This window comes from Ursus americanus, chromosome 11 (genome assembly GCF_024610735.1).
Source record: "Ursus americanus isolate L20-20 chromosome 11, mUrsAme1.1.p, whole genome shotgun sequence".
Taxonomy (NCBI): Eukaryota; Metazoa; Chordata; class Mammalia; order Carnivora; family Ursidae; genus Ursus; species Ursus americanus.
The window spans coordinates 44,006,815-44,295,172 of NC_142137.1; the positions used below are offsets into that span (position 1 = coordinate 44,006,815).

General features: G+C 41.0%; 1 protein-coding gene and 1 long non-coding RNA gene across 9 annotated transcripts; both read left to right on the top strand.

The window, feature by feature from the left end:
• The first annotated feature begins 17,142 nt into the window (after positions 1–17,142).
• LOC123797594 (uncharacterized) lies at positions 17,143–53,622 on the top strand. 4 transcript variants are annotated; one of them, XR_015726110.1, is made up of 5 exons: positions 17,143–17,565; positions 23,407–23,770; positions 45,798–45,920; positions 47,294–47,351; positions 48,422–53,622. It is a non-coding gene; the product is annotated as an uncharacterized LOC123797594 (long non-coding RNA). The 4 variants fall into 4 exon arrangements; XR_015726111.1 differs by having other exon boundaries at positions 51,432–53,622; XR_006780986.2 differs by having other exon boundaries at positions 47,294–53,622.
• Positions 53,623–57,137: 3,515 nt separating this feature from the next.
• TMEM200A (transmembrane protein 200A) lies at positions 57,138–126,344 on the top strand. 5 transcript variants are annotated; one of them, XM_087865482.1, is made up of 3 exons: positions 57,138–58,282; positions 60,314–60,459; positions 123,311–126,344. In XM_087865482.1, exon 3 carries the CDS (start codon positions 123,327–123,329, stop codon positions 124,800–124,802), a length of 1,476 nt encoding a protein of 491 aa, XP_087721608.1. In that variant the 5' UTR covers positions 57,138–58,282; positions 60,314–60,459; positions 123,311–123,326; the 3' UTR covers positions 124,803–126,344. The 5 variants fall into 5 exon arrangements, with proteins under 5 accessions (XP_087721608.1, XP_045661521.1, XP_045661520.1 ...); XM_045805565.2 differs by lacking the exon at positions 60,314–60,459 and adding an exon at positions 83,879–83,987; XM_045805564.2 differs by lacking the exon at positions 60,314–60,459 and having other exon boundaries at positions 57,139–58,282.
• The last annotated feature ends 162,014 nt before the right edge of the window (positions 126,345–288,358 follow it).

Genomic DNA, 288,358 nt, shown 5'->3' on the forward strand with positions numbered 1-288,358 from the left:
TCCGAATTTCCATTGTGATTGCTTCTTTCACTAATGGGCTGTTTACTACTGTGTTGCTTAATTATCAAGATTTGGACACTTTCTAGTTATCTTTCTGTCCTCAAGTTTCATTTTAATTTCATCATCGTCCAGAAATATACTCTGCATGATTCCAACCTATTGAAATCATAATTGTAGAATTTTTAAGGTTGTGAAAAATACTTTAAAATAATTTTGTGCAACCCGTCATCTTAAAATTGAGGGACCCCACTTTTGTAATTAAAACAACAGAGATAATAACATAGAGGCTAGAATAGAGGTTAAGTCAGTTTTTGAAAGGCTCACTGAATGGATCAAGTTGGAATCAGATCCAGAAAGCAAATTTCCTGAATCTTTGGCTAAAACACTTTCCATAACCCCATGCTTCATCTTCTCACTGGTTGAGCTCACTCATTGGCTCCTTTGCTAATTCTAGTCTCTTGACCAAGCTGTATGTGATTAATTCAGCCTTTCCTACCATACCTTTTCTTTCATATCCTATTGTAGATTTTGTAATTACCATGCAGGTTAACTCTTAGTTATTATTATTTTTTTTATTTTTAAACTTAATCATATGTATCCTGTGTTTTTTTTGAGAAGGACTGGCCTCAGGTGTTTTAAGTCTTTTGTTTCTCCTTTAGTATTGAGTTTAGTGCTGGGCAGATAGCACTCCATATGTATGTATGTATTAATTAAATCCTCATGCTATTTTTTTCATTTTTCAAATCAAACAACTTTTAAGTTTAATTCACAGCTAAGAATTTACAGGTAAGATTTTTGTTAAAATTTTGGATCAGAAGTAACTCTTAAAAGTTCTTAAGTTGAGGGGCACCTGGGTGGCTCAGTCGGTTAAGCATCTGACTCTTGATTTTGGCTCAGGTCATGATCTCAGGGTCACGAGACTGAGCATCCCCATGGGGCTCTGTGCTCAGTGGGGAATCTGCTTGAGATTCTCTCCCTCTCTCTCTCTCCCTGCTCCTTCCCCACCCTACCCACACATGCTCCCTCTAACAACAACAACAAAAATTTCTTAACTTGAATGTAGATGAACATAATTTGCTTATTTTCCCAGTTATTCTGTAAGTTATCAGTAGGAAGGGATGCAGTAAAAGAAAGTAAATATAGTAATATAAATACTAATGTATCAAAAGAAATTTATTCTGAACATAAGACACTAAGTAACATCTTAAATTGATCATACAAATATAATAAAAAGTATTATATACTACTACTATTAGTACTACTAGCTAACATTTATTGACTGTTTTCAATGTGTCAGTAATTATTTTAAAATTCGAACAACCCTAGTAAGAATATCATAAGATATTACAACAGTTTTATAATTTGGGTATCGCTATATGTATTCTGTGTTTAATGAGGATTTCACTTTGAGCACAGGCTGTCTATAATCCTATCTGGAATATACGACAAACTGGTTATATGGGCCAACACAATTCTATTTTAACAGAGGTTGAAATGTATTCTGAGAGAAAGAATTTTCTTTTTTTTTTTTTTGTCAGAGAGAGAGAGAGAGCACAAGCAGGGGGAGCAGCAGGCAGAGGGAGAAGCAGGCTCCCCGCTGAGCAAAGATACCTATGCTATGCGGGACTCAATCCCAGGACCCTGGGATCATGACCTGAGCTGAAGGCTGACGCTTAACCAACTGAGACACCCCCGCGTCCCTGAGAAGAATTGTCTAAGGGAAGGAGAAGCCAGGCATACAGAGATGAACCTGTAGTAGATACAGTTGACCTTTAAACAACATAGGTTTGAACCGAGCAGGTTCACTTATAACAGATTTTTTTTTTAGTAAAAATAGGTACAGTCCTACAAATGTATTTCCTCTTCCTTATGATTTCCTAATGATATTTTCTTTTCTGTAGCCTACTTTATTATAAGAACACAGTATATACTACATAAAATATACAAAATATGTATTAATTGAAGCTTCTGGTCAACAGTAGGCTATTAGTAGTTAAGTTTTTAGGGAGTCAAAAATTATATGTGGATTTTTTGACCACACGGGGTTAGCACCATAACTCTATCCTCCGTATTCTTCAAGGGTCAACTATAGTTAGTTAGAAGAGGAAAAGGAATTCTGAATATAATATGAGATTCATCACTTAACACTAACTTCTAATACAGCCTCTGTTGAAGCCTTAGTCTTACAGAGAGCAGGGGTCTGTAAATTAGAAAGAGAACGGGGGGAGAGGGGAACAAGGAAGGAAAAGGGAGAAAGGAAAGAAAGAGAGAAAGAAAGAGCTCTGTTACTGGCACACAAAAGCACCATGTTTGGAGGAACTCTCAGAGTACTGCCCCAGAGGATACATCACCACAGATCACCAAGCAACTTTGAGCCCCTGAGTACGGTTGTCTGGGATGGCACCTTGGGGGAGCAGCGGAGGTATCTGCTGGGACCAGAGATTGAGTGGTAGCAGGGACAGTAAGCACGAGGGACTTACTAACCCGGGTAGGTTCACAATGTGGCTGAGGTGCCCAGTGTAGACAGAAGCAAGACTGGCACCCAGAGGAGCAGTAGGGCACCTTGGAGAGCCTCAGTGTCCATGGAGCAAGGCAGTATCCAGAAGGAGCAACTTGGTATGTGAATCCCTTAAGGATTTCTGGAAACACTTAGAGAGAGGTGTATAGGATACTGAGGTTATAAAATTTGCAGGTAGGGAAAAAGCCAGTGAAATTTGAGTGATTCTTAATGAAATTTCATTTGTGCCCAAAATGGCATAGAAAAAAAAGTTGGTGAAGCCAACTTCTATCCATAGAAGAGAAAACTGACTTGCTCTAAATCATCACAGTCAGTGAGTAGAAGAGCCAGAATTGGGATCCAGTCTGTCTCACTCTGAAGACCAGGCTCCTTCCACTTGGTCCAGTCTCCTCAAACAATTAATTCCAGTGTTTATTGAGCACCTGTTAAGAGCAGAATAACATATTAAACTCTGTAAGAAAAGTCCTAGTCTTTGAGAAATGAATGATCTGCCCTGTGGTTTTGAAGATTTGTTTGTGGTCCTAAATGGGAACACATGGACAGAGTAGAATGGGTTACTTCTAATAGTGCCTTCAAAGCATAGGTTTCTATATTTACAGATATCTTGGTGATCCAGAGATTCAACTTTATCACTGCGATTCATAGAAAAAAAATTTTTTAACAGCCATAGCAATCTGGACAGTATGCAAAAAACAGTTGTTATTTTATTCAGAATAACCTGTAATTGTGATCAACAAGTCTCTGATTATTAAAACAACTCTTCTTCAAAACGTTAATATCATTTCATAGCAAAATGCAAATCATTCCATGACTTATAAATGTGGTACTGCCTTTAAAGTTAAATTAAAACTAAAGTTTAAATTTAACTAAAGTTAAATTAAATATATAGCCTTTAAGATATGTTAACTCTCTATTTAATATGCAAATGAGCACCAAATATTACTGATTCCATAAATTTTTCTTGGACCTCCAATTCTACATCTGTAAAGCCTGGATGTGGAGTTGGATATTTTAATGGTTCCCATGAAACTATGAGTCAAACATACAGATTAGTTCCAGATTTCATGATGTTTTTTGGGACTTTTTCTGGCCTGAAGCAATCTCCTCTTTCTGTTTCAACCTCAGCATTTCTTCCAAGGATTTTAAGTAAGAGGCTTAAATAAGCAAGAATTTGCCTATGTAGTTACACCTAAACCAAGATGTGATCACTTGCAAAATGTAAACCATGGATAGTCTAAAAATCATTTTTTTTCAGAAAGTCCCTCCCCCAGATATTTTCCTGTGGCCCTCATTTGATCTTGTAAATACATTAATATGCAGACTTATCTTATTCACTTTAATAGCTACATATCATTCCATTGTATGAATAAATAATAGTTTATTTAACTAGCCTTTTACTAATGGATTTTAAGACATTCTCAGTGTTGTTGGTGTTTTTTAATAAATAATACTGCAAGAAATATGCATGTACATATTTCTTAAAACATCTGTATGAATATATCTGTTGAAAATTCCTAGAAGTGGATTTGCTGGGTCAATGATCATGAGCATGTTAAGTATGGCTAGATACTACCAAATTTTGTTCCTGTCAGTAGTAGACAAGAATTCCTGTTCCCGGGGCACCTGGGTGGCACAGTGGTTAAGCGTCTGCCTTTGGCTTAGGGCGTGATCCCGGCGTTGTGGGATCGAGCCCCACGTCAGACTCCTCCGCTGTGAGCCTGCTTCTTCCTCTCCCACTCCCCCTGCTTGTGTTCCCTCTCTCGCTGGCTGTCTCTAACTCTGTCAAATAAATAAATAAATAAAATCTTAAAAAAAAAAAAAAAAAGAATTCCTGTTCCCCCTCAACCTCACTAATGCTGTAAACTATCTATTTGATGCTTACAAATTTGATTGGGTTAAAATGGTTTCTCATTTTAATGACCATTTTTAAGATTATGAATGAGCATCTTTTCTTATGTTTTAAGACTTTTTTTTATGTTCTTTCTTCCAGTTTGTATTGAATTCTTTTATGACTTGGTTTGTTAAAGATTTTCATATATTTAGAAAATAAACTTTAGTCTGTCATATATTGCAAATGTTCTTTCAGTTTCTGTCATTTGTGTTTGATTTTGTTTATGTTTTTTTTCCCCCTGAGCAGAATTTAAAAATTTTACATGGACACACTCATCTATCCTTTTCTTCATGGTTTATTGAGTTTTGTATTTGTCCTTTAAAAGTCCTATTTTTTCCCAAAATTATAAATAATTCTCTTGTTATGCTTAAAGCTTTGATCCCCCTGTAATTTATTTTTGTGAAAAGAGTGAGGGAAAGGCACAGTTATATTTATTTTCCAGATGGCTGACCATTATCCCATTTTTGTTCATTAAATCATCTATCTTTTCTCTATTTTGAAATGCCATTTTTATCATATACTCAGGTCTATTTATCAGTATTTTATTTAATGGATTAAATTTGGGGGTATCTAAAATCAACTACTTTTCTGAGATTCTCTTCGAATCAGGGATCAGAGTGAAATAGCCACTCCCTAAAATGATATACTTATTTATCCACTTATTATTTTAAATTATTTCACATCTAAGTCGTAATTTTACAGTGTCCCGGAGCAGCCGAAAGAAAAAGAAAGAAAGAAAAAAGAAAAGAAACTCTAATACTTCTGATTTTTATAAATAATAAGGAAGAACTAGAGAGCCAGGAATATGTTCCCTTAAACTACCAGGATGATTAACTGGCTGGCCAGTGAAGAGATAGTAAATCTTCAGCTGATAATTAAATATTGTGCTTTGTGAAGAAGTAAACTAATTCATCCAAGGGGGCTTTAGTTTTTATTGTTTTTGTTGGTAGTACAGCATTGGATCTCAACTTTTAACTATGGCTCGTTCATTTATAGTAGATTTAGAGCACCAGGTAGAATTCGTAGGAAAAATGTAATAGACTGGTAGCATATTAGCATCCTCGTGCTCAGCTACCGTACCTACTTGGAATTTTTTTTCTTAAAATAATTTCAATTCTTTCTACATACAGGTAGAAAGAAAAACAGAGTAAGCCCCCATTCACCCATCACCCAAATTTAACAATTATCAATTTTCTTTACGTTTTTTTCTTTTTACTGAAGTATTTTAGAGCATTTGACTCCTACATACTTCAACATGCATTTCTAAAATAATGGGTATTAGCTAGCATAACCAGTAAGCCATTATCCCACCTAACGAAATGAATGAGAATTCTCAAACCCATTTCAGAATCAAAGAATCCAATTGTCTCAGAAAAGTTTTGTGCTTTTTTTTTTACAATTCATTTGTTCTAATCAGGAGCCACACAAGTACCACTCATTGCATTTGATTGCAGGGTCTCTTGAGATTCTCAAGTTCAGTTTCTCACCGCTCCCACCCTGTTTTGGTTTTTTTTTTTCCTTCATACCATTAACTTGTTGGATAAATCAAGTTAGTGTCTGTTTGGACTCTTGCTTCTCAAAATATAGTCTACTGATCAGTATCCTGGCATCACCTATGAGCTTATCTGAAATGTAGAATTTGAGGTCCCACCCCAGACCTGCTGAATCAGAAGCTGTATTTTAACAAGCTCCCCAGGTGAGCTGTAGACCTACTAAAGGTGAGAAGCACTGCCCAAGAATGGCTTTCGTTCTGTATTTGTCCTTTTCATCCTTGTGGAGGTCATTTACTGTTTCTCTGTTCCCATACTTCCGGTAACTGGAAGATATCTCTGTACCACTCTTATCTCTATATCAGTGCTTTGGCTGGATGCTTGGTTCCTGGACCTGTTCGGAACTATAGTTGTATTAGTTGCATTATTACCTCCATGTTCTGTTTTGTTCCTTACCCAATTATGTTTTATGCGTCTCTTAACATCATGCTTGCTCAATCATTAAGTTTGTCTTCTTTACCCCTTCTCCCTGTTTACCCACTGATTGTAGAAACCTAATGGGGACCGGAGGGTAATATCTATCTCAACATATCGAATCTGATGGTACCAGGACCCAAATAGTGCCTGCTTGTCCAGAAGAATGCTTACCTCCACATTGTTTCAAGGTTTCAAGAAACCGCTTACCCTCCTGTGAGGTATATAAGCTTCCCCTAGACTCAACAGGGCCAGACAGCTTTGGGAATGATCCTTTGCCTTCTCGTTGGGCTGCCCTTCTGATAATAAGGCTTCAAAACCGGTGTCTTGGACGTTGGCTTACTGTGCGTCAGGTGCACGGACAAGTTTGAGTTTGGTCACAGCAGTTCTCACCATTGACTGCAAAGGCTCGCTTGCTGGTTTCCTGTGTTTCTTCCATAGGCCCGGGCCCCATCATCTGCATGTTATATTGTGCTGATATAATGTTAAGCCAGGTTTAAAAGGCAATACAAAGATATTATACCTTCTTACCCTGTCAGCTCTGGGTTTTAAAATCTTGATGAAAATAGATAAAACCCTGAGAGTTCAGAAATCCGTCTGTCTCAATACATGGTAAGGTTGTATCACACTGGACCTTAGAAAAACAACAATAAAACGTATTTGGTTTATAAGAACAATCCCTCATTATATAATTTAACTACAGTACACAGAGTGTAATTATATATAGCAATGTATTCATGTAAATTTGAGCTTATTTATTACTTTAGTAATCCCTCTCCTCACCGATATGATGGGGAAAATCATTAGTTAGCTTGTATGAGCAGGAAATTGTCTATTTGGTCCTGATATAGATTTTTTCTTTTACTGATCTTCAAATGTTGCCCTTTCTCTTCTCTGCTTATCTTTTTTTTAAAAATTCTTTTATTTTAGGTTCTACTCCAGTATGGTTGCATTCTTATTTTAGAGCTTTTTCTCTCCCTCACTCTCTGCTTACAACCTTGCTCAAAATTCCTTTAAGTATTGTAGTAGGCTGACTACTAACCTCCCAAAGATGTCTACATCTTAGTTCCCAGAGCCTGAAACTATGTGACCTGACGTGGTACAAGGGATTTTGAGATGCGATTAAGAATTTTAAGATGGGAAGATTATCCTGGATTATCTGGGTGGGATCAATATAATCACAAGGGTCCTTAGAAGAACAAAGCAGAAGGATCAGAATCAGAGAGAGGACAGAAGCAGAGGTTGTGCTATGTGATTTGAAGGTGGACTAAGGGGCCACAGACCAAGGAATATAGGTGGCCTCTAGAAGTTGGAAAAGGTGAGAAAACAGACTCCCCCTAAAGCTTCCAGAAGGAATTCAGGCCTGCTGACACCTTGATTTTAGCCCACTGAAACTGTTTGCAGAATTCTGACCTTCAGAATACTAAAATAACAAATTCATGTTAGTTTAAGCCACTGACTTGATAGCAAGAGTGAGAAACTAATACAAGTATAAAGCTTTCATCGGTTTACTAGTTTAAGCTCCTAAGGTTTCTCTCAAAAATAAAAAGTATAGTTAAATAATAAGTAAAATAGTGAGAAGGAATGTCTCATAACAGATATTAAATGTTTCATAAAGATATAATAATGAAAAAAATTATGTTGTTTAAACAAGTCTGGACACAAGTAAATGAAATAGCATAGAATAAGAAACTGTGTGTATACATATTTACTTTATGATAAAGACAATGTCCGTTAACCCTAAATGACCCGCCATGTTCTTCTCTGAATAGGCCATCTTGTTCCTTGGTCTGTGGTATACCCTCTACTTGTTCTTCTTGTTCTATTTATTCTACTTGTTGCCTGTCTAACCTCTGTTCATCGTTAGGAATAACTTGGTTATTACCCCTTTCAAAAACCTTTTAATGAATGTCCCCGATACAGATTGGGTCTTCCTTCTTAATTCTACTGTGGCATAAGTTTGTTTTGTAACATGGTAATAAGCAATCCCTAAATATTAGCAGGTTAACACAATACAAGAATGTTTCTGTTCACACAAAATTCACTGCAGCGCCTGGCCAACTCTTCAAAGCTGTTGCCCTCCGTACTGTGAATGAGTGATGTACTCAGCTTCAGTCTCTTGGCCCTGCCACCTCAGTTCAAGATCTTCCTCCATAAGTGGCACAAGGAGGGTGAAATAGGACAATCACGCTTTTCACTGCTTCAGCCCAAAAGCGCTGGGTTACTTTCATTCACATTTCATCTGCTTGAACTCTTCACATAGCCCCACCCAGCAACAAGGGACTGATGTGTACACTTCTCTGTGTGCCCAGAAAGGAAGGAGGGCTGGATGTTGGTGCACCACAGTGATGCCCACTACACATACTGAGCTTAGCATCACTGATTAGAGAGAAGGTGGGAAAATACCGACATGATTACATTTTTTTTGCAATTCTGTTGAATATTCTGCCTTGTTAGGATCAACCTAGCACAGGAGTTGGAGAATGAGCCTAGGAGTCCAGTTAGATCTGATTTCATTCCGAGCCCCACCACTTAACTTGCTGTATGACCATGAAAAGTTACCTCATGATTCTGAGTCTCGGTCCTGCATCACTCAATGAGCTTAACAATACCTCTCTAACAGTATTGTTGTAAAGATTACATTACTTAATGTATGTAAAGTTTCTAGCATTCTACTTGGCATACGGTAAGCAGTAAATAAAAAATACCCTTTATTATTATGTGAGTCTTTGAACCAACATCCCTCAAGAACCCTATTTTATTCTCCCGTTCCTTCCTAAATTTAAATCTCTTTCTCCTTTTTTGACTCATCTTTAATTGGGAATCAAAATTATCTCCCCTAAGTTAAAAATAAAACCAAACCAATCAAAGCAAACTAGAACGTCTGACCCTCAAGCTCATTGGCCCTTTAAACTATTTTTGCATTTCTCTCTTTCTTGTCACCAGACTCCACAAATGTTCTGTTTTTTGAGGTAGTGTTTTTCTTCCATGGCTTCTACTTTCCAATTTCCCATTTACTACTCAACCCCCCACCATCTTCCTTTTCTCTTCCTATTTCCTGAAGCCATTCTCTTGCAGATGATAGGCAGCCTCATCAGGACCGAGTTATGAAACTTCACCAGCATTTTGCATTGCAGGTCCTCCCTCTGGCTTGACATTCTCATTTCCTTGGCCTCTTGATGACAGTGCACAACCTCACACCTCTTTCCCTTCTCATCATTCCCAAACCTCCCTTCCCGACGCTCCTCTTTCTGTCCCTTGTAGGGGCATCTTCCAGAAGGTTCACATCTTGATTCTCTTCTGCTCTTTCACATGCTTCTCCTTGGCACCCATACTTCATCTCAAAGCTTCAAAATATCACTTCTAGATGGGCAACTTCCAAATCTAGCCTTGAACTCCAACCTCTCTTCTGACTCTGTTCCAGCTTCCCAGTTGCCTAATCACATTTTCACATGAATTTTTTTCCTGCACCTCAAATTTACTGTGTCCTAACTTGGATTCTGTACCCATTTGGCAATTGTTCATGCCCCTATTTTGACGCATACCACACAGTGTTCTATACTGTAGGTATCTGGAACATGGGATTGCAGATTGCAAACTCCTTGGAACAGTAATTGTAATCGTATTGCCTTTATCTTCTTGCCTCATCTTTGACTTCTTTCCTTATTATTCTATAAAGATTCCATAATCATTAAAGAGCTACATTAAAGAGTTATTTCTCCCTAGTCAAAGCAGTGTAATGCATTATTGACATATCATTCTGTTTTCTCACGCTTTTTATTGTGGATTATATTTAAGAATGAATTTTTAGTGATGCTGATGAATCCAAGAGACTCCATAAGAAAGTAACATTAAGTAGGAAGCATGTCTGCCTGTTCTATGAACCAGCGAAAATGGACATCTCTGAAAGTTTCACCGTGACTAACCACAACATCCCATAACTGACAGCATCAAACTTTCATCCTTGTTCTCACCATTTCTCTAATTATGTCTGCATCTTCCTGGCCTAGATTTCTTTGCACCATAACCAAACTTGGATACTGGCCTCTAAGCCAGTTTCGGCCACCCTCATGAATCTGACTCTCTTGAACTTCAGACCCTCTGCCCAGATCCCCTGATTGTTCCTTTGGCTTTTGGGTCGTGGTATCAATTATCACTGCCCGGCACCCTTTCTCTGCATTTCCCCGCTCTCCCAACACCCTGACATCCCTGGCCCCAGGGGCCCCCTCTGTAGCACAGAGTCAGACATACGGATTAGTGAAAGGATCTGCTGCCTCCCTGCATTGTTCTTCATACTGACATTCTATAGAGGAAATCGCGCCATGTCACTCTTCTGCCAGGAACCTTCAAAAGCTTTCAGTTGTCTTTAGGACAAAATCTAAGCCTCTTGGCATGGAATTAAAGTGGACTTCTATCATCCAATTCTACGCGTTGACCATTTGTCCGTGTTCCGTTTATGCTCCTGTTGAACGGATCTTCTTAAAGATCTCCAAATGATTTATGTTACCTTATGCCTGGAACAGGCTTACTGTGCCTCGCTAGCAGACTCCCCTTCTTCCTTCAAGACACAGTTCCTCAGCAAAGTCTTCCCTGACTGAGGCCATATTTACACACTTAACACATTCACACAACCATACTTGTACATACACACACACACACACACACACACACACACACAGGCTTGACCTTCATTTTTGCCTTCAAGGTGGCTTCTATAACCAGGGAAATGGCCTTGTTTTCTAGCCTTACTGAGATTATAGCAGCCTTAAAGAGATATAACAAGTGAAGAACAGAGGGAAGCAGAAATTCTACTACTACCAATGCTTAGTAAGTGGCTATATGTTACTAAAAAACTTTGTTGAATGTGTAGTTGAGCATATAAGGAAGAGCAGTCTGCCCTGGTGGCAGAGGGACATCCAATTTATGCCCTGAAAAGCTCATTCTCTTTATGTTTTTTAATTTAAAATCAATTAATTAACATATAGTGTATTATTAGTTTTAGAGGTAGAGTTTAGTGATTCATCAGTGGCATAACACCCAGGGCTCATTACATCATGTGTCCTCCTTCATACCCATCACCCAGTTACCCCATCTCCCCCATCCACTTCCCCTACTCTCTTTAAAAATCTCCATCTTCCCCCACCTTTTGCCTACTTCCAGAATTATTTGTGGTTGCCTCACTTCACATCTATCTTTGTAGTTGACCCTAATTTTTTCCTTCCATCCCGCAAATGAGCTCTTGGAGTATGTCTTTCACTGCAATGATCTTGATCTAAGTTTTATCTCCTCCTAGCAATCTTCTGAAGAATCCCTACCCTTTTGATGCTTTGTCTCCATACCTCCTTGCTTATAACTATCATGTGATTATATTATATTATATTATATTATACCTTGTTTAAGGAGTAGTTTTCATATTTTTATATTTTTGATAGTCCCCAAGTGCCTAGAATTTTTGCATCCAGAAGACTCTCCAGTCATCTACTTCTTCATTCATTGAACAAATATATGAATGACAAGCACAAAAAGGAGAAAAACAGAATAAACAACTATCAAAAGTATGAAGCAGAAAAGAGAATAAGGTGGTAATTTGAGGATGCTGTGGAAATTCATATTCTATTATTTTGACCTGATACATAGCGCTTATTTAAAAGTAAACAAAATATAGAACGTGTAAGGGAGAGAAGTAGAAGATACATTGTGGAAGATAATCTGTTTTTACTCAAAGTCTACTGATTTAAATGCTAATCACTTCTAAAAAAATCACATTCACAGCAACATAAAGACTGGTATTTGACCCCATACTGGGTGCCATAAAGTAGCCAAGCCTACCTATAAAATTCACCATCACAGGATGGAAGCCAAAGAACCAAGTAAAAGTTTGTCTCTGGAAGAAAGAAGCGTCAGCTCCTCCATTTTAGATGGGAAATGATGATGGGTACCCGTGTGGGTGGTCAGGGAATCCCCCCCCCCTTTTTTTTTTTGAAGATTTTATTTATTTATTTGACAGAGAGAGAGACAGCCAGTGAGAGAGGGAACACAAGCAGGGGGAGTGGGAGAGGAAGAAGCAGGCTCCTAGCAGAGGAGCCTGATGTGGGGCTGGATCCCAGAACACCAGGATCACGCCCTGAGCTGAAGGCAGATGCTTAACGACTGCGCTACCCAGGTGCCTCAGGGAATTCCTATCAGATGGTTTCTATTTCTCTGTGAAGTAGAATGAGATCTTCTGGGATGGAAGGAAAGGACTGAAGGTTGGAAGAGAGTAGATAAGGTTTGCAAAAGTCACTGAAGTGAGTGGGAGGGTGAGTTGCCAAGGGAAGTAGAATCAAATTACTAGGGTGCTTGGGTGGCTCAGTGGGTTAAACGTTTGCCTCCAGTTCAGGTCATGATCTCAGAATCCTGGGATTGAGCCCCACATGGGGCTCACTGCTCAGTGGGGTGTCTGTTTCTCCCTCTTCCTCTACGCCTCCCCCTTGTTCGTGCTGTCTCGCACTCTCTCTCAAATAAATAAATAAAATTTTAAAAAAAAGAAATTGCTGAGCAGAGCTAATCACAATCTTATGAGTAGTACAATCTCTTCAATAAACACTCATTGCATAGCCATTTCACTTTGCTTCAAATGACATCTTTATAAGTGTTTACACAGTACGGCTCTTTACTTTCTGCTGGAAAACAGCACTCTTCAGTTAAGCACTATGTACTCTACTTATTCCATCTATTAGATCCAACTTGTGTCAACTGTGGTCCGCTTGTTTGACTATCTTACTATTGTTTGCCTTTCACAGTACGCATATAATATACTAAAATTTGGAGTGGTGCACAGGTGACATGGTGTAGCAGCTTAAAGAGGAGGGTACAACTGCTGGGACTAATTTAAATGTTAGAAACACTTTTTGGGGGGCGCCTGGGTGGCACAGCGGTTAAACGTCTGCCTTCGGCTCAGGGCGTGATCCCGGCGTTATGGGATCGAGCCCCACATCAGGCTCATCTGCTCTGGTGGGAGCCTGCTTCTTCCTCTCCCACTCCCCCTGCTTGTGTTCCCTCTCTCGCTGGCTGTCTCTGTCAAATAAATAAATAAAATCTTTAAAAAAAAAAAAAAAAAAAGAAACACTTTTTGGCTTTTAGCATAGACCCCCTGCTCTGTGACTCAATATTAATACATTCCTTTTGCCATCTTCCAAAGGATCTTATATACTGGGCACTAGGCACTCTATATGTATTTGAGTAAGTGAATGAAGACGTTGGTTTTCTTGATTCTATTTTCTACATTTTTGCCTATTTTGCATACCATGCCCCAGAAAGTGGCTAAGGGCAGAATTTATCTAAAGTTTTTGATTCAGTGTTCTCTTCTTCCTTCTTGTTAGAATTATCTGATAAATGTACTTGTGCATTTGAGAGGTGGTGTGAGGTGGAGGAAATATTTTTAGACCATGGAGTCAGAAGACCTAGGTAGGTGGTGGCAAAGTCAGATCCCTACAGAAATATAACACATCTGCTAGAGCCAAACATAACACATCTGTTGGCAGATCTTGTCATCTTTGGCTCACATTTTAGTTCAGGCTTTATTCTTTACTGGTGCTATGATTTAGATAAATAATCTGCTCTCCTTTGGCTTATTTTCTTTATCTCTAACATGTTAATAATAACTTGTTTCACCTAGGACATAAGGTTATAGTGAAAATTAGATTAATAAATGCTATATAAGGCAACCTTCAGATTATAGTAATCTACATGAATTAATTAGGATTCGCCATAGAAACAGAAATATATAGAGAGAAATTTCTATAAGAGAAATTGAGAGAAAGAGATTTATTTTAAGGAATTGGTTCATGCAAGTATGAAGGCTGTCAAGTCTAAAATCTGTAGAGTAGGCTAGCAGTCTGGAAATTCAAGGAAGGGTTGATGCTGGTTTTGAGTCCCATACCTACAGGCTGGAAACTCATGCAGGGTTTTTATGTTGTAGTCTTGAGGTAGACTTCCTTTTTCTTGGGGAAACGTTCAGTCTTTGCTCTTGGGGAAACCTCAGTCTTTGCCTTCAATGGATTGGATAAGGTCCACCCATAATCCACATTACAGGGAAGAGTTTGCTTTACTTGAAGTCTACTGATTTCAGTGTTAGGTCGCATGTAAAAATTACCTTCACAGCAACATCTACACTGGTGTTTTAACTAGTAACTGGGCACAACAGCGTGGCCAAAGGGGCACGTGAAATTAACTATCACAATACAGCATTCTGATTAATACATGACTCTTGAGTCAGGCTGCCTAGATTCACTTCTAGCTCTGCCTTTTGGGATCTCCCTTGAGCCTCTCTGTATCCTATGTATCCGTCCTGTGATTCAGTCTCCTCAGCTAGTAAGACAACTTACGGAGTTGTTCTGAGATTGGATGATACATGTAATGTGTTCAGAATAGAGTAGGACTTCCTGCAGAAAGTTATGGCAATTAATATTAAATGTACATTATGATTATCACTGTAACATTAAAGAATGTAAAATCTGAAAATGTAACAATATACAAGTTTTAAATGGAAAATAAATTTTTATGTTTATTAGTCCTGTTGTTTTCCTTCCCCTCAGGGTTCAGGCAGTCACCAATCACCCTGGATTTTCTACGACAGTCACATTTCAACGTTCTGCCCTAACATCTCCTTTAGCACACTCTGTTTTTCAGAACTTTCCTTCTGATATTTGATTTACACAATATTCATGCCATTAGTATGGAAAGCAATGGGCCTTGTTAAGATGGTTGTTAAGCCTTACGACCCAGGCTCGTGGTTTATTCCACAGTTTAATAGAGAACCAGCAAATTCATTAGCTGTCTGTCCACTGAGAAGTCTCACTGCTTTGTAGGCAGTGTCTTGGTCACGGATCCTTAATCTCATGCAAAGTTATTCATTAATTTGTTGCCATGATCTCAGAGGGTTATAGTTCACTTCCCTGCATCTGTACATACCAGCATCATCTAAAACAATTTGTTGATATGTGATTTTATCTGTTAATATTCATGTAATTTCCCATTTCCAGCCCTTATTGGTTTTCCAGAATTATTTTATTACTGTGGGCTTTCCTTTAGTCACATAAGTGTATATTTAATGTGTTCTCAATCCCATTAAAATAAATATATGTGCGCAGATCTATGGGTTCTTAATGTGTCTCTGCAACAGTTCTGTTTAGATGAAAAGTAATTTAGTTTAGGAAAAGAAAATAGAAATTAAGAAAAGAATTAAAAATTTTAAAAGGTCGTTAGGTGACCTTTATTATTAAAGGTTTATAATTAAAACACGTTAAGTTTTTGAGACGAAACTTTAAAATGAATTTACTAAATTATGAATAGGATGTTATTTTTTGCTGCATTTACAGAGATGAGATGAAGGACTGGCCAGCAGGGGGGGATCTCACAGGTTGGTGGTGTGTTGGTAGGGCCGCTCTGACTCAGGGCCTATGTCTTGGCTTTTACCGTTTCAGACCTCATTTTCAGGATGCCTGGGTGGCTCCGTCTGTTAAGTGTCTGCCTTCAGCTCAGGTCATGTTCCCAGGGTCCTGCGATTGAGTCCCACATTGGGTTCTTGGTTTCTTGGTTTCTCCCTCTGCCTGCTGCTCCCCCTGCTTGTGCTCCCTCAATCTTTCTCCCTCTCTCTGACAAATCAATAAATAAAATCTTTAAAAATAATAAATAAAACCTCATTTTCATCAGGTCCTGATTCAACTCCATTCTCAGAAATGACTCTTAAGAATCAAACTCATAAATGATGGCTGAGTAATTCAGAATGTCTGTTTATTCATTTACACTGCAGACTGTTTCTACCCAAGGATTCATCTAGAGTACTGCCCTCTCCTGGTATTGAATTCTGGGAAAACCTGAGTTAGTATTTAAAATTATGTGTAGAGTCCACAGTTAGGGCAAAAGGACGGGGACTGTTGCATCTATGCTAGAGGAACCGTTTGGTGTTGTGTTATGTCCCCACTCTATTCGCCTGACGTGCCAGGTTGAAGAGTATTTTGAGACGACATTTGAGGCCAGTGAGAAGGAATGCTCTGTGATTGAATACGGCATCTTACATCCTCCCAAGATTTCTGCTGTGAGCTCAGCATCTCGTGTTTCTGTCATTTTTGGTCGAAGCTATTGAGAAAAAGCTCACGATTATCCTTGGCCCAGAACACATTGCAGCACTCTAGTCATTAGGGTACAGATGTCTCTCAGACACATTCCCATTCCCTTAGACAAAGACTGAAAAAAATCTTATCCAAATAATCATTCTCTTTCACAGATATGGCCATGTTTTCTTGGCAGGTGACAATATTCCTAAGTGGGATATAGTTTTCTTAGTCATGTTATGGACTTAAGAACGAACTCAGAATTGTGGTGTCTTCATAAACATTTTTAAAAAGATCATTCTCTAAGGATAAAGGATTAATATGTGATATTGACATACTATTAATTCAGTGAGGACTATTTTATCGTCAGAAGTGAGTTTGCTGTATCGTCAAGTTCAGGAGCACTCTCTGTCAACTTCCAATGAAAATTTGTTCTCAGTGCTTCATGCTACAGAAGATTTCAGAATTTGTCTCTTAAGCCTCTGAACTTTTCCAGGTAAAAACTGACTTTGATTTTCATAAGTCTTAGGCTAGATGGGCAAGGAGAGAAACTCACAGCCTGGGCTCTGCATGAAAGTTTATAGCCCTGGGAGCCAACCTTGATTTAACTTCAAGATCTACCAGAAGAGGGCAGACAACCTTTTGCGTAACCTTAATTTAGGCGATCCTTCATGTTCTGTAAGGAACACAGATTTTACTCCCAAGACATTTCTTTTTTCCCCTTCCTTCCTTCCTTCCTTCCTTCCTTCCTTCCTTCCTTCCTTCCTTCCTCTTTCCCTCCCTCCCTCCTTCCCTCCCTTCCTTCCTTCCTTTTAGATTTATTTATTTGGGAGGGAGAGAGAGAGGGGAAGAAAGAGAGAGGGAACACAGTGCGGGGAGGGGCAGAGGGAGAGAGAGACTCTTAAGCCGACTCCCTTCCAAGCGTGAAGCCAGAAGCAGGGCTGGACCTTGCCATCTCTCCATCTCGTGACCCTGAGATCATGACCTGAGCTGAAATCAAGTCTGGCGCTCAACTGCCCGAGCCACACAGGCGCCCCCTCCCAAGACATTTCTTTGGGAGTGTCAGCAGACGTTGATGGATATGGATGTGCAGAGCTGGTAAGCAGGTGTAAGCAATTCATTTTTAAATTGTAGTTTTATATATATATTTTAAGGAAACTGATTACTTAATTAGCCTAAGGATGTCATATAATATACATATTAGACTCCAAAAGGCTTTAAGCATTCTACACAACTCTGAAAATCACTTCAGAGAGTTTTGAATAAGCTTTTCTTAGGGTATTTCAGACTAATCTAAGAAAATCTTTGCCTGAACAGTTACTGTGTGTACTTTTTTAGAAAGAATTTTACTCTGTCTCCAGCTATTAACATTTATCTTATTTGTGAAGCTCTTTGAGCACTTCAGAAAGAAGGATTAATGATTAAGTACCAAGGTAAAATGTTACTATTCCTTTTTCATTCTTTCATTGCGTTCAACGGAAGAACATATTAATCATTATTACTACATATTTATTAAGATTTCTAATTCCAAGCATTTATTTTTAGTTTTCCAATGGTTTATTTTTCAATATGACTGTTAGCATGGTCTCAAAATTATATAACTCCCTGACTTTTGGTTCTGCAGAAATCTACACAGCGTTGAGTACACTGAATGTCCCAAATGTCCCCAAGTCCTTTATCTAGAATCAATTTTTTCTTCAATATCCAATTAGACTACAGTCTAATCATTCATCTTAAATTTCTGTAGGTAGTTCATCTCATTCTTAGATTTCTTCCCTTTCATATTTTTGAGCTCCAGGAATGTTTAATTTTCCCATAAATCTTTCTGATGATTGTGTACCAACATTTGTATCAGTTAAAATGTTTTCAGCTTCAACTAGCAAATCTGACCCAAAAAGAGCTTTTAAAAAAAGGAATGTATTGACTCAATAAGGAATGTAGCTCCGGGGGTAGGGTATGGTTCAGAGTTGGTTGTTGATGAGAAGGACTGGGTTCTTTCCCTCTTTTTCCACTCCATCCACTGGATCAGCTTTATCTCACATTTCCCTTGTGGCCACAAGATGGTGGTTCCATAGCAACTGGAACTACAGCGTTCCATTTTCAAGTCTAGGGAGAAGGAGGTTGACTTGTTATAGCTTTCTCTTAAGAGTCAAGACTCCAGCAAAACTCTCGTCACTTCTCATTGGCACAAACTGGCTTAGGTATGTACACCAACAACAAGCAAGGGAGGTGGCACTAATGAACTGGCTCATATTAACCGGTGATTCTTGCCCTTTCCTCCTAGCCCCTGCCTCAGCATAGAAAAGGGATATTGGCTAGTTAATTATTTCATAGTAAGCTGCTATGAAATGATGTTCTGTGCTCTTCTGTGGGTTACCCCTTATTGCATTATACCTAATTCTCCAGGCTGCAGCTAAATTTGTTCCCCCACTTGGTGGTCACTGTGAACATAACAGCAAGCTTAACTCCCTCTCCCTGCCCTGGCACAGGCAAGTCGGTGAAGACATTAGAAGACTACAACCTGGGAAAAATAACTTAATACTGACTATCATATATCACTGCTCCTGGAGCTGATCAACTGAGTACTTTGCCTGGGACACTGTACTTGACATTGCTATTTTCCGTACTTTCCCTGCCTCCCGCATCTGGGATAGCATGTCTTCTCCAAGTAGGGGTCCTTTTTGTCTTTATTCCCCAAAGGCAAAGGTCACAACCTTTTCTGTTTCAGGTGACAGCCCAAATGAGTACCCTCCTACGATATATGGCCAATGACCTCCAAATTCATCTTTTAACCTTGACATCTCTATTGATATCTGAGCTAAAGCAGACAATGTCTATTTTAATGGAGCCAGTATTTCCATGTAAATATCTAATAGGCACCTCAAACTTAACATGGCCCAAAGGGAGCTCTTGATTTCTCAACGCTAAACTTTTCCTCCCTCAGGCATCTTCATAAATAGAAATAGATGTATATATTTATAGAACCCTGTGGATCCAGTTGATTGAGGTCAAAATTAAATTAGAATTAAATTTGGAATCTAATTAGAATTTTTTTTCTTTTTCTTTGAAACACAATTTGTCAGCCAGTTCTATTGACCATACATGGAAAAATCCACCCTGAATCTGTCTATATCTCTTTTCTCCACTGCTACTACCCCAGTCCAAATTTCCATTATTCACACCTAACTGGCCTCTTAACTGCTCCCCCACTTTCCACTTTTGCTCCTATACAGTTTATTGAACAAACAATGGCCTGGTGAGCTTTTAAAACCATAAGTAAAATCATGTCACTTGTCTCCTGAATACATTCTAGATTTTAATTCTTATTATTTATATGTGCTGCAAGTATATTCTCCCAGTCTGGTTTTTCATCTTTTAAAAATGTTTTGATTAACTTAAGGCTTTAAATCTAAAGCAGTTGACTATACCAATCTTTTCCTTTAAAGTGTGTCATCTGTTTTCCTTTAATAAATTCTAACAAGTGTCTAAATGCATTTTCCCAGAATATTTTAATGTTTTTTTCTTTAAAAACTTGATTTTTTTAAACCTCCTGGGATTGATTTTTGTGGATCATGTGAGGTACATGTCAATTTTCTTTTTTTCCCATGTGGTTAAATAATTGTTCGTCAGCATTCTTGAATACTCCCTCATTTCCCCTCTTATCTGAAATGCCAAATCTGTTCATAAATCAAGTTTCTGAAAATGTGTGGGTTAGCTGTGGGGGCTCTATCTTTAGTTCCCTGACCAAATTCTCCATCTCTATGCCAATATCACATTTATATCTTAATTAGTAGAGCTTTATAACTGTTTACTAAGGTTGAAGCAAATCTCCCCAATTTATTATTTTGCTTTAGAAGAATTTTCGCCCTTCTCCTGACTTTTTGATCTGTGGTATATAAAATCACCTTGCCAAGTTCCGCACAAAAAAATCACGAACTTCTAATTAGAATTCTATCGAAACTTTAAGCTAATGAGATTAAACTTGATATATATTTTTGATTATATTGAATCTTTCCAAAAATATGGATATGGATCTGTTTGCTTAGCTATTTAAAAATATCTTTCAATAACATTTTATAATTTATCTACAAAGTACTTGTACATTTTATGATTTTTTTGGTTGCTACCATGAATAATAAAACTGCCTTTTCTGTTTGTTGCCATTGTAAAGAAATTGATTTATTCACATTGGTTTTGTTTCCAGCAACTCTGCTAACCTCTTTAATCCTAATACATTCTTGATAGATTCTTTGGGTTTTCTGTCTAGATCATCTGTGTCATCTAAGCAATTACAGTATTAATTCTTAATTTTCAATATTCTATCCTCTCACTTATTTTTTTCTTGCCTTATTTCCCTGGCTATAATCTCCAAAAAAAATGTTAAATAGATGTTGCGATAGTGAAATCATTGGGTTTTTTCATGATTCTAAAGAGAATGTTTATAGCATTTTGACATTAAGAAAAGTGATATCTAGAAGTCATTGTAGATTTTCTTTATCAGGTTATAGAATCCCCTTCAGTTCCTAGTTATGTAAGAATTTTAATCATAAATGGATACTAAATTCTGTTAAATGTTTCCCCTGTGTCTATAAAGAATATCATATGGTTTTTCACCTGTCAAATATTATTGGTGGGAAATGTGTTGATTGATCTGCCAAGATTCAAATAACCTTGAAATCTTGGAATAAACACAACTTGGCAATCGCATAGTATCTCTTTTAATACATTGCTAAACTAATATTTTGTTCAGGATTTTGCACTTACGCAAATATATTCAATTCTTTCTCAAAGTATTCTCAGATGGTTTAAGTACTGCATTAAGTCAGTATCCAAGCAGGAAAAAAATAAGACCGTTCTAGATATTGCAAGAAGAGGACACTTAATATAGAGAATGAAATTAATTACAAAGTTATTGGATGAGTTGGAGGGGCACACAAGGAATAGTTACTTGATGAAGGTAATGAGGGCTAGAGAAACAAAAAGTTATCTGGTCCTTATGACTGCCATGACTCTGAGGCCACTTGCCGTTGGAAGGGAGCTGACCAAGCAGTTAACCTGATAGCCAGCTGCTGCAGCCCAGCTAAAGCTGCCGTCCCGGAAGGAGCTGCCAGAAATGAGAAACAAATCATTTCAACGTTAGTCTCATTTTCCAGACTCTCGTCAGTGCCTCACGTTAGCAGAAACTAACGGGAAGCCAGATGGCAAAAAGGCTACAAGATACAGTTTGCAGGCTTCTAAGCCCAGAGGTATAGAAAAATGTATAGAGGACAAATGTAGAGTAGAGGGAAAATGTTATTCATCACAGGTATCGAGATTCATGCTAACCTCAAAAAAGTGAGCCAGGGAATGTTCTTTCTTTTTCTATTCTCTGGAAGATTTCATGAACGTGAAACTGTTTGCTTAATTGAATATTTGGTAGACACAGCTGATAAACCATCTGGGCCTGGTGTTTTCTAGTAAAGATTCTGAGTTACTGATTAAAGTTTTAACTGTTGAGCTTCCATTTCTACTGTGTAACGAAGGGTATGATTGAGCTATGTTTCTGACTATTTCATTCTGTTGAATTATATTAATCCTTTTTCCCTTATATTTTCTGTGTTTCTGAGCATACTTTCATGGATCTCAAATATTCTGTAATATTTATTAATTCAGAAAGCTTAACCTTTATGTACGCTATGTGCATAGCGTGGGAAAGGAAGAATTTGCCCGATGCGAGACCATGGTAGAAGCCGGATGCAGCTGTGAGCAGGGCTGCCTTCACGCACATGAGACTTACACTTAGCTAGTTGCTCGGGGCTTCCGCACTGAGAAGGACTCGATCTTGTTTTATTGCTCGGCTTTCACTGTCTAGAAATTCTCCATAGTTTTTGAAAAGGGGACCCCACCTTTTCTTTTTGCTTTGGGCCCTTCAAAGTACATAGCTAGCTAGCTCTGTTGTGAGTATTGGATTGGCTTGGAGTTAAGCTTTCTTTTTCTTTTTTTCTCCTTCTTTTTTTGGTAATTGCTAAAAAGTATTCATTAACTGTGAAAATGAGTATTTTTCTAAGGCCTTATTAAAACTATAATTCAAATATTCTTTATGGGAGGAATTACAGCTTTGATTTAGGAAACCCAGGTTCGCAATGTAACAAAGGAGAAATGGGTTTAATATTGAGTTGGATTGTTCCACAAACTGTGGGAGAAACAGAGAATTTGCTGTGGAGATTGAGTAACAGTGATACTCAGTGCACTTTTATAGGATTTTACTACGGAATTAACTTAAGTCAATTGGCTGTTAGTGATTATGTCCACAAGTGAGAGTAAGTTTTTAAACAGCTTTGCTTACAAAAAATAGCATGCCAATTACTATTTAATTTGATCATTCTAATCATTTCTTTATATGAGTAGATAGATGCTAGCCTGAAAAAGCTTAGCATCTGTCAAATATGAGATAATTGTTTTAAAACTAAACATTTACGTAAAGTCAGTTTCTACATTGCCAGTGAAGACCTTGTACTTTTATAATGTCTTTGACATTGATCTAAGGAGCTGAGCGTGAAGCAGAAGAAAGGTTCCATCTCAGATGTAGCCCAAGGGCATCCCATCCAGTATTTAAATTTAAGTTTTTAGAGAACATATACAATTTGATGGGATTATATAGGATACATTCCTGGGAGTCTTTTCTCATAGTCTGTTCTCTATTTGCCTCTCTGATCAAACAGGGTTGTGTTTTGCTTTTACTTTATTTGTTTGGGTATGCTTGGTTTAGCTCACTGCTAATCTTGATCAAACCTAGAATGGAGTACACGACCAAGGCCTCTCTCAGAAGGTTAAAATGAAGTCCCAGGAGATACTTAGATGTTTATAAATCCCGGAGAGGTCAAGAGGCCCTCGTTCCATCTCAACCTCCTTGATTTGGCAAGTTCAAACATCCCTGCTACTTTCTTTCTTTGTTTGTAGGAAAGGTCCAGGAGAGAAACCTCAAACCAACCCCAGGGGCTTTTACCAACCTGGAGAGATTCCCAAACCCTAATTTGGATGGCGTCTCATCAGACCTTATGAAAGCTATCAGTGGAATAAATTCTGGGACTCGTGGGTAGGTCCTAGAATACAAGATTAAGCCTCTGGAACAAGGGAATGATAAAAATCTACCCCAAATCAAAGCAAAAATTCCTTTTCTGAGACACGAAGTTACTCTGACATAGAAGCAAACCAAGGTGTTAAAAATGCTTCCTAGATGCTGAGTCACAACTGCCTCTTGACCGAGCTCCAAGTGCAGATGCCCCAAGATGCTCAGGAGGGGACTTCAGAGGCCACTTTCCAGGTGAAAAATAACAAATATTAATATTAGGACAGCCAACATTTACTGAGAGACTATGAGTACACACCGTTCTTTATATAATTCTTAATAACTCCTGAAGCATACAATTATTATCTTTATTTCAGTGGTAAAGAATCCTAGGCTCAGAAAATTTAAATAACTTCACAAAGTTAGTGAGTAGCAAAATGAAGACTTGTACTCTTATCTTTGGTGTTAACACTTGGCTTCCTTAGCAGCCTGACCATGTAATTTTGACCTCTGTGGGAAGAGAGCCTTCTCCAAGGTCACGAAGGAGATCCAGAGTATTTCAAGCATTGTGTTCCAAATGGGAAAATGTATGTAGCATACTTGATTTCATGTTGTAAACTGTCAGAAAATAGGATTTTTTATGACACTGAAAACTAGACGGTAAGGGACAAGAGCCTGGCTGTTAGATTCTAAATTCCGGTTTGTAACCCAGCTCTAGCTTGTTGTGTGATTTTTAGAAAGTTTCCTTTTCCCTGCTTGAAAGATGGGGATCCTCTTCTTCCCCACTTTGTAGAGTTGTTGGGGTCATCAGATAAGATGATGCTATACTTAGCTCTCTGCTTGGCATGCAGAAAGTGCTCAAGAAATGGTAGCCATTGGTTTTGAACGTATTCGTGTCATGGTCGTCACGTGTCATGTGGAGCCACAAAGTCGATGTTGGTGCTTTGAAAATCCTTGACGTCAGAGGCCACGGTGTCAATGAATCAGATGGAGAAGTACAGGTATGGTCCTCTGGCCTAGCAGAGCCCAAGTGTGCATGACCACCAAGCACTGGAGATGAAAAAGAGCAGGAAGAAGCAGAAAAGTCACTGAGAAGTGAGAAGTGTGAGCCTCCTGGCATCCTGCCGGAAGAAGGAAGGAGACCCGAGAGACTCTGGGCACCATTATTGTGCTGAGCGTGGGGAGTCAGAATCCAGATCATTCACTGCCATCCACTGGATTAACCAAACTCCTTGACTGTCCTCCTCCAAGCTCCTGGGCTGCTGGGAAGTCAAAGCTCCATCCCTTACTCCTCTTAATTGTATTCTTCAGCCTTCCCAGTGTTCTCCTGTCAGCTCAGAAAGCAATCACCTAATAATATCATATGAAGGGAAAAAAAATCTTTCTCCAATTTACAAAATTGCAGGTAATTCTGTTATTCAATTAAGATAATACTCTTTTCTGAGCATAACCTCCTGTCCTAAACTGAAACCCTAAATGGGCCACAGACACTTAAAAAAATGACAGAAGAATAGGGTACCCATGATTTCTCTATTCTTATATGAGAGAATGATATTCTCCCAGAATTTTCTGGCACACCTATCCATTTGAGTCACAGAATCCGGTTCAGTGTATTTCAGTTGCTTCAAAGAACGTAAAACATCATTACCATAATGGCCTCCATATCTTTATAAATACTGCAATATTGGTAGGGTAAACGTAATCTTAGTAAAACCTAGATTGTCTTTTGAGAAGATTTCATTTCATATCTAGAGCTTTAGAATGCTTCATGGGTAGAATTTGTATTAATAGAAATACTTCATATATTTTATTTCTTCATTGACCAAAGAAATGAGTTGTTTTCCAAGGTTAATTATCTGTGTCTTCTAAAAATAATTTTTTGTTGGGCATCTGGGTGGCTCAGTCGGTTAAGTGTCTGACTTTTGATTTTGGCTTAGGTCAAGATCTCAGGGTCCTGAGATCGAGTTCCATATCAGGCTCCCTACTCACTGGGGAGTCTGCTTGTCTCTCTCTCCCTCTGCCCCTACCCTTGTGCTCACGCATGCACTCTCTCTCTCTCTCAAATAAATAAATAAATCTTTTAAAGAAATAAAAATACTTTTTGGTTAACGAAAATATTTAAATTATTTTTCTTTAAAAAGCAAGACACAACATACCACGTTATAATAAAATTTCAATACACTGTGCATATATACAGTTCTGGTTATGAGCTAGGGAACACAGTTTCCCTGAATGTTATAGTTTTTCTATTCTATTTTAGTGCTCTTATTTTTCCTGGCAATAAATAATGTACTTCTATTGAATTCAAAATTACAGTAAATGTGCTCCGTGCAGATAATTTAACACCTGTAAATTCCCTAGCCCTACGATTATAGATTGCATATTTTAGAGACTTAAGGATCTGAATTATATTGCAAAAATAATGAGTTGAAGACTGATTGCTAATGTGTATCTATTAACATAGCCATGAATTTTTTCTACTGCACTGAATAGATAGATCGGAGTGTGAGGCATTCAATAATCCTAGCAAAATGTTGGGTTGAGCAGGTTTAGATCTTTAAAAAATAACTACAATCATAGCTAATATTCTTCCCCTGGGGATTGAGAAGGGCAAGTCCATCAGCGGTAAATGCAATGCTGGGTATTAGCAAAGCGGACCTTTGGATAGATGATCCCACACTGAGCAGTTCTGGAGGAGTAAACATGACTGAAATAGATCCAGGGGGCCCTGAGAAAGAGTCACAGTGCTGCGCACCATCTCACATCCCCCACCAAATCATGGAGCTACAGAGAGGAGGAACTATATTTAAAAAGGAAAACTGATAAAGTGAGCAAACAGCATCGACCTCCTACCCACTCTTGCACTTTCCATACTTTCAGAAGTGGTGTTAGAATTATTTGAATTGAACCTTTTATTAGTATTGAGTTTTCTCTACTGTGAATGTCAATTTTAGTCATCCCGCTACCAAAATAATGTTTTATTTATGTGGCCAGATTTACAACATGGTAGTGCTGGAAGATTATTTAGATATCATTGAAACTGTATTAAAGATGCATTTTTGAGAGGTGAGGGCACGGGGGCCTAGTGCCCAGCCGGAGGCCGAGGCCAGAGAAGGCCCCAGCCCACTATCCTGCCCTGGACACTGCTACAGCCACTCGCCGGGTATGACGTGCCCACAGAGCAGTAGCTGAGCCTTCCTAAAAAACCCAAAAAACTGATGGGGAGAGTCTTTCAGGGGCTGCTGATGCTACATTTTTTTTTTTTAATTGGCTGATATTTAGAACAAGGGGGGCACCTGAAGGGTTAAAAACAAAATTTGTAAAGATGTCCACGGATCGACTGCTTTCTCTTAGTCTCTTTTTTTCTGATTCATCTTTTTAGGTTCTGGTCTGGAAACATCCTATTGAAAGGGATCAAATCTTCATCAAAGAAAGTGCTTTGCTGAATACAATTTTCTTATCCTAAATTCTGGGTTTGGTCATGGATTGGCTGGACTAACTCAGTTTTATGGGGCATCCAACCTTAGGTCCTTCCCCCGCCCCCCAATCATGACTGAGTTTTTATGAGTGAACTACTCCCTCTTTAGCCAAGGAAAATGGGGGGAGTTATGACTCAGAGCTGGAGGTGGGGATTGTTTCATTTAGTTGGGGAGGGGCTGGCTTACCATATACATCCTTGCTTGAACTTCCCACCTTCCTCTGTATGTGTCATGGTACAAGTAGGATTTATCCTGTGTTCATTTTCAACCGAGACATTGATATGGTAGATGTCAGACGGGGAAATCCTGACGTGTGGAATTAGCCAAGGAAGTGCTTGAGACCGATTCCACATTTTTAAACTTCTTTGCCAACTTCAAATGTAAAAGAATTGAGAGCCTGAAGAAAGACAGGCATCTATGAGAAGTTTCTAAAGAGAGAGCTATTATACTGTGAGTCCCCCAGTCTTACCCAAACACACAGGAACACACAGAGGGGGAGTTGGCCTCCAACCCCACCCTTAGTGAGCAAGGAGACTCCTCAGAGAGCTTGGTCTGGTGCCTGAGTCAACCTGAGAAAGTTTATGAGGTCTGTGAGTGGAATGGACCTGAATACTTTGAGACGGTCCAGCACACTCGGGTTTATCAGGTCAAAGGATATGTAAGGGTTTTCTGTGGCCAGATGACAGCCATGTTGGAGAAGGACATGGCAGAAGAGCCCAAGTGAGCCAGAGAAGTTTAAAGTCCTCTCCTAGAGGAACTTCCAAAGGATAGAACCTCTCTTTGGACAACTGGAAAACCAGGAACCAAGAGTAGTGTGGTAACTGCAGAAACAGATTTCACCCCCATTAGGAGAGGGTCTTCTGATGGACACGGGAAAGTGCCCAAGGAGGAAGGAGCCCACTTAAAACCTCCATCGAGCCCAGGGAGTGTTCCTTCCCCTCATTTCTCCTCACTTCCCAGACCTGAAGGGCTACAACCGCTGTGAGCAAGGGTGGCAGCAGCAGAGCCAGAGAGAGAGGTCACAGCCGAACAACCTCTCTTTCTAATGAGTGTCTGGGGCGGATCCAGTCCTTAGAAGACAATGAAGTAATTTTACTTTGTATGCTCCGGGTTCTAAGGTCAAGTTATTCTTGATGCAATTTGGGTCGTAATTTTGAGCACTTAGTTTTGATTCTGTGCCTTGTTTTTAAAACCCACCTTATTTTGTCAGCGATATTAATTACAGGGCTTCATATGTATCATGTTTGTTTTGATCCCTAATTTTCTTAATAATCTGGTGGTTTCTTTGGTTGTTGGTTTTTTTAAAAAGATTTATTTATTTGGAGTGAGCCAGAAAGTGTAAGAGCAAGCAAGCAGGGGCGGGGAAGGGGAGGGAGAGGGAGAGAGGGTCTCAAGCAGATTCCATGCTGAGCACAGAGTGCAACGGGGGACTCAATCCCATGACCCTGAGATCACGACCTAAGCGAAAACAAGAGTCAAACGCCCAACCTACTGTGCCACCCAAGGGCCCCGGTTGGTTCTTTATTAAGGGTAAGACACGAAGAAGCTGATGGCAATCCCATGGGGCAGGAGCTGGGCTTGCATGTGATGAGAAAGTTGAGGCTCTGACAAACTTTTCACCTTGGAGAGTCACCAGCACTCAACTCCTCTAGGACTTTTCCCTCGGGTTGCAGTTTTCTTAGAATGGCTCAGCAGTAGTTCTCACATTATAGCTGTGTCAGAATCATTTGGAAGGCCTGCTAAAACAGAGGGCTGAGCCTCATCGCCCACCCAAGTTCGTGATTCAATAGGTCGGGAGAGAGACTGAGGAGCATTTGTGTTTTTTTCAAGTTCTCAGGTGTTGCAGGTGCTGTTGGTCTGGGGATCACACCGAAAATCACCGCCCAAAGGGCAGAGTTTCTCAGCCTCGGCACTCTTGACATTTTGTGCCAGATTCTTCTCTGTGGCGCAAGGCTGTTCTGCGTATTTGTAGGATCCCTGGCTTCTACCCCCCAGATGCCAGCATCAGACATGTCTCAAAACATTGCCAAACCACTGATGACCCTAAGGAGTCCTTCTGTCTCCTGCCTGGAAAATCAAAGCCTCTCTGTAAGCAATCTGGGAGGCCATGGGGCTCTTGGGAGCAATGGGGCCCTCAAGAGTCTGACCATTCTGTGGGGAGAGTCTATTTAACGCCCTTATTTTCAGCATTGCCTCTCACCAGTCTGACCCCACTCCACATCTGCACCTGTAAATCTCTCTAAAGATCGATCTCTTCAACAGGGGAGAAGCGGGCCAGGGTCCTGGGGACGGAACCTGGGGGTCTGACCGACCTTCGCATGAACTTCCGACCTACCGTCCAGGGTGCAGCTTTGCGCTGAAGTTCTGCCTTCAGAAATGGCCTCTGTCCCTAGAATTGGAGGCTTTCTGAGGTTTGGCAGAGCTAAGCAGCTTCCTCTCCTTCAAGCCCATGGGTCCATTTTCTCGGGTCTGCTGAATAGGTTGCTATTCACCCGTCTGCTTTCCCGAGGCCAAGGTTTTGTTGACATCCCGAGGCCAAGGTTTTGTTGACGTCTTTCATCTGCTGTTATCTCTTCTCCCGTTCTCTTTGTTCTCCTGGCTCTGTGCCCTTTCATACATTTATTTCCAATCTGGAGTATTACAGAGCCGCCACGACAGCATGTGTGTTTAATTTGCTGTGTATCACCAGAATTCCCAGCGGTGTTTTGGAAGTTAGATTTCGGTAAGTGGGAGAGTAGAAAGGGCATAAGAGTAAGTGAGCTGGGGAGGTGTTATTAATGATTTTGGCTAAAAATGAAGAAAAGAAATGTGAAGGTGTAAGATACATTCTATTCATATTTCAATTTTTTTTTTGCCTAAAACCCTGATTGTTACACTTTGTTATCACCCATCCAATGAAAACAACATTAGTAGTAGAAAATATGGCCCTTAAGAGACTCTGAAATATTAAGCAAGAAAATATTTATTAAAACCTTTTATAAATGTCACATATGTACCTATGTTAGGTTATGACTCTTCACTTAAAAATATAAAGATTATAGGCCTTCATTTTACCCATAAAATCAAAGCAATATATTCTTAAGTAGACTGGATCTCTACTTTGAAATAACACTGGCACTAAACCAAATAGCTTAGAAGTGAGAATTAAACCCCTTGAAGCATTTAGAGGTGGGTTTTGTTGTTGTTGTTTATTGTTGTTATTAATATTCTAGTCAGTGGAACCACTTGGCTGCTTCCCCACGTACTATCAATCTGAAATCGGAACGCAATCCGAAGGTGTGATTTAGGTATTAGGGAGACTTGCTCATGTGTAACTTTTCTTATTCTTGAGAGGGAGCCCAGCTCGTGCCTTTTGGGGATCAGGTGGGATTTAGCCATAAGTAACCAAAGGGGATATTGAATTTAAATTCAGTAATTAACAAAATGACAAGTGAAAATTCTTCACAAATAAATATCTGGCTCTGGGAAAATTCCCAGATCCCTCAGGAGTAAAGCTCTCTCAGTAGGGGAATTGTAAAAATATCACAGTTGAAATGGACTGCATGTCCTACGAATCAAACTTTTACTTGGCATTTGACTTCTTTTTGAGCTTTCTATGGGTATTGCCATATGTGACAAAACGCCCTCCAGCTGCTTCTAGAAATGATCAGTGTTTTTTGAATACTAGCACTTTGAAAAATTTGGGTTAGCACATGTTCATTAAACATAAACTCATATTTCCATTGCATTATGACTGACTTGAATCCCAGTATATAGACAGACCACAAGATTTCTGCTAAAATTGTGTGGTATCTGACGTTTCAAGCTAACAAGCTCTGAGAAACAATACGGTGTTCTTGCCCTTGATTTTCACACCTGTTGACTTACAATGGCGTATTGTGCAACCTGAACGCGCTAAGATGGAAGTCAATGGGAAATGTGGGAGGAGGAAGAAGAGCTCATAGACATACTGAAGTATGTCAAAAGTATATATCCAGGTCTAGATCTTGATATATTAGGCTATATAGAATCTATATTCTCTATAAATATAAATACAATATATGTAAGTATAATACATACGTATATATATCAAAAAGGAATCAAAACAAATATGGTTTAGAGTGTCCATGAAAACTTGGAAACGAAGAAGGTATACATGAGAATAATTTGTCATAAGAGCCAGTGAAGTATGGTGGCCTGATCACTAGATTAGACATTTAGAGATGCAGTTATGTGACCTCAAATGTAAATCATCTGGCTTCTCTAAAATTACATTTTTTTCATCTGTAGAGTGAAGATAACATCTGTCTTAGCTCTCAAGAGGTTTATGAGAATTGATTGAGATAATATACGTGAAATCACTTAGAAGTTAGATGTATTATGAGTGTAAGTTGTTAACAAAAACAGAATCATAGAAAAATAGACCTAACGATGTGCACAGGGGGTTGTTTGGTTTGTTTGCCTGCTACGCCCCTCCGGAGGGTAACTTACCTGTATGTGCCTTTGACATATTTTATGGTATTTCAATTTTCCCCAAACGTTTAAAAATTAAATCTATTAAAATAAGGCATAGCATTTTTTTAGTATGAAATAATTTTGAAAATAATTTAAAATTATTTCCAAGTAACCATCTATCACGTAAATGGGATTCTTTTTACACAGATGATATTACTTAATTCCGTAGAGATGAACTCCCCGAAGTAGGGTCCCCTGATAGACTTTGGGGGGACTTCGTGGCTTCGCTGAAAGTACACGTGAAAGTGTGTGTCTATGTGCTAAGGGGCGATTTTCCAGGAGGAATATACATCCCGGAAGAGTGTGCTGTAGGTAGTCTGTGCCCCTCCACAAGGAAGGAGGAGATGTCTTGTTTTGGGGGGGGCGGCGGGGAAGAAGTTAAAATTTGGAAATTATAATTTACGTTCACCGAGGGCTCAGTACATCCAGGCACGGTGATAACAGTTTTGGTTCATGCCCACGACCACCTCGTGAGAGAGGAGAAGATGCATGGCACCTTTCAGGAAATGCTTGAGTCCAAGTATATGTCATATTAAGGTGCGTACGTTGGGGCCAGAGTTTTTACGTTTTTAGGAAGGTAAGTTGATGCCTTTACCATACATTAAACAACACATCCAAGTGGTTCTGAGAGATTGCCTCATAATCGTAGAGGCATAAATATAAGTGTTAAAAAGATTCCCATTAGTTTATTCCATACAAGTCAGATTTTGATGCCAAACAAGCTATGAAAAAGCATTTTCTTTTCCTGGCTTTTAGCATTTGGGAATCGCAGATAAAGGATTGTAAACCTGTAGTATTAGCATCCTCATTTCATAAATGAGAGAATGGCTTCAGGATGTTAGCAATAGCCGCGGTTTGCCCAGCCAGCAGGTGACCAACCTGACTGAAATGCCAGTCTTCTGAGTCCTGGTCTATGATATTTTAAGAATTCCAGGCAGATGGACGATGAGAAATCCTAAGAGACACAATTTGGTCTTGGTTCACAGCTACTACCAACCATCCTCCTTATTGTTCTTACTGTTTCTGTGAGTTGTCATTTTCCCTAGCAACCGTAAGCAACTAGGTGACAAGAGAGTGGGAGAAGGAAGAGAGTGGCAGAGTCCAACCCATTCCTAGAATCCTGAGATGCTGTTGGGAAAGCTGACTGTCCAGATTTAGATGAGTTGGCGGCCAGTCCATGAGATCTTCCCAAGAAGAATTAGAAGTTCACAGAACATTCATAAAAGTATTTCTTGAAGACCTACTATGTGTTAGGTACTATTCCAGGCACTGGTGATGCAATGACGTGTATGAAAGTCTCTGCTGTGATAATATACAAGTAACCACATACCTACAGTACACTTGACACCTTCACATAGAATTTGGAAAGAAGTCCAGACTGCAAAATGGGGTCTCCTTAGCAAATAATAGTCTCATAGATGTGTGGATCTCAATTCAAGGAGAGGGGCTTTCACAGGAAAACAGAAGGATGAGAAATTCCTTAAGCTACTGTGTTCCATTTTTCCTATGATCAGGCAATCAAGGTATTAATTCGTCATGCTCTCAAAATATTTGGAAAGGAGAAATAAGGAGGGAAGAGTACTTCTTTGGTCAAGAGGGGCCACAAGGGCACAATGAGGCCCACTGACAAGAACTCATCAGTGAGGATTCCACTGAATCATCAGCAAGGCAAAGCCAGAGGGGGGGGGGGGAGTCCAAGTGGGCCAGGCAAGGGTAGAAGTGGAGGAGATACACAGCTGGGGACGGGGGACAGAGGCCGGGCCCTTCTGAAGCTTGAGTCACAGCATCGGCAATCAAGAGCAGACTGAGAGAAAGAGACTGACCCCCAATGGGGTTCCTTTCCTGCCCAAGGCCAGACTACAGATTGAGACAGCATGGCTGGAGTGGAAGACTGGGAGCCAGGCATTTGCTCATGGACTTTCAGAACAGTAAAAGCAGAAAGAACATATAACATGATACAAGAAGATTCCACAAAGCCGTGAGGACAGATGGGTCAGCTGAACTGGAAAGTGTCCAGAGTACATTATGGGATAAATGATTTTGTGAACGAGCTGAAAACTTAACAACTACTCATAATATCATTTCTATATTAAAATGAGTTGTGCATTCCGAGCCACCAATGTAAAAACAGAAATTTTAAAGAATTCTGGGCTGGAGACACTTGAATTACAATTTCGGTCCGTCGTGGAGGCTGCTGCCGAGACCCACTAGGTGGCAGTGTGGTAGTGATTTGCTGGTAAACACAGACCAGAATAGAGCTGAATAGCAAGCTCTTAGTTTTTTCTGACACTTAGAAGTTCACAATAGAACATATTCGTGGAATAAAGGATGGGAAGTCAAACAATGACTACCATGTGAGCAGCCATTCACATATAAAATAGAACTGTTTTACGAGTAGTTAACAATGGAGCATTTTATAAAAAGTCAAAATAGCAGTGTCGTCTGCTATGTTCTTAAATGATTCTTCTGATAAGTGAATGTTAGACATACATAAAATACAGAAAGGTGATAGAAGAAGACAATGGATGCCTCTCTCCCAGCCGTTACAAAAGCCAGGCTCCCTAGCCGGACCTAGCAAGCTTCAAGGGTTTTCTGTCCCAGACTTTACTTCCTCTTTACCAATCCAAGCTCCCTGCTGCCTTTGGAGATGCCGTTGGAGACCAATCCCTGACAAGTCACCTCATATGACCACCTTACTTCATTCTTTTCATTCGTATTTCCCCCAAATTATGTACAAAGCACACTAACATTTTGCATTGTAAAATTTTCCCGTTCGTTCTTGTTTCTTGGATCATCACTTAATAGCTGTGTGATGTATGACACATCACGTAACCCCTCTGGGCTTCATTTTCTTTATCGGTAAAAGGGAATGATGATAGTATTCACCTCTTAAAGTTATTGCAGGACTGACATGAGTTAATATAAGAAGTGCTTAGACTGATGGGTCACACAGAAAAAGTTTGCTCCCAACCAGAAAGTAAGGTGAGAAGGAAAAAAAAACTGCATTCTGGTTCCCTATTATTGGTGCCTTTTAAGTGCTGGATATATAGCATATAAGCTCAATAAATATTCAAATCAATGAATAAATATTTAAATCAATGAATACATAAATGAATGGCTAAAATACGACTGTGCACCGAGATGCACAGGCATGACTTAATAAATACAATCCAGCCCTTAACATTTAGAATATTACTTTTCTTAAAGATTTCATTTTTAAGTCATCTCTACATCCAGCCTGGGGCTCAAACTCACAACCCAGAGATCAAGAGTCGTCACACGCTCCACCCACTGAGCCAGCCCAGCGCCCCTGGAACATTTAAAGAACATATTTGTGCCTGACTAAAGATAGAACACTTCATAAATAAGCCTTTAAACTAGTTCTTTACATTTTAGATCAAATGTTATTAAATCTCAGGATAATAGTTAAGAAAGATTAGGCAAATCCCAAACTATTGATTTTTTAAAAGAGTTTATTAATTTGAGAAAGAGAGTGAGCACACAAGCAGGGGGAGTGGCAGGCAGAGGGAGAAGCGGGCTCCCCACTAAGCAAGACACCTGAAGTGGGACTTGATCCCACCCGGGATCATGACCTGAGCCGACGGCAGACACTTAACTGACTGAGCCACCCAGGTGTACCCCCCTCCACATATTGATTTAAAATGGTAGACATTTTCAGTTAAAAGTTACCTTTGAGATAAATAGGTTAACCCTCTTATTTTTGGTCTCGAAACCAGGCCTTTAAATTCAGTGCTTTTTTTTTTTTTTTTAATATTTTGCTTCCCCAGTTTGGCAAAAGCCATTAGTATGAGCACATTAAGTGTGGTTGATTTTGCTGTTAAAAATGTATGTGAGGAATATTCTTGACAGTCTATGTTTTTGTATGGTTGTATCCATTTATATAATACTGAAACATAAATTTTGGAACTGGCTTCTTTACCATCAAAATATTAAAAAGTGTTCTTAGATCTGTACTTAGCCTTTTTTGAATTATGAAGCACTTACTTAGCTGTTTGCACCAATTTGCTGCGTGCTTTCTTCCCCTTTGACACTGTTTCTCTTTCCTTGAAAAAGTAGATTAAAACTCTACTTATCAGAAGAATTAGGCTTAGAGTAGAACAAGTCATCTCTTAAATATATCAAGTAAAATTTTCAACTCAAAAGATCTGAACATTATTCTTGAAAATAGCTGCAACGAAAATAACATATATTACATTTTGGAGAAAATTCTTTGGAACAGGAAAATGTTAATTCATGCACAAAACTCGCCCAGACGCAATCACCTAGTAGGGTCTACGTGCAGCCTGCCCACAAAAACGAATCTGGGAACTTCCCATGCAAGCTTGCCAAGGAGTCAGGGGGTCCTGTTGGTTTGTTCTTGTTTTAAATGATAATCTTGCCATTTTAAAATTAAATATATCTTTATTGCCATAAATACCAGTGTAACCTTAAGCGAGATCGCAGGTACCATTCAGCCACAGAGAACTGTATGCATTCAAAAACAAGCCTTGTGCAAGGCTTTTGTCTGGCAGAAATCTCATTGCTGTTCAAGTTAGGATCTCTGTACTTCTTTGCACTTTTGGCGCAGTCCAGTACTGAGATTATTCTTTAAATATCACGGTTTGAGTGGGTTTGACAACATGAGGGACATTTGTGATCTTGGCATGAGTAGATTGAGTGAAGATTTGGAGCCAAGTGTGCTGCAAAGAAACTGGGGGATAAGAAAACGTAGGCTGGGAGGACGGACGTGTTTTTATAAAGAAGTTTTGCTGGGAAAGGGAAGGAGAATTAGCTGAGGGGCGCCTGAGGTCATGGGAGGCTGTCCGTGGTTGTTGTAGGTGGAGAGAGGTACTACAGCAAGGTTGCAAACTGGTACAAGGGAAACATCTTGGTGTGCTCCCGGGGAGAGGCTGCAGACACAGAGGGACTGCTACAATTTTCCCACCGTAACAAGAGAGAGAAGAAAGTCAAGGTCAGATACAAGCAGCTGGTGGATTTAGTGATTGGTATATAATCATCGTGTTTATTTCCTTGATAAAGTCCAAGACAGCCGCAGTTGATGTATTAGGTTTATAACCTGGATCTTGCTAGAGGTTTTCAGCATTTAAACGTATTTTAATGTATCTTTGATACATGCAAAAGCGTGTTTGTCACGCACGTGTAAGTGATGAAGTATACATAATAAAGGAAAGTCCTGGGCTCCTCCCACCCACTTAAAAGCTACACTTTAGAACTTGACCACAACCACTCGCATGCCTCGGTACTCCTTCCTGATCCTGTTGCTCCCTTTCATTCCCAGAAGTAACCAAGATTTTGAAATGTGGGTCTTAACGTGAGTAGCAACTTGCCATCTAGTGCATGCTAGTGCCTTCCTGCATGACTGTCTCGTGAGTGACAACTAGCAGTTATATTGTTAAATAGACTTGGATCAATTAGCAATTCTAATGGATGCTGCATCTGATTTAATACAGAATTTTGAGTAGCTCATATTTAATTCCTTTAAAATTACACCATGAAAAAGGGGCTTACAAGAGATGATAAACAAAAGGAAGATGCGGGGCGCCTGGGTGGCACAGCGGTTAAGCGTCTGCCTTCGGCTCAGGGCGTGATCCTGGCGTTATGGGATCGAGCCCCACATCAGGCTCTTCCGCTATGAGCCTGCTTCTTCCTCTCCCACTCCCCCTGCTTGTGTTCCCTCTCTCACTGGCTGTCTCTATCTCTGTCGAATAAATAAATAAAATCTTAAAACAAAACAAAACAAAAAAAAAAAACAAAAGGAAGATGGGTTTGAATAAAGCTTCCATACGCACTTGACTCGTGTTTGAGTCACATCCATGCTTTAGAGCAGGTGTGACTCAGTCTATAAACGCTGCTGGCAGGAAATACCACATTTATTTATTATTTTAAATCCATATAAAATCTGCTTGAAGCTCCCATGCTGTCAGACAGGTGAGAAATTCAGTCTTAGTCATTAAGGCTACAGAAGAATCGAGAAAGTGCTGCTGAAATTGGGGGAAGACTGTTGCATCTGTGGTTCATCATGGTCATCTCATCCCCATGCTTTACACCCGTGCCCTCTGCTGCGATGCCACATGGAGGCTGGGCGCCTATGCTCGAGACCCAGCTTTGGTGGGGCTAGAGGACAGCCAGACCCCTGTGCAGAATTGCTGTTTTTCTGGGGCTCTGCCCTGGAGCCATGCTCAGAAACCTGCACATAGAACTCCATTCTTTTCCTTCTCGGGTGCCATCTTTCCATCTCCCTCTGTTGACCTCAAAGGCACTACCTCTTCTCGCCTCTACCCCTGCTGCACTTATCCAAGTAATATCAAGGAGTTAGGCTTTCACAAAAAAACAGGAAAATTCTGTTATTTCACGTGGCTTCTGCTTTTCATTCTGCCACGATTATCCTCTGAGTTGAAGGAGCACTGCCCTGAGCCCCGCTTGAAATTGGCAATGGGAAGAGAGGGGAGAGGGGAAGAGGGAAACACAGTTAAACAAATTACTATCTCAGCGAATAATCCTGTAGCATTTCTATATAATGCATGGGCTTTTTATTAAAGAAATTGAAAAGAAAACAGAAAAAAAAAGAAAAACTGTGGCCTACGTGGTATTGAATTTTGACCTTGTGTGACTATTGAGAAAATGGGGATACCCTAGCTATCTCCCTCATTTTATGGCTAAGGCGACTGAGTTCCAGAGACAACACGGTACAGTAGAGACATAAAGGCTTTGCAATTAGCAGAATGAATTAGCTCCCCAATTCTGTGCCTTATTAATTCAGTGATCTTGGGCAAGTTCTATAGTCTCTCTGAGAGTCAGCGTCTCCATGACACCTACCTTACAGGGTTGTCAGGAGATTGAAAGCGCTGACGTGCATACGTGGGATCTTACACAGAACTGGTCCATCGAAGGCCTTCAACACCACTAGTCTCATCGCGCTGGCTCACAGCCATTTGTGCGGGATGCGCAGATCCAGGAGGAAATCCCTGGTTCTCCTACTTCCCGTGCACTCCCTTTCATCTTGCGCTCTCTGTGGTCCTCTGAGAAAGGCAGTGAGACCTGGAGAACCAGGCCCTATTAACAGGAGACCAACCTGTCACCAGCAGACGGGTGGTGTGCACGCTCAGTGGGAAAAGGACACGGCATTTATCAATCACTCCTTTTCATTTAAAAGGTTCATAATATTTGCAAAAACACTTGGCAGCACCAATCGCCTTTGTCTCTGAGCTGCAGGGGACGGGCCAAGGCCTGAGAGTAGCAAAGAGTGAGGCGCCCAGCTGCTCGTTTTCTCAAGCTGACCTTCCCATTCCCAAAGCCAAGCCAAGCGGTCAGCAGGCAGTCAATTAGCCGCATTTGTCATGCTCCAGGGTAAATGGAAGCGAGGCCAAGGTTGCGAATTCTCTCCCCTTATGAGTGGGTGCGCTCCAGAAAGGGAAAACAATGTGCCAAGACTGAGGAGTCCAGCCCTGACCCGGACCAAGCAACTCTCTGCCATGTATGACCTGTCACGGGGACGAGGACAACGGGGAACCTGACGGCTCAGCTTAAGCTGGTCACCACCGAGGAGATAATCCCATTAGTGAATCTTCCTGTCCGAGGACCACCTGTCTCCTGCTAAGTGAAGAACAATGTACTAACTTACTATGTGTTTTAGACTTAAGCAAATTGGATCCGTAATTATTAATTCATTTATTCACTCAACCAACCTTATCAAACCTGAGGTTTTCTTTTTTTTCTCCTAATATTTTATTTATTTATTTTAGAGAGAGAGAGTGTGAGTGGGGGGAAGGGTAGAGGGAGAGACTCTCAAGGAGACTCCATGCTGAGCACGGAGCCTGACGCAGGACTCGATCCCACGATCCTGAGATCTAAACCAAGAGTTGGACCCTTAAACGACTGAGCCACTCAGGCGCCCCAAACCTGAGGTTTTCTAAATCAACATTCTCAAACACGTACTCTGTGCCAGTGGATTCCTATGCATTAGCTATTCAAATGAAAGTTAACATTTATTAAAACAATGCATTAAGCACTTTACATGAGCTATCTTTTTCATTATCAAAAAACACTTATGAGATCTGTTCTGGCATCCTGCTTTACAAACAAGGAAAATGAGGTTCAGGGTGCGAGGCACATACAGTGGTAGAGCTGGGATTTGAATCCTGATTTGCCTGTGTTTAATCATTGTATGACAGTGCATTCTAGGGTCCAACCTAGTGCATGCCACTATCTCTGGGAAATTTTCCTTCCAAAAAAGGAAGAAGGAATACTAATGACGATTATAGAGGATAGACCTGGTAAGTGGAAGCAACATGTGTGATAACGGATTCTGTTTGTGTATTTACCATAAGTAAAATGGGCGTCTCATAGTGATTTCTATTCAGAAATATTCAGAGAAAAACTCACCATATTTTCACATTATGAGGTAGCAGTCTTAAGCGAGCACTTTCTATAATAGAGTCATTCCCTGCCTGGAAATGAAGGAATCAATCTTGCTATAGTAGGTAGTGTTCTGTAAGTGCTCTAAAATGCAGGTGTATGGACTCCTAAGCTGGAAATTTCATTATCTAAAATGCTGGTCATAGCACTTAAAACTCCAGCTATTCACATTAATATCGGGGGAGCACCTGCCATCACTCTTCACATCTGTAGATGGGCCCCAAACGCCTGACAAAGTCTTTGACGATTCTCTGGTTCCCTGTGCCAAGAGGAAAAGTTAACTGCTGTAAGTTGTGACCCTTTGAGGGGGAGTAGCACTTCCTTGTACGTGTCAGAATCTGGATATGTAATATGCCCTTTCCCAAATCTCCACCCCTCCACGCAAGATGTGTAATTGGCACCTTACTACCCAATCTGGTGATGAACTTTGCACAGGACTGGTTTCTAGCCACTTCGTAAGTGCCCCCCAGGCAGTGTTTGTACTCACGAGGGTTTATATAAAGTGTTATGACTCAGCTATGAAGCACTGAATGTGTTAGCATCAGACCTTCACTAGACCATCAGATGCTCACCCGGCGGAGAGGGTAAGTCCAGCCTGAAGCAGACACAAGTTGGGGAGTGTTAGTTTTCAGTGTTACCAGCATTCACCATCTGCTGCTTGCACTGAAGACACTTAGGCTCCTTAATCCACAATCACACTTTCTCCTTTCCAAACTCTTCTTTCAAAAAGTAGGACTTCTAAGAATTAATTTCCACTGTTACTTCTGTAACAGGTGGTTGGGTGTAGAAGAAAGAACATCGGTAGTCCGGACATGAGTTCTGAGTCAACGTAAGATGTTGGTCTTTCCAATTCAATTATCTTATATAAATTTCTAAGTCGATTTCTCTCAGTTTATATGATCAAGTTTGTCCTCCTCATGTAGACCCTCAAAAGTCAGAGGATTCTTAAGATTGTGAAAATTTGCCCATAGGGCTCACTACATGATATGCAGAGGAGATATTTCATACATATAGTCTTATCCTCCACTACACTCTCTAGGGACCATGACTTCTACTTCAATATATACCCAATCTATAATGCAGAGGCGGCTACATGATATTTGTTTTCTATTGCTGCTATATTGGTGGTTTAAACAATACAAATTTATTCTTAAAATTCTGGAGTTCAGGGGGCATTTGGGTGGCTCAGTCAGTTGAGTGTCTGACTCTTGATTTCAGCTCAGGTCTTGATCTCAGGGCTGTGAGTTTGAACCCTGTGTTGGGCTCCATGCTGAGCTGAGCGTGGAGTCCACTTAAAAAAAAAAGGAAGTCGGAAGTCCAAAGTGTGTCCCCCTGGACTGAAGTCAAGGTGTTGTCAGGGCTGGTTCCTTCTGGAGGCTCTAAAGGAAAATCACTATCCTTGCTTTTTCCGACATATCTTGGCTTTGTTGCCCCTTTCCTCCATCTTCAAAACCAGCAGCATAGCATCTTCAAATTTCTCCCTGACTCTGACTCTCCTGCCTTTCTCTTTCACTTATAAGGACTCTGGTGACCATATTATGCCCACCTGGATGGTCCAGGGTAATCGCCCCACATCAAAGTCAGCCGATTAGCAACCTTAATTCCTCATTGTTAAGTAATACAATATATTCACCTTTCTTGATGTTTGGGCATGGACATCTTTGGGGAGCTATTACTCTGCCTTCCACAAACACTAATCAATTAAATAAACGCAAAAAGGGTTAAAGTAAAATCAGAATGGATTCTCAAAAATCTTGTCTTTTAATTCCACAAAACTTTTCTGGATTCTAAAGGAAGAAAATACTGGATCTAATCCAAGATCCAATTTGATATTCTGATCATTCTTATATTTATATCATTTTGAGATTTATTTTTATTTTTATTTTTGCAAACGCCTTAGTGTAAGGTTTTCTGCTATTGTAGTCAGCCATCTGGCATGCTTTATGATAAAGTTCAAGGTTAACACTTCTTCAAATTGTGTCTCTTCTTGAACCTTTTTTCCCCCTGATGATGTTTAATTTCCCTGATGCAGTCAGACCGCCAGACAAGGTGTGTCATCTTTGAGTGAAATCTGTCTGGAAGCAAAATATGATGTTAGAAGCATTAAAATGTTTCCAATACATTTGGGCCATATAAGGTTTTTAGGTGCCTCTAATAGTTGAGCCTTATTGATGTTAGATTCCACAAACTCTCAGCATTAATGTTCGTTTATTGTTTGACAATTTGCTGTCAAGAAAGCAAGCAAGCAAGGAAGCTACATAATAATAACCAATATGGACTATCATTTTATCTTCCTTTAACACAGCACATGACATCAGAATTTTTCAGCTAATTGACAAGTGAGACCATTCTATGGACAATATAAAATGGTCAAACATTAATGAATTTTAAGTAAGTAAAGATACAGTAGGAAGACCTAGTTTTACTTTTTTTTTTTAAGAGATAGTGGGGGAGGGGCGGAGGGAGGAGAGAGAATCTCAAGCAGACTCCCCCACTGAACACGGAGCCTGACACAGGGCTCTATCTCACAACCCTGAGACCATGACCTGAGTGGAAACCAAGAGTTGGACGCTCAACTGACGGAGCCACCCACGTGCCCCTACTTTTTGTTTTTAAATCAGGTTTCAGTGGTTTGTTTGTTGTTTTCTCTCGCTTGAGAACATGCAGAGATTTGTTGAATGAGAAATGGAATAGAATCAGGCTTAACTTCTCTCCAAATTAAATGAAGCCCACACTGGTTGGGGGAAGCCCACTCTGACTAAACACTCCAATAACATTTCAGTTACACACAGGTGGATGAGGATATGTCAGGGCGACACATTCCATGGCACACATGCTAGAGGTGTATTATAGTGACAACCTGGTGTCCATGCAGACGGACTTTTAACTGTTCGTGAGCAAAGCCCTGGAGGGCATTTTGGGATGGGCGCACTACAAGTGGTGTCCATGGCAGCCCTTGTGAGTGGGACGTTTGTTATGGTAGCCGGTTGTTAGACACATGGAAACATGCTCTTTGAAAGCCTTCTGGGAAATAAATGGCCAAAGAATGACATTTCACTCTATCTTCTCTACTTTCTCTAACCCTGATAACTGGATGACCCAAACACATTCGCAAATTCAGTTCAATAAATTTCAGATATTCATAAACAATTCCTGTTAACCTACCAATAGACTAAACTTGGCAGGGAAAGTAAGAGTTCCTACAAACCCAAACCACAGACATGTCTCTTGACTTAACGTGAAACATTGACCTGGTCTTTGGACAGGGATTGTTAACCTCAGGCTTATGAATAATTGGAGGGTCCAAAAGGATATCAGGCCAATAATGAATTCTCTACAAGCATAGGGAAATTTTGTGGATATGATGGCATTAGGCTTTTTCTGGGATGAGGAACCATAGCTTTCACCAGATTCTCAAATGACCTTGTATCTAAAATATAATAATAAAGAAAACAAAATGGCTCAGGACCAGAAATTTAGAATCTTCCCCTCTCCAGATGTTGCTTACAAACCTCAGAAAAAAAATGTTTCAAGTTCATGATGAGATGTTTTTTGGCTACCATGAATAAACTGAGCAGCGGCTTTGGAAAATTAATGTGAAAACATAAAAATATAATTGCTAAGCAACCTGTGCATTAAGCATCATTTTCAATTAATTTTAGCCAAGAATTGGGCTATTAATTTTAATATCTTACAATCACATTTATAATTAAAGTTAATCACTTTAGAACTCACTTTAGAGGCTCTCCAAACCATGGCATGTTTTTGTTTATTCAAGGATTTCTCTCCTTTTAAAATTATGAGACACCATATTGTCTTGACAGACTTCCAGAATACTGGAAATGTACAAATCCTTTTCTTTAATGATAGCTTAAAAGGTGAGACCCTTTTGTTAAAAGAAACAAAAAAAGAAAAAAGAAAATTATTTAACCCCATATTCAATATATAGTAAGTTTCATATGAAATGCAACATTTTAATTCATTTTACCTATTTTGGATCTCTGGTAAGAAGCTAAATCGCTTCCTTGAAAGATAGCAGTAACAAATATCCTTAAAATTTCATAAAATTATCAAAGGCTTTATCTATAGTGTATAAAAGAAAATGTTGACCATGTTTTGATATGTAAGCACGTGGCTGGTGAACCTAGAAAATTCAGACCATTCTGGGGGGCCTTGATTCAAAACTATTAGGAACAAAACTTGACTTTTCTAGAATGGAGTTAAGTCAGTAATTTTGGGAAACTTCTGGAAAAAAACTTAACTTTTTGGAGATGATGATGAAATTTGATTACTTCTGTGATTATTGTTATTGATTTTTAAATGTACTTTGGGTTTTGGGGTAATTTTATATTGAATCTGGTATAGAATGCAATTTCAGGGATGCATTATCAATAGCTCTCAGAATTCTTTTTCAAATAGCCTTTTAACTTAGAAAAGATTTCATTTCACTGAAAGCTCAGGCCTTCTCCCTGAGGTCCCTTAGGTCAGCCCGACATCTCCGCAACTTGGGATCCAAAGTGAACTACTGATATGGTAAGTCATCACCAAGAGAATGGAAAGGATGTTTTATAGTCACACAGAACTTTTTCTGAAACTTCTGGTCAGCACAAAAATAACATTCCGATGGATGGGTAAAGAAACAATTAAATAATAAAAAGCATGTCTCTATGGTACTGCGGCAAAATGAAATGTATCCCACAGCTCCAATTCTTACATTGCTCGCCTTTTCCTCTCCTCAGGGTCAGACAATGAGTACTTAGTCCCAAGAGCAGAGGACAGGGGGTGCAGTGTAAGCTGGGCAGGTTAGAGGCTAGGAGTACTGAGAAGTGGCTGTAAACTGGAAATGACAGGACAGAACGTGCTGGAGGAGGAATCACTGGCGCAGAGACAAGGGCAGCTCTTCTACCCCAGTGGATGCCCTGAGAGAGCAGGGATGGCCATGGACCCCCAAGGCAGCAGGCAACCCTCAGGGAGGAAAATCTTTCTGGGTTTGTTTTCTTCCTCTTATTAACAATTTATTTTTCTTATTGTAGAATACCAAATACTGTAGAAAATTTGGTAGTACCTAAAAAAGAAAATTCACCCCGAACCAGCCCAACCAGTAAGGACAACTGCTGACATTTGGTTATTTTCTTCCTAGTACTTCTCCTACACGTGCATCTTTAGCCACCTGTTTGTTTGCACACCATCCAAATCCTGGAATCTAATTCGTAATCCAACCTTATCCTCTTTATGTTTTATACTCTAACACTTTTTCCAGAGACGCTGGTTTCTCACCTTCCTGGGCCTTGATGGGCAATCCCTCCCTACTGATGCCAACCCGTCCCTATTATACATATTCTCCAAAGACGGGAGGAGGGAAGGAAGAAGGAAGAAAAGAAAGATTTACTTGGGCCTGGGACATTTTCCTCTGCTATTTCAGGACACTGGCCCCCACTACACCTAACTCACCCCCTCCAACTCCCCTATCAAAAGTTCTGCATGATTTGTTTATACCCAGATCACAGAATAGTATACAAATGGAGGAAGAAAAGATGCTGCATTGATCTACACCGGGGTGGTGAATAATTTTCCATCAAATTAATCCGTCAGTTTGCTCTAAAATTCCTTAAGAGGGGGGGGAGATGATCAAGTGGCCCAATAGTTAACAAGTACTTAATAAATAAACGCCTGAGTTGAATTTTATGGGTTTTTTGTTGTGGGGTAGGGGAAAGAAGCCTGAAGAGAACAGGAAGGCATCAGAGGCCTGCATGGAGCTGGAGGCAGTGGGCCAGGGGGCCCCACTCGAGGGAGAGAAGTGTTGGGATAGAGGCCTAGGCATGAAAAAGGCAAATCTCAAAATCTCACAATCTGTTTTTTCTTCAATCCAACAGAAACGAGCAGACACCTCCATCCAGTGAGACATTTCCTGTGAGACAGCTGTGGAAACAACTCCTCACCTTCTCCTGCCTGGGAAGGTGCTCCTCACGCTGAAAGAACTGTTTTGGATAAAACAGGTAAAGCTGGGTTAGTCTAGATAGAACTGTATTTGTGTGGGCGGATAAGAATTCCCTAGGCCAGGACAGCCATATACCAAACTATGAATGAGATTGGTTTGGGGGAGGTGGGGATAGGGAGAGCATGTCCGTGTCCTGAAAGCCCCTCAGAGATGGGGCCATTCGGGATGCTCGTGCATCCTCTGTGTCTTGGCACGTGTTCACTGAATGAGTAAACAGAAACTGACCTTCTAAGTCCCTCCTTACAGGGAGGAAATAAGAATTTGCCAGCTGTCCTCGTAGTACAAAAGAGGGCAGCCTGCCTGATTTTCACATATGCACATAGGCAGCATAAGAAGGAAAGACAGGGAACAGATTCTCCTAACGGGAACTCAAAAATTCTCAGTATCTATCATGAGTCATGGATTTTGTCCTATTCCCGAGTTGAATGTTAGGACATTCAGATAAAGCAGTTCTATTAGTGCTATAAGAGGGGTTATCCATAAGTCTAGAAGGGTCAAAACCAAACTAGGTTGTTAGGACAAGCTGAATATTTTTCATTTATCTTGCTGCGATAAGCAGCCATTGAAGTTTTTAGGCAAGAAAATGACTTCATTAAAAATTAATATGATGGTTTTATGAAAAAAAGAGGGGGATCAGTTCCTGTCAAGGAGCTATTTTTTTTAAGGAGCTATATTAATGAATAAAGATATTAAGGCTTTATGAATAAAAGCCCATTAAAATTATTTTGGCAGATGGTTTTACGTATCGTATCTTAAAACTCAAGTGTGACTCACAGCTTCAGGGGTTTTGAATTGAAACCTCTTCACTTTATGACTTTTCTTACTATAAATAAAACCACCTCTGCCAATAGTAACCACCAATTCTCGTGTTTAGGACGGCAAATTCTCTCCAGTCAAAGGGCCCTAAAGACCCATTCTATCAACACCAATGTTAATGCCAAGTGAATAGGACGATCTAGCTAACTTAGGCTGAAAGTCCTTGAAGACTATGAAATTTTCTCTTTCTCAAAACTTATCATTCCAGTGAGGTCTTCATGCTCGCCAAGCTAGAAATTAAACATTTTGAGAAGTCGATCCTTATTTTGAATGGAATTCACGGTTGCTGTAAGCAGCAAAGAAAGCCTATGCTACTGGAGGGAGATTTACCTGTAACAGACATGTCTTCATTCTGAGAGTTTTAGAAGCTTTTTTTTTTTTTTTTAATTAATGAGCCTCAGCAAAGAGGATTAGGATGCTATAGCTTATCCTAGTTTTGGTTTATAATTCCTTAAAAACTACAAAGTTAGAGGAAGTTGGAACATTTTTCATTTTCTCGTGTTTCTTTTTTGTTTGCTTTTATCAAGATATAATTGACATAGAACATTATATCAGTTTCAGGTGGACAACGTAATGATTCGATATTTGTATATATCACAGAATGATCACCACAGTAAGTTAACACCCACCACCACACATAGTTACAAGTTTGTTTTTTCTTGTGATGAGAACTTTTAAGATCTACTCTTTTGGTAACTTTGAAATATGTGATACAGTATTACGAACTACTGTTGCCATGCTGTACATTACATCCCATGACTTATTTACTCTATAACTGGAAGTTTGTATCTTTTGACCCCCTGTACCCATTTCTTCCAACTGCCCTCCCCCACCTCTGCAACCACCAGTCTGTTCTCTGTATCCATGCACTTGTTTCTCTGTTTTTCCTAGCTTCTACATACAAGTGAGCTCAAGCGTATTCCCATTTCCTACTGTTTCTGTGGGCAAAGAGCAAACAGGAAAGTGTTAGAGTACATACTTCTTGCTTCTCTCCTAACTCCCTTTGGGATCTCTGTGTTAAAGTTTCCTCTGGTCCACATCCCTTCATCTTTGAAATTTTCGACTCCTGCTCAGTTAAAAAGGCCAATGCTGTGCTCTAGCTTAACAGCCTGATACAGAGGGCCCAGTGATGAAGAGAGCAGGAATAGAAGGATTTGGACCATAGCAGTGTTTCCAAATCAGCTTTAAATTGACAGCTCTTCATTTCGGAGTTTTTAAATGTATTTGCATAGCCATTGTTAAGCTGTTAGTCTGTTCCCTTCTCGGCTACCCATTTTTTCTGTGTGGGTACAATTGCTCAAACCCAGAGTGGAGGACAAAAGCCTTCTAGAACCTAAGCACCTACACATATGTTTTTGTTTTAATAGGCTATGAATTTTGGCATTTTAATAGTTTGAAATGGGCGTCCAGAAATAAAATCTCAATTTCTTTTCTTTTAACATTTATTTTTTTATATTTTTTAAAGATTTCATTTATTTATTTGACAGAGAGAGAGACAGCCAGTGAGAGAGGGAACACAAGCAGGGGGAGTGGGAGAGGAAGACGTAGGCTCATAGCAGAGGAGCCTGATGTGGGGCTCGATCCCATAACATGGGGATCATGCCCTGAGCCAAAGGCAGATGCTTAACGACTGAGCCATCCAGGTGCCCCTTTAACTTTTATTTTTTTTAATTTATTTTTTAGTAGGCTTCACACCCAACGTGGAGCTTGAACTCATGACTCCGAGATCAAGAGTCACATGTTCCACCAACTGAGCCAGCCAAGTGCCCCTAAAAAAATCTCACATTCTATCATTGCACTTGTTAGAGTAAATAAAGGTACAATTTAAAATAATGTGATTTGCTATTGAAGCTGGAGTCCTACAAGGCCCTGGATGCTTCGCCCAAGACGCCTCTCTCTCATCTCTCACCATTCACCCGCTCCTTCATCTTCCTGGCCATCCTGGCCTTCTAGTTTGTCCCCAAACATGCCCAGAACATTCCACCTCAGAGTTTTGTTTTGTTTTGTTTGCATTTGCTGTTCCCTCAACCTGGTCTGTCCCTGCTGCAGATGTTTTTGAAGCTGTGTCTTATCCCATTTAGATATTCCCTTCAAACATCCAGCCCTAGAGAAGACTTCACTGATGCCTGTATGTAAAACTAGTCACTCCTGCTCCAGGATCACTCTCTAGAATCTTCCCCTGTTTTATGTCTTCATAGCACTCATCACTTCCTTTTGCTATACTTTGTATGTAATGATTTTCTGCCCCTCTGGGATCCGAGTCATTAATAGTAGAGACGGTCAGGCCAGAACAAGGCGTGGTACACAGTAGTGGGAGCTTATGAGAAATATGTTGAATAAAAAACCAAACCTTTGTTATCACAAGATTATACTTTCTGACCTTGTCATAGATGGCACCAGAGACCCTAACAGCCTTCTTTTTCTTTTTTCCTGAGGGTTGAGTTCATCAAAATGTGCTCTGCTGTCAGTCCTTCGCCCTCTCTGGATCTAGTAGGTTCCCTTCCCTGTAGAGCTGTAGGGAAGAAATAAGAGGACCCTCAAATACTTAACTGGTTTGCAGTAATTAATTATATTTCGTATGCTCTCAAACCTGAGTGGCTCATCTTAATGTTGCTTTGCTTCTAATTTTGCAAGGGACTCACAAACAATTTCACCAAAATACTCCTTTTGCCGAGGAAAGTGGATTTTTACCTTTATATCTACTGCGCCATGAACTAGGAGCATATGTCAAATCATTAGATGGGAATTCAGAACTAGCTTGTTATATTGTGTTTTGCCTTTAAAAGTCCCTGTGATTTTAAAAATTTTCTCGTAATAAGTCATCTTTATATTTCAATAAAAAATCTTTCCTCCATCATCCAGCAAAACTGTGGATCCAGTAAGCGGGCCCTCATTAATCTCTTGATTTGCAAAAGCCCCTGGCAAACCACCTGCATTCTCACCATAACCATTTACCAGAAGATAGTATTTTCACATAGGAAGGTACTGAGCAACAAGACAGGAGACCTGTATCCTTGTCCTAGCCCTGATATTTGTTAGTTGTCAGGTTCTGGGCAAGTTAAACTCTTTGAGCTCCAACATTCCAATGTGTACCTTTTCTTTCAAGGTTAAAAAAGTAATTTCAAATCCTCTATTGGGTAATTGATCAATCTGTGAAGGAAAATCTACTGGCACACTATACACTTCACAAGACATTGTAAGAGAGCATCGTTCATGAGTATATTTGGGTAAACATTGTAAAAGCATCGCTCTCGGATTTTTTTGGTTGGCACATATTAACTTTTGTTTAACTCATTAATGAGGAAGCTGACAAGAAAATAAAAGAGCTGATTTGACATGCATTTGAGGAATGAGGATTTATTTTGTCAGGAGGAAAAGGAACGCTATGTGAGACATCAGGCTAGTTAATAGGGTTAATTTCTCTAATAGCAATAATGTGTCACTTTGTTTTTTAAATCATTTAAAAGTTGCTAATCAAATACACTATGGCAAAAAGTTGCGTTCTGTTATAAGGCAGAAGAGTATAATTAGATAATGCTCTTGCTAGCAAGATGTCAAAAAATCAAGCAACCATTACCTTGCCTTTTGGAGTACATTATTCTTTGATACATTGAAAAGATGGAAATGCAATGAAGCTGCAGATTGATTGCATTTGGCTGAAGGTCCCATAGAAGTTCCTTTCAGGAAGGTTTTAATTCAGATTGCACTTCTCCAGTAAGGAGACCAAAAATTCTGTATTTTAGTTGATGAATTATAAGGTGAAATCTGGTATTTAAATTTGTTGTTGTGTGTGTATATGCCAGGTTTGAAGAGAAGTCTGAAAATATGAACACGAACTTCCTGAATCTGTCATTTATCAGTAAGATCCATCTGTTGTTAGGTCCACAGTTATAGAGAACAGAAAAGTCTTAATGATTGCTATTTTAAAAATATTATTATGAAATTAATACAAAGTCATTATAAAAAATTAAAGGAACAGAATTGTATAAAATAAAAATTAGAATGAATTTAGTTTCATTCTCCACTGGTAGTCTCTGTTAATATTCTGGTATGTATCCTTCCATGCCTTACACTTTTATACACACACACACACACACACACACACGCACACACACACACTTTTACAAAGATGGGATCCCACCATAAAAGGTGTTCTACAACTTCTTCTCTCACTTAACAGTATCTCTTTGACATCTACCCATGTCAGTGGATATGGATCTTTTCTGTTTAGGGCTACAGGTATTCCATTGTGTCAACATATCATAACTTGACTAGTTTCCTCCTGATGAGCACCGACGTGCTTCTCCGTTTTCCCTGAAAGACAGTCAACAGTCCTTGAGAACCCAACTGCATGGCTCATAAGCCCAGTTCCTCTAGGTACTTGTGGAAGTCACTTAACCTCTGTAGTTCTCAGTTATTTCAGCTGTAAAATGGGGCAAAAATTAGTACTTACTCTAGAAGATTTTTGTGAAGACTGAATAGATGTAAAATGCTTAGAATTGTGCCTATCTCATAGTAAGTACGATATGAAGGTTTGCTATGATATTTTTGCTACGATGGACAATACTGCAATCCATTGCTTTTATATATATCTGAATTTTAACTCTTGAATAAATTGGATGTTTTTGAGGACACAGAATTTAGACCATGGTGAAAACAGCCAATGAACTCTTCATCTTCATTTCTTATTTAGCAGAAGAATGAATGGAAGAGGCAGTGCATGGCTCTGCTCATTGAATACCAGTGCTGGACAGTGTAAATAAAATATGTATTTTCTGAATTTCTCCAACTCATCATTATTCCCAATGTCCTGGTTCAGTCCATCATCTTCCCTTACCTGGGCTATTATAAAAATCTCTAACATTTTTGCCAGCCTGCTTCTGAGTTTCTCACCCTTCCACAAAACTTCTACCACTTCTGTCAAAAGGACATGCTAATGTTCCCTGATGTCTCCAGGATAAAACCTGAACTCTTTAACCTGGAGTGCAAAGCCCTCTGTGAACTGGTCCTGGTCTATCTCTCCAGATTCCTTTTATAGCTCTGGCTTCCTTGCACACTCCTGCCATACTGGCTTTATCTACACTCTCCTGAATGTACCACACTGTTTTCTCCTCCGGAAATCGCACACAGTTCTGTGTCTTTTAATTCTGTCCCCCCCGTCCACCCTTTGAAGCTTCTTCATCTTTAAGACCAAGATCTTATATCCCCATGTCTTTGAAACCTCCTTTGAACTATAACTCCCCAAAGGATTTCTGAGAACCCCTACTTTATATCATCATTTTGTACCCCTATCAAGGCACTTTTTGTATTGCGATTGTATGCTTATAAAAGTGCCAAAACACACCAGACCACAATAAATATGAGGAAAAGGATTCTGGCTCACTCATTTTTATATGGCCCTAACTGAATACAATGTCCAATACGTTACAGGAATGCTTTCTGAATTAATGAATGAACAATCTAAAACTTAATTTCTACACATATTTTATTTTAAGCCTCTTCCCTTAGGTGGGAGGTGTGGTAAGCCTGGGGAAATGTATCTACTTCCAGGGTTAGACTAAAATCTCTCAGATAATCACCTGGGGATTTTAAAGCAGCCTAACATGAATCATGTAAGTGAATGTTGAATAAGCCCTGAACTTATGAATAAAAAGACCCAGGTTCTAGTTATGTCCCTGCTTAAAAGAAGATGTGGCCTGCTTAAGTTCATTATGGCTCATTCCCTTATAGAAATAGGTGTTTCCAGATCAGCAGTGCCATAGTGGCCAATGATCCCAATTGTCAAAACTCATTGAATGACTATTGTAATAGAACAGATGATCAGGTTTGACATTTCTTTTGAAAAATGAATGTGTCAACATTTCCTCATGTTTTGAAATAAGTGTGTGAAAGGGTGTTCCCAGGGCTCTTAAATAGCACAATTTAAACTGCATTCTATTTTGCCAACACTGTGGCTTCCTTAGAGACTATACGTAAGTGTAAATGGTTACTATTTACAAAGTCAGCTGTACATTGTACAGATTTTTGTTGGTAGTAGAATTAAGGCATCTAGATCTTTATAAACATTTTAGAATTCAAAATACCAAGTCATCTTGCTCTCATTTAATAAAAACAGATCTCATATAATTGTCAAAAAAGAACTTATCCTTCTTTACTCTAGATCATAATTATGGGTGGAGAAACAATACTGAAAGAAGATTTGGTGGGTATTAAAATCTTATTTTATTAACTAATTTAATGTGCATGTACTGTGATTTGATTGAACAGAATTTATTTATTTATTTATTTATTTATTTATTTATTTATTTATTTATTAGAAAGAGAGAGAGGGAAGGGAGAGAGGGAGAGAGAGAGAGAGAGAATCTTAAGCAGATGCATGACCAGTGTGGAGCCTGATGCGGGGCTCGAACTCATGACCCTGAGATCATGACCTGAGCTGAAATCAAGAGTTCGATGCTTAACTGACTGAGCCATCCAGGCACCCCAACTGAGCATAAATTAAAGACTAAATTGTTTTACAGTTAATTTTCACCATGCCCAAGAGTGTGACGCCGAGAGGGCACCCCTCTTTGGTAAAAGGTGTAGCACTCACAAGGAGATTGAGACACTTGTTGAACATCTGCTATATGTCAGACTAAGTGCTTTACAAATACTATTCTATTATCATTGAATCCTTGACACTTTATGGATGAGGACAATGGAGTCCAAAGTGGTCAGTACAAGTTGAGATTTTAACCCAGTTGTTTAATTCAAAAGCTATGCTCTCTGTATAACACCACTGCCATCACAAAATAAGTCAAGCAGAGAAAGACAATTATCATATGGTTTCTTTCATCTATGGAACATAAGAACTAGGAAGATCGGTAGGAGAAGAAAGGGATAAAGAAAGGGGGGGTAAACAGAAGGGGGAATGAAGCATGAGAGACTATGGACTCTGAGAAACAAACTGAGGGCTTCAGAGGGGAGGGGGAGGTGGGGGAATGGGATAGGCCGGTGATGGGTGGTGGGGAGGGCACGTATTACGTGGTGCACTGGGTGTTATACGCAACTAATGAATCATCGAACTTTACATCAAAAACCAGGGATGTACTGTATGGTGACTAACATAATATAATAAAAAATATTTTAAAAAATAATAATTAAATTTAAAAAAACACAGCTAAAAATGCAGCATTTGGGCTGTGCCTCGAGAAAGGATTGAAATGAGGGGTGATATAAGCAAAGCCCCAGGATAGTCACAAGGTAATGTAAACTGGGTCCTAGTGCAGCACTGCTCAAATTTTAACAAGCTGATGAATCACTGGAGGATGTTGTTAATTGTGGAGTATGATCCAGTCGGTTTGGGCTGAAGCCTGAGATCCTGCTATTCTAACAACTGCCAGTGATGCCCACATTTCCGATCCTCAGACCACACTTTGAGTGGCCAGGCGCTGATGCACAACTGGTTCAGTACTATGGACAGTGGAACAGGTGGGTTACCACCTTCCCACTATTTCAGTCAAATCTCTAATATCTTCTGTAGGTAGATTCTTGTAATGAAACACACAGTCAGAAACTTTCTGAGAAAGTAAATCCTGGATTGCCAGCAGCCATGAAGTGATCCTTCCTCACACATAGGTACAAATCTGTTCAGAGGAAAGAATTGGGGCTTTTGGAGAAAGACAGGGTACCCCCTCACTTTGTATATTTAAAAGGTATACTGCTAGTGCTTCTCAGGTAATAGTAAGCTAATCAGGTTTATTATCAAATAAGGAGGTTAATACGGAATTTATAAAATATATAAGTAATAATATCAGCTGCAAAGTTATAAAGTACTCTCACTTGCATGTTTAATGAAGAGAAATTAGCAACATCTTTCTGCTGCTAAATATACTGAACTATTAATCAATTATACAGAATGAGAAAGAAAAATTAAAGATGTGGCAGAGTGCTATTCAAAATCACAGTGAAATAAAATGACCTTAAAAATGTCTTTGTAAACGCATTTCTATTACCTCCCCCCCCCCGTATTCCTTCTACCTAATTCCAAATTTTAAAGGTAAAATCAGATAGATCATTTTCTTTAATTGACTTTGTCCTTTTTTTATCCCTTATTTTGAAGCATCAGCTATGGCTTCCAGCAGAGATAACTTGGGGGCCTTAAAACTATCAATCTATTTCACAGCTGGAGTAAAACAATTCAGATAAGAATCTAGCAAACAATTGCACTTGTTTTCCATTGAAGATATTTTTTATTTTTTGGTTGAAGACCTCTTCTCAGGTCTGGAGATGCTATGGGGTACATTTATGGGTATACATATGGGTATACAAAAAATGGGTATAATCACACATAAACTTTCTGACAGGCCTTCCCTTAGCCTTGTTACATGATCTACTTAATGATACTTCTTTTTATTACAATGCGTATTTTCAAAATGAATTTACTAAACATATGTTGCCACCCATTGGGCTTACATTTATAGTATACCAAGCGTGAAAATTTCAGTCTTCATATTTCAAAATTTTTCTCAATTTAATTCTTGATTCCAAAGGAAGAGTTTTCTTTTTAACATTAGAACAAGTTTGGGGTACGTGTGTGTATGTGTATGTTTCACTATGTATTGACAATCTATGTCACAGGTAGGAAGAGTCTTGTATGTGTTGTTTCATTCAATTTGCACAGAAATACTTTGAAATAGGTACTTTATTCCTGCTTGAGGAATGGGAGAAATGAGGTTCAAAGTCCCTCTGTCAGTGGTGTTTGTGGTAGTTGAGCTTGAATTACAGAGATGAGTGCTCTCTTCCCACTATGCACTCTTATAAGCTGGGCTTGTTCTAGTGGAAATTTACAAATCTCATAAGGACAGGGGAAAAAATATTATGTGTGAAGTGCAGTACAGCCTGATGGTGAGAGGTCCCATCCATTACTTCAAGAGCAGATATGGAGCTAAATTCAAAATCTATTACCTGTGGTGTTATCTTCACTGGGCTTTTTTTCAGATGGGCAGATTCTGGCCATTAGCAAAGGTTAAATAATTTACCTGGGCTTGCCTTGAGCACTCAATGCCAGGAAAGAATTTGTAACGAATATCTTGGGAACTGCTTGGTCTACAGAATTGTAGATAATCCCCTACTTATAAAACATCTTACCGTAGTCACTTCTGAGACAAATAGTAATTATTTTTAAAAGAAATGTAAATAATTCCCTTTTGGTGCTCATTTTAGTCCATCTCTGCTGCTGCTGCTTTTTTGGTTGAATCACTGAACTCTAACTTCAGAAATAGGGGATCATCAACATCTGTGGCCCTAAGAATGGGATTATTTTTTCTTTCATAGCCCTCATCACTTCCTCTTTGAGGAAGGCGCAGTTATTCAATGTGTAAGAGGGTTAGATGGCCATTTTAAATGTTTCACCACTTGTATTAGATGCAATGTCATGTTTGATGATCTCTAGGGACCCTATGAACCTGTTATTCATTCTCTGGGAACCTAATAAACATGACCAGGCAATGTCTACTCTCAAGAGTTTTATAGAAAAATGTGGCTTTACATTTACAAAACTGTGGCCCAGTGGTTACTCCTTTGGTGGGATGCCTTGACAAGTGCGTAAGAAAACCAAGAGAGTTAAGCAAGTGGCTATGGGCTAAAGAGTACTAGGTGCAGGTGGGGTAAAATAAAACTACAGATGGTTTATTGGAATGACTTATTTCGTCACCTCCCTCCCTACTCCTTTATTTTTTTTTTAACATTTTGATTGTGAAATTTTTACTAACAATGCCAAATCTTCAAATTCTTCTAGTCAAGACAGGAAGACTGGACCACGAGAAACCCTTTTCCACAGTCACTTCTCATTGCCATATCTGAATTCCAAAATGTGGGGTTTTGCATGGAATCCCTCCCCCCCCACCCCCAGTCCCCCTCTTCCCTGTCTTAAATACACAAATACACTTCACCGGAATGATACTTGCTTTCTAGTCCATCACCTAAAATATATTCAGGAGACACACAGGGGTACCCCACTCCCAAGTGGTGGCACTGATGTGCTTTGCACACGCCAGTATCATGGCTGGAATAGTAATCCAGAGTTTTACATGAAACCTTATCTACTGAATTGACCTGCATATAATAAAATCACCACTCTGTCTCTGCCGAATTGAAGGTAATTATCATATCGTTTTGCGCTTTGAATAGGGCAGTCTCCACTCAGCGGATGTTTGGGAGCAAGGAGGAGTAACCTATACCCCTCATTGACTTTGATATTTGAAGTTCAACGGCAGCACCGTTCATCGAAGCTCTCAGCGGTCCTGTTCGCCCTTATTCCTCCTGCCCATAACCCTCACCCCAAGCCATCTCTCGCTGCTCTTCCCGGGGCGACCCGCGACTAATCAGTTGGGCACTTCTAGAGCGGTGTAGACAGAGGGGGCGTTCGCAGTGTCGGCTCGGAGCCGACTTAGGCTCCCCTCGCGCAGCGCCCGAGCAGCCCGCCAGGGGGACCTCGACCCGCCCAGGCGGAGTCTGATAAGAAAGAGTCTGAGGGGCGTGGGGCCGAGGCGCCTGCTCCAGGAAAACCGGGAATCCGCGGGGGCTCCCCTATTGCTCCAGAGGACTGGCGGGGCCCAGACTTCGGCTCTGGGACCTGGGTTCCACCAAGAGAGAGGCGCGCCCCACGGGTGGGTGTGTCCGTTTCCACCCGCTGGCCTTCCAGCCCGGAGAAGAGCTCCTGATAGCGGGTATTTTGTCCCCAAAGATAGGTTTTGTCCGCGGTAATCCCGGATCCAGAAGTGCAACTTTGCGGCCGGGTCACCCGTAGGGGAATTGGGGGGCCCGGGAAGGGGAGGAGCGGATCCTGTCGGCATCCTCCAGGAGGAGACGGGCTGCGAGGGCCGGGCGAGTTCCCACGGGTGGTGGGCGGCGGCGAGATTGGCTCGGACCCGGGTCCCGACCATGCGGTGACGCTCCTGGAAGCCCGCCCCCTGCCCCCAGCCCCCAGCCCGCCTCTTCCGTGCTTAGGGCGTGAGGTTTGGTTGGGATCTGTCTGGAGCACAGCAGAAAACTTTTCCCCTCCCGGCCCCTGGGTCTCTTTTGTCTTTCTTGGAGGCGGCGACGACTCCCGAGCTGCGAGTCCCTGTCTCCCGGCCGGCGCGCCGCGCCCGCTGACCTCCGAGGGCAGGAGCGCTCGGGCTCCGTGCGCTCGATGGCGGCGGCCGGCGGCCCCGCTACCCCCGGCGGGCACAGGCAGCAGCGCGTCCCCCGCCCCGAGGCAGCCGCCGCCCCTCCGGCGCGGGGTTAGGGGCGCCCCCCACCCTCCTCAGCGCGTCCTCCGCCCTCACCGCCCGCCCCCTCGCCTGACTCATCCGCCCGCGGTGGACGCGCGGCGTCCGCCGCCCGAGCCCCGCCGGGATGGGGAGGGAGCCCGCGGCTGCCAGAGGCTGCCGAGATTCCCTCTGACGCCCCCGAGCCCGCCGCCCCCTTCGCTCGTCTGCGGAGGCGCCCGACGTCCCAACTGCTCCTGCAGTGAGAGTCCGGAGAGGCCACTGGACCCCTGAGGCCCCGCGCTCAGGACAGGTGAGGGGGAAGGGAAGGGTGCTGCTGGGGGCGGGGAGGTGGGTGGGCAGCCGCGGCAGCCACAGTGGGGCGCTTCTTCATCCCCACTCCCCCCTTCCGCCACCAGAGTTAGGGTAAACGCTGTCTCCCGAAGTTTGGGAAATAAACCAAGTCCGCCATCAGTTTCGGACTCCCCAGTCCTCGGAGCTCAAGAGAAGCTTTGCGGGGCAGCCTCCGGGAGCCCGGAGCCTTGGAGCGCCTGGCGAGGCTTCTCCGAGCTACACCCTCCTTTGTCTCGGTTCCAGAGAGTCAGCATTCTCTGTAAAGACGTCCACAGCGTGAATTTATAGTAGTCCTTGGCAGGAGCAAAGTGTAGTCAGGGTTTTCTACAGCAGTATCTGGTAGTATCTACATGGGCAAAATGGAGAGGCGAAGCAATTATTTGCCAAATTCAGCATTACTTTTCTCCCTATATAGTCATATAGTCTGTCCTTCAGAAAAAGAGCTGAGGGTTTGCAAGGTTTGCTTCATTAATCATTCTTTTGCTATAATTAATTGTCCACGCCAGCATTTCACATTGTGTAGGTGTAAGCTCTTTGTATCTATTTACTGCCTTTAGATTTAGATGGAGAAGTGTATGTGTGTGATATATGTAATCAAAATAATTCATTATTCAGTATGAGGCATGGGTAATGCCGGTAAGTCAGATGCCTCACGTATATGTAATTTACTAATTGGAGTCAATCCCAGGACACCTGAGTCTGGTGTATTTCAGAGCCACATATGTTGCCTTAAAGTGTCTCTTAACCTTGTTTTTTTCTTCTGAAGACCTTCAGAAGTAGTTGTGGACAACTGCATGCATAGAAAACATTTAAAGAATTGACAACTATTGTTATTTGTCAGTAAGAATTTTGAACTCTTTGGTTTTGCAGTCAAACCAAGTTGTGAGGTGCACTTTCTGAAGTGCTTTATGCATAAATATTACCAGCTCCTGTAAAAGCTATTCACTTTGATGGTTTGTCATGTCTTGCATTATAGAAATACTCATTATCAAATGACCTTCAGTTTGTTATTTGGCTGCTGATATGGGGGTATATTACCATTTTGTGAAAAACAGGCTAAATTTTGGAACTTTTTAAACCCTTGTTTTTCCGCTACTGTTTATCCATAGAGAAGCATCTGCTTATAGTTTCATGCTTTTCAAACAGCTTAAGTGAAGAATAGGAGTCCCTCTAAACAGAAAATAATGTTTTCATTAAGTGGAAACTATAGTTAAATGTCTTAGTAATTTAATGTTATGAGTTTTTTTTTTTTTTTTTTTTTTTTTTTACTCTTAAAAATATATACTGAGGTGTCAGGAATGATTTTTGCTAACCAAGTCCTACTAGAGTACTCGTAATTATGGGATGATTTAGTTATAATTTGTAACCCTGGTTATAATTAGTTTTGTATCCTAGGCTGGGAAAGCCTTCTGTGAAAGAGGGAGTTGTTGCGTGGGAAGACTCTGTGTGTGGTTTCCAGGCGGTCGGCACTGAAAGGCTTTACCTGTTGCTTCTGAGTTGGGTCTAGGTAAATGCCATGTGGTATCCCAAAGGCACCCATCATCAGAAGGAATTCTTCAGGAAGGATCATCATAGGGAAGGATGGCTGCACTTGTTAGTTTAACTTGGAAGAATTTTTAGGGAAGCTTTTGAATGCTCCAAGAGCTGGATTGCTATAGTCAGACTTGTGTGGTTTCCGAATTTTGACAACAGCTCTCTGGGCAGAGGAAGATAATCACTGACACATGGGGGAGTGAATCTGAACTCGTCGCTTAAATTCGTTCATTCCCTTGAAGATTCTCAGCATAAGGGAAAAGAAATTCATAGTTAGCTCAGGAAAATAGGTAAGAACAAGGATAAAGCAGATGTCACCTGTTCCATTTCTTAAGCAAAATTAGTAGGAGATAAGCTAATAAGTCCTCATAATAATGCACTTATTAAGCAGAATGTGGAGTCTAAAGGAAAGGCAGTTTTAAAATAAATTTCATTTATTATTACTCTCTCTAAATAGGGGACAGCATGGGAAGTCTTCCTCAAGCAAAATGCATTTGGAAAAAAACACAAAAACAAAAACAAAACTCGTGTAGAGACCAAAAAACAAGTCTGCAGTGAGATGGACACTTCATTTTATTAAGAGATAGATGATTTGCAGTTTTGGTAAGTGTACCTGTTTCAGGACTTAAGATAGGTTTGTCTGCTCACGTCTGATATGTGCCCAAGCACTCAGAGAACACGGATGAACACATGTTGGGGTGCCTGCTAGCCAATGGACTGCAAGGTAGCCTGTCCTATGGGAACTTAAAGGCTGGTGGGGAGAGGGCTGGCAAGTGTGGACAGATCACTGAGCACCTGGGATGGTCCTTGAGCATCAGGGGACTGGTACACAACGGGGAGCAGAGGACTCTAGATGGGGGCTTGGAAAACCCAAGCTGTCATCCTGACCATTCCACTGAATGAGTGTCCCTGGATGTGTTCCTTGGCCTTAATGGGCTTCTGTGCCCCCATCCCTTCATCCTCTCATTGACAGATTGAGGGCTTTGGACCATGATCTTTCTGTCCTCCTTTTAAAGTGCTGTATGATGAGTTCTGATGGAATCAAGAGGGAGAAGTCAGAGTGTAGTTTGGGAAGGATGCAGTTAATAGAGTTTGGGTCAAGGGAAGACAGGCTGGAGGCCACCCTGGGCACAGGGAAAGGGTAATAATGATACTAATATGAGGTAAGGGGGATCCGGCCCATCATTGATTATCTGAGCTTAAAATCCATAGTAAAATAATAAATACCAACTTTCACTTAGTCCTGGATGGTTTTTGATGAATTTTCACAAATGATGGCAATTGATTTTTCACAACATCCCAAGAGGTGATGAGAGTGGTAAGGAGACGAAGTCGGAACTGGCACTACGAATTGCACGCGCACCAGAATGCCCTGTTGTCTTTCTGCAGACTTGTAGAGCTAGAAGCTAGAACGTGCTTTGGAAACCCTGTGCTCATGGGACAGAGAGGTCAGGTGGGTGTCTGATTTTAGTGGAGGTTCAAATTTCTGAGTAAAAATTTAGGTTACATTCTGGAAGATAAGTCTCCAATTATGAGATCGAGACTCCCTGAAATGTCTTGATTCTTATCGCTGATGTTTGGTCTGATTATTTCTGTGTGCTTCCTCCCCACCTCACCTCCCTCCCCTTCCCCAGTGGGAATTCTGGGGATTTGATTATTTACAGAGTCATTGATAAGACTCTTCTAAGAGCTTTGAGTGCAGCTGGGAAAAGGAAACTCTCATGTAAAGGTGGGGATTTGGGGACCATTGTACTACTAATGGGATATGTTCTAGGAGCAAGTTGTGCTTTGGAAACTTTTGTCACTGGGGGTAGAATCACACAGGAGTCATAGGAATGTGAACAAGGTGTGAAGATGCAGATCTCTACATTCCCTCCTACTGCGCCTTCACCGCTGCCCGAAGCATTAAGGGTCTATCAAGGGTGGTCAGTGCCCCTCCCCCTCATCCTGTGTCCCTGGCCAAGAGAGTTGGAACCTCTATTTAGCTATGTTATGCAAAAGAGGACTTGGACTTATTGGCTCACGTGACTGGAAAATCCAAAGATGGACCTTGCTTCAGTCATGGCGAGAACCCAGAGACTCACGTGGGCTTTGTCAGGGTTCTTTCTCTCTCTCCCTATTTTTCAGCTCCTTTCTCTCTGGGTCAGCTGCATTCTGAGGCCCCTCTCTATGTGCCGAGAAAGCTGACTATCAAGTAGTTCCCAGCCTGCATTCTGGGGCTTTTGAGCCATAGAAAAGAGAGATCTTGTCTCTTCCAGGTCCCATTCATAGAAATTTCCTGCAGGGGCTCTGACTGGCCCTGCATTGGTGGTCATGGACTCAGTGCACAGCCATCAGAGACTGCAGTATGATGAGTGCAGTCTTGAACCAGATTGTGTACCCCACGCTGTGCCCATGGTGCTGGGGTGGGGTGAGGAGGTGGAGGCCATGATGGACAGTTGTGTCAAGATCACACAGAGGTGTGTTTCTCTGAAGTTACTGATGCTGCCAGTCAAAAACAACATGTCTGTTATCGAGGGGAGTTGTCCCCTCCTTTTTCAGGACAGACCCCCGAAACAATGAGGTAGAGTTTGCACATGGAGGCGCTCAGGTGCCCAAGACTGTGCAAATTCCGAAAGTGGGACCCTCCTCCCAACCAAGGCCAAGCCCACTGATGAAGTGACACCCTTCATGTCTAGACTTTGCTGAAAGAGGTGTGGTCGCCAGCGTATTTCTGACTAGGAGCCCACCATTTATCTATACCCACGCACTTGTAGTAAGTATCCCTGTGCTTTATTTCCAGCCTAGTGATTTCATAATCAGAAGCCCTGGTCATCTAAAGACCATGAGTTTGGAGACCCCCAACGTTAGGCACTCCCGATCTAGCGAACGATTGACCAGGAATGTGAAGCGATGAACACAGCAGGAAGCTCCCTGAGTTTGTGGGAGATGGGCAAAGGGGAGGCAGCAGGCATAGATCAGTCATCACTTAGGACATGAGGTGCCAAAATAGAATATTGGCACGTGTAAGTGACATTATGGTTCTGGTAAGGGCGTACGTCAGGATGAAGGAGCATCTGTGTTGACATGCGAGGGATGAAATGGATCCAGAGGATCCAGGAAGATGAGCGGGGACTAGTAGGTGACATGGCTGTGTGCTGTGGGTAAGTACATCGCAACTGGCTGTGTAGAAAGGAGGCCAATGGTCACTGTGAGTCCCAAGGGCACAACTTTAATGCATGTAGCAGTGACATTTATTGAGGACCTACCTCGTATGCGAGGTCCTGTGTTCCCTGCTTTAAATTCAACATATTATTTAAATCTCATAATAGCCCTCTGTGCTGAGAACACTGGAAGTTGGGGAGGTCATAACTTGCTCAAGGTTGTGGGGTCATGAAGTGGCAGTGCTGGGATTCAAACCCTGGTAGTCCAGAACAAATACCCCTGCTTTAATACACTGTGCAGCACTATCTCTCAAGGCCACGGTCGGAATCCTATAGATAAGCTAAAACTGAAGATCGGGACTTCTAATAGGCAACCAAAGTGACAGAAGAAGGGACGGAATAGAGGTTATCAGGGCAAAGGTGCTGAGCACCCATGCTGTGGGGCAGACGGACAGTGCTGCCAAAGCAAGAGTAGGGCAGACACGGATTCTTGGTTTGGGGTTTGGGGTGTAGCGAGGGAGGTGAAGGGACTGGTATCAGGAAGCTGAACAGGTGGGCAGATCAGTGTAATGACTGGGGCTTGATTGTTGATCTGAGAACAGGAACTCTACCATCTGCCCTGCTTTAAATACCCTTCCTGGGGTAAGGCAGGAAGAACATGTATCGGGCAGCTCCTCGAGGGAAAAGGATCCTGTTAGTTGTCGGGCACCACTAGGAAAGAAAGAGCTAACATTTGTAGAGCATCTGGCATGTGCTTCAGATACATAACCTCCACCAAATCTTTATTACAGTCCTGGGAGGGTAAATATTATGGCTTGCCTTTTTTTTTTTTTTTCTTTTGAGCCAGGAACTAGAGGCTTGAAGGAACTAGAAAGGTTAAATGATCCGCCTGGGCTCCCGGAGCCAGCCTGGAAATGAAGGCGCTGCCATGGAAACCTGGTTCTGTCTGACTCTAGACTTGATTCTGGATCTTCAGGGAGTCATCCCGGCCCTGGCAGGCAAGGTCAATGTCAAGTCTGGGGAATAGAAATGGGGAAGTCAGCAGGGCACATGGCTGTGCAGGGAGACTGGGAACTACCTTGTAGTGCTCAGAATGTGAGAGGGGAGCAGGTCATCTGGAGGGAGTTGTCCAGCAGGATCACATCCGGCTTTGGCAGAGAACTTACGAATCCGGTGGGTTCCCCCCCCCCCCCCCCCCCCCCCCCCCCGTGCAGGATCTCTGTCACTGTGCAGGACAGGTACGTCAGCAAGTCAGATGTTTGGAAGGCCTGATTTTAGTTGCTGATTTCTGTTGAAGAGAAGGGACCTCTGCCAGCTGCCATGGCCTGAATTTACCTTTCTGTGGACAGGTACTTTGCCCTGAAATATGGTAAATAGATATATATACAGAGAGAGAGAGGGAGGGAGTCAGGAAGGGAGGGCACGAGCAGATACTGAATGTAGTGGGTACGTGGAACACACCCCAGCTATAAAGGTCTACACTTGAAGATGCTGTGAATGAAACTGCTGACTAATAGAATAGGCGTGACGTCCTGTCGTTCCCCAACAAACACAAGATCAAACTTTTATCTGCTCAGGCATGTGACTGTAGATTTCATTACGTGCAGAGGGCTGTGTGTAGATATATATATATACATAGACATGGTAAGTGGAAAGGGAATGTGAAGGCATATAAAAATATATGTTTTAGGCATATTTGTGAGAACTCAGAGCCTATTTAGGGAGGTAAAAATAACCATGCATAAAACTTTAAGAGCAACACAATAAAACAATATGATTTTAGAGTTAGAAGGATTTTTCAGAGTCATCAAGATCGCAGTGCTACCTAGTGTTATGAAATACAAACTTAACAGTAGCAGTTGAACTAAATGTTATGGAGACTAAAAAGAATGGAACCATCTAAAGCCTGGAAGGCCAGTCCGGGGAGGGTTCCAGGCGGAAGTGAGTTCTGATGACTGTATGAGCAGACAGAGGAGAGGAGAGCATGGCAGGTAGGATTAAGAACTTGTTAATGTTCTCCGACCGGAGAGGCTGGGGTTCTGCTTGTTTCAGCAAGAGAGAATGTACACCATAGGGAAACACAGGGTGCCTTTACTAAGAGGGTGTTAGAAATTAGTTGTTATAAGATTTTAAGATGTGAGCTTGTGTTGTACGATTTGGGGAAGGTTTAAAGAAGCAGGGCTTTGCTCTGGATTGAAGCAGGAATAATCCTGTGATTTTCTATCTTAATAAGTCTTATCTGAAGGAGACAAGATGAGAGAGGCTACCACTGTAATTGGCAAAGAAGCAGCAGTCCCTTCTGAGCCCGATCAGGGGGATATTGCTCATGGTCGGGGTTGGACCATGTCCGTGTTTGTGTTTGTGTTCAGGTGTGATGACAGAGTGGTCTTGTGTCTGTCCTGAGCCGTCACGGCCAGAGAGTGGCCTAGCCTGGTGTCGATGGTCTGTGAAATCATTTCCATCCGACAGGAGAACCTTAGGGCCCGGTTGTGAGCACCAGGCCAGGCCTGGATACCAGGGATGGCTCTGCTCCTTCCTAACCTGGAAATGATATCTCCAGCTGTCTCTGATTCCAGACACCAAACCAAGATTTCCATCGCAAGAGGGTCCCGTTCGTCAGTGTTTCTCTTGGAGGTTATTGAGGTGACCTTCTCCCTAGATCGTAAAGATGTATTTAACAATATTTATTAAATGCCATTATTTACTAGGTACTCAGCTAGATTCTGCAGATGTTGGGATGACAAGGATCTCAAGAATTTCGTAAGCTCAAGGGAGAGCCAGAGCTAAACCAATGATTTCTGTACACTGAATTCAAGCTGGTAGAGATATTAGAATAGGTAAGGCGTATTAGCGGCTCCTCGGGTAAAAGGAACAAGGACTAGGAGCCGGCTTTTTGGCAAATAGAGAGCCAATCACAGAGGTGCTGATAGGCTGGCAGCTGCTGAGAATATGTTCCTTTTTGAGAATCAGCGTCTTGGGGCTGCCATGCGGGGCGAATCCGAGGAATCTCAGTATTCTGTCTGTGCTGATTTAGGCCTAGGAGAGGCACTCATTTGGGCTCACTTGGCAAACCACAGATCAGCTCCATGAATGTCCGTGTGCGAGTATCTGTAATACAGTACAGTTACTTAGCATTTCGGAAGAGATGTTCTTACTTCTTTTTTTTTTTTTTTAAAGATTTTATTTATTTATTTGATAGAGAGGCAGCCAGCGAGAGAGGGAGCACAAGCAGGGGGAGTGGGAGAGGAAGAAGCAGGCTTATAGCGGAGGAGCCTGATGTGGGACTCGATCCCAGGACTCTGGGATCATGCCCTGGGCTGAAGGCAGATGCTTAACGACTGAGCCACCCAGGCGCCCCGAGATGTTCTTACTTCTAATCATAAAAGCAATACATGCTCCGAGTAAAAACTTTGGAAAATACATTAAGGGTAACAAATCAGGGAGAAAATTTGCCTATAATCCCCTGACCCCAAAGCACCCATCAGATTTTGACATTTTCTTCCTCATATTTAATGAATGTTTTCCATAGTTAATAACATGTTCCAACCCGCTCTGTTTGTTTAACCTTATGTCCTAAATATTTTCCGACTCCTAGGCAAGCTTTATTAATGTCTGTATAATATTTGATCGTGCAGATACACCGCAATTTATTAACTGTTCTCTTAAAATTGGACCTTTTGGTGGTTTCCAAATATCTGGCATTATAAATGGCATTTTGATGAAATCTTTGTTCAAATTTCAGATTACCTCTCTAAGCAAGATCCGTGGAAGAGGCTAATCCTGGGTCAAAGGGTAGGGATGTCTTAAGACTCTTGATACTTAATGCAAAACTGATTTTCAGAACAGGTGAATTCCTGATTGACAATGCATGGAAATACCCCTTCGTCATGCCTGTACTAGGGTTTTATGTATTTATTTTTAGATAAGGAAAGCTACCATTTCAAAATGAATAACAGTTTTTTGTTAACTGCGTACTTTGTTTCTTTGTTATTAAAAAAAAACCCTCTTTTAGAATGTAGACTGTTAAAATATTGTGATAAACCATTCAATTTTAAATATGTATTTACACACGTTCCTGATTCTGCATCTAGATAGAGGCGCAAGACAGCTTGTGACAGGTTGTGAGTAAATTTTTTGAATCATAAAATGTACGTCTTGTGAGGGTGAAGGCTGTTCAGGCCATGCTGTGGAGAACCTTCCAAACCAGAGCCCCACAATGCAGAGTAAACCCCGGCCTCCTCTGCGTCTGTAGCTTGGTGGGACGTTGTAACTCTCGTGCTCACGGTCCCTACACCATTCAGAGGGACTGTAAGCCAAGGGAGGGCAAGCCTGTGCCTGCTTTGCCGATGGCTGTGTTCCGAGCAGGGGACTCTGGACCAGTTTGAGCTAGTAGGGCAGAATGTGAAGTCCCAGATAGAATGTGAAAATGCTTGAGGTTTCCCGCCCCCCCCCCCCCCCCCGAGAACATCTCTCTTAAACTGCTGATTCCCCTCAAATAAGCCAAAGATCCTGAATTGTGAACCTTCTGATTCTGCTCCCTTTTCCAGAAAAAAAGCCAGCCACATCATAGTATCTAGCTTTCATACTGAGGAATTTGGACTGATTCCATAAAAAGGCAGAACTTGCATCTTAGTTAAACCTTTGCACAGTTTTTTCTTGTCCAAAAACATTGCCTGAGACTACAAGGGAACGATTCAGCTTACTACAGCAGTCCATTTGACGTGGGTTTTGAGTGCCATTTTCAATCTTTTCACAACTGCTGTTTTTCTATTTCAAAAATAATACACAACTAAAAAGTACTTTTAGTTTTCTTCTAAAAGTTAAGGGAGAACTTTCTAGCATTATAACTCCATTTTCTTTTATGGCTCCCCTTCCAGTAACTTTGAACATCATGGTTTTCATTCACGTATTCACGAAATCATGACTTAGCTTCGTTCAGGAGTTGCTGCTAGATTACACTTCTGACCCATTCGGTCAGATGTGAGGTGCATCACACGCAGTGGGCGTGCAGAAACCGCGTGGGAAAGCATGGCCTGTGCGTTTGTGATTCCCTTACTGATGGGACACGCGTAGGATAGTCAACTCAAGCTCGGTAGGAAGTTCATTCATTCATAATTGATTCAATCCATGTGTGTTGGCAGCTGGGAATAGTGTAGGGCTCAAAACCACGGTTGTGGTGAGGGCACATTCTAGATGGGGGAGACAAACAAGGCGGGTTCCGACATGGAAAGGGCTGTGAGGAAGGAAAGGAATCTGATTTGTAACAGAGTGCCTGGGCTTTTGGAGATCAGATGGTGAAGGCAGACCTCTCTGTGTTTGAGGCGTTTGGGGTCAGGCCTGCAAGGTAATAAGAGCCAGCCTTGCATCCTGGGGGGAGGAAGTCTTCACCCTCAACGTGCTTAGAAGCTATGAGAAGGTTTTCCTTTTGGAGCAGGATGATTGAGGCCATTTATTAAAAGTAGGGGGTTGGGAGCCAAAGCAGAATTCACGTTTGAAACTCAAGGTATGCCATACATCATTACATGGCTGAAGATATATAGTATATCCACCTTCAAAGAATGTTTAATATTAAAATAAAACATTAAATACTAATATAAATATAGTCCTTTCAGTAGAATGTAAACAGCTCAGACCCTGCACGCTTGTTATGTGAAGCGTTTATTTTTTTAGCTCTAGTATAGTGACTTGTATATTGTATGCATTCAGTAAATGTTCGCTGAATTAATTATATTTGATCTTCTATGATGTCAGGGGAAGAAAGTCACTGTAAGATATAAAACACAGACTTTTTAGAAAGAGACGAAATCATTTCTCTGAAAATATTTAAAGTGTTAACTTTATTCTGAATATTAATAATATACATTTTTAAGGATTTATTTATTTGAGGGGGAGGGGCAGAGGGAGAAGGAGAGACAGAATCTCAAGCCGACTCAGGGCTCGATCCTATGACCCTGAGATCATGACCTGAGCTGAAATCAAGAGTCAGACGCTTAACTGACTGAGCTACCCAGGCATCTCTGAATATGAATAATATTTAAAAATGATATTCAAGGTGTTAAAAATGAAATATTAAAAATAAAAATATAATTACAGATATAATTATCTTCTTTATATACTACCCCGCCCCCCGCACCTGTGCCAGATAGGTAGAAATCTCTGGGAAGTCGACATGGTGGCCTTTTCACACCTTACTTGACACATGTGGAAATTCCTTATTTTGTGAGTCTTCCAGTCCCTGAACTATTGTCTATCCAGAGCTAACTCTACCCAACACCTGCATATTTGAACAGAAGACAATAAGAGCATGTAATTAGTGATGTTTGTTAGTGAATGTTTAGCTCAGTGTCTTTGGGGAGCTCTCGTTCAAAATATACTTATTGACTTATCTGGTGTTTATCAAGAGCGTGCGCAGTGCCGGTCACTGTGGTCAGTGTTGGGAGCACACCGGCTCCTTCTCTGGAGGAACTCACAGTCTAGAAGGCTCTAGTAAGGCTAAGTAAGTACTTCCAGCGAGGATAACAGCTTTGGAAGATGATATACAGGTCTCCCTGAGTCAAGCTTGGGGAAAGGGGGCGGTAGTGAGTAACACTGGACTAATTCACAGAAGCCTTAAATGCAGATTTTGGTTAAGTGATTTTTAAAAGACAAATTACAAAAAGAAGACAAAGATGAAACAATGGCATATGCCATTCGTCTCCAGGTAACAAGGCCACCTGCATCCTGATTCTCATTTCTACGGACATTACCTGGGGGGTTTCTGTTCTCCCGCCCCAGCTGTCAGAAGCTCATTGCTCATTTGGCAGGAGACCTGCTGACTGGCAGGCCCCTGGGACTCAACCCCACCCGCCACCCCATGAACGGAGCCCTCTCTTCACCTGCCTGCGTGGTGGCAGTGGAGGGAGGGTAGGTAGGGTGGGTGTACAAATGGGGGGGGGTGTTTCTGGCTCTCCCCCTCGGGGTCCAGCAGCCTAAGCTCTTCCTCCTAACCCTCCTGAGCGCCACTCCTCCCTGACCTTCACAGACTCCTGCAGCTCTAGATCGGAGGACCCTCAGCCCCGCCGCCTTCTCGATTTCTAGCAGAGCCTCACTCGTGCATTCTTTTGTTCATTCATTTGATCCGTACTTTCTGAGTGCCGACAGCGTTTCAGGCCCTGGATATCTAACAGGAAACAAAGCTCCGCTCCTTATGACTCCTACGTTCCAGTTGGAGGAGACAGACGATAACCTATAATTTATTGTGACAGATAATAAGAGATATTAACAGGATGCACGGACAGAGAACAGTTGGGATGGGGAGTAGTGTAGCATAGTCATGAAAAAGCCCTCAGATATCTGAGCAGGGACCTGAAGGGAGGGAAGGAAGCATTAGACTCTCTGGGGGAGGAGAGTGCCTGGCAGGGGAGCAGGAAACCCTAGGGGGTGGCGAGGCAGCCTCTGAGAAGTGGGGGTTGGCTTGGAGTGTTTGTAGCAGAGAGGCCAGTGCAGTAGGACAAAGCAGAGGCTCCTACGGGGCCACAAAGAAACTTCAGACTTTGATCGGAGTAACGTCGGAAGCATCTGCCCATCCACCCCTGCAGGGGGCGCTTTGCTGGGCCCAGGCCTCACCATCATGACGAGCCTCAGAAGGAAATAAGCAGTAAGCAGAGGCCTAGGTGTCCGCATTCACCATCTGCAGGCCCTGCCTGACAGGTCTGAACTGTATTTCAAGGTTCTCAGAAATCATGGGATCAAAAGAAAGTGACATTGATAAAGACCTTGAAGCAAGAATAACCCAGGGAATTCTAAAGCCAATAGGAGGTGTTTTATTTTGGGCGTGTACAAAATTTTGTTGTGGATTGAAAACACTGTGTATTCACAGACTCAGAGTATGAGAGCCGCGAAGAGCCTTCTTCATACAACAGTAAGAAATAGGAGGTCTGGAAAAGCAGTTCACTTTTTTTTAAAGCCTGGTTAAGCACAGGCGCAGATATGGGATTAAAACCCAGGCCTTTCTCCTCCTAATCTTGGCCCCTGGGTGATGCACACATGTTAAGCAAAAGAAAAGCTATGCAATTTGGACTGAAATTAGCCACCTAATATGAACTAAGGCGGTCATTGTCAAAGACTTGGGGCATACCCGAAAAACCTTCTTTTAAATATCAGCATTATTCGCTCAACAGATACTCATGGAGCACCTCCTGTGTCCTGGCACTGACTGTGTCTCATGCTGGAGAAGATCTGAGTGGGGTGGACAAGGAGCTTATCATCTGGTAGTGGGCACAAAAAATTACATCATCAGTGATGATGTGGTGATAAGTGTGATTAGTGCCACGAAAACAGATGTTGCTAGGAGAGAGGGTCGTGAGTCAGAGGATTGGTGGAATGTTTCCCAGGAACTGTTTTGTAAGACGGGGCCAAAGGCCAGGGGAACTTGTGTGGAAAAGCTATGCCAGAGAGAACAACCATGCAGGCAGGTCGAGGAAAGAAAGGGGTCAGTATTTTTGAGAACAGAGAGAAAGCCCTGTCACTGGATCACAGCAGGGGAGAGAAGGTGGGAGGAAAGGTTATACGCTGGGCAAAGGCCATGGTGAAATGCCCTGTGGGAGGTGATAAGGGTTGGATACTTGTTCCAAAGAGCGAGCTTTGGAAGAGGAAATATATGAACTAATTTACCACCGCTGGGCAGTTTTGTGGTAAAGGGGTCGGAGGAGGCAAGAATGCATGAAGGAAGAAACAACAGAGCTTAGACAGGATGGCTGAGATTTGCGGACAGGGCGAAGACAGATTTTGAAGGCAGCATCAGCCAACATTGGTAACTGATAGCATGTAGGAAATTGTGGTCCAGGATACGCCCAGATTTTAGCATGACCGAACAGATGGATGGTGGTATCGTTTGAATGGATGAGGAAGACTTGATTCCTGAGTTCAGTTTTGGACTCATTACAGTTGAGATGCCCGTGAGGCATCCCAGGGAAAAGAGCAAATGGACATTTGGACAGATGGGTCTGGAGCTCAGATCTGAAATTTGGAAGGGAGACAGAAATTTGAGAGTTATGAGCATGTAGTTGGTAGTAAGTCATGGAGGGAACAGAGACGGGACAAAGAAGGTGACTTAGGACCATGCTTTGGGGACGTCCACACTTAGGGGTGGTGAGAGAACATACCAAGACATAGCAGCCCTGAAGGGAGAAGAAAAGCCAGAGGTGTGATGTCAGTGACGAGAGGCACGTGATATTAGCAGTAAAGCTTTGTTGGCATGTGTCACTTACTGAACACTTTCTGAAGACCTGGGCTCAGTTTCTTTCTCCAGTTTAATCTCTCAGCCCAACACTGATGTAGTATTGCCTTCAAACTTCTGGGCAAAATGGGATTAGAAATTACTGGAAGTCTTTTTTTGAATTTCATGTCAGAGTTGTTGGTACCAGATTAGAGCAGAATAGAGGCCGGAGTTATTTCTTCACAATAACACACCGATAGAGTCGCAGGTGTGAAGGTCAGTTTCATTATCATGCCGATTACCAGTCTGTTCTCTTATCAGCTCCTCTGCTGTCTTCTGTTTGACTCGGTCTTTATACTTTTAAAGCATTTGCATATACTTCTTAAAGCATTACTAGGTCATGTATTATCTTTGCATGGCAGTTTTTAAAACCACAAATAGAGGCTTAAGCTATTTTATGTTCCAGGACATTATAAGAAAAGCATATAATTTAAGAGAGTTGCTTGAACATCCACCAGGAAACTCAGGATTACGCTGGCTCTTATTACTAATGCATTTTTAGCTCATTAAAATGGAAGAGAAAAGACACCTGTTATTAGAGGTTACTTTTAGCCTCTCCATTTGGGAGCTGAGCTTACCCCATTCAGTATGCGATGGTGGCCCTGAGGGAGCCTCACATCCTGGCCTTATTTTCCTACTGGGACCACACAGTGGAGAGTCATGGGCAGTACATGAAACGAATGTGCAAAAATTGAAAATCATCTTTGTCAAATTCGAGGTGATAAACTACATTTACCTCACTGTCCCTCAAGTCTTCTAATACAGTCTTTCCATTTTTTATATATTTCTCATCATATTCAAATGTTATTTAAGATTCAGGAATAAACCTTATTTGTAAGATGAAGCTATCAGAGCACTCAGGAATGCTTGTTGTGTCCCTAGTACTTTCTCAAGCTATGACCGAAGAGCCTAAAGCGAAAGCTCTCCTGGCCTTGGAGTTCTTTAGAAGTTAGCACCGTGCTGCTCCGCATCTCCCGTGACAGCGAGAGCCTCCGGTGCCTTCGTGAAAGCCTTTCCCTTCTTCTCTGAACACTTAGAAGGCGAATTTGGCTGTGGTTTTACGGGGCCTGGCTTAAGCATCCATCAGCTCCGTAAGCCCTGCGTTAGCAGTGTGGGCTCAGGAGCCCTGCCACCTGCTGCGTGCCGGAGGCGATGCTTGCCCCCAGCCACAGCGGAAAAAAAGAAAAGAATTGAAAAAAAATTGTTGTGCCTTTTGGTGAACCATCCCTGAAGCTAACCCTGGAGGAAAGGAGCTGGGCTGTCTTCCATTTTCAGAGAGGACTTTTTTATAAGTGTCAGGGGAGGTCGACTTGACCTTGGGTCGGTATGGCTGGTACTGAGGCAGCGTGAAGAACAGCTACGGGGCCTGGGGTCCCGCCCTGGGGACTCCATTCACTTTTCTCCAAGGACAGTGCTCTCGGGACGTCAGCCGTCTTCCCGTGGCAAGTGTGCTCAGTGAGTGCTGGTCACACGGCCGCCAGACAGACATCGTCCGTGATGTTCTGCCCAGATAATGGGCGGCGCCTTTTCCTCTGCTGGGGCGCACATGTGAAAAGCAGCTTGTGGAGAGTCAGAGTGTCATTTTAAAATGTGATTGTCGGGGCCACGAAGGGTTATTTGGTCTTGATCCTTCAGTTTTCTATGGTTGATCTAATAGGATTTGGGGATTGCTAACCAAAGGTTAAGGTTTGAAAGGCTGGCTGACCCACCTGCCTGGAGCCTCTCTGAGTGGGATCCCATCTCTGATCTGTGCTCTCTCTTACTTTCATTCTGGAAACCACTGCCATCTGGCTGCCTGGCCCAAGTGGCTCTCCTTCAGAGATATTTTTAAAATAGAGAGTCAACTTTTGATTCTCTGAGCTCTTTATGATTTAAGTGAGATTTTATTTGGAAAAAGAGTTCCATTGCCAGGGATTATTTGAAAATCACTGGAGAGTTCCAGCTTTACCACTCAAGAGCTAGGTGACCTTGGTCAAGTTATGTAACCTTGCTGAACCCCAGGTCGCTCATCTGTAACATGGCACGTGACCTCCTTAGAAGGGTTACTTGGGTTGTAAAAGGTCATAAAAATAAACGATCCGGCTAAGTGTGTGACACCAAGTGACACTGCCCGGTGTGGTCCTTTCTCTCCTGTCACTCCCACCAGGACGACCTTGCTTTGCACATGTGCTCTGAATGAGGCAGCTGCTAGCTCTGCCTGGATTGGGGGGAGGGGGAAGTAGTGTGTGGGGGGGGTGAGGGATCTTCTGTGGACTCTTTCTTGCCTCTCTTGGGAGAGCTGGATGCATCTTCCAGCACTTCCAAGGTGCCTTGCTCATGCCAGCAGGCCAGCTTGATGCACTGAGAATGGCTAGTCCCCCTTCTGACTCTCCCCAACCCAGGGGTGTCAGTAGTAAAAATGGACCCAACGCTCAGGACAACAGAAAGAATCGACTGGAGAATGGAAGGGGAATGTTCTTTTCTGTTAGTGGTGTTACCACGGGCAGTGCCACCAAAAAATAGAGCCCACTTTAGCTCTATTGATGGGGAGCTGTGCCCTCACCTTTTGGAGGCCAGTGTATTGAAGGAAGGCTGCAGCCCCACAGGAAGTCCCCCCCTCCCTGTGTCCCGGCAACGTCCCCCTCCACTTGCTTGGGCAGGGGCCAGGAAGATGCACGTAGAAAAAGGAACGTTTCTGCTGTTCAGTCTGCTGAGTTTGTGCTATTCAGCTTCTGTGAAGTTGGCCACGCACCTCAAGGCACCTGCTGTGGCCCCCTCGTGACCTCAGACGGGAAGTGACCCTGTCACCTGATGAGCTGTGTGAGCTCCTTAAGGCCGGCTGTGATGTCCTGTGGTGTGTAGGATTCCTCTCAGAGGCCATGGAATCGTCGAACTAAGTTGAATGAGGACAGCAGCTCCGGGTGGGGGGGCTCATTAGCTGCCTGTAGCATCGAGAGGGGTAGTATCACTTGATGGAGGGGAGGGTCTTATCAAGCCAGAGATCTTAACTGATTCAGAGAAGGAGCCACTGTCTACTTAGACATTTTCTTCTTCCTGGGTGCTAAGAAGTCCGCAGTGCCGTGCCCAAGACAGGGAGACACTGAGGCGGCAAGCCCGGGCAGGCTGGCAGCTTCCACGTAGCCGGATGGGAGCATTGCCCGGCAGTAGAGATCCAGCCTCTTCCTGGCCTTCTTCATTCTGATGTTTTGAAACATCCATGAAGCCATCTTAATGAAATTGAAAGTTGGACAGTTGAACGCCTGGCAGGGGCAAATAGTCTGGTCCCCGCAGCCCTCAGGACTCAGCCATCGGAACTCGTCATAACCAGACCGTGCTTTCTGGTCTCTCTGAGGGTATTAATCAATCAATTATGAGCTGTCGTGCTCGAAACCCAGTAAGTGACCTCAGTTCTAATTTTTAGTGATTTAGTAAATCGCATTTGGTTGGGATAGAGATAAAAATGAACATCAGAAAGTGTTGAATACTGTCTTTACTACGAGTACAAATGATTATTTTCCCCTTTGTAAAATTTTCTGAACAGTTCTGTTAAATATTAAAACTTTGAGGGCCCATGGACCCAAGGTAGTGTAGAGGAATCATTTATTCATATAATCTGAAAAAAAAGAAGAAATCACTTTTTAAGTACTTTCTGACTGTTATTAGTTGTTTTTATCAGTTTTATATAAAATAAGTGGACCCTTTCAGAATGTATTTCTTTTAGTTTATTAATATTGGTCATGTTACTGAAGTTTTGGTAAGTATTTCTAAAAGGTGCACGATGTTCTGTTACCTATGTTTTTATCTATATATATATTTATGGTTTTTCATGGTGTTATTTTTTTTAAGTAATCTCTACGCCCCATGTGGGGCTTGAACTTACAACCCCGAGATCAAGAGTCGCCCGTTCCACTGACTGAGCCAGCCAGGCGCCCCTGTTACCTGCGTTTTTAAATTATAGTTTTTAATTAATAAACAAGGCAGTATTAATTCTTGTGACATTTAGAGCTTTCCTTTGCAATTTCCTTGATTCAGGAAAGAAAAGCACGTTTCCCAGATGTCTCATTGGATATTTTGGCATTTTTCTCAAGCTTCACACTTGAAGTGATGACCAGATCACACCGAAGTGGACTTGTCAGGGGGCAGATGACTCTCCCCTGAATTTTTCTGATGGCGTCTTTTTCTGTTGCTCTTGTTAGAAGCTTTAGAGCGTCAGACAGTTTACGATTATTTTTGCTTTTTCTCTCATATCACAAATGTGTACATTTGGAGTACATTTACTTATTGTCTTTTTGCAAAAGGACTTCTATCACAGCCTCTCATCCAGTGTTAGAGAGAAACATGAGAAAACCAGTCATTTTTAATATAATCTTTTGAATATAAATATAGAAGAAAGCAGAAGAAAAACAGTCTTCATCTAGGAAGGGGGTTTGCATTGTGAACATGGCGCTCCATGCATGTGCTTTTGGGGCATTCTAAGCTACGGAGATCACCATACTAAATCTTTAACGTCTTGGCTCCTAGAGCCCCCGCAAGGAAGGAGGAGGGCCAGGGCTCCCTGCCAGGTGCCTTGCGCTGGAGGTGAGTGGAGAAACAGCCCGGGGCCCTGGGAGGGCTCATCAGCTTTTTACAGCCATTTTTATCATCTGTTTGTTCTTCCAGTGATCTCACAGCGTTTGTTTACATTCTAAACAGTTTATTGTTGGGGATTTGTCAGACTATTTCTCCTGTTAACCTTATAACAGCAAACAGTTGTCTTACTTTGCCAAATCACAGCTCCTCCAATAAATAATTTTAATGGAAAGTAAAGATAGGTCGCTACCCTGGTTAAACACTCACCATAAAAATCAGTTTATAGATCATTTTGTGGAGGAAGCTGTTTAACAGGATTGCTTCCGATTCCTCCTGTTCTTTCAGCGCCACCGAAATCCCCCAAAGACGACGCCAATGAGAAGCTCATTGGCTAAAAAGAAAATTAATTTCTTTGCACTTCTTTAAAGTGACATGATGTTCCAGTTGGAGGAAAAGAAGGTTTATAACCTTGCAACCTGTGATGTCGCATGCCATTTTGCTTTTAGAAAACACTTTTCCAGGAGTCCAAGCCATCAACCAACCCATAGCTATGTAATCTCCCATGACTGGAAATGAACTATGATAAGAATTTTCGGGTAAGTTTTTAGGGGCCACCTTTGGCCCTCCGGCCATGCTTTGAAATGCAAAATGCACCTTGAGAAAATTATCCTTTCATGGAAGAAGAGACTCCCCCCTTTTTTTTCTGAAATTTTACTGATATTCTGGGGGAAAATTGTGTATTTGCGAGGCGAGAGCTCTTAAACTTGAATTATCTGGCGTTTTCCGGTATTCTTTATTTCACTTAGGTGTCTGTGTCTGGGTTTATACAACTGATGTGCCGTCGTCGGGAAAAGTATCTGAAGTACTGGAAGAGCTTTCTGGTTTCCATTCTCTCGGCTCCTCCCAGCCCCATCCCAGAAAGGGAGATGATCTCTAACAAAGTAAAACAGGAGCCCGGGCCGGGACTGGTCCCGTGCAGTGAAGCTCTGGGGAAGGCTTAGCAGGACAGGGGAGAGACCTCGTGTCGCAGCTCTTGCGGGCTGTGAAGTCTCTGTGGGAAGGAGTAGCAGCTCCGTTTGCTGGGACAGAGCTGAACACTGAGCTCCTGATTGTCAGAGTGACTGTAATTGCCTACTGGTGCCCCTTCCACGGTTTCCTTTTAGAGTTACTGAAGGCAACTGTGTGATGTCAGCCAGAAATACTGGCACATGGGAATGGATTGGCTTTTCAGAGCAGTAGAGAGGATTGGGGGGGGTGATTAGGATGGTTTCTGAATTCTTCACCTCATGTGCCCCCCCCCCCCCCCCCCCCCGCCCCGGGATCTCCCATGGGCAGCATCACCTGGTCTTCGTCCCTTCCCTACACCAGCCTTCCGGTGCAGAAAGCAAACCTTGGGTCTTTAAAAGCTCTTCTAGGTGATTAGCACTGAAATATTTTTTCACCAAAAAAAAAAAAAAAAAAAAAAAGAAAGAAAAAGAAAAAAAAGAAAGAAAAAAGAAAAGAAACCAGTAAAAAATGTAATCCCAACAGATAACGTTAGAATATCCTCTGATAAAACAGAGTTGCTTTGCATGACAATGCTGTTATTTTAAAACTGTGTCAAAGGCAATATTCCTATTTCCTCACCCCCAGCCTTGGAAAGCCAGGTCCTTTTCTAGATAACCCTGCCATATTCCCAGGCACTCCCCCTCGGAGAACGTATTTCTAAGCCTGATCCCTTTCCGTGTGGTGAGGCGGTCACACAGCACAGCTCATTCGTCAGTAATCCCTTAATGCTATTAAAGTGAGTGGGTGGAAGAGGGCCCTTCCTTAATTATCAATTCTAAGAGGATTTGGCCCCTAAGAGCCTCTGGAGCGTATCATTTTGTGACAGTGTGCCTGTCTTACTCGAAGGTGGTAGGTAGACGCTGAGATGCTTGAAGAGAAACACGAGGGATGACCTGTCTGTGACGGTCCCCCAGGCCTCTTGTGTTTATAATAAAAGTAATATAGTGATATTAAAGGACTTTGGGGAAGCTCCCATAATTCCTCTGTAGCAGAACGAATGTTTTTGTCTGGATAGTTTTTGGAAGGGTGGGAAAACCGTATCTTTTGAGTGCAGTCATGTGGACTTGACCACATGGCTTCTCAGGTTTGTTTGCAACTGATTGAGTCAAGGGGACTTAAATCTGTAGAAGGAATTCTAGACTGAAATCATGACACAGTCTCCTTACCCATCACTATCTTTCCCTGAAATTATCATACATGTGACAACTGGACTTTAGGTTTAAACTGACTAGGCTAGTTTAGAGCCCTGTCCCATTTCTGGTTTTTTTTTTTTTTTTTTTTTGTTTTGTTTTGTTTTTTTCTCTTTGGGAAGTCCTTTTCTAAGTCCTTTTGTGAAGATAGGAAAGAACACAAAAATGGGAGGTAATCCAATGTCTTAGAGCACTGAGAGTTTACAGTCAGTTTCTGCTTCATGGGCAGAAGATTTCATAATGGCTAGTATGGGAGTGGAAGGGAGAATGGCAAGGAACACTCTGGAAAGAGGAGAGTAAAATTCTAAAATTCAGTAATAAGTTGATTACACTATCCAGTAGTGGAGACCCTTTGGCGATTATGTCCACTTCAGCCGTCTACGTATCAAGAAGGAAGTGAAGACGTTGAAGTTTTAGATGAGCAACAAGGCTTGATTCAGAAGTTGGAAAGTGTGAAAGGATTCTGGAGGCTAGAAGGCTTACATTAACGGTTTTCGAATGTGTAAGAATCAGGTATCTTCCTCCTTTGGAAGAAGACAATTTAAAAGGAAATGTGCTTAAACGACAACATTAGGAGATTATCTAAATATAGATGCTTTCCAAACTAAGTTGATAACCCCCAGAATGAATTCTCAAGAGAGGTAATATACCCGTCCTTGGAGAAAATGGGACCTCTCCTAGGGGTGGAATAACTCAATGCTTAGGCAAGTTCTGTTTCTGCTAATGTGATTGATATGTGTATTCTTGCTTACGTACGTTTTCATTCTTGTGTAGTATTTTATAGTCAGAATTCATGTATCTTTATTGCTTCTATTTCTGAGAAGATGATTGATTCTTTTAGTGAGTGTCATGATTCGGTGATCATGCTTTCTCAATCTTGTCACCAGAAACAATGACTATTAATTTTTATGTCTGTAAGTAGATACCTGATTTTTAAAATAATTCTAATACTTAAAAAACACATGCATCCCTCAATTATAAACACTACAATTACCAAGACTGAAAAAAGAAAGCATTTGCATGTCCTTACTGGAAACATGTTTATTGCGGTTTATGTGAACTACGCCAGCCACTGCAGGTAAAGGCGCTTATAAAACCATTTAACTCATGGCACTCAGCATATCACTACATGGCAATAATTTTTTTTAAGTTATGTTATTTTAAGTCATCTCCACAGCCAATGTGGGGCTCAGACCCACAACTCTGAGATCAAGAGTCACATGTTCCATCGACTGAGCTAGCCAGGCTCCCCTAGATGGCAGTAATTTTAACAGTAATCATTATGCTTAAGGAAAAGACAGGCAAACTTATTTTTTTAAAAAAATCCATGATTCATCTGATAAAGATGTATTCATATAAATATAAAATGTGAAACATTTTATATAAAAATAAAATAGATATAATATGAAAATACTACTATATTCCAGTTAGATAATTAGGTAAATCAATGATACTTCCACTGCCTCTCAACAAATTAGGAACTTAGAATAAATTGTAGGTTAGATTGTAGATTGTTGGATTTGGAGAGTCCTTTGATTTGTACAAATGAAGAAACAAAGATTTACAGTTGCCACTCAGTCATGCAGCAAGACTTGGAGAAGCCGGAACAAGGTGGGGGCCGTCTCCTGGTTCTCAGCCCAGGGCATGTTCCACTGTCCAGATGCCACGTGTAGATTTTGAGAAGGGCAGTGAAGGCACCTGCTGGGAATAATGATGAGAAGGAAAGATATTTCAGTGTTTGCACCATTAGGGGAAGAGAGGCATGAGCCTGTAGAAAATATTTAGGAAGATCTAGGACCAGGAACTCTACATCACCAAGCCAACACCCCTGTCCGGGACTCCCGTGAAAGGTAGCCATTTCCAGTGTAAAGGACTGTGTGACATAAATACTACTTTAGAACTTGAATTTTGTCTTTCTTTGTAGGAAACGTCTAACATTTGCTAGTGTGTACTCTGTGTACTTTGCTAGGTACTTTGTTCATGCCTTCTCATTTGATTCTCACTGTAGCCTGAGAGGTAATAATTCTCCATCTAAGAATATTCTAGAAAAATGAAGGAACTTACCCTTGGTTGCTTACCAGGTAAGGGAGTTGTCACTAGAGCTTTTGCTTTTTGACATTCATGTTGCTTCCCTCAATCCACAACTCTATCAACATATAAGAAAAAAAAATGAGAAAAAAAGGTATTATAAACTTGAAAGTGATACACAGGGTTCATATAGATCCCAGGGCCCTCCGAATCAAAGATGTTTAACATGATAGGGGAAAGCAATGATAAAAATCTTTACAGTTTTAAGAAACCATTAATTTTAGATACAGAAGCTCACAAGCCAGGGGCGCCTGGGTGGCTCAGTCGTTAAGCGTCTGCCTTCAGCCCAGGGCTCAGTGATCCCGCCATTCTGGGATCGAGCCCCGCATCAGGCTCCTCCGCTGGGAGCCTGCTTCTTCCTCCCACTACCCCTGCTTGTGTTCCCTCTCTCGCTGGCTGTCTCTCCCTCTGTCAAATGAATAAATAAAATCTTAAAAAAAAAAAAAAAAGCAGCTCACAAGCCAGATTTTAATACCATCAGTTGATTCTGATGATTCACTGATTTTCAGATCTCAAAAATTTAAACAGTTCTGAGTAAAATTTCCAGGTCGGTTGTACTTAGGAAAGGATGTAAGTTCAGTATTCCATGGGCTGATTTCATTACATGGGCTCCCATTGTTACAATGAAGCTACAGGGTCTCCCCCCAATTCTTCATTAATACCTATTACTTAAGAACTATAAAGATTGCCTTATGAAAACGGCTCGTCCTGACACTTAAGGGTTACTAATAAACATCATTCTGCTTCCAAGGGCATTAAGCACTTGTCAAGAACGGCCAGAAATACGTATTTTGGATTTTTGGATGTTCTAGTCAACTCCGAGTTGCTCTAAATGCTTTATCACTTTTCAGAAAGTACAACAAATGAAATGTGTGACAAGCCCCTGAACTATTTTTGAGTATAATCTTTCTTTGATTAAAAAATCTCATGTCTTGATAGACGTGAGTATAAATCTTATGGTTTTATTTATTTTATCTCTGTTGTTTGGATCCTGGAGAAATGATATATTATTGAACCTCCCAGTCACGTAATTTTAACCAAGAAGCATTCTGAAGTTCTTAACTGTAGCTGCAGAGCAAATTGGAATGTGTCACATTTTGGTGAAATGACCAGCCCCGATGACCATGTCATGCAAAGGTGGCCCACGTTATGTAGGGTGCTGTCATGCAGAGGGCAGGGGGAGCGCGAGTGAGCCATTCAGAGCATCTCTGCCACTTTCTCCGTGGTCTGAAGTAACGTCTTGAATCTCTGTAAGCTGTGTCTGAATTTACAGAGCAAGATGACTATTAACTAGTTCATAGGATCGCTGTGAGGTTTAAATAGCGAAGTATATGAGAAAGCTTGACAAGAATTAGTATTCTTCATACACTTAGAGGGACAAACTCTATCTTTCTTATGCATATCTCTCCCACACATAGCAAGGAGAATGCATTGCATGCAGTAGATGCTTAATGAATGCTGATAATAGATTGGGGACTATGAAAAACAGTACTGCCCAGTAAGGAGCAGATGTCCACTAACATCAGATGTTGCCTCACTGCCGGCATATTCCTTCTTCTGGAGTCGGCTCCGGTGTTGGCGGGGCTGCTCTGCTCTTCCAGGGCAGCCTTGAGTGTTTGAGCTCCTCTGCCCTGGTCTTTCGGGCTCTCCTTCATTACAGCAGGATTTCTCAACATCCTCACTAGCGACAACAAGGCCCAGATAATTCTTTGTTGTGGGAGATCACCTGTGCGGGGTTTTTGTGTTTTTTTTAAAGCTTTTATTTATTTATTTGAGAGAGAAAGCGAGAGGCAGAGCACGAGCAGAGGAGGATGGGCAGAGGGAGAGAGAGCAGGGAGCCCCACACAGGGCTCAGTCCCAGAACCCCGGGATCATGACCTGAGCCGAAGATATGCTTAAGCGACTGAGCCAACCAGGCGCCCCCATCCCGTGCATTTTAAGATGTTTAGCCTCTACTTACTAGATGCCAGTAAACATCCCTCTCCAATTTTTGTTACAAATTTATCATAACAATAAAAATGTCTCCAGACATTGCCTCTTGTCCTCCGGGCACGGGGCTGCCCCAGGTCGAACACTACTGTCTACAGCAGACATACGGCATTCCGTGCTTTGTCACCTGATAATCGGTTTGCCTGTGCCCTTCCCCCCTAGCCGGCCACCCCTACCGGCAGCACTGTGCCTTTCTCTGAGCCACCATCCCCACACTGGTAGAAGAGCAACAAATATAGAAGGAGGAAAAAGAAAAGATACCTAGAGAAGGAGAAACGGTTATAATAATTGTGTTGCCCCATTATGTGTAGTGGATTTTTGTTTTTTGGGGGGACGAAAAGGGCAAGGACTCACCATCACCTGAAGTCTCTTTTCCTGAAACCATTAATGTCACCACCTTCTTTTCAGATCTTACTCTCCTCTATGCCCTGATCATTGACAGAATTGGGTAGTGTGTCTACTCAGAGTAGATGTTAATCTGGGATTGGATACTTGAAATTTTAGGCTTCAAAGTCCAGGCAGAGATTAAAGACACCTCTCTCTCTCCCTTAAACCCTGGAACACCTTCCACAGCTGAACTCCAACCACCCCTTCCCTGAAGACCCCCAAATGTGTCTCTAGCTTAGAACCTCTCTATTAATCCCAGAATCACACTTTCTAGCCCCTGGAGAGCTCCTCTTGTGTATTTCACAAGCTCCGAGACCAGAAACCTGGTGTGACTAGGACTAAACTCCTCATGTTCCTTCCTTGCTCCTTTTCAGCTTCCTTCAGGATTCTTCCTCCCGGGGAGCAAAGCCGCCCCAGCCCTAGTGCAGGGAGCTGGAGTCAGAACCTTCCTCTGCCACTTGATGACTCAGTGACCTTCTGCAGGTGATTTCTCATCTTGTTGCCTCATTTTCTTCATCTGTCAGATGGATATTGATCTCCCAGAGCTGTTGGGAAGATTACATTAGATAATGTATGCAAATTGCTTAAATGAAATAATGCATGTAAATCAGCGAGGGAAAAAAAATGCCTGTTCTGCTTAACAAATGGTAGATGCTGTTATTGTTGAAAAAGATGCTTTAAGCAGGCTTTTGACCCCAGTTTCACCTTCAGTCCATCTGTCTGTTGCCTGGTCCCTGGACACACAGATTCCTGTGTTTGCCATTACTTTCATAATGAGGGTTAGCCTTCAGCCTGATGTAGATGGCCCTTTGTGACCTGCCTCCTGCTTACCTGTCCGTCTCACCATGGATAGCATCCTGACATGTTGAACAGCCCAGATCCCAGCATGCCAGCCCCTCATACTTCCATGCCTCTATGCCGTCTGTTCCCTCTTCCTTGTTTTCTTTTCTCTTCTTCATTGAACTAACATCTCCTCTTTAAGACAAAGCACCATCATCTCTTCATCTTAGAAGCAGTCCTTGGTCACCCTCCACTGAGATCATTGTTGCACCGTGTTCCTGTTACCACGCTAACACTCTGTGCTTGCGTATCTTCTGGCACTTACCACATGTAACTTACTTTTCTTGATTGTGTCCCTCACTAAGCTGTGAATTTTTGACATCACATTCATTTTGGTTTCCTAGTCATTTTGGTTTTCTATGATGAGTAACCCATTTCTTGACACGTAGTAGATGTGTAATAACTATTCATGATCAAATAAGGCTAGGATTCCATAAGATTGAATCAGGCAGCATAGACAGAAAAATGTAGAACAGTTGAGTCAGAATGAGTTGATGGAATTAACCAGCAAAAATTAGGAACAAAGAAACCATGCAGGTATCTTTATTGGATAGAAACAGGAGATCCACAGATACAGACTCTAAAACAGAATCTTAAAGCTGGGACCGAGTAAGAAGTCCTAGCTGAGTAAGTTAATCTGTAATGGCAGAAGGAGAAATACCAAGGGGTCCGGTATTAAGGCCTGCTACCTCCTTTTATTGCCCCTGACTTCAAGGAACTAGATCTCATGACAGAGAAACAACAAAAGAAAAAAATAAATCAATTCTTCTAAGAGAGTGCTATTTGAAAAGGTACGTACCTCGTGTTAGGGCCATAGAGACAAAATAATTTTTCAACAGATGGAGTCATGTCATTGCCTGGGGACCAGCAATGGCCAACTAAAACATCAGAGGCAGACGTGTGGTGGGTAGATATTTTACATCAGTTTCAAGCTTCCAGTGTCAATAACAGCTTCATGGAAAGAGCCTGATCAAAGATCACATTCAACAGGCCGGGCTGCCTCGGGATCACGTGCCTCAGCTTGCAAAAGGTGCCAGTATTTTGTCATTTTCTACCAAAGCAGTTTTAAACAAGTTTGCTGCTAAAACCAACAGTCTCAAGAGCCCTTATTTTCAGGAAGATTATTTTCCACGCCCATAATGTTAAGCAGGGAAACATGGCGCCCAGTTTTCTCAGCACTAAGAAGATGACCAGAACATCACTTAGTAACATTACTAACCATTTAACTGACGATTTCTTGGAAGGAATCATATTATTCTGATTAGACAAGGAACATGTTTGTACATTGACCAAATATCGGCTTTTATAAATTACATTTGAAAAATCTCTGACCATGTTTTATCTTTTGAAATCTCATCTCACCTTCTGAAAAAGGCTTTTGCTTTCTTTTCTGATCTTACTGATGGAGAACCACACATAGCTCTCCAATTAGAATAATGAACGAAATTTCCGTTCCCATGATTTGCACAGTGTTTTGTTGTTGAGGCGAAATAGCAATGAATCACAGTCCTGGTTGTGTTTAATGATTCAATAAACCGTACTTGTGAGTCAGTTGTCAGGGTTTGAAGTCAATATTTGTCCATTTCTCAAAACCTTATACCAGCCCCGGAAGATTTGGCTCTTGACTATGCTGTGTCAAAGGAGCCAGCATCTTCCTACACCCAGCCTAGAGTCTGGCAGATTCAAGACCACCTAAAGGGACACACTGAACCGATAGACAAGAAGGAAGCTTTACCAAGGCTCAAGATGATTTGTCCATTTCACAACTCTCCTGTTGAAATCCCCTTCCGTTCCTGCGGAGCCGCATAGTTACTTCTGGCAGCAGGTTCCTGCCAGGACCTGGAATGAATCCCCGTAAATACTCAGAGTAGCAGGGGTGGAAGAGGGTTCTTCTCCCCCCACGCTGCTGCTGCTTCTGGCAAAGGTTGGGGTGTTGGCAGGGGCGCCCCACCTCTGCACAGTCTGCTCCGGGAGGCGGGGGATTCCTCTTACTTCCAATTACCAGTTTCTTTACATGTGGGAGGACATTTTTTGGCACATTATCCTCATTTCTTCATGTCTGGCTGACAGTGCTGTTGCTAATTTATTTTTTGGCATCCTGTATGCATTTGTTAAGATGTCAAAAGGTATGTACAAAGTATTGGAGTGAAGGCTGAATTTACATTCTGGAGCTTCTAGTGGGTATGAGATGTTAGAAACTGTCTCTTTGCAACAGAGGTTATAGTGCTGGGTAAATAGAGGACAGTGAGCGTGGTTTACTTGCCTACTTGCAAAAGTCGGAGGACCCTTTAGTGAACATTGAATCGCGAAATCCTAAACTTGTGAGCAGGTAAGGATCTGGAAGTTAGTGTGTGATCTATTCCCAGCTGAGGAAATTGAGGCAAGGCATACTTAAGTGATTAGCCCAAGATCACCCAGCTGGCTTATGCTAGATACTATACTCGAATTCTGGTCTCCTCTCTTCGTTCTGTATTATTTTCACTATATTGTAATGTTTTGCAAGTAGTAGGCACTCAGTGATGTATTAGATACATCAAGGTATCTATCTTCATAGTTCATTCTGCATATGGGAGGGAACAAAATAAGATCTTCTCCCCTTTTCCCCTCCAAAACAATTCTGACTATGGATTGGCTATAATTCTTGCAGCTAGATTGAGCTGCCTGGAAAAGGGGTCACTTCAGTAGATTTCCCCTCTTCCAAGTGGTTGGAACCTTAGTTGAAATGCCAGCCAGCTGAAACATGTCAAAATCAATCTGTAATTTTGGAGGCTTGGAAAAGCAGTTCCAATCGCCAGCCCTGGACAGTCTGTTCTATTCTACTATCTGAAACATTAATAGCAGATTTGTGAAGGCACACTCAGGAAGAACAGATCTCCCAAATTGTTTCTTCAGAGGGAATGATTATGTAAACAACTAATTTGAGTAAAAGTAGCTCAGAGAATATTTTAGGTTCCGGTTGAGAATCTTAAATGCTCAATTAAGTAATTTTTAAAAAAGCTCTTGTTAAACCTGATATCGGGAAGTAATATACCTTTTAAATAAAAGGTAAATGAAACTACATTTCTGTTCATAACAATTCTAATCCATTGGTTGGATGGAGAAGATTTTGCTGGCGATGATGGTAGAACAGGCTCGCCGCACACCTTGACTGGATGGTGTTATGTATTCAAGAAGGTAACTCGTGCTGGATCCAACTTTGGATTTAAAGCAAATGCTACACGTAATGGCAGTTAAAATATGGAGAGTGTGGTTATCTAAGACAATAATCCTTTTTTGATGGCATTTCTGAAAAGGGCGGGGATACCAAGCTTGTAATGTTCCATCTTCCTCCCTGGAGTAAATTCCAAAATAGTGAGAAGGGACAGTTGATGTCAGAATAATTTTCAAAGAAAAGTATCAAACAGACTTTAGTTATGAACCTGTGTGCATTCTTGATTTCAGCTCAGGTCATTATCTCAGGGTCCTGGGATCTAGCCCTGTGTTGGGTTCTGTGCTCAGCAGGGAGTCTGCTTGGGATTCTGTCTCTCCCTCCCCTTCTCCCCCCTCCCCCCAGCTGGCTTGCACTCTCTCTCTCAAATAAATAAGTAAATCTTTAAAAAAAAGTTATTTAAAAAAAGAAAAAGCTTCGGATACCATTGGAAACCCCCTCCTACCACATCCCAAACTCCACCCTCTTTCTTTGGAAGTAACTGATACCTCGTAAAGCCTTCACGTACCTCTTTTGTACTTTTGCTGTCTATGTTTGTATCTGATTATTTAGATCATTGGATTCTGTATTTTGAAATTTGCATCAATGTTTTCATGTCCCACGTTCCCAACTTTATGGAATAAATGCCTAGAAAGGAAACATTGGGTCTAAGGTTGTACACATTTTTAAATTGGATACGTGTTATGACATTGTTACCCTTCCAGTTATCTTCGCAGGTCCAGTGCTTACTCCACACTTCTCCATCACTACATCTTTTCAATTGTTTTAACTGTGTAAATTTGATAGGTATAAAATGATATGTCATTGCTTTACTTGGCATTTCTTTATTAATAAGGTTGGGCATTTTTCTTTGTGTGTTAATAACCCTTTTCAATTTTTTGTAAATTGCGTGTTCATGTCCTATTTTTCCAATGGGGTACTGTTGGGTTTTTTTAACCATTGATTTCTTTCTTTTTCTTTTCTTTTCCCCCTTCCCCTCCCTTCCTTCCTTCCTTCCTTCCTTCCTTCCTTCCTTCCTTCCTTCCTTCCTTCCTTCCTTCCTTTTTAAAGTAGGCTCTGTGCCCAACCTGGGGTTTGAACTCATGACCCTGAGATTGAGAGTCACTTGATTTACTGACTGAGCCAGCCAGGCACCCCTAACCATTGATTTCTAAGAACTCTTTATATAGTAGGGACAGTATTCCTTTGCCTGTTGTATATGTTGCAACTTTTCTTTGTTTGCAGTTTCTCTTCTAAACTTGACTACAGTGGCTTTACCATATAAGAATTTTAAATTTTATATATTCATAGCTTCTCTTAAAAAAAAACTTAATGGCTTTTGGCTTTCTTACTATGACTAAAATACTCAAAAGAAGGAATTTGTGAAGTGCTTTTATCAGAAAAAAATTCTAACTTGCCATGAGTAATTCATGTAATAAGCAAATGGAACATTATATAAAAATAACATTTCTCGGAATAAATAGGGGGGAAAGTTATACACTTAAAACAATAAAAATAATGAAACTTTAAAGTGAAACACAACAAGCAATTCTCAAGGAATAAAAATTCAGACACTGTGCGCCCAGTGGAGATACTATGACACTGTACATGGAAAATAAGACACAGTTGAGTAAAAAAATGGAAAAAACATGAAGAGACTAAGTAAATCTAAATGAAAGGAATATAAAATCCATAGTCAACTATTCTATTTACTTATTACTTGAGATTTATGATTAACTGGATAAGATCTGCAAAGGAACGTTTTATTCCAGTTAATGAGAGTCGTTTGGGCACCTGTTCAACTTCAACAAAACTTAATTTTTGTGTTTGTTATTCAGTCAACATGTATTGATTACCTGCTGTGTTCTAGAAAATAATTATGGGTGATAATCTTGGCTTACGGGATCGATCCCTATGAAATCATGTATGCCCAACCTATTTTTTTCCTGCAGTATCAACACTGGCCTCTGGTTCAACCTAATACCAGCTTGGCTCATCCTTCTCTCCTCCTGCCTCCTTTCCACCCCACCTCCAGCTGCTGGGTGGAGTCAGGGCCCATTTAACCACCTCAGGATTCCATAGTTCCTTTTTCTCTTCCATAATGTGACCCCATGGAATTAAGCCTCTCTTTTTCTATTTTCAATATTTCCTCTTTCCCTTTGGTTCTTGTTTCTTTAGCATATCACATAACCAAGATTTTTCAAAATATATAGATTTTATTGTGAACTACACTGCAAAAGCAAAAGAGAAATCTATGCCGTGTGCAGTTCAAACATCTCATCACAACCTTGAGGAATTTCTATAAATCCTGGGTTTATAATTTGCTTAACTTTACAAGGATTTGATATACAAGATTTATTAAGATGTGTTACATGAAGTGAAGCACCCTCTCTTCTATTAGAAATTGTATTTTTATTTATTTATTTATTTATTTATTTATTTAATTTTTTTTTTAAAGATTTTATTTATTTATTCGACAGAGATAGAGACAGCCAGCAGAGAGGGAACACAAGCAGGGGGAGTGGGAGAGGAAGAAGCAGGCTCATAGCAGAGGAGCCTGATGTGGGGCTCGATCCCATAATGCCGGGATCACGCCCTGAGCCGAAGGCAGACGCTTAACCGCTGTGCCACCCAGGCGCCCCAGAAACTGTATTTTTATAATCACTTTTTAAGTTATTGTGAAAATACTGCCGATTCAGCTTCCCTAGTTGTAAGCAAGAGCGCTTTTCACGTCACTTATCTATCCTCTCATGGCACTTCTTCCATTAAGTTTTGCATCTTAATCCTATCGACCACCCCCCATCCTTCACATCTGCAGTGTCTTCATTTCGTATTATTTCAGTCATGGGCAACACTACTTCTCCTTCTATATCTCAGTGCAGCCACGCCAGGTAAAAACACTTGGGAAAAGCACATTAGTGGAAAGTTCTGTCTTGGGCTCCTCACATTAATGGTCCCGTCAGTTCTGAGGGATAAATGACATATGGCTGCCTTAGTGATCACTAATTATTAATTCAAACTCTGTTGATAAATGTGACAGAAATTCACAAGAATGTTATATAACTACTTTTCGACGACAGCAGCTCACAGATTTCCTTTCCAGTTGTTCAGACAGAATGAATGACCAGTGAAGATGCCACTTTCATAGCAGGGAAACTCTAGATACTGTAATGATGAATTCTTCCTGATTATTGTGATTATTTCATAACCTGTGTCCAGAAATAGTCCTCTCTTTTTAACACCAAGGAAATTTTTCCTGCTGATTTACATTAGTGATCGTTTATATAATCAGAACATTATTGGAAGAAGCAAATTACATGTTTAAAATTGCAGAATTTTTTTAAAAGATTTTATTTATTTGAGAGAGAGAGTGCCTGCGAGCAGTGGGGAACAGCAGAGGGAGAGGGACAAGCAGACTCCATGCCAAGGGTGGAGCCCGATGTGGGGCTCAACCTCATGACCTGAGCAGAAATCAAGACTTGGATGCTTAACCTAGATGGAGCCAACAGGTGCCCCTAAAATTACAGAATTTTGAATGAGAAATATATCATCTTTGCTAACTTGTATTTTTAAGTGAGAGGACATGGTTGATTCATTTTATGGTTTTTGCGTGAAATCCTTCTTATTTCAGAAACTTTTCAGAGATGCTTTTACTGCTGAAATGCACTCCCACCATAGTTTTTTTGATTTCTTCTTACAGTTCATTTTCCATTAGTTGACTTTATATCATGGTAGAAGAGTCCTTCTAACTGAAGTGAGAAATGATGTGCATTCATGTCCGTGTGCCCAGCCCCTCACCTCTGACCGCCGGATTGCTCACCGCTACCAGGGAAGATGCCAGGGCTTTGCAGGCTGGTGCCATTAACACGTTGTGATTTCCAGCCCGGGTGCACTCTCCGGGCTCCGCAGCCGCCCTCCTGTGCACCGCGGGCCCTCTCCCTGTGCCTGTGCCCACCGCCCACCGCACGTCTCCTCACCCACTGCTTCTAGTCCAGCTGACAGACCTGCGATGGTTAAGCCCTCCATGGACCATCACCCCTCCACTGCTTGGATGGACCCGTGTGAAGTTGCCATTGTTCACCAGGTTTTGACTCAAAATCAGCAGTTGCATCTACTTCAAGCTAAGACGTGCTTGTGTTCATCCTTTTATCGTTCTCTGGCTTCTCAGAAGAGATGGCCCTCCTTTCCAAGGTGAATTCATCCACTTCAGGAACCCATAAATTCGTTCTCTCCTGGGATCTGCCTCTGTCAGTTACGCGTGTCTTTTCATAGCTTTCATTTCTTACTTTTCACCTTGGCTCCTTTTATTAACATATAATGTAGCCCACCCAGTCTTTTCTGTCTTCATATTTGATTTTTAAAACTATACACAACGTGCCACACCTATAAAGGAGAAATACAAAATATATGCGCAGTGTAAAGGAAAATAGTATAATAAACATCATCTTAAAACTAGGCACTTTCCAATATATTTGAAGCTCTTGCACACTCTTCTCCCTTCTTCCCCCAAGCAATATCCTGAATTTTGTATTATTTTATTCTTTGCTTCTCTTTGTAGTTTAATCACGTTTGTATCTCTTAAGAATCTTCTATTTAGGGGCACCTGGGTGGCTCAATCGATTAGGCATCCGGCTCTTGATTTCAGCTCAGGTCATGATCTCAGGGTCATGAGATCAAGCCCTGCATTGGGCTCCACGCTCAGTGCAGTCTGCTTCTCCCTCTCCCTCTGCTCCTTCCCCCACTCGTGCTCTCTCTTGCTCTCAAATAAATACGTAAATAACATCTTTTTTTATGTAAATTTAATTAGCTAACTTATAGTACCATAAATAATACCTTTAAAAAATTAAAAAAATCTTTTGTTTAGTCTCACATGTTTTTAAACCTAAATAGAATAAAAATGCACATAGTCTCCCGGAGCCACTTTCTTGCCCACTGTTACATTTGTGAGGTGACTATATGTTAACATGTCGTCTTCTCTCATCTGCTTCCCAGTTTCCAGGGCGCACTGCTGTAGACTGTTTTATTATGCACCTGATGCCTAATATCCCGGATTCCAAACAAAATAACTTTACTTCCCAGTTTTTATTCCCTGGAAATAGCTTATTTTGTTTCACTTTGTCAGCCTTGTTGCCAGAAACAAAACTCTTCTGTCTTAAACAGAAAACCAGTGCCCTCTCCTTAATTCTGTGTCCATCTCCAACTACTTCTCTGCCTTTCTCCTTTCCTTCAAGACTGAAAATCTTAGAGTGAGTAGTTCATACGTATGTCTTAGCCTCCCATCCAGGCTGCATTTGACCTCTTGATGGTTGACCTTCGTGTTTTTAAACCTCTCCTTTGGTTTTCTTGATAAAGCTCCTAAGACTGTATATCAGACATGATCTCTGAACTCTCTATCCTCTGTCCTTCTAATTTTTACGTAACAACTGTATTGATGCACTATGAACATGCCGTCTGTAGTCTGCCATTTGTGATAAATGCAGTTTATTCCTTCTACTTGTGGTGGGTATGTAATATGCTCTGCTACCGAGTGTGGACGTACAAAGACTCGTCAGATGTGGTCGGGAAGTTCAGAGCCGTGAGGGGGCAGGCACGGACACCGTATTCCCAGTTCGGTACAAGTGCCCCATTGTATGCAATACCGCAGTGGCCCAAAGGAGGGGGGTGTGAACTCTGATCGCAAGGGTCTTAGGACCCCGGGGGGCTCTTTGAAGGATGAATAGAAAGTTACCAGAGGGGCACAAGAGGAGCGCATTCCAGGTTGCTACCCAGGGGGGCACCTTTCAAGGGTTTTTCTTCCACTACTGCCGGGGCTGGAGAAGGTCTATGACAAACCTCTTCCCTGTGATTAGTTCTGTCACTGCTTCTGTCTCCACTCTGCTTCCCCTGAGTCTTCTGTTTCTTACCTGCTTTCCAGGATTCCTGTCTCTAGGCTCGGGTTGGCGCCAGAACCCAGATTGGATTTGGCAGGTCCTGCAGCTTAGACGGGGCTGGGCAATCAGACACAGAAGGGAAGAGGGGAGCATGAGGAAAGTCAGGGATGCACAAAGGGCATGGGGCACGTGGGGGGGCATGAGCACGTGGGGGGGCATGAGCACGGGTCGGGTGCTAATGGAGAAGAGATGGGAAATAGAATTGACCAGAAAAGCAGTATCCAGATCATGAAAGAACATCTGGGCTTTGCAGCGGGGTTTGGACATTATGTGGGCATGGGGGAAGCTTGAAGGGCTTTCAAGGAGCGGAGTACATGAAAAGATGTGTGTCGGGTAATCTATGCATAATGTTTAGCTGGTTTTCTTGTTTCTCCATGGAAGCTGTGGATGAGGACACCACTCCCATCTCCCTTCAAAGAGAAGCTGTGGGTGGGAGTGGTCGGCCTGCAGGTGTCATAACATTCCCACAGGGCCTCCCCTCCCTGGGCTGCTCCCCGGTGATGACTGAGTGTGGCAGGGTGCTGCCGGACCCATTCTCCCCAACGCGGGACTCGTCTAGTGGGCAGCCTTTGCTCGAGGCTGTGCTGGCAGAGACATTCTCAGAGCCGCTTTTGATGCTTCTTCTTTCCCTCTTTCCTTTCATGGGGGCCCAGGGTTTATGGTGGTCTGAAGCTCTCTCCACCTGTTCTGAGCCCTCCCCACTCTCTCTGTCCCAGGGGTTCCCCCCAGTAAGCGCTTAGATTTCTAATTACATCTTGACCTCTGCTTCCCGTAGGACATGAGCCGACACTTGAGGCTTCAAAGTCTATTTTTAAGTTTCAGTATATGTCTTTAGGTGGTTATTTATGTTTTACTCCCTGAGCTAGCTGCTTCCCTTTATATGAAATACACTGTGGTATGAAGTGAGAAGTAATCTTTACGTTCTCTCGGGAGAGGCTGGACTCCCGGGAGAGCCGGGCTTCTCTGCCTGGCTTTTGACGGGCTTCCGGAGGACCGGGCCAAAGCTGCGGCCTTGCTTGGCGCTGCCTGGCCAGGGTTTCCCACATCCCATCATGGCTGCCTGGCTCACGTTCAGAGAGTTCATGGACAGGAAATGCTTCAGACAGATAGGATTTTTTCCCTGCCTGTCGTTCTTATAGAGTATTTTGATATCTCATGACGAGCAGGTGGTTAGATCAAAGAGGAAGATAATTCAGCATCTTAAAAAGCCTGTGACCTAGCATTTGGGGGGACAGGATTAATTAGAGCAAACTACCGGGTGGATTTTGAGGCAGTGTGTCCTCTGTGACGTGTTGTGCCTTATGTATGAAAGGCACTTCCTCACTCTCTCTTTTTAATACATGTTTAAATGAATCTTGCGTAAGTGTTTCAGTGAATCATGTTCTTGAAGTAAGCTATCAGAAAAGTTTGGAAGTTAATTTTTAGTTTTTAGAAGGTCTGTCGTATTTATTGTAGTTTTTGTAATAGGGCTAACAGCAAAATTCTATGCTCCATTTATTTAAAATAAAATGCTAAGTTGATTGTGATTATTTTTGAAACCAAAATGGGTGTGTTTGAGTTAAGTTGTGGAGTTGAGCCTTATCTAATCTCCTGGGCCAACTTTCAGGTGTTCCTGTGGTTGAACTCCTTTGTAAGTTCTCTGTGAGTGGGAGTTCCGTTGTGGTCCAGGATTTAGAGAGCGACGGAGGACAACCTTCTGGTTTGGGCTGCCCTGCGTTGTTCTCATGTTACACGTTAGAGTCTCTTCAGTAGGAGACAGCTAAAAGGCCAACAGAGATTCAAATGGATTCAGAACCTGTGGAGTGATAAGATGTTAAATGCCTTTAACATGAACTTTTCCATTAAAAAAAAAAAACCACATTTTTTTAAGTCCAAATGATCTAATTATAATTGTGGACATTTTCTAGTAAATTTTCATTAAAAGAGAATACATAGTATGTTGCCGAGACGTGAAAAGAACCATGTAAAGACAAATCTCCTATTGCTGTGATATTGTCTAACGGTGCTAGGAAGTCTATTTGGTGAAAGGATTTCATGCGATATCGTGATTTTGCGGTATTTAGAACCCGCGCACAAATGTGACCTTGCTCCCGTTCAGGGCGCCAGATGATTATCAGCGAACATGACAAGAATGAGTACTTCAAAAGCCCAAGTGAAATGTTAATGAACTTATGTCTTCATTCTGATGAGATTGAATTTGGGGGGTGCATGACCGTCTTATTTAATTAATACTAAGTTATCAGCGTTGACGGAGTTGTGGGGAAACCACAGTGGCATGTAGAGTGGCTACCGCAGGGAGGCTGTCTGTGTCCAATAGAAGTTTGGGGACATCAGTATGGCATCTCACGTTGGCATTAGAGATTTGTTTCAAACCAGTAATTGATCGTGTTTGATGGGAATGAGTAGATGGGGTGCGAAGGCAAATCAATGCCATTTTTTAAAGTGTATATTTTTCTTAAACCTCATGCCTATGGAAATTTTGCAAATATAGGACAAAGAACTTTAAACCGCTTGAAAATAACTTGTTGGCACGAGTTAGTGTGTGGGTACGTTAGCGTGCGTGTCTTACAAAGACATTCTCTACATAACTACAATACAACCACCAAACCCAAAACTTTAATATCGCTACATTACTACCGTCTAATCCTCAGACCCCATTCAAGTTTTGCCAGGTGTCCCAATAATGTCTTTTATAACGAAAGGATCCAGTCCAGAATCACGTGTCGAATTCAGTGGTCATACCCCTTTTTCTTCTTCAATCTGGAATGTTTCTTGTCTGTCCTAGACTTTCATGATCTTGAAAGTCCAGTTTTGTAGAATGTCCTTCAGTGCGGGTTCGACTGATGATGCTTCCTTGTTCTTAGATTCAGGTTGGGCAGGAGTATCACAGAAGTGGTTGTTGGGGAGGAAAACAACTTTTCCTCGAACCTCTTCGGTGCAGTATATGGAGGCCTGCAAATTAAACTGACAAAAACACGTTAGTAAGAGGAAAGAAAAACAGATTTAATTAACTGCATATGCAGAGGAGTTCACAAATGTAACTAAAGTAGTAAGATTTGAGACTCATGTGCCATCTTAATAAGGAACAGGGAGGGCCAGACGGGTACTTCTGGGAGAACAAATGACTTTTTAGAAGGAAAGTGCAGAGAAAGGACACTTATGGAAAAACAAATGACTCTTTGAAACGGTAAATGGGCCCTTAGGAAACTAGATGGGAGATAGGATGGTTTTGCGACAGTATCAGTCCGGGTGTGGTGCCAGCTTCTCTCTCTGAAAGAGAAGATTGGAGTTGTTCCCAGAGATGGGATTTATGACAATTGAATTTTTTTTTAAGCTCTTTTGGGAGCCTCTGCTTTTAGGCAGATAAGGGATTTCAGGAATTCAAAATGCCTGTATCTTTAAATAATTTTTTTTTTAAAGATTTTATTTATTTATTTGACAAAGAGAGATAGCCAACGAGAGAGGGAACACAAGCAGGGGGAGGGGGAGAGGAAGAAGCAGGCTCCCAGCGGAAGAGCCTGACGTGGGGCTCGATCCCAGAACTCCGGGATCACGCCCTGAGCCGAAGGCAGACGCTTAACGCCTGCGCCACCCAGGCGCCCCGTGTATCTTTAAATAATTTTTATGCTACAGTGGCTTATTCTGGATTCTTTCATGGTGCTTTTTTCTTATTGTGTCATTTAGTGCACGATTCCAGCTCATCTCATGATATCGATGTTCACTCTGATCTGGTGTCTGCCACTCCTTAACCAATCAAAGTTTCACAGTATTTTCCATTTATAATTAATAAGTATTTTGTGAGGAGGTACTTTGAATTTATGCAAATATCTTGTTCCTTCTTAAACTTTCAATTTATGCATTTGCTAGTTTATATTATTATGGTCTCATGGTTTAATAGGGTATAATCTGTGCCTGCCATTATTTAAGTTGTTCCATATTTGGCCAATGGGGCCTCATTCAGGCTGGCTTCTATGTCTTTTTGACATATCACCATCATTGTTTGAGCGTTTCCTCGCTTTTGGGGGCACATGTTACTGAGATCATTTTACACTTTCCCTACCCTAGTTCTGAAATTGGCCATTTTTCCCAGACGCTCTTGTTCCTTTTAGTGGAGAAAGGTATTTAGAAACCAAAATCTGGGTGATAGGTGTGTTCGCTGCAATCAGGGTGTTGCTGCTGCTCACAGGCCCTCTCAGTGGACAGTCATCACTGCTGTCCCCACCGCACCCTCCTCATTGTTCACACTCTGATACCCTGTGCTGGGCCACTATGCAATAGTGCTGCTCCTTTGTGTTATTCTGGTCTCAACCCCCACATCAGTCCACCTTGCCCACTCCTGCAGGGACTCCCTCTCACCTTGCTCAGGCACCGACACCCTGGGCTGGGCCACAGCCCCATGTGAAAATGCTTCTTGCTCTGCTTGGCTCTGAAAATCTGTGCTTGGATACCCCCCCCCCCCCCCGTGGGTATGACTTCTTTGCTCAGAGTTTGACACCAGGTTTGATGAACATCTTCCTCATTCTAGCCAGTTTCTGACCCCCCCTCTCCGTCACCATGGCTTCCCTACTCGCATATGGATTTCTGCCTTATTCAGCCCCACCAAATGGCTTTAGGAATGAATTGTTTGTGAAAGGGAATAGGGCTCAATGCCATTTTTAAACGTTGATGTAGAAGTAACCTAATAATTTGCTGAACTCAGAAGATCTGTGGTCATATTTTTAAACCAAGATTCTGGAACATACCATTAAAAAAATGATTTCTTAAGTTTCCTTATGTCAATTTATTTTTTTTAAGATTTATTTTTTAATGTGAGGATACGTATTTTAATATAGAGGAGCTTTGATATTTAATTTATTCTGCGTTCAATGAGAAATGAACACACGTTTACAGCATATCTTCTCCAAAATAGACATGTGCATTAATTACTTAGGGGTAAGTTATCTTCAGGGGATTTTGTGTCCAAAGTAATCCATGATGAGAACTTCCGAATCAAGTGCCAGCGGTGCCTCATTGACATGCCATCAGATCTGTGCTCTTTGAAATCAGACAAACAGTGTAAGGTACTGCCCACTCTGCACATGGGATGTATACTGGTGACCCCAAATTTCTATTTCCAGCCCCGATCTTGGCCCTGGAGCTGCCTCTGATCTCTCTCCTTTAGACTGGTCTTTCATCTCAATTGTGCTAGAACTTTGGCATTGACATGCCTGTGTGATACTGAAATGGAGATGTCAAGTAGCATTCCTTGGGTTTTGTGCCCCTTTGCTATTTCCCTGGCATCTCAAACTCAGCATGTCCATACCTGAACTCTTGATTACTAACACCACCCTCCCCAGCGCAGATCTTCTTCCCAGTCTTCCCTATCCCAACAAATGGCACAATTGTGCCCCAGCGAGAGATCTGGAAATGTTCTTGATTCTTCTTTATCCCTATTGGTCAATGCATTCTGTGGTCTGTAGTCTGTTCTTTTCAGTACCTCCTGTCTCAACTCTAGTTGGGACGGGAATGGGATAAAGCTGGGAATGAGATGTCTAACTTCATTTTACCTTGACCTTGAAGTGAGGACAGCTCCCTCCCAATACCTTTGACCCTGCCTACACACAAACACATCCCACCGGGCGCCGTCAAATGCCCTAGGCCTCCCCTTGTCAACATAGTTCCCAAAGGCAAATTATGAGGGGCCCTGTGGCTCAACTTATGACAGAGTCACAAGATTTCTGCCAGATTCCCCAGTTTAAAGCATGGGATATTGCTCTGAGACACTGGCTCTGAATGGCTCCCAGGGAGGACCAACTTTGGAAAAAAGAGCAAAAAGATAGAAATGGATATATGGAGGGCCAAAGTTCTTCACCTTCGAATGAAAATGGGATAGAGCTGAGAATGAAGAGCCTAGCACAATCTCCTGGCAAGTCGGCTGTCTTGGGAGTGAGAAACACCTGTGGGCTGGAGAAAAGGAGACTCCCATTGGCTGTACATGGGAGCCCGATGGACAAGAGGTCTGCATTCTTCCTTCAAAAAGAGAGGAAAGGAAAAAACCAAAACAAAACAAAATGGTATCTCTCACCTCATCTACTTCTCATCCTCATTCATTATCCTCACAGCTGCCAAAGCGATGTGTGCATATCAGATCAAGTCACTGGCCTGCTTAGCACACTTAACAAACCCATGATTCTTATGTACAGCGGCACGACCTGCCCCGTCCCTCTCTCCACTCTTATCTTGTGCTGTTCACCCCTCTACTTTCTAAGCCCTGAGAACCTGGCCTTCTTTCTGTTCTTGGAACATCAAATTTTTTGCTGTCTTAGAGCTTTTGAATATCCTCTGCCTAGAGGATCATTATCTTCCCTATTCCAAATAGAACCTTTGAATCTTTACACTGAAGCCAAATGCTTACTGATAAGTGTGATTTGGGGACTAGTTTCTATTCTCCTTCAATATTATTTATTTTGTACTTGGAAGGAGAATCTCAATGGCAATTAGTATGAAATAATAATTAAATTTAATACTATTAAGAAAACAACAAGAAAAAGTCTGCTTCCAACGGCTTCCAAAATAAAGGTCTTAATAAAAATCAATGTAATTATGACATTGAAAATATAAAAAGGAAAATAAGCTACAATGCCTATAAAATATTCAGCATATGAAAGACTTTGAAATCCTGGGAAAAAAAGGGAATTCAAAGTATTATTGTTACCAAATTATGTCTAGTTCAATTTTCACATAACTCGCTTCAGTAAAGATAATGAATTTTTATTAATGGCGTTTGCAAATCCTGTAATAATTTTTTGCATGTACATGGCACAGCCCAGAGTACAAGAGTGTGTGCATGCATTGTCTCTCTTGAATTTCCAGTCTCACGAGATCAGAGAAGTGACTTGTATGGCATCACTCAGCTGAGCCCAGTGCCCTGGACGCCCACCTTCATCAGTAAACCCTGTGCATCGGCTCTGTGCTGGGAACTTACGAACAAAGCGCGCTCGTGATCTAGTGGAGGAGAAACAATAAACAAGTAAACCAGCAAATGCATTTACGGGCTTGGAAGGGTCGTTTTCCTTGCTCATACACACTGTATTTCTGGAGCCAGGGACATACTGAACTTCAAACATACTGAACTAGAAGCCAACCTTTAGATATGAAATACAGAGGAAAGGAAGAGTCAGAGACTCTTTTTTCATATTAACTCATAGGAGATAAATTATTTGAGGCGATATAAAATTGTATTATTTTCTAGGTACTGTATCCATGAGAAGTGAAAGCTCACTCCACCACCCCATCCAGAATAGAATTCAGTGGAATGCAAGCATTTGCAGATCTGGTCTCTGAGGAAGCAGGAAGAAAGGGAGGAGAACCAGGGAGTTAGAGACCACACAGGACAGAGAGAACAGAGCTTTGACCCAAAGGGAAGGGTTTTCTTCTACTGAGTGCCTGATAAGGTGCCAAGTCACGGAAATGAGCAAAAGGGTAAGGAAACCTCTTTCACCCCCGAATCCCCACGCACCCTGTGGAGACTAACAGATAAAAATGGACCGTGAGCAGAGGAACGATCTAGTATGTTCTCCTCAATTCTGTGTGCTTGGCTTGCCAACAGCAAGCTTCATTATAAATGAATTACATCCTTCCTTGGTGAAGAAATCAGCTCTTTATAATTTCAAGAGAACTACATGTCAGGAAAAAGAGAAACAAAGACTCCATAAGATGATAGATCCTTAAGTGTTGAAAGGACATTGGGATTCCCTTGAGCCCCACTTCCATAGTTTACTAAATTGGTGGTGGGGGCGCCTGGGTGGCTCAGTTGGTTGAGCGTCTGCCTTCGGCTCAGGTCGTGGTCCCAGGGTCCTGGGATAGAGCCCTGCATCAGGCTCCTTGTTCAGCAGGGAGCCTGCTTCTGCCTCTGCCGCTCCCCCTGCTTGTGCTCTCTCTCTCTCTGACAAATAAATAAATAAAATCTTAAAAAAGTAAAGAAATAGATGGTAAATCTGCCCAGCGCTCCTCTGCTCTAGAGATCCCTTTCCTCCCTTTAGTGCCTTCGGGGCTTCCCACGAGATCATTCTCGGAGGGTGTCTGAGGTTGTACCTTTATCTACAAGAAAATTGTGATCGGATATGCAAATGAGTTACTGTGCTATGTATGTGTAAGGAATTATTACAGTATTTGTAAGCATCATTAGCAAAGATTCATCATCTTCACTGAAACAAGTCATTTAGAAATTAAACTAGAGATGATTTGGTAACAATAATACTTTGAATTTCCATCTCTTCCAAGGTTTCAGAGTGTTTCACATACTGAATTTTTTATAGACATTCCTGGTTTTTTTTTCCTTTTTACATTTTAAATGTCATAATTACATTGATTTTTATTAACACTTTTATTTTGGGAGCAAGCTTTTTAGTGGTTGGGTTTTTGTTTTTTTTTTTTAATGGTAAATTAAGTTTGACAATTACTCCATACTAATCGCTGCTGGCATTCTTCTCCAGGTTACAAAATAAATAATATTGTAGGAGAAAAGAAATTTGTTCCAAAATCACATTCATTATTTAGTATTTGACTCTAGTGTGAAGATTCAGAGGTTCTGTTCCACTAAGAAAAAAATGTTATGATTCATGGTCATTAAGCCTCATGCCTCTTTTATCAGTGGATTACATTTTCAACTTTTGCTTACAGGATCGCTCTGTGTGTGTGTACAGATAGCCAATTAGCAGTAAGTATCTGTAGGAATATAAGAACCAATAACATATTCAAAACTAAACTTTTCCCTCAGAGTTTCCCTTCATTTGTTCCTTGTTTCATCCATCCAGTTGCTCAAGCCAGCAACTGGGTGTCATCTTGACAGCTTCCTCTCCCTTACCTCCCACATCGGCTCTAACACCAAGATCTCGTTATTCTGCCTCCTCAGTCTGTCCACTCTGTTCACCCCGTAGCCATCACCCCGGTTCAAGCTACTGTCGTCTTTACCTGGATTGCTGTGGGTCTTCTTAACTGGTCTTCCTAGAGCCATTTTTGCCTCCTTTCCCTCTGGCACCAGGAGTCTTGTAATCATACAGATCTGACCCTGTTCTTTCTCTGCTTAAAGCCCATTCATTGTGTCTCCCAAGATAAAGTGTAAGGCCCTTAATATGATCTATGAAATCTCATGTGATCTTGCCCCTACTACGTCTTCCCTCACCCCCTTGCCTGAGCCATGTTGCTTTTTGCTCGTTTCTTGGACACGTGGCACTCTACCATGTCAGCCTTGGTACATGCTGTTCTTCCCTCCTGTCTTTACTTTAGTTTAAAGTAGCTTCCTCAAACTTCTTAAGACTAAGGTGGGTTACCGTGATATTCACTTCCATGCCACCCTGCATTTGGCCTTTTTACCGCATGCAACACTCGCAATTATTTGTTCAATGCCTGTCTTCCCCACTCAACAAGTAGATCCAAGGAGGGGAATGCAGAGTCGGAGTTGTTTATCGTTTTATCCCCAGCTGCCCTCAGAGTACTTGGCGTATAATGAATGCTCAGTAAATATTTGTTGGATGAATGAAAATGAATAAATGAAATGAGTGAGTGAATGAATAACAGACCGATGTAACTGTCCCTCAAATACTTACTTTGGTGTTGAATTATGACAATTCAAATTAGAAAAAAAACAAATAATGAAAATTTGAGCACAAATGGGTGGTACTTTTAAAAATTTGTTTGAAGGTATTAGCAACAGTCTTGTATACTCAGGTTCAAATTGCCTCGGCAGTGTGTGGAAACAGAGAGAATCTTTCAGGTGAAGAAATTTAAATATATTGGTGAGCCCTGAACAACTGAAAAGGATTCTTTATGAGAATGTACATAGAATGCAACATCCAGAAAATATCTGTCTTCTCGCACTCATGCTACAACATATCTACATAACTCTCTGGCATGTAAAGGCTGATCTAACCCAAGAACTTCACATTCACCGGAAACTGGCAGACTTATTAAGAACACCAGGAAGTAAGCACACATCCAAACTCAAAAATACAAGTTAAATCGATGTCGTAAAGCGCAATGCGTATGTATACCCAAAGTCTCACTCCAACTTTGCTTGCTTTTAATTTGCACATAGCATCGGTAAACTTACTTACTTGGCTCTCTCATTTCCAAGGACCAGGCCCCACGCAGAACTGGGTAGTGCAGAGTAGTTGTAGTAACCGTGTTCCCAGTGGCAGTGTCAGCCAACAGCACGCTGACCTCACCCTCCTCCGGACTTCCGGGGACCGTCACTTGTGTGACAGCGCTAATCACATCCACCTAGTGACACAGTGATGCTTGTAAAAAGTTATTTCCCATTCTCGATCATAAACATTTTAGGGAAAGACCTTGGCTTTTCACCAGGCTTTCAGAGTATCACACAAAAGCATGTCATAGTTGATAATCCTATTCAAAACAGAGCAAAACAACTCTGAGACATCAAGAGAAAATTAAATTATGTTTAATACTGTTTGAGGAACCTGGAATGAAGTGTTACTTTTTTTTTGAAGTGTTATGTTTTAGAAATATTTTTATCCCTAATAATGAACGTTTAAAAAGTTTCAGTATTTACCAGTTCTGATTTTATTGATGTGTAGTTTGCAAACCCTGTTAACTCAACCTAGCTCTTAGCAACCTATTAAGAATGGTAGGGTAAGCATTCTAATTTTACAAATAAAAACTTGAAGTGGTAACTTAAATTTTTATCTTAGGATTACGGTTTATTGGGGTGCCTGGGTGGCTCAGTCGGTTAAGCATCTGCCTTTAGCGCAGGTCATGCTCTCAGGGTCCTGGGATCGAGCCCACAGGCAGGCTCCCAGCTCAGCAGGGGGTGTGCTTCTCTCTCTCTCTCTCTCTCTCTCTCTCTCTGTTTCTCTCTCTCTCTCAAATAAATAAAATCTTTAAAAAAATAAAAAGCTTACAGTTTATTAAGGACCAGAACTTTTAGCCTTTTCAAGATACCTTTAGCCATAAAAGCAATGTAGCGATGTGACAAAATCATAGGTTTTAGTGTCAGAAAGATGTAGGTTTGCATCCTTCCTTTGGTCTCATACTACCTGAGTCACAGTGGGAAATATGTTTAACCTCTGTAGGTGAGGGCAATCTCTGAGCAATTATTAGTCACGTGATAGTATCGTCTATCAGTTTGGTGAAAAATGAACTGGAACCACAAGAGGGAATCTTTGAGAAATCAGCTAATGAACTGCCTTTGGCTCCTGAAGCTAGAGGGTCAGGCATTTGAAAAAAAATTTTTTTTTACCATAACAATACCCTTCTGCATTTAAGTCATGTTTTAGCCTCTTCGGCTCCCTGTTTCTTTATGAAACACTGGAATACTAGCAGAACCTAGCCGTATTAGGTAGGCTATGTGCAGTGAGAAACCCCCCACATCTCAGTGATTTAAAATAACAAAGATGTATTTCTTATTCATGTCCATTGTGGGTTGACCCGCAGCTCTTCCACAGCACCCTTACACGAGAACCTGAGATGACTGACTTTTTACCATCCGGCGCGTTATCAGCCATCATGGCTAGGGGAAGGGATCATAGCAAATGACACACTGGCTTTTAAAAGGTTTTGCAGGAAGGGACACATGTCTCTTCACTCACATTTCAGTCACCAAGGCAAACCACTTCTCTTGCCTAGATTCACAGGGGTGAGAAAATGCAATCCATTCTTGGGTCTGCGGGCCTGGAAGGAGAATTGGAATGTTGATGACCAGCCCTAATGACCACCCCTTGGCCCTAGGAGCGCTGTCAGGGGGATTAAGTCAGTGAACGTACAACTAAGCACAATGCTTGGTACCTTAACAAGAACCGAATAAATGTTAGGGATTGTTATGACTGACATTGGTTATAAACTTCATTAGTAATGATAACTTGAAGCTTATTTCCACTTATTGCCCTTAGTGTCCCCCTCCTTTTTTTTTTTTAAACATATTTCATTTATTTATTTGAGGGAGAGAGAGAAAGAGCTCAAGCAGGGGGAGCAGCAGGCAGAGGGAGAGGGAGAAGCAGGCTCTCTGCTGAGCAGGGAAACCGATGCAGGGCTCGATCCCAGGACCCTGGGATCATGACCTGAGCCAAAGGCAGGGGCTTAACCGACTGAGCCACCCAGGCGCCCCACCCGTAGTGTCCCTTAAGAAAAGGAAACTTCTGAAATAAAGCCTGTGTAGAGAAAAAAAATAGGGCTGCCTAACTGCCTAAGCTCGCAGGGTGGAAACGCTTCAGTGTCCTCCACGGACAAAGCGTAACGACTCAGATGACTTACGTTCACAGTTCTTAGTTATTCTTTTCTCTCCAGATGGAAAATCTGTGGCTTATAGAAGCTGCTAAAGAACAGAGGATTGGAATGACACATTTCGTTCTACGGAGCCGAGTGCATTATTTTCGAGCACGCAGCCCCGGGTCTGCACCTTTCCTTGCGCTCTGTGAAGCGGCCACCACACGGCCACCCTGGTTCCAGGTTGAGAGTAAGCAGGTCAGGTTGTAGTCAGAGCGAGCGGTGTAGACAAAAATAAGTCCTCTCGGTTTTCAGAGTCCTCTTTCTTCTCCTTTAGTCTTGGGTCCTCAACGCCCCGGCAGCATCTGGAACGTAGCCGTCCCCGAGTGAATGAAGAACAGAATGAATATGCAACAATCGTCCCCATTTGAAGGAATTTCAGGCTCGGAGAGAGCAGAAGGGGGCATTTTCTTAGCGCATGGGATCCTGAAATCCTGTGCTGATTGCCTTTCCCTTCCCACTCATGTCTTCCATCCTTCGCGGCCAGGCCGTGACCACTCTGGGGGCAAGGGGAGACCCTTGATCCCGCAGCACTGCTGGACACGGCTGCCTGGAGTCTATTTCTCTAGTAAGAGCAGTCCCTTCCCCACCTCCTTCCCGCCCCCGAAAAACAGCCCTGTTTTTAGAAGACACAGTCCCCTCCCCGATGTTGTATCTGAGTAGAGGCTGGGTCTCTTGAGGAAATTCTTGCCTCTCCGTGGCTCCAACTTCAACAGGCATGGCAGTCCGCCTGTTCAGACTGACGGCGGGACCCATCCCCGGGATTTCTGATTCAGGAGGTGGCAGGGGGCCCATGAACTCGCATTTCCAACCAGCTCGCCAGTTACACCCACGGGGCGGTAGCATGAACAGCGCTGCTCTGAGCTCCGTCCCTGCCCCTTCCTCCCGGTGCCTCCAGTGCTCCTGGACCTCCTTGCTTTTCAGGTACTGAGTTTGCTTCATTTTTTTATGCTGCTTTTGAGCTGTTGGGATGATCCTAATTATTTCTCTTCTGATATAATAATACTTGTGTTCTCTTTTATGTGTCTGCCCAAATGTTGTTTTGATTGTTACGGATTATGAATTGCTAAGCACTGGAACCGTCTGCTCCCAGAAGACCTTCTGGAGGGAGGGGAAGCCGAGGGTGTTGCCTGCCCCACACTTCTGAAGGCTGTCTATGGTCAGAATAGTAAAGGGACGGCTTCCTTGTAGCAAAGACATTCGGACCCTTTGATCAGCTATTCCAGAAATTTATGAGTGTTTTTATTATACTCCTGGTATCTAGCTCGTTAGCCAGTTGGCCTTTTTGAAATCATTGAAAGAAGTGAAGAAGTTCCTTCAGCTATAGGGATGGAATATAAAATTAACGCGTCTGCAATTTTGCACAAGGAGTTTTCTCCTTTAGTTGACTGAGTCAAGTTGCACATTCATAGCTGTAGCTCTTACACTGATCTTGATGTAACCACAAAGTAATTTACTTTGGAGAATAAAGACACACATGAGCCTGAAGAAATGGAAGTCTAGATTTTAAACGATCTTCTATTTGGGACATGTATTATTAGATGAGGAAACTAAGAATTGTATTTAGTGAGACAGTAGAGTGACTCTTTTCCAAATGGCTTATCTGGGCATTTTCTCTCTCTATATTTTTTCGGTGTGCCTCTAGTTACACAGAGGCGTTTGTGTGGCTCGACCGGCTGTAGAGTGTAGACGGCTGTGTCCACGTTGGTGCCTGCTGTCCGGCTGTGTATGTGTGTTAGTATGTGAAATCTATTTCTAAAATCAATGGGATTGCTTATCACATAGAGCTTTTGATATTCAGGTAATATATTTGTTGAACATTTCTTCCTGTCATTAAATGTTTTTCTACATTTTGAAATGACTACTAGTATTCCTTTGTTTGAGTTACCATAATTGGTTGGTCAAATCATTGTGTTAATATAATTGAGGGGGAAAAAATACATGCTGCCAGTTTACCCTCTAAAGAGAGACAAAGCTTTTGCTGATATTTCCTTAGTTTGTACATACGACACTGTAGGGGAAAAATAAAATCTAAACCGATTGGGTTTAAAATATGCTCGAATCAGCTCAGGGTGCGAGGGTCATTTTTAAGTACCCTTCCCTTAGTTCTGGTCACATCTGTAGCAGCGTTCCGATGAGTGTGCCTCAAAATGAAATGAAATAGATTGAGGGTTGCCACCATTACTTGCTTTTTGGAATATTTGACTTACGTATGCATGGAGCGATATAGTTTTGGGTGGTTTTTTGTTTTTTGTGTTTTGTGGTTTTTTGAGGAATTTATTTCTCACCTACAGCTTTGATAATTTTCATAGAAGTGGGTTCTTACAGAGGTTGGAAATGGAACTCATTCTGTCATCACCCACGGTTGCAAGTTGTTGAGGACGTGGTGCTCTGCTGTGCAAGTCAGAGATGCTTATGATTTCCTTCTTGAAATAACATTTTTTCTTTAAATGACATACTTTGTTGTTTCTTTAAATAACATATTTTTCCTCCCTGCATTCTAAACTCATAAGCATAAATTCTTCCTTCTTCCCCTCAACTTTGTTTTCTCTCAACATTTGCAATCATGCCTCATCCTTCCGCTATCCTCATTCTGTTAATGTGCAGTATGATTGAAGGAGAAATCACATGTTCTTGGAGCTTAACAGATCTGGATTTGAAACCGTGCTCTTCTATTTCCTGGCCGTGTGACATGAAGCAAATTACTTACCCTCTCTGAGTCTCAGTGAAATGGTACAGTTTTTCCTCCCTCACAGAATTTTTCTGAAGATTAAATACAATAGTGTATATTAAGTTCCTAACAAAATATCACAGCTCAATAAACACTAGTTCCTTTCCCATTTCTAATTTTTCATTCTTCCTTCGCAATTTTCATACTTTCCCCTAAAGTCTCCAGATGAATATAATTTGAACCTCTTGGCTGTTGTCTTGGAAAAGATTCAGCGTAAAACTTTTTTCTTTCTTTCTGGAATTCATCATTTTTAAAAAGTCACCGTTTAACTAATATTTACTTTGATCTCAGTAAGGTTGTAGAGCTTAGGTTAGTCAGCTTGACTCCTTTTAAATCTGAACGAATCCTAAAATGACCTTTCAGGCGATACACAGTCCTCAACTAGTTTATGAGAGCAAGTGGGGCTGGACGGGGGAGCTGTGAGGACAATGACCGGTGTCTCCATCAAGTGAAACTCGGAGATTTTACCGCTGAATTCTCTCTTCTGCTTGGAGGCTTCTTAGGTCTAAACCCCCAACCAGCCCGAATTTCTGCAAGTCCATTCGTGCTGTACTAATGGCTCTCCTCCCTCTGTTTTCTCTACTGGGAGTCTCTCCCTGCCTCTCTTCTTTTCTTCCTCCCTTCTTTGATGACAGAGTGAAGGTCACCTACTTTATGAAACCTCTCCTGCTTATTCCCTCCCCTGGCCCCCACCCTCTAAGGTCACTGGCTCCTTTTGGCTTTCTCTGTATCCCATAAGTACTTGCGTCACTGTGCCTAGAGTGCGTCTTAGTCTGTGCTTGGCGGTCTGCTTCTAGGCTGGGAGCCCGACCAAGGCACAGAGGGTGTCAGATCCACTGCGGAGCTCTGGCACGTAGTTGGTGTTCAACAAATACTTAGTGCAGAAGTGAACGTTCAGCGTCACAAGCGTGGATCCTCGGATAAAGGAGCATTGAAGGTTGAAATTACTGCAAGTGGCTTTCTGAATTAAAAGCAGCCCAAGCAGTGCTAACTAGAGATGAGTGGGATTTTCTGCTTTCCAAAGCGAATGAGAAATTTGAATAAATTATCAACATTGTTCTGGAAGAATTAGGAATATGATTTGATTTATTTAATTACTTGACTTCATTATCTTCTATAGATTTAGGAAGAAAGAAGAGTCTTCTTCATCGTGTCAAAAGTAATAAAAAAAGAACCCAGATGCCCTATAAATAAATGGTGTAAAGCAAAGAATACTGAAGTCTGAACAAGCTCAACAATTACTTCAATCCCCTCCCTGACTTTCCTTTTGAAGATCAGCCGGTTCAGAAGTAATGAGGCGGCTGCAGGGGTTGTGTGCAGAACTCGCTCTGGCCAACCTGGGGAATAGTTACTGCTCCCTAACTCAGGCATCTCCTTGGACTCTGAGCGCATCCGCTCTCAGGGGGTGTTAGGCACCTGTACATCATGAGTACGAAGCTACAGCCTACATTTCGGAGTTGTGAGGATTTAATGAGCCAATGTATGAAGAAGCCAACAAATGTTTGATTCATCTCCAAAAGGCTACCGATAAAATCTGTGGTTCAGCCTGTAACTTTAGCAAATCTAGGAAACACTAGACTATTAAAGCAAGTTATGTTTGTCGGTGGGCTGGATATCACTGAGGATCAAAAGTATAAACTATTGCAAAGTATTCATTTAAACACATACATGTCAAAAACTCATCATTCTAACCCTATCAGTCTTTGGTTTTGATGAATATCATCACGATGGAAGCATTTTTAAAACTCAGATTGAAGTCACGTGAATTTAGAGGATGGCTCAACCTTGGCATAAACTCATGTTCGATAAGCCCCAGGGATGTCCATGCTTGAAGAAAAGTCCCACGTAAATATACTCTGTCTGTGTTCAGATTAAGCAGGGACAGGGCAGACACGGGGTAACCCTTGAGTACAAGGGACCTTCTCCTTACCACCACCACACTGACTCCGGCCGCGAGGTCCTGCCAAAACAGATCCTCGCCCTCTAGGATGACTCTTGGGTCTTTGTAGACGACAGAGCCGTGCCGCACACAAAGGATGAAACAGGGTCAATGGAGGGGGCAGAACAGAGATCTAATTTCAGGGCATGAAAATTAAATAAAATCCAGCCTTGCTTCTTCATCTCTTTGAGGAGATGAATGCAAATCAGGTTAAGTGGAGGCACCCTTTCCGGAGCCCCAGACCCGGTTTCCCTCATAATGAAGCCTGAAGACCTCTGTCCAGCCTCTGGCCACATGCTTGATGAGAATAATAATTCTGAAGTCGCAGGCTAATCTCCAACAGAAGCCTGTTTCCATGAGTGAATCAGAGTTGTCAGGTTAGATAACTGAAGCTCATCAGCGAGGACTGAGCTTTAGGGAAAGAGAGGAAAGCCCCAGCCCCTCTGAAGGCCAGAAGGGAGCCGTGTGAGTAATTCAGGATGACCCAGGCACAGAGGAGTCTGTGAGCCCTGAGAAAGGATTTGCTTTACAATGCACAGCATTATCCGTGAGCATACCCCAGGTTACAGATTTCTTGAAGATAGAAGCCCGTTCCAAATTCATCCTTTATGTCACCCTGCACCCGGGAAATGCAGGTGTTGACCTTTGCTTTCTGTCCTTCACTGTTAGGATGTATTGTAAGTGAGTCTTTCATTCCTGAATTTCTGATTTAGTCTGGTTAGTGATTTTAGCCATTTTCTATTTTCTCTAGTTTTGGGTTTTTGCTTCAAAGGCAAAATTACACCTGTTTTTAAATCAGCAAGCCCACCAAATTATCCAAATGTATACCAGGTTACTCTGCCTTTTACTCTTATTTTGTAAGCTTAAGCATCCTTTTTTTTCTTTTTTCCTTTGGTTCTGTACTTCATTAGAGTTCCAGAGTGGAAATGAAATAAAAGCAGTGTGTTCTCCTTGCAAAAAGATTAATAATTTGCACGTAGAGCGAGCGTTCCTCTTTTCGACACATAAGTACTGTTCGCAGTGGTGTGGCCCTCCACGTCCCTTCAGTGCGTATATGAACACATGTTCTGTATGGGTGACATAAACAGGATCTCACTCTATATTTCTGTTCTAAAAATCTCAAAAATATGATGTAAATAGGGCGCCCAGGTGGCTGGGTTGGTTGGGCATCAGACTCTTGGTTTTGGCTCAGGTCGTGATCTCAGGGTCGTGAGATCGAGCCCTGCGTCAGGCTCCATGCTCAGTGTGGAGTCTGCTTGAGATTCTCTCTCTCCCTCGGCCCCTACCCGACCTGTAAAGTAAATAAATAAATCTTTAAAAAATATGATGTAACTATTTTTCCTCATTGGTACACACTCACTGTTTTAAATATCGGTGTAATATTCTGTTGTAAAGATGCAGCATGATTGCCTTAGCCAGTCTTCTCGTGATGAACCCGTAAGTGATTCCAAGCTTTGGCCATTGCCGTAGCATTGAACGCACACTTTGTGGATCCTTCCGCACGTCTTTCTAAAGGATGTAGTCATGGAAGTGAAGTGGTGGGGGGGGAGGCGGGGACAAAGGGAATGGACACTTAACCTGTTGAAAGTCACTCCCAAACTAACTGCAGGGAAGTACCAATGTGTCCTCTCACTGACAGCTTTACACCCCACCAGTAATGGACAGAATCAATCCCTCTTTTTCTTTTTTATCAATTAGTAAGTGAAGGTCTATCTTTACTTTTGAAATTGCTTTAGTCGGCATTTCTTTCTTTCCTGTCGGGTTGCTCTTTTCCTTTGCTACCTGGACATTTGTACTTTTTCCTTCTGTGACTGGACTATGAATGTCTTTTGTCCATTTTTCTCTTGGATTGCCCTCTCTCACAGGAAATTACCAGTGAAGCAAACCATTATAAAGTGTAACAGATATTTGAAGCTAAAAATATCTCAGGCATGACCCCCACATACCCTACCCTTGTAGAAAGCGGAGATATGCACATATGGTGTTTTTAGAAACATGGTTCCATCCTTTGCTGCTGTTAGGTTAAACCTCCCTTGAAAGCATTTTCTGCTACACACTCTTTCCAGTTTTTTTTTTTCTATTCCTGACATCATATGCAGTTTATCATTCTCGATTTTCCCCTCTCAGCTAGTATAATCAGTCAGATCAGTCAGGATTTATAGATGATCTGGAAACGCTAGCATCCCCAGCAGGACAATTCCTACCTTATGTAATAGTTTTTTAAAAGATGATATGGAAAGAAGTAAGGATTTTAAAGAAAATATATAGAACTGATTCATGGTTTCAGGTAGCTAACATTGCATTAATAATCCATAATCCCTCCCCCCAGAACATGGTTCTCCTTCTCTTCCTCCACGGTACCCACCTTTCTTTCTTCCCTCTTTTCTATCCTTTGCCCTTCCCCTCCTCTTTCCTTCTCCTTCCTCTGTGTCCCTATCCAGCAGCAGCTCTGACATAATGCATTTTGTCTCCTAGAATCTAAGTAAAAACCCTACATAAAATAGTCATTGACTAGTACTTCTTCGGTGGTGAAACCATAGGCACTCCCATTAAATCCAGGAGCCAGGCAAGGATGGCCACGCCTCCTTATTGTTTACTCGTTTACCTTAGCTGTCCAGGTCCTAGGTGGTACAGTTAGAAAATACCAATTGTAGGGGCACCTGGGTGGCTCAGTCAGTTAAACATCTCCCTTTGGCTCAGGTTATGATCTCCAGGTCCTGGGATTGAGTCCCACATCAGGCTCCTTACTCAGCAAGGAATCTGCTTCTCTCTCTCTCTCTCTCTCTCTCCCTCTGCTCCTCCCCACTACTCATTATCTCTCTCTCTCAAATAAATAAAATCTTTAAAAAAAAAGAAAATGCCAATTGTAGGTTTAAAATTGGGAAAGAGGAGGCAAAAATATATCTGGGTGATGTAATTGTCCTTCTAGGACACCTAAGAGAATGAACTAAAAACTTTTTTAACAGTCAGCAAGTTCAGTAGGCAGCTTATAAATGCACACAAATCATAGCCTTCCTACTTCCAAATGGCAGCCACTTGAAGACAGAGATGACAGTGACAGAAAACGTGCTGCCATGCAGTGGAGACTCAGTGACAAAATACCCGAGAAGCATAAAGTAACAGGAATGAGAAAGATCTGTGTTTAAAATACAAAACAAAACGACGACATAAAAGAAAACTTTGCGGTACAACGCTGCTGTGGCATAGCAGTGCCAGTTCTCCCTGTATCTGTGTGGAGATCCAGCAGGGTCTCAGTAAAATGCCAGATTTTTAAAAATCAAATTCTGAAGTTCATAGGCAGCATAAATTGTGTAAGAATAGACAAGAAACTTTTGATGCAGGAGAATGAGAATAAACTAATCTTATCAGGTATCGAAATATGCATTTTAATATGAATAGTAATCAAATCAGTTTGGCTCAGGCAAATTAATAGATTAATGGAACAGAATGGTCAACCTTAATATTGACCAAAATGCATATGAGATTTGGTACATAGTACAACTATAAGAAATTAATATGCAGTGAAAGTAGCATTTGGAAGCAAGGGAGGAGAAATTTATTTCTTGTAAGCAAGTTAGATCCCTACCTGTATTCTTATACACACACACAAATCCAGATACATGAGAAAATTAAAATGTAAGAGAACTAGAACATAAAATTACTGGAAGAGAACATGGGAGAATTTTTTTTTAAGATTTATTTATTTACCTGAGAGAGAGAGCGTGCATGTGCACATGACCACACAAGTGTGCAGGGGGGAGGGGCAGAGCAGACTCTGCATTGAGCGTGAAGCCCACTGCAGGGCCCAATCCCACGACCCCAAGACCATGACCTGAGCCAAAATCAACAGTCGGGTGCCCAACCAACTGTGCCCCCCAGGTGCCCCAACATGGGAGAATTTTTAACATAACCTTCCATTGAAGAAGATCTTTCTAATGATTCTATGAAGCCATTAATCAACATACTGATAAGGCTGACCATATATAATTGAAATTTTCTGTTTGATAAAGGACACAATAAAAAAAGAAGCAAAAACATAAATTAAATGTGTTTACCAGGCATATCCCTACGAGAGAGCTGATTTCTTCAATATGTAAAGAGTTCACATAAATCAATTTTAAGAAACCAAATGAGAAAACATTCTTCCCACATCTTAAAGAGCTACAAGAAATCCAACACTCTGCTGACCTCTAGGAGGGGGAAACTAGGGAAACCAGGGGTGGAGGTACTTACTCTTCACCTTGTATTGCTAGATTTTTACCTTGAGCACAAGTAGCTTCCACACAGAGGGGAGGGAAGATGGGAGAGGGGAAAGGAAGGGAGAAGGACAGACTGACTAACAAAACTTTCTTTAAATTGGAAGTCTAAAAATCTGTTTTCCTTGATTCACCTTGCTGCCACTAGCCTGTACAAGTAGGAGAAAAGATGAGGAAAACGAAAATAGAAATAGTCACATGCACCCCCCTGCCTCCTTTACTGGAGTTTCTCTAAAGAGTCTGTTCCTTAATGCTAAAGGACTTTTGTATTTCTGAGCTGAAGAGATTCATTTTTGTGACTGGCGAGGAGTTTGGTCTTGCCCTCTCTCATGAGGCCACCTCTCACACCTCTTCCTCCCTTGTCTGAAGGGCAATCCTACTCCAGTTGCACTTGGGGGGGAAAAGAAATTCTCTAGTGGGAATGATGAGATTCGAATTATTTCCTAACATGTTCCTAGGGTTTTACAAATGCTTCATGGCAGCCTTGAGCTACCATGGTTTGGAAAGCCTTATAAGAAACTTGATGTACGGTATGTTACTGTGGATTAAAAGATGACACAGCTGATTGCTAATTTCGACGATGTTTTGCTCTGGTGAGAAATGGTTCCTCATTTGCAGTAGAGAAGAAAGGAAGATGTGTGGCATCCTTACCAGTATTGGCCCAGCTGCATTACCTGCAGAGCTGGTGGACATACAGAAGACATTGCCAGAACGTGGAGATGGTAGAACTGAAATTACTACCAAGCTTCAGTCTACCCCTTGTCCTATAGGAATGTCAACAGTGTGTTGGGGACTTTCTAGGCATTTAAAGTCACTGGAAAGGATATTAATACTGGAGTCTCCCTTACCAATGTTGTCTCTAAAAACGTTGCCACTGTACCCCTAAGCGAAGTAACTGCAGATATTCTTCTGGCAAAGAGAAATCCGTACACAAAGTGCAGCCTGGGGTTTTAAGTGTTTCAGCTCTTTATCCGGGAATATCTCAGCTAATCTCCTGCATTTTAGTAAATCTGTGACTTATTGAGCAATAGTTTCTGTGCATCCGTTTCAAGTCGACTTCCTGCCTGGCAACACCGTGAACGGGGAGTGTGGTAGTCATTGTAAGTGCTTGTCCAGATTTGAAGAATTGGGGTACAAGGCAGGAAGCATATTTTTACTTTGGGGGAAATAGGCTTGTAATTTCTTCTGTTCTTGCAGAAAATGTCTCCCACTGGGTCTCAGCAGGGTTTTGTCTAACAGCTCATTATGGATCTGTTATTTGGCCTCCTGAAGACTTTTGTGTTCTGTGAGCTTCATGGCTTTTAGTCCTGGGAGAGCAGTTGTTCTGTGTCATTGTTACACAGTCTGTAATTGATTTGGGCCCATATTTTACAGTTTGCCAGGCTGGCTTCAGTAACAAAGAACACGTATAGATTTCCAAGCCCATTCTGTGTTCTAGCATTTTCTGCATGCGTAGGATGTATTTAACCATAAAGTGGTATTTTATATGTAAGGACTTGAGTATCATTCTGCTAATTATAAAAAATTCTGTACCTCCCTTTGGTTCCAGCACTCATGCAGCTGTGGAATTATATTGAATATTAAGGTACCCTTCTCTCCAAGGCAGATCAGCAAAGGTCTTCCAGGGTACGCAAAATCATAGCTTAAACCTCTTGTCACAAAATTAACATTTTGCAATTTTCACTTTATATCACCCTTATGGCAAATTCTCTAGTCCCTCTACCCCCAAGCCCCATATTCCTCTTCATTTTCAGTCTGTTTTATGCCCAAGGGTCCCAACAGAAGCAGAACGGTGCTTGCAGAATTGATCAGATACTCGTGTGTTTGGTTCAACTGCATCATTAAGATAAGTAAAAACATCAGATGAACTGGCTTGGGTTTTCCTACTTAATTTTTATTATTGCTTTTATTTTTTTGTCTCAAGACAGGTCTCCAAATCCGAAGAAATAGAATGAAAAAGAAAGGCGTGCTTTATATAATCCCTCACCTGCCTCTCTTTTACATTACCACGGCTCTTCTTCATAGCTACCAAATTATTAATGCTTCTGACACTAAAATACGCAGTCTCCATTCAGACAGTTTTTGACTCTAAGTTCCAGTTCAAACTTGCAATCATAGTTTCCTCTCCACGCACAGTGAGCCATCTTTAATTATTTCACTTAGTATATTAAAAGATATTTTGGTTTGCCTAGCAGAACAATGAAAGAGTTAATGGTACTGAGCAATGAAGAGTTAATAAAAATAGCTATTGTTTATGGAGAATTTACTACAATCCACACTACAGTAAACATTTCATAGATATTACTTCATTTTATCCTTACCATGACCTTACAATAGACACAGCTAACGTCACTAACGTAGACCTTAGTTCCCAGATACTGAGTTATGCTTCGTGTTCAATATTTCCTTTGCTCTACAACAACCTTACAGGTACGGTTTCTGTCCCCATTTTTCAGATGAGGACACCGAGGCTCCAGGAAGTTGAGTCAATTTTTCAATTGTGGCTGTTAAGTGGTGTGGAGGAAATCAAGCCCTTCCCACCTGGTCTTCTGCCTCCAGTGCACTATATACTGTGTATTAAAGAAGGTTTTTGCCATTTTACAGATACAAGAACTGATAAGAATTTAAAAGAACTTGTCCAAGGGGTGCCTGGGTGGCTCAGTCAGTTAAGCATCTGACTCTTCATTTTGCCTCAGGACATGATCTCAGGGTCATGAGATCGAGCCTTGTGCCAGTCTCCGTGCTCGCTGTGGAGTGTGCTGGAGATTCTCTCCTTCTCCCTCTGCCCTTCCCCCTGCTTGCACACTCACACACTTTCTCTCTAAAATAAATGAATAAATCTTAAACAAACAAAAAAACAAAAAAAAACAAAAAACCACACTTGTCCAAGGTTGCCTGGCTATCAGGTTTCTGTGATTCCAGTGTCCATGTGCAAAACCGTTATGTTACACATTAAAAAATGATTTCTACTCTATTCTTATTTTTTAAACTTTAATACAATTGAACTATTAGTCACCCATCGGCATTTTCTCTTCCAACTCTGGTAAAGATATAGATTAAAAATCCCAGGCTGAAAGTTTAAAATGTCTCTACTGGGAAGAAAGTCCTAAAACTATTCTAGCTTGAACAGAAAATATTTCCATCTGTCACATTTGTGGATACCACATGGGGTTTTTTTATATAATGTTTTTGTTTGGTCCTGAAGGCGCAGATTAATTTTTACTTCCTTTTGGCAGATAGCCTCACATTCTGGTGAATTTTTAAAACCTGAGATAAGGATAAAAAACACAGAAGTAAGATAATATCAAATATATTTAGGACGAGAAGCATCCTTCAGCTGAGAAGATGCGGAAAAACCATAGTGCAAGGACCGTTGTAAAACAGCGAGGAACACAAGTGAATTCGAATCTGTTTGCATGGCAAACTCCTACGGATACGCCAAGCCTCCATTGCTGCTGCTTGGAGCCCCACCCCCACCCCGGTTCCTCCAGACAGTGTGGAAGAGCGTTCTCCGGTATAAGGCCATCATCACAGCAATTGGTTCATTTCATTTTAGATATGTACTTTAGTGCTCTCCGACTGGATTCCATACTCCTTGAAACCAAGGACCGGATGTTATTTATGCAGTGCCCTGGTCTCCAGCACATTTCAGTCATAGGCTGGCATTCCGCAAGTCAATTTATGGTCAACAGAGAAACTTGCTGAGCATTTATCACATTCCCGGCATTCTGTGAGGCATGGGGATAGCCTGAAAAACAATAGGAAGAGGAATATTGAACCAAGAATGAACTGGGCCTGGGAGTCTGCAAACTTGAATTCCATTCCTGTTCTTTCTGCTGCTTCCCTGTTGGACCTTAGACAGCATTCCTGGCCCTTAGTTGGTTAAAGGAATGTCTGATTCAAAGACTTCCAACGTCTCTCAACTCTGCAAGTATACTTACTCATTATCTCAGATGGGAGTGTGTGGATGCATCTGGAACCACATCTGACGTGTGGGAGGCGCACACTGTGGTCAGAACAGTAGGTCAGTGTGGTCAGAAGAGGACATACGAATACAGGAATAAGCTTCCCTGAGGATGCGACTCCTAGGTGTGGATGAATGCCGCGAAGAGCCAATTCCACAATGTGCTTAAGCTTGTCATGTGGGTGAAGGACAACAACAGGCTCTTAAAATGATTAGCAGAGCAAGAGTAGGAGAGGTTAAGCCTCACGGTGAGACATGATGGTGTGGGGTTAATATATGATATGCAAAGCAGAGATCTGCTCAGTCAAGGAGAAAGAGCTTTTGGCAGAGAGGGTAGAGTAAGCATGGTCCAGAGGGAAGATGAGCTCCAGGTAGGCGAGTAGACAAGAACGGGGTGCGCGAGTGAGTGCAAGAGTCCACATCTGTAGGCAAAAGGTAGCCACCGAGGTTGCGTCCCTCCTGATGATTTCTGAGATCGACAATGAATGGGTAAGATGATGAAGGCCCAGAGACAGCCCACCAGGAAGCTGGTTTGCACAGTGAGGAAGAAGGGGCACATGTAAATCGTAAGCTGGTCATCTCGATAGCTGTGACTAGCAATGTTGTGGCTGCTTTACGAGCACTGGGAATGGAAAATAGGCTGATGAATAAGTAGCTAAAAGTTAACCCAAACTAATTTTTTTTTTTTTTTGGTTGTCAACAGATGACGATTGTATTCATACCTGTCGTTTAGTTTGACCTCTGACAAAATCATGATACCTCTTTGGAGAATATGGAAAGTGAGTGTGGCTGACCCTCTAGTTAGGTTTATTTATAACTAGTCAAATGGCCTCCTCAAAAAGGTAGTTGCTGATCATTATATTCTTGAGGCCAGAAAACCTATTTTGAGTCTTGTGCCATCACTGCAATCTCACATTTCGGCATTTACTAATTATACGAGAGACTAGCTACACAAGCCAACAGCACCCACGTAGGAGGAGGTCTCTATTGGAGTACCACAGGGCTTCCTTCAAGTTCCAAAAGTTTAGGTGAAGCTTTGGATCTGGAGAGATTGGGAAGCACAAAGTCTGTGCCCAAGTTAATAGAACGAAATTCAGTAACATTCTTCTCTTGGATCTTTAAGGAAATAAGTCCCAGCCCTGCCCTGGGAGGTTGAGCGCACACACACACAGTAATACAAGTGTTAGATGGAGGGGATGTGGCTTTGCAGCATAAATTAAAAAAAAAAAAAAAAGATTTAGGCTGCTTTTGCATAGACTGAACACCATAAACCAAGCTGACATTGTGGTTTGGGGGGGGCAGAGCCCTGTGCAAGTACCCCCTCCACCTTTTCATTTCCCCAGGCTTCTTATCGCAGAACTGCCATTAGCATCTTTCTGCTGTTCCCAGTGTCAGTCCCTCATCACTGCTTCAGTCTACAGGATGAGATTAATTTTCCTAAGATTATAACAAGAATACTTGTGTCCTACTCCAACCCCATCACATATGAACAGAATATTCAGGCACTTGAGAGTGACACCTGCTACCTTCCAAGACCTGGCCTTCCCTTTCCTCTCAAGCCTTACCTGGTTTCCTCCCTCAGTGCTGAGCTGGGGGCTAGAGGCAGAGCAGGGCTCTGGGCTCCAGCCTTGCCTTCTCTTGACCTTACCTGAAATACTATTCATTCGACTTTTCGCTGTGATGAAAGTTGCTTTCACCTGCAGGAAGCTGCTGTAAAAGTCCTCCATAATAGCAACTTTCATCCTAGGGGTATTAATTCTGTTTTACAGAGATAGACCAGCTCCTACACTGGGGTTCAAGTTCTTTGAAGCAGCGCCTGTGTTTAAGCACCTTTGCTTTCCCCTCCGCGTCACTTTGGGCCTAGTCAGAACAACAGATCACTAAAGAAGGACATTGGCACCTACCCTGAGCTTGCTGATCCTTGAGAGCCCTGGTGCCCCTGTCTGGGCCTGGCCAGGGCAGCCTGACTGAAGAAGTCATTTCCCCCTACCATGTTCTTTATTTCTAAACTCCACCCGGACTCTTTTCTCCTTCCATTTGCTGTAAGTTTTCACACAGACTGCCCTTGCTTTTCCTTCCTGTCTAGTCTAACTTGCTTGCTTGCACACAAAGCCCACTCATTGTCACTTTTTTTCTGCCTTCCTATCCTGCTCCATCTTTCTCAAATTTGATTTTTTCTTCCAGCCCCCTCTCCTCTGTCAGCCTCCGGAATGGAGAGTGGCAATGCTAGCAGAAATGTTTTAACAAATGGAGGTGGACTCGGATTCAATATGGAATGGTAGTTCACGGTGGTGGCTTTCAAACCAGATGGAAGCCTTTGCCTTATTTTCATTCTGTTCAGAAGGATCGCAAACTAAATCCTCATCCCACCACATGGAAATAACTGAGTTAGATGGCTTCTAGCTCATCAAATTGTTTTGTTCAAACATTTGAAACTGTTTTGGGATCAAGAAAACATAGGTTGACACTAAGCTCCGTGGTAGCCGAGGTTGAGGAGAAGTTCTGAACTGCAGAATGTGTGCTTTGATGACTTTCCTAGACTTAACGCTATGGGTTACAATATAGCTTGTTCTTCCAGCATTAAACTATTTTAATCTTAGTTATAATTCCAGTGAAGGCTGGATTTACTCAGCAGCTTGTTCAACTAGCTTAAAGCGTAGATACCATCCACAACCCTGGTTATTTAACCTCAATTCAGAAACCATAAATAGCGATTCAAAAGGAGAGCTCAATTTCACAAGATGAGATTTGATGCTGCGAAGAAACCCTCTCAAAAATTTGCCAGAGACCTTGTGAGTCCTAAAATATCCTCTGTTTTCTACCATCCAGATCTGGCAGCTTGAGAACTATTCTTACAAATAATGACAAATATTTTACCAACTCACAACATGTTGCTTTTTGTTTTGGTATTAATTTTGTTTGTTCATATTTTTCACTAGAAAAGTCAGTATAGTAATGTGGTGGTCATCCAGCAAACCTCAGGAAAAGAATTACTCTCTTATTGAACATTTTAGCATATGTTTCTCGAACACTGGCTGTGTGCAAGTGATTTTATTGAATGTTTTTGGTAATGAAAATATGAATTGAACTTGATGTTTGGCCACAAGAATTGAAAGAACTGAGACGTTATAATGAAACAAGTACCATAGAATACTTGCTAAAATGCACTGAGAAATGAGGGCTCGGGTGGAATTTGCTGAATGAGTCAAAGAAGGCTTTCTAAAGGAAGTGGGGTACGAGCTTTGATGACAAGCCAGATGTTAATATGTGCAATGTGGTGTGGAGGGTAAGGGGGACTCTAGATGAATGAAACGTTATTAACAAAGTCACAGAAATAGTACGGTATGAAGTACAGGGAACATTGTTAGGTTTTAGTTTTATGTAAATGAAAGGGGACAGTTAGAGATAAAGCTAAATCCCCTGGGTCTGAAATCCCAGATTTAACCCTGCTAGGTAATGGGGAATGCTTTATCCATGATTCCACTCTTTAAACAATTTCAGAGCTGTGTTTGAGGATAATTAATCAGATAATTAATCTGTCCTCAGCATATAAGCTCGACTGGAGGAAGAGAAATTGGAGTTTGGAAGGCCGGCTGGGAGGTTATTATAATGGTCTAGGAAGAGGTACTGCTTGCTGCCCTGGGCTGGGCTGGGAGGGGTAGGATTGGAATGGAGGGTAGAGTTGAGAGACATCAGTTAGTGAATGTTTCTAGGATTTAGAACCGGATGGGGAGATGAAAGAAAAAAGAATGGGAGGAGTTAAAGGTAATTATGAAGAGTCAAACCTAAGAAGTGACACATTAAGCAAGTCAGACAGTCAAACAGTACTGGAGGAGGTGAGCTCAGCTTTGCTAGCGGTGCGTGATTGTACGTGTGCCCCCGGTGGCGAGGCAGAGAGGTGAAATGGGAGCTCGGGCTACATCATTAGCACAGATGTAATGGTGGCAGGGGTAGGAACGCATATGAATGCCAAGGAGGGTATAAAGAGAAGAAGGTCAAGGATAGGCCTCTCAGGGGAAGGTGGTCTACGTGTAGGTGAGCGACGATGAGCCAAAATCGAAGTAGTGAGGTCAGGGAAGAGCCAGACTTAGGATCATAAAAGACTGGAGAAGAGAGAGTTTCAAGGAAGGAGGAGGGGTCAGCAGTGTTCATGGACACAGAGAAATAAGGAGGTGGAGAATGGAGTGGGAGAATGAAATGTGGGAGTTAAGAGTTCACTGGTGACTTTCACAAGAGTGGATTTTAAACTGTGAGTGGCTGGAATGTATTCTCTTTATAAGTCTAGGGTTTGATGGTGTGGGGCCTATTAAGTGTTCCAGATTTTCCCATTTCTTTAAAATAACACAGATAATGAAAGATGGCACGTGTGTGTGTGTGTGTGAGAGAGAGAGAGAGAGAGAGAGAGAACCTTGTGACCAGGGACTTTCTTATATAAGTGAAAAATTATTTAAGTAAAATATACCTTCAGCTCATGTTTCATTAATAATAGAGACATCAGTTCAGCCAATAAAGGAAATCTCCAGGATTTTACATTATTCAATAAACAAAACTTCTACCCAAACTATGTTAATTAAAAAGATATTCTTCTGCCCCTTTTCATTATATGAAACAACAAAAGCAAAACCATATAAATAATTGTTGAACTGATGAGCGTGTCCCGGGACCTATTAGATTATCATCTTTTTTCCTTCTTTTCAGAGCAAAAGACTGAGCTATGATAGCAACCGGTGGAGTGATAACCGGCCTGGCCGCCTTGAAAAGGCAAGACTCGGCCAGGTCACAGCATCATGTCAGCCTCAGCCCATCGCCTACTGCCCAAGAGAAGAAACCGGTCCGGCGGCGGCCTCAGGCCGATGTCGTGGTGGTTCGAGGCAAAATCCGGCTTTATTCCCCATCTGGTTTCTTCCTCATTTTAGGAGTGCTTATCTCCATTGTAGGAATTGCCATGGCGGTCCTTGGATATTGGCCCCAAAAAGAACATTTTATTGATGCTGAGACGACCCTGTCAACCAACGAGACTCAGGTCATTCGGAACCAAGGTGGCGTGGTGGTCCGCTTCTTTGAGCAACATTTGCATTCTGATAAAATGAAAATGCTTGGCCCTTTCACCATGGGGATTGGCATTTTCATTTTCATTTGTGCTAATGCCATTCTTCATGAGAACCGTGACAAAGAAACCAAAATCATACACATGAGGGATATCTATTCCACAGTCATCGACATCCACACGCTGCGGATCAAGGAGCAAAAGCATATGAATGGCATCTACACTGGTTTGATGGGAGACACAGAAGTAAAACAGAATGGGAGCTCCTGTGCCTCGAGGCTGGCCGCAAATACCATCGCCTCGTTCTCGGGTTTCAGGAGCAGTTTTCGGATGGACAGCTCTGTCGAGGAGGATGAGCTTGGGCTCAACGAAAATAAGAGTTTGGGCCATCTCATGCCACCATTGCTTTCGGACAGCTCCGTCTCCGTCTTTGGCCTCTACCCACCTCCCTCCAAGATGACTGATGATAAGACCAGTGGCCCTAAGAAATGTGAAACCAAATCCATTGTGTCATCGTCCATCAGTGCTTTTACATTGCCTGTGATCAAACTTAATAACTGTGTTATCGATGAGCCCAGTATAGATAACATCACTGAAGACGCGGAGAACCTCAAAAGTAGGTCAAGGAATTTGTCAATGGATTCCCTCGTGGTCCCTTTGCCCAATGCCGGTGAGTCCTTCCAGCCAGTCAGCACGATGTTCCCAAGGAATAATTCCACTGGGGAGTCATTGTCGAGCCAGTACAAGTCCTCTGTGGCCCTCGGACCCGGGGCCGGACAACTCTTGTCTCCTGGGGCTGCTAGAAGACAGTTTGGGTCCAACACATCTTTACATTTGCTCTCGTCACATTCAAAATCCTTAGACTTAGACAGGGGTCCCTCCACCCTAACTGTTCAGGCAGAACAACGGAAACACCCAAGTTGGCCTCGGTTGGATCGAAGCAACAGCAAAGGATACATGAAACTAGAGAATAAAGAGGACCCCATGGAGAGGCTGCTTGTGCCCCAAGCTGCAATCAAAAAAGACTTTACCAATAAGGAGAAGCTTCTCATGATTTCAAGATCTCATAACAATTTGAGTTTTGAACATGATGAGTTTTTGAGTAACAACCTAAAGCGGGGAACTTCTGAAACGAGGTTTTAATGTTCAAAAATATATCATTTTACGAGGCTATATATTTTAAAACTATTTTCACCCTTGCTTCCTTGTTTAAGTATGGGTTATGAGCCTTTTTAATCAAATGGTTTGTAGTGGGTTAGACCTGGTTGCTTAATTCTGTTGTGGAGACGGCTGTACGTTTGGGTTACTTATGATTGCAGGACTTTCTATAATCACACGATTTTATAGTTTCCCTTCCTTTGAAAGTATTATCTCTTTTATCAATATGAACACAGAACTCTTCCATCTATACTAAAGCTCCCTTTCTTTATTTCAAGTTCTCTCATTGATGGTCATCTGCATAGAACGAAGTATCCAGTTCGAAAAAGGTAGGGCACCAAAGTGGGGACCTGAAGTACCAAATTTAGGCCCAAGACTCAATATAAGCGTATAAATGAGCATGAGTACAAATCTTAGGTGTGATTTTCTAAAAACCTTTTTTTTTCAAAATCGGTTAAATTATTTAAAAGGAGAAAGATCTAGTTTCTGGGCGAGCTAAATAATGTGAATTGGTGCAATTGGTTTAGCTCTATATGAGCTCATTGATAGGAATTATTTAAGTTGGTTGTGACTAGTACCCTGAGCTCTGGGTAGGTATATCTTTTTTCATTATTAGTTCTATTTTAGTGATATTTTATCAAGAAACCATGTATTCAAGAGCCATGGCAGAGAATGCCAGGTATTCTTAGGGGTAAATATCAAAATGCTATTAGCTTGTAACTTTAGATATTCAGAATCAAAATTTCTTTGCAAGTAACTTGAAAAAGGAAGGAACCAATTTAGTTTGTAGGAATGCTATCTTGAAATAATTATATACACGAAGAAGATGTTGACTAGTCACAAAACTACACTATGGGTTAGTTAATGCTAACTAGTCTCAGTACCTTTCCTAGCCATCTCTTTTATCATCCAGCATCCATTCATTCCCACATCCTTCTTTCCCCTCGAGATTTTTTAGATCCTGTTCTTTGGAAAATAATCAGCCAACCTTGACATTTCTTTTTATCTTTGCATATCACTAGCTTGGTGATTCTAGAAAATTTAGTCCTTGACAAATTGCCTTGAAATTTACCTTGTGCAGGAAAGCCTTATGAAGACCCCAAACACTTTCTTATGGTGTATACATTTTGGGGATTATAGCTCTCAATTATTGAAGATAACAAATACGAAAATGAATGTTTCCATCAGAAAATGTCATGTTTTCCATTAAGGTAACATTTAGTTGTAAGAACTGTTTAATGGAATACTCAGGAAATTTTACAGGTTCTTCCCAATGCCTAAATGTTTCTGAGCATCAGTATTCATCTGTTGTGGAAGAGGAGAAGGAAGATATATTTCTGTTTGTAGCTCCCCACAATTCCACCTTGTGTTGGCAGCACGAGCTTCCCTGAATTGAGTCAATGTTACTTGTTAGAACACCAAGCTTGTGTATTATAATAGAGTGGACTCAATATTTTACTATAAAGCATTTAATAAACTTCTGTTCTTAATAGAAATTTGTGTTCTGCCTACATTTGCTATTATTTTTTAAATAAAATATGCAATTCTGTTTAAAGTATTGTTTTTCAAACTTTCAACATCTATTCTACTGAAGGTGCTTGATACTCTAGCATATGTATTGGGTTCTCTGGCTTTCTTATTTTGCTTCTGTTAAGGAGCTAGGTCTATCCACCTATTGAATTAGGCTATTTTCATATTTGTTCTCCTTGTGTGATGATTAATTTTATGTGTCAACTTGACTATACTAAGGGATGCCCAGATTTCTAGGTGTGCTAGTAAAGAGATTCACATTTGACTCCATCAACTTATCCCCAGTGCAGGTCGGCATCGTCTGATCTGTTGAGGGGTTGAATAGAGCAAAAGACAGAGGAAAGGCCAATCTCTTCTTTGTGCTTGAGCTGGGACATCTGCCTTCCTGCCCTCAGACATTGTTACTCCTATTTCTTGGGCCTTTGGACTTGGACTGAGGTTTATTCCATTGGCTTCCCTGGTTCTTAGGCCTTCAGGTTGGGACTGGAACTACATCACTATCTTTTCTGGGCCTCTCTAGTTTGCAGATGGCAGATCATGGGATTTCTTGGCCTCCACAATTATGTGAGCCAATACTTTGTAATAAATCTCTCTACATCTATCTATCTATTTATCTATCTATCTATCTATCTATCTATCTATCTATCTATCTCTATCCTATTGGCTCAGTTTTTCTGGAGAGCCCTGACTAATACACTTGGGATCATTTTCACTTAAAATTTTATTGGCTTTCAGGTATATAGTGCCTAGCAAATGTCAGTGATACTCCCAAGTTTGAAAACAGCGACTCTGAAAACCCCTGATGTGACAGATGACTAAAGCCATGTAATTTGCTCAGTTTGCCCCCGAAAGAGCTGTAGCAATTTGAAATGGATTAAACAGCATGGGTCTTGGAGGATCCAAATAAAGGAATGGGGACTCAAAACAGTGACTGCTGCTCACCCTTCTCTTCATCAAAAAGTCTGATGTTTTTATTTCCCAAACAAGTCAACTTTATGAAATGATTAACTTTAAGTTGATCAGACACATGTTGCTAATTAAAGCTTCAGATGAATAGGAGACAGTGGATGTTACCATGTTGATTTGATGCAATTCTACCCCAAAACAATGAAACGTGGAATTTTAGTTAGAGTGCATTTTGTACATTTCCCTTAGGCTTTTATAAATATTGAAAATTACTTAGGAACTCCCATTTCTTCCTTTGGGAAACCTCAGGTATCTGAACTTGGGCTAGCTGCCTCTAGTCCAAAGAGTTTCTAAAACCTGTGATCTACCTGGGATGTATTAGTTTGCTGGGATTGCCATAACAGAATACCACAAACTGGATGACTTAAACAAGAGAAATTTATTTGCTCATAGATCTAGAGGCTAGAAGTCCAAGATCAAGGTGTTTGGTTTCTCCTGCGGCCTGTCTTCTTGGCTTACAGAAGGCCATCTTTTCCTTATGTCCTCAAGCAACCTTTCTTTGGCATGCACGTCTCTGGGTCTCTCTTCTTATGAGAACACCAGTCCTATTGGATTAGGGCTTTATCCTATGGGCCTTATTTCACTTTCGTCACATTTTTCAAGGTCCTACCTATTTCCAAATATGATGACATTCTGAAGTTAGGACTCCAACATATGAATTTGGAAGGGACACAAGTCTGCCTATACCACGAGGTGTGCCCCTGAGAAGTGGGAGAGCTGAGTGAATGTTCTTAGCCTAGAGCAGGTAAGAAAAACACAGGATACCCCCCAGTGGCTTTACTACTCCAGCTATGTAGCCTGGAGTAAATCAATCTCTCAATTTCACTTAATTCAATTTTAATTAATTTCTTAATTTCAAGCCTTAGATTCCTCAACTGTTAAGTGAAATGAGTAAGAACACCAACAACAAAGCCCAAACTCTAAAGGCTCGGGGTTCTTGATGCCCTGGGATGAAGACCCACTGCCTGTCACTACCTCCACAGCAGTTTGCTTCTCAAATCAGGGGCAGGGACCACAGTAGAGCAGTGTTTAGACTCATGGATGTTGGAGCCAAAGTACCGGGATTTGCACTTGGCTCTGCCACTTTCTGGCTTCTGCCACTGCTGAGAGTGTTGTGCCACTGGTAGATACCAACTGAGTGCCAGCCCCACTCCCTGGCTAGTATAGATTAAAATGGTTGATGCTCATAGAGGGTCCACGATGGCGCCTAGCTGAGCACATAGTGAGCATTCAACATTACTATTACTATCTGAAAGTGTCACCTGAGAGCTTTCCCTCCTTCTTCACCCAAACCACATCCCACCCTCAGATATATCCCCAGTGGCAGGATGAATAAAGGCCTCTTAGAAATGTTCACGTGCCATTCCCCAGAACCCGTGAATGTACCTTAGCTGGGAAGAAAAAAACAAAACAAACTTGTAACTCTAACTAAATGAAGGATCTTGAGATGGGGGAGATTATCCTGGCTTATTCATATGGGTCCAATGTGATCACAAGAGTCCTCATGAGAAGGAGGCTGAGAAAGGTTTGACTACAGAGGAGCTGATGTGATCAAAGCAGAGAGAAAATAGAAAACGCTAAGATCCTGGCTTTGAAGTTGGAGGGAGTAGCCACAAGCCAAGAAATGGGACAAACAAAGCTCTAGACACTGGAAAAGCGGGGAAATGGATTGTCCCCTCAGAGCCTCTTCGGGAACCAGTCCTGCTGACACCTTGACTTGAGCCCGGTGAAACTGACTATGGACTTCTGGCCTCCAGAACTGTAAGTGAATGCGTATATGTTCTTTTTTTTTTTTTTTTTTAAGATTTTATTTATTTATTCAACAGAGATAGAGACAGCCAGAGAGAGAGGGAACACAAGCAGGGGGAGTGGGAGAGGAAGAAGCAGGCTCACAGCGGAGGAGCCTGATGTGGGGCTTGATCCCATAACGCCGGGATCACACCCTGAGCCGAAGGCAGGCGCTTAACCGCTGTGCCACCCAGGCGCCCCTATATGTTCTTTTAATCCACTAAATCTGTGTTTTGTTACAGCAGCCATAGGGAACTAATACGTTCCCGAAAACCAAAGGAGCTTTTCCCTAGAACTGAGCCAGTTGTCAGCAGACTAATAGGCAGGGTGAAAGGCATCCATACTAGGTGATGGCAGGTGGCCCAAAGTTGATGTATGATCAACATTAAATTTACTTTAACATCGATCATGTAAGCATAATAATTTAGACAAAAGAGGTAGAGCTTCTTTGAAGCAGGGAATATTGACCTTGATAGATAAGAAAAATAAATAAATGGCCAACAGACACATGAAAAATGCTCAACATAACTAATTATCAGGGAATTGCAAATCAAAACCACAATGAGATAGCACCTTCCACCTGTCAGATTGGCTAGTATCAAAAAGACAAAAAATAACAAATGTTGGTGAGGATGTGGAGAAAAGAGAACTCTTGTGCACTGTTGGTGCAAAGGTAAATTGGTGCAGCCACTGTGGAAAACAGTATGGAACTTCCTCAAAAAGCTAAACATGGAAGTTCCATACAATCTAGTAATTCCACTTCTGGGTTTTTACCTGAGGAAAATGAAAGCACGAATTCAAAAAGATGTATGCACCCCTGTTTGTTGCAGCATTATTCATAAGAGCCAAGCTATGGAAACAACTTAAGTGTCCATCAACAGAGAAATGGATAGAGAAGATGTGGTGTGCATACACGATGGAGTATCACTCGGCCATAAAAGAAAATGAAATCTTGTCATTTGTGACAACATGGATGGACCTAAAGGTATCATTCAGGGTTAAATAAGTTGGACAGAAAAAGACAAATAATATGTGATTTCATTTATATGTAGAATCTAAAAAAACCAATGAACAAACAAGCAAGCAAGCAAGCAAGCAAAACCAGAAACAGACTCATAAATAAAGAGAACAGACTGGTGGTTGCCAGAGGAGAGGGGATGAAGGGATAGGCAAAATAGATGGAGGGTATTAAGAGGTACAAATTATATATATACATACATATATATATATATATATATGTATGTATATATATAAATATATATAAGTATATTCCCATGTTTGGATAAAAGCGTATCTTAAACTCTGGGCTTCAGAGTAGCTATCAATTGTAAAAGTTTCCAGAGTCAAATTAGTGTTTCTGTTTATGTAATTTTAGAAGAAACAGTGGTACTATCAGTAAAAAGGGAACTTTTTTAGCCCAGCTTTGTATCAAAATGGATATTGTACCAGCAATGAACAATTTACTAAAGATGAATTTTTAGTTACTTGCTTTAGCAATTCAAATTTAACCCTTTTTAATTTATGGAAACATACCATGACTTAAAAAAGTAAGATAAAAAAAATTTTAAAATCCATCAATTTACCAAAACTTTACCTACAGTATTTTAAATATGGAAGTCTTGGCCTGCCCAATGGTATACACCCAACCGCTGTGGTATTCAGATTGTTTGAAGATCTTAAGTGCTCTTCTCCAAGTAACAGCACCATACATGGATTATCCTGCCTGCTAATTCCAAAGAATTGCCCTGTTACCCTTCCCCCATACTATATATAATCCCATCTCAGGCCCTCTATCAATAATAATAACAACCGTAATACTGGCTCTGATCCCCACTTAATGATCTAAGTCCTTTGTGATCCGAATTCAAACTGAAGTAATTCAGTTGGTTGCTTTCTATATGCTGTTTCTTTCAGGATGATGGCATAAGTGGGAAAAGGCCAACTTCATTGACACGCCTTTTACTCACTGATGCCCTCTTGAGATAGAATTTAAAAATCAGGCCTGCCCCAAAACAGGGTTCATTAAAGTGACAGAATTAGGTCCCCCAACCTTTAAATGTCAGCAGGTCAATTCCTGTTCTGGAAACACATCTCTGGTAAACGGATTTACATGTATATTTCTTCTTTTGTTGACTGTAAGAAAAGAGAAAGTAAAAAAGAGGATACAGGAATCACTACAAACAGGATCTTGTCATTCTCACCCATCAAGTTGGTCTTCATTCTAATCTTAAACTTCAAGGATTCTCTTCTTATTGCTTCCCTTTACTACTGGTTGGTTCAGTAGTTATTTTATTACAGAAAGTACGGAGAAATTTATTTTCATTCCTCCCTATTAATTCACCATCTAATACTTTGGTATTTCTAATGATTTTCTAGTTCTTTCTCATCACCAAATAGTATGGATTGTGTCTCCAGGAGCATGTGTACTCTGTAAATTAAATTTAGAGATTTTGTTGGCAGTGCAATTATTTATAATCTCGATCATAATGCCAAGGTATTTGTGGTACCAAGATTGAATACTTGCTAATGGCAACATAAAGGCCTGGAATTTAGAAGCAATAAGACATTAGAGCTGACACCCAGTGGGACGCACAAGTTAGTGGCAAAACCAGGACTTGAATACGAGATTGTTGATTCCCGTGATCTACATCAATTAAAATCAAGCCAGTTTTTTTTTTAAGGTTTTTTTAAAAAACATATGTTCAAACTCTGATGAATAGATTTTGAGTTGATTAGGACTGGCAAAGAGAAAAGTATCTAACCTTTCAGGCAGGAAATACTGTGTTGAAACTTTCATCACATCTTAGAAGTATGTGTGGGGTGCACAGGGGGTGGTATACTTGGGGCAGACATTAGATAAGGCACAGAGTTTGGAAGGGAAATTTTTAGTATTTATCTTACACATTGATTTCCTGCATCTTACTTTATTAACTATGAAGCTCTGCCATGAAAATTATGCCGATATGCCCGCCTGAGCCATTGTATTATCTTTGAACAAGATTTATGGAACTAAAATGAGTCATTTGCATCCATATTCAATAAACCACACGTATGAGAAGGAAGGCAGGAAGACAAGGAGGAGGGAAGGAAGAAGTGTGGGATTTGAGGGATAGAGAGGAGAGAATACCATATGTTTTTAATGCTTATTGAAAACCCATGCATAGCTAATGGCATTCCATTTACACTTTATTTTGGAATAAAACCAACCTTATAATTTTTAATCATGGAAGCAGTGAGAAAATATTCTTAGTTGATTTAAAAATACACTTTAATAGACATTATCAGAGTTTATTTCCCAGCTTATTTCTGTCAGTCACCCTAAGGGTTAGTGAATTAATCACTAATTTGAGGTTGTCAACTAATGAGTCATCAATAGCTCAAAGCTTTCAGAGATTACTATTTTAAAAAGTGAACTGACTTTTTTTTTTCCTACCCTCAATTATTTTCTGTGTTCATTAGGCATACTTTTTCTCTAAAGTACTTCCAATTCCAAATGTGTTACCATTTACAATGTTAATAACCTGAGAAGTCAAATGAACTTTCCAGCCAGTTAATTGAAGAGTTAAGGAAACCTCTATCAAAGGCTCTTGCATTTTATGTTTGTTATTATAGTCTATTACTGTTTCAGGGCCTTCAGAGGGTCAAAATACAGATGAGCAAAAATATGAAGGGCATTTAGAACTGGATCATATTTAATATAGGTCATAATTAATTATCCCTTACAGTACAGTATGCTCATTACCAACTCACAGGGGAAAAGACTCCCTTACGAGGTAATCTAATTGAAATACACTCTGATGTGTGAATGCTGCCTTGTGTTTTAGATCAACTTGCAAGATATTTAGCAATTTACAACGTAAATTTAATAGAAGCCATTCTTTTCTTACGCTAGAGTTCTGGCAGTGATATACATTAAGAAATTCTGATGCAAAATTATTGTATGTTTATAAACTTCTACCAATAAAGTCTAGTCCTAAAAGTATAGCCTGCTATCAAATATTTAAAAATGTAGTGTTTCACTTGTGGCTCCTTCAAGCTCTTCTCTTTCAATTCTTTTTTCTTCTTCTTATTTATATATTTCATTATTTATTTTTTTCTTTTTTTAAAAGATTTTATTTATTTATTCGACAGAGAGAGACAGCCAGCGAGAGAGGGAACACAAGCAGGGGGAGTGGGAGAGGAAGAAGCAGGCTCCCAGCGGAAGAGCCTGATGTGGGGCTCGATCCCAGGACTCCGGGATCACGCCCTGAGCCGAAGGCAGACGCTTAACGACTGAGCCACCCAGGCGCCACTCATTATTTACTTTTTTGACATAATTTTATGGCTATGTTCTCTGGCTAAAAGGGAGATAAAATTGAGTATTGACCATCTGCCGCATAATGGTAACACTGCCATGAGCTCGCAATGGAAGGAAAGGGAGAATATCTGAGAAGTGTGATGTTGGGTATTTCTAAGTATACCTTATGTGTGTTATTTCTGTTGTCTTGCTCCTGTTGCCACAGTCAACCAAGAATTGACTTTTGGTCAGAATGGAGATTATTGTCAATTTGGGTATGTCATTGAATAAATTGTATACTGGAAAGTCCAGGAAATTTAGGAATTGATTTTAATATATTCATCGTAGACTCTCTTCTCAATATTTCTATTCTTCTAGACTTCAGACTCTATTCATCAAGACGCCTCAGAGTCTTGCACAATGTTGATACATATTGGGCTCCTAATGGATATTGGTAGAATTTGCTTTTCAGTTCATGGTGAAAAATTTAGACTGTATTTCACTGTCCTATTTTTATGGGTCAGTTTGCAAAAATCTCTAAGACAAGAAAGGGAGAACATATGTGGCTGGTTATAAAAGTGGAAGGCATGGACTGGTCTATAAACTAACTGCAGGAAGGTAAAGGAAAAATTAATCCAGTGGTACTTTTGGTCACCTGATTCTAGAAAGAATAAGAAAGTAATTTCAAAAGCCGTGTATATCTTTTTAAAAGCATAGAAAATAGAAAAGCTATTTCTAAACTGCAAAAGGAATTCAGTACTTATAGAGTTGGTCAGTGGCCTATTTGAAACATTAACTTTGTATTATCTTTTTGTCCCATTTATTTGCTTTTACTCTTTAAGGTCCAAGCCCTATTTGAAATTCATTTCATCAATGAAACAATTACCCAGGTGTACATAATATTTCGATTGCATGAATTTCTAAGTCAAAACGATCATTTTCAGCTGGTGTTTCTTTAGAGTTGCAGGGTACAGTTCATTACCGAGGTCTTGACTGATACAGCACATCTGCCCCATGCTCATGTCTCCCAGGAATCCCAACATTACCTGAGCATGCAAATTACCTTCATTTCCTAGATGTAAATCTGAAATAGAAACTTGCTCTTAATGAAATTTTATACCTATGTGCTAACGGCAGATACCAGGAGAGTGGGAAAATAGAAATTTAAGATGCAAACATTCACTCTTCCAAGTTAAGTAAAGAAAAAGATCCTGCCATTATTTAAGGCAAAGAACTAGATTCTTTAAAAGACTCTTAAGTATCTCATGCCCACCCATGAGACTTCTGTTTGCAGCGTTGGGAACCCTCAGTGAGACCTGTACCGTCCTTGACATACTGAACAACATCAAAAAGAAAGTAATGCTCCCTGAGGTGAAACAACTTGAACTAGACTTTGAAGGATTTGTATGAATCAAGGAAATATTTCAAGGACAGTCTTTTAGCGAAAAATTGCAGCTCAGGTTAAGACCTGGAATCAGGGAGAAGTAAAGCCTGCAGGACCCATGGCCTGCCTAGATTTATTGAGTCTGAACCAGAGAGGAACAGAAGATAAGCTGGAAATTAGCAGGAACTTAAAAAGCCAGGCCAAGGAGCTAGGTCCTAGGGTAGTGTTAAGATTCCCTAAGCATAAGAGAAATACCCAGAGAGAGGTTGATGGTTCACCCTTTTCTCATAATCTCTTCCTCCCCCAGTTCTCCAAGACATGGTTTGAACCTACACGTACGTCTTGCCTCTTTTGGACAATGGATGCTGGCTCATACCAGACTATGTCTTTCACATCTTCCTCTCTTGCTCTTTCTGCCTTTCACTGTCCCCAGTCTCTTTGGTCTCTCAACCACGTTTAGGTTTTTCCTTTTGCTTTGACACCCAAGCTATTACTTCTCCTTTGCTTTCAGGACTTTCTTCAACTATTATTCATACATTTAGAATTGTTTGCATGATATTACTGGTTATGGAAATAATGTGGGGTCACTATTTAAAAAAATCCACATCCCAACAAAATGGAACTGCATCATTTAGAAAATGAAATGTCCCCTAAGATCCCACTCTTAGATGGCCACTATGACAATCACTTTGTGAAAGCCCATTGTGTACCAGGCATTGTGTGAAGTGCTGTGAAAACAAAACCAGATTAGACATTGTTTGTCCTTCAAGGAGCTTGCAGAGTTCAAACAGCGAAATCCTCCTTCCCAGCGTGGACATAGCCACTGTGCTATCACTGCTAGCTTGCACCTTGCTCTGGCCACTAACCATCCACGCTGGCCCAGGTCACCTTCCTGCCTCTCTGGCCTGCCCTAGCCTGCACAGACACCCCGCTGACAGTGGCAGGGAGGAGAAGGTGGAGCCTGTGGCCTGAGAATGAAGAGGCTGAATCAGGAAGACTAAGGGCAAACAGTTTTTTTTTTTTAAAAGATTTTATTTATTTATTCGACAGAGATAGAGACAGCCAGCGAGAGAGGGAACACAAACAGGGGGAGTAGGAGAGGAAGAAGCAGGCTCATAGCAGAGGAGCCTGATGTGGGGCTCGATCCCACAACGCCAGGATCACGCCCTGAGCCGAAGGCGGACGCTTAACCGCTGTGCCACCCAGGCGCCCCTAAGGGCAAACAGTTTTGAAAACACTGTTTCTCAGATGATCTAGACACTCAAAAATTATTAAGTCATTTCACCTGTCATTGAATGAATTTGCGCATATTTTAAGCTTCTTGCTTTCTCAGTGACCAATCTTCAGAGAACTAAAATTATTTTAAAAAGAAGAAAAAAAATCCCCTAGGCTCAAACAAAGTCTTCTCAAACCTTGAGAAACAGATTGGCCTATATTCTTAGCTACATTTGAAAAGGCACTCAGGCAAAGAGGTGTACTGGACCCAGGCCAGGGGAGACCCTAGGAAATTTTCAATATACGTCTATTGGCAATTCAGCCTTCACTACTGTCTCTACCTATTTCTGTCTCTATGTATGGCTCTTTGGGAGCAACTTCCTCCATCCCCTGAGCTCCCAAGAGGTAAAGATCTAAAATGATCATTCATGCTTGTTAATTGATTGATTACACTTTGATGTTTAGCCTTTTTTCTCTAACTGTGGAGCAAACATCTCTGTTCTCCAATAAATCACCCCAGTCTTTGCAAGCAGGTAGGGCAAGGAGAAATTCTACCTCTGCAGGCTTTTGGAAACTCCTTTCAGAAGGGAAAACCAGAGCTGGCTTAGCTGCCAGGGAACTATTACAGGAACTGCTGGGATTGGAGGAGACTAAGACCCATATCACATGCTTTTTCTAGGACCTAGAACATCTCCACCTAGAACCTCTCCATTCCCTCCCTACGGGCTGCTCCCCCAACTCCTCCTACTCTCTTCTCTACCTGAATGTGGCTTCCATTCTATCTGCTCACCCCTAGCCTTATTCTTCCTTTCTTCCTCCCACTTCCCAGCCATCTGCTCTAAGTCTCCTGAACATATGCTTTATGGTTTAATTCCTGGTCAAATTGACCTGAGCCAATGGGGACACCAATCACCATTATGTTCTTTTTGGTTGATTAGAATACTCATCAGTGGTTACAGACAGGTGTAACTAGTCTCTTAACTTGCTACTGGGTTATCATGAAGGCAAGTCTCTTACCATGTTCTGTGACAATATAAACATTTATTAGCAAGGAGGAGTAAAACATTTGTTCTGCAAGCTTGATAAGGTCCTAATTCTCCAAAAATGTATATGCTTCTACTATATTGCAGAGGAGGAAAAATTTTCCTTTACCCTCTTACAGTCCTGGTTGGGTCTGAAAATGAAACTGACAAAGACAGATTAACAGGAGAAAAGAATACAAAATTTGTTAAAATTTACATGTACATGGGAGGCTTATAAGAGAATAAAGACCTAAAGAAGTGGCCAAAGCAAAAAAACCTTTAATAGCTTTTAGGCAAAGAAACAATAAATTTGTGAAAAATCGGTAAGACAAAGGGGTTTGGGAGATGGGTAGTAAATGGTGAAAAAGTAACAAGATTTGTTTATACAGCTTTCTTGGCCCTAAATCTCCTTCTCTGGTGATAAGAATGTCTTCTTCCTTTCTTTCAGGGAAGAAAAGCAAGTGTGGAGGGGCGATTGGAGTGCTCTTCCTACTTCTGTTTTCTCAGACTCCTTCAGCTTAAGATATTCACTATGCTAAGGTGCCAGATTTTGGGGTCGTGTGTCCTGAACCCCATCAACAACACCTTGCATGACAGTTTTGCTCAAGACTGACATGATAGCAATCTAAAGTCAGGGTTCCCAAACTTTTGGGGCTCAGGAATCGTTTATGCTCTTAAAATTTATTGAAGACTCCAAAGAGATTTGGTCTCTGTGTTTTATATATATATAGGTGTTTATTGTATTGTATTGGAAAATAAAACTGAGAACTTTAAAAAATGAAAACACACATCCCATTAGCTTTCAGAGCAATGATGTTTTCACATATCATGTAGGCTCTGGGAAACTCCACTGCACGTTCTTAAGAGAATCAGAATGAGAAAAGCAAATGTAACCTTATTATTAGGAAAATAATTTGACCTTGCAGACCTGCTTCGAGTCTTGAGGGCCCTGGAGGTCCCAGCAACATCCTTTCAGAATCACTGATCTAGAGTCAGGATTCAGTTATTCAAGAATGAACAGATGCAACTGGAACCCTCTAAGCCAATATCTGGATATAGAACCATTTCGGAATAAAACCTCAGGCACCATCCTTGAGGATGAAAGATGAAGCAGGAAATAAAAGGGATCCCAGGACTTTTAAGTGAAATCTGTTTATATGCGTATAGGGATAACCCCAAAATACTGGAGCAAATCTTCTTGTCTTAAAAACTGCAGCTGTCACCAGTGGAAGCCCATCTCTCACATCCATTTTGCTTTTAGAAAGCCACTAATTTTAACAATGGAAGCTCCTTTCTAATATCCTTATACTAATGGGCAAAATCTCTTGTTGCTGAGAGATTAAAAAAGCAAAAAGGTGAAGGTCTCACCTCTACCATCACTTCCCACTGAATTATTTTGGAGCAGATCCCAGACATGCCATTTCATCTGGAAATGTTTCAGCATTTATCCCTAAAGGACTCTTCGTTCATCTTAATTTAATTACAATACCATTATCACAGCAAAAAAAAAATTTAACATTAATTCCTTAATATTATCAAATATTCACTTGGTATTAAAACTTCCCTAATCATTCCACAGTTTTTTTTCTGTTGGTCTCTTCATATTAGGATCCAAGTAAGGTCCACACATTACAATTGGTTAAAATCTCTTAAGTCTCTTTTAATCTTTAGATTCCTCTCCCTCCCTGCCCCCAATCCTTGTGATTTCTTTATTGAAGAAACTAGACCATTTGTCGTCATCATTCTCCGTATTCTGGATTTAGCTGATCGCACGCCCCTGGTGTTATTTGAGAGTTTCTCTGCCCCATATGTCCTGTGTATGGATCGTTTGATCAGTAAGGTTTTTTGGCAAGAGCATTTTACAGATGGTATTGTGTACTTCTCATTGGATCCTCTTAAGAGGCACATGAGATCCGTGTCCCCTTTTGCTGTTAAACATGCATTGTGTTGGGATTTAGAAATAATCTTTATTGAATTAAACCTCTGAGATTTCTGGGATTTTCTGCTACAGAAGCCATGTTACTCATCATTACTAATACATCGATAATAACATCACTTTGTCCAGGAGGAAGTGATTAGAAACTAATTACAGGCATCAAGACGATCATTTTTGACCTGATCAATTTTCAATATTTTTATAATGTAACCCTCTTTACCTGAAAAAAACGTAACTATTTCTACTCTTGTTTCTCCCTCGGATGCTAAAGTTTCTGAGAGAAATATGTGACTGGAACAGTCTCTTTGTTGATAATGATTTTATTGTCTTTTGAAACCAGAACAGCCTAATCACTAAGCAACCATGCCAGGGAACAGGTTTTTTATTGTCTCTACAGTCCGTTAAGAACTCTTATGTTTAAACAATAACAATTTCTTTCTGTTCAATAGTAGACTTCTCGATCACATCATCACGCATTGATGGTTTGGCAGAGCCCTCATAAGTAAAGCAACTTTTGTAAAAGCCACAATCAAAACCTCAAAGATTATAATAGAGTCACCAGATTCTCAAAAGATGAGGATTCACAGCAAAGGGCGGGGGATAAATAGACAAAATGCCATAGAGAGCTTTCCTTTACAAGGTGGACTTTCATCATGAAACCCTCCTTCCCACACGGTGAGAAGCATTCAACACTCCCTATAGCTGAGCTAGGAAAAAGTTGCTCAGTAAATGAAAATGTAACAGTTTACTAGGCAACTTCCTGACAGAGAACAAAACTTGATCGTAATTCTTTTTTTTTTAAGATTAATTTATTTATGTTAGATTGGGAGTGTGAGTAGGGGGAGGGGTCAAGGGAGAGAATCTTCAAGCGTACTCTCCAGTCATCTTGGAGCCTGAAACGGGGCTCGATCTCACAACCTTGAGATCACAACCTGAGCTGAAATCAGAATTGGACGCTCAAATGACTGAGCCACCCAGATGCCCCCAAAATTTGAAAATAAATTTTTAAATGGTCTAGAAAAAAAGGGTTTTGGCTCATATGCCTTTATAAAAGTGTTTGCTGCTCTTTGTTTGATCACGATTAATTTGGCCAGAAATGATGAGATTGCAACCTCTACTGTTAGCCCTTCTGGTATTAATCATCTCCAAGGTGATTCTGTTTCCTTGGCAACAGTAATATTTATTCTTGCACTGCAGCACTGGCTGGTCTCTAATGGTTGGAGGGCAGAGTAATCCTGAAATGTTAAGTCTCAGTCATAAATTTCTCACTGCTCATGCTAGAAAACCAGTTCATCACTTCCAGGTATTAATACTGATCTGTATTCAGGCAATTGAATTACAAGTGTGTTCTGAGCCCATCCTGTCCTTTGGTTCCAGGTTACCCGGCTTTAAGGTCCAAAGGGTTTTTGCTGACTAAAGAAGCTCCTGGTATTTACATCCACATTTTCATAATAATTTTAAACATACATAATGTATTATTACCATATTTATATGGAAAGAGACTGAGGAGGTCTAGCTATAATTCCTTCAAGGAAAAAGAAGATAAATATTAAGTATGACTTATGTATTCTCCAAAACAGAGATATCAATCAAGACCAACTGACAATGAATGACAGTTTCTGCATTTCATTAAAATTAACCATATTCAAGGGTGAATTGCAAATGAGGAGAAGTCTCAGATCTTTCCCGTCTTCATCAGAAGATGATTGTACCAGATATAAGATGTTCCTAGAAAGTTTCCTGAACAATGGAGGCGAGCAGGCTTACACCTGAGTAGGTTCAAATGTGGAAGAAAGCCTTTTCTGAAATACGGCCTGAGGCAAAATTACAGATTCTTGGTCCTTTGAATTAATAGTGTTTGTAACCCTGTCACGTTTCTTCGAGTTCTTTCCATCCTGCGTGTCTTCTAAAATATCCAATTAACCTATTAGATTAATAAATTTTAATATGCTAGCTTGCCTAGACTTAAAAAAAAAAGCATGCCATGTAGGCATCTTCCATCCTGCCTGTGTGCAAAATTGGCCCCATCTTTTTCCATCACCAAGGGTTAGAATGGTACCCCAGAATAGCACATTGACCCCTTAAAAACATGCTCTTAACATCTCTGGGGCGAGAGCAGGGAAAGCTGTGAGCAGGGGTGGGAGGGGGGAGTGTGAGGACAGAGCAAAGTCACCAATTGCACACTGGCCACTTAGAAGGGCCACGCAGGTAGGGCCACCCAGCTTGGGTGGTTAAGCGGCCGACTCTGGATTTCGGCTCAGGTCATGATCTCAGGGTCCTGGGATTAAGCCCTGGTTGGGCTCCGTGCCCAGCGGGGAGTCTGCTTGAGGATTCTGTTTTCTCCTCCCACTGCCAATCAAGTTCTCTCTCTCTCTCTCTCTCTCTCAAGTGAATAGAGAAATCTTTAAAGAAGAAGAAGGGCCACACAGCTGTGGGCACTGAGCTCCTACCCTGTTCTCCAGTGACAGCTGCCCGTGGAAATGTGGAAGTGTTCGCACCTGGTGCCTGCTGGACGCAGAGGCAAAGTTTAGGGAAGCCGGCACCCGGAAGGGGGGCTTCACCCACCATGTGCTCAGAGGACACACGGCAAGGAGAGGGAAGGAGAAACCTTATTTCTAGTCGAAGGGCCAGTTTGAACAAAGAACAGTCTCGGAAGGCACCTATCCAAACTTCTGAACTTTTGCTACTATATTCCGTAATTCAGGGACGGTATCTTCAGACATAACAATATGACCACCCAGAATGAAATCCAGCCTGAGTCTCTGCTGCTTCCCCCAAAATTTGAAAGTCAGCAATTAAGTGGTTCTATTATTTCTTTCAATGTTTCCAATATTAAGGGGGGTGGTGAGGGCGTTAAAACACTGGCAGCGCTGGGATGCAGTAAGTTGGTCTGCTTCTCTGTCATGTGTTCATGCTTGTAATGAGGAAAACTCCCACTGAACCTCAGACTGATGGCCAAGTCCACTGCCATCGTGATAAAAGGAATCGTTTGTATTAGACTTCAGTGTAATGAGGCCAGTTCTCTTGGGAGCACGTTATCGTTGAGGTGGGACTATTCAGAGAGAGGACACACCCCCAGGTGAAGACTGTAAAATAAGTCGATGGGATTCTTTAGAACCAAATTATTTTAGGAAAGCGGCGATAGAGTCTGGGTTCCTGGTGGTGGCTGCTCTCTATTGGGTGAATATGGAAATCTGGGTTTCCTTACAGCATTGTCAGTTCTGTCTGTCTGTCTCTTCTTGGTGAAAAGCGAGTCACTTCCCGTGCTTACTTTATTTCCAAGTTCTGCTTCATTTGTCCTCAGCTTTGAGGACTTTTCTCATTGTGTAACAGGTATCGAGTTCTCAGTCCCAAACATGGCCACGAAAACACGTCTTGGTGGTTGGTGTGGCGTGCTTACAATGTAGAGGACCCAACAGTCTTGGAAGGAAAGCCTCACCCTCTCCACTGACTTGCCCCCTGCACGGGAAAGGAGGTGTTAAGTGGCTCGGGGAGAGCCGGGTTCTCCCCCAGAATGATTGTAAGTGAACCAACCTGAAGCAGCAAGAGGCTGAAGTACATAAAAGCCTCAACCCAGCATCTTCGATTTGCAGGTGGCTTACAGGATGACCGTGAGCAGAAAGAAAGGAAAGGTGGCTCTGTTCTCCACTAGCTCTGTCTGTGGCCGGGCCTCGGGCCGAGTACGGGCTCTCTTGGGGGCATGTCCTACTGCAGGGGCATGATGTGCTTTGAGGACAAATTTTGCGTTCCAATTGACATTTTCTGCGTGACTTAGGGAACTTGAACTTCCGGGGGAGGGGGGGACGCCAATACGATACCAGGTCATACAGCGTGCTGGCAGCTGTAAAAGTCACATTGTCATTGCCTGAGTTCCTGCCTCCAGAGGCACCTTGTTTTTCAGACCAGGTGAGAAGGGAGAGCAAAAAACGAAGTAAAAGATATCAAAGACAGCAGGGTCGTGGAAGCATGGAGTAGACCAGTACAATTGTTAATGTGAATACACTTGTTTGGACATTAAAATTCTATGGGCTGGTCAGAATACCATGCCCTTCTGTCTCCTGCTTTGAATAAAGCAAGTTTGCTGCTGCTTCTCTTTCGACACTCAGCTCTGAGAGCCACTTTCCTTTCAGCCCTGACCTCCTCTCTCCCCATGGGGCCTAGCGGCCTCCTCTGGGGACTCTGCGGAGCTCTAGTGCCTTGTCTTCCCTGTGGGGCCACAGAGCTGGAAAAATCTCTTGGAATCATCCTCTTTGCCTCCCTTTTATTCCTAAGTGAATGAATTCAGATGGAAGAGAAGGTCTTAGGAAAGGAGGGGAGTACTTGGCACAAGGGCAGAGTGCAGGAAAGGAAATCGAAGGGCTCTGGCATGCTGAAAGCACCCAATCTACATTTGCCCCCGCTGGGAGACCCGCGCCCTGTCCTGCAGTCCCTGGGGTGCCAGGCCCTGCTGACCTTCCCTGGGGGTGTCCCCGTTGACCGCATTGCATTCCTCCCAGGCCCTCCTTCATCCGTGGGACAGCTCTGTTCCTTCAACCCACAGCCCGTGGGCAGACACGACACTGCTACAATAAAAGCCCACATTGTGAACCAACTCAAAGCCGTATTCTCTTTTTGAAGATTTATTTATTTATTTATTTTAGAGAGAGGGCAAGCAAGAGAGTGGGAGCAGAAGGAGGGGTAGAGGGAGAATTCTTGAGCAGACCTCCTGCTGAGCACGGAGTGCCTTGGGGCTCAATCGGATCCCAGGACCCTGAGACCGTGACCTGAGCTGAAATGAAGAGTTGGTCGATTAACCGACTGAGCCACCCAGGCGCCCCATATCCATTTTCATAGAGCAGGTTAACTGCTAGATCACAGAAGCCTGTGAACCTCTGTCCCTAGAGGGTGTCTCCCAAGTTGAACTCTCAGGAACCTCCGAGGCCCATCATATGGTGGTAGGAGCATGGGTTGAGGAGAGAGGCCTGCCCCCAGGCCATGGATCTACCGCTAAACTTGAGTGTTCTCACCTGCAGAAAAGAGGAGGAGGAGTCCCTGTCTCCCAGGGCTGTTGATAAGATTAAAGGAGATCGTGCCCATCAGACGGGTAGTGAGTGCATCGCACATGGTAGCTGTTGGCATTGGCAGTCAGCCTTAAGCAAAATTTTAAAGCAGACTCTGTTAATTTTTAGTCTTTTTATTCTTCCTTCAGTTCTTCCACATCTTATCGGGCAGCTTCCCTCACCCCGCAGAATGTCTGCACACCAGGTTCCCTGTAACTACCGCATCCAGGACTCTGATGACATAAGCCCCTCCCCCAAATGAACCAGGCACCCAGCACCCAGCCCCCCCCAAAGCAAAGACTGTTGAGACTGAGATTGCTTCCACAAGCAGCATCTTAAGAAGTTGTCCAGCCAAAAACAAACAAAAATTTACTTTATACTCAACATTCAGAAAACATCTTATTTCTCCCGTAACTGTAAATGCCAGTTTCCCATTCCTCCGTACAGGACTCGAGGACTAACGTTAAAACTAAGTGGTACCAAGTTTTAGAGCGTTTCCTCTCTCAGGTAAGCATGTTTGCATGGCAGCAGGGCTTTCTCTGCAGAGCTCACACGGACGTCCCGTGGTGCGGTTCGCAGGCTGTGCTGCCCAGGCAGAGCAGAAGGGACATGAATTAGTGCCCTAAGGAATGTCAGTGCCAGGAAGATGGCTGTACTTTATTCGGGAAAATTTATGTGAATGAACTATGCAAGGGTTGGTTATGATATCGACAAGTCCTACCCTTCAGAACAATGACGTGTTGCTTTTTTTTTTTTTTAAGATTTTATTTATTATTCATTTGAGAGAGAGAGCATGAGCAGGGGGGAGGAGCAAGGGGAGAGGGAGAGGCAGACTCCCTGCTGAGCAGGGAGCACGACGCGGGCTCAATCTCAGGACTCCAGGATCATGACCTGAGCCGAAGGTGGACGCTTCACTGGACTGAGCCACCCAGGCGTCCCTGGACATGCTTTCTTAACATCTTACATTTAAAGGAAATTCATTAAAAGACTTATTTACAGACCGCATATTATTGGATTATTTTTTTTTAATCCTACTTTCAAGTATGAGGGAAGAACGTGATTGCAAACTTCATGTGTATAAGGATTTCTTAGGGCGCTCATCAAACATTCAAATGTTACCATCCCAGTAATTCTGGAATGGCCTCTGGGACTCTAGTTTAATGAGAACACCAGGTATTTCTGCTACAGGGTTAGAATAATGTGCTGAGAGAAACTGCTGCAGACACATTCCCTACAGCAGGAGTTCTCCATTGGAGGTGAATTCACCCCCAGGGACAATGTCTGGTGCTATCTCTGATTGTCACAACCTGGAGGGGGGTGCTCCCGGCATCTACTGGGCAGAGGTCAAAGATGCTGCTAGACATGCTACAACGTACAGGACTCCCCTCCCCCACCCCACCCCCGAGACAAAGAATCTCCTGATTCAAAATGACCGTGGTGTTGAGGGTCAGAAAACCGTGGTGTTGAGGGTCAGCCACACTGACCTCTTCAGAGGCGGGTCCGGAACTCAGGACATTCTGCCTTGAGCTTCCAGTTTCCCAGCGAGCGAAGCCAGGGCGTCGCGCCGGCTCCCCACATACCCCGGCCCATAGCCACTCACCGCCAGGAATTTACTAGAGAGCATCTTGACAACGCGGATACAAAGCTGTAGGGTGGAAAATGCTGGCTCATCTCTGACCTTGTAGAGGCAATTTGCTGGCGGCTTGAAGGCCGATTGGCTGCCACGTGGCCAGTCCTGAGTCACCGCTGCGTTTGGCAGGCATGCGAGTGCTGGAGAGATTTCTCAGTGGATTTCGTTCCACTTGCAGTTCGGAAACAGTGGGGTTGGAATCAAAGTAGATGATAGAAAAGCATGGTTAAACTAGAAAGCTGTGGAGGCTCTGCTGACCAATTATGTATGTCTCATTTCAACTCAACAATTCAACAAACGGTTCCGTGCCAGGCAAAGTGTAAGACACAGGGAAGGATTCAAAATTGGACGAGACAGTCTCTTCCTCAAGGAGCCACCACCCCAGCTGCCTCCCCCCCTCTCTCTGCTGTGTACGTCCTCCTCGCCCACCTACAAAGCCCTTCCTTATGAGCTACTTCTATTTATTGGCTGTTTAGGACCTTCAAAGCTAAAAGGCCCCAAAGAGACCAATCTAGAAGTCCCAGAAAAGGTAGCAGAACAATATTCGGCTGTATAGGAAGATTCTGCTAATTTATCATTTACAAAGTAACAGCCTTCAATGGGGCTATTAGATGCTGTATTCTATACACAAGAACCAGTTGTAATTTGTAGAAAGCATCGATTCCCAGATGAGGTTACTCTGCGAGTTCAGATATCATCACCATAGGACTCAGTTGCCTGGCGGAAAAAAAAAAAAAAGGAAAAGACATTGAAGTAACGTACTGCAGTCGGAGAAGCCAGGCGCCCTCTGCAGAGCCAAGAAGCCGGGTTATGGTCAGAACACGCAGAGACTCAGCAAGGTCTTTACCTGAGAAGTTACCCCATGAACCCCATCTACACTCCATTTACTCACACTATTTATTCTCCTTTGCAACCTTAAAAGGAACTTCATGTTTCTGTGCTCTGAGTTCCGGGTAGAAGTTACGTTCCCAGGGCAAGGGAGGCAGTGTGGGACTGGAACCCAGGCACTATTCTTTGTCTTAAGCTGGGCCGTAGGTATATGATGTATTAAAAGGAATACTCTTTTTTTCTTTTTTTTATAATAATATTTTTTATTATATTATGTTAGTCACCATACAGTACATCCCTAGTTTTTGATATAAAGTGCCATGATTCATTACTTGCATATAACACCCAGTGCACCATGCAATACGTGCCCTCCTTACTACCCAAAAAGGAATACTCTTTAAAGAAATGTTACCTGCATTCCTTGGCATATATAAAATATTTCATTGTAATGAAAAACAAAAGTTTCCAGTAATTTTTTTACAGATTTATTTATTCAAATTGGGGGGGGGGGCAGGAGGGGCAGAGGCACAGGGAGAGAGAAACTCAAGCAGACTCCACCCTGAGCACAGAGCCCCACTCGGGGCTGGATCTCACAACCCCGAGGTCAGAGCTGAGCCCAAACCAAGGGTTGGACACTTGACCGACTGCGCCACACAGGCGTCCCCAAAAGTTCCCAAAGTAATTCTTACGATCAACCACAGGTACAATAGTGTTGTTTCCCCAGCTTTCATTGTTCTTCCTGCTTCTTCCAAACTCCCATTCCTCCTATTACCTCCAATTCCCTTCTCCCGAACTCCTCTCTCCCACTTTCTCCATCCTGTGTCTCCACCTGCCACTTCCTCCCACTGCCTCCCCTTCCCTTCTGGCTCCGTGTCCCATTTCTGCAGAACCTCCTACTCCCACTCCCACAGCCTGGGCATCTGTGCGGAGGGAGGGGCTGGTGTGAGCAGGCGGTCAGGTTAATTCTAGACCAGAGCTTCACTTTCAGATTGTCCATGTGGTCCCTAAATCCTCAGTGTTTTCACAGCCATATTTCTTTCAAAGGGTTCATTCCCTACCTTTCCGCACCAGGGATCTGAGACTATTTACAAAGATGCATAGAGTATAGAAAGATTGAATAAAATAGTGGAAGAGAATCAGAACACAGACCCCACCATTTTGTTGGGCTGCATTTGTATGAAATTGTTCTAGTATCAACTTACTTAGGCTCCAACTGGGCTTCCTGGAATCCCATCCCTGAGTGGTTCCGGGTTGGAAGTGGCCAGAAGAGAAGCTCGGGCAAGACTTGGAAGGCAGAAGGAAGCCGCCACTCCCTTTCTGCAGGTTCTGTGGTTAGAGTTGCTAGCAGGTGTCGAACCTGCAGTCCCAAGTCTAGAGCCAGACACACAGCTGGGGACCCAGAGATTTCTCCCGTAGACTTCTGCACCGGCTCCCCCTTTGTGACCACTGCCGTGCCTGCATGGGTTTGCCTTCTCAAATGGTCTGGTCAAGCACCCCCGGGATCCTCGGCCTCCCCCGTGAGACGAACCATTCCCTAGGGCATTCCTCCCTGCCCCGCGCCCCCAAATTGTACTGGGGCTATTTTTGTAATAAATCTATCGCCCCATCATTCTTTTTTTTTTTTAAAGATTTTATTTATTTATTTGACAGAGATAGAGACAGCCAGCGAGAGAGGGAACACAAGCAGGGGGAGTGGGAGAGGAAGAAGCAGGCTTATAGCGGAGGAGCCTGATGTGGGGCTCGATCCCATAACGCCATAACACCGGTATCACGCCCTGAGCCGAAGGCAGACACTTAACCGCTGTGCCACCCAGGCACCCCTCGCCCCATCATTCTTAAAGGCTCCTGAACTGACACAGTGAGAATAGCGTTCAGAACCAAAGGCAATGCAAATCAGACATTCTCTTCAAAGCCCGACTGTGATCACCACAGAGGTAATCTAGCCCACTGGCTTCATTCACAGATGAGGAAACTAAAACACAGAGACACTAAATCAGGGTCCTCTTTGAAGTCACACAGCTGCACTGGCAGACACGAGAATGGGTCCCAGCTTATATACTTGCATAGTTTCTACTTTTTTATTTAACAGCAACTAGAGCCCTATTTTAAGTTACTGACATTAAATCAGTTTGCTTATAAAAAATTGCCTATAAAAAAAAGTGGGGGGAGGGCACCTAGATGGTTCAGTCAGCTGAGCTTCCGACTCTTGATTTAGACTCAGGGCATGATCTCAGGGTCGTGAGATCGAACCCCGTGTGGGGCTCCATGCTCAGCGGGGAGTCTGCTTGTCCTTCCCCCCACCCCCTGCTTGCACGCTCACGCGCACTCTCAAATAAATAAATAAATAAAATCTTAAAAATAAATAAAATCTTTTTTTTAAAGGATGTGTCAAAGCAGTAATTAGTACTTTGCCACTACTTGGAGCATTATTTTACAAAATAGAGAACTGTTAGGATTATTTTGTTTAATATATGATGGGAAACTAGACGGTATATCATAGAGATGCTGAACTTCATTTTCCTTAAAAAAAAATCAATAGAAAAGGTTATTAGGATGAAAAAATTACGAGTATATGACAACCTCAAAGCTGATCCTGACTGTAAATTTACTAATGGCAGCATTACTTAGCAAAATTACATGTATTAATTTTGTGGTTCACTGAAGATATTAGCATCTTTAGTATTTAAAAATAAACATTCATCTCAAGATGTTCCTAAATATATTTTTAGCAAGGAGATATGTCGTCCGGGGAGTGTATTTTAGCTGTCATTAACCCAGACAGAAAAACACTGGAATTTCCTCACTTCCAGCTTAGAACTATGCCCCCTTAACATCCAATTTGCATTATGAAAGTATAAATAGAATATGTGTTGATCGAAAGAGCAATCACGGCATGGAACTATTTTCTGGGGATGAAAGGGAGATCCTGCTGAGATCCTGCAGCAACCGGGGCAGGGCCCCCGGGTCGGACCGGCGCTCTACCTGCCTCCCACAGCACTGCTTCGTGGGGGCCGAGCCTCCGACAGCTGGTGGTAGGAGAAGGTGCCCCTTTGTGAGGCTGCCTAGCTGGGTAACCCTGAGAAAATCACGGCTCTCGTTTGCTACCTCGTCTGTGAACTAAGAGAGTAAATCTGGATAAGACCTGAAGCGTTTTTCAGTTAGTAAATCCCATCTTTTTTTTATAATGCAAGAGATACAATAATGGTATGAATAAAATTTAATGAGGGACATTTACTGGTATAGATATACTCTACTTTGCCTAATTCACAGAATTGTAATTCTGACTGATTTCTAGATACTGTGGTGATCATTATATAAAAAATAATAACTTTGGGAGGGCATTCTTGATGCAGGCAGTATTCACCATCGGAGTAGCCTTTGGCATAAGACAAACTCAGCTCCATCTCGGATAATAAAGATTTTTTCAGCCCTAGAACCCAAGTTCCCCCTAAGGCACTTCGGGAGCACGCTGATGCAGTTGCTGCGGTTCATGCCCACATCTGTTCACCCTCCTTCCTTCTTTTGCTCCACCACGAGAATCCAGAAAGCTACAACACTCCCCTCGCCGGGCTTTCTTATACTGGACTGACAATATGACCCAGTCTGGCCAGTGAAATTGAGGCAGAAGTCACTGAGAAGAGCACTGGGAACACATTATAGAAAAGGCAGGCAGGCTGATTCCTCGTCTGTTGTTGGCTCACTTCCCTTCCCCCGGGACACAGACTCAACGCTGAGAGGGGCAGGAGCTCTCCTGCCACCATGAGGCCAAAGCCACATGCTAAGGAAGGGGGAGTAACCAGTAGGAATCTGGGACCTGATGGCATCTCTGAGCTATTGGCCAGCTTACCGAGCCCCAGACTCCTTGTTGGGGAGGACACAGTCCTGATTGGTTTAAGCTTTGGGTGTCCTATCGCTTGTAGCCAAACACAGTCTAACGAATACACCTGAACTCTGTGAACAGTGTTAAAACAGGGCTTTTTAAAACTTGCATGCCTTAAAGTGGGAAAAGGGGGCAAGTAAGTTTAGACCACTATGCCTCAATGCCATTGTTCAGGCCACAGACTGTATGTATCCAGAGTGAGAGCAAGAACTGTGGCAAACAGAAGAACTGCGGGATGCGTATCACTGCTTTGTAGCGAGGACAAGGTAAAGCCACAAAGCTGCAGACAGCTGGGGGCAAGACAAGGATGTGGCTCCTCCCGGGAGAGGTGGGCAAGTAAGTCCTTCTTCTTCCTTCCCTTCCATGCACACAGCATGTAAAAAGAGCAGAACAACTGAAGGAACGTGTGCTTTTTTTTTTTTTTAAAGATTTTATTTATTTATTTGACAGAGAGATGGACAGCGAGAGAGGGAACACAAGCAGGGGGAGTGGAAGAGGAAGAAGCAGGCTCCCAGCGGAGGAGCCTGATGTGGGGCTCGATCCCAGAACACCAGGATCACGCCCTGAGCTGAAGGCAGACGCTTAATGACTGAGCCACCCAGGCGCCCTGGAACATGTGCTTTTAAAATTGTTGGTTAAGGGGTGCCTGGGTGGCTCAATTGGTGAAGCGTCTGCCTTCAGCTCAGGTATGATCCTGGAGTTCCAGGACCGAGCCCCGCATTGGGCTCCCTGCTCAGCGGGGAACCTGCTTCTCCCTCTCCCTCTGCCCCTCCCCTTCCTCAAGCTCTCTAGTGCACTCTGTCTCAAATAAATAAAATTTAAAAAAATAAAATTGTTGCTTAAAAGAAAGTACAAATTTTGAAATTTTTGATAATATCAACTCCTCTCTATCCATCACTACTCATTAGTTGTCTGGAAGAATTCTTATCTCTGCATGTGCTCAACAGCACAGATGATTTCCAGTCTTTGTGACTTTTGCCAATCAGACAGGAGACTGGATTTATTGCGCTCGGATCTTTACTGACTATGGCATCCTGAATAATGATGCCCCAAAGATGTCTACACCCTAATCCTCGGAGCCTATGAATATGTTACCCTACTTGGTAGAGGAAACTTTGCAGATGTAATTAGGTATCTTGGATGAAGGATCTTGGGATGCATTAGTTCCTAGATAGGTTATCGGCATGAGCCCAATGTAATCACTAGGGTCTTTATAAGAAGGAGACAAGAGGGTCAAAGTCAGAAAAAGGCCACACGATGACAGAGGTAAGGAAAGAGACTGGAAGATGTTATACTGCTGGCTTTGAAGAGGAAGAATGGGGCCATGAGCCGAGGACAGCAGGCATCCTTAAGAAGCCAGAAAAGTCAAGCAAATGTATTCTGTTCTCTAGAGCCTCCAGAAGAAACAGAAACCTGACAGCGCCTTGATTGTAGGACCTCTGACCTTCAGAACCGTAAGATGATAAATCTGGGTTGTTTTAAGCCACTGAATTTTTGGGAACTTCTTACAGTAATAGTAGGAAACAAATACACAGACTCTGAGGAGTCTATCTGGACAATGCCAAGCTGGCAATACCAAGCTATGCCCAGAGCCAACCTCAGATAGTTTTATTTTTATTTTTTTCCTTAGATTGGGAAATATTTTATTTATTTATTTATTTATTTATTTATTTATTTATTTATTATTTATTTTGAAGATTTTATTTATTTGTCAGAGAGAGAGAACAATCTAGCGGAGCAGCAGGCAGAGGGAGAAGCAGGCTCCCCGCTGAGCAGGGAGCCGGACACAGGACTTGACCCCAGGACGCCAGGATCACGACCCAAGTCGAAAGCAGCTGCTTAACCGACTGAGCCACCCAGGCGTCCCAGATTAGGAAATATTTAATGTAAAGGTTTTTGGAGTTTTGTTCTGTTTTCCAGCTTTACGGAGATATTATTTACATGTAACATAGGTAAGTTTAAGGCATACGTTGTGATGATTAGATACAAGTCTACAGTGCAATATGATTAGTACAATAAGGCTAGGTAATACCTCTATCCGCTCACATAATTACGATGTGCGAGTGTGCATGCGTGTGTGTGTGCGTGTGTGTGCATGCGTGTGTGCATGCGTGTGCGCGCGCGCGTGTGTGCATGTGTGTGTGCATGCGTGTGTGCGAGTGTGCATGCGTGTGTGTGCGCGCGTGTGTGTGTGCGAGTGTGCATGCGTGTGTGTGTGTGTGTGTGTGCGGCGATAACCTATTCTCTTAACCTCCGAGTATATGATGCTGCATTGGTTATAATCACCATATTGTGCAGTAGATACCCAGATTTCATTTATCTTTTAGCTGGAAATATGCTCCCTTTGACCCTTTGACCCCTTTGACATCTCTGCATTTCCCCACCCCTCACCCCCGGCCCCTGGCAACCACCATTCTATTCGCTATTTCTATGAATTCAGCTTTTCTTTAGATTCAGCTTCTAAGTGAGAACATACAGGGTTTGTCTTTTCCTGCCTGACTTGTTTCACTTAGCATAACACCCTCAATGTTGTTGCAAAAGGCAGGGTTTCCTTCTTTCTTATGGCTGAACAATATTCCGTTGTGTATGTATGTACCACATTTTCGGTATCCATTCATCCATCAGTGGACATTTGGGTTGTTTCCCTGTCTTGCCTACTGTGAATAATCAGAACGTTTCAAAGAACCAGATGGGCTTGTTTCAAAAGACCTTCTTTTCCCTGTACCCGACTTTCTCTCCACAGGTGCCCTAGGCCGCCCTGTTCTCTCTCTCACTCTCCTTGTCCTGGGCCTCCCCCACTCCTGACACATATTCTCCGTCCTAGTTCCTCACGAACATGGGCTAGAACATGGGCTACTTCTTCTGCACCTTAGTTCATAAATGAACTCGTCGGTACAAAGTAAGGTTTAGGGGGCCCGGCCCTGCAGTTGGACTATAGGATTTGGCTACTTAGCATCCATGTGGTCAGATGCAAACACGCCTGGGCAAAGCAATAAATTTCTCCATGTACGAAATAGGGGTAAGAGCGAATGTCCTCTAGGGACAGCATTGAGATTTCAGTATTTGTGGCTTGGTTAGCATGGGCACATGGTAACACTCGTGAACATTAATAATGAACGCTAATGACTTGGTACTATTTCATTCAAGTCATTTGGACGGTAAAGGGCTTCTTCAAAGTATTGTCTTACCACAAAGCGTTTCATCTCTTGTTACAGAATTTCCCTTATATGACAAATTAGTTTGTGGGGGTTAGGAAGACCTTCCCTGGCCCAGCATACCGGTCAGTCAATCTGTAACTATTCATTGGGCATCTTCAGTGTGCTGGGTGATGTGTTAAGCCCTGGGGCCGGGTGTGTGTGTGTGTGTGTGTGTGTGTGTGTGTGTGTGTGTTGAAGGGGCACAGATGACAAAGGAGGGTGTCATTCCCCTAGGAGTTTACTCCGTCACAGGCTGTCTGGGGCATCCCATTACCCACGCAGATACCCTGGTGCAGGGGGTGGGGTTGGCCCACGCAGGAGTGGGGAAGTGGGTGTATTGATAGCTTGGGCTGCAGGGAGGCTCTCGGGGAAGGAACTTGCTGCATTTGGGGACTAGGGGGCAGGAACAGAACTGGCTTTATTTTGCGCAAGTTGCTTTTAACCATCTACCTGCTGTGGACCCATAAAAGGACACCTCGGCTGCCCCTGAGTAGCCACTTCCCAGAAAAAAGGATGGTTTTCTGAGGTCCATGACATAATTGCTTATGTTCTTAGCCTGTGATGGTCTCTTTCCACTATGAAGGTGATTTTCCAAAACTAAATGTTCTAGGTTTTAGTCCAACCAATTTAACTGGCCATGGGGGGTAGATTGGAGGTGGAACTAGAGACTGTGAATCAAAAGTAAGACCATTTCCACTGACATCAAACAAGAGTGACAAACAGGTAATTAAGGCTAGCATGTTTCTAATTAAAACTCTAACCGCGTCAAGCGTTCCTGACCCAAATAGCAAGCCACAAGTCCTACTGCTTAATGAAAGCAGAATTCTTACCAGTCGATGCTCCAGACTAATGCTCATTCATTTCTATAAAGGTCAATTGCCACATAATATCCACTGCTGATTGCCACCCACAGAAGAAGTGGTGGGAGGGAAAAAATTCATGTGATGTGGTTCCTCTTGCATACTTTCCCAGCTTTTAAAAATACCTGTGCCTGTGTGATGACCACACCAGGAGGCCTTGATTGCATCCCATTTTTATATAACAGGTTCGAAGCGACTGTGCTTTTTAGCTGTTATAATAGAATATTGGCTTGTACCTACAGGACAGCCAAGTTCTTTTGTTTATCATCATTATCACAGTTAGTCACACAGAGAGAGCACATAAGTGCATCCAGCTCGATTTCTCAAAATGCCTCCATTGCTCATTGGGAAAGCATCGGCAGACACGATTCATGTTCCCACCTGTCAAATTGCAGTCCTATTTTCAAACACTTATGGAGCAGGATAACATACCAGAACCATACCCTAAAAAGATCAGACCTTAAAAGAGCTGGCAGCCAGATCGTGAAGCAAAGTGCTCCCCTCCAGAGGCTTGCCTAATTTTCAGGCTAGAAACTTCACCTTCTCTGCTAATGAGCGGACCGTGAATGGAAAAGGAACATCTCACAATTCAGCAGAGGATGGGGAAATCTTATAGAGTGAAATGTAGGGAGCTACATTTTTTTTTAATCAGCAAAGTTGTTGGTGAGTCTAATTTAGTAATAAGGTGGCCTACTTGTGTTTGAGGCAAATTCCAAACATCAAGAAAACTGACTTGAGAATGCTCTTTTGAAAGGCAGAAGGGAAGCCATGCTTCCCAGAGAGTCTGTTTGTCCCAGAAAACAAAGATGAAGTCACGTTCTAGAATGGAGTAAGATAATGCAGAGGTTTCTCTAAGACACTTGTAGTCCCTGATTCATAGTCACATGGGCCATGCCGTCCTCTAGATGCAGGTGACAGATTGCATATCATACCTTTCACCTTGTTCTTTGGGACTCTCGTTTCCTTTCCTACTAGAGTCCATTGTCAAGGCTGCCCAGCTCTTACTTTGGATACCTGCACACTCTTGTCTCATCTCCTACCCATTTGTGGTTTCACCATATGGAACGCATTTGACCTTTCTTTGACCCGAAAGTTACCTCTTCTGTTCGATTTTTTCCAACCACTGCGCTTACCCTGCCAACCTCGATGAGTCTATTTTGCCTGAAGTGTTAACGGCCCGCAATGGTTTCACTGGGTTGTTCTACCTCGTCCTCCTACCCCTGTGACGCCAGGTACCCAACTTGCAGTTTGAGAAGAGCTTTCTCAAAATATCTTAATGTCGTCATATCTTAAAATAGAACCTGGGGATGTAAACTATGCTGCCAGGGGCGCCTGGGCGGCACAGTCAGTTGAGTGTGTGACTCTTGGTTTCCAAGAACTCAGGGTCCTGGGATCGAGCCTGGAGTCGGGCTCCACGCTCAGTGGGGAGTCTGCTTGAGATTCTCTCTGTCTGCCCCTTCTCCCACTTGTGCGTACTCTCTCTTTTTCTCTCTCTCAAATAAATAAATAAATCTTTAAAAAAATAAATTGTGCTGCCAGCAAGCACGTCCCCCAGAACCCCGTACCAATCTCAGGTGAGGCTGCTGGAGTGACCGCAAACACCTCCACAGCAAGCATCCCCCGCAGGCTGGTCATGGCCGATCAGGGCTAACATCTTTTAGCTGCAGGTGGACTGTGGTAGGGGAACATGAGGTAAGGGAACGTGGACTCAGCTGTGGGCTGGCCAAGATTTCAAATCCCTGCTGAGACGTGGCCTCTGGTAGTACCATTTTGTATAGGTACAAATGAGTTCACTTTTGTCTCATGTCCCTTTATGTATTGTAAGGAATTTTTAAACTGGTATTTTTGTTCTTTGTTAAAGGCCAAAATGACGTTTCAAACATGCAAATCTGATCATGTCACTGTGCATCTTTAAACTTTCCAATGCCTTTATGTTCTCATTTAATAGAGACCAAAATCTTTAATGTGGTCTAGGGGCCCCTGCCTGATCTGTCCTGTCTGCCTCTCCCAACTCCTTTACCCTCTGCTCCTTCTACTTGCTAAAAATGATTAAAGAAGACAACTTAGAGGATATTAACACTTCATGGAGTGGGTGGTGTCCGTTCCCAATGGTCCAAAGAACTGCAAAATGTGGTGGAAGGCAAGAAGCATTTACAGGATAAAGAGTGAGGAACAAGAAAAAGAGAAAAATAGAAAATGAATAAGAAACATGGAAATAAGTATAGAGCCCAGAATTGGCTTGGCATTTGGGCATCGGCTGGCCCGTTACGCTGTGTTTCTCGTCAAGCGGATAGATGCAAAAGGACAGGCAGGGACACAAAAGTTATCTAAGCCTGAGCTTGCTGACGTGGCATCCTCGGCAGGAGCCGCTCCATCTGGGGCCTGGAAATTTATTGCAACACGCCCTCATTTTCGTCTCCCCCGACACCTTGCTCTCTACGCCTGTTAAAGAAAACAATGATCTAGGACTTGTTAAAATGGTAAGGAAGGCTTTGTTCAGGACTCTTGTAATAGGAGAGAAAGATCTGGCTCAACTCCTGATACAACAAGGACAGTGGGAATTTATAGGCAATGAGCAGCATGAAGAGGTCAGTGATGGAAAATTTCTAAAAGGAGATATCAAGGTGGGGTGGTTCTTGCTAAACTGACTTAATAGAATCTTGCTGAAGGCAGGCTATCAAAAGTGAGAGATTCTTTTTAAACTGACTTAGCAGGATTTTTTTTAAAAACTGGATAGGCTGGCCAAAATTATGGGACAGGGTGTGGGGGCAGGGGACAAGGTCATACTTACTCAAGAAGAAGGCTCAGAGGAGCCTGGCTAAACTTTGGTCAAGAAGAGGGTCTTTGTCACTCCCCAGCTTCCCAACCAGCTTCCTCTGAGGCTCTCCTGCTCCCTATTCCTGCTCCTCAGACGGAACATTCGACGGAACATTCTTCACTGCCTCCCCTTCCCCAGTCCCTACTCATCACTGAGATCCCAGCTCACAGGTCCCCTCTCCCCGGAAGCCTTCTTGATCCCGCAACCCAGATTAGGTCTTCCTATTTGAAGTTCACCCAGAGACCTTCTGAATGTCTGCTCTATCCGCAGAGAATAGGAGGAAGGCTCTGATTACGAACTCAGGAGGTTGTCACAAAGGCATCAGTCTCCACCGGGGGTGTGAGGGCAGAGTAGAAACAGACCACCCTGCAGGTGTGAGGCAGAGTAGAAACAGACCACCCTGCAAACTTGCTGCCAGTGTACTTTAGTGTTTGCTGGAAAGTCTCCACTAAGTTAATGAGAATGATTTGTTATACTCTTTTGTAATTTCAAGATAAGGGAGTAACAAATGGTATAGAGGATGCAAGTTTTTGATAATATTCAAAACCAAGTTAATGTGTTCCTTTGAACTCCTAATCCTTTATCCGGCTCCTGAGCCCTGCCAGTATCTGCAGTGATGTAAAGGGCATGTGTGGACGGTTTGCTTAATTTCTTATAGATGCAGTTTGTGTTTTAAATCACAAATAATAAAGTTAACTTTAAGGGACCATGAAGTGTTTTCTGGAATGTGTGATGGTGTTTCCATCAGCGTTTAATGATGTACTGAGATGTGACCATGCTTTTCTGGATTATATCCTTCTAAGTCAGCTGACAAGAAAAAGCTTGTAGTTTTTTGTTGTTGTTGTTATTTTTTTAACAGAGGTGATTGAGTTTAATCTTCAACTTTATATTTTGATGTTGGCTCAATTTCTAAGCCTTCTTTTCTAATAATTATAACTGAAAACTTCAGAAAAGTCCTGTTTTGGGTGATTCTAAGCTCATAAATATCAAACCATTGATGATTTTTTACTAAGTTAAAATGAGTGCTTGATATCATTCACTTGTCCTTTGGTTGTATCATCCCCACTTAAGATCACTGAGTCCAGAAACACTGAGATGTTTTCTCTTGTGTGGATTCAACAAGTTATTTGAATCATATGGCATATTCCCTTTCCAAGCCCCGAGCTGACACACTGGTAATTATGATTGAACAATTTAAAGTTCTGGAATGGATCTTTGCCTGATTTGCTGAACTATCAATCCGAATATCTTGTATCTCTCTTTCCGTGTGAAAACAGCCTCGTTCTGAACTCACAGTGATGTCAGAAGTGCCCAGAGTCAACCTACCAGTACTTTGCTATCCACACTGTGCTCACTTACACTGACCCTTTTTGCCACTGTTTCACTTATCCTTTCCGCTCCTTAGCCACGTCATAACAAATGTGGATTGTTCCTACTGATTACCATTATTGAGAAAACATGATCTTAAATTTGCCACGAAGCAAAAGCCATATCATTTAAGGGATCAGCCAGTTGTGAATACTGCAACCAACAGCTGACAATCCTGCTCTCAAGGAGTTCATTATAATCATAAAAACAGCTAACATTTATCGTGCGCTTAGTAGGGTACGGTACTGCGCTCAGCTTTCATAGACATTTTCAGTATAATCCACTCAGTTATAATTCTCAACTGATGAAGAGATTCTATTGGGGCCATTATAGTTTTAAAAAGCATAGTAAATACTATAATTATTTTGATTTCTTGATTAGTCATGATAATTCATTTCTTCTGAAATCCCAAAAATATTAAAATGAGGGTATTAGATTTTTTTTTCCAAAAGGGAGCCCAGATTAAAGAAATAGAGACATTACTTTGAAGGAACAAATAACCCTAATAGAAAGCAGTACACGATGAACGCCATGAAAAATGCATGAACAGGTCTCATGTAGTTCAAGTAGGGGATAGTCGGTGGTTAGAAGGAAGTCTTAAAGAAAGAGGTCATAGTTGAGAGACACTTTGTGTGACTGGTGACACTTTTTTGACAAAAATGGCATCAACGTTGGCCTCTGTCAAGAAGGGAGGGTAGCTGATGTGGAAGAAATAGCACAGTTATGGAGGCAACAAGGGGATGGGGGGGCTCAGTGAAGAGAAAGAAGAAGATAGAGTCTAGTTGATATTTACAGGAAAGGTAATGGAGAGGTGAGAGAAAACTGGAAGAAGAAGGCAGGACAAGGCTCTAAAGGGCCCTCTGGGAGCCACCAAGGAGCTTGGGTTTGACCTGACCAGCAGGGGAGGGCTCGGTAAAGCTCCCGAGCAGCCCTGTGACATAATCAGCTCAGCGCTCAAAGTGAATCTTGAGAGGATGTTTTGAAAGCAGAGGTTCAGGAGGGTACCGATGTGGAGGAAGCTGGTAGAAGGTTATTACAACAGCCCAGGTGAGAGATAATGAGGGCTGAAGCCCGGGCGGTGGCAGTGGTAATGAGGAACTGGTAAAGAATGAGCCCACATATGGCTGAGGACCCTCATCCCTGCACGTCGCCGGCCCTTCAATTACTGGGCAAATGACAGGAACTGTTCTCACAAGCTGTGAAAACACCTTGTGATTTTATGTTTAATTCAGCAGATCACTCCCCACATTGGGTCCAAGGCAAAGCTCTGCCTTGTTGCTTACATTGAATGGAAGTCATTGAAATTTTTCCAAGAGTCACACACACAAAAAAGGATTCAGATTAGAAAAAGTGCAAAGAAATGATTAGTTCATTTCTCCAAGGACTAAGAGACTGAGCCATGTGTGAAGTCGAAGGTTAAGTGGATACTGTGGACACAAAAGCCTTTGAAACGGTTCATGTGTGTAGTCATGTGTGCCATATATAACAAAAAGTTGTACTGTATTTAACTTCCTGAAAAAAATGTACTTAAGAGGAGACAGTTCTTATAAGATTGCTCCTTTGCTGAGGTAGCACAATTGATTTTGAGTGATGGAAGTGCACAAAATCACATTTTGTGGGATGCAAATGTAGGAAAATTGAAGTTCTGACCATGCCCAGAACAGCAGGAAAGTCCGGTACCTGCAACGCGATTAATTCATATTACAATTATGTTTTTAATCACGTTACTTTCACTTTCTATTCTCATTCCTAAAAATACATTAAGCACGTCACGCTTTATAGACTCAATTATCAACGTGGATAGCCGCTGGTTTGGAAAAGGTTGAATTTGACCAATGCCATTAACTACTTACCTGGGAGGAGCCTCTGATGGTAATGGCAGCAAGGTTTTACAGTCACTTTTTAATTTTCTAGTTCTCCTACCAGGGACTCAAGCTGCGTCGTTTGTCTCTAAATTTCCTTGCCAAGTTTCTGTGTTTCTGTAACACCCTTGAAGGCAGAAAAGAAAAAAATGCAGGTCCGGAAGCTGGGGTGGATATGGCACATGGAGAGGGGAATGGCCTCATTTCTGTATTTACTGAGTAACCTCTTCTCCTGTTTGACTTCCATAACCTACATATGTAAGTGGCGAGCTGCTAAACATTCTCCAAGAACGTCAGAAAGCTGAACACACCTCAACAGAGTTTGATATTATCATCAGAGGAAATTTGCATCCCCAAGTCTCTGAAACCCACTGACTGATTACGCGTTAACAGTCACAAAGGCTCAGCCAATAATCTGTATGGGATTTGTACAAACTAATTTGAGGGGGGATTGGCTTTTTGTTTGTGTGTTTATTTCCAAGTAGCTATCGCTTTAAGTGCTACAGCGACTCTGCTCCCTTGCTCTTTGGTTACCCCATGGCCATGTTAAAAAAGAAAAAGTCAGGCATGTGGGTGGCTCAGTCGGTTAAGTCTCTGCCTTCGACTCAGGTCATGATCTGAGGGTCCTGGGATTGAGCCCCACATCAGGCTCCCTGCTTAGCTTGGAGTCTGCTTCTCCCTCTCCCTCTGTCTGCTGCCCACCCCCCCGCCTGTGCATGCCCGCTCTCTCTCTGTCCCTCAAATAAATAAATAAAATCTTTTTTAAAAAGTCTTCACACACACACACACACACACACACACACACACACACACACACACACAGATTTGTATTTGTCCCATAAACCTCAAGTACAGAAGATCCAAAGTGGAAGCTCTCGTTCCCTTCTTCTGGCCTCCAAGACCTGCTTGCGTCCCTGTATTTCATGTCTCAGTACCACCACCATGCTCTTGGTTACCTTCCTCCAGCCAGAAGCTCAGAAACAATGTGAGAGCACTCCCTTTCCATATTCCTTACCCTCAGCATCCAACTCCTAGCAATTCTACTTTCCAGATACTTCTGGAATGCAGTACTTTTTGTTAATTTCTACTCTCACTGTCATAGCTCACGCCATCTTCATCCTTGACCTCTAACAATTCTCTCCAGCCTTCTCTTTGACAGCCTGAAATCCAACTAAACCACAAATCTGAACTCCTTCAACTATTTGCCAATTAAGGGCGCTATGCTGCAGCATAGCGTGGGAATCTGTGACTCATCCTGGTCTTCCTCTCTAGTCTCCATGTTGTGCTTTAAGCTCAAGGATTCGGCTCAAATGTGACCCAGCATTTGAATTACAAATAAATCCCCTCCAAGATTCCCGTCACCTAGTTATTCAGTCAAGCACAAATCGAGGTAATGCTGTGAAGGGGCTCTGCAGATATAATTAAGATTACTAAGCAGCTGACCTTAAGCTAGGGCGAGTGTCCTGGATTGTCCACATGGGCCCAGTATCATCACATGAGCCCTTTAAAGTAGAGCTTTCTTTAGTTGGAGGCAGGGAAGATGAAGCAGAAGATTGAAACCTGAGAAGGACTCAACATACAGATGCTGGCTTTGAAGATGTGGGGGCCACGAGCCAGGGACGGTAGGCTGAGAACAACCCCCAGCCTACAGCTAGCAAAGAAACAGGGACCTCAGGCAAAATTGAATTCTGCCAACAACCTGAATGAGCCTGGAAGCAAGTTCTCTTCCAGAGCCTCCAGATTAATAGCTGAGGCTGGCTATACCTTAATTTCATCCTCATGGGAGCTGGGCAGAGGTATCGGTCAAAGCCACCAGACTTCTGACCTACAGAGCTATGAAACTTGTATTGTGTTAAAATGTTACATATGTTCATACAGACCATCTTTTCAATCCTATTCAATTTACCACCTGAATTCAACATACAAGTTTTGAGTGCCTATCGTTGAGGATTATGCTAGATGCTGGTTGGTGGTTTTATTTATGTGTGTATGCCATATCTGTGTTTATTTATATATTTCTGCATATATATTCATATATGAACACACACATACACACACACACCTGGTGATTATGTAGATATATTTGACTTTGCACAATTCTCAGAACTGGCTAAATAGTCAAGGTAAAACTGCTTTTCTTGCATCTGTGCTGAATTTGAAGTCAGGAGGGCAGACAGTTGGGAAGGGAAAAAGAATATGAAGTGAGGGGAAGAGAGAAAGCAAACCGGAACCCGGAAGCACAAACTGGAGTTCATGATAAACTGAAACCTGTACTGCGTGCTCACCACCCTCGAGTCTCCGAATTGATGAGAAAGTGTTCTTTTACGACAAAGCTAAACGCCTACCTGGCCCAGGAGTCCGAGCCGGTGGAGGAGGATGTCGTGAGAGCTGGGGCAGGTATGTGGCCGCTGTCGCCTCAAGCCAACCAGGTGAGCCAGTAGAGAAGCTCGTATAAGCGACAACAGTGCCTGGTGTCTCTGCACCTACTTTCTGAGAACTGAAGGAACATGGCTGCCTCTTCTGTCTTCTAATCTTGTGCAACGTTTCTTTTATGACTCATGCGAGGAAAGGAATTCTGGGAGACATCGCCTCAATTTAGCTAAGTTGACACAATGGAAATCCCCTACATTCTACCCACTGTTAACTTGCCATCTAGACCCACCTCTTTTAACCGTACTTACTGCGCAGATACAGACAAGATCATGCTGCTCTTTGCAAAATGCGACAATCCCCTCATATAACTGGAAACGTGGTAACCTTCCTCAGGAAAAAAAGCTACCGAATCTATTTATCCATCTTTAAGTGATGTTCATTCCTGTTCTAGGTGAGTGACACTCTCCCCTGGGTCTCCTGTAACTTAAATACTGACATATAAAGTTAGTTCCTACTACTGTTATGTTAGAGACTAGAAGAATAGGACAGGGGAAGACAAATATATATGTATTTATATCAAAATGAATTAAAACAACCATTTTCCTCTACCCAATTCCCTTTGCCCTCAGCAAGCACTTCAGATAGCTGTGGTTCCCTGCCTACAGGGATAACCCAAACCATTCCTGAAGGGCCTGAGTCTTTAGCAGTCCTGCCTAGATTGAGGTGATTAGTTTTCCACTGAATTAGTCACAGAGCATGAGAGCACTCGTAGATGCCCCATGGGAGCTCTTACACCCCAACCCCCTGGTGTAGAAGCAGCCCAATTTCCCCTTAATAATCAGGATTAAGCATCCCAGTCAATACCATAACCCCATTTGTTGCCTGGTGATTTGCTGGCATAAGTTGCCTAAAGAAGTAGGTAGCAATCTCAACTTTCAGTTTTGTGGAACCACTGCTGGGTCTTCTGGGGCAAGCACTCCTTATTTGGAAACCAGGATGTCTAAGATGACCAGAGTCCTACATCATGAGTACAGGAAGCAAAAATTCTACCAGCTGATCTCTAGTGAGCAGAGCTATCCCATTCTGGCCCTTTGATTCCTAGACTTGTGAATTCTAGCTATGGGGGGAACGGCTATAGAACTAATGAGGATACTGCCTCAGCCCTGGTGGTGCCATCCATAACTGAGTCTTCAAAAAGCCATTCCACCATTCTTTCAGGACAGCTACTTCAGGCTGATAAAGAATGTAATCATACCAGCAAATTCCACGAGCCCAAACTCACTGCTCTGCTTCATTGGCTGTTATCACTGGGAACAGGGCCATTAATGACTCTAAATCTAAGCATATCCGAGAATCAGTTCCAGAGAGTGTGGAACCTTGAGGGTAGGTGGAGAACCTACCATTCAGGTTCTTTTCTGGGGAAACTCTTCTAGTACCAACACATGTATTAGTCAAGATTCAATCAGAGAAACAAAACCATTAGGATTTATTTAAAAATTTTGCTCTTACCTATTTGTGGGAACTTGTTAAACAGTCTAGGTCAGGTTGTTGTCCTCATGTCTGGTGCTAGAGTTTGAGCCCACTGGGAAGGGAAAATGAATGTAAAGAAAAGAAGTGAGATGCAAACCCAGACTCCTTATGATGGACTAGAAACTGTGGGTCTCTCACTGGCTCTAAGCTTCCAACTTTGCTGGGTGTCCGAGAGGAGTTAAACATGCACCTGGCTCAGAGGTCAGGGAGGGTGAAGGAGGAACTGGCAGAGCTGGAAGAGCTGCGTGGCTCGTGCTGCCTACCTCACACCAACAAAGGGGGAGCCAGCAGATAAGCGATAATATGAGAGTTTGGTTCACGACATCACTGAAGGTAAGAGAATAATACGGCCGCTGCTTCTCCTGGGCCTACTAGACGTCATGCAAAACATCTCCTGTGGCCCACACCAGCGTGGGACTATTCAGAGAAGGGGATTCTGGGAAACAGAGTTTCATCGTAGCTTAAGTTGGAATAAGTACAAATCTAGTAGAAGATGTAACCATTATAGCTGACATTGTGACCTGAGACCAGTCCCACTAACAAGACAGCAGTCTTTCTGATTAGCTTGAGATAGCAGTGGTATGCTGGCTTCAATCTTTTCTCTCACAGTGTTTTAAACACTTTTCCTGTCCTACAGATCAGTGAAGTATACTGGCTGATTATTTTTAGAACTGTTGTTGCTAGTAGTCCAAACCTATATTAAATAAGCAATGTCTACTGCTCATGGTATATTTTGTTGAACAGACAGGGTATGCTAAGTTCTGAACAGAACATGGAGATACAATTGGACTGTGGCCAGCTGGCTTTCCATCTAAATATACTTCAATGCAGATAGGGTCTGTTTCCTGTTAAAGGTTTTTGCATCTAGCTCTCTAAACAGATTTTTTTTTCTCTCATTTTATTCTCAAAGGGAAAATGATTGTGAACTTATCTTTGCAAATTACCTTTTCCTTTTTGAAGATTTAGCATCAGCAAAGCAATAAAAGTGATAAATATTTGATCCCCTTGTTAAAGATACTGCTTGAGGTTTAGGGGTCTAGTAGGTGTGTGAGGAAACATCCTTCTTCCTTTCCAGAGTCCCATCGAAGAGAGAATAGGCTCATACACTGTCAGTGTCATTCCTTACTGCTCACCCCTAGGCTTCTGTAAACTGTAGTAGTCAGGTTTAGACTAATGGGACCTTCTTCCCTCTGAATCTTAGGAACTGGCCATGAAGACAGCTGAACCTAGGGGACAGACACCAGGTACCCTGTTTATTCTAACCTGCTGCAAGCTTGGCTGGGTGGCCTCATGTAGCCAGTCACTGGCAGGACAGGAAGAGAGTACCCAATAATGGGCCTATTGCATGGAGGGGGAATCGATGTGCTTATGGGAACAGAATAGCGGGAAGTTAGGAGGGGGCTGGAATGTCTGATCTCACGGAGATGCCTGAGAGCAAAAGGGCTGCCATGCCTAAGCCATGTGGCCTGCCCACCAAAAACCTGGGCCATTCTGCTTCCTATGGAATGGAGGCATAAGAAGACAGATGCGGTCTCCCCAGTACTCACCCTTTGTGGGGAGGGGGGCAGAAGTCCCTAGTTATGAAATGTCAGGTGGAAGGAATAGACTGCCCCACAACAGACATAGATTTGCATAGTTGTACAGTCTCACACTATTTTCATGTAAATATCCCAGTCAATCCTTTCAATTATTTTGTGAAGAAAGTTGTTTTCATAGAATCAAGTACATTTTATCCTCACTTACTGAAAAAAAAAAACAAAAACAGACTCAACGTTTGAGGTTAAACGGCTAGCCCAAGGTCACACAGATACCAAGGTTAAAACCACAACACACAGTTTTTAGAGCATTAAGGAATCTTTGAGGTCATCCTGCCCAACCTCCAGAAAGCAAACCTCAGGAAATGGTATATCTTGTAAGGTTTTCTTAGGACGTACAATCCCAGGGAAGCAAGAGTGAGGGGAAAGAGAAGTTAGGCGGAAGAGGAGCGAGAGCCCATGAGTGTGTCACTGACTCAGCCACCACTTTGTAGCCAGCTGACATGTATTGAGCACACCTTCTTTTCCAGGCATCGTCCTAGGGATTTTACGTGTAATACTTCCTTTAACCCTTGTAACAATGTCACGATACATGTACCATGATGATCCTTACGCCATGGACTAATGTGTTCCTCCCGCCACCACCAATGCCGCCAAATTCCTATGTTAAAAACTCCTCCCCAGTGTGATGGTATTTGGAGGTGGGGCCTAGGGGAGATGATTAGGTCATGAGTGGGATCAGTGGCCTTGTAATAGAGAGGCCAGGAGACTCCCTCATTCCTTCCACCAAGTGAGGACACAGCGAGAAGACAGCAGTCTAGGAACCGGGAAGCAGGTCCTCGCCAAACATGGAATCTGTTGGCACCTTGATCTTTCCAGCCTCCAGGACTGTGAGAAATAAAAATGTTATTTAAGCCACTCAATCTACGGCATTCCATTGGACAGCCTGGATGGACTAAGATACCTTGTTTTACAGAAATAAGGCAATTAAGGCATAGGGCGTTCAGTAACCTGCTCACGATGACTCAGTGGTAAACTCCATGCTGGGATTTCCAGCCCGCAGTCTGACTGTAGCTGCTGCTCGCTCAACCGCTGTGCTCTACTGCTTCTCTAGGAATGGAGTTTCCATGCAGGTAGTTAATAAAAAAAGATGGAATTTGGCCCATCCCTCCAAGACAAGACTGAAGCACCGATTAGTGTGTGTATAAATTTCAGTCTTGAATGAAAACTGCTTGAAAGCAGAAACTGATTCAAACCTACTATGTGAAATCTACCTGATCATTAGTAGAAGCAAGAATTTTCTATTATATTAAGTTTTTTTTTTTTTTTAATTTTGGCAGAGCCGGGAGAGCAAAGGCTGCTTTCTTCCTTCATATAAATTCTTTTACAAGTGGCATTGTGATCAAAATTCTTATATAATCTTAAGAGTTTCAATTTTCAGCCATCAGCCCACTTATTTCTCCTGCTATTTTATGCAACACAAGCCTAGAATAAAAAGTAAATAAGACTGAATCAAGGTCATGGAGCCCTCTTAGTGACGAGAAGGATAATAGCACCACATGAAATCCCCAGATCACCTGGTATGAATTTACGGAAGCGTTTTCATTGACATTAACCGCTGTGAAGTCAGTGTCTCAGAAAGGTCTAAGCATAAAAGGTAGTTGAGAACCACGCCGGCAGTCTCCCAGGAACAGACAGCACTCAGAATGGATAGCGTTTGTTGTAGGAGTATAATAAACGCTCCTGAGATTTCTTGCTTACGGCCCTGCTTCAGAGATTCAGTAAATCTTCGAAGAATTCACCTGTGCATTAAGAGGAGCTGCAGGAACACTTACAGATGTTCCAAGATAAAAATTATCCGAGAACTACTGGCTTTTACAGGAAGCATTCTTAGTTTTCCAGCCATTCATTTATCTTAGGCAGGTGACAGGTAGAGAGCAAGCGATCCCCGGATTTTTGAAGTATAGTTATTTGTGGAGAGTGGCTTGATAGAAAATCAATTTGTAAAAACACTTGTATTTGCATACCTAAAGCTGTAGCTAGTCAAAGTTTTGATTTCCTTGGTTCCGACAATATTTTTTAACCCTCCCTCCATCAAAGGCAGGGGCTTTATTTTTTATTTGCTATTGTATTCCTAGAGCCTAGAACAGTCTGGCCAATACAGACACCATATATATTAAATGAATGAATGTAAATGATTCTGAAACAGAAGTGTTTTCGTGTGATGTGTATCTGTAATAATATGACGGTGGTAATAGGTACTCAGCTCTGCCCATTGAAGAGGGCGCTTTGAGCAAGGGACACCACCAAGTGAGGAGGGACAGCCTCCATCTTTTTCAATAGAAGCACCTTATACTAGAGATCATGACAGTCCTTCGTTTCTGATTTATACTAACCAAGCAATATTTTGGATATAATTTTGCTTCCAGGTAACTCTTCAATGTAGTGAGAGAATGCACTAAACTTTTTATTTAAGGATCCTTGTCTTCCTTGTCAGTTTTATTGCTCAAGGCATATTTACAAATTACAACTTTATCTTCAGATTTTATTTATTTTTTTGAGAGAGAGAGAGGGAGCAAGCGTGAGTGGGGGTGGTTAGGGGTAGAGGGAAAGCAGACTCCCCACTGAGCATGGAGCTGCTACGGGGCTTGATATGGGGCTCAACAAGGGGTTCCACAAGGGGCTCGATCCCAGGACCCTGAGATCATGACTTGAGTCGAAGATGGATGCTTAACTGAATGAGCCACCCAGGTGCCCCACAAATTACAAGTTTTTAAATTAATGAGTCTCCTGTAAATTTGATTAGTATGAATCTGTCTATGAAAATTTTATCAATTTTTGACATTCTGACAAAACGACTTCTTAGCCTTGCAAAGTTGTAGAAAGAACAGTTTTTGGAGGGAGACAGATTGGAGTTGAATTTTTAACTCTGATGACCTAATGTGTGCACCTAAGCAGGTGATAATTTTGCTGAGCTTTAGTTTCATGATTTCCTATCATGAAAATGTAGACGGGAAGTGGGGATAAAAGGAGATATAGGCAAAGTGCCTATAGATGGCTCATAATACATGCAGTTAAGTGTTATTTTTCTTTCCTTTTTCTCTGCAAAGTGGAAAGACCAGCCAGACTGGTACTTGCTGACCCAAAAATGAGTCTGCCTACCATGAATATGCCTCCAGAGAAGGCTGCACATTTCGAGATGACATTGCTACTCTATATTTTCCAAACTGAGCTGTCTTAGATGTTAGAGTGGAGCTTGCATGGCTTCAGGTATCAGCCCCTGCTTGATCTCATCCAGGTACTGAAGAGCCCCCCTTGACCTACAGGCAGCCCTGTCTAGCTTCTGTCTAGCAGTCGTATTCCTACCAGCAGGTAGATCTAGAAATAATCTCTTTGCCTTAAGCCTATTGTGGACCTTAGAGTCCTGCATGCTTGCATTAGTCAGGGATCTCCAGACAAACAGAATCAATAGAGATATATAGATATATAGAATGGGATTTGTTACAAGCGAATTGGCTCACACAATCACGAGGTTGCAAAATCCCACAACCTGCTGTCTGCAACCTGGAAGACCCAGGAAAGCCATTTCAAAGGCTGAAGAGCTAGAGAACCAATGATACAGATTCCACCCTGAATCTGAAAGTCTGAGAACCAAGAGCACCAGGGGCAGGAGAAGATTGAGGTCCTGGCTGAACTAGTCAAGTGGAGAGCAAATTCAACTCCCTCAGCCTTTTTGTTCTGTAGGATTGTATGGTGCCCACCCACACAGGGGAGGGCCACCTGCTTTACTCAGTCCATCAATTCAAATGCTAATCTCTTCAGAAACTCCCTCACAGACACTTTCAAAAATAAGGTTTAGATATCTGGGCATCTTATGGCCCAGTAAAGTTAACACAAACAAATTAACCACCACAGTACCTGTCAAGCTACACATCAAATCACCATCGTATTGAAGGCTGGCCCTTGGGTGTCACCTACTACTTCTCCCAACCCCAGCCCCACCCATTTCCCAGTTTTTACCCTTTTTCCACCCAAGGCCCCAGACTACTGGTGCTGTAGGAGTTCTATCACGTGACTATGTAAGCAAATCCATTTCACTCTACTTTTTTATGTATCTAGTGGAATAAAGTCTTCTTTTTACAACTTTGCTTTTTCAGATTTTTCTGAGTAGGAGAGAAAACAGACAGTTTGTATATAAAGAGACAATTATGGAGATTAGCTTTGAAAACTCCAAATTATATTGCTGAAATTTGTCAAGTGGCAAAATTATAAATGATTTAAGAAATTAGAGTGCTTAAGTTAAGCCTGAATACAGATAAAATTCTCTAATTTATAATTTATTTACCCCAGAAAGAAGCATAGATCATTGATCATAATTGAACAATTTTAGGTCCTTATTTATCATACTAATATTAAACCTAACTAAGTATATATATTCTCTCTAAACCCTAGCTGCTTACGTTCAAGATGTATAATATTAACATGGACAAATATTCAATTAGAAAAAATGTCAAGCCAATATGCACATAAATAATAAATTCTTTTTGATTATATATGATTGGACAGCCCGTGTATTTCTTGATCCATACCTCAATGAACCACTTAGCCTCCCAACTCACAAGACATTCTAGCAACTCTCAAGACTGAACTTTTAAAAACCAAGTTGGTTGAGATATAATTTATATTAATAAAATATCCCACCGTTCCACGAGATTTGCAAAGTATATAGTTGTAGAACCACCACTACAAATGCAATATAGAATATTTTCACACACATACACACCAGCAAATTTCTTGTATGCATATTTTGCAATAAAACTCCTCTACCTTCTTACCTTTTCAGCCCCAGATAACCACTTCTTTGATTTCTGTTACTATCAGTTAGATTTTTTCCCCCCAGATTTTTTTTCAAATGCAATTATACAATGTGTACCATTTGGGGCCTGGCTTTCTTCACTCAGTATCATGTCTGGGAACTCATTCGCGTGTTTCATATGTCAGTAGTCATTTCTTTTTATTGCTGGGTAGTATGCCATTGTCTGGGTATAGCACAATTTGTTTTTCTGTTTACAGTGTTGTTAGACATTGGGTTGTTTAGAATTGGGGGGTTTTATATTCGTGTACAAGATTTCTGTAGGCATAGATTTTATTTCCTTTGAGTAAGCACCTAGAAGTGCAATCACTGGGTCATATGCTAAGTATATGTGTAATTTCGTAAGAAACTGGTAAGCTGTTTTTCAAAGTGTTTATATCCTTTCACGATTCCATCAGAAATGTACAAGAATTCCACTTGCCCTACATTCTTAACAACATTTAACTTCAAACATTTTGCTGAGTGTGTAGGGAAACACTGTTGTTTTACTTTGTATTTCTCTGATGACCAGTGATGTTGGGCATGTTTTTGTGTGTTTATGATAATTTGTAAGCCTTTTTAAAAAAAATGTCTGTTCGACGTTTTTGGCCCTGTCTTTTGTCAGAGATAGGTATTAGAAATAGTTTCTCCCAGTCTGTGGATTGCCCTTATATTTTCTTAATGTTGCTTTAGAAAAGCAAATATGTTGTATACATATGCGTATAGTTGGCTCTTTTTTTCCCCCAGTTTGATCATTTCTGCCCTTTATTAGAGTGTTTAGACAAATCACATTTAAGATAGTGATTTATATGTTTGGGTTCAAATCCACCAATTTGCTGTTTGTTTTCTATTTTCCCCATCTGTTCTCTGGTGTTTTTTCTTTTCCTATCTTCTTTTGACTTGAGTATTTTTATGACTCTTCATCTCTTATATTAGATATTAGCTACTGTTCTTTGCTTAACGCTTTCAGCTTTTGAAGTTTTAAAATATACATCTTTAACAGATCACAGGCTGCTTTCAAATATTATTTCACATGTAGTGGTCCTGTCTCCTTTGTGCTATTGTTGCCACACATTTTACTTCTAAGTATGTTATAAAATCCACAGTGAATTGTCATTATCAATGTTTAATTATCTTTCATAGTAATTTTTAAATGAAAAAAAAAAGCTGTCTTGTATATTTACCCACATATTCCGTATTTATGGCACTCTTCATTTCTTTGTCTAGATCTAGGTTTCCATTTGGACCATCTTCTTCTTCACCTGAAGAACTTCCTTTATTTTTATTTTATTTTTTTTAAAGATTTTATTTATTTATTCGACAGAGATAGAGACAGCCAGTGAGAGAGGGAACACAAGCAGGGGGAGTGGGAGAGCAAGAAGCAGGCTCATAGCGGAGGAGCCTGATGTGGGGCTCGATCCCATAACGCCGGGATCACGCCCTGAGCCGAAGGCAGACGCTTAACCGCTGTGCCACCCAGGCGCCCCTGAAGAACTTCCTTTAATATTTCTTGTAGAGAAGTTCTGTTATCAATGAATTTTATCAGCTTCTGTTTATCTAAAAAGTTTTAAATTAGGGCTGTATTTTTGCAGGATCTTTGCACTGGCTACCAAAATTTAAGCTGACAGTCTTTACTTCTTTCAGCATGTTAAAGATATTAGTCCATCAGCTTCTAACTTGCATGGTGCCTGATTACATCTGAAATCATTCTTTCTTGTTCCCGTGTATATAACATGTCTTTTTTCTTTCTGACTACTTTTAAGATTTTCTCTTTATCATTGGGAGGTAAATTGTCTTAAACTTGGAGCATTAGCGGTTTTTTGTTTGTTTGTTTTGTTTTTTACTGTGGGTTTATAATTTTTGTCAAATTTGAAAACATTTTGGCCATTATTTTTAAAATATATTTTCTCTTCTGTCTTCTCTGTCTCTCTCTTCCTTCTGGGACTCCAATTACACGTATTTCAGACCCCTTGATATTATTCCATGTGTCACTGAGACTCGGTTAATTTTTTTGTCTTTTTTCCTCCCTGTGATTTATTTTGGATAGATTCTATTGCTATGTCTTCAAGATATGCTACCATTGTTGTTATTTGTAATATATATTCCTCTGTTAATTCTGTCCAATGAAATTTTCATTTCAGATACAATTTCATTTATTGAAAGCCATTTTGGTTCTTTTATGTTGTTGTTGTACGAAGATAGACACAACATAAAATTTACCATTTTGACCATTTTTAAGCGTATAGTTCAGTAGCATTAAGTACTTTTCTATCATGTCACTTGGTTCTTTTTTACGTCTTGCCGGTCTCTCCTCATTATGTTTATGTTTCCTTAAATCCTCGAGCATAGTTACAACTTGCTTTAATATTCTTCACTGCTAAGTCCATCATCTACGACATTGATTTTTGACTTATTTTTCTTCTGGCAAAGGTCACATTTTCTGACTTCTTGACATGTCTAGTAATTTTTTTTGGACATTCAAAATTGTAAACATTCTGTTACTGAGGGTCTGGATTGTGTTCTTTTCTTTACAAAGTGCTAAGCTTTGTTTTTGCAGGTAAATTCCTTAAGGATCAGTTTGATCTCTTTAAGGCCTGGGTTTGGTCTATAGTATCATTTACTCAAAATACAGTTGATTTCTGTTACTAATATGATCATTTTGGAGTCTCCAATCTGGCTGATCAGAGCTTGAGCATTTCCCCACCCTGTGTGAGCTCTGGAAATGATTCACCATACAAGTTCCTTATCATTCTTTGTCTAATCTTGTGGAGTTTCAATCCTATGCATCTACAGCCATAGCTCAACAAAAACTCAAGAAGACCTCCATTTAGAGTTCTGAGCTCTTTATTTATGTTATTTCCTCCTTTTCAGGGCTCTGTTTTCCACCATCAGAACACCCCGCAACCTTCTTGAACCCTAATTTCTCCTCCTTAAGTCATTGGGGCTGCTGGGCCATATTCTCTACTTTTATAGTCTTACTGTTGGTTCTAGGGAGAAAATCACAGAAAGGCGCACCTTCTTTCCTTCTCTCAGGGATCACAGTACAGTGATACCAACATAATTAAGGTCTGAAAACAGTTGTTGCATATATATTTGGCAATTTAAGTTTTCATGGCAGGAGGTTAAGTCCTGTCTTTGTTACTGAACCTTGGTTAGAAGTAGAATTTTTAAAATGTTAATTTTTATATCTTTCCTGCATTCGAGATTGTTAATGAGAACACTCAACTCAGAAAACTCTTAGACATGTTTTAGTGCTAAAAAATCAGCAAAGACAGTAAAAATGCATAAAAACTCAGGCTGAGATCAATCATTTTAAATTACAGGACATAAATTCTTCAAAACTAGACTAGTTTTTGTTCAAGTACGATGAACCGGAAGCCATTGGTGTTGAGAGTATCTTTTTTGTCTTCTCTCTCTGTCTATTCTTCAGAAACCTAAATAGGTCGCTAAGCTTTAACATTGTTGCAGTTTTTCCTAGGGCCATCACTTTTGTTCCGTTAAGCAGTTCAATGGCCCAAGCAGGGGCAATTATTCCACATGGGCGTTTTACTTCTAGTCATGGCAACTTCTCTTCTGAAAACTTGCAGTTCCGCCCACTGTTTTTATTTGGCTACATAGTGCTTACATTTCCTAAGCTTTAAATACATGATACCTTCTTTAGTTTCCATGGTGTTACAACTCTTGTCCCCTTCCTAATTGATAGGCATCTTGAGGTACTTATTTTTCCAGCCTGAAGGCAGCGAATATGACAAAAAAATTAAAAGGATGTAGGCACTGTCACCATGCACAGGGAGAATTTAAAACTTTCTAGACAATTCATTTGATAGCTAGGCTCTCTGGAATGTGTCTGCCAATCCCATTTCAGCTGTTTGTTCCAAATTGAAGTATTTGGTTTATATAATTGAAAGAAGAACATAGCATTTTATTTCTCTTTGGCTCTATTCTTCATGCTTTTGCTTTTTTACTTAAGATTCTGATACTAAAAATAAAATCCAGGCCTCCCAGGGAAAAGCACTAAAATTGTTGAGCAACTTTCCTTTATTCAACACATTTGCTGCTAATCAGGCTCTTTCTCCCACACAGGTGTGCATGACAGATTAACTTCATAGACATTTTGTCCCATAGTTTTCATTATCAGTATGTGCCAAGTAAAGAACACAGGCTCATTCATCAACTGATTGACTCATTTATTCACCCAGCGCCGTTGTGTTGCGTCCATGACTATGGTATGCAGTGGTGAATTAAACAATACAGCTCTGCCTTCATGGATCTTACAGTACCAAGGCAATTAACATATCAACAAAGAAATGAATAATTACAAAATGTGATAGGTTATGAGGGAAATAAAAGGCCTTGTAATGGAGAGTAATGGGGGCCAGGAGGCAGATTCTCTGGGAGAGCTGTCAGTAAGGACTCAGGGGGTGACATGGAAGCTGAGACAGAAATAATTAGAAGACGCCAGCCAGGCAGACATGGGACAAGAACTTTCCAGGCAAAGAGAACTGCACACAGTAAGGCCAGAAACACTTGGCATTCCCAGTAACCGAATTTAGCCATGTGAATTGATTATAGTGAACTAGTGGAAAGCAATTGCAAAAGTAAGCAGGCACCAGATTATTTAGGGCCTTGTGATCAAGGTAAGATGAGTGGATTTTACTATCAATACAATAGAGAACCCCAGAAAGAGTTCAGAGTAAGGAGTAAGATAAGATAATCTATATTTTTCAAAGTCACAACCTAGAGTGTGGAGACTGGATTGGAAGGAGAGAAAATTCAAACAGTAAAACTGGAAGATAGTTATCATAACAGCCTATGTGAGAGGGGATGGTGCAGATAAAGAAGTAGTTAGAGCTGAGGTTTATTTTAGTCATAGGAACATCTGGACAGGCTCGTGTATTAGCTTTATGTGTAAATATGTATGTTGATGTTTGTGGTGTTGAGCAGCAGAGGGTGAGGGCAGAGAGGAAGGAGGGGAAGATGAGAAAAGTCAGGAATCACTTCCATGATTCTAGATTCAACAAGTAAATGGGAAGAGGTACTATCTACTGAAACAGGAAAGGGATGGGGAGGACATGACGAATGGCCCATAGTCTGAGTTTTCACACTAGTTCAAAGCAAGATCAACATCAGCCACTGAAATATGAAAGCCTTGGTGCTTCCCTACTTTATTTATAAACACCAATATTGTTGCAAATTTGCATTTATTAGAGACTCATCTCAAAGAGAAAACCAACAAATACAATAAATGTGATTAAGACTTCAGTTAGGGGGCACCTGGGTGGCACAGAGGTTAAGCGTCTGCCTTTGGCTCAGGGCGTGATCCCGGCGTTCTGGGATCGAGCCCCACATCAGGCTCCTCCACTATAAGCCTGCTTCTTTCTCTCCCACTCCTCCTGCTTGTGTTCCCTTTCTCGCTGGCTGTCTCTCTCTCTCTGTCAAATAAACAAATAAAATCTTAAAAAAAAAAAAAAGACTTCAGTTAGAATTAATCTCCATAGGACCCAACTTACAGTTATTTTTCACATATATATGACCTTTGCCCAAGCGGTCCAAAGTCCTCCAAAGTTTTTCCAGTATGGGTTAAAATGAACTCTCAACACATCAGAAAGGTCTAAGGTATTTGTTGTTGTTGTTGTGCTTAAGCCCTTTCTGTTTTCCTTTGTTTATAAAATTTGGTATTAGGAAAAGTATCCTGGGGGCGCCTGGGTGGCACAGCGGTTGGGCGTCTGCCTTCGGCTCAGGGCGTGATCCCAATGTTCTGGGATCGAGCCCCACATCAGGCTCCTCTGCTATGATCCTGCTTCTTCCTCTCCCACTCCCCCTGCTTGTGTTCCCTCTCTCGCTGGCTGTCGAATAAATAAATAAAAAATCTTTAAAAAAAAAAAAAAGGAAAAGTATCCTGAATAACAAAGACTTAAGACTTGCAATGTGCTCCCTGAGAAAGTTTGGAAATAGCCTCCTTGGGGAGGTTTCATGTGTAAGATAATTGGGTGTATTCTACTGGTGGTAGAAAGGGCATTTTTCCTCCCAGCTGTATGATACACACTGTCATTTTTTTATACAATAACTGTATATACTAACCAGTACCTGACTCATGTAGAAATCTTAACGTAAGTGATATATACATTTAGCTAAATATTCATTAACTGAATATTTATTGAATTTATTTATTTCTTTCTTGCCACCATTGACTCATCTTCTCATTTCCTAGACCCTTGTTGCAGGGACAATCCCACACATTTCAAGTTTCGACTCAAGCATCCTTTTCTCTAGGACAATTCCTTGGTACTCTACTTTCGCAATATCTGGCTGGACCGGATGTTTCTTTTCTATGCTTTAGTAATACCTAGTTTATATTCTTCTCTGAGTACTTATAGACTGTATTGTAACTGTTGGTTAACTAGATGATATCTTTTGGCACAAATATGGTTAAAGAAATAATTTCTTTTATGTTGCTTTATCTGTGCCTCACAGTTGATAGTAAACATGTTTTCATCATCATTCAATTCTAAATATATTTGCCATAGCCTTTATGAATTCCTTTTCCAGGAGAGCTGTAGAGTAATAGTATACCTTATAAGGACCACCAATGAGGGTTTTCCAAAAGATCCACTTATTTTCGAATTTTATTTTACTTATTGTCAGAAAACATAATCTGTATTATTTTGGAATGTATTGTTCTTTGTTGCCTAGTACATGGGGGAAATTTTCCAAATTTCCTATGCATGCTCAAAAAAAGTGTATTATTTATTTGTTGGATATAATACTTAAGTGTGTTTCTGGTGTCCTATTATATAATGTCCTATTATATAGCTTTTTTTTTTTTTTTTGCTTGTTAGTAATTGAATTATTCATATATTCAGATCTTTGTATCTCCTTGATGGGGGAGAGCATGTGAAAAGTTTCCAACTAAAATTGGTGATTACTCTACTCTTCCCTGCCATTCTGCCACTTATTACTTTTCTGAGTGTCTGGTTCTATTATTACATATATATTTATTTACGGTAATGGTATCTCCTTATTCTATTATTCTTATTCTTTTTCATTCTTTGCAACATATGACTGTACATTGCCCTTCATAATACGTTACGTCAGACACCAACTGCTCCATAACTACTCCAATTTCCTTTTGCTGGTATCTCATTTCTTAATCTTCAGTTTTCAGATTTTTTACACATTTGCTTTATTTACATTCCTTGAATACAACATGTCACTAGATCTTGGTTTTTTAATAGTTCATTAGTAAATCGTATCAAATGTTTAAGACATCAATAGTATCAATTCTATACGATTTTCTCCATAAAATAGAATGGAATACTTCTCAACTTGTTTTAAGAGGCCGACATGATAGTGTGATTGCAAAGTCATGACAGCAAAAACAGACAATGATATTGTAAAGAAGAAAACTACAGACCAGTATCTTTCATGCATATATACACAAAATCCTCAACAAAATGTCAGCAAATCAAATCCAGTGATATAGAGAAAGGATAATACTTCACGACCACTCATATCCTCGGAATACAGAGCTGGTTTCAACTTGAAAAATCGGCATAACTTACCATGTTGACAGACTAAAGCTGTAATACCACGGGATCGTCTCAATAGATACAGAAGTACCTGACAAAAGGCAACAACCACTTTTAGCTGAATTCCTTCTACCCATTGTCCAGATACTTCTGCTGCAAGTGAAGCATCCATTTCTCCCACAGGTCCTATCTTTCCTTAAATTTGGGGCTGCTTATTTGGCCTGTGACCTCGGCTCTCTGACAGTTTCAAGTAAAGTCATAAACTTACAGCTTGTTCAGCTTGCTAGTGGTGGTGTCACTGTGGTGTATCATGGTAAGAGCAATGTCTCTTTCCGCTCTCTGTATTCTCAACAGAAACTAAAAGTGATTATGACTATCTTTTTATCTCCAATAGTCATAATCTGTTCTTTTTCACATCTAGTGAATCAAGTCTTTTTCACCAGGACTTCTTTTATTCCTGATGATTGTGATTCAAACTTTCTTCTATTAAAATAGAAGTTACAGACTTCTGTTTCCAGGAAGATGGAGTTGACACAATTTCCCTACTCCTGCTGCTAAGCACTACTAAAATCCTTGCATGTTATATAAAAAAGGCAATGTAACACAACTCTAAAAGATGGAGAGAATAAGGCAGATTGGCTAGAGACCTTGAAATGCAAGGAACGAGAATGTAGCAAGTTCCTCTGTTTTCTTTTTGCCTCAAATATATCAGACTTGAAGCAGAAGACGTCAACAATCCAGATACAATCAGGCATGGGCAAAGAAAGTCCCAAGACAAGCCTGCACTCCCAAGTCAAAGAACCAGAAAATGGGCTGCCTCACAAGACAGAACACTTTTAGACACTACCTGTTCTTCTCCAGGCAAACAACTGTGAAGAAAAAACTGTGGCTCCCTCTCATTCACGCCTGCAAAGGCTGAGTGGAGAGGCTTTGACCTCCACCCTCGGCAGGCTGTAAGAACCGTGCTGGCAGGGTGTCAGGGAAATAGGGCTCATTGTCACTGGGTGGTAGTGACATCTGCCCCTTGCAGTGTCAGCGGAGACCATGTGGGAAGCCTGGACTTCAATGCCCACCTGGCAGTAAGGAGGTGTCCCTCCCCCTCTCCACTGGGGTGGTGTTGGAGGAATCTAGTGGAGGGTAAAGATTTTTACCACCACTCACCTGGCCACACACCTCTTCCCCACAACACCAAAAGCATGATCCATAAAAAGGAAAATTGACAAACAGGACTCCAACAAAATTAAAATTTTTTCATCTATGGAAAGCCATGTGAAGAGGATGAAAAGTCAAATTAAAGACTGGAAGAAAATTTTGCAAATCACATGTCTGACAAAGGACTGCATCTAGAACATATAGGGGACCCTCAAAGCTCAGTAGGAAAAGAACAGACAATCTCATTAGAAAATGGGCAAGGGGTGTGGACAGACATTTCAGCACACAGGATACACAGATAGTAATAAGAACATGAAAAGCTATTAGAGCAATGTAAATTAAAATCACAATGAGACAACCCTAAATACCTATCAAAATGGCAAAAAAAAAAATAGTGACAACACTAAATGAGGGTAAAGATGTGGAGAAACTGGATCACTTTTACATCATTGGTGAGAATATAAAACGGTACAGCGACTCTGGAAAACTGCTTAGCAGTTTCTTAAAAACTAAACAAGAGGGGCGCCTGGGTGGCACAGCGGTTAAGCGTCTGCCTTCGGCTCAGGGCGTGATCCCGGCGTTATGGGATCGAGCCCCACATCAGGCTCCTCCGCTATGAGCCTGCTTCTTCCTCTCCCACTCCCCCTGCTTGTGTTCCCTCTCTCGCTGGCCGTCTCTATCTCTGTCGAATAAATAAATTAAAAGAAAAAAACAAAACTAAACAAGAAATCACCATGTGATCTAGGAATTTTATACCTGGGTGTTAACTCTAGAGAAACGAAAACTCTTGTTCACACAAAAACATATACATGAATGTTTATAGCAGCTTTATCTGAAATACCCACAAACTAAAAACCACCGGACATCCTTCCCCAGGTACATGGTTAAAGTGTGGCAAGCCATACAATGGAATGCTCTTTAGCAATAAACAGGAACAGTCCGTTCATAAAAGCAGCATCCAGGATGGATCTCCAGAGAATGATGCTGAGTGATCAAAGCCAGTCCCTTCAGAAGGTTACATACTGGACAGTTTCATCTACATGACATTATTGAAATGACAAAGTTATAGAATATAGAAGTGCAAAGCACATGAGTGGTTGCTAGGGGTTAAGAACAGGAGCAAGGATCTCAAGAGGGAACTGGCTGTTGCTATGAAAGGGCAACCAGAGGAGTCCTTGAGGTGAGAAAATCTTCTGTGTCTAGCTATATCAATGGCAATACCATAGCTGTAATATTGTACTATTGTTTTTACAACATGTCACCACTGAGGGACGCTGGGTGAAGAGTACGTGGGATTTTTCTGCATTGTTTCTCACTATTGAATGTGAATCTACAATCATCCCCACACAAAAGATTTTATTCAAGAACAGAAGTTATATATTCTTTAGCTCTTAAAAAAAACAAACATTCTAAACACATTTAATATTACATGTATTAAATTCACGTTCTGATTATTTCTTTTACTGTTAGTGCTCCTTATCATTTTATTTCTTCACATATTTGGAATGTTGTTTTAAATGCTTATTTGAAGTGACAGATTTGTGATTTCCGCTCTCTCCCTCCCTCTCCTTACCCTCTCCCCACTTTTCCACTCCTCTCACATTTTCTCTTCATCTCTCCTAACAGCTGCCCCTCCACCAACACACCCAAATCTGAGCTCACTCAACCCTACTTACAAGTTTTTTATTGCTTCCACCCAGCATTTGGGCTTCCAAACCAAAACAAGGACTCCTAATGCTGTTTGGGACGGCTATGCTATGACAGTATTGGGGACATTGTAAATGCAGCCACCGAACCAGCAGTGGAGTGGGTTAGCTTATGGTCATGAAGTGATGGTTTGCTTGCACCAGTTCCCTAGGTCCTCAGCTTCCCATAAAGCTGAAGAGCCAGGAGGCAGTTTAGCAACATTTATTTATTCTCATTTCGTGGGTCAGAGAGCTGTACCCGAGCCCATGGCTTCACACAGCAAGCCTCCCTCCAATCCCTCATCTTGTGGAGAAGTCTGGCTCCCTTTACCTGGCAGGAATGAAACTCCTGGCCGCCACTGCTGGCTTTTCAAACCAGATCCCAGAATGCCAATGGTTTCAGCCCCATTTATGTGCTCATTTCTGGGCAGTTCCTGCTTCACGAAGATCTCCATCTTATTTTTGAGTCTAAACATACATTTTTGATTTTTTGTTTTTATCTGTCATTGCTATAAGTTTGGACATAAGCTCAGTATGTATAAACTCTACTCTCTTGCCCTAACTCACAACCATAGAATTTGCTTTTTACCTGCATTTTTATTTAATGTGAGTTGGTAAACGGATCTTAATGAATCAAAGAAAAATAGCTACAAAAAAGGGACAATATCATATCACAACCGGCTAAAGATAGTATGTCAAATGTTTTAATTCACGTATCTATTAAAACTTCCTATGTTACTGAGTTTTCTAACACTTAAGGATGTTTTCTAGGGGCACTCACATTTTTTTTTGAAGATTTTACTTTTTTTTTTTTTCTTAAAGTAATCTCTCCACCCAAGCTGGGGCTCAAAATTACAACCCCAAGATGAAGAGTCACATGGTCTACCTACTGAGCCAGCCATGTGCCCTAGGGCACTCATATTTTAACATGGTAAAAATATGTTGTCAGGTATGAAATTAATATTTCTCAAAACTACTCAGAGCTATCTGCCAAGTTTATAAAATATTTCATTTCTCCTACCCAGAGACAGCTAATAAATTACTACCAACTCATGTTGATAAACCCTGAAAGAAAAAGGAAATGAAGGCAGCAGTGAAAAGAAGCCATCCTTTATCACATAAACAAGGCATCAAAGGTAGTCAGAGCACAGCAGGGAAAGGTTAATGTGCCTCCGAACTCTATGTATTTCAACCTTCTTCCATCTTTTCAAAGGCATTGTGCTGAAATTCTGCAGGAGAAGAATTTGGGGAAATGAACTGCCAGTTTTATAAAGTATCAACTATTAGCACACAATTCTAAATGGAGTATTCTGTCCTGTTTCCCCGCTCAGTTCTGTTTCTCTTATTTTCAGTTAAATTCTTGGCTAAGAACAATAATATACCCAGTTAGTTATCTCTCCTGCCTCCACCCCGATACACTGCACCATCTAGTTCATGCCTGCGTTGCACAGAGAGATGTGGCTCTTTTTCCGTTCTCATAATAAGAGGGGACAGTCAACCCAGATAGTTCAGGACAAATGTTCCACTGGGGCCCTGAAGCATCTTGCTTATTATCCATATTAATCACATTAACTACATCATGGCCAAATTCTGTTTTGTCCTGTGTGATATTGAGGCACTCTTAATGTTTTATTATTTGTTCTATTATTCTATATAAATTTATTTTTACCTGATTAGTTTGCCACAACAGCACGACGTGAGCACCATCTTTTAAAAAACTGGCAGGGTCAGAAACTGAGCACACTTTTCTAGGATATGGGTTCCACATCTTATACATTCATAAACAAGTCGAATAAATTTAACAATAACAACAATAATAGTAATTCACATTTCCCCTATTGATTTATCCCTATGACCAAATCAATAAAAACACAAGAATTAAGACAGACACCTCATTTGAAAAAAGACCTTGTTAATGATGGTCTCTCAGCATCAGCACTATTGACTTTTGGGGTCAGATAGTTCTGTCTTGTGCATTGCAGAATGTTTAGCAGCACCCCTGGCCTCTGCTTGCTCGATGCCAGGAGCAATCCTGCCCCCCAACTTAGTTAGGATAATCAAAAATGGCTCCAGACTTTGCAAAAGTCCACCCCACCCCACTATTAAAAACCACTGCATAAACTTTACATCTTGGGGGACATTGGTATTTTTCACCTTCTGACTCTTCAGTTCACTGTTATGGCTAGGACCTTAGACTCTGTCTGTGCAGATCCAAGCCACTGTAACTCAACTTTTTTCCTATTCTACAAATATTATGTATGAATTAATAATCTGAAATATTCGCCAGCTGTTTTGGTCTGTTTTCTCACTCCACCCTCAATTATCCTCAAGCAACAACATAAAAGCTACCATTTACCCGGAGATTAAGAGGACAATTTTCAACAGTCAGCAAAGATAGCAAATTCCGTGCTCCTCAGGCTGTAAGCCATCTGTGGAGAGCCAGAAAAGCAAGTTTAGATTGATGCCTCAGTCTCCTTAATAACCAGCACTTTACTGATGCTGTATTTGAAGGAAGCAATATGAATTTCGTGACCAGTTTCCTCTAACGTTGACATTTCAAGAGCCTCTTGACACATATAAAATCTCGATGGTGGTAGTAAATTGGTACACAAGTGATTCAATAGAACTCTGGAATTCTTTACAAATCTACCATCATTACATAAATGTTTCAGATCTGGAATGAATAATTCAAGTACACAATGTTTTTCTTGACCCTTTAAAAGAGATGGGCTTAGTTTCCCAAAGCAGGTTGACTGCTAGGGCTTTCGCATAAATCCAAATGCTGTTCTTGGGTGTCATTATTGTAGGCTTCTTTTCAAAAATCCTGATATGTGGCTTAATGTAATTTGCACATCGATATCCTTAGATCGTCTCTGCAGCTTCTGACTCAGTGCTTTGAAGTAATTTTCTGAAGTTTGTGGCGACGGTCTCTGAGCACAGTCTGTAAGCACCAACTATGTGTGGATAACAAAGTGAACTAGAAATATAACATGGAGTTAAAAGTAAGTCTATTGAATATGGACCTATTGGATAGTGTCCATTCCATAAATATGGCAAGAGAATTTTATGACTCTCTAAAATAAACGGACTTGTTAGAAAGGATATTTAGCACTGTATGTGAAAAAATAATTCACATCTTTTTTTATAGGTATAGAGACATAAGCATGAGGTTAGAAATAGAAGTGATATAGCAAAGATGCATGCCTTCCTAACACAAACCACAGATCTGTTGTGGAGGTAAGATGTTGCACAGAAAGGGATTTCAACTATTTGGCTTATGAAAGTCTCTTCCGTTACAAGCAGACTAATAATTTTTACTTGCTTTGCTGGGAATTCCAAGAATCAGGAAAGAACAAGGGGAATGACTCACTCTGCAGAGGGATACAGTGTAAGACATCAAGGGTGTTCCATGTTGCAAAGCAATATCCTTTACACACACATTCACAAGGTTTCTTCCCAATTTTGACCAAACTCAATAGGGAAGAACTGAGCAAAAGACAGATATTTGAGAGTAGGTGACTATACCATCTTGTGGGTTGCAGGAGCCAAAGAAGGGAAAGTCTGGGTATAAAATCATGTTTTGCTAGAGCTTATAAAATTGGATTTCCAAAAGCTCAGAGCAGACTGGAAGGTGAGAGGATATGGATAAAGTGAAAAGATGAGATAGTTCAAGACACTTGTTGGGGGGGGGGGGTTCTGTAAAGCTAAATTCTGATGGTACAATTATCACAATGAGGAATAGTATGTGAGGGCTTTTAAAAAACCAACGTGATTACTCACAGTAGTGAACACACTCAGAAATGGCAAAAAAAAAAAAAAAAAGACAAGGATGAGAACAAAAGGGGACAAAAGTTAATTAAGTTAGTGAGATTCAGTCTTAAAATGCGCTGCAAGCCACTGTAATAATAAGGATATGAAGGTATGCTCAGACCATGGACAGGAGAGGGTCACATCGTGGATCATGTGGCATAATTTTAATGGAGAAAACAGCATGCTCCACACAATCTCTCCCTCTCTCCCTCCCTGCCCCCACTCTTTTGCTGAAGTCTTCTCCATCAAGAAGAATAATTATCTATGAAAAATCATAGCAAATATCATTCTCAATGGGGAAAAGCTGGAAGCCTTTCCCTTAAGATCAGGAACACGGCAAGGATGCCCACTCTCGCCATTATTATTCAACATAGTACTAGAAGTCCTTGCAACAGCAATCAGACAACAAAAAGGGATAAAAGGTATCCAAATCGGCAAGGAAGAAGTCATAATGTCTCTCTTTGCAGATGACATGATACTCTATATGGAAACCCAAAAGAATCCACTCCCAAACTATTAGAAGTTATAGAGCAATTCAGTAATGTGGCGGGATACAAAATCAATGCTCAGAAATCAGTTGCATTTCTACACACGAACAATGAGACTGAAGAAAGAGAAATTAGAGAATCCATTCCATTTACAATAGCACCAAAAATCATACGTTATCTCGGAACTAACTTAACCAGAGACGTAAAGGAACTATATTCTAGAAACTATAAATCACTCTTGAAAGACATTGAGGAAGACATAAAAAGATGGAAAAATATTCCATGCTCATGGATCGGAAGAATTAACATAGTTAAAATGTCTATGCTACCCACAGCAATCTACACTTTCAATGCCATCCCAATCAAAATACCAATGACATTTTTCAAAGGACTGGAACAAACAGCCCTTAAATTTGTGTGGAACCAGAAAAGGCCCCGAATCACCAAAGAATTGTTGAAAAGGAAAAACAAAGCTGGGGGCATCACGTTGCCAGATTTCGAGCTGTACTACAAAGCTGTGATCACAAAGACAGCATGGTACTGGCACAAAAACAGACACGTAGACCAATGGAACAGAATAGAGAACCCAGAAATGGACCCTTGGCTCTTTGGGCAACTAATCTTTGACAAAGCAGGAAAAAACATCCAGTGGAAAAAAGACAGTCCCTTCAATAAATGGTGCTGGGAAAATTGGACAGCTGCATGCAAAAGAATGAAACTTGACCACTCTCTCACACCATACACAAAGATAAACTCCAAATGGATGAAAGACCTCGATGTGAGACAGGAATCCATCAAAATTGTAGAGGAGAACATAGGCAGCAACATCTATGACGTTGGCCAGAGGAACTTTTTCATGACACATCTCCGAAGGCAAGAGAAACAAAAGAAAAAATGAACTTGTGGGATTTCATCAAGATAAAAAGCTTCTGCACAGCCAAGGAAACAGTCAAAAAAACTAAGAGGCAGCCCATGGAATGGGAGAAGATATTTGCAAATGACACTACACATAAAAGACTGGTATCCAAGATCCACAAAGAACTTCTCAAACTCAATACACGAGAAACAAATAATCAAATCAAAAATGGGCAGAAGATATGAACAGACACTTTTCCAATGAAGACATACAAATGGCTAACAGACACATGAAAAAATGTTCAAAATCATCAGCCATCAGGGAAATTCAAATCAAAACCACATTGAGATACCACCTTACACCAGTTAGAATGGCAAAAATTGACAAGGCAGGAAACAACAAATGTTGGAGAGGATGTGGAGAAAGGGGATCCCTCTTACACTGTTGGTGGGAATACAAGTTGGTACAGCCACTTTGGAAAACAGTGTGGAGGTCCCTTAAAAAGTTAAAAATTGAGCTACCCTATGATCCAGCAATTGCACTACTGGGTATTTACCCCAAAGATACAGACGTAGTGAAAAGAAGGGCCATATGCACCCCAATGTTCATAGCAGCATTGTCCACAATAGCTAAATCGTGGAAGGAGCTGAGATGCCCTTCAACAGATGACTGGATTAAGAAGTTGTGGTCCATATATACAATGGAATATTACTCAGCCATCAAAAAGAACAATTTCTCAACATTTGCTGCAACATGGACAGGACTGGAGGAGATAATGCTAAGTGAAATAAGTCAAGCAGAGAAAGACAATTATCATATGGCTTCACTCATTTATGGAACATAAGAAGTAGAAGAGCAGTAGGAGAAGAAAGGGAAGAAGAAAGGGGGGGGTAAACAGAAGGGGGAATGAACCATGAAAGACTATGGACTCTGGGAAACAAACTGAGGGCTTCAGAGGGGAGGGGGGTGGGGGAATGGGATAGGCTGGTGATGGGTATTAAGGAGGGCATGTATTGCATGGTGCACTGGGTGTTATACGCAAGTAATGAATCATGGAACTTTACATCAAAAACTAGGGATGTACTGTATGGTCACCAACATAATATAATAAAAAATTATTATAAAAAAAAAAGAAGAAGAATTTTCAAACTTCAAAGGTAAGATAACCGCAGGAAGGAAGTGAAGCCCAAGATTTGATAGGAGAGTAACAAGGCATCTGGATACTTTGCTGGGACCTAGAGACCAACCATACACGCCCATCCCCTGGAAGGGTTTCAGAAACACAGACTCTTGGCTCTACCCTAGATCTCTTGAATTAGGATCTGCATTTTAACAGGACCCCCAGGTGATTCATATTTTTTAGAAGCATTGGTCAATTGAAGTCTTTAGACCCTAATGAAATAAAAGAGCTTAAATGAAAATTGCTTAAATGTAAAATCTTTTGAGAACACAGAAGAGGAGCCTAGAGATGGGTAAATGTCTCTATTTACCAAGAAATGTACATTCCAAATAATACATAATAATGATATTTTGTGAACTTACAGAAAGGAAAGGATAGGACCTTTTTGGAAAGAAATTTACAATAAACATGTTTTATTTGGGATAATACTGGCAATCCATTTCTAAGAAATTATCCCAAGGAAATAATATGAATTGAATGAAACTAATGAAAACCCTCTATGTTCAAACATATTCATTGTACATTGTTTAAAATAGAAAATCTGAAGACCCTAAATGGTTAACAATAGAGAAACTATTAAGTATAATGTATACCAGTGTGATATTTACAGTATTTTCTTCTTCTTTTTTTTTTTAAGATTTTATTTATTTATTTGAGAGAGAGCAAAAGAGCACGAGCAGGGGGAGCAGCAGGTAAAGGGAGAGGGAGAAATAAACTCCCCGCTGAGCAGGGAGCCCAACGTGGGACTCGATCCCAGGACCCTGGGATCATGACCTGAGCTGAAGGCAGACACTTAACCATCTGAGCCAAACAGCCGCATTTTTTCTTAATGTAGAAAAGTATTTGAATGTGTATCCTAGAATGTCTAATTCATAAATAAAAGCAGGAATAAAATTGTGTCATGAGTTTTGGAATGATTTTTTTTCTTTATGCTTTATAGTATTTTCTACAAAGAACATGTCTTACTGTCATAATCAGAAAAATGAACATTCTTTAAAAATGTATATAACTTATCTACAAAAGACTGAAATGAAAATATACCAAAATATTACCAGTAGTTGTTCCCCCCCACTACTGAGATTATAGTTTATTTTTTCACATTTCCCTATATTTCACACATAAACTAATAAATATTAACTATCAATATTCATTTGTAATCAGAAGATATGTTTTTAAAAAGGGAAGTCATAACACTATGCATAAATTATCACAAATACTTACCAGCTGTGTAAGAATTTTTAGATCGGTATTTGAGAGAAACTCATTATTTACAGAGTGCTTTCATTTTGGCACGGTACCCGGCTCAATGACTACTTATGCAGTAATGGATATTTAATAAAGCTGTTATAATCAGAGAAGCACATAAAGCAAAGGAATTCTCAGCTGATTAAAGGCCTCTGTCCAAAGTATTGATAAATGGTTCTTGTCAAGCTGAAGGGAGGTTTCTGATGTTATGCCATGTAGTTTTGCCTTATTAGACCTTTTCCTTGGAGGACAGAAGGCATGTTTAGCTAATAAGGTTCCGAAGCAGCACTGGGAAAGCCAGCTTAGAGACTCGGTGACAGAATCAAGATCTAAAAACATCTCAACAATGGAATAAAATAAAACAGAAACATGTCCTAATATTTAGAAAAACTTTAAAATAAAGGCAGACATTGTAAATCCATTAGGAGTAGTTGCCTTAGTCAATAGACGATATTAGAGAAAATGGCTATTTGGAAGAAATAACAAATCAGATCTTTATTCATATCATACCACTCAGTACTTCCAGATGATTTAAAAGAGTTGAATTTAAAAAGGAAAACAACAGACTGAAGAAAATTTAAGTGACTATCTGCTTTTGTAATGCATAGAACATTTAAAACATTCATGAAGAGAGGTCAATAGATTTATCTACTTGGAAGTTAGAAACCTTGATGTCAAAAACTGTCATAAACCTAAAAGGCAAAAAAAAAAAAAAAAAAAGTGTGTATGGGAGGGAAAAAGATTTGTGTTGCAATAAGACATGAGCTGCTATCCTTCATATACAAAGAATTCTAAGATACCACTAAAATCCCAAGTAGAAATTCAGCCAAGGACCCAAATAAGTAATTTATATAAAAGATAGAAATGACTAAGAAAAAGATTCGAATTCACTACAAATCAAAGAAATGCCAAAATGAGTAACCATTAAGTAACACCCAAAAAGAGGAAAGGAAAATATAATCGGTTCTCCATTACTGGAAAGGTAGGGTCAGGCAAAGTACCAATGAGAGCATAAATCTCTTATGAAACTTGGCTGTGAAAATTGACAGCAGCTGAATCTTTTTAAAAAGCAATGTATCAGACTTAAAAATGTTGATACCTTTGGCCCAGTAATTCCACTTACAGGAATTTTTTCTAAGGAAATAAGCAGAGATCCAGGCAAAACACAAAGATGTTTACACTTAAAAATAATAATAATGCTGAAAAAGTGAAAACAACCCCAAAATCTATCAATAGGAGAAGAGCTAAACAGATTATGGTACATGAATATGATTATATCACACAGATATTAAAGATTTTTCATATAGTTTTTAATAAATATGAGAATATGCTTGTTATATACTTAAGAGAATAGGATAAAGCTCTATATACAATATTATAATTCCAAGCAATGTATTTGTAAATACAAAAGAAGAAAATCAGATTTCCTTTGACTATAGGGTTTGATTTTCTTTAGAAATTTTTGTATTTTTCTATAAGAATATCTTCTATGATCAAAAAAAAAGTTAGTAAAACACAAATAACAAAAGTAGTAACTAATGTTTATTTAGCATTTACTATGTTCCAGGGACTGTGTTGTTTTAGATGTATTTCATTTAATCCTCAGAACACTCCCAAGTAGTTATTATTGTAATCCCCATTTTTACAGGTTCCTAATATAGACTTTACCACAAAATTTTCATAAAACAAAATGAACAGACTCTCAAAATATTTGCCTTTTGCTAGTACCTGGAACAGTGCTCAGTAAAAGCGTATTGAACTCACACATTTAAATCAACTATATGAAATTCAGAAGAATTACATGTCAGACTCTTCCCTTAGGTTCAAAAAGATTAACAACAAAGGGCAGGGCAAGGAGACATGCCTTAGCTTTGCTGGTTCTTAGCGTTGGGAGCCTCGGAAGGAATGAGGTTGGTTCCTACTACATTAGATATGGTCTTCGTTTTTTTGTTTTGTTTTGTTTTGTTGTTCTTTTTATTTATGTGACAGAGAGACAGCCAGCGAGAGAGGGAACACAGCAGGGGAGTGGGAGAGGAAGAAGCAGGCTCCCAGCGGAGGGGCCTGATGTGGGACTCGATCCGGGACGCCAGGATCACGCCCTGAGCCAAAGGCAGACACTTAAGGACTGCGCTACCCAGGCGCCCCTAGACATGGTCTTTGATCACATGACTGCGATGCAGAGAAGATGAATTTTCCTTGGAGTGAAAACATAGTTAGGTTTCCTCTACCTTTGAAACCGATTTAAAAACGCTTTAAAAACTAGAATAGAGATCTCATTTATCATCTGCCGTTTCACCCTGCAAAATCACTGTCAACCTCAGAGCCAAACATTTTTTCCTTTGAATTTTTCCATGAAACGAAGGTTTTCTTAGAAGCAGATTGAGAACTCTTCATTCTTCTCCAGGAACAAGAAAGACAAAAGACATTCGCTGGCTAAATTCCACATCCAGTCCCAAAGCTTTTGTCTGTCGAGAGAAGAGGGAGTACTTTTCTCAATATCAAAAAAGGAAGGAAATTCTCTTAAGCATGCCCCGCCACCGAGACACGAGGCACAATAATTGTGGCAGTTATAACTCTCAAGAATGAGTACTTAAAAAATATGGCTTCCTCCATTTTCCGTCAATCAACTTCATTTTTGACTCGGAGGCTTCCGTATTTCATGCTGGCACTTCACTATGAGTCACTTCTCCTCCAACTCAATGTGTAAGTTCCAGACTGCTGGCATGCAGAGCAATGCCAGGGGATGTGTATGGTGTATCCTGCTGTCTGTGTGGCCCATCTCTGCAGCACCAGGGCTATGCTTCCTAGGAGGGCATTTTGGGGAGGCTTGTAACCCTACTGGTAGACCTTCAGATTCCAGCTGGCCTCACCGTGCCACACCTGTGCTGAGCTGCCCCGCCCAGTGCCCCATGCCTGTCCCCCAGGCACTCACCTGGCTCCGGGCCTTCCCCATGCCAGGTAAGGTCCTCTGTTTGAAGTGGGCTTTAAGAAATGCCCTTTTCAGGCACCTGGATGGCTCAGTCAGTTGGGCATCTGCCTTCAGCTCGGGTCATGAACTCAGGGTCCTGGGATTGAGCCCTGCATCGGGCTCTCTGCTCAGTGGGGAGCCTGTTTCTTCTTCCTCTGCCCCTCCTCCTCCACTTGTGTGCGCTTGCTCTCTCTCTCACTCAAATAAATAATCTAAAAAGAAAAAAAAAAAGAAATGCCCTTTTCTTTCTTGTTTCCGCTAAGCCACTCTACACCATTTGCAGACCCTCTTCGTTGGGATCTTGACTCAAGCCTTAGAGACCACATTTCCTTCATGCCCTGTCTCAAAACTCCTTTACGCAAGAAAGCTCACAGGGTCCCACATAACTCAAGCCCAAGAAGGAAATCAAAGTTGAAAATGCAGGAGAGCTATCTAGTTACTTGAGTTCCAAACACGTATCATTGCAATTTCAAGTCTGGGTGTAACATAAAGTCCCACACCATATATGGCATGGTAGAAGGGCTATGAACTCTGCCCAGCTTTCCCATTGGCATCTAAATGGAAAAAAGTAATTCTGCATAATTTATTAAAATTGTAATATGTTTGGGGCACCCACGTGGCTCAGTCAGTTAAGCATCTGCCTTCAGCTCAGGTCATGATCTCAGGGTCCTGGGATCAAGCATGGGGCTCCCCGCTCAGTGGGGAGTCTGCTTCTCCCTCTGACACTCCCCCAGCTTGTGCTTGCTCTCTCTCTGTCAAGTAACTAAATAAATAAAAATCTTTTAAAAAATTGGAATGTGTTTAACATCTAAGCCATTTATGGAACTATTTCTGATAGAAATAAAAAGAGGAATATATAATAATATGTGTACAAAAATGTTTATTAATTCATTGCTTGTCATAGCAAAAAAAAAAAAATTACTTTCCAAAAATGCTCTAAACAAATTAACAATCTAAGTGCAAAAGAGAATACCCATTTTCCCCATACCCTTGCCAGTACTCAGTACCATCAATCTTCTTAATTGTTGCCAATCTGATGGATTATAAATGATAAGGCATTTTTTGAAATTTATGTTTCCCTGACTTCTAATCTGGCAAGCATCTTTTAATATACTGATTGTCAATTTGCAATTCCTTTTCTGTGAATTGTCTTGTGTCTATTCTGTACTCAGTTTTATATTTTGCTATTTTTCATTGATTTCTAGAAGGGACTTGAACCTTAGAGCTTTTCTCTTTTTAAAAGTTATTCTCTTTTTATATGCTTTCTCTCAGGCTATCCATCCGAATTAGATTTTTAAATAATCTTTTACTACATAGAAATTGTGAATGTTTACATAGAAAAATCTATCAATATGTTTCTTTTCGTCCATGAATTTCTTCTTTAATTTAGGAAAGTGGTATTCAATCTGGGCTGGTAAGTATTCTCCTGTAATTTTTTCCCTGCTTGTATAAATTCATTCCACATGTAGTTTTTAATTCACGGGGAAATTCCTTTATATGTGGTATAAGGTGGAGCTCTAGATTTATTTCCTTCCAAATTATTGCAACAATATTTATTGAGCTTTTCACTTTACTTTCTTTTTGATGTTGGAAACAAAGGCAAAAAGAAAAATTAATTTCTTTACTGCTTACAGCCCACTGACAAGTCCTTGAAAAGGCAAAATGACATTCCTCTAGGAACTCAGCTGCCTCCATGTTAATGCTTTGCTAAGGGCAAAAGAAAATCTTAGCTTAACATTATACCAACCCCCCCATCCCCTCCCCACACCGGGCCCCAGGATCCTGTCAATCTACTTTAACATATAAAAATTCCTTTGGAAACATCCTTTTTCTCTACAACCCCCAAGATAAATGTTGGCAAGCATCCCCAAGAATATGACCCACTGATATACATCTCATGACTAAGGTTTTATTAGATATTAATAAATGACCTTTTCCTAACAATAGCTCCCTCAAGGTCATGGAAACCGTGCTTCCAAAATTCCTTAGAGACTTAGGCTATTCCTGATCCCCTTCCAGCTTGAAAGTATATAATCAACCACTCCTCATGACCCCAGTGCAGCTCTTTCCGCCCACCGGTCCTGTCCCCCTGCTTTAATAAAACCACCTTTTTGCACCAAAGATGTCTCAAGAATTCTTTCTTGGTCCTTGGCTCTGAATCCCAACACTTCAAAAACACATGACTTTTGGCTTATTTTTATTCTCATTTACATTTAATAGGTGTTAAAATTAATTAACCACAAATATGTTTTGTTTGGTTCACATTTACTTCTCTATTCTAGTCTTTTCCTTCCCTTTTTTCCCCTCTCTTTTCTTCTCTAAATTTCTCTCTCTCTCCCTCCCTCTCTCTCCCCTCCTCTCCTCCTCGTCCTCCCTCCATCTCTCCTCTTACTTTCCTTTCTGTTAATTCGTATTTTATTTTTCTTTTAAGGTTTGAATTCCTTGAGTCTGGCATCTCTTCTCCTTCCCCTTCAGTCCCTATTATTTTCTATTGTCTTGTAACAAAATGTTTCACACCTTATCTCTCTTGGCCCCTGAAGGCATTTGAATTTTCACTTCCTGACACCGACTTTTAAAAGTTTTATCCTTTTAGTTGATCTTAAATAAATTGTTATTTTTTAAATTTCTTTCTCTCCCCAGAAGTTAGTTTTCAAATTTCTGTCATATTTTTAATTTCTGTGTTATATTTTGCTTATCGATTTATAGTGTTACTATATTTTATCGGAGAATGTTTCTGTAAAATCTCTGCCTTAAGAAATCACTGAAGTTTTCTCTCTGGGTTCGTATGTAATTGACTTTATGGGCATAAGAGAATAATGTGTATCTTTGTTCGTAGGATATAAAATTCTATAAATACCTTTACCCTGATTATGTTTGAGTAGATTTATTCAAATTCTCCCAAACTGTACATACTTTTGGCTACATGATGTGTCAAATTTAGCAAGAGATTATTAAAATATGTACTATTGTTTTGATTTTGTTGAGATCTTGAATTTCTGAGAGTTTAGACCTTGTGTTTCCCAGCTTTATTGCCTGGTGTATCAAGTTGCCTCATTGTTGTAGCTTTTTTGTGCAACGTATGTTTCATCATGCCATAATAGACCCGGCCAATTTAAGGCTTATGGTTGTAAGTTATACTTCAACTGATACTAATAGTGCCACTTTTTTGGTTTTTGTTTGGTTTTTATGCACCTGATTTTGTTGCAAATGCGTCTTTATTTTAAAAGGCTTTGTTATTTTATTTTAGATATTAACTTTCGATTTTTAAGGTGCTCTGAGACTACTTCCGAGCTACAACAGAATGTAAAAGTGTCTTCTAATGTCCAAAGGCAATCAGCTCTCAGTCAATGTTAGTTTCCTATATTGCTTTGTTTCCTTTCTCAGAGCTCCACAGGGATACGGGCGTATTTTCTGGACTATCACACTGATGTGAAACGTAAGGAAACTATACTAAACTGGGTTGCAACTGGCCTATTTGGGGTAATGATGTATATTAACAACCATACCCATGGAGTAGCAGAAGTCTAGAAGAAAGGGAGCTAATTTGCAAGAATTTGCCTGTCCTTTTCTCTTGGTAGCCAGGATACTGGTGTTTTGTGTGTAGACAGGAAGATTCTGTGGAAGTATCCCTCATGGATATTTCTAAGAGCTATGGTTGCATATACCCCACAACTTTGTCACAAGACTGCATATTAATAAGAGGAAAAAATGGGAAAATGCAGTAAGTCATAACTCGAGGGGAGAGAGTTGGCTGTGTTTTAAGGACATTATATAGAGATTTCTTGCTCTGTGGTGATGGGGTCGTGTGAATTAAGTTCTTTTAAATTCCATTTCTCTTTAAAATAGGATAACCATAATGACAAATCCTTAAATAATAGTGCTAATTAATTCAGTTTTACTGTACAATAGAATGCAGTAAAAAGAGTCTGACACCACAAAATCTGCTTCATTAGAATCTGAGTCAGTTCATGTAGGAATAGTTCTTCTACTCTATATTTAAGAGTCTCTTTTAAAACATATTTTACGATAGGCATATTTTATCAGATTATACTCTCATGCTAGTACTCATGCCAGTCATTTGATACTTGCAAGTTACCACCCTCACCTGGAAGCTTTCTATAAATCATTTCCTCTCTGATTTAATAAAATATTTCTGGAAATAATACAATTATTAATATCCATTACATAACTCACAAAATAGTTACAGGATGGGTTTAAGTATGTATCTAGGTCAACTCTCTATTCGTGAGGAAACAGAGGCCCAGAGACGTTAAGTAACTTATTTAAGGCCACAGAGTAGTCAGTGTCAAGGGTTGCACTGGACTAACCCTAACCCATGAGTTTACTGCCCAATACTGTGATATTTTATTCCCAAACTGGCAACGTGGAATGTATTTCAGAATGTAAATACAGTGTTTTCCTTGTGATTCATGAGCTTGTGAGAGAAAGTGCTGTGAGAATTGAATGAAATAATACATGTCAAAACAGCACATTACCTAGCACTTATGATGTGCCCAGTAAAAGTTATTTGTACTCATATGTCTTCCCTCTGATTAAAGAAGTCATTATGGGGACCCCTGGGTGGCTCAGCCGGTTAAGCAGCTGCCTTCGGCTCATGTCATGATCCCAGGGTCCTGAAATCGAGTCCCACATCGGACCTCTTGCTCAGCAGAGAGCCTGCTTCTCCCTCTGCCTGCCACTCCCCCTGCTTGTGCTCTCTCTTGCTGATTAAAAAAATAATAATAAGATAAAAATAAAATTAAAAAGTGATTATGAAATATTTCAACATATCCATAATTCAGGTAAAGAAAAAAGTGCTACCAACATTGTTGAAACCGTCTATGTGATGCTCATTTCCCACCAAATCAAATTTAATTTGGATTTTCATATTTCAGTATATTTTTTATGATTTTACCACTTCTTTCTGATTATATATGCCTATCTCAAAGGTATTATATTTTACTTTCTTATATGTTCTAAACCACATAAATGTTATAGTGTCTTCTGTGTTTTGCAAAGTATCCTTTTTTCACTCAACATGACAGTTGGGGGGTTTATTTGTGGTTATTATTATGTTAACCACCTCTAGTTTACTAACTCATTTTCATTGCTGCACAATATTCTGTCTGTGAAGACATCACAATATAGTGACCTGATCTTCTGTTAGGAGTCTTTTATAGGACGTTTTCAATTTTTGCCATAGAAACCATGCTGCCGTAAACATGGGTGTTCTGTGCGTATGTGCAAGCATTTCTCCATCATTTCGTCTTAGTAACGTAACTGTTGAGCTGATGGCGTGCGTATCTTCTGCTTAACTAGATGCTGTCAAAATGCCGTCCAAGGGGCGCCTGGGTGGCACAGCGGTTAAGTGTCTGCCTTCGGCTCAGGGCGTGATCCCGGCGTTCTGGGATCGAGCCCCACATCAGGCTCCTCCGCTATGAGCCTGCTTCTTCCTCTCCCACTCCCCCTGCTTGTGTTCCCTCTCTCGCTGGCTGTCTCTATCTCTGTCGAATAAATAAATAAAATCTTTAAAAAAAAATGCCATCCAAAGTCTGTATGCCAGTTCACACTCTCATTTGTGGTGCTCTACATCCCTGGCGAATCTCGGGGTTGTCAGGCTTACATAATTTTAGTGCTTTGAAGCATGGGAGATTAGATCTTATTGTGGTTTAAATTTGCATTTCCTTACTTAATAGAGACAGATGGTGGTTATCTTTTCAAGTGCTCATTGGCCATTTGTGTTTTCTTTTTTTATGAGTTGGTCATTCATATATTTTGTTCATTTTTCTCTTTGGTTGTGTTATTTCAAATTGATTTTTAGGAGTTTCAAAAAAATATGTAGTTTGATTTTAAACCGTTATGGGGTCAACATGTGGAAATATCTTCTGGTTTATCTCTGAACAGTGTCTATGATGTCTTTGTTGTAAAGAAGTTTTACATTTAAATATTTGTATTAGTCTTTATGTTTGGGTATTTTTTAAAAACTCCTTCTCCAGCCTAAGTTTACAGAGATTTCTCCAACACTTGTCAATTTAAATTTTTCACTTTTCACATTAAGACCTTTAAATTCAGGGGTGTCTGGGTGGCTCAGTTGGTTAAGCTTCTGCCTTCGGCTCAGGTCATGATCCCAGGGTCCTGGAATCAAGTCCCACATCGGGCTCCCTGCTCAGCGGGGAGCCTGCTTCTCCTTCTCCCTCTGCCTGCTGCTCCCTCTGCTTGTGCTCTCTCTCTCTCTCTGTCAAATAAATAAATAAAATCTTAAAAAACTCTTTAAATCCACTTGGAATTCCTTTGTGTGAACTGTTTGAGATAGGAATCCAAGTTTACGTTCTGTTCAAATAGAACCTAATTTTTACAGGGCTATTTCTTGAATCCTTTCCTCACTGCTTTGTAATGCCATATTTATATGATTCTGTCCCTTGACATAACCAACTCGATTTGTTTATTTGCTTATCCCTGAACTAATACCAGGTTTTCATGATTTCTGTAGTTAATATAATTAATGCCTTGATACCTGGTAGAGCTAGTCACACTTTACCTCCGATTTTACTGTGAATTTTGACTTTCTCTCTTTAGAGCAAATGATTAACACAGGCAAAAATTTTGGAAAAATGTCAGAGCTCATGCAAGCTCAGCAGATCATTACAGTCAGTGTGGGTGGTGGAGAAAGCACTGAACACTGAGTCACGAGCAATGAGAAGCGGTGCACTAGTCACACTCTATCTAGGATCCAGTTTCCTCATCTTTAAAGTGGGTATCCTTGGTTAGTAAACGTTGCTATTTTGAGATACGAGGACAGCAAGGATGATAAAAAAGAGAATGCTGTTTATAGAAAAAGGAAGCAATGAATCATAGGGGACATCTGTGTGTAGGTAGCTAAAAAAGGGCTGGATGGGCCTCTGGGCAGACCCAGAAGGTTATGTTCAAAGCATCTACAGAGAGCCACTTTTCCACTGGGATTTAGGTGTCTCATCTGCAGCTTAATAAGAAAGAGAAAGTCTCATGGGGTGCCTGGGTGGCTCAGTTGGTTGGGCGTCTGCCTTTGGCTCAGGTCATGATCCCAGAGTCCTGGATCAAGCCCCATGTGTGGGGAGCCTGTTTCTCCCTCCCCACCCCCCAAACCCCCGAACTGCCCCTGTTCATGCTCACTCTCTCATGAGCTCTCTGTCTCCCTCTCAGGTAAATACATAAAACCCTTAAAAAAAAAAAAAAAAGGAAAGAGAATGTCTCCCATGGCTGGGAACTACTTAGACTTGATATGAAAGAGAGGTACAGCTCTAAAAACCTAACGGTTTTGAAGGCCATATTAAGTTGGATTAGATAACTATACATTCCTATGTTTATGCAGTTGGTCCTTGAGATTTCCTTTCCCTTGGATAACAGCCATTGTACGTTACACAGCTGATGAACCATGTGTCATATAAAAATCCAACAGAATAGAAAGCTATTAAAGAATAATGAGAAGGCCATCTACATACACAATCCAGGGAAGGAAAACACTTCCATCTGCCTCAGGTGATAAGGATTAACAGCAAATGTGATCCTGTCTTTAGAGCTTCCAGGATGAATTTTACCATGTACAGAAGCTCCTGGCCATAGTATTTGGTTAAGGACCTAATTGTCTTCTTCAGTGGGAAGGTATACACCCAAGACCAACGGCGATATTGTTAAGATCACCACTTAAACAGCCAGCCCTGTATCTTCTCGGGGTTCCTACTGGTGAGTAGAGAGAAATGAGTTAGAATTCTAAAATTTAACCAGCCACATGTACTAACAACAACTGAAATTAAAGCAAAAAGCCATTTTTGTCCTCCTTTGAGAGACTTTAAGGAAGCATTGGAATCTTATAAATGAAAGTAAATCAAGTATGTAAGTTACCTATAAAACCATCTAGCCTTCATTGACTTGTTTTATACTCCAGCAAACTTGTAAGTCGTTTTTTTTCTCCATTTTACAGGTATGAAAACAAGGTGCAGAAGAACTTGCCTAAGTGTAGGATTTTTTAAAAAGATTTATTTATTTATTGTGATAGAGAAAGAGAGAGAGAGAGGGCACAGGGAGAGGGAGAGAGAATCTCAAGCAGACTCCCTACTGAGTGTGGAGCCGGATACGGGGCTTGATCTCACAACTCTGAAATCATGACCAGAGCCAAAACCAAGAGTCAGTGGCCTAACTGACCAAGCCATCCAGGTGCCCCGCGTAAGCATAGGATTTGAACCCAGGGAGCCTTTCTCCTCTCCCTTTTAATAGAGCCACCATACTTATTTTTGCTTCGTGACATTGGTGTTGGGCTGTGGAGGAGTGTTCTGATAGAGAATCCAGCTAGCAGTCTGAATTCCCACTTACCAGTGAGTGTCTTCATACGGGGAGACAGTGGGTAACATCAGTATTTTGATGCCTTAAGTTCACATTCTCATCGTGCCCTGAACTTTATCCCATCATGTCATTAAATGTACTGTACGGCAGTGTGGACTTATTTTTTTTATTCTCCTACTACATACTAAGTATTTTGAGAGCAAAAAACTGTCGTTTTCTCATCTTTGTATTCCCAGGGATTAGTGGTGTGCCTGGTAATAAACATGCCATAGAAAACACTGAACAAATGTTTGCTGAGTGAATAAATAAAGGGTATCTTCACTTTCAATTCTTTTAGAATTCTTCATTTTACCAATAATAAAACCAAGGCAGAAATCAGTAAAGTTGATTTGTCAAAGACCTACATTCAACATATAGTAAAATAGACACAGAAATTCTTGGGTCTAGACTCTGCACCCAGAAGCTTTTCACCTTGACTAACTTAAATCCATGAATGCAAATAGGTGGAAAGAGGGAATCTGCCGGTAGATGGAAAGATTTCAGATATCATACGTTACCTAGCGACACCATGAGAAACGTTTTGGTTCAGTTTCATATCTCATAAAAACAAAGGATGCCACTGTTAATATCTGACTTCTATCATGCAGTGACAACTTTGCTGTCTCAGCACCTGGATGAAAGAGCAATGTTCGTAAGCGCTCCCACTATGGAGCCACTAATGAGGCAATTTGTTAAGCCAGTGTCCCTTTGCAAACCAAAATCAGATAAACAGACTGATCCATTCGAAGGTTTAGGGGAAAAAAAAAAATCTCTGTAGAATGAGGCTACCCTAGGTATTCATGACATATGAAATTCATCTGTAGCAAACACCATGACTCATCATCATCTTGGGAAAACCCAAGACAACCAGCCTGTCCTATTGGAGAACAGGGTCATAAGGGTGCCAATGGACAGGATGGCTTTAACGGGGAGGATACTCTCCTTCTCCTAATCCACTGAGTAACAAAACATGGCCAGTAATGTTTTCAAAGGAACTGCGAAGAAATTTTACTGATTCTTACGCTCTGGTAAAATGAGAAACAGATGAATTTCCTTAATCTGAGACACAAGCCTTCTATGATCTGATGACCACAGACCCCTCTGTATGCCCAGATAGCTGGTTAGACATGAGTTCTGGGTGTGTCTATGCGGATGTTTCAGGAAAAGATTTGAATCAGCAGATTGAGTAAAGATCCACCCTCCAATTTGTTGAGGGGTCAAGTAGGACAAAAAGGCAGAGGGCGCATTCTTTTTCTCTCTTTGATCTGGGATATCCTTCTCTTCCTGCCCTTGGCCCTCAGAGCTCCTGGTTCTTGGCCCTTCAGACCAGGACTGGCTTCCCTGATTCTCCAGTGTGCAGAAGGTAAATTGTTAGACTTCACAGCCTCCATAACCATGTGAGCCAATCCCCATAATAAATCTCCTCATATATACCTGACTGGTTGTGCTTCTCTGAGGAAAACCCACTCTTAGAAATACTGGGGCTTCTGCCCTCTTTCTCTACTCAGTGCTGACCCAGAAGCCCACTTCCTCCTCCAGCGACATTACCCTTAACTCTCTGTCTTTGGTAACTTCGCAGCAGCACTGAAGAATCCAAAGCCAGAACCAAAGCCCATGAATCTTCTTTGGTCCTATGCCTCAGCAGGGGTACAAGCCCCTTGTGAACTCTCAGCTTCCAGGGGCTGCTCAAAGTGACTAAGAGTTGTGTGCTCTTCCTGGTGAGCTTGTGACACAGGGAAGGTCTTGTCAGACGAAGCGACATCGTGTTCTGCCACAAATTCCTTTTTATTTGCCTTCTGTCGGTATTTCCGAAGAATATGCACAATAACTCCATGCAGTACAGAATTCAGGCTCTCTTGGGTCTGGCTGCTCCAGTGATGTCCCAGACTCACCAGGGACAGGGGACAGCAGTGCCAAGGACTGCCAACTCGTCTTTCTGCCTCTGGCTACCCTATGTCCTAAGACATTTCTGCATACCCGGAAAGCAACTAGTCATATTCCCACTTTTCCTTTTTCTTAACTCTGCACTGAGGAAATCACTTTGGGGGGGGGGGGATGTTGGCAAAGGCCCGTAGCTCCCCAGACAGGGGATCTCCACAAAAGAGCATGGGACTGGGAGGCGTAAGTCTCAGCTTGGACTTGAATTCGAGAAGATAAAACTGTTATTTAATGCTTCATGTTGTCTCTTCTTTTATAAAATAAGGAAAATAAAATTCACCCTATTAGATGAGCAAACTGAAGATAAAATCAAGACTATATTACGAACTGACTTTGGGATTGCAAAAACGGCAATGGATCAGGTCATTATCGGGATAATAATGATTGTTGCAGAAAGATGAGAAACCCCTTATCTTCCCCCAAACCAAAATGGCTTGTGAAACTTCACAGAGTGATTATAATCCAACACTTGTAGAGTTTTACGGAGGACTTTCACATAAATCATGCCATGTAATCCTTACATTGGCATTAAAATAGGATTATTTTTCCCCTTATTAAAAAAAAAAAAAACCTGAAGAAATGGAGTTCCAAAGAGGTTAATCAGCTTTAGAAAGCTCAGCCCGTTGTAAGTGGACATTAACTTTGCTCTTCTGCCTCTCATTTTCTTTTTACAACTCTACTGTTTCAAGAAAAGGTTTGCATAAAAAGTTGTATTAAAAGCATTACATTTAATACTTTATTTGTGCAAGACAAGAATGCCCTGTGGGCATATCATCTTCTCAGATTCCTTTCAGAAAACCAAATTATCCTTGAAAATTACTAGAAGATTTTATTCGGATTCATGTATGCGTTAGGCTGATTAATATTTCCCGCAGAGGTTATTAACCACTATAAAGAACATTGTCCCCGTTCCCCTAGTTATATAGGCTTCCTCATTACAGAAACAAAAACAATATGTGGAATTAGATGGCAGCTTTCGTAATTACAACTAAAACCAAATGCAAAGACATAGATGAAATAAATACATTACATCTAAATGGAATGGTTTTTCAGACAGCTCGTAGGAAATATCAGGAGGCTTTTAGCAATAACAGGTTTGCTTGATGACGATTCTTCAGTATAGGCGCATTAAGAGTGTTATCACTGATGAGTAAGAATACAGTACGAATCCAGGAATAGAATACTGTGTGTGGACACTCCAGGAAGACCTTCTCAAGTTATTTTTAAATAAGGGCAATTTTTTGTTACGAAAACAAATTTGGCATTTGAATTAATAAGGTGACAACTGAGGGATCCGTTTTGCTCGACAGATGAGAACAGTGATTATTCACCCATTTCCTGCCCCCAGGAAAGAGTGAAATGGGTGCGAGTATTAAATAGTGCATGGCAGATGGACCCTTCCGAAGCAGACAGAGTAAACATTCAGCGAAGCCCTCTCTGTGCCACAGGAAAGTTGTTCTAGCAGGATCTTCCTGATAGGCTCAGGGTCTCAGGGCTCTCTGGAGCCCTCCGAGGTTACAAATGAGATGAGAGAATCGGCCTTCAGGACATCGTAGCCTCCTTCCCTTCCCAGACCAGCGATTCATATGCGAGTTTAGAAAAGACTACAAGAGGGAGACAAAGGCAATACTCCTCTCTGTTATCTTTGCTGAGACCAGAGAACTGAGAACAATGTTCTGAAATTGGGCTTCGTATCTTGCCTTTTCCTTCTTGAGGCAAACAGTGTGTCTCCTGTGAGTGTCCCGTGGCAATGGTAGTAGAGGGAAGGTAAAAGGGAAGTTGGGACCCCGTTCCTAATTCTAGCTGTTTTACAAAAGGTATGGCCTTGAGCAAAATCCAGAACCATCAAGAAGTTTGGAAAATACATGATTTGTGAATAAATTGATTAAACTCCATAATCTCTGCCTCATTCCAGAGCTAATATTCTATTACTATGTATGCATAAAAATGTTTATCTAGAGCTCTCATCTTTGAATTAATATTTTTAGTTAAGAAGCTATTACTGATTTCAGACTCACCATTGGATTACCAAGCTCCTTTGTACAATTGTTTCCAGTCCTAGATGATTATCAGTACCACCCGAGAAATTGTTTTAAAATACAGTCTCCCAGGCCCCATCCGCTACCAACTCAACAAGCATCTACAGCAGTGGGCCCTGGCATCTGCTATTATAAAAGTTCTACCTGTGATTTTAAAGATCTGCCAGTTCGGGCACTGCTGCTTTATCAGTAATTCTAAAGTGATCCCGTTTCATAACATGTCTATCAAGAACTTGGGATCCAGATCAAGAGACAAAAAGCTGAGTTTTCCAAAGAAGACAATTTACATTAAAAGAGTGGAGAAAAAAGTGGCTCGGTCTCTGCGATCCAGGTAATTTAAGTGACTTATAAAAGGTCAAGGAGCAGGTGAGTAGCAGAGCTGGGGCAGAAGACAAGTTCTTCTGACTTTGAATACAGTGCCATATTGACTATACCCAAACCTTCTCATCATTTAACACAACAATTACTTAATCAAATACCTACTGCATCAAAGACCCCACGCTATCCTACGCAGCCAGAGCTGACATGTTCAAAGACCCCACGCTGTCCTACGCAGCCAGAGCTGACATGTTCAAAGACCCCATGCTGTCCTACGCAGCCAGAGCTGACATGTTGTTGAGTTCTGACTATGGGCTGGGCACCATTTCAAGCCCTGAGCAAGAATGAATGAACTGAGGGGCACCTGGGTGGCACAGCGGTTAAAGCGTCTGCCTTCGGCTCAGGGCGTGATCCTGGCGTTACGGGATCGAGCCCCACATCAGGCTCCTCCGCTATGTGCCTGCTTCTTCCTCTCCCACTCCCCCTGCTTGTGTTCCCTCTCTCGCTGGCTGTCTCTCTCTGTCAAATAAATAAATAAAATCTTAAAAAAAAAAAAAAAGAATGAACGAACTGAATCCACAGAACAAACCTATAAGGTAGATACTAATGCTATCCCATGTTTATGAGATAACTAAGGCACAGAGAGGACAAGCAACCCGCCCAAGAGCACACAGCTAATAACTGAGAGGATGAGGATTAGAGCCCGGGTGCTCAGCTCAAAAACCCGAGCTTTTTGAACACCAGGCAATACTCTATAGGCCATTCGTATTTGCTGAATACCCAGGACCTGAGGTCCTACATATACTGCCTCATTTAATCCTCCAGAGGAAATGGGCTCAGAGCTTGAGTAACTTACCCAAGGTCACATGAGGCAGTAAATAAATTAGTTGAAAGGGTATCATCTAGGACTTGTCATAATATAAGCGGCAGAAAACCCAACAGTAACAGACTTACACACACAAAAAGGAATGTAATGGCTCAAATAACTGGAAAGTCCAGGAATAGAACCAGGTTTAGGTACAGTTTGATTCCAGAGTCCAAATGATGTCACCCGGACCTGATTTTCTCTACTTCAGGATCCTCCGCGTTGATTCCATTCTCTGGGCCCACACAGGACTTCACGAGAAGTCCCACTCAATCAGAAAACAATCTACTCCCCAGTAGCTGAAAACCAAAAGGTTTTTTTTTTTTTTTTTGTAAGATTTTATTTATTTATTTGACAGAGAGCACAAGCAGGGGGAGCAGCAGAGGGAGAAGGAGAAGCAGACTCCACACTGAGCAGGAATCCTGACTTGGGGCTCGATCCCAGGACTTCAGATCATGACCTGAGTGGAAATCAAGAGTCCGACGTTTAACTGACTGAGCCACCCAGGCCCCTCTCTTCTTTCCTTCTCATAGCTACCTACTGTGTCCTCACTGCCCACACAGGGAAGCCAAATCTCAGAGAGATGTAGTGACTTGCCCCTTGTCATGGGACCAAACCTGGGCCTGTCGGCCCTCAGAACCCTCCTTCAGGCTTTCCCTGTGTGGCTCCCATCTGAGGAAAGGAAGACTGCCTTTCTAGGCTCCCAGCTCAGCTCACCACCAGCTGGGTTTGGCCAATAGGAGTCACCAATGGGAGACTTGAGGGTGGAAATAAGGAAGAAGCCAGGGGATCTCTCACCCCCTCTTTGTCCTTACCTGAGACAGCATCCCTGGCAGCTGCTGAACCCTCTCTGGGCCTCTGGCTCCCACTAGACAGGCCACTGTGATTCCGGCTCCTACAGACCACTGTCCTGGGCTATGGTAATGAGAGTGACCAACTGTGTAGGTTTGTCCGGGGCTGAAGGTTTTCTTGGACACACGGCTTTCAGTGCTAAAACAAAGTTCTGGGCAAACCCAACAGCTGGTCACCCTTGTGGTAACACCACCTCCTCCTTCTGCCTTCTCAGCCTGAGTTGGAGTGTGTGAGTCTCTGACTCTGCCCCGGGTGGCTTCTCAGCCTCCATCACCTGTTCTACCCATTCCCTTCATTGAATTCCTTCTGTTCGTCTTATTCTCGGATGTAGAAGAGGTTTTTATTCTTTTGCATGTAGCTGTCCAATTTTCCCAGCACCATTTATTGAAGAGACTGTCTTTTTTCCACCAGATGTTTCTTCCTGCTTTATCAAAGATTAGTTGCCCAAAGAGCCGAGGGTCCATTTCTAGGCTCTCTATTCTGTTCCATTGGTCTATGTGTCTGTTTTTGTGCCAGTACCATGCTGTCTTTGTGATCACAGCTTTGTAGTACAGCTCGAAATCCGGCATTGTGATGCCCCCAGCTTTGTTTTTCCTTTTCAACAGTTCCTTGGCGATTCGGGGCCTTTTCTGGTTCCATACAAATTTAAGGACTATTTGTTCCAGTTCTTTGAAAAATGTCATTGGTATTTTGATCGGGATAGCATTGAAAGTGTAGATTGCTCTGGGTAGCATGGACATTTTAACTATGTTAATTCTTCCGATCCATGAGCATGGAATATTTTTCCATCTTTTTATGTCTTCCTCAATGTCTTTCAAGAGTGATTTATAGTTTCTAGAATATAGGTCCCTTACGTCTCTAGTTAATTCCAAGGTAACGTATGGTTTTTGGTGCTATTGTAAATTGGATGGATTCCCTAATTTCTCTTTCTTCAGTCTCATTATTCGTGTATAGAAATGCAACTGATTTCTGAGCATTGATTTTGTATCCCACCACATTCCTGAAGTGCTCTTTAACTTCTAATAGTTTGGGAGTGGATTCTTTTGGGTTTTCCATATAGAGTATCATGTCATCTGCAAAGAGAGACATTTTGACTTCTTCTTTGCCGATTTGGATACCTTTGATCCCTTTTTGTTGTCTGATTGCTGTTGCAAGGACTTCTAGTACTATGTTGAATAATAGTTGTGAGAGTGGGCATCCTTGTCATGTTCCTGATCTTAAGGGAAAGGCTTCCAGCTTTTCCCCATTGAGAATAATATTTGCTGTAGGCTTTTCATAGATGGCTTTTATGAGATTGAGAAATGTACCCTCTATTCCTACACTCTGAAGGGTTTTAATCAGGAAAGGATGCTGTATTTTGTCAAATGCTTTTTCGGCATCGATTGAGAAGATCATATGGTTCCTGAGTCTTTTCTTGTTGATATGATGTATCACGCTGATCGATTTGCGAATGTTGAACCACGCTTGCATCCCAGGTATGAATCCCACTTGGTCATGATGGATAATCCTTTTAATGTACTGTTGGATTCTATTAGCCAGGATCTTGTTGAGGATTTTGGCGTCCATATTCATTAGGGAAATCGGTCTGTAATTCTCCTTTTTGATGGGGTCTTTGCCTGGTTTGGGGATCAAGGTAATACTGGCCTCATAGAATGAGTTTGGTAGCTTTCCTTCTGTTTCTATTTTTTGAAATAGCTTTAGGAGAATAGGTATTATTTCTTCTTTGAATGTTTGGTAGAATTCCCCAGGAAAACCATCCGGGCCTGGAGTTTTGTTATTTGGAAGGTTGTAACTTGACCACTCTCTCACACCATACACAAAAATAAACTCCAAATGGATGAAAGACCTCGATGTGAGACAGGAATCCATCAAAATTCTAGAGGAGAACATAGGCAGCAACCTCTACGACATCGGCCAAAGCAACCTTTTTCATGACACATCTCCAAAGGCAAGAGAAATAAAAGATAAAATGAACTTATGAGACTTCATCAAGATAAAAGGCTTCTGCACAGCCAAGGAAACAGTCAAAAAAACTAAGAGGCAGCCCACGGAATGGGAGAAGATATTTGCAAATGACACTACACATAAAAGACTGGTATCCAAGATCTACAAAGAACTTCTAAAACTCAATACACGAGAAACAAATAAACAAATAAAAAAATGGGCAGAAGATATGAACAGACACTTTTCCAATGAAGACATACAAATGGCTAACAGACACATGAAAAAATGTTCAAAATCATTAGCCATCAAGGAAATTCAAATCAAAACCACACTGAGATACCACCTTACGCCAGTTAGAATGGCAAAAATAGACAAGGCAAGAAACAACAATTGTTGGAGAGGATGTGGAGAAAGGGGATCCTCTACATTGTTGGTGGGAATGCAAGTTGGTACAGCCACTCTGGAAAACAGTGTGGAGGTCCCTTAAAAAGTTAAAAATTGAGCTACCCTATGACCCAGCCATTGTACTACTGGGTGTTTACCCCAAAGATACAAACGTAGTGAAGAGAAGGGCCATATGCACTTCAATGTTCATAGCAGCATTGTCCACAATAGCTAAATTGTGGAAGGAGCCGAGATGCCCTTCAACAGATGACTGGATTAAGAAGTTGTGGTCCATATATACAATGGAATATTACTCAGCTATCAGAACGAATTCTCAACCTTTGCTGCAACATGGACGGCACTAGAGGAGATAATGCTAAGTGAAATAAGTCAAGCAGAGAAAGACAATTATACGATTTCTCTCATCTATGGAACATAAGAACTAGGATGATTGGTAGGGGAAGAAAGAGATAAAGAAAGGGGGGGTAATCAGAAGCGGGAATGAAACATGAGAGACTATGGACTCTGAGAGACAAACTGAGGGCCTCAGAGGGGAGGGGGGTGGGGGAATGGGATAGACCCGTGATGGGTAGTAAGGAGGGCATGTATTGCATGGTGCACTGGGTGTTATACGCAACTAATGAATCATCGAGCCTTACATCGGAAACCGGGGATGTACTGTATGGTGACTAACATAATATAATAAAAAAAATTAAAAAAAAAAAAAAGAAGAGGTTTTTATACTGGTATCTCCTCGCTCTTCTTTGCTTTTCCTACTTCATCAGGGGAGGGAGGCTGTGAGTCTGGTACAGTTTCCCAGCTAGCGAGGGGCCGGGGTGATATTTTTACCAAAGGCCGTGATCTACATTGAGCTCAATCAGAGGAACCATGCACCGTCGCTTCGGGAAAGATGGCTCGCCACACCTGTCTGCCTCCGCCTATGTAATTTCACCATCAGGAAGTATAATTTTATTTTACCTTTGCCTTGTAGGATTGAGTCATGGTAACAAACTTACAAATGTGTTATTTTTAGCTCCAGCAAGTAACACACCGCTTCTGTCTGCTCTTCTGAGGTGGATTAGGAAAGAAAGAGGAGGAGGTTACTGCTCAGTGCTTGGGAGCTCTGCTGCCAGAAGCTTCTCTTCCAAAAAGAAGCAGTGATTACACTTATGGTAATGGCAGAGGCCACCCAGAGGCAGGCTGGGAGCTCTGGTTATTGATTATGAGTATATGATTCTGGATATCTCCCATCTGACCAAAGAAATGGCCCCCACCAGGGAACACAACTGTGCAATTCACATTACATGGGTAACTATTGCTATAGTAACAAGCAACCAGGATTTTTTTTTCTTTTTTTACTTTACATTCCTTTCTAGGACAAAGATGCATCCTATATTTGAGAGAAAAAAATTCATAAGCAGGAAATATGGTCTTAGATATTTGGATGTAACATAGGCTCGTACGTTACATACAATACATTACAAAATAGTGATGTGGGACATTTGTCGATTAGTTCAAAGTAAGATTGGCTAATTGTGAATTCCATATACTTCAAGGCAAAAGAATGTCCTATAGAGGCATGTTTTAGATTAATCTCATTAATATTTCATTTTCCTGCAGATGTTAAATTCCAGAATAGTTCATGCTAAGTTATAAGTCACCAAATTGAATCCAACTGTTCCTAAAAGCAAAAGGTCTGGGGTGCCCACGTTCACGATAACCTGCCTCTAGATTTTTATCTCAGACATGCCATGGAACAGCCTGAATTTAGCCGAGTTCAGCAAAAAATGGTTTCATTTTCCTTCCCACTCACTGTACCCAAAGGAGCTATGGGATGGCTCCATTTCTCTCTTAAAGACACCTCTTGCCAGAGCCATAGCTTTTCTGGCATTTTCAGCTATAAAAGGCCCAGTCTGGTTCAGCTGATTCAAAACTTCAGTCCAACTTAACCCTCAGCTCCTCTGGGCCCAGACCCAGCCAGGCCTCTACCTGAGGAGCAGGAATGAAGACAGCACGTGGTCTGCTCCCCAACTTCTGCCAGGAGTCCCTCTGGGAGCCTAGTGTGATTCCAGTCCTGCAGAGTCCTGTACCGTTCTCTGACCTGAGAGAGCTGCTCTTGCCTCTTCCTGCCCGGGCGGCTCACACCTGGGGCTCTTAGGGCAGCTCTCTTCACCTGGTGACCTGGGACCTTGAGAGGCTACCAGCAGGATGGCCCAAGACTAGCTGCTTTCTGCAGCGTCCACATGGTTCCTGCTCGCCTGCCACCAGTGGGGGCGATTCCCACTGCCCTGTCACCACTCCGATTCCTTGCGTCTGATCCAAGAAGCACGGAGGATAGATCAGCACAAGGTGAAATGTTGGTTCTGTGCCCCATGCCCAACTCTGAGCAGTTGGTTTAGAGTCCTGTGGCTTGGGAGTGGACGCTGGAGGCAGTCCTTTCATAATCCCAGGGGGCAAGCTCTAGGCTGACAACTCTCCCATCTATGACTCTTCAAATCTCTCGAGATTTCTGTTTAAATCGATGGCTGGGCTGATGTAGCCGGCCTGGGTTTGCTGCTGTTTAATGGATTATGTCCTGCTGTACCTGGCTAATTACTGCTTTCACCCTTCGGGCTCGAAATGAAATTCAAAGACAGTCAGACGAGTGTGCCATTCAACATCCTGTTGGATAAATCATGAACCTCTGTGGTATGCTTTTCTTCTTTCAGGGAATATACTATATCCTTAGCAATTGAAAGTATCCTGGAAGACGGGTTTCCTCAAACTGATACAAATGAATCTGGAAAACCTGATGCAATGGGTAATTTTCTAGAAATATATTATGTGCCAAAACTAACGCCATAAGAAACAAAAAAACTTAAACACACGATTCATATAAATGAAAGAGAGGAAGTTGTGAAATCGCTGCTTCCACATATACGCCAGGCTTGGATGGTTCCAACCGGGGGGGTTTGCTGTAACATTTCTTATCTGTGTGTTTTGCACCCTCTCCTTTTTCTCTTGGTTGGTTTAGCCAATGGTTTATATAATTTACTGTTTTCTTTCCCTCCCTCCCCCGAAAAGAGCAGCTTTGAATTAGTGTACTGGACCTGCTGTTTTTCTGTTTTCTAACTCCTATATTTTTGCTTTTACTTTAAAAGATACTTTCCTTCCGGGTTTGCTATCTTACTTTGCTTTTCTTTGGTCAACTCTTTTTGTCAGGTGCCCAATTTCTTTCTTTCTGTTCTTTCACTTGTATTAATATAAATACACAAGCCAATACATTTTCCTCTGATCACTTATTTAAATATATTCTTCAGGTCTGATATACCTATAGTGGTTTCATTGTAATTGTTTTTCTAGGTACTCTGCAATTTTTGTTTTCCAAATTGAAAGGTCCTTTTTAAAGCTTTTGCCATTCATTTGATTTTATTGCCTCTTGCTAGAAAAATGATATTTCTGTTTTGGAATTTTCCAATTTTTAAAAGATTGTCTAATATATTTTAATTTCTGGGTCCCTATCATGGACACTTAAAAAAAAGGGTACAGTTCTTTTTAATATATCAATTATATCTTTCTATTAATTGTGTTATTTGATTAAATATTAATAAATAATTGTTCATCGTGTTATTAGTTCTTCCCTATATTTTTTGTTTCCTTGATCTGCCATAGGCAAAGGGAGGTGACTTAAAGTCCCCTGACACTACTGTATTTCTATTATGTCTCGTATCTCTATAAATTCTGCCTTGTGGATGTCACTGCTCTGTTAACTCCATCTTCCCTGTGGATTTCACATTTGAGCACGGACTCACTGAATGCTCTTTGAGCTCAATTCCAGTCTGTCCCATACGAGGATTGTGACCAGAGATGTCTTCTTCCTCTCTTCTTGCATCCCTCACCTTCTCTCCCCATTTTAGTTATTGATATTATCTTGCCCAGCATTTATCGTTGTGCTGTTTATACTTCACACTTCAGTTACTTGATTTGGTATCTTTTTGGTTTTGTGTTCTCCTCACATGTATTTGTCCATCTAAAATTACTCAATTTTCTGAATCAATTTGTTTTAAATACCTTCCATTTATTTTAAGTACTCCTTGCATAGAATAGAAAATTAGATATTGCTTTGTGGCTCCCTCTGAGAATCTGTTTGTTTTCATGAGTGAGTGAGGCTTTTTTTTTTTTTTACATAGAGATATGACAGCTATGTATTGTCTCAGTTCTGTCATTTTTTTGTTTATTTATACAGTTTTATCAAAGTATTTCATTATGTACTCTATTTGCTTAGCTTAGACTTAATGTTAAAAACAGTTCTGATATATTGAAAGACATATTTTGTTCCTAGTGATTTCATTTATTATTATAATTTTATATGCTATCTTTAGCTTTATATAATTTCTATCACTGTAAGCAATATTTTCTTTCTCCCTTCTCTTCGTCCCTTCCCTCCTCCAATCTATTTTAGCTAATTATATAATCTTTCTTAATGTTTAATTTTGTACTGTTAAATATGCTCACACTTCTATTATTCGATTTGACAACTTTAAAAGATACACTTTGGGTGAGGATGAGACTATTTGCATAACCCTGAAGTGTCTCCTCTACAGATTGCTTATTAGTGGCAAGGGAGAATAAACAAAACAAAACAGCGATTAAATGGTGGAGGAAATGAACATCTTGACCAGATGATCAAAATTAACATCACGACTGAGGGCCAGGTAAGCCTCACACACCTCTAGACCTGACGTCCTGAAAACACAACATGGTCTTTGTAGCATTCCGGCTGGAAATGCATAACCTAGATCCAAGAGTGAGGAAACATTAGACAAACACAGAAAGGAATGCTCTGCTATAAAAAGAAATAGAAGAAGGAAAAAAGGGTGGTGGAGGGAGACTGCATTCTTGATAAATGCCAATGTCATATAAGACAAAGGCTATGGAAATGTTCCAGATTAAAGGAGGCTAAAGAGCCTGACAGTCAAATGTACTACCTGACCCTTACCTACTTCTCATATTAGAGGGGGAAGTACGCTGTAATGTTTTAGGTTCACTGACAAAGCCTGAATATAGATGGTAGATTGGGTAATAAATATTGTATCAACATAGGTCCATGTAGTTGATAATTGTATTGTAACTATGCAAGAGAATATCCCTATTTTTAGGAAATATACATTTACTTATTTAGGGATAAAGGGCCACTACGTGTGTGTGTGCATCAGATAGATAGATAGATAGATAGATAGATAGATAGATAGATAGATAGACAGATAGACAGACATATGAAAGAGACACACAGAGAGAAAACTAATGATAAAGCAAGTGGAGTAGGTGTTTACAACTGGTAAATCTAGGTAAGGGTGTACTTTGCACTATTTTTATTTTTGCAATTTTCTATAAATTTGAAGTTATTTCCAAATCAAGTTTTAAAAAAAGATAACCTTTGAATCTCCACTGTAGGTGGGACAGAACTTCGTTCACCTGCCTTCCTCTGTTGCTCTTTCCTTCCATCTTATTTCTACACGGTAAATAATATTTACACGCTGTTCTGACATTCTGATTCTCATGTTTGCTTTAGACTGAGTATGATAACTGAATATTGTCAGTGCTCACTGCCGAACATTTCACTATGGTTTTCTCAGGCATTTCTTGGTTAGTTGACATTTCTTCCAAGTAAATTCTCTTACAAAGGGTTCATGGGAACAATATCTCTGAGTCCTTGCATTAAAAAACTGTTTTTCTGTAGCCTTTATACTTGAAGGGCATTTGGTCAAAGATAAAATCCTTGATGCACACGTTGTAGAAATAGCTCTATTGTCCCCTGACACTAAATGCATCTATGGAGAAACCAGCTGATTTTCTTTGTCCTCTTAAGAAAAGATGATCTTGGGGCGCCTGGGTGGCTCAGTCAGTTAAGTGACTGACTCTTAATTTCAGTTCAGGTCGAGTGTGATCTTATGGGTCATGAGATCGAGCCTCTCATGGGCTCTGTGGTTGGCAGGGAGTCTGCTTGAAGAATCTCTCCCTCTGCCCGCCCCCCCACTAAAATAAATAAATAAATAAATAAAAAGAAGAAGAAGAAGAAAACATGGTGTTCTTTACTTGGCTGACCAAAGGCTTTTTGTTGTTAATTTTTTTTTTAAGATTTTATTTATTTATTTATTTATTTATTTATTTATTTATTTGAGAGAGTTTGCATGCAAGTGGGGTAAGGGGCAGAGGGGAAGGGAGAGGAACAAGCAGACTCCCAACGTGGGGCTCAATCTCATGACCCTGAGATCATGATCTGAGCCGAAATCAACAGTTAGCTGCTTAACTGACTGAGTCACCCAAGTGCCCCTGTTATTCTTACTTTAAGTTGAATTACTTTACTAAGACATATCTTTGTGTTGACTGAGCTGGGCCAACTTTCTCTGGAACACAGCATACCATTTCAGCATACAGGTTTTAAATCTTTCATTTCAGGAAAATTCCATTGAATTATATCTTTGTATATTTATTGTAGTCCACTGTTTTTTCTTTGAAGATGTCAAATATGTGCATATTGGATGTGGTTTGTCTTTCTTTCTATCTCATAGGATGGGAGAGAGGCACTTTTCCTGGCTGGCTGCTGGGGCTCCTAACTTCATATAGTTGTTCAAGTGGAAGTTATTTGCATCAGGGTCTATCTGATAAACAGGACTATACCATCCTGCCAGAATTGGGCCTCAGTTCTCCAAAAATGTGTCCATCTCTTCTGTTAGCAAAAAAAGCAGCTGTCTCTCAGCTAGCAAGGGGACAGCATGAGAAGGGCTCACTTCTTGTTCATTTCTAGCATTCCAGGGCTCACTGTTGCCATATCTGTCAGCATAGCAAAATGATTCAACAAGAGTTACAAACATAATTTTGTGGTTAGTATTTGTGGATGAGTACCATGTTATTTCTCCATCCAATTTATGCTAATTACAGTGTAAAAAGAGCAATCTGGACCCCTGTTCTCCTTTGCTAACTCTTGGAACTTCAGTTTTACCATCTGTAAAATGAGGTCAATAAAATGTGCCTTACAGGATTCTTACAAGGATTGGCAATAGAATATGTAACCTTCACATATGGCTTGTTGCATACGGTAGATGCTTGACAACTGGCTAGCTATTGATTTTTTTTAAACATTTATTTATTTATTTCAGAGAGAGAGGGAGAGAGAGAACATGAAGCAGGGGGAGGGGCATAGGGAGAGGGAGAGGGAGAATCCTCAAGCAGACTCCTCACTGAGTGTGGAGCCCAAAGCAGGACTCCATTCCAGGACCCTGAGATCATGACCTGAGCCAAAATCAAAAGTTGGATGTTTCAACGACTGAGCCACCCACCCGCCCCATGATCTGTATATCACCTTATCCTTTTACTTCACTCTTTTATATTTGGAGAGGAGCAATCTCAATGAAATAGCAAAAACTACTTTTGGAAATTTAGTATATTCTACATTTGGTAAAATTATAGAAAAGCAGTTTAAAACAAAATTGCTCATTTGATTTTACCTCAATTTAGAAAATCCAAGTTTTAGTGCACCTTGCTTTCCAATTTTAGACAAAGTTTAAAAAACAAAATAGGAAAAAGATCTTATTTATTTTTATTAATGTGATAGTAAAACATTAATTTATCTGTTCAAAAAAAGATAATTTGAAAAGTAGTTTGAAAAATCACTTAGGGGCGCCTGGATGGCTCAGTTGGTTAAGCGTCTGCCTTTGGCTCAGGTCATGATCCCAGGGTCTGGGACTGAGCCCCGCATTGGGCTCTCCGCTCAGCAGGAAGCCTGCTTCTCCCTCTCCCTCTGCCTGCTGCTCCCCCTGCTTGTGTTCTCCCTATCTCCATCAAATAGGTAAATAAAATCTAAAAAAAAAAAAAGAAAGAAAAGAAAAATCGCATAAATGTTGAGCAATAAGATATAGTTAAACAAGATAGAGTTACATAAAACAGGCTTTGCAGTCAAAAATGCCAGGCGTGACTCTCAAATGCATCATTTATAAGCCATGTGATTTGGGGTGAAGCTACAACTCTTTTTTTCTCATTTGTAAAATGGGACTTATTTATTTGTATTTCATAGGATATTAGGATTAAATGAAGTGAGAGATTTATAAAAGTGCTACCCATTTTTAATTATTAACTGCTGTGTGTCCCAGCGTATTGATATTATAAAAATAACTCGGTGCTTCAATATTCATGTTTGTGAGTCTGCATTCCTGTAGTTTCCATATTCAATGGGGGTCAGAGTAGCAATGATTATCTTTGCCTGGGTGTTATCTAAGGACCTGGGACCTAAAAGAGAGACAGAGATAACCTACATCAGCATACCTGTCAATAATTTCTCTGAAGTCTATTAATGTTCCTTTTGCATGACGACTTTCAGACCAGACATCCTGAGATCAGGTCAGCCGCACGAGGTCCTCGTAAGGAAATGACGCAAAGCACTAAGAACAAGACTCATTCTCTGCACTCATTTCGGGGGCAAGCAGTCAAACCCCTCCTGTTTCAGCGGGAGAAAGGTCTTCATAAATTTGACATTTCTCAACGCTTCTAACAGCCACTGATCCGTAGTTCCCACATTCAGCCAGTGGTGTCTCACCCACAAGCGCTGGGAGTGAAAGACCTTTCTTTTACAGTTTCCGTAGGTGGGAAATTCTTAAAAGCTCTGCGAAACCATTGTCTCCATAGGATTCCAGGTGCAGACCCTTATTGTTGTGATCTCCTAATGATGCAGCAATCAGAGGATAAATTCATAAAAAGGCCTCGGCAAGTGGCTCAGGCTTTCTCCACACTGCATTCAAGGGACATGCAAGCTATATGGGGCCACCATTTTTGCTGTCTTGTCGGTGACTTCTAGACAGGCGCCCCGCCGTCCCTCTCCCTTGTGAGGGTAGCCATAGGGCATTCATGGTGAAGCTACCTCGTAAATAAGCAATCACTTTGTTCTCCTTGGGGCTTCATTTTGATAATTTTTTCTACAGCAGACTTTCTGAATGTCTGTAACTTACAATGGAAAGGAAAATCTGTGGAGCTGAAATCATTGTCCTGAGGACAATTTTCGGCATGTCAGGTACTTCCTGACTTTCAAGTCTGGGCTGGTTCATTTTGGTGACTACACGTTCGCCTGATAAATCTCCTGTTTCCTATCACTTAGGCTTCAATTTACAGCATGGGAACCATGTTTAGCAACAATCTGTCCAGTGGATTTAAGATATAACCTGCCAACAGCACAAGAAAAATACTGTCTACAAAATGGAAGTCTACCCAAACAAAGAAGGGTTTGCTATTATCCAGGAATCAAGGGCATCTCTCCCCAACCCTTTCCCTCAACATAGTTCTTTGGTACGTTTAGAATTTGAGCTAACCATGTAAGTCACAGCACTTGTTTTGCATGACTGTGCTAGAAGTGTGAGATAAAAGCATTTGGATTGAATAAAAGTAGAGAATATATAAAATAATTACTTGTTGTATTAGCAAATAAATTATTGGCTATAAATCCAATTCCTCCCTGCAGAAGGCCTTTAATGGTAAGATGCTGGAAGACTGCACACATGTTTGAGTGATTATCTATGTGGTTACTTTGGAAACATGAGGAGGTGACTTCACAAATGTGCCTTTATAATGAATAACCAGAGCATCCATCAAAACAAAGGCCAGTGTCCAGAATTGTATGGGCCATGTCAGTAGATGACACAGATAATGAAAAGACCGCATGTAGGCACTGCTAGGGCCAAACAGGGCTTACTTATCAGAGGACACTGAAGAAGTCAGCACAGTTAGGACACACAGCGGCGGGACCACTATGGATGGCTGCCCAGACCGTGCACTGCCCAACACCAGAGGTACATTCAGTTCCAATTCACTGGGACTAGGACCCTCTGGCACCCTGCTGGGTAGGGAGACCAGCACTATCCTAGACAGATACAGCCTCTGGATCCATTCCCAATACCTAATTATAGATTTCAAAGTTGCAGATGATGCTGTTCATGTGAGTGACTTCTTAGAAAGTCACTACCTCTGTCTAGGCCCGACTTTATATACATCAGTCTAGTATATTTCTGCACAGAGCTTAGCAAAATACATTCCAGAGACCCCCCCGCATCCAAGCCAGGCACACTTCGTCAATCTCAGTGTTATATAGCACACAGTTTACACCTTGCACAGACCTGCACAAAAGCCTCATTCATCACCCCTGCTGTCTCCAGGCTGGTGTATCCTGATCTGGACATGTTCTTAGGGCTGCAGACTGCGTCGTTTTCCTTACAAGCCCTTAGACCAGCTAAGTTTATTCTGAATCCTGAAAATTCAGGAGTATAAACTAATAGGGGATGCAAGGAGCAAATGGGGCCATGGGTTCCCACACTGGCCTGTGGAATAAGGGTACAGAGGAACGTGACTGTGAGGGAGGCTTCCCACTGAGATGATGCTACGCTCCTGGTCTTTGCATTAGCTAAAGAAAGTGGTCAGCTGTTGTCAGTTGATGACATAATATAGTAATTGTTGGCAGTGGGAACTGCCTGGCCTTTAGTGTCTTACAGAAGTAGGTTTAAATCCTGGTCCTACAAGCTTGGTTCCTACCATGTAGCAGATCGGCTGTTTGACCTCTCAGAGAATCTGTTCTTTCTACCCATGACACTATAATAATACTTAACTCCCAGGATCAACAGTAGGATTAATGACATGTGTATGAAGCTCCTGGTGCGGTTCCTAGCATGTGGTAGGTGACCAAAAAATAGGACCTATTAATTTTATTACAAGAATGGACTATAAATCATGAAAACAACTGCACTAAGGGAATGAGAATGTGTAAGTATATGTGTGCGGCTATTACGTACCTTTTTATAGCAAGTTTGAAAAATGAGTTCCAACTGCACAAGTTAATAGATACATTCTCCCTTTAAAAAATAGAATATTACAGATAAAGTAATTACTTTGATCATTCTCTACTACCCCAAATTAATTCTGTTTTCCTTCTTACCTCAGTATCATGAGATTTTTTAAATTTAAACATACATGTATATAAAAGTATGTAAGTTCTTAAGTTTCTTTTTTTTTTTTTTAAAGATTTTATTTATTTATTTGACAGAGAGAGACAGCCAGCGAGAGAGGGAACACAAGCAGGGGGAGTGGGAGAGGAAGAAACAGGCTCCTAGCAGAGGAGCCTGACGTGGGGCTCCATCCCAGAACGCCGGGATCACGCCCTGAGCCGAAGGCAGATGCTTAACGACTGCGCCACCCAGGTGCCCCGAGTTCTTAAGTTTCTAAAAAACTTTGATATCAGTCATTAAATGGTATGATACCACATGTACCATAGTAGTAGTGTTTTTGTCTGTTTTATTCAGCATTGTTTTGAGATCAGACCATGTCATTACGCTTCCATCCAGTACATTCTTTTAAACCGCTTTATTGGGGCCCTCCAATTTGTGAATATACCACATTTTATTTATCTATTCTGGATGGGTACGTTTTCATTTTTAGATTGCTTCCAATGATTCACTATGAAAAATAATGTTATGAACAAACTTGGCACAAGTGTAAAATTTTGTCAAGGGACTATGCCAGAGGTAGAACTCCTGGGTATAAATATTTTTAATTTTACTGGCTATTGGCAAACTGCTCTCTAAAGTGATCACAGCAATTTACGCTTGCGCCTACAGTTTATAAGCGCTCCTGCTTCCCCAGATCCTCGCCAGCTTGCTCTTTCATTTTGTGGACAGTTTCTTTTGCTGTGCGCAAGCCCTTCGGTTTGATGTAGTCCCCCTTGTTTTGTTTTGCTTTCCTTGCCTTTGCTTTTGGTGTCAGATCCAATAAATCATTGCTAAGACCTCATCAACTTTTGATATTATCTAATGTCTAAATTTTTGCCAGACTTGTTAATGAGGAATAGGTTCTGGTACTTCTCCTTTTCCTATATGTTCTAGATAAGAATCCTTTGTTATTTAGGTTGCAAATCCACTCTCCTAGTCAGTCACTTATCTTTTAACTTTCCAATGAAGTGTTTGTGGATTAGAAGATTTTATAATCTGAGGTAGGCACATTTGCAAAATGTTTCTTAACTGTTTCTGTTTTTTGTGGATAATGAATACTTTCTTACTTGCCAATTATAAAGATACTTTGCATATTCTTTGAGTGGTTTTAATTTTGCTTTCCCTTTGGATCTATAACACAGTTAGATTCGCTTTTGGTAGGGATCACACTGATTTTTCCACGTATGAAGGAAGTTGTTGTGAAACTACCTGCTGAGTCGTCCATCCTTTCTCTCCTCCCATTCTTATATGCCAAGTATCCACATGCATCTGAATCTGTCCCTGGGCTCTCTGTTTTGGCTCATTAATCCATTTGTCTATTCCCGCATCAAAATCACATTATTTCTCTTAGCTTTGTAAATAAACTTTGATATCTGACAGGGCAAGTACAGCTCATTTGAGTTCCTTTCAGAATGGTTTCATTTTTGCATATTTAGTATTCCATGCAAATTATAGATTCAGCTTGTCAACTTCCATGAAGAGTCTGATGGGGATATTGATTGGGACCGCATTTGCTTTACGTATTAATTGCGGAAAGAGAAACATCTTCATGATAATGTGTTTTCCGGTCAATGGCCATGGTGTCTCACCATTTAATAAGGTCTTATTTACTGTCTGTCAATAGCATTTCATAACTTTCTCTATAAATGTATTCTACTTTTTTCTTTAAATTTACTCCATCACCTCCTTGTCTTTATTGCTATTGCAGTTGGGCTTTTTCTAACTGGAAATTACTCAGGTATATGGAAGCCATTGGTTTTTGACAGCTCATAACATCAGACTCACCTGCAGACTAATTCATGTCCTTCCAACAACTTACCATTCATTACCATGTGTTTTCCAGGTAAACAATTATATTATCTGTAAACAACCACAGTTTTCTTTACTTTTTAATGATTATACATCTTGTTTTTGACACAACTGGAATGTTAGCCACAACAGCCAGCATCCTCATCACACTCCTGGTTTTACTTGTGATGCTTATAATGTTTCACCATTAATCATAATCTTTGCTAGATATTTACAGTAAATAACTTTCATCAGGCTAAGGAAAGGTTTTCCTTATGAGGAACAGGTTCCTCATATATACCTAGTTAACTATTAATTGTGTGTGTATGTTAATCATGTATGAGTATTGGATTTTGAATTTCTGATTAGTTCTTAAAGTGCTTGCAATTTGTTTCCTGGGTGTAATATTTTCCGTAACCTTTCCAGTGATAGTGTTAGATTCATTTTTTGCATCCTGTTCTTAATGCTTTACTAGATCTGTTTTTTCAGGCTAACTTCTGTGCTTTGCCTCTCCTTTATTGGGTGGCTTTTCTCAGTCTCTCATTCTGAACTTTGAGCTTATCTCTCTACTATGATTCATGCAGGTGGTCAACTGTCTCTGTATGTGATGCGCATTTAGAGGGAAAAGCAGAAACTACTGTGGAGACCGGGCTCCACAAGGCTTTACACAAGTGAGGAGGAAGAGCAAGACACCCCTGGTGGGACATCTTGGCATCTGGTCTGGGCTTAAGAAATTCTTGTTCTCCACGTCATTTAGGGCTTGGCTTTCTGTCCCAAGGAAACAGATACTCCTGTCATAGCTTCCTAGCCCTAAAATAAAGTATATGTGCATGTGTGTGAGACAGAGAGACAGTTTCTGAGAGTTCATCAGCCACATTGTTTTAATACCATAACCCAAACAAGCACCATCTTGATTGCCCTTGGCTTCCTCCAACTTCTGGTTTCCACCACTTACTAGCCTGAAGCATATCGGTATTCCTCTCACTCTCTGTGCTGTTCCTCTCCCTTGGACTTCTGCACAAGTTTGGGACTACTGTTTATATCTCTAAAATCAGAATCCATTTGTTTTAAGTAATTGAGGGATTTGTTGCAGCTTTTCTTCTTTTATTGGGGTGACTGTGACTATGTATTTGTTTACATATATATTTAAGTAAAACAGAGAAGTATATATTAAGATAGATATTATACATACACATATACACACAAATATGTACATATACAAGCTTTCATTTCTAGAGTTTATTGCGGCCTGTCAGAGTTTGGTGTGTGCTCAGCCTATTATTTTGAAATCAGAGCATCCTATCTTTAAGTCAGAAGTATTTGCCCACTGGGGACTTTTCTTAAACTTGAGCCTGATGTCTTGAGTTACTAAAAAATATTAATAAGTTGGAAAAACAGCATCAAATATGGTTTGATCTTATAATGGCCTCCCTTCTTATCTAAATACAGGTGGTAGAGGTTGACCAATATAATAGCTATTTGCAGATCACTGCATGGGGTCTCACTGACGCCATTGATTACTTCTGTGAACATGAATAAATTATTCAATATCTCTGAGCCTCGGCTGGGTTTTTGTGAGGGCCAAGTGGAAAGTATATGTGAAAAGAGTTTTAACTGGTTAAACCCTGGGCATGGAAATGAGCATTGCTAGCATTACCCCATTATCTTGGATTTCTCATCTGTCCCACCTGAATTTTTTTAAGTTCACATGTTGTCAACACATTTTGACTACTTACACAGAAATACACTTGATGGAAATATTTCCACGTTATTCCAGAAATCTGATGACACAGCATTTCAAATACGTACTTCACATTGTCTAAGAGAAAGCACAGTGCTGTGGTTTTTAATATAGATTTTGAGAGTCAGGCAGATGTGAGCTCTACTTAACTTCCTTTCTTCCTGCGTCCTTTATTGAAACAGTCACAGCTCCATGGCACTTACATGCAACGCGTGGATTCCTTGACACTGTTCTTTCTGCAATAACTTCAACTAACGTGAAGGATTAGGAGAACATCTCTGTGTCTCATTAAAATCCTATGTGTGAAGAGATGGTGCACTTGATTAAGGATGACTCAAAGCAGGTTATTAGAATATCCTGACAGGAAGACTTTTCTGGATGGCCCTTGCACAACATGCCAATCTGTTATGGAATCTATCATTCAGTCTTGTTAAATTGCTAGTGTCACTTCACATCTCTCTATCCGGATTCACTGAGGATTTTGCCAGCCGAAAAAAGAATGTATCTTTGATCCTTGCTCTGTAAACACCAATTGTTTTTTGTGTGTTACTTTGTGGTACTAACAAGCAGAGACTTGATGTCTATTGAGGTCACGAGGCCAGGATATAATGAAGTCCACGTGGCAATATCATGTTGATCAACCACAAAGGCCTTTTCCAGGACAAGGAGATCTCAAACACACCGCCTTCCAATTGCTATCATTGTGGGGTGTTGTTTGTTTGTTATTTTGTTTTGTTTTGAATGTTGGTTTATTTGGCCACACTTTCTAGAAATTCCAAAAATACAATGTCAGGAAACAAGAATTTACTCTTTGCAAACAGCAAAATTGCTAGGATATTCTATAGATAGACTGGAGATAGGTGGTAGGACCAGGTAATCATTCAGGTTTCTGCCAGAACTGAAAAATCTATGATTCTACAACAAGCTAACATAAATCTCAGAAATAGGACATCCCTTTACTGAGTCGATGGTCATACCAGCAAGGAGGGAAAAGATGTTGTATATGACAGGACTTTTCTTAGTTACTCCTTGTAGTTTACAGACAACAAAGTTAGAAGGTGATGTGGCACTGAGCACTGAATAAATACAAATCAATTTATTGAAAACTTGCTTTTTTGCGTCATTTTTACTGCTCTTGTGTGTATGGATTTGAAATTTTTAAAAAAAGAAATTGCTCTTTGTTGTCTTCCTAACATATGAAGGTCATTTTCTGAATATTAGTGCCTATTATATTTGTTGAGGGCCATTGAATATAAGCAGACCCTAACAGAGAAATTTAGAGCACCAAAGAGCCCCTGAGTTACGGTATATCACCAGTGGCAAACTCATGACCTTCTGACCCTGTTAATGGAACTTGTCAATTAAAGCAAAACAAACAATATCTGTTATTAATCACCAGGCACCTAAGATCTTGAAATCTAGAGAACTGAGTTTCAATTAATGGAAATTAAGATATAATGACAAATGATCCACAAATCAGCCTGGAGCCTAAATGGTCTCTACCACTCACGGGAAAGCTGTGTGATTCCTTGAAATGGTGATGAGAACATGGGACTTGAGTAAGTCATACTACCCACTAGCTATATAACCTCCTCAAAGGAAACCCAGCTAAATCTGCTGAATTAAGACATTTCCTCTCCTAAGAGCTCCATGAGGATTCTTGTATCAGCTGAAAAATGGATGTGAAATCACTTTGTAATTGACAGTTAAAATTGCCTCATATTTATCTCACCATGAGCTTTGAGAGCAATTCAGGAAGTATACGCCTCTCCAATATCAGAGCATGTTGAATCACCGTTGGCACCCAGTGGAGCTGAACAGGCAGGCTTTGGCATGATGGGAATGTTGTCTGGGAACTGGAAGAATCCAGCACAGGTTACAGACCACAATGTTGCTTCGTCCCTCAGCAAAAAATGTTCACTGCCCCTCTACCACCATGGTGATGGGACTTCTATTTGTCTTGTTTCTACTATAACTTCACTCCTCACCAATAGTGCACCTTCTCGTCTCTGGCTCTTTGATTCAAATTACTCATAGCTTCTTCCTACCTAGAAATTGATCTAAGCGTGAACCTACCCTATGCATCTTTTCAGCTTCTTCTACAACCAAAGAAATGACTATTTTTTAGCTCACAAATAACGAAGAAAGAGAATGTATTAAATGCTTCATTTCCCCATTGCAGAAAACCATTTTCTGAACATAATATTCAGCAGGCTTTTAGCCTTGGATATGGATGCAGACAGAAAATTCATCTTGTGACAGTTACATAATGGTGCTTTGTTTCCTTATCTGCCATTAGTTGAACAACCCAGGACAGAGCTTGAAATTTTATTTTTGAAGGCATCTAACACTGCGAGAGGCAACCATCCAACTTCTTTGTCTTTACATTTCTGAGCCCCTTGACATTTCTCGAACACAGCAGCAACCCAGACACATAGAGTACTGCCTTCAAGAGGGACATGTTTGGGGCATGTTTAAAATCACAGGCAAGGGGCACCTGGGTGGCTCAGTCTGTTAAGCATCTGCCTTGGCTCAGATCATGATTCTAGCATCCTGGGGTCAAGCCCCACATCAGGCTCCCTACTAATCTTTAAAAAAAAAAGATTTTATTTATTTATTTGAGAGAGAGCGAGAGAGTGAGAGAGAGCACAAGCAGGGTGAAGGGCAGAGGGAGAAGCAGACTCCCCACTGAGCAGGGAGCCCGATGTGGGTCCATCCCAGGACGCTGGGATCATTACCTGAACCAAAGGCAGATGCTTAACCAACTGAGCCACTCAGACACCCAATAAATAAAATCTTAGAAAAAAAAATCACAGGCAAAACTTCATCTGTCACTGCAAACCATGGGCTCTTGGCATCCATGGTGAGATCTGAGCCTGGGTAAACTCATTCTAAGGCCACAATTAAATGCCAACCATCTCACATACCCTAAGAGGTCGTTATGTGCAACCCAAAAATCCTGGTGCTCAGATGCAAGGAGCATGGGTTCACTCAAGTATTTTTCTATTAATAAAGGTTGATAGTAAGTCTACAATTAGAGAGGATAACAGGAAATACCAGGACTCCTGATAACAAGAGTCCCACTGTGGGTCCCATAGAGTGGAACTCAAAGTCCACTCAGCACCCACAGCTGCTCTAGAGACCAAGCCAACTTGTCTCTGCCACAGCAGCTTCAGGGCACAGATCCTACTCCATGCTCTGCCATTGATACTTCCACCTACTTCATTCATGTCTCCTTTGATTCATTCATATCTTGACTGTGTTTTTCATTTGAGGCTGCTTCATAGGTCAGTGAAGAGTTTATGGGTAGGGTCCATGGGATGGGTCATCAACACCTAGTCCAGTAGCTGGGGCTGGGGCAACATGGCAGTGGGAAGTGAGCTGTCTGATCGGGAGTCTAGGGCTGCTTTTTCTCAAGTGATCATGGCAATGTCCCTTAGAAATCGCCAAGCCCATGGCCTGGTCCACCCACCACCACCTCACTCCTGGACCACAGTGATGGTCTCTTGCTTCCACCCTCCTCGCCTACAGCCCACTCCTCACATAGAAGGTGCTGCAACACATTTAGAACCCCACTCAAGCCGTGTCTTTCCTCTGCTGAAAATAGTCCATTCTGAATGGAACCTAAACATCCATGTCTACGAGACCCCACAGCCATCCCTAGGATACTTCCTCACTCTGCCCTTCCCCCACTCTGCTCCAGCCATGCCAGCCACTTGTTGCTCCTCAGAAAGCCAAGCCCTCTCCCCTCTCAGGACCCTTCCCTCTCTTTCCCTGACATATTCCTCCTTCAGGCATCCATGTGCTATCTCCCTAATTTCCCTCAGCACTTTTCTCAGAACTTTTATTTGAATTATGATTCTTCACCCCATCCCTATCTCCTTGAACTCCTTATACATATTGTATATCTATTTGGTTTATTGACTGCCTTCTCTACTAGAATTTAAACTCCATGATGGCAAGTAATTTATTGATTTGATTTACTCTCATATCCCAGTATCTACAACAACACTTGGCACATAGTATGTGCTCAATAAATATTTATCAAATAAATGTATAAGTGAATGAATTAAAAGACACCATGGGCATAAAAGGACTGTGACTGACATGTCAAGAACAAGACTATTGGAGGATATGGATGAGTAATTTTAATTGTAGTGATAAGTTCTAAGATTTGGGCAAACAAAGAGTCTACTATGTATACCTTGGGCAATTGGGAAAGGCCTGACTCTTTTTAAGCCCTGAAGTCTAGAAAAAAAGGCATTTTAGTTGAGAGCACGTACACAGATCAGAAGGGAAGAGAAAGCACAGCGTGTTTGGAGCAATTCCCTGTCATGACACTTTCATCTGCAGATAACAGGAAACTTAAACTTGGATCAGCCCAAGCAATAAGGCAATGCACCATTCCACCTAGAAGGATGCTCATCAATAGGGCATACCCCAGGAGCAGGGCAGCAGAGGCTCCCACAATGCTTTCCTACAGATCTCATGGCTCTGCCCTCCTCCCTTTTATAGTTTCTTCCTCATACTTGTAGCAAGATGGCTGCACAGGTCTAGACATTATTTGCTGCCACAGCAATGCCCAGGAGCAGAAAGAAGCTGTCTTTCCTTTGGGTCTATACCTTAGACAAGGAAATATTTCCTAGAATATCATCAGCAAACTTCCTTTCACACCCCATTGGCCAAAACTGGGTCATTTAGCCTTTCCTAAATAATCGTTAGAAAAGATAATTCAGAACTATCATGAATGGCTTTGACAAATTACCCGGGGCAAAGATCTTTGGAGAGTTAATCACCATTACTCAGGTTTTGGGTGTAAAGGGAGGAAAGAAGTGGAAAGACAGCAAGGGTCAGAAAACTGGTCTTTTCCTGCTATGGAGTTTGAACTTCACCATGAAGGCTACTGGTAAACCAGGATCAGTTTTAAGCAACAAAGTGGTAGGATCAGTTTCCCAATGTATACAGATCACTAAACGGCATTGTGGAGAATGGGTTTGAGGAAGAACAATGAAAGGACAGGGGAGCAGTTGGGAACACCGTAGAAATCCCAGTGAGAATCAGAGTTCATGAGAAGGCAATGGCGCCAAGGACGGGTCAGGGAAACTTAAGGAGGTAACAGCATGCTGGGACCATTCCCCAGAATCTAGTGACCGCGTAGATGTTGTAGCTGAGGCAGAGGAAGATTTAAGGATGAGCCAAGGTTTCTGGCTTGAGCAACTGGGTGGAGGGTGAAAAAATTCACAGAAATAGGAAATAAAGGGGAAAGAGATTCGATGAGGACACAATGATTATTGGGTTTGATGTTCTCAGCTAGAGATGTGTAAAAGGTAGTTGCAGAGAAGCACTGGGAGTTCAGAAAGAGGTCTGAAGATGTGTTTATTTCCTGATCCTGGACAAGGTGATAGTCACAGTGCTGGGTGTGCAGATGGTACGCAACGCAACAGGAGAAGTCCCGCCCTTCAAGGAGCTGTCAACTTCATTGATTCCGTCAGAAAATAATAGATAAATTCCACAGGAGTGCTTAGAAGCAAAAATCTCTTGGAGTTGTGGCAGCCAGCTAGTTTTAGTGGGAGTTTTAAGTGGCGTTTTGATCAGCGAAACAGAGAAAGGCTCTGTTAAGCAAGAGGACTGGCAATAAGCCACACATGAATTAATAAGGACCCTAAAGTAGAGGCGCTAGAACCAGCAACGGAAAGGACTGGAGAGATGCCCATGACATTTTGATGAGAGGCAAAACATTTTTGCAACTACTTAGATATTAAGCAAGAAGGAGAACTTCAAGATATTGGATTTTATTTTAGTGACTGAAAGAACAAAAATTAAAAATCAGTGCAAGGAATCGATCGTGTTGAGAGGAGCGAAAGAAAATGTCATTTTTAGATGTGTTGATACTGAGAAGGTGGGACATTCCGCAGACAGACTGGTAATGTAGGAGGAATATCAGAGCCAGAGATGGAGAACTGGGGACTCGTGTACACATCTGGTTGTGAAGCATGAGTCACCGAGACGACAAAGGTGCCCCCTGAAATTGTGCAGTGCTGTGGTGCACATTATAAGTGTTCAAGTTATAATTATTGAAGGATTTTTTTTTCTCAAATGAACTTGAGCAAATGGTCAGTCAGGTAAAAATCAACCTGAACCTAATATCCTATGAATTTCCCCGACAATGTTTGTTAAAATATTTAAGTTATTTATTTATTTATTTATTTATTTATTTATTTATTTATTTATGAAAGAGAAAGAGTGAATGCAAGTGAGGGGAGGGGCAGGGGGAGAGGAAGAGAGAGACTCCTAAGCAGGCTCCCTGCTCAACAGTGCAGAGCCCTGCTCGCTGCTCGATCTCATGACCCTGAGATCCTGACCTGACCCGAAATCAAGAGTCGGATATTTAACCAACTGAGCCACCCAAGCGCCCCTGAAGTCTTTTTTACATGCGAGAGACAGAATCAGGGACAGAGAATAGAGAAGAAAAGATACTATAAAAGTAAAAGAACCAGAAAAAAAATAGTTACGTCCACAACAGGACTATTAATATGGAAGAAAACATGAGTTGATATACATTGTATCAATCTTCCAGGAAATACAAAAACACTATTTTAATTCCATGCATATGGAGATTAAGCTGCATAAGAATCATCTCTGACAGGAAAAAAAAATCTGGAAACTCTGAGTATGCAGCTGTCTTGATGCCGCAACTACCCAATGCCTTGTGCAATTATGTGCTTAGTAAAAGCTTTTGACAATAACACTGGAGGGCAGGTGTCATGCCTGATCAACCCACTTAGTCCATAAGCAAGTAGATAACTCAATGCTTTAATGAGGAGGAAAGGAATAAGAAGATAAGGAAAGGTATGTGCTTAAGAGAATCAGGATTTAATTACTTGCTGCATATTTCTCATGTCTAATCCTGGGCACGTATACACACATATATATACACACATGAGTACACACAATAACATACTTCCTTGATTTAGTTTAACAGCTGAACATTCAGCTATGACTTATAAGGTAGCAGAGATTGTCCATGACTCTCAGAGGAAACTCCTTTTATAATGAGCAAAAGAAAATAAAATTTTTTCCTATAAACCATTACAGTAACAGAGACTAAAATCTATCAGAGAATTATATGAGGTAGAATCCTAAACAGTAATTCTTTTTTTTTTTTTTTTTTTTGAGAGAGAGAGAGAGTGTGCGAGTCGGGAGTGGGGAGGGGTAGAGGGAGAGGGAGAGAGAGAAACCCAGGCAGGTTCCATGCTCTGCGTGGAGCCCAGCCCTTGGGCTTGATGTCATAACCCTGAGATCATGACCTGAGCTGAAATCAAGAGTTGGATGCTCAATTGACGGAGCTACCCAGATGCCCCCTAATCAATAATTCTTATATTGACAATCCTAACCACCTTCAACAGAAAACTAGAAGGTATTGTGGCATGCTGTGTTCTTTATCAGACTAGACAAGTTTAACGTAAATAGCTGTTTGTATCACAAATGCAAACAAACACATATTAAAATATTGAAGGTATTGCAAGATATATTGAAATTAAATATATTGAAGAGAAAATAGTGATACAGATGTTGTAGTAATTAATTAGTAGAAAACCTGATTTATATAGACTGTAGGTTCCATGAGGTCAGGAACCATGTCTGTTCACATAACATTTTATTAACGCTTTACACAGAACCTGGTATAAAACAAGCAATCAACAATATGTGGATTAACTTAGCAGTGATTGTCCTAGGAGCTATGGTAATACCAAGCAAAATACTGGGGGGGGGGTTAATTTTAAAACTTAAATGTGAGAATAAGACAAATGTACCACTCACATTGAGAAGTTTATTCATTCATTTATCACTCATTCGTACTTCCTTCTGAAAAGTATTTAAGAAGTCTTTAAAGAAACATAAAACAGGAAAATATACAAGTAGAAATCAGGATAAAAAAAGGAAATAGGACAATAGAAGAAAAGGTAGAGGATGGAGTGTGTATAAAAGCACACACCTGGAATCCTTCTGGCAATTGCCAAAATTGCAAATGGGATTCTGTCTTAAAGGACAAAGGCAAGAGAAATGTCCACATAGAGCCCACAGTGCCACGGTCATAAAACACAGTAGGTCACCATCTATCTTTTACTGACTCACTGGGCAAATACATTATTTACTACTTAATTTCCTGGGGAAAGACATGCACTACAAAAAATGCATTACAGAGACTACCGAAGTTATTTTCTTCCAAAGCAAAATGGTTAAATAAAATCCTGGTGCTTTCCTATTGGCTCCTGTTTGGTTCTCCAAATGAATAATGAGTGAATTTTTTAAAAGGAAGCTTAACTTCCTACAGCATTCAACAATTATAAGAGAGGAAAATGTGGAGGGGGCAATTCAGATATCTATGTGTTTACTTATATATAAAATTCATGCAGCAGAGAGAACCACTGGCATAACCAACATGTGTATTTCCTTGACCAATGTGCACTCATATTCTACACTGAAAAGTCATGTACAGGGTTCATAATGGTTTATGCAAATGTTAACAACGAAGACCTGTGGCTTGAGATTTCATTACTTCCGCTGCCAGTTAGACTTGAATATGTGCACATCGTCAGCCCACAGAGTGGAGAAGAGGATGAGGGCAAGAGAGACTGAGTCACTTGAGCCTGGCAGAGGAAGTAAAATCATGGTCAGAGAGCTGAGGGGCAGGGGCACCAGGTGGCTCAGCTGGTTAAGTGTCTGCCTTCGGCTCAGGTCCTGATCTCAGGGTCCTGGGATCGAGCCCCACTTGGGCTCCTTGCTCAGCAGGGTGCCTGCTTTTCACTCTCCCTCTGTGCCTCCCCATGCACTCAAGCGCACATGTGTTGTCTCTCTCAAGTAAATAAATAAAATATTTAAAGAGAAAGAGAGAAAGGTGAGGGCAAAGTTCCCTTCCAGAAGCAGCTTTGGGATTGTAGTCCACAGTCGTGAGCTGGCTCACACTACAGACAGTCCATCAGCCAGGGGACTAATGTGAGGAAATGCAAAACCAGGGACGGGTGTTTTATTTGCTCTGCAGGATGTCTGGATTCATATATCTGGCCACATTTCTGTGCTCAGAACGACAGCCAAACAAATTATTATAGGGCCAACTATAAAACTTGGGAGGTGAATTTAGCTACTGGAGATTTTAAAAAGGAAAAACAATGAATGGAATTCCCACTGTCTTGTCCTCTTTTTCTCCTTCTTCATTCAAATTTAGATCTATTGTTTCTTTACACATCATTTAAGATTTGCTCCAGCTTTGACTCCAAAAATCAACTATCTATTTTATTTTATTATTATTTTTTTTTAATTTTATTTTTAACTACATCCAAAGTGAGGCTTGAACGTAAAACCCTGAGATCAAGAGTGGCCCACTCTAGCAACTGAGCCAGCCAGGTATCCCTTAACTATCTATTTTAAGCAAAGAAGCATTCAAGGAATTTTCACACATTTCTTAGTCATTTCTTTCAGTTCTTTGAATCTTAATTTGAAGGTAACATCTAAAGCTCAAGTTTTAAGAACTTGTATGAACATAAGGTATGTCTCTATAATTTAACTGTCTGATACAAAAATAGTCCAGGAGAAAAATTTACGTTTGTTTTTTTGTTTTTGTTTTTGTTTTTTGTTTTTTGCTGTACACCTTGCTTTCATTTATTACGTGCTTAAATAGTGTCACAGACTATACTAACTATATTATATGGATTACTTCCTTTTTATCCCCACAAAAACCCCTAGGAGATGATTATTATTGTTCTACCCAGGTACACAGAGATGAGTAAACAGAGATGCTATATCAATCAATAACTTCCCCAAGTTTGTACATAAGGATATGTCATCAGAACCTGAACTCAGTCAGCCTGATTCCAGACCCATATTCTTAACCACCAAGTTATAGTTCTGACATCGCATTTCAACCTCTCTAGAATACACAAAAAGCACAGCCCTGGAAGTGAAAGGAGCTTCCTTAATGCACAGACACAGTAAAGAGCAACCAACTTTGAATTAGGACTCAAGATCCATGGCTTCTCTTTATAATACCAGCTATGTGACCTTATTAAGTCAGCTCACCAGTTTGTCCCTCTGCTGAAAAAGGTCAGGGCTCAAAAAAACCTAGTTGAATCAAGCCGATGTTTAAGTCCTTTCAGGTTTCGACATTCTCTGTTTTCTAACTAGATGCCCGTCATCACCTAGCATACCTTGGGTCAGAGATAGGAATGTGGTGTCCATCGAAGGACGTGCAAGACAGGCTGGTGTGGCCTGGGCTGCAGCCAAAGAGCACTGGTGACAGCTGGAAACTAGTAAAGAGAAGGTGAGTAAAGACAAATCCATTTCCTGAAGCAAGGCCCAAACTTGGAATTCTATGGAGTGGGTATTACTTTTTAAGCATGGATTCATGTTACATCCTCAAGAAAAGCTTATTTATGGTGTTTCTTCAGTGCCTAAAATAGGACCTGATGCATAATGAAGGGTCAGTGACAACTTTTAAGCCAACAGCATGAAGGGACAAATCTACATGATTAGTCCATGTCCCCTAGAAAACAAGCTAATTGCCGAGTGACTCGTTCTCCATGTTGTTGTTTAGCTAAGTTTGGAGAAGAAGCTCCTCTAATGTGACTCACTTGTGACTTCTGGGGGAACAGCCAAACCTCATGCCTCTTTCTCCTGCAGAGTCTTTCCTTGCCCTTGTGCCATTGTCTCTGAGCGCCCTGGCAAAGAGCGTTCTTTCCTTTCTCTCCACTTTCTCTCCAGGAGATGGTGTGTGTGTGTGTGTGTGTGTGTGTGAGAGAGAGAGAGAGAGAGGGAATATACATATATACACATATACCTATAATAAGATAATATCACCCTCCCCATCACATTGCTCTGTAAATGACATATCTAATAGCACAGACATTCAAACCATGGCATTTCTGCAGGAAGGCACCGTGAACTTAGCATTATGAGGAATAATAACGTCAGGAACAATGATCGCAGTGACCAGCAGGATTATTTTAACATACCACTTGGCAGATTTTCTGTCATCGTGTCCTTTGTGACATCTCACTTTTAATGCGGTTCACAAAGAATCAGTTTGCAGAACCAATTAAAAAAAATCAGTATTTTGCTGTGGCAAAACACTTATTTTCAAACAAGATTTCACCACCTTAATTATTCTCCGTAAAAAGAAAAGCACAGCATAGGTGAAGACACTGAGGCAGAGAGGGGTAATAGACTGAGGTCACACATTAAGTCAGGGGAAATGGCAAAAATAGAAAATAGAAACAGGGCTTTTCTGAGTCACAGCCCAGTGTTCCAGTCAATGACAGACCCAGAGCTGATATACAAGTTCACATTAGCTTACAAAATAACCGCAGGCACATTGCTCCTGAAACCAGGCCATGCACTCAGTGCATGCCCCGATGCGTGTGCAAATTAATTTTTGGCAGCAGGAGGTCCTGGTAAGTTTCAACTCCGGCATAGGAGTGATTAAAGCAGACAGACATATCAATTTTTTTTCAGGTGAGAAGCCAGAGCTCTAGGACAAGCCCTAATAATTGCTTGTTTTTTGAGTAACTTATAATGAGAGAAAAACCCACCGAACATTTTATTTGCAATATTTTTTGTGTAAGTCCCTCTCCTTCCAGAAACGTCTCTGCTGCAGGTAGTACACACTCAGTCAGCCCTAGGACTATTTAGCCAGCCTATGTAGGTGTACGTTAGATACAATGCCTCTTCTTACACCATGTGGAAGAACGGCAAGAATTCTCAGCGTTGTTTGATGCCTCAAGCCAGAAAGAATGGCTCCTTCCTTAGATGAAGGAGTTTGGAAAATTTAGGGTTACACTTGAAAGCACAAAGGAAGCAAGTCAAATAACTATGCGTGAGCTCTTTGAAATTCCTAGTGTTTTATTTTTATGATTGTTTTGTACCCCTTCCCAGAGAATCAACTATAGAGCCCCATAGCCTGATAAACATTAATTGCACTGAATGAAGGGAAATAAATATTGTCTGGATAGACCAATGGGTAGAGGTATTTTAGAGGTAGGGGCTAGAAATAAACTCTGTATCAAGTCTTAAACCCTAATCAAATCCTGCACACGCCGTGAACGCCCGGTTATACCAGATTTTCGTAATAGCCACTTTATTAACTCAGTTATTTAGTTATTTATTTAACAAACACGTCCGAGCCCCTGTTCTGTGGTAGGAAAGGCAGAGGCCTGGAGATAAAAAAGTAAAATACATAGACTCCCCTTCGAAGAGCTCATGATCTAAATGGGGGAGGGAGGCTGAGCAAACAACTACCATCTCAAATGGGAAGAGTTCAACACAAGAGAAGCACAGCATGTTACAAGGACTTCGAGAAGGGAAAGCTGGTCATGATGAGGGTTAGGGAAGTGGGGAAAGGGGCTGGGAAGCAAGGTGCCACTTGACCTTGCTTTGAGTGAAAAATGGGAGGAACTGTTTAGGCTAAGAAAAGGAAAATATGCTGTTCAAGGCTCACTGGGAGATATCAAGCATCACGAGGAGGGAGAGAGCATAGAGCTTTGGGGGTTTAGGATGGACTGATTATAGGATGCCCGACTCCTGGCGGTGGGGGGGGTGGCACTATTCACATTTTAGTCTATGTGAATGGCACTCTGTGGATTTGAATGACACATCGGCCTTTGTCATAAGCTGTGGCTTGAGAATTGGTGAGAAATAGGGCAAAAGGATAGGCACCTCACCTACTAAGACAAAAAGCAGGAAGAGAAGAAATCACATCAATCAGGTTTTTAAAAACATAATAGCCTTTTTTTTTCAAAGATTTTCTCTATCTATCATCTATCTATCTATCTATCATCTATTTATTTATTTATTTATTTATCAGAGAGAGAGAGAGCAAGCAAAGCAGGGGGAGCAGCAGGCAGAGGGAGAAGCAGACTCCCCACTGAGCAAGGAGACCAATACAGGACTTGATCCCAGCACCTGGGATCTTGACCTGAGCCGAAGGCAGACACTTAACCAACTGAGCCACCCAGGTGCCCCGACAGCCTTTATTTTTTAGGGCAGTTTTGGATTCATAGCAAAATTAAGTGGAAAGTACAAGAGTTGCACATACGCCCTCCCCACATACAGCCTCTTCTAACATCAACATCCCTCACCACAGTGTTAACGTTTGTTACAATCAACGAAGCAACACTGACACGTTATTATCACCCACATGCATGATCTACGTCAGGATTCACTCTCTGTGTCGTGCATTCTAAGGGTCTGGACAAGTGTATAATGACATGTGTCCACCATTACAGTATCATACACGACAGTTTCATTGCCCTAAAAATTCTCTGTGCTCCACTTACTCATCTCTCCCTCTGTCCCCAACCCCAGCCAACCACTGATTTTTTTTTACAGGTCTTTTTCTAGAATGTCATATGGTTGTAATCATGCAGTAAGTAGCCTTTTCAGATTGGCTCCTTTTACTTTGGACTATGCATTTGTTTCCTCCTTGTCCTTTTGTGGCTTGATAGCCCATTTATTTTTGGCACTGAATAATATTCTATTGTCTGGATGTACCAAAGTTTTTTTTTTTTTTTCATTTGGAGAGAGCAGGAAAGTGAGGAAGTTGGTCCCCGTCCCACGAAGTAGGAGAAACTAATTATAATTACAAATGTGTATCAAATCTGATAAGTGTACCTATTGTCTGCCACATCCAATTCTGCTATAAAACCAATGACCAAGGTAAAACCCTATGATCCACCTCTGGGCCCTTCTCCAGCTTGGCACAACACTCTTTGGATACCACCATTCCATCAGATAAAAAGACAACTGATGTCTTAAGAAGCAATTATGCCCATGAAAAGCTTGTGGGCACTGAGTTCTAGGAAACAGAGCTTCACAAATCAGCTTCACAAACACACCCTGGAAATATTCCCAACCATAATTACACTGACTTTTCCGACATATCACAATTAAAGGTAATTTTCAAATGTTATGTTGATCTGGGCAGGTGTGTGAGACCAGATCACGGGACCCGGTCATAGCAAGCAGCCCGGTATGGGAAACCTTTTCATCTCTGAGGGCCTGAGACTCTCCTGGGCCAGAGACACCAGGGCAGGCAGATGAGTGGCCCAGTAGAAGCAATAGCTGCCAGCTTGGTCCAGGAAGTCTTTTTGTCTCATCAGGTCTGACACCCTCCCTGTCCCCACTCTTCAGGGACATGAGAGCAGGAAGGGATCCTACCATGCCCTTCTCACTGAGAGACCCCTGGTGGCTCAGGCTGGGGAAATCCCTTCCACCCCCTTAGACAACACCAGCCAAGACCAGTGAGAGCCCCAGGGGCATCTGGTACACCAAACAAATAAAAATAACAACACAAAGGTGCTAAAAATTAAACTGTCATTGGAAAAAGTAGGCTAAAACCTGCTTGCTGAACCTAAGGGACCCAGAATGTCCTAACAAAACAGATAATATGCCTAAGGGACAATAGAAAATTGCCTGTCATATCAAGAACCAAGAAAATCACAACTTGAATGAGAAAAAGCAATCAACTAATACAACACCTACATAGATCAAATGCTGGGATTCTCCGATAAGGATTTTAATACAATCATCATAAAAATGTTTCAGCAGTCAATTACAAATTCTCTTGAGATAAATGAGAAAAAAATCTTAGCAAAGAAATAGAAGTTATAAAAGAGAATCAAATGGAAATTATAGAACTGAAAAATATAGTAACAGAAATTTAAAAGAAAACACTTGCTTGATGGGCTCAATAGTAGAGTGAGGAGGACAGAGGTTAGAATCAGTGAACTTGAAGGCAGAACAAGAAAATTAACCCAATCTGAAAAAGAGAGAAAATAGACTTAAAAAAAAAAAAAAAGGAAAATGAAAAACCAGAGATTTATGGACCTATGGGATAATAACAAAAGATCTGATAGTCATATCATCAGAGTCCTGGAGAAAGAGAAGGAGGGTAGAAAGAATATTTGAAAAAACAATGGCTGAAAACTTCAAATTTGGTAAAAGAAACAAACCTATACATTCAAGAACCTGAGTGAAACCCAAACAGGATAAACACAAAGAAATTCATACCAAGGGGGAGCCTGGGTGGCTTAGTCAGTTAAGCCTCCAACTCTTGATTTCAGCTCAGGTCATGATCTCAGGGTCTTGAGATCCAGCCCCACATCTGGCTCCATGCTGGGCATGAAGCCTGCTTGGGATTCTCTCTCTCCCTCTGCCCCTCCCCATTCCCACTCACATGTGCACGTGCGCTCTCTCTCTGAAAGAAAGAAAGAAAGAAAGAAAGAAAGAAAGAAAGAAAGAAAGAAAGAAATTCATACCAAGACACATGATAATTAAATCTTTGAAAATGAAAAATAAAAATCTTGAGATAAAAATCTGGAGAGAATTTGGGGCACCTGGGTGGCTCAGTCAGTTGAGCATCTGCCTTTGGCTCAGGTCATGATTCCAATGTCCCAGGACTGAGCCCCACATTGGGCTCCCTGCTTAGTGGGCAGTCTGCTTCTCCCTCTCCCTATGCCCTTCTCCCCCCAACCACTTGTGTTCTCTCTTGCTTGCTCTCTCTCAAATAAATAAATAAAAATTAAAAAAAAAAAGAAAAAGAAAATAGTTGTCTAATCTGTCACCAAAAACTGTATACCCTTTCCTTAATGCATAAATGAGCAGGAATCTCCTAAGGCGGGGTGGGGGGCGCCTGGGTGGCTCAGTCGTTAAGCGTCTGCCTTCGGCTCAGGGCGTGATCCTGGTGTTCAGGGATCGAGCCCCACATCAGGCTCCTCTGCTATGAGCCTGCTTCTTCCTCTCCCACTCCCCCTGCCTGTGTTCCCTCTCTCGCTGGCTGTCTCTTGCCCTGCCAAATAAATTAAAAAAAAAAAAAAAAAAAGAATCTCCTAAGGGAAGAACAACTTACCCCAGGGAAGAAATAGTGTCATAAATCCACAACAAAGTGGTTCAAAACGCTCTACCACTACCAAAAAAGCCACTTGAAATTAAACATCTTGAGGAGAAGAAAGGCAATTTGAGTGCTGTTCTGTTGAGATTAAATTGTTTTTACCATTGACTTTCAAATTTGAATTTTGCACATTAGTTTACATTTATTTGCAAGTTTCTCCTTAAGTTGCAGCTCATAATCACTGGTTCAAGTATAAAGGCATAACCTATGGGTTATTGGGTATTAGAGACCCACCTCACAAAATAACACCTGTTTGGGGATCAATAGTACAATACATGGTAAATAAACTGGCAGAAAGTCTTTTATTTCCTTAATCAAATCCATAAATAGTGTGTGGTGACGTAGATATATGTAAACTGCTGTCCTATTTCTGCTCTGCCCAAAACTATGTGGCATTGAATGTGAAAAAAAAAACAATGTATCAATCAAGTCTCATATCTTTGGATCCATCAAAAATTGGGCCTTTGTTTATCTACATTCTTATCATCTTTAAAATAGGAGATGAGTTCACAGTAGAGCTTTCCTATTTAGCATCTACATGACAGTGTATCACTGTCTCAGAGCTGGACCAAAGCCAAGGCCATTTGGTTCAGTCTTCTAGTCCAGGCTTCAATTGTTTTGTGTTTGCAGTACACTTATGTGTTCTGAACATTTTGGCAGTAAGCTTAAAGAGATTAAAGGACTGATAGGAGTACGAAACAAATTAGCAATAATCGCAATGCAATCACTGTCTTACATAACAGAGCTTCACAGACTCTCTACCAGCATCCCTGGTTATCATGTGTGGTTGCCCGTCAGCACTGTCTGAATAGAAGCATTTACTGCTCTGACAATACCCATACCTTCTTAGAGACCCACAAAGCAAAGTTCTCTTATTTTCCCAGCAACATGTCATCTTTCTTTCTTTCTTTCTTCTTCCTTCCTTCCTTCCTTCCTTCCTTCCTTCCTTCCTTCCTTCCTTCCTTCCTTCCTTTTTCTTTCTTTTGCCTCTTATCTTTTTTTAAAGATTATTTTTAGAGAGAGGAGAGAGGGAGAGCACAAGTGGGAGGGGCAGAGGGAGAGGGAGAGAGAAACCCAAGCAGACTCTGCACTGAGCGCAGAGCCCCATGCAGGGCTTGATCTCACAACCCTGAGATCATGACCTGAGCCGAAACTACATGACTGCGCCACCCAGGCGCCCCACTTTGCCTCTTATCTTGAATTTGCAGCAGGCTGAGCCTTACTCTACACCACCTCTATCCTCCATCTTCCCACCAGTTCAGCCCAACATTATCAGTACAGAATTCAACCTCAGTTACACTTTTCTTAAAAAGTCATTTTTCTTTCTCCTGTGGCCAGATGTGGTGGCACGACTGTGTGAGCGTCATGGTCCCACCTTCGAGCTGTAGCACAGCAATGGTGAACTGTCCTATGACATGCAAGACTTGTTCATGCAACGTCACTGACAGCATCCAGCCTTTTCTTCCTTTTCTATGTTTTGTTAACTGTGGTAAGGACACTTAACATGAGATCTACCCTCTTAACAATTGTCATGGGTTCCACACAGTATTGCTAACTATGGGTACAATGTTATAAGCAGATCTCCTGAACTTACTCAACTTGCGTAACTGCAACTTTGCACCTGTTCCATGGCAACACCCATTTCTCCCTCCCAGCAGGCCCTGGCAACCACCACTCTCATCTCTGCTTCCATGTGTCTGACTACTTTAGGTACCTCATGGAAGTGGAATGGTGCAGTATTTATCTTCCTAAGACTGCCCTATTTCACTTAGCATAAGGTACTCAAGGTTTATCTGTGTTGTTCCATGTGGCAAGATTTACTGATTTTTTAAAGGACAAATAATATTCTATTGTATGTATATTTTTTTTCTTTATTCATCCGTAGATGAACATCTAGGTTATTTCCACACTGTAGCATTCAGCCTCTTCTTTAATATTCATAGTTACTGAGAACTCACCATCAATGGCCACATGGTGAAAACACTGTTCACTCCTCTTAAGAAACAAAACTGCCAGGAAGCTCTTTAATTGAGCTAAAATCTCATACATTCTAGTTCTCCAGCCAACACAGGAAACAATAAATCTAAACCATAGACCACAACCTTGAATGCCAATAAGTGATGCTTTTTGAGAATAAGAAAAAATCTGACAGAAATATGCAAACAACAACAACAACAACAACAACGAACAACCCATAATTGTCCTATTAGAAGAAGTCTGGCCAAAGATGGTGAAAGAGTGCTATGAATACATCTCAGGTTGTAAGAGACATTGAGGATCACAGAGTCTGTACCAGGGGCCCTCTCTCCTCTTCACCTATCTGCTGCTATAAAGACAGACAGAATTTCTAATTCTTCAACAGAAGAGAGAGTAGACTGCGACTTCAAAACATTCACAAAATTTACTTGGGCCAATGCTGAACTGGACAAACACAATACTTCCATGAGATCACCATCTTGCTACCTCTACTCCAAGGGCTGGACCTCATGACAGCTTCTGAGTCGTTGGAGTCTCACATTGGGTCTCTAGTGATGTCTTTTTTTTTTTTTTTCCAGATCAAATGCTATCACCTTCATTAACTGTTCAGTATGCAGGTGTTCCAAATTCCTGATTTACCTGAATCACCTCCTGACTTGTTCTGATTTACAAAATAGCCTCCTGAAGTACAGCCTCAAGAGAGGTGCAAAGAACTTCCCAGGGGCTCTGATCTGGCTGGACAGGCTGGCTATTCCAGAGCCACAAAGCATCTTTACATAGGGGCCCTTTTTCCACCACCCTCTGTGTGCAGTTTTTAAAAGCTATGGCTATTGATTGGGATGCAATCTGCATGCTACTGGTTTCTTTCTCATCACAGTAATGGTGCGGCCCAAATGTCATTCATTATTGTCTAACAATCTCCTTAAATTGTTTTCCCTTTAAAAATCTCTGGTGGTAAATTCATATCTATTTTGTCTTGCAAAATTCTGAAGTCTATGTCAAGAAATGCCATCATTTGGGGGGCACCTAGGTGGCTCAGTCGGCTGAGCGTCTGACTCTTGGTTTCAGCTCAGATCTTGATCGCAGGGCAGTGAGTTCAGGCCCCATGTTGGGTTCTATGCAGGGTGTAGAGCATACAAAGAAAGAAAGAAAGAAAGAAAGAAAGAAAGAAAGAAAGAAAGAAAGAAAGAAAAAGAAAAAGAAAGAAAAAACAGAAATGCCATAATTTTTATGCTCACAAAGCAAATTTGTATTTTTAAAGCCCGTTTATACCTAGAATTCCCTTTTTTAAGGTTTATTAATACCAAAAGGATGATTTCTCCCTAAATAGTTCAATTGCTTCCACTTGAAAATACAAATATGTCTTTTATAGTAAAAAAAGGAAACTCAGACTTTATTAGGTTGTATTAGGCTTTAAGAAACATATTGTCTTACAGAATTGTTCCAAGAACCCCATGAAGTACTTTACACTATCCCAATTCTATAGGTGACAAAATTGAGGCTTTGGGAGATTGAGTAAATAGCCCAAGGCCAAATTGCCAATTAGCACAAAAGCCCGGAATTTAAACCTAGGCTCTTTACGCTACACCATGTATCTAATTCTTCCTTTTGGGTAAGAATTAAGTCCACGATGTCAATTTCATTCATTGTTTCCTTTATCTCTTGAGAGGGTCAGTTGTTATCAGATGTTCGGCTTTGCACCAAGCAGGATAAACCTTCCTGCAACTGTCGGGAGAGTTAAAAATCTTCCGGTACTTTCCAAGTTTACCTCTGTGCCATATAATCCTGATATATTCTGTGTCGTTTGGAACACACTGGGAATAAATGAGCACTCAAAACACATTCTATAATTTCACTATGAGTAAATACAACTCGAGTTACAAATGATAAATATAGAAATGAACATTTTCAGAAATTCAGTCAATCCAGAGTTAGGAACTGACTGTGTAATATGTACAAACAAATGAGTAAAATGACTTACGAGAATGATTTCTCTAAATGGGAGACACTGCTGATTGTCTACCCAATGTGCGTGTTCTCTTCTTCCACAAATAAACCTCAATTTTGTTCATGGTAACAACGTATGACTAGTTTATAACATTTTCTTTTTTCAGACTGCCTTATAGCTCTGCTGTGGTCTTAATGGCGTACTTTACGGCCAATGACGCCTAAGTGGAACTTGCTGAGTGTAATTAGGGAAATCTCCTGAAAGGAGGTCAACTCATTTAGCCTGCACCTTTGCCCTTTGCCCTCTTCTTCCTTCTGCCTGGAATGCAGTGTGATACTAAAGTTGGAGCAGTGCCACTACGAGGCAAGGTTAGGAGTGCCTACAAGCGGAGCCAGAATCCCCGATGGCGTTGTGGAGACAACAGCCTGCCTAGCTACACACCTCTTGCTAAGTGAAAAGCACTATACCCTTATTTGTACATTGGGTCTTCTTATATGCAGCCAAACACATCCCTAATTGATACCCTGAACAATGTCTGACAAGGACTAGATGTAGCTTTTTGTATTACCAAAGCGATAAAACCCCACAAACAGAACTTTTGAATCTCTCCATGACACATCTGGCAACTCAGTGAACCTTCAAGATTACGCAGAGGTGCTGAGAAAATCAAAGATTCCGGGTCCTGTCCTTGACTGGAAGAGTATGAGAGCAAAGACCCTTTCCATCTGGTTCACCAGAGTCTGTGATGGTGGGCATAGAAAGATAAATCCTTGGCCAATGGATGGATGAACAGATGAATAAACTTACAGTCTAGTTGGGGAGATTAACAAAGAAATAGATGATTCAAAGAGAATAAAATCTTAGCATCACTGCCTAGGGCTTCCTGGAGGAGACGAGTTTCAAACTGGGGGATAAAAATTGAGGATCCACTAGCAAGATAAAAGATACAGGGAGGAATTTCCAAGGAGAGGGAGTCACACGCAACCGAAACCTGTGCACACTCTTGCAGGCCTATAGTTTCCAAATCCAAGGAGTGGGGAGCTACAGGCCCGCGAGGCAACCAAGAGTTAAATCATGTAGGGCCTGGGTGTGCCAAGCAAAAAGCATGGTCTTCTGGTCTTCTCTCATCCAGTTGCATCTGATAAACTGATTTTAGCTTCCCCCTCTCAACTTCCCCCTCTGCCATCACAAATTTTAGTCTTCAAATTTCAAGAATTTTGTGACTTGAGGATACAAACTTCATCAACCACATTTTTTTATTTCAGCTATTTTTATTTCAATTTCACAAACCTACAACACGGATGGCAAACGCATCTACCATTTTGGGAAAATCTCTTCCACTATTGAAGTGGAACATATTTTAAAAAGCCTCTTGTCTTAAAGCTCTGGATGTTGTCTGGGTTTCACTCACTTCAGTGGGAAGCTCCTTCAGCCATAATTGTCTTCCTCTGCCTTAGAGGTTTTCTCAAGTGACTGCAGCCACGAAGGGGACATCTGTCCCATGCTTCCTATCCCAGGAGGGCTCTGTGGTGTACTGCACCAGGGCCCTGCACACAAGGCTTCCCTTTGCCCCTGTGTGAGCAGACAAAAACTAATTAAAAGTAGGAGGTTATGTTTGCCCCTGAGGGGTTGAAGGTCAAATAAACAAGTCAGCATTTTTTTCCATCTTTGTCTGTTTTCTTGTTCCCCGAACTCATCAACCATCTTTCCAATTTTTCTCTTCTACACCCAGCACCCCTCTTAGAGGTTGGGGTATTATTTATTTGTTTAATGTGAACTGCTTTCAACCCTCCAGGAATCTGGAAGGCACAGAGCTAGCCTGGTCTTCCTGTGAGCCTCCTCACTTCACCGTGGAGCTTAGCTGGGAAAGAATAAAAAACACCCTCAAACTCACTCTTTCCCCATGTTTCCTATACATACATTGTCCAGTGCATATTTCTAATATGCTGCCTTCTTCATATGCTGTGTAGATATAAACCTGGCTCCTTTCATAAAGACACCTGGTTGGAATGATGGGAGAAATATGAGGATTTCACATTTCAGTTTGTTCTCCCATTGGCTGCCATAGAAATTTAAGTGAGTTTTTTATTTTTATAAAAGGGAGTGAAAATCTCAAAGACTCAAAGTGAATAAATGTTTCTGATCTTTTTCGTAGGTTTTCTATCTCATTTGAGAAGTAAATAGGAAAACCTGGAAAGGGAGTCATTGTATGCATAAGTGTGAAATTAACAACCTAATATTTATTAATCGAATTCTAATCTAGTTAACAGCTATCATAATCAATAGATTTGTCTCAATATTAGCAATGTAATAGATGGGGTCACAGATAACTTTGTTTTTATTGTAGTGGGTGAATTTCCCGTCTTGATAAATTTGCATTTGACCCTGACTTGCTGCTTATATTCCAATTTATATATTTGACTGCATTTACCATAGACAATTTTCTGTCACATTTCAACAGTTAATATTTTTCTTAATCTGAAAATTTGAAGGTATAGAACAAATGCTTCCCAGGCTGCTTCCCCCCCCACACACATTTATGGATTATTCTGCTTCCGAAAATAACGTATCGGTTTGTTTTTCTGCTCCTAAACAATGGTTTTAACGATTCCCATAAAGATATTTTTCTTTTTTTTTTTTTCTTTTTGTTGCCAACAAGTACAGAGCACTGCATAGTTTGTTTCATGCTGTTAAGATGCATTATTCAGGAAGCAATGATCAGATTGATGTGGTTTTGTTAGTCCAGGAAGTGGCATTCATGTATAATCCATGTGCCGCTTTTTAAAAATGTAAAATGGTGAACTTCAAAACAAATGAAGGTCAAGTCTAGTCTCTTTTGATTGAAGTTTTAGTTTGTGTTGTCAAAAATATTAACTGGTTCATTTTCTAACCTGCTAGAAGACAGTTATAAAATATTACAATAGCACACTAAGGCTTTCTTAAAAGCATTACATTTATGTCCTTAAGTCCTCTGTGGAATAAGTAAGAAATATATATTGTTCCCTGCTCCTGGTTCCTGTTAGTATTTGGTGTTTGACCCTGGTTCCTGACAGAGCTCTTAGAACCCTTGGAATTTTTTGAGTGATAGGAATGTCTGACAAAGAGCTCCTAAGTCCTTTGGAATTTCCTAGGTGATAGGAGTTTTCTTCTAATGAGGTGATTCTAGGTGGGCTCCTAGATGGGGGCTGGTTACCAGAAAGACCAATGCATGATTAGAAACTTGGAATTTTCAACCCCCCTCCCCCAGTCTCCAGAGGGGGAAGAGATTGGAAATGGAGTTAATAATCAACCATGCCTACATGCTAAAGCTTCCATAAAAATCCCAAAAGTACAGGATTCGGGGAGCTTCTAGAACATACTTGGTGAACACATCTCTATGCCCAGAAGGTGATGCATCCCAACTTCACAGGGGTAAAAGCTCTTGTACTTAGGACCCTGCAGACCTCATCCTATGTACCTCTTCAGGTGTTCCTCTGTGTCCTTTATAATATTCTTTATTTTATAATAAACCCATAAATGTAAGTAAGCATTTCCCTGAGTTCTGTGAGCTGTTCTAGCAAATGACTGAACCCAAGGAGGGAGTCATGGGAAAATCCAAATTGAAGTAAGTCAGGCAGAAGTTGTGGACAACCTGGGGACCCACTAACTGCAGTTGGTATCTGAAGTAAAAAGCAATTTTGTGGGACTGAGCCCTTATCCTGTGGGGTCTGCACTAATTCCAGGCAGTTAGTGTCAGAATTGCTTGGTGTGGAAAGCCCAAAACTTTGATGTCCGGAAGTGAAGTGTTAAGAGTATAAAAGTAGGGGCACCTGGGTGGCTCAGTCGGTTAAGCATCTAACTCTTGGTTTCAGCTCAGGTCATGATCTCAGGGTCATGAGACTGAGCCCCATCAGGTCATGATCTCTGGGTCATGAGACTGAGCCCCGTGCTGGGTGGTTTTGCACTCAGCAGGAGTCTGCTTGGATATTCTTTCCCTCTGCCCTTCCCCCACTTGAGTGCACTCTCTCTTTCTCTCAAATGAATAAACAAAATCTTTTGTAAAAAGAGTACAAAAGCATTCTGTGAGTAGAAGAGAAAACAGAGTTCTTTGTCTAGATACTTATTCTCTCCTTGATGGTTGCTGTTCACTCTCCCAGGCCCCCCCCCCCCACACACACACAGCAAATCCACAGTCAGCCGTCCCTCCAGCTGAGCCTTGCTCAGCCAGCCAGTCACTGGGGTAGGAGTTCTTTCACGACTGGCTTGGATCCCATGACTCCTATTAACCAAACCTTACAGGGACTTCAAGTTGTGTGTTAGACACCTGACACATTCCTTAACTCACTCCCACAACAGTTACTGGGGACAATTATTAAAAGCTTTCATTAAACAATTTTTATCTTTAGCTAAACCACTTCCAAAAACGAATTCTGTTCAAGCTTCCCTCTGAAAACGTTTTCTCCATTTGCTCCCAACTTTCACCCCTTCTCTTCATTAAAAAATTGCATTTAAGCCTCATCTCTTGGGGAATTTAGTCTTTTCTGAAAGTAGCGAAGTCTTTACCCTGATGCTTCCGAAACCCTTTACAATTATTGTGGTATTATTAGATTTCCTTCTACTCTAAGGTTTTTGAGGTTAGAGACACCATTGTATCAAAAGAAAGTGATCTGCACAAGGTAATCACCAGTGTTATTGGTTCTCTAATGAAATGCACAGATTTGTTACCATTAAGTTACGACTGAAAAATAAAACAGAGTTTTACAGCTAAGCCATCAACATTTTTGTAAAACACGTACACCGCAGTGAGACCTTATAGGCAGCATGAGTTGAATTTTTATTTGATTATATTTGCTTTTTTTCAGTCATTTTTGCGTATTCTCCCAGTAAAAACTAGCCAAACAACTTGTATGACATGATAATGAAATAGCTATTGGCCTTGGAACTCATCAACAAAAATAGATTGGATTTTCTAGTTCCATTCCAGGAACAAAATACATACCAATGCCATTATGATGAAAATAAGTGATTATCCTCCAGTGTGCGCCGAATGTGAGCACATAAGGATTGGGTTTGCACTTGTCTACTACGTTTATGTAAGTTTGGAGGAGAATACAGAGAGAATAGAGAAAAGATTGAATACATTAATACAATTCTCTCTCTCTCTCTCTCTTTTTTTTTTTTCGGAATTTTTAAACCTGGTATCAAACTATTTTTGGAAATTCTTAACAGGGAAACACAATCCTTCTCATGATTTACAAAAGTTTAGCAGCTTTCAGAACATACTCAAGTAACTAAAGATGTACTTTAAAAGCAGAATAAAGATTTTATCAGTCAAGAAAGTAGTTAGGAGGGGCGCCTGGGTGGCACAGTCGTTAAGCATCTGCCTTCAGCTTAGGGCGTGATCCCAGCATTCTGGGATCGAGCCCCACATCAGGCTTCTCCACTGGGAGCCTGCTTCTTCCTCTCCCACTCCCCCTGCTTGTGTTCCCTCTCTCGCTGGCTGTCTCTCTCTGTCAAATAAATAAATAAAATCTTTAAAAAAAAAAAAAAAAGAAAGAAAGTAGTTAGGAGTTAAAAGTATTCAAAACCACAAGTCTTTTTAAAAATATATACATGTTTCAGTCTAGTTCTATGTTTGAAAACATAAACTACCCCTTCCTCATGATGAAGCTGCTTCATAATGCTTCAGTGGAATTACATATAGGTAAATGTTTCAAACATTACAATTTAATAAAGAATAGGTGATAAAAAGTGCAAAGCCTTACTTTGAATATAGTTTGTCTCACCATGAATACATTGTTTATCTTGCAATAACACTGAAAAGACATTTAGAAGAGAAATCAAGGCAAAATAAACAACAACCATCCCTAAAGTTCACCTAATGTATATCAGGCTTCATTCAATGTCATTATGGTAAAAATAATGCAAGAGCCAACAAACAGAAGAACACTGGCTTCTGTTCTCTTTTATTAACGCATATTGTATAATCTACAATCTTACTGTGTTTTGGTTCTTTTAGTTCCAAAAGGAAGCCAAGATGTTTTCTTCCTAATTTTACAGGATTATAGAAGATAAAAATAAAGAAAAATGTTGAAAAAATAGATTGAATAAGATAAACATATTTAACTAAGAATTAATACCAACCATTCACAAACTCTTCCAAAAAAAATTGAAGAAGAGGGAACACTTCCAAGCTCATGTTACAAGGCAGCATTAGCCTGATACTAAAACCAGACAAGGATACCAAAAGAAAAGAAAATTATAAGCCAACATCCCTGAAGAACATAGATGCAAAAATATTCAACACAATATTACCATACCAAATTCAATAATACATTAAAAGGATCACACACCATGATAAAATGAGATTTATTCCAAGAATACAAAATAGTTCAACATCTGCTAATCAATCAATGTGATACTGAAGGGTAAAAATCATATGACCATCTTGATAGAGGCCAAAAAAATTCAACAAAATTTAGTATCTATTTATGATAAAAACTCTCAACAAAGCAGGTATAGAGGGAATGTGCCTCAGCATAATAAAGGCCATACAATGCAAAATAACCTCATACTCTACGGTCAAGAACATGAAGAGGAAGCCCACTCTCACCATTTTTATTCAACATAGTATTAGAAGTCCTAGACAGAGCAATTAGACAAGGAAGGAAGGAAGGAAGGAAGGAAGGAAGGAAGGAAGGAAAGAAAAGAAAAGAAAAGAAAAGAAAAGAAAAGAAAAGAAAAGAAAAGAAAAGAAAAGAAAAGAAAAAGAAAAGAAAAAGAAAGAAAGAAAAAAAGAAAGAAAGAAAGAAAGAAAGAAAGAAAGAAAGAAAGAAAGAGTAAAGAGAAATAAAAGGCATCCAGATTGCAAAGGAAGAAATAAAATTGTCACTGTTTGCAGATGACATGGTATTATATTAAAAAAAAAAATCCTAAAGACTCCATGAAAAAACTGTTAGAACTAATAAGTAAATTCAGTAATCTTGTAGAATACGAAATCAATATACAGAAATCTGTTACATTTCAATGCACTAATAATGAACTCTCGGAAAGAGAAATTAAGAAAATAATCTCATGGGGCGCCTGGGTGGCACAGCGGTTGAGCGTCTGCCTTCGGCTCAGGGCGTGATCCCAGCGTTACGGGGGATCTGCTATGAGCCTGCTTCTTTCTCTCCCACTCCCCCTGCTTGTGTTCCCTCTCTCGCTGGCTATCTCTATCTCTGTCAAATAAATAAATAAAATCTTTAAAAAAAAAAAAAAAGAAAATAATCTCATTTATAATTGCATCAAAAAATAAATACCTAGGAGTAAATTAAACCAAGAAGATGAAAGACCTATACACTGAAAACTATAAGACACTTATGAAAGAAATTGAAAAAGACACAAATAAACAGAAGGATATTTCATGCTCATGGATTAGAAGAATTACTATTATTAAAATATCTATACTACCCAAAGCAATCCATAGATTCAATGTAATCCTTATCAAAATTTCAACGGCATTCTTCCCAGAAATAGAGCACGCAATCCTAATATTTGTATGGAACCAAAAAGACCCTAAACAGTCAAAGAAATTTTGAGAAAGAAAAACAAAGCTGGAGGCATCATGCTCCCAGATTTTAAGCTATATTAACAAAGCTATAGTAAACAAAACAGTATGACTTTGGCATAAAAACAGACATACAGGTCAACAGAACAGAAGAGAGAGCCCAGAAATAAACCCATATATAATAGTTAATTAATTTACAATAAAGGAGGCAAGAATGTACAATGGGAAAAGGACAGTCTCTTCAATAAATGGTGTTGGAAAAACCCAGACAGTCACAAGCAAAAGAATGGACCCCTATCATACACCATACACATAAATTAACCTAAAATGGATTAAAAACTTGAATGTAAGATCTGAAACCATGAAATTCCTAGAAGAAAACATAAACAGTAAGCTCCTCGATATAAGTCTAGGAAAGAATTTTTTGGATTTGACACCAAAAGCAAAGGCAACAAAAGGAAAATAAATGGGATTACATCAAAATAAGTGGTAAAGGAAACCATTAGCAAAATGAAAAGGCAATCTACTGAATGAGATAAAATACTTAGAAATCCTATATTTCATAAGGGGTTATTATCCAAATATATAAAGAACTCATATAACTCAATAGTAAAACAAAGAAACAAAAACTGGGCAGAGGATCTGAATAGACATTTTTCCAAAGAAGATATACACATGGCCAACAAGCACATGAAAAGATGCTCAACATCATTAACCATCAGAGACATGCAAATCAAAACCACAATACCTATTAGAATGACTATTATAAAAAAAGACATGAAATAACAAGTGTTGGCAAGGATGTGAAGAAAAGGAACTCCTGTATACTGTTGGTATGAAGGTAAATTGGTGCAGCCCCTACAGAAAACAATTTGGAGGTTCCTCAAAAAATTAAAAATAGAATGACTGTATGATCCAGTAATTCCACATTTGGAGATTTATGCAAAAATGAAAACACTAACTCAAAAAAAGATGCACTCCATGTTCATTGCAGCATTATTTACAATTGTCAAGATATGGAAACAACCTAAGTATCTACTGGATGAATGGATAAAGATGAATGGATAAAGAAAAATTTTAAAATGTAACATATATACATATGGAATATTATATACATATGGAATGTTATTCCATATGTATATATGTACATCCAATTTTATATTATTTAATATAAAATTTCATATTATTTAATATAAAAAATTAAATCTTGCCATTTAGAACAATATGGATGGATCTCAAAGGCATTATGCTAAGTGAAATAAATCAAGCAGGAAAAAACAAATACTGTATGATCTCATTTATATGTAGAATTTAAAAACAAAACAAAACACCAAGCTCATAGATGCACAGAACAGACTGGTGGTTGCCAGAGATGTGGGGTAAGAAGTGGGTGAAATGGTATAGGGAGTCAAAAGGTACGAACTTTCAGTTATAAAATAAATAAGTCATGAGGATGTAGTGGATGTATCCCATGTATGGGATAGCATGGTGACTATAGTTAATAACACTATGCTGCATATTTGAAAGCTGCATAGATCTTAAATAAATAGATCTTAAAAGTTCTCATCACAAAGAAAAAAATTCTGTGACCAAGTGTGGTGACAGATATTAACTAGACTTATTGTGGCAATATATATAAATATTGAAGAATCGTTATGTTGTATATCTGAAACTAATATAATGTTGTGTGTCAATTATACCTCAATTTTTAAAAAAATTACTCACAAAATAAATAGAAGATATTTCAAGAGAGCTTTAATCTAATGGGTATAGACAGACTTTTGACTATGACAAGAAAATAAAACTACTTCTATAATTAAAATTTATATAATTTTTATAATTTCAATTTTAAAAGTCATTCAAATGCCATTACATACAAAAAATGATAAACATACTTAAATGTTCAGGATATTTTACACCCTAAATTACTATGGCAAACTAACTTCTCTCCTATGTCCAACAGAGGCCTGAATATTTCTTCTCTGGAAAGAGTGAACACAGCTTTTGGTCTTAGGAATACCTACCTCAATTGAGGAGGCACCTCTACAGAGAAACAGAGGCCTGCAAGAGTGTTATGTAAGGAAGAGTGTACCTACTTCCAGCAGGAGACTAGAGGAGAATTCTCTGGGCAATCTGATTATCTGAAGAGAAAAAATTTAAAGATACAGACATCCCAGTTCTCACATGAATGCCACAGCCAGATCCTTCCGTACGGAAGCCCAGAGTTAGCAAGCCCTATCTTCCTCCTCCCTCCACCATCTAGTGCCTCACTCTGAAATAGTGAATTTGGAGGATGGCCTCCAATTAGAAAAACAGTGGCCCAAACAAATGGGGGAGGGGGACAGTTAAAGCAGTCTGGAGAAGAGAGAGTCTAAATAGAACAGAAAAAGCAGCAAGAAAAAAAAAAGTTTCACTCTGGAAAATAGTATGGAGGTTCCTCAAGAAGTTAAAAATAGAGTTACGCTATGACCCAGCAATTGCACTACTGGGTATTTACCCCAAAGATGCAGATGTAGTGAAAAGAAGGGGCACCTGCACCCCAATGTTCATAGCAGCAATGTCCACAATAGCCAAACTGTGGAAGGAGCCGAGACGTCCTTCAACAGACGAATGGATAAAGAAGATGTGGTCCATATATACAATGGAATATTACTCAGCCATCAGAAAAAAACGAATACCTACCATTTACATTGACAAGGTTGGGACTGCAGCGTATTATGCTAAGTGAAATAAGTCAATCAGAGAAAGACAATTATCATATGGTGTCACTCATATAGGGAATGTAAGAGCAGCACAGAGGATCAAAGGGGGATGGAAAACTGAATGGGAAGAAATCAGAGAGGGAGAGAAACCATGAGAAGACTCATGACTCTGGGAAACAAACTGAGGGTTGTGGGAAGGAGGTGGGTGGGAGGGATGGTGTAACTGGGTGATGGGCATTAAGGATGGCATATGGTGTGATAAGCACTGGGTGTTATATGCAACTGATGAATCATTGAACTCTACACCTGAAACTAATGATGTACTATATGTTGGCTATTGAATTTAAATTTAAAAAAAGTTTGCAAAAAAGGAATCCTACATGGCTCAGCTATCAACATCATCTGTGTGTTTATAATAATGCAAACATTCAATAATGAAGATAAGTGAATTCTATAAATCCATGCTGGCAGTTGGGGAGTTGCATGTGGTAGGAGCAAGAGAAAGTCCTATCTTTCATAGGCAGTTCATATAGCATCCCTAAATTTTAAAAAAATCATAATTTTTGTTGTAAGGATTTGGAGCTAAATGCCCAATTAATCAGTGAGATGTGAAAGAGTCTGCCTCTGAGGAGCAGGAAACAGGAGCAGAGGTTGAAGGGTGCTGGGGATGGTTACCAAGATTCTAGAACTGTTTAAAGTAAATTAAAAATTTTTATAGCGGGGCACCTGGGTGGTTCAGTCGGTTCATGGTCTGCCTTCCGTCGTGATCCCAGAGTCCTGGAATCCAGCCTCCCCTCAGACTCCCTGCTCAGCGGGGAGTCTGCTTCTCCCTCTGCCCCTCACCACTTGTGCTCTCTCTCTCTCTCTCTCAAATAAATAAATAAACACAACTTAAAAAAAAATGTTTGTAGCAATAAAAGGGGGTGGGAAGAACCAAGCTACTTCTATCTGGGAGAACGGCATATTGAACCTGTTTCCTTGAACAAGTTTAGGTTGGCCTTTTATACTGAAGTATACAGGGATGTGGTTTATGGATCTGCTGCTCACTTTCGAACACACGTCTTTGGAAACACTGTCATACAAGAAGCCACGGGACACTCATATTAGCTTGGGAAACACCACGTGTCTGTATAGTTTCTTGGTTTCAGTCATGTTAGAGGCCCTTGGAACATTATCAGTCAGTAGTGTCTACAAACCAGAGTGGAGTGAATTCTGTTTGAAGGGCTCAAATATAAATACATGCAAATCAGATATTGCGGATATTACCTGAATCATCGGAAATTGTGTTTATATGATTCTCCAGACTTCAGCACCTAAAATAATGGCCAAGTGTGGAGTCGATCATTCAATAAAGTAGGGACGGGGAAAGCAGCTATTACTTCTCAAGTACCAAACACCATGCTAAGTGTTTTACATATTTTATCTCCTTTAATCCTCACAGCAATGCTGCTGAGTAGCTGTTACTATCCTCATGTTTAAGATGAGGGAGCTGAGAAGTTAATTAAAGTCATGCAATTAAAAAAAGAGAGAAAAAAGGTAAGCTGAGATTGGATCTCTGTGTACCTGATTCATGGTGTGATATCGTTTGTTCCGTTGACTAGCCTTGAGTTCAGGCTTGTTGGAGAGCCAAATGTGATGACCAGTGATGGAGGGAACACTTCTCGAGGGTGTACTTGGAGTCTTCAAAGCAAATTTCACTGCACATCGGATTTTTTTTATTTCTTGTGGGGAAACAGTTCTTTGACAATGAGTAGGGAAATACTGGGTGCTTACCAGATATTTGCTTTATACCTTGATCATCAGAAATATATCTCATTGTAAATACAGATCAACCTCTACCAGAAAACATACCCATAAACTCCAAAATATGTTTCAAACCTCACAGAGTTCAGGGATTTGCGTGACAAGTAAGAAGGTTTGCTAACGTAATTCCTTGCTGATGGGTTAATCTCCTGCTCTGACAGACTGAGAGCCTTGGAGATTGAAAGGAAACAATAAATAATCTCTCCTGATGTTGGCAAAGGCTTTTCATTCCACTCAATTTACATGCTTATGAGAAAGCAAACCTCTGCTCTTATGTTGGTGAATAAAAAGCCAAGTAGCAATCTACATGTGTCATTTGAAATGCAAGCTTATTTCTGAGATGGATAAGCGGAGGCGGGGGGGGGGGGGGGGGGATATGGCCTTAGGCAGCTGGCGATGAGAAACAGAAAGGTGGGAGGGGGTCGTGGAGTTGGCATGAGAGCTTCGGGATCTAGGAGTTGTTAAGTTCTCAAAGTTATGATTCATTGGTGGTCAGAAGCATAGCTGAGGGGAAGAGATCAGAAAAAAGCCAGGGGCATCTCAAGATGGGTAAAAATATGATTGGGAATGAAGGTACCCAGGAAGGGCAACCACATCTGCTCTCTCCTTCCGCTCACACACAACCCACACCCTAGTCAACCACATTTGAGTCCAAATGATCCAACATTCCCTTTCTTACACTTCTCTGCATGGCTCCGTGCAGCCTCAGCTCTGATTCCCTCAGCATCAAGCAACTAAAAGCCTCAGGTAACAGCTCCTTCTGCGGTTGGACAGCTCTAACTGGCAGCTACATTGAGCCAGAAATCTTCCCATAATATCCGTTTACCTATCCTACTTGGCAGTCTAAGCAGTCATCCACATACAATCCATACTGCGAGTATTTGAAGATATCCCATACTTTTCCAGCTGCTTCGGATTATATTCACATATAGATGACATCTGGCAAGAAATGTTTATATAGGCAGATTCTAGGATGAGTTAGTGCATTGTGACCTAAAATGCGGGCTGTCTGCTTCTGTCTAAAATTCAAAATCAACATCTGGCACTAAAAGTTGGAATGTTTCTGTAAAACACTGACCCTTAAAAGTATACCCATTGAAGACTGCAATGCATTTGACATTGATGTTTGCTTGACAATACGCTTACACTTTTCGCAAACCTTTGGATTCCTCCTACATAATTCATGCTGTCTGATTTTTGTGACACAAACAACTCTTTGTATTTCTAATCCTTTCCTGCCCAGATGAAGGCTTTTCAGCTATTTCTACCACTCTTTGTTTCAGATAGTCTGTTTACAATCCTGATTGGTCATCTGAAAGTACTTTTTCATTCACTGGGGGAAACGTAGAAATCAGGGATAGGAAGGTTAAATGGGGGCTTACACTCTCCTATCCCAGCAGTTCCAACCAGAAGCATGCTTCTGAATTTCTTGGTAAGCTTTGTGAAAATACACATGCCTACATCACCACCCTGGGGATGTGTGTATTTACAGAAAGCTACCCAGGAAATTCTTTTTTTTTTTTTTTTTTTTTTTTAACCCAGGTATTCTGATGTGCACCCCTGGTTGAGAACCATCGTCTAATGTCAATTCTACCTTTGTGGTTTCATTTATCATTCTTTTTGACTAAGGACAATTTGGGTGGTTTCGTTTTGTGTCAGCCTTTCAGTTAACATCACAATTTTGGCTCCACTCTATGGTTGTTTGAGAGATTTCTGAGGAAGATACTATAGTAAGACAGTAGAAAGATGAGCACTGAACTAGGAAGAGAACCTACAAGGAGCCACTCACCCTTCAACTGAGGACAGGAAAACAGCTCCTGGCAAGAGTAGTTTGTACGGAGTGTTTAGGGTAGAAGGAACATCCCAGGAATTTAGGAGTAGGCAGTAAAACACACCAGCAGCTGATGAAGCCACACAAATCCACTCCGCTGGGGCCCCAGCTCAGGATGCTGACCATGCCCCGCCCCATTCTCCAGAGTGCCCATGGCCTTTCCCACAAGCCTAGGGAGCAAAGAATTTGAACCCAGAGCCCCATTCTCCCCTCAGGCCTGACAGGTTCTCTTTTGAGTCCCTTGAATACAAAAGAGCTGATCCCATCCTCTCTATATAAAGCAATCCAGAGATCTTAAGTCCTAGTATGGTGCGGATCTTTGAAATACAAAAACCTCTTTATGATTATACAAGATTCAAATCTAATTTGCTTAATTCTAACATCTGTACTGTCAACTCTGATTGTGCATTGGCTCTCCTTCAGAAAGTTTGGCAATTAAATAAGGAAAAAAAAATGAATCTCCTGTAGAAGGATAGCAGGATGAAAAAACAAAACAAAACAAAACAAACCCATTTGGAAGATAAGAAACACATAGGCAATGTTTAAACCCAGAGAGCAAAAGGTCAACAGAGAGATCATCTATTGCATTGTTACTTTTGTTGGTCCTCCCCTCCTACACTAAAAGCTTTCTAGAGACTAGAATCTCCCCCACCACCCTTGGCATTATACCCTGCACACTGCAAGCACTAAATAAATGTCTTTGGAAGGGTGGAGGTCTCATTATATTAAATGTGTGATCACTTTGGGGACCCATAGTTCAATAGGATAGGGGAGATTTTTAAAAGCGATGGAAGGGTTGTAAGCATAGGAGAGGTTGCTGAACGTGTGTGTAGTGGCCATAAAGGTATGGTGATGGGGAAGATGGAAACAAAGCTAGGACAAAATCTACATTCCATATGAAGAACACAGTGCACAGGAGCCCAGAGCCAAAACAGGAAAAATGTGGGCAGAACTTCCTACTCCTTTCAGCCTAATGAGGCTAAGGAGTCGGTGCATTTTTTCTGCTACTTTAGCAATGTGCTGTGGCCAGCCAGAAAAAGAAGGGTAGAGGTAAGTGTTTCCCCTGGATCAGAGAGCCTGAGTAATAACCCCCTACCACACATGCACTGAGCCTCCCATTGCGGCAACCTCTGTCTGGCCACAGTTTCTCGTAGGAGACCCCCAGACAGTCACAGGGTGAGGCAGGGGAGGGAACAGGGGTAGAAAATAAAACTTGTGAGAAAAACCCAAGGCCACAAGGGCAATAGTAGACATAGCTTAGCCACAGATGTGGAGTATATGTTTCAATACCTCTTTGCTCTCCTCAACGCCAAGTAACTGAACACAAATCCCATAACGAATTCCTGGAACACGTGTGGTCTAAACATCTTTAAGTCAAGCTCTCCACAACTTGAAAGGGCTCCACACAGGGGGCAGGTATTCCTGGCTTTTCGCTGGCTCCCCGTTGCCCAGTCAGATCACACACATTGTCTGCTTATGCACACCCTGGGGATCTGCTCAATGGTTTTTACTAGTTCTGTCTCTCAGGTATGAATTCCTTAATTTTTAAATTCCAAATAGCATTGGTTATATAAGAGTAAATTCCTTACTCTTTAATACTTGCGTTCATGTAACTGGACTACACGTTTTTTAAAAGTCCAAAACTAATCAGTGTGGAGCCATGGCTATAAAGTATTTCCAGGCTCTCTCAAGCTGATGAGCTCACTCATCATAAGACAAGTGCATCTGCATAGCTCTTCACTCTCTCTCTGGAGACTCCCCTCTGGGCTCTTAAGTATGTTGAAGCTTTCTCTGTTCCAATGCCCTTTGTTCTAATGAAGAGAAGCTATTTGCTCACTGGCTCAAGAAACCATTTACTCACAGGACCTGGTATTGAACCTAAACACGGGGACTGCATATCCAGTAGTAGTGTGAATTTAAATAAAAAAGAAATTAATCAAATTAAATCACGTTTGATCTGCCTGATGTTAAAAGACTGCTATGACTCACTCTGTTGTACCTGATTCTTGACTTTAAGACAACAGATAAAGGATACTGGAGTACATCTAAAAAGAGAGATTCTTAATACTTTATGATTTGGGACTGTACCTGGAAGTCAAGCTTCCTGTATATGAAAGGACTGCCCTAGCCCCCCGAGTCCTTCTTCAAGGAAGATTGTCCTGACAGAAGGATATACCAATCACTACCAGTGCCACAATCACTACCTTGCACCCAGCCTATCACCAGTAGGGCCTTTCCTTCAGTGGCCCTTAAACATCTCAGACTGTACAGCCTTATCTCTCCTTGCTTCCTATTCTTAAAACCAGGTGCAAACAAGTGGCCTAATAATTATTACCCCAACTGCTTTATCTTGAATGGGGAGAGAAAAGTTTATAATTCTTGGAACTAGAACATTCTCACAGCCTGTTCTTTCTGATTAGTATGGATTTGCCAGTAATTCATATCCAGGCAATGCATTCTGTAACAAAACAAATTCATGATGATTCTCACTTTTAAAACAGTAACAGTAATATCACTTGGGAAATTTTTATATTGTTCTAATAGAAGAATTCGTGGACAGGCATTGGCTAAGTATAAAAGGGTAGAGGGGAATGTCAGGCAGAAGAAACAATATAGGCAGAGGTAAGAAGGAGTTAAACAGCTTGCTGATGGGGGCTACGAGACGTCTGAAACAGATGACGAAGCATCATAAAATTCATACTAAAGAAAGAAGGACAGAAAGACAAAGTAAGGGCCAAATAATTTTTAAAAAATTATTTCCGTATGTTAAAGAGTTTGAATTCTGTTTGAAAATTTGTAAAAACTACTGAAAGATGTGTCAATGGATGACATGGTCAGACTTTGAGTTTTAGAAAGATGAAGCTGGCAGCAGTGACAAGGATGGACTGGAGAGCATCAGACTGGAGACAGAGACAAGTGTGACCTTGGGGGAATGCATTCATCCCTCTGAGCCTCAGTTTCCCCATCTGTGAAATGGAGAGTAATAGAAACTATTTAGTTGGTGACATAAAAGAAATCAGAGAGGGAGACAAACCATGAGAGACTCTGGACTCTGGAACCCAACTGAGGATTACAGAAGGGGGGGATGGGGTAACCGGGTGATGGGTATTAAGGAGGGCGCATGTTGTGATGAGCACTGGGTGTTATACACAACTAATGAATCGTTGAACATTACATCAAAAACTAATGATGTACTTTATGCTGGCTAACTGAACATTATAATTTTTAAAAATTTTTTAAAATAAATAAATGAAATGGCACACATAAAATATATGTCTGAGATTTGGGAAGCACTCAGTAGAAGACTGTTACTATAAAGCTATAAAGCTACCTGGACAGGGTCAGGGCAGAGGGTGGAAGTGGGGTGGGGGAGCAGCAGGAAGGAAGGAAGAGGATTTACTTATTTATTCATTTAAGAAACATTTCTTGAGTATCTGTTCTTGTTGGGCACAGTGCAGGACAATGGGGTACACTTACGTTCTGGTAGAAAAATCCGTAATGTGTTAGGCATGCCTTGTACTCCAGCCAAAAGCTGCTAAGCCACCAACTGTAAGGAAGCAGTTGTATTGACAAGAGCACGTAACTAGTATTTTGGAGATTTTTTCCCATTATAGAGTTAAAAATGAAGAAAAAACTCTTTTAAAATCATCTCTTCATGCTACACTTGTGGTGAGCATAGCATAATGTATAGATTTGTTGAGGAGCCATGTTATACACCTGAAACTATTGTACCATTGTGAGTCAAACATACTGCAATAAAAAAAATCATCCCTTCATATGTTGGCTAATTGAACGTAATAAAAAAAATCATCCCTTTATTAATAAATTCCTTAATCCCACAATCTTTGCCAACCTCTTTTGTCAGTGATTTTTTTACAGTGTCTATGCACATTCTCTCTCTTGTGTGAGTAAAAATCAGACATAAGCACATGCATAGTGGGTAAGCAATTACTGCTTACACCGAGTTGGTAGCGAAGCAATAAAAGTGAAGTGTACACTTTGGATAAAAATTTGCCCTGTATTTTATGTAAACAGTTTAAAATTATATCCTTATTTTTCTAAATACACAAAAGAAACAGATTTTTTAATGCAATAGACTTTATAGACCTTTGTCCTATAAAACTTTGATTCTAAACAATTCTAGAATTGAATAACAGGATGTTACAAAGTTATATATTGTTGGAGTATTAAAACATATCTCAAGGAAGCTGACTGTGTTTGTATGAGATAAAACAAAATAAACCTACAAGGTTACTGTATATTTATATGTAAATTTTCTCTGAGGACATTTATAAATTCACATAGGAACAACACAGGTATGTTACCTTTAATGACTTTTTTTTTTTTTAAGATTTTTTATTTATTTATTCGACAGAGATAGAGACGGCCAGCGAGAGAGGGAACACAGCAGGGGGAGTGGGAGGAAGAAGCAGGCTCATAGCGGAGGAGCCTGATGTGGGGCTCGATCCCATAACGCCGGGATCACGCCCTGAGCCGAAGGCAGGCGCTTAACCGCTGTGCCACCCAGGCGCCCCACCTTTAATGACTTCTTAATGCTATTTTTAAACAAGGCAGTTGACTATTACTTGATACTTGAATATCCTAAGAAAGATTTATTTATTTATTTATTTATTTATTTATTTATTTATTTATTTATTGGCCAGTGAGATTGTTCATTTAATTAGGTTTGAAGAATAAGTCTACCTGCCCCAAATATCACCTAATTAATTCCTCTAGTATTTCAAAGCACAGTCTTGCTACAAAATCTATCTATATCGCCTCTTGGTTTTCACTTTGCAAATAGTTTCCCTTTTGTTCCTCTTCTTCTAATAACAGAATTCCTTCTAGAATCTATTACTTCTTCCCCAGGCTATCATTATCTCATTTGTCAAAAACTCATAATGCTGAATGAAGTAATTTCATAAAGAAAAATCATGTGACATCAAAACAGAAGTAAGTCTATCATCTTCCTAGACCAGGTATAGGAGATCCAGTCTTGAGTAATCTAATTCACAACACAGAACAATAAGCAATTTCAAATAATTGCATTTAAGTGCCATTGTTATTTATTAGATATTCACCAGAAAAGCAACAACTACTAATACATATGAGCTAATAGTAAATATTGATGCATTTCTGAGGGGCTTTAACCAGAACTTAGACAAATAAAAACTTCAGAAATGTGTAATGAGAAGTCCTTTCTTGAGAAAAGGGCGCAACCATTTGGAATCATCAAAAGAAGGTAAAAGAGGTAAGAAGCATTTGAGGATATAATCCTATGAGATAAAATTCCATAACCTTAGTTTATCCCCCCCCATTAAGTGCCTCTCTTAAAACTTAAAAGAGGGTAAATTTTATTTTTGTTCAAAAAGGTACCTTAAAACAGATTTTTAATTTTCAGATCTATCTTAATCATTCTTAATGCTTCTCACAAAGAATCCAGGAACACAGTCTGTATAAACCTTCCATTATATTTGTAGGTTACCATTATTAAAAATAGAGATTCCAACTCTTCATACTATGTAGAGGAGGCTGTGGTCGTCTTAATCAACACGCTTGTTGGGAAGTAGGTTTTTTAAAGCAGTTTTTAAATCTATCCCAACTTAAATCTAGTCTAATTTTAATTTTCAGTTTGGTAGTTTTTAACAAAAGTTCATTCTAGAAGAGAAATAAGATTTATAAATATATGAACCTGTTTGGGAACATTTTTTCCTGGCTTTATTGTCTAGAAACATTTGCATGCTAAAATGTGTAGCCAAGTTTGAACGATAAAATGGCAAGAATATAATGTAGGAAGAAAAAAAGCATGCAGAATGTCTACAGATATACAAAAATAATCCTATTTAGTCAGAAATACCTGCACTTAGCACCAGTTATGCCACCAGCCAATTCCTTCCTTCTTTGAAAATGAGAAAGAACAGATATTTCAGTAGATAAAATAACACACATACTAAAAGGAGCCAAAATTTATGCAGCAACCTGCTTGTTTCTTTAGAATTCTATTTTGAAGACACAGAGCTATTTTTTAATAACTCTAAAAGTGGTGTTTAGGAAGCTTGTCTGAATGAAAATAACAAAAGAAAAGTATATGTGTGTGTGTGTGTGTGTGTGTGTGTGTGTGTGTGTATCCATCCCATATATATGTATATATATCCCACATATATACACATACATACATATACATATACACACAAATTTTTTTTAAGTCAGGATAGGGCCCAGGTCATGTAAGAAATAGAGGATTTTGGTTTTCCAGGACAAAAAAATATATTAAGGTTGTGTCTTTCAGTTACATCTGAAAAACATATGTGCAGTGAGTTGCTTGGTGGCTCCCCCCAAAATACATTCTGGTCCTAATTCCTGGGACCTGTGAATGTGACCTTATTTGGAAAAAGGGTCTTAGCCGATTTAATTAAGTTAAGGATCTTGATTGGATTATCCAGGTGACCTCTAAATCCAGTGCCAAGTGTCCTTATAAGAGACACACGGAGGAGAAGACAGTCACAGGAAGGCCATGTGAAGGTGAAGGCAGAAATCAGAGTGACGGAACCACAAGCCAACTAATGCTGACAACCCAGCCACACGACCGAGGCTGGAAGAGCCGAGGAATAGATTCCAGAATCTAGAGCCTCGGGCAGGGGAACAGCTCTGCCAACGCCTTGGCATTTGACTTCTGCCCTCCAGAACTCTGGGAGAACAAATGTCTATTGTTCTAAGCCACTCGGTTTGTGATAATTTGCTACAGCCACCACAGGAAACTAATACAACATGTACATGTATTATGTGGGGGTGTGGGGGTGTGTACATACATGACATACACATATAAACATATTAATACATATGTATGTATATGCTCATACACTAAGACAGTACTAGTACACCTACGTACACACCACACCATATGATGTTGTATTAAGTGACGTGAAATAGAACATCTCTGGAATATTATGTCTTAAAGCCAAGTTTACGCTCTACTATCTATAGAATATAACAGATGTGCCAAGGACTGTGCTAGGTCCTTTGTAAGCAACAGTGAGGCAGACACCACCTCCACTCAGGGAGCATCCCAGGGTGGGACACAGACAAGTAACTGAAACTTTAAATGCATTAAGACCGGGGTGCCTCGGTGGCTCAGTCAGTTAAGCATCTGACTCTTGATTTCAGCTCAGGTCATCATCTCACGGTTGAGAGATTGAGCCCTGCATCAGGCTCCACACACAGCATGGAGTCTGCTTGGGATTCTGTCTCTCCCTCTGCCTCTGCCCCCACCCCCAGCTTGTGCTCTCTCTCTCAAAATAAATAAAATCTTTTTTTTTTTTTTAAAGATTTTATTTATTCATTTGACAGAGAAAGAGACAGCCAGCGAGAGAGGGAACACAAGCAGGGGGAGTGGGAGAGGAAAAAGCAGGCTTTCAGTGGAGGAGCCTGATGTGGGGCTCGATTCCAGAATGCCGGGATCACTCCCTGAGCCAAAGGCAGATGCTTAATGACTGAGCCACCCAGGCGCCCCAAAATAAATAAAATCTTTAAAAAAACAATAATGCATTAAGATGACCCTTGCTAAGCTTGGATGCGTGGGAGCCTGAAGAGCTCCAGAAAGCTCAGTGTAGGAGGGGCAGGAGTGGAGATCACAGAAAGTTTTTCAGAGAGAGAAATATCTACAGTTAGGGAAATCTGAAAGATGCGTTAGCATGGTGGTGGTAGTACAGCGGCATGAGGTGGGGACGGGGGTGAGGGACATAGGTGAAGGACAGTGAGGAGGGGAAGCGGTTCAGGCTGAGGGAACAAATTGTGTATAAAAGAAGTTCTGTAGGGCTGTGGAAGGAAAGAGGCAAGCGAGGAGATTAGGGACATAGGCAGAGACCAGAATACAGAGTCTTGTAAGTCATTCTAAGGTGTTTGTGCTTTACCGGAAGGGAATTGGGGGCCATTGAAGGGTTTTAAGCAGTAGAAGGACGTAAGAACATTTAGAAAAATCACTGTGTGTAGTGTGGACCATTGTTGGAGAAAATTGGAGCCAGAGATACTTTTTATCAGGCTACAGCAGCAGGCCAAGCAAGAGATAATGGTTTTCTGGACTACAGGACCAATACAGGGGATGAACAAATAGGACACGTTAGTGAAAGTATAAAGGAGGTATAATTGAAAGGAATTGACAATTGGGTGAATATAACCAAGAAGAATAGAACAGAAATATGTGGGTTGCTAACTTGAGCAATTAGGTGGGTGGTATTGTTATTCCTGAAACCTGGCACGAAAGCCAAGGGGCACCTTTGGGGAAGGTGAGGATGAGCTGAGAGAGAGAGAGAAAGAGAGAGAGAGTATGGGGGCCATCCCAATGGAGATACCAAGGCAGGTGGGTATGAGAGTCTAGAGCTCAGACTAGAGGTATCTGGGTTAAGGACAGACTCGGGAGTCCTCAACACACAGATGATCATTGAAGCCACAGGAGCAATTGAGAGAGTGAGCAGGTGAAGTTAAGAATTAGAAGGTAAACAGGATGGAACTCTCAGGAATACTCCATTATAGAGATAGATAAAGGAAGAGGAAGCCTCAAAGGTGACAGGGGAGTAGACAAAAAAAAAAAAAAAAAAAGGGAGAAAACCCAGGAAAGCATAGTGTCACAGAGGTCCAGAGGCAGGAATATTTTATGAAGCTGGGAGTGGCCAGTAGTGTTAAATGCTCCCAAGAGTGTTATAATGACTTACAAGTTTCCAGTGCATTTACTGGCAAGGAAGTGACTGGTGACCTTAATGAGACACGTTGCAAATAGTGTAATGGAGACAAAAGCCAGACGTCAGCAGGTTGAGATGTGGTGGGCAGGAAGGTAAAATGTGGAGGTAGCAGCAAGTGTGGTCAACTCTTACAAGTGACTGAGCCGTGAAGGGAAGGAAAGAGAACGTGGGGACTCTGACATTTGCTTTCTTTTCAAGATGGAAGATGCTTGAGATGCTGATGACCGCCACCATCTTCTTTTTTTAAAAATCTGTATGCCTGGTATTCTATAGATCTTGGAGTTTTGGGAGAATGTTAGAATTGAAAGGAATCTTAGAAGTAAATTAAATCCCTCCCTACGACAAGCATCCTTCCTATAAAGTTCTCTTAGAAGGTCATCCAGACTCTATTTGTACATTCGTTGTGATGGGGGACTCACTGCTTCATAAAGGCTCTCACTGCACTGCTGGACAGCTCTTCCAGCTAAAAAGGACCTTGTTAAAATGAGACAAGTATGCCTTGCTCTGGTAGAGAGAACCCTGGTTCCAGTTCTACTCTCACGGCACCGCATGTGCCTATAACTACCCTGTGTCCTTGGTTCTGATCTGTCACCTCACCAAACCCAGGTAGCTCTCTTCTGGCAGAACTCTAGTTTATGAATTTCTACCTTAAAGAGGAGTACATCCAACTAAATAATGAAAAGCAACTTTTCAAGTGTTGCATTGTGGACGTTGAATACAGAAGGACTGTTATCACCTACGATCTGTTTCTGCTAACACAGCATGAGCTTGTTTTCAAATAAACAGTTAAAAAAACAAAGTTATGTTTTCCTCTGGTCCTGTCACGCATGACATTGTGTTCACTGATTCCCCTGCAAAGGAGCACCCAGATGATCTAACGTAGAGAGATCCCTCTTGAAAGAGCTGATTGTCATCCTCACAATGACCTGGTTATCATCTTTTCATAAACGCAGGAGCCAAACTGGCTTTTTATAGCATATAAAAATCATATGTGCTAAGTGGTCAACTAGGCCATTCAAATCTGGCTTCCAAAGGACGAAAGCTTCATCTTGTCTTGGCAATCCATACCTGCACCCCTCAGTGTGATGGGTAGAAGGTCAAGGAATCACCTAACCTGTCATTAGAGTGAGCGAGCAATAAATATGTTTTCAGTGTGTTTTTCATCAAGTATTTTATGACCTTTTTATAGAAATAAAATACAGCTTTTTAATACAGTGACCTTCTTAGAATTTAAAAGTTAATGTCTTTTGAATTAAGTATCACAGTCCCAGGAAAGCATCATGGGTTACAGGAAGTATCTAGAGTAAATTCTGTAGAAACTTGCATGTTTCTCCTGGAGCACGTATCTTTGATCATTTTGATTTTTCATTCCTTTATTCGATCAGCAAATACATAATGAGTGCCTCCATGCACTTGGCACTGTGCCGAGTCCAGGGGAGAGAGCAGTCAACCAAGACCACAAGATTGCCGTCCTCACAGGGTGTATGCCCTTGGACATTACCCAAGGTAACACACAAACTACATCGTATTTAGGAACTGGGATGGATGTTGTGACAGATGGAAACAGGGCAGTCTGAAAAGTAAAACTGGGGCAGGGTGATGCCTAATTTAGTTTGAAGAGTCAGAAAAGTAACATAAGGCTGAGATCTAAAGGATGAGTAGGTGTTTGTTTGTGTTTTTTCTTGTTTGTTTGTTTTCCAGAGAAAGATGGGGGAGGAGCATTCCGGGCAGAAAGAACATAAGAACATTCTATGTGAAGGTCCTGGAGCTGTTTTAAACCTTAATTTTTCCCTGAGGCATAAAGACATCTGAGACATTATGGCTTCATCTGTGCAAATGTGAGACATATCTATAAATGAGTTAGTGAATACATTTTGCAGGTGTTAAAAAATGGATTCTTTGGCATGCAAATAAACCCAGCCTCTTCAATCATATGTATGAAAGGAGGAAATTTTCTGGAGATGCCAGCTCTTTCAAGGATGATAAGAGCACTATATCAATATTTTTTCATCCACTGGAAACTGGCACGATTTTTTTTTTTTTTTTCATTTAAGATTACTTTGTCAAACAGCAGGAAATGCTCTGAGTCATAGATCCCCTCTGGGATAGAATGTGGGAGATCATTTTTTTTTAAATTTCAACTTTATTGAGGCATAATTAACAAATAAATTATAAAATATGTAAAGTGTTCATTGTGGTAATTTGGTATACATGTACATTGTGAAACATTCCCTCCCTCTAGTTAATTAACACATCCATCATTCACATATTTATTGTGTGTGTGTGTGTGTGAGAGAGAGAGAGAGAGAGAACATTTAAGTTCCACTCTTTTAGCAAATTTCAATTATACAATGCAGTTATCAACTATAGTTACCATGTTTTATATTAGGTCCTCAGATTTTGTCATCAAAAAGCTAAGAGATAATGAGTGTTGATGAGGAGTGTTGATGAGGATATGGAGACAGGGAACCCTTGTGTACTGTTGGTGGAAATGTAAATTGGTGCAGTCACTGTGGAAAACAGTATGGAGGTTCCTCAAAACATTAAACATAGAATCACCATATGATCCAGCAATCCCACTACTGGCTATATATCCAAAGGAAATGAAAACAAAATATCAAAGAAATATTCCATGTTCATTGCAGTATTATTCATGATAGCCAAGATATGGAAGCAGCCCAAGTGTCCATCCATAGATGAACGGATAAAGATATGGTGTATATATATATATATATATATATATATATATATATATATATATATGTGTGTGTGTGTGTGTGTGTGTGTGTGTGTAATTTAGTTTGAAGAGTAATAATAAAATACTATTCAGCCATGAGAAAGTAGGAAATCTTGCAATTTGTGACAACATGGATGGACCTTAAGAGTATGACACTAAGTGAAATAAGCCAGACAGAGAAAGACAGATACTGCATGGTATCATTTACATGTGGAATTTCTAACAAAAAAAAAAAAAAAAAAAGGAGAAGGAGGAGAAGGAGAAGAAGTCAGACACATAGAAATGGCGGCTGGGGCATGAAGGAATAGGAGAGGTAGATAAAAGGATATCAACCTTCAGTTATAAGATGGGAAATCCTTAAAGATGCCTTAGAACTGTGAACAGACAAAAGTGAGAGAATGTTTCCCGGCTGTATTCTCTTTTCTCCCCCCAGCATATGTATTTTCATTGTTAATCTGATCTAAAAGCACCATTCTATTTTCCATAATACCTGATGGCTCACCCTTCAAAGAGCCATGAAAGCCTCTTCTCAGGAAAGATTCACTGAATATATATTTTCTGACGAAAGTCTGAATATTTGGAGATCTTGAGAGATCTCCAAGACCCAGCAATGTGACATGGTATCACAGTGCTGGGGTGACTAGTTGTCTCAGTTTGCCCAGGACTTTTTTGGGTTTAGCACTGGAAGTCCTATGTCCCAGGAAACACCTCCATCCTGCACAAATCTGGACAGTCCAACACCAGTCTGAATCAGGGCTGGCTTCCTGGGCACCCTATGCAGTCCCTCACTGTCCAGGGCTTAGAGGGGGCCCATTCTTGGTTCAATGCTTTGCTGTCACTGTCTTAAAATTCTTAATCATGTTGGGAAAGGCCCTACATTTTCATTTTTTACTGGACCCTGCAAATTATGTAGCTGGTCCTATTCAGACCTAACATTTATTGAGCTTTTCCCATATGCCAGACGCTGAGTTAATGGCCTGGCATTATTTTACCTAATACTTAAAACAAGTCAATGTTACAGATGAAGAAAGTGTGGTTTGAAGAGTTTAAGCAGTTTGACAAGATAGTTAATATGCCAGAGACAGAAAGATTCAAATCAGCTATCTGACCTCAAACCTTCAGAGCCTTCCTCTGGCTGTGCTGATACTTAACCAGCACCCCAAGCCTGGGAAGAGGGACCATTCGGTTGTATCCCATGGAAAGATTTTGTTGGTTTCAAGGGTCAGGTATTGGCGACCTTATATGTTCAACCTACTGGAGAATCCTGTTAAAATCACTGCTGCTTTACCCAGGAACAAGGCATCCTCATTGCTGCCTTTGTCTTTGGACAATTTACCTCAGATCTGGCAGCTAATATTGTTTTTATTGTTTTACTCCTTACCTTTAGATTTCCCTGACGTGAAGGCAGTGCATGTGTGTGTGGTAGGAGTTAGGGAGTTCACAATGTGATCGAAGAAAATAGGCAAACACACAGAAGTGAGGAAATAACTGAGGAGGAATGGTTCTACATTCCTGCCACCCGCTAAGCAGGTGAAATGGTGTCCCATGTCTTCTCCCTGAGACTTCTAGTGTGTTCTGTTCACTCTGGTCCCTGACAACAATTTGGAAGCATTATTGGAATTCTACATGGAACCTACTGATGCTCTTCAGAAACATTGTGCATTTGCCCAACTACTGCCTTCATCATAACAAGCAGAACTGGACTTTTCTGAGAAGACGCTTCCCACCTGTATTTTCATCTAAACTCACCATTTTATTTTCAGTAATACCTGATGGCTAACCCTGCAGGAATTGAGACCATCACACCTCTGTTATTGTGTCATTAGACCTCAGACCCAAGTAATCACCAGGTCTATGTGTGTTGGTGTCAGAATCAACTATCAAGCTTTCCAGAATCTCTCCAGAGCTTCCAGAGAGGGTCCACAGAACCACAAACAATCCTCTCTCCCAAGGTTTCTTCATCTTGTCTGATCATAAGAATCATCCAGGATCTCAGTCAGTGGGTCGCATGACCTTGCTGGAGGTGTGGGTCCATAAGTGATGGGGTGTGGCCCGGAACACAGAGAGAACAAGAAACCCAGGTGCTGTGCTGACTGAGGCAAAGGCAAAAAACACTCTGGAGCTTTTGTCTGTGTTTTCTAATTTTCAACTGTATTACTCTAATGAAAACAAGAAACTCATTCTTTCCTATTGTTAATAGCTAAAAAAATCAAAAAACAGGGGCGCCTGGGTGGCACAGCGGTTAAGCGTCTGCTTTCGGCTCAGGGCGTGATCCCGGCGTTACGGGATCGAGCCCCACATCAGGCTCCTCCGCTATGAGCCTGCTTCTTTCTCTCCCACTCCCCCTGCTTGCGTTCCCTCTCTCACTGGCTGTCTCTATCTCTGTCTAATAAATAAATAAAATCTTTAAAAAAAAAATCAAAAAACAAAAAAACCCCCACCAAAATAGACATAATAGTCTTTGCAGAAACTAATTAAAGACACACGTTGACTATGGGGGTGGGGGCAGTAGACTAATTAAAAGGGAAGTTTTCAGGAGAAGAGATTTCTATAAAGCCGGCTTTCATAGGCCATACAAACCCCAGTGCTGTGTGACAACTTGGGAAGTAAAGTGATCATGCGCACGCACACACATACACATGCACGCACACACATACACATGCACGCACACACATACACACCGCCCCCACCTCCCTGATTTGGGCCATGATAATGCCTATGACCTACATCCTGCAGGGCTCCAATTATGATGGTGTCAATAGGTTGGTAACTTTTCCAACAAGGAAATTTTAGCTGAGATTTTTTGCCAAAATTGAAAGTTGAAATTAACCTTTTCACCTCTTTGTGCATTCCTGAATAAAACAAAACTGTTCCATACATTAGTGTAAAAGCCTCTGAATATCCGACCAGAATCCGTGCTGCTAGGTTTTGCCTCCATTCCCCGGTTTTGAAGACTGTTTCTGGATACAAGCATATATTACTCTAACGAGTGGCTGTGGAGCAGATGCCTGCCTTGTCCTGCCTATGGGAGCTGATTATGCTCTAAATTCTATGCCAAGGACGCTCTGGATGACACAGTCTGTGCCTCTAATGAAGGGAGAGAAAAGAAGCACAGAGGTTGGGAGTGGTTTGGAGAGCCTCCTTGACGGCGCTCTTCGCAGAGGCAGCCATTCCCTTTGTCAGCTCACATTAACACAAACCTACTGACTGGGAGTCTGGTGGCTTATTTGCATCAAGAAGGGGTTGGGAAAGGATAAAAGTTGGGGCACCTCGGTGGCTTAGTCAGTTAAGCGTCTGCCTTCAGCTCAGGTCATGATCCCAGGGTCCTGGGATTGAGTCCCGCATGGGACTGAGCAGGGAGCCTGCTTCTCCCTCTGCTTCTGCTGCTCCCCCTGCTTGTGTTCTCTCTCCCTCTCTTTCAAATAAGTAAAAATAAATCAAAATTCAAATAAAAAAATAAAATCTTTTTTAAAAAAGTAATTAACAGAAAATGTCTGCTAAAACAAGATATTTTAATTGGCTCACTGAGCTTAGGTGATAACCCGAAGTAGGTCCCTTTCCGTTCTAGACGAGTGACTATAACAGAACAAAGATGGCGATGCCAGCATGGTTCCAGGTTTCAGCTTTCCGGGTGAAGCAACCAGTGTTTCAGGCTGAAGTATTCCAAAAGGACAGTCAGCCTTGAGATTCTGTAATCCACTCACTCCCCCACGTGTTCTTTTCTGTGTCTTCTCCAGAAACCTATTGTGGTTTAGTTGGTGATCAGATTAACCAGACTGGAGAAGTTCAGAACTAGGAGTCAAGACATAACTGGTCAAGCAAAGAACAGGCACAAGCACATGAGAACAATACCTGGCCTGGGTTATTCAAAGGACAGTCGGACAGGGACATGAGTAGGTCCCAAACTAGAAGATCCATTCATAGGAAATGTCCAAGAGGTAAGGGAGACATAACACACAGACAGAGTATGTAATTTACAAGTTCTTAAACAAGAGGTAATTAACAAAGGTGTTAGAAGGCAGGTGGTTGGCATCAGAATCCAGGAATGAGGAATCCAGCATTCATTGGCAGGAAATCCAGATCAACACAGTCACTAGGCAACAAAGTTGGAATTCTATCTCAAAGTAGCAAGGCAAAAGAGCAGTTACTAGGAAACCAGTGTATCTAAGTCAGAGAGAGATCAGCTTTCTCTACAAAACATCAGAGATTATGTACTCTGCCCTCATTTCTATGTGGTATGACCAAGGAAGATGTTGAAACCAAAATCATTGACATGACAAGAAAAAATGTCAAACCATAAGGGCTTCCACACACAAAAATTTCATTGAGAAAACAAAACCCAATTTGTTAGTTTTCCGTGGTTAGCTAATTATATGAGTCAAATATTTAATTGGCATACATTGTAAACTTTCAAAGGGGTTAAGAAATGCAATTCTTTATTCCTGAGCAGCAAGCTATTCATTATGAAAATGGCCTCTAATTGGCTGTCATACCTTATCTGCTAAGATGCAGAGCCTAACACCACACAATTTTAATATGATGTCTATGTAACCTTCCTCCCAGTTGTCAAAGCAAAATCTCCAGAGATTTACTCCAGCAATCTAAGAAGAAATATGAAAGCCCCATAGCACATAATTGGATATTTTAAAGCTCCTTTTAGATTTTTTTCACATGTGTTTGCTGATCAATTAAAATTCATTTGCAGGCTATAAAGACAAAACTAAAAGCCAAAATCAATAGTAGAATGCTGAAAAGAAGCTCAGTGTAAATCCAGAGTAGACTGAGTATATATGCATATACTGAGTATATATGCACCTTAGAAAGCCATGAAAACCAATTTTTACCTTACATTTGTAACAATTAATAAATTGTCTCCTACAAAAATTCCCAACCCTAAGTTTGGTCAATGATTTTAAACTCATTCATATTTTTTAATTGCTAAATATTTCAGCTCTATGATGTATATGTCATACTAGAGAGAGATGAGACCTATTAATTATAATAAATATTATCACTTTGGGTTTTCTTCTCAATTTCACTTCCTACCAGTGGTTCTCAAACTGTGCTACTTGGACCAGAAACATCACCATCACCCAATAACATATTAGAAATACAAATTTGGGGCTACAGAACCTGAAACTCTGGGGGTAGGCTAAGCAATCTTTAATAAGCACTCCAGGTGACTCTGATGAATGTTGAAGCTTGAGAACCACCAGTCTACACCATGTGACAACTTCCAAATCTACCTCTGTTCCCAAATGCCAGATGAGCAGAGACATAGAAACTGCACAAACAAATCTAAAAAATCAGGGTTCTTATCTCCTTGGCAAAACCATTTCCTCTTCCTGTGTTTTTTACCTTAGCTAATCAAATCTGCCTTATTCCCAATTTATTAATTATCTATTGCTATGCAATGAATCCCTCAACCTTACCAGCTTAAAACAGTGAACTTACTGTCTCACACAGTTGCTGAGGGTCAGGATTCTGAAAATGGCTTAGATGAGTTGTTCAGGCTCAGGATCTATCATGAGGCTGTGGTCAAGATGTCATAGTCATACAAGGGCTTCTTTGGGCTGGAGACTTGACTTCCAAGCTCACTCATATTGGCTCTTGGCTGTTGTCAGGAGGCCCCAGCTCCTCCCCATAGGACTGCTCATTAGAAGACAGATGCTTTCCCCAGAGCAAAAAGGCCACAACCAACAGAAAGCCACAGTGACTTTACAACCTAGAATTAGAAGGCACACACCATCACTTCTGCCATATTCTGTTGGCCAAAGAGACCAACTCTGGTACAATGTGAGAGAGGTGACACAGCATGGGAATGCCAGGAAGTGTGGATCAGCGGGAGTCATCTTGGAGACGGCCTACCATGCCCAGACAAGAAATATCAGGATATTTTCAACTCTCTTACTCTCATTGCTAGGTAGAGTCTATAGCCAAACTCATCAATTATACATTCAAAATTGCCCATCTGTCCTCTTCTTTATAGTCTCACTGCTACTGCCCTATTCACCCTTCTCTCACCATCTAGCCTCTAGTCTTTAGCATCTTTAGACATTCCTTCTCATAGCTGTGTGACAGTCCTAAAGTGCAAGTCAGATCTCCTCAAAACCATCAAACTTCTCTGCAGCCTAGGGAATAAAGGACAAATCCTTAACATGGCATTTTAAGAGCAATTCATCCTTCCAGGCCCATTTCCCACTCTAGCTCCTCCTCCTCTCCACCACTGACCAATGATTGCATAGCTCGCCTAAATTTGCTGTTATTCTATTCACCTAGAATATCTTCCTGCTATTCCGAGGCCCAGACCAGATGTTATCTGTTCTGATACCCTCGTCAGAATGGATTTTTCTCTTCCATATTTTATTATACCTGCAATACAGAATTAGCTGCAATTGTAGTTAGTTAAGATTCTCTATTTCACAAATAGATTTTAATCTCCCCAATGTTTGGGGTTTTATTATAGTCATCTTTGTAATTATCAATAAAATACAACACAATATCAAGGTCTGCTGAATTATAACATACAATTTCAACAGGCTCTTGCATATGGGAGATCATTCATTCTATTCTCGATAATACAAAGGAAAAGTATTAAATATGAGATTGAGACAATCATGACTATTCCTCTGAAGAGTAATCCTTCCTGTAAGCTTCCAGTTGGAAAACTGCCTATCACATCCAAGCTATCTAGTCATTTGGAAAACTTTTCTTAAAGACAGATGAGACAGTCTCACAACATAGAACCTAGAGATATATATGGAAATAGCAGTGGAGAGTGGCTTATAGACGTGTGAATAGGGTGATGGGAGCCCCTGAAGGGCTTTTCAAGGAAAGTGCCTGGTTAGATTTTCATTTGGGGGAATAGACTCTGGGAGCGTCAACTGCAGACTGGCTGGATGACAGGAGGTTGCAGGACATTAGGAAACTAGTCATGCGGAAGGTCCAGGAGTGAAGCCACCAGATGATGGTGGTAAAGTTGTCCACGGTGATGGTAGAAGAGATGGAGAGTAGAGAATTGTTGAGGGATGAACTGGCCAGACTTGCTTGCTTGTTTGACTGGTAGAGGAAAGAGGAGAAGTTCTAGAATGATGTCTAGGTGAGGGTTTTATACCTATGAATCTGGTCCTGTGGAGCAGCACTCAGTGGGAAAAACACCTCAGAACACTAACTTTATCTAACTTGATACCAGGATCATTGTCAGAGACAGAGGACAACTCATTCTGGGGGAGGCCACAGGAGCTATCAGGAAATTACATTGACCTTTTCCACAAATGAATAGGCTCAAAATTAGATTCTTATACCAACTGACTAAAGGGAAAGCTATTAAACTGTCAGGCAAGAGTCTCCATGGTCTTTACGAATTACCATGATTCATCTTTCCAGGAGAAGGATTTGAGCAAAAATCATTTCCAAGCTTCTCAGGATCACACATTGAAGGATCACACAATGAAGCCTTGGAGCAAGAAGAATGATTCATAATAATAACAGCAAAGATTTGATTGAACATCTAAACACAAAGTGTGCATTCTTGATATCTTATTATCAAGTATGCGATATGGTTTTACTAAATCAACTTGATTTTTCTGCTTTGTATTATGAATGTTCTTTTCGTGTGAACTTGGGATTATAGAGATACACAACATAGCTACATATAAAATTCCTTCTAACTCAACACGATCAACTGACACTAACTACGACAGCCTCACACAATCACATGTTCTAGTTTATGGTCATTTCCAACTTATATTACACACTACATTTGAGAACTAGTTGGAAATGACCATAAACTAGAACATGTCCTGCACAGCTTTTTTTCAACATTTGTATTTGAATACCTTTAGATGGAGCCAATATCTTTTAGCCCACAGTAAAGAATATTCTTAATTATTGTATCCCCCTCTTGCTTCTCTCATTTATACTACTGCCTGGCTTCTGAGTTGGGAACTCTGAAAGAGAACGACAGGAGTGCTGAATTGGATGTCCTTGAGAATAGCTAATATAGATCACGGAGCCAATTTGAAAGGAGCCAGAAATATACAGAACAGTCACGCTGCCGTTTAGGGGTGTCTCCTTGCCCAGGACAAGCATTACCTGCCAGAAGCTGTGTTGATCTCCTGGCCTTGTTCTCTTCCATAGCTCTTCAGAGACAGTCTGAAATCCCTAAGAAGGTTTACAGGGCCTGGCTCCTGCCCACCCTTCCAACCCCTCATCCTACCACTCACTCATGCTCTGGCTCTCTTACCCCCAGCCACACAGAGTCTCACAGTGGGAGCTGTGGGATCCCATTCAGTTCCCCCTTCAGGTCCAAGGTACTCATTTTCCCCAGCTGCCAGGAGGGTTGCCTGCTGATGCCCACAGTTGAATCCCACTCTGGAAATTGCCCCCAGCTGGCTCACCTATGGGCCCACTGCCCACCCTGGGGACAGAAGATTGCCCATGAGGAGGTCCATGCAACTCAGAGGGGCCCTCTTTGTTAGCTCTGCAATCGCTTTTCTCCGAAAGTCATCTACTTCAAGTCCAGTCCCCCTCATTCAGAGGATGTCCAGTTGCAATTATTCAGGCATCAGTTTGCATGTTTGGTTCCTGTCTGTCTCACCTACTCCAGAGTAAACCCCACGAGAGCAGGATTTCTGGCTGTTCTTGCTTACCATCGGCATTCCAGCACAGAGCACTGAATTTGGCTCAGATCTGGATTGCAACGAATATACACTTAATTATTCATAACCTGGTAAATGAATATACTCTGCCATCAGAGTTTTTCTGAATCACCTTTATGATTAACGAGAGCCCACTTTTCTGGTGACTCCTCACCACGGGGTTAAAGGGCAGCCAAATGGTAAACTGTGATCGTCATTTCTACCAAGGTTACTTTGGAGATTGTATTTTTGTTACATCAAATGCTAATCTAAAAGGTTGAGGCTGAACACAAGGGGGAAATGTATACCTCCTCAGCACTGTATTTCATGGTAGGAATTTCAAATGGTTAATGGTCAATAATAAGAAAACAGTGGGAATTTAAATCAGTACCAGCCATTCATCATGGCCTTTTAATGACTTTATAGAGAAATCTTGGGAAAATTATTTCTAAAACAAGGAGGACAAAAGCTCTCTTTATTTCTATTTTCAGAGGCTTTTGTTCAAGAAATTATTTTTGGTGTTGGTAAATTATGCTAATCGAGACAAGTAAGCTGAAAAGTAGTATATTTGGAACCAGCAGAACATATTTTACTAATGGTTTATGATTTTCTGAGCAGATTTAAAATTAGATTTATGGGTTTTTTTCAAAGATTTTTCTGATTATTCAGCCGAAAGTCACCCTAGAGGTTCAAGCTGGCTAGAGAGAAAAGAGAAATCTATCTCCAATCAGCACTCACTCACTGAGCACATTTACTGAGCAAGGCAATCAAGGCCAGGGTCATGGGAGTCAGAAAACATAGTCTCTGACCTGAGTGATTCTGAAACCGGTTATTGACTCTGAGAAAGAGAAAGACAGACTGAGAGCCAGAAACCAACCTGGCACTACTATTTACGCCTTGGGGTTGCTAGACCCTGGCCTGGCCCTCGGAGCCAGGCTGTGGAGTTCTCCTGTTAACATAAACATTCCCACAACATCCATCCCAGTCGATGATAGTTTGTGACTTTGATGGATCATGACCCAACAAAGACCATTTCCAAATAATGTCTGAACACGGACAAAAACAAGAATACTGTCCAAACACTGTCCAAATACTGTCACAAAAATCATGCAACTTTTCTTTTCCTGGCTGGTAAGAGTACTTACTGCTTCTTTATCAGGGACAGCTTGAGCCTGGCTTCATGCCTCCTGTTACGTAGGTAAGATTTATTAAAGATAATAACATTAAGCCCATTCTAACACCCTCATACCAAGTGGCTCCACAGTTCCTCATGGTGGGTGTTTGCTTTCACTGCAGAGTCAAGAAAACCCTACTTTGTTTAACTAAAGATGTGTTTCTGATTGTCATTGACTGGGGCCATTGAAAACTCCCAACGGATGTACAACTAAAATTTAGAGAGCTATATAGAAATAGTCCGACCTTGAAATACATACATTTATTTCCACACCTGCACTCTTAAAGCCAAACCAATAATTTCATAGTGGAGTAAGCATCTGAGGTACAACAAATCATGAATCAAGTTCTTTCTGACCAATGGATTTATACCTTGAAGGGAAATCATAAGTGACAGAGATTCAGGATATACAGTGAAGAGGCTTTTGAGGGAAACAGAACTATAACCTATTAAGCAACCATTTTCAAGACCACTAATAACAGTCCAGGGGAAGCTCCCATGAGGAGCAGGAGTCAAGTGGCCACTGAGGTATGGGGTGAGCCTGAGGACTGGGGCAGAGGCCCAGGCATGGAAATAACTGTGCAGGTGATAACGCATTTGCAAAGCCCTGAGCGTCGTCCTGCTTTTCTGCATGTGCCCACGTGCCTTGACATAAACAGCCTATGTCTTCCTCCCTACTGCAGCGTGTGTCATTCACTTGCTCAAATTTCATCGGATTTAGTTTCATGGCTACAAAGACTTCTTTCAGTCTCCATATATTTAAAAGCACTGCCATCCAACTTTAAGACTTAGGTTGTAATTTTTCTCCAGGAAGTTTCAGAATTATCTGTGAAAAATTCTTATGAAAAGTATTTTTAAGGAAGTAGAAATCAGTGGATAATTTGATTTATGGAATAACTGTAGAAAGTGAAAACTTGTCCGTGTATCTTTTCTTTTTTTTTAATGTTTTTTTATTATATTATGTTAGTCACCATACAGTACATCCCTGGTTTTTGATGTAAAGTTCGATGATTCATTAGTTGCGTATAACACCCAGTGCACCATGCAATATGTGCCTTCCTTACTACCCATCACCAGCCTGTCCCATTCCCCCACCCCCTCCCCTCTGAAGCCCTCAGTTTGTTTCTCAGAGTCCATAGTCTCTCATGCTTCATTTTCTATGATGGCACATTAAATCTGAGAACAGCAGAGCACTGCGGCAAAGGCTTTCCATGCTGCAGTCAGAGAAACTCATGATCCAAGAAGGGCCGGGTCCCATCAAATTGAGACAGTGAGAATTATGCTGCTCTAACCTGTAGCTCCAAATGGTAGCCCCTTGTTTTTTTTATTTTTATCTTTCACAAAGACTAAGTAAAATATCAGATAAAAACATGTATTAAGGGGCAATCTATTTTTGAGGTTAAAAGTACAGATTAAATGCAGACAACCTGGGTTTGAAACCTTGAGTCTACTGTTTCTAAGTGGTCTTGGGTAAATGACTTGACCTCTCAAGGCCTATTTCCTCATTGGCAAAATGGAAGTAATAATAGTATCTGTACAATAAAATTCTCATTGGATTAAATGCCATGATGCCTGTGAGATGTTCAGCTCAGTGCCTGGCACATAGTAAGTGCTAGCATTACTATCGTGGTAGTGTTGCTAATGACCACTACTCAACCAAGTGCAGAAATCCTCACGCTAAAAGCAATGCATTTGAAGCTTCAAACTGTATTAGTTTTGTGGAGACTATATTTTTAAATATATTTAAATATATTTTAACATTAGGTTTTGAACTCCAATAGAAGAGTTTAAGTTCAGTAAGTCCAACACTGGGACACCTGGGTGGTACAGTCGGTTAAGTGTCCAACTCTGGGTTTTGGTTCGGGTCATGATCTTATCACCGTGAAATCAAGCCCCATATTGGGTCCCACGCTCAGCATGGAGCCTGCTTGAGATTCTCTCTCTCCCTTTCCCTCTGCGCCTCCTTCATGTGCTCTCTCTCTCGCAATAAAAAAATAAAATCTTTAAGTCCAACACTATTCACCCAACATTTATTATGTCCTTGTTTGGTGTTGTGCATGGTACCTGAGCAGGTGAAGAGGTAAAGAAAAGAAAGCCAAGTAAGATATGATTTAGACACAGACATGCTCAAAATCAATAATGAAATATGACTGACTTGTGGTAAATGTCAATGTCCAATAATGTTATCCCAGTAAAAGGACAGTTTGTTTATGGATAAAACACTCTGGAAAGCCCTAGGGAGGTGATGATTTTGAAACAAAAGTGGGATTTCTCAGGCAAAGACTGGGACTGTGGAACGAGAAGAGCAATCTGGGGTGGACAGATTAATATAAACAGAGAGACAGAGATGGAAAGTACAGAGGATGTTAAGAACATTTGGTATAGAATGGTGGATGTGCTGGGTATTGAATGGCTGAGGAACTCATGAAGTCTCCATCATAGAGATGGGAGCTTGTCTTAGCTCATGCTGCCACGACAAAATACCATTAACTGGGTGGCTTAACCAACAGGAACTTATTTCTCATAGTCTGGAGACTGAGAAGTCCAAGATCAAGGTGCCGCCAATTCAGTTCCCCAGTGGGGACCCCATTCTTGGCTTACAGACCCCATTTTCTTGCTGTGTCCTTATAGAGTGCAGAGAAAGAAAGAGAGGGAGTGAGGGAAGGAAGAGGGGGCACTTTTGTGTTTCTCCTTATTATTATAAGGACACTAGTCTCATCATGGGGCCCCACCCTCATGGCCTCATCTAAATCTTCTTCCCATAGGCCCCACCTCCAAATACAATCACATTAGGGGTTAGGGCTTCAACATATATATTTGGGGGTGGGAGGATGCAAACCATCCATATGTCACAGACTTAAACTGTACTCAGAGGAAAAGCATCACCATTTTCTGAAAAGGCAAATACTATCATTAGATTGGTGTTTTAGAGGGTAAAGCTGCTGTGAATAGGTGAGATAAATTGGAAGGAGATAAGGACACTAGTAAAAATATTGCTACAATAGTTCAATTTAGAGGTGCCGTATTTCATGAAACCCACAGCAATATCAATTGTTAGACACGCCATTTTTTATGTGCCTCTAAGGAAAACACGACCACCATTGAACTACAATATAATATTTTCTTAGGTAGAATTTTAATCTTATACTTATTGGAAGACTGATTTTAGAGGTTTTTAGGCATCAATTTTTATTGTATGTCATTCTTCATATATAGTAAAAGGAAAACATGAGCAAAGTACATTAGCTAAGGTATTCCTACAATTGCTTCACATTCACAGTCTATTTCTTGTAAATCATTTTTTGATTCAGTTATTAGGATGTGTGTTATTATGGAGTTTATCCACATATGTACAGATGCAGTGATAATTTTTTTTAAATATTTACATTTTTAAATTCAATTTAGTCACTTTTTTTTAACTTAACATACCATGGACATCTGTCCAGATAATTAACTATACTTCTATAAAATCATTTCAATGTATTCAACAACTATATTGAGCATCCAAACCTGTGCTAGGAATTAAGGCAACACCACTGAGGAAAAGCAGGTAGATTGTAACTCTCGTGGAGCCTGATCAATTGAAACAATTCCCTAACGACAGACATTTTGCTTATTTCCATATTTTGTTTTCATTATTTTCTAGCACAACCAGTAGTACAATAAATATCCTTGTTATATTATCTCTCCATAAATCTTTAGGTAAAGTTCCTAGAAGTGAAATGTGTGAGTCAAGTGATTTGCGTATATTGCTTTTGACACATATAGTCAATGTCGGTGGTCCTGCAGAACCTGGCACCAATTTCGTTCCTGTCAACATTCCCATCAACATTCCCATCATGCACCAGTTTTTTCACAACTCTTCCACCCCGGGTTTTCTCATTCTTTTTCAACTTGACTAATTAAAGGGGTAAATACTGGTATTTTATTATTGTTTTAAATTGCATATCTTGATTACTGGTGTGGTTGAATATATCCTATGTTCATTAGCCACCTACACATGTTTACATATATACTTATATATAATGTATCTATTATTTATAAATTATTTATAAATATATAGCTATATATTTTCTGTTTATTAGACACACACTCCTGCACGGGTTTTTATCCTTTGCCCATTTTTCTAATGGTGTATGGGATTCAAGTGATTTTTAAGTCATCATTTCCCCCCTCTGAGTGTTAGTATCTTAGAAACGTACAGGAATTCAAAACCATAATCCTACTTAATTGGCACTTTATATCACCACAGTTCTCTAAAATAAAGTTTGGTTTCTTAACTCATCCGTGAAAATGTCTATGGGATATTAGACTCAGATTGGAACACTATTAGTTTTAACTATTTGAATATATTTTAATAAATGAAGACATCTTATGCAAACAGCAAAACAGGATGTACAGTTTCCATAGAAACAGAAGCTAATATTATTAAAAAGGAATAAGCCATGCTGGAACTGTTCCCCTCAGGGACCATCATTTGCAGCCAGTTCCTTGAATAAGTCAGATATGTGAATTATACCACCTGAAGCTGGTTAATAGCAGTGATGCTTGACAAAGACTTCCCTACACAGTTGGTCATCATGAGGGGAAGGTTGATGTAAATTATACTGACAGCTAACAAATTGGGTTTTTATTTTAAATTGAAATGTAAAAGTAAAACCCCATTTCATCTCGGTTTCCTAGGGAGAGTTGTTCATTTCCACACTAAAATTGAAATAAGAACAATAATGTGGGTGTATGATTTTTTTCTTCAACTTTGAAATTTTTAGTTATAAAGCAAACTTTCTCCATTAAATCAATCTTCCTATTGGCCTCGATTATCTCAGTGGAAAAGATTTCTGAAGAAAATAGCCTTGAAGAAATAACCATAATACCCAAAAGTGTCAAAACCCTCTGATAAGAGTATGAAATAATTATGCAACTCAGTCTGTCAGAGTTTATAATTACCATTCGGAAACTGAAAATCACTGAAGTAAAAGAGGATCCCCTTAGGTCTAAATCACCGAGAGAATGGAGTGTCATGTCTGTCTGCTACCTGGCACTACAAGTAAAGTCTATTTCAGTTTTTAATCCAAAATTCCCTGTTAAGGCTGTTACCTTTTCCATATACTCTAATAGGTCTCATTTGTGAAACATCTCCACTTAGGGTCGGCGGTGACTCCTGACATATATGTTCTGCTTTCATAAGGCAGAAAGAATTATTCCCCTTACTGTCCAATATTTTCTTAGGTAGAATTTTAATCTTATACTTATTGGAAGACTGATTTTAGAGTCTTCAGATAAAAACATCACAGGATAGGATATCACAAAAAGGATATCACAAAAAGATATGAACATGAAAATAATGTTCATGTTTATAATAATCATACCTTCACTTAAAAAATAATTTAAAGCATCTTCTCATTTGACCTTCACAAGCATGACAATGACATTGGTATTATCACCTTATAGATACAGAAACTAGGTCTTGCCCCAGTCTTACAGCTAGCGAGTGGAAGAGCTCCACTCAAACTTAGGGCCTCAGTCTCTAAATCATGGGGGAGTTTCCACTGAGCCCCCCACCTGCCATGAATATAAAATCCTCCTAGAGGGCTGCCTTGAAACAGGGACCGAGGAGAGTAGCCTGCCATTCAGAGGAGCAATGACATCCTTCATGCGCAAGTGGAGTTCTCACTGATGCTATGCTCAGTACAGTGTGTCCTGTGTCTTGTTTCTGCTGCTTCGTTGTCCTTGCTGCTCCACACTTGCTGGTGGCAGTGGGGATGGCAGTGGTGGTACCACTCAGATCATGGCCTGCAAGGCCCTGCTTGATGAGACCTCTGATTTTATTTCATTTCATTTTCTTCTGTGTTTGCTCTGCTCCAAAGAATAAATTGCTGTCTGTTTCTTTTAATCATTGCTATCCCAGGCACAAAGGGAAATAATATTAAGAAATCTCTGAACATGTGCCTTCCCTCAAGATTGCAGTGCAATTAACAAGCTGGGCTCTGATATGAGCTTGCCTGGGTTGGAATCCAGGCTTTGCCATTTACTAGGTATGTGACTTCAGGCTAAATTAAATTGATTCAAATGCTAACCTCTCCATGCCTCAGTTTCCTCACCTGTAAACTACTAGCAATGACTTCATGGGTTTGCTATAAAGATTTTATGAAATAGTCCACTCAAAGCCCTAATCTCACTTAACTGGTAATAGAAAGGACTCTGCAAATGGTCAGTTATAAATACATTACTTTTTAACAGCTAAAGCACTCAATGTAACCAGTCAGTGTTAAACTGATGAATATGGGGAGAAAGAAGACTGGTCTGGGAAGGATTTTAGTTGCACAATAACAGAAGGGTTGGATTGGGCTTGGCAGAGAGGAGGGAAAGGACAAGCCCAAGAAAGGGGTTCAGCCTGAACAGGGTAACGTGGGGGAAAGCTGTGGGACTGCTCCCAGGGTGGTCGAGAGGATGAAGACACTGGGCTGATTAAAGGCTCTTGAGAACAGATTATGACACATAAGGCTGGAGAAGCAAGATAGGACCAGGCAAAAGAAGATTTTGAATTCCAGGGTAAGAATTTGAGAATTCTGTAGGCAATAGATTCAGTAGGGAAGCTATTACGAATTCTTGAGCAAGGAACTTGGCCTAACACAGAAACAAGCTTGGTCTTCCTAGGTGTCTCTCAGAGTCAACCAAGGGAGAGTAACAAAGCCCTCTTACCAGTGTCCCAGGAGTTTTCTCTATATTGTCTCATTTCATTTTAACAACAGCTAGTAGGGTAGTTACTGTTTCTGCACCTTTTGAAGAAGATCACAGGAAGGTTAAGAAAATATCCAACATCATAGGATGAATAAATAGCAGAGCCAAGACTCAGTCCTTTGTGTCTTCATAGCCCATGTTCTTTCTACTATCCTATTCTGGTTAAATGTTGTTTTGTTTTGTTTTTTTAAGTGAATAGTAAGTGAGTGAAACAACAGAAATTATGAGAAACAGGTAGCCATAAAAGGAATAACCTCCACATCACTTAAAGGATCTAAATACCATGGACAGAAGGCAGCACAGAAACAATCAGAAAGCACCATTTCTCAGGAAATGGTTATTGAAATCATAGAAATATTATGGGAGTGTTGGATAGAAATGTTAGTTGCAAACAACAAAATCCATTCTTGCTAGTTGAAGCAGAACATACCTTTATTAAATGATATTAAGTCTTTCACAGAAATCCCAGGTGGGCTGGAAGGACAGATACCCAACCATACTTGCAGGAGCAAGCACACCATAGCCCCCTTACCATGCACAGACAACACTTGGGACTGGATGCTGGATGAACAGACACCTTTGCCACCATGCTAGTCAGATGTGCTACCCTGGGTAGGAATGCCTTTTCATACTAATTACTTCCAAATCCAAGTCTAGTTGGGCATGGTCTTATTCATGGAACCTAAGTCACGTGCCTGTTCCAAGCTGTAAGAGAATCTAGGTTTGGGGCTTTTATATGGCTTCCCTCCACCCCATATACTTTAGTAGGTAAATCTCATAATGGAGGGAGTTCCCAAAATATAGGTTCTTGAGGCAGTTACAAATAACAAATGCCCACTCTTATTAGGCAAAGGAGTTTTGGAAAGTTAAGAATCCAGCAGTAACTGTCTGGCACTCTCCAGGGGAGAGGTGTGCTGTGCTGACTGACGTGGGTATTTAGTTCTGCTTGACAGGCTCAATATTTTATTATAGAAAGGGAAGGGTGACTCACCATATTTAATGAAAACGTCCATGAAGGCTATCCAGCTCCCTTGAGTCTGATTCATATCTAGCCGGAAATCTTTTATGGCCATTAAATTTCCCTAAAAAATATATCTACTGAAAAGAGAATGGGTTTACTAACTACCAAGAAGAATATTTTCGTCTCTTCCACAGTTACATTTTATTGTGTGTTGATAAGTTCATTTATTCAACAATGCCTAGGCATTACACTAGGCACTGGATATCCAATGATAATCAAATCCTATCTTTGCCCTTGAGAAGCTCACAATCTGGTGAAGTAAAGAAACATGTAACTAAAGAGTTATGGAATGATGTGATAAATGCAAACTTGGTAAAAAAAAACAAATTATAGGAGTGTTGGGAAGGGGCACTGACTCCCAGACCCTCCAGGTAGGGAGAAAGTCATCAGGGACCCAGCCTGAGTGAAGGCTTTACAATTAAGAGTCGACCAGATGGAGAGGTGGGAGAAAGACATGCCAGGTTGAAGAAAGGAACAAAGAGAAGGAACATGAAATGATTCCATTCATTCAATAAACATTGACTGAAGGCCTAGTATGTGTGCCAAGCACTGAGATACAGCAGAACGTGGGAGACAAGCCGGGGGAGAGGCATAAGAGGATGGAGCATGTCACAGCAATGAGGCTGAAGGGACAGATGGAATTGACCAAACATGGATGTGTTCGCCATGTTAAGAAGTTTAGAATTTATTCTTGGTGCTTTGTCTTTTTAAATTGATTTTTCTGGAAACTATGTAAAGGATGGATCCAGCTTCCGAACTATCACCATTTTGAGTCTAAACAGGGGATTTACCACCCTACACTGCGCATTTAAGTCTTTGCTTACATGTTAGCAGATTGCTTACTTAATCCGTGTGACTCATGATGGGTACTGCTATCTGCATTTTCTTTATAACTGCTGGCACTCAGGTTTGGTCTCTTTGAGAGTATAAGCATGGAAAAGGCAAGAACCCTCCTGGTAATGCTGTTAATAATAGAGGATATCAAAAATGGGCATTTGAACAAGGTTTCTTGGAGAAGAACAAAAAGTCTTCTGGGACCTCCCTGTGAGACACCTGAGCAGCTGCTATTTGACCTCAGAAAACAGGAGTATAAACAATAATCAAGCATTGGCATTCGTGTGTATATAGTGGGAGAGTAATAGGGCAGAAACAAATTATATGTACACTCATGTATCCTTGAAAGAGAGACAGAGAGACACAGAGAGAAGCACACAGAGACAACAGTGAACTTAAAAAAAAAAAAAGAATTAACCCCCACATTTGTGTATTTTAACCACCGTATTTAGATCAGCCTACCATCACGAGACCATCACCTGCCAGCTGCACTCAACGGGGGGTGAGCTCCTGTCACACAACATCTGACATTTTATATCTCTTTTCTATTGCACCAGACCCAGAAAAGGTTCTTCTTGCAGGTCTGTATTTCCACGTTTAAACTTTATGGTTTTGGAACGAGCAAGAGACAAAGAAGAAAGGGAAGATATGAGAGCAGGAACATTAAATAAAGGACAGACCCATTGTGCAATTACAACAAGAAAAACCATTTCCATAGTCTATGAGGTCAAGACAGTAGATCCTCATATGTGAAATACTTTACGCTTGAATGGCCCACAAATAGTTGATTTAAACTAAGGTACAAATCTTCCAAATAAAAGAATGCTTTCAGTGCTCAGTCCATGGCTATTGGGAGCTGACACAGAAAGGGGGAAAGAGAATTAAGAAGCAAGCAGGCAAGCATGCAGAATGCTACCTGTGAGCACAGAGGGCCTGGCCCACAGCATTTCCAGTTCTTATGCTCCATTATCAGCTGAGAGTGCCCCAGGTTCTCACTGGAATGGAGTCACCACAAAATTATTCATAACGGTTACTTCTGGGGAAAGGAAGGGGATTGATAGGGACTGGAATAAAGGGGACACGACTTTTCAGGTTCTATGCTCATTCAACACCCATTAAGGGGTATTTCTGCTCCAGGCACTAGACTAAAATCCATATTATGGAAGTTATTCAAATCTATGTAGAAAAGCAGTTATTAAAACAAAAACACTTCCCACACTAAGGAGGAGAAAATATAAAAGATGACCAAGTTTCTACTAAATTTGAAGTTCTATATAATAACGTTAAGATTGATTTTAGATCTCTTAAGCAGATTATTTTTTATTCCTGCAAATTAGAACATCAAAATTCTTAGCCCTTCGTTTATAGATGTCATATTAGAATTAAAGTTTTCTCTTTCTTTTCCCCCTCTCCTGAAAACATGGCTTTTAAAAGTTCGGGGCCTGTCAATGAACATTAATGGACTTTAGTAACATCATCTAGAAAAGAGGTCAATAACATTGGAGGGCTGTGGTCAGGACTAAGTGAGGTAAGTGATAAAAATTGTGTGACAGATCTGGAACCCAGCAGGGAGCTGAGAAAGGGTGGATGCCACCAGTTTACACTGACCAAGTGTCTGCTCTGGAGGACATGCCCTCCCTCCAGCTGCACAGGTGGGGAACACCTAGATGGAATCATTCCGCTATTTTGAAAGAATCCTTTAAAGTTTTCGGAGGAAGATGTATTACTGATGGGGGATTCAGAAAGAGAACTGCAGAAAGAATTTTATATTGGAAAACATCTAAATAATTCAGCTGCTCAGGATGCCTAAAACACCACTAGTTTCTCTGTTTATGTTACTGAGTCTCCATCAAGACTTACTTGTCAGTTTAGAACAACCTTCCAAGAGAAATATAAATCAAATTT

What these genes read in the sequence shown, in the direction of transcription:
- TMEM200A (XM_087865482.1), top strand. Translation starts at nt 123,327, where the DNA reads ATGATAGCAACCGGTGGAGTGATAACCGGCCTGGCCGCCTTGAAAAGG.